Source organism: Perca fluviatilis, chromosome 10, assembly GCF_010015445.1.
Source record: "Perca fluviatilis chromosome 10, GENO_Pfluv_1.0, whole genome shotgun sequence".
NCBI lineage: Eukaryota > Metazoa > Chordata > Actinopteri > Perciformes > Percidae > Perca > Perca fluviatilis.
Window position 1 is genome coordinate 30765030 of NC_053121.1, and position 283970 is coordinate 31048999.

Genomic DNA, 283970 nt, shown 5'->3' on the forward strand with positions numbered 1-283970 from the left:
TGTGTGTGTGTGTGTGTGTGTGTGTGTGTGTGTGTGTGTGTGTGTGTGTGTGTGTGTGTGTGTGTGTGTGTGTGGTACCTGAGAGAAGATTCTTAGATAACAGAATTAAATATTTCCAGTTAAGCTTTATTTGCTAAAATATTTGTTACCTGTGTTTTTTTCAGATACAATCATCCACCGACTGTAATCAGCAAAATGAGACCCATTTTCTCTCTTTCTTTTGTTCTCCTTTAACTGCTTGATTATCACAGTGGAGCAATCATCATGTGAAAGAGCTACATCCCAGAATTCAAGTACTCAGCACAAAGTGTTGTATAAGAAATTACTACAATTAATCCAGCTCCCTGAGGGCAGATGACTTGCCAGGAAATGAAGCCACTCTAGAATAGAAATCCCATTTGTCACTCTGGGAAGACTTAGTGTTGACAATTGGGTGGTCCTATTACTTTGACCCTACCTTGTATATAATTTATCATAAAAGGTGCCTGCTGATCCGGTAATCTGTCTGTTTCAGCTTTGAAACATATATATCAGTGATTTTCTGAAATCACTGGAGTGCAAAATTATGGCACCAGTTACCCGACGGTCCTATCAGGTTTGTGATTAGGTGTCCAACCTGAATACGAACCCACACTGCCACAGGGCAGCACTTGTTTGATGATGTGCCTCCTTTTAAAATGCAGATGAGTCATGTGTGTCGCTATTCATCTGCAGCATTTCCATCAGACTCGGTGTTGATTCAGGGGTCAGGGCATCTGGATACTTAAAATGAGCTTCCTTTCATCCTCCACTGGAATAATTAATCTATCACTGCTTGAATTTGTGATGTGTTGACTTTCTAAGATTTTTGTGGATGTACAGTATGTGCTTTTCAAGCAAGCGCAAATCATTTTTCTCAGGTTGAAGCAACTACAAGGAACTTTCATTTTGTGTAGATTTTGGCGGCCCCTGTGGACAACAGCGGTGGCGTTTCCATCAGCATGACTGCTTTTTGTGTTGTAAAGATCTGGCAGTCGCGTGCATTTGTTCTGGAAGAGAGTGAAAGAAAGACGCAACTTATTTTTAAAACTACTTTTTTCTTTTTTAAATACAGCTGTCTGTAGGATGCTTGGGTTAATGTATCCATTTGTGGCTTTGTTAAATATGTAACTGTAATGCAACAATATTAAGCCAGCAATGTAAATTCATATAAGATAAGATAAGATAAGATAAGATAAGCCTTTATTGTCTCCCATAGGAGAAATTTGTCTTGGGCACTCGAGAGAACAAGATGGCGACACATCACGCATAACACACAATAAACATACAGTTAACCAACTTACAACATAGTCACACATTTCCTCATGCTTCAATAAACAACGAATAACACACGAACAAACAACCCCCAACAACACAGCCTCCCCCTTGATGTTAATCCACGTCTCGCAATGTATTGCATTAATGAAATAGACTTATTACATATCTGTCTAGGAAGAAGAGAACCAATTCAGTATCTGTTCAATCCCTTTCAAATCCTGTAATTCTCTCCATGTGTTGAATGATCAACCACGGTTGACTTATGTTTGCGCCTGTGCTCTATCACTGTCCCTTTTTTGTTTATTTTTTATTTTTTGTTCTTCGGTCAATTATTTTCATTTTCTCTTTGCTAATCCTGCCCCAGTGTCAGCCATAACCACAAAATATAACATCAAAAATCAAATTTGGTAAAGGAAAATCTCCTGCTTTCTTTTAACTGGCTAACGTACTACTCACTGCCAAACCTTGCCTAGAAAAATATAAACGGACTCTTCTGGTCTATGCGCCGTAAATCGTTTGGTCTGATTTCGCTTGGAATCGGACCCGGGGACAGGCATTAAGAATACCAATAGGCAGCGATTTTCTGGGGGGATGCGTTGGATTTCCCCCTTTCTGGTCTACATCCCTGCCTCTGCTGAATTATTTTCATCCCCTGTGGGGACAACATGTATCCTCACCTCAAAGTGATCAATGCTACTTCACCAATAGACAATATATTATATACCTAAAATAGAAGTATTTAAAACTAAGTAAAGCGCTGTAACGTGAACACACAGTTCCATAGAACGATAAAATGCGAGCGACAGTTGCTGGTTTAGCTGCTACAGAGCTATGGGACCCAGGCTACCAGCGGCAGTTGTTTAGCCGCCAATAGGAGACTCCGAGCCGGGTACAGGCACCGCCAGATGACGGTCCTTTCAGGGGCCAATGGAAGTTGAGGTTAGCTAGAAAAAGGGAGCGTCATGCTGCGATGACAGTTTAGGCACCAAAACAACTAGTTTAAGTTTAGTATAAAGATCGAGGAATGAGAGAGTTTCCTGGGTGAAGTATTTCCACATTGTGCTATTTCATAATGAGATTATTTTCCATATTATAAGTTCATAAATAAGTGTTTTGGCATGGCTGGCCGAGTGGCATTATATCCATGGTATTGAAAGGGGGATTTAATTCTTGCATGTTTTGTTTTGAATGATCAAAAAAACTCCCCCCTGTGCTTTTTTCACAAATTTCACCCTGCGTATAGAAATAGCCAATCTTCTGGCTGATGGTCTCGTTTGCTTTTATAGGTCATATAGAACAGTCAGTATTAAATTGAGACTGTTTCATAACCAGGTAAAAAACTATTGTAGCTGCTTTAGCTTTTTTTTCCATTACCCTGATGCTGCTATTATGTTTACACTCCATCCAAAATTGCCGGAGAAGCAGAAAAGGAGAGACTACTTCCTGGACTTTCTCCTGCTAAAACAAATAGTCTTACATCTGAACATGGTGTTCTGCTTGACTGGATTTGTCTGCCAGCTTGCCTTTTTTAGAGCCCAAGACACAGAATGAAAGAGAGAAATATGGAAGAGGAGCCCGGGAAAGCTTAGCTCTGCCAGATGTTCACTTGCCACAGAGAAAAGACAAAGGGAAGAGCCAGAGGGTTCAGGGCAGCGAGATCATCCTTCCTCTCTCTTCACCTCCTCTTTCTTCACTGTCCTGTTCACCTGCGTGGCAGATATAGTATATCGTCACAAGCTTGAAAGCTAAGAGACAGTGAACTTACTGTGGCTTCCAGATCCTCTGGCTCCCTAGAGAACAGCTAAATCCCCCCAAAAAAAAAAAAAAATATTCCCATTTGCTGAGGAGAACCAGGCCTAAGAAAATACCCTTCCAACCAGTCTTTTACCAAAATGTGTCACACTTTGTGGGTGGTGGTTTTATTTTTTTAATTAAGCTTTTAACAAAGCAGGCTTTCATTTGTCTACTTAGAGCACCATGTATATTAGATTAACAGAAACCCGTACCATCAACAGTGCATTGTGTGAAGTGCTAAAGACGGACTGTATTAATAATTAGTTTTTCCTTTTGCTTTCTAATGACTTTCACTGAAAACAAATGGAAACACAATAAATTAAACCAGCTCCAACGAGTTAATTTAAAAACTGCAGGAGTAGACCATAGCAACCATTCATCATCATCCGAACAACAAAGCTGGAAGTTGCCAGTTGAAATTTGAATTTAGGGTTTTCTCTAGGCCAGCACTTAAGTGCAGCACAGCAGTTAAGTAGGATGAGTTTTGGAGACAGGAAAAGTAATTGGAGCCGAGAAGAAGAGGGCGGAAAGAAATTGGTTAAAGAAAGAAAAGTAGAGAAGAAATTGGGAATGCACTGAGAGGAGAAGATGGCTGGGATGCGAAAGAAGGGATGCGCTACTCTGGTACACTGAATGAATATCAGCGTTTAACAGTTATTTTCATTGTACATTAATCGGTTGCTTATTTTTTTGTGATTATTTGATTGTTTAGTCTTAACCCTTGTGTTGACTTCGGGTCAAATTGACCCGATTTAAATTTTTGTTTTATATCATAAAATATCGGACGTAGAAATAAGCGCTGAAAATGTGTAGAAGAAAAATGTACCAATTTAAAATGCTGGAAAAAGCAAAAAAATAAAAAAATCGGGGAGACAACACAAGGGTTAAAAGTGTCAGTGAGCAGTACAAAATGCTTCTGACATCTTCAAAGATCTTGTTTGGTCTGACGAACTGACCCAGAGACATTTAATTTATAATGATATAAATTAAATGAAAAGTAACACATGTTCACATTTGGGAAGCTGAACATGCAAGTGATTAGCTTTTCTTAAACCAAATATTAAAATAGTTAACAATTTATTTTCTTATTGATTGACTCCCCGATTAATCCTTTCAGCCCTATTCAGCTCTGATACAGACCTTTTTATTTCATGCATAATGTGACCGAGCCACATCAAGAATTTGCCCACGTCGTAAAATTCAGTGTTTTCTGCAATTAGCTGCGTTTATTCAGTCACGTTGGGCGGCCGTCAAGTTCTAAGCACCACAGCAATCTCTGGCATCATTACAATATTCTAATTAGGTGCACAAAGTGAGGAATAAAGAGCACTGGATCTGTATCAGCAGATTCTCTAAGGTGAGATATCGGTATCTGGAGGGAAAAGGTTGGATCAGTGGATTCCTAGAGGAGACGGAAGGAGGTGGAATGTAGGGGGAAGGTGAAGCTGAGGTGGGAGGAAAGGACCGTTCAAGTGAAAGGATTAGAGAAGGAGCTACTGGAAGCTCAGGAAAATTCTGCATGTCTGCCCTGCTATTGTAATGCTGCCAAATCTCCTCTTGGACCCGTGAGCTGCTCGGGCAGCTGAGACAACTGTTGGAGGTTCTGGGATGCGGAGGGAATATCTACAGCGATGATGAAGAGGCAGGCTATCATTTTCATCTGGATATTATTAGATTATTCTACAAGTGATGCATTTCACACAGTACTTTGTAGTCGGATTTCATTGCACAGGTATGAAATTAAAATAATCAGTCAGAGAAGCTCCAGACGAATCGCCAGTCTCTGTGCAGTTGTCAAATCGACATTTCTCTATGACCACTGCATCATTGCATCACGCTCTCCCACAAAATGGGTTATTTTTATGGATTTAATCTTATTTTCCCATTTTTCTTGGAATTTTGTTGTTTCATCTATCCAGGCCTCTAAAATGTAGCCTAAGGAATCAGTCCAAGTAAGGGAAATTCACTAAAGTACTGTGCTTAAGGACAAATTTCAAGGAACTTTTATTTACTTGAGTATTTCCATTTTGTGCAACTTTATACTTCTACTACACTACCTGTCAGAGTCAAATATGGTGAATTTTACTCCGCTACATTTGTCTGACAATACTTTTCAGATTGTTTCTTTCCCTTCCTGTCCAGTGAAAAACCTGTATCTCCCAAATTTGGTGATTTTGAATTCAAATGTTTTTGATAAAACGGAGGACGTGTTTTTCTGAGCAGTAGCATTTTAAATTAGCATAACATCTACAGCAGTCAAATGCAACATACACATTAATGCAGCAGAACAAACATCATATATAATATTAAAACACGAACAGGGAGCATTTTTCTGCAGAATGAGTACTTTGACACTTTGAAGTAGTGCTACATTTAATACTTTAACATACTTTTACTTAGGTGAGGTGTTGAATGCATGGATGTTTCTCGTAGGGGAGTATTTTCAAAGTGTGGTATTAGTACTTTTACTTGAGTAAAGGATCTGAATACTTCTTCCTCCGCTGCTCTTCACAAACATGCACCCTCTGACAAGTTGTCATCAGTAGACATTGCTTTGTACTAATGGTTCACAAGCAAAAAAAAAGTTGGGAACCTTCCACAGCAAAAGCAAAAATAGCAAAATATGTAAATATCCTGTATGCAGTCAAAAAGTTCGCAAACATGGGCATTATAGAAATTATTTTTATAGTGTTTTACAGAATTGTCATTGTAAAGGGTCGAATGTCGATGAGTAGTCGTGAGCAGGTGTAAACACTCAGGATGAGTCCAAGATGAAGTTGACAAGATGGGATTTTTATTGTTTACCCCAATTAAAGGTATAGTGGAGGATTTTCTTTTTCCCGGGTGGATCATCAAGACTATTGGTCCTTCTAGTTGTCAATCATTCTGGTGATATGTATACGTAAGGCCGTTGTACGTGCTCGTCCCTAGCTTTCAGGTGTATATGTGTTGTGAGCTTGAGCTACGGTTTCAGCCTTTCATTGAAGCTCGCCGTTCTCACCGTGTTTTTTCAAAATGTCTGAGGGTCGCTAGAGAAAAAGTGTCTACGAATTGTATGACAAGAAGAGAAAGGCCTCTGAAGAAAGAAACAAGACCAGAGTGTTTTTGGGAGAATATTTCACACGCTGGCGTGCGCTAAAAGCACAGGTTGGGCTTCCCACTGATGCCTCAGTTGCGAAGTTTCTACTCGACAGGTAAAGTTTGGCATGCTATTTGGAGAAATCCATTTAAAATCACTGCTAGTGAAAGTTGATGTAAGCTATGATTAGCGATGCTAGCCGTGGCACAAGTCACGCACCGCGCACACACGGTAAACATCTCAATTTGTGAAAAAGTGCAAATCTTCTTTGGGAAAGTAGGCTTGTATGAGCCATGCCGACAGCAACTTGTAAACCGTGCACTCTCGTGCACACATTTAATAGGCGTTCCCTCTCGGGAGTGTTGCGCATGTGCATTTTTTCAAAAAGTAGAGAAGGTGGTTCTTTTCTAAAATTTGGGAAAATCCTCCACTATACCTTTAAGGCCAAATGAGGCAAAATCGTGATGTAAAAATTAACAAAATTATGGAAAGCAAACAAAATATGTACTTTCAAGAAAATAAAGTAAATTGACCTGGGAGTCAAAACAATCAGATAATATAAATTTAATAACTGTTCACTAATTTGACCTTAAATCAAGTCACCACTCTGAGGACATCCAACAGACTTATGTCCTACTCCCTCAGGTTTTCCTCAAGCTCTCGAACAAATACAACTGCTGGGCTATAGAGCCTGAAGCCCCGCCCCTCAAATTCGAACATACCAACACAACAATACAATGCAGGGGTGGCTCAGGTGAATAGACCATAACGGCTCCATACAGCCAACATTAATATATCTAAGAAGCTAGACATTTACAGCATATCATTTATATAATTGACATTCAAATTAGCCAAAGCCACAAGACATCTTGATGGCTAATAAATGTATTACTTAAAATTCATGTCACTTCCTGTTACCCCGGAAGTCATAGTCATTTAAACCAAAGAACTTCTAATATATCAAGAAGTGCCACTCCCTCGTTACTTCCGGGTTCTGAACTGGTTGCAGTTCCACCAGAGTTCCATATAGGGGGCGCTTACAGGCCAGTGCAGAATGAATGGGGGTCTATGGAGCTATACCCCTCAAAACCCACTTTTCTCAGGATATAATTTTTTGTCTAGTAATTTGAATGTTGCATTCGAAAGGGAGGCTAAAAAATTACACACTGCTGTGTGTTAGATTTTTTTAAAGTCACTTTTTTGTTCTAAAAAGCCTTTTAAAATGTCAATGACGTCATACACATATACGGCCAGAGATACTGCTTTACGGCAAGCTCTGAGTAGCTTCCTTTGTTCTCTCGAGGCATCGACAACACAGCTGACAGGTTCGGCTCTCCCTGTTAATACATGTGCTAGAAAGAGGTTTGCTAATGTTTTAAAGACCACACCGAAATATTCACTCTGATATTCAGGCTCTGCTTCGGATGCCGTCAAGCTGGATCTCCGATCGTAATCACTCCTTCACTGACCAATCAGCATTCATTAGCAGAATGCTAGCGTGTTATGGGCAACAACGAGTCACCCTGTAAGAAATCAAAAGGACATAAGTATTCGTTCATTCAACTTTCGACCTATAACCCATGTTGAACTTGCAAAAACTACAATCAAATCTGAGGTTTCTCAACGACAATCAGGCGAAAGAGACAAATTTAGCCGTCTAGCTCCATAGAGTCCCATTCATTTTGCACTGGACCGCGATCACCCCCAGTGGAACTCTGGTGGAACTGCAACCAAAATCCGGTACAATGGGGCTGGATAGGGAGTGGAATGGCTTTCCGTAGACAGGCTTTTTTTAAACCCAAGGATCGCGGGAAACTTTCCCTTATAACAAAGAGAGCACATGCTGGTAAGACAAAGATCATGTTACCCTCCACTATCTTATAATGAACAATAAACAAACACTAGATAACAAAGACATAAGTGTTGCGTGATTATTATAACTGGTGATGTTTGTGACAAACTGTATGTAAACTGCTATAGCAAATCAACGCAGTATTAGATGTTAAATATGTGCACAAAAAACTACGGGATTACTGTGTGGAATTTGATGAATAGTAGCTAGTTTAACAGATGATTTGAAACCAGTATGATAAGTAACCGAAAATATTGACATGTCAGACAAACCTATACATGCAACCTCTTCACTCAGTCTTTGAGATATAAAATGTAGCGCATCGCTGCCATGACCCGTCAATCATATTTGCCAATTTCATTAAAACTGTGGAATAAAACAATCTGGCTGGTAGATTATGAGGTATTCAGCAGACCTTTTGACTATTAGACCCAAATAATCAATGGGTGCCGTATATAATATGCTTGTCAGCAGTGACATAATGCCATCCTTCTCTCTCACTGACTGTAGCATAACTGTACTGAAACAAACATGGCACCTACACAAGCAACAGAAATGCAAGAAATTAATAATGTATGAAGGGGAAAGATTCTTTGACACTTTCTATTTATAAAGGACAAAGACATATACAGTGATGTTTCATGAATATCACAGTATCATTACACATTAAAGTCCCTCAGACAAATTCATTTTTTAATTGAATATGCTTGCAGAATAGATGGACTCAGCAGAGGTTTATCAGTCACAGTCTCCTCCACTGTGTGTAATGAGTTTCAGTGATAGAGTGGATTCCAGATCGGCCAGTTGAAAAATAGATGTGCAGACATTAGCTTTACACACTTCAGCTTGCCCATCTGTCCAACAAAAGGTTAGCAGATGTGTAACATGTAACGTAAGTTGAAAAAAAACAGTAACTGTCATTATTATTATTATTATTAGCACACTCAAAAAAAGTTAGTGGAACTCGAAAGAGGACAGAAACTATCTTGAGAAAAAGGAAGTTAAGTTCACTTTGTATCTTCTTTATGATGAGTAATGTACTTTACGGAGAAATAATTTCAGCTGATTTATTTTGGTTGGACCATAATGATAAAAGAAGGATGCCACCTATCCTCCAGAGTTATTTTGATGAAATGTCTCTGATGTTACTGAATTTTCCACATATTTGACTGAATCATAATATATGCTGGAAAGTATTTAAATCAGATTTGTTACAGCTCATTTATGTTTGCCATACACCACCATAAAATGCATTCTTTGGGGCTTACTTTACTCAAAATGGGCTTTACATGATTATACAAGAGATGAGCTTTCATTTAGGAAAAAGTTTATTTTCATGCAGCATTGGCATTAAACAGTAATGCACTTTTCTATCACCGCAAACTTTACTGAGGGAAAAGGTGTTGTGCAAATTATAATTTATTGCATTTTGTAGTCCCTTGCAACTAAAGCAACATGACACTGAAAATCAATCACATCACTTTCCAGCACTTAGGTTTCAAACTAAACAACAAGGGGACATTATGATGTAAACTTCTTTTCAGGCTTAAACCGTAATTTATTCAACAAAGAAGCTGCACAACACCAAATGCTCTGACTGTCCGCCTCCAAAGCGGAGATAGTGACAGTTGATTAGGACTATGAACAATACAGGCGATTAGATCGTGACAGCTCAGACTACGTACAAGTATCCTCCTACAGGAATTAGTTTTGTCTGGAGGCTCCACAGGACTATGATGAACTAACACTTTACTGATCTGATAAAAGGCTATGTTAACGATGGAGATTCATGATATAAGTGGCATTTACAGCTGACACACGGACTGCCAATTATGATTAATTACCCAATCTCTTCATCTCTCTCTGCATCTTGGCGACGATATGCGTGGTGGACGGTCAGGTGATGAGGGCGGGGAACTACAATGGGTTGTTGAGGTGAGTAACAGCCATAGGAAAAAAAACTGTTTTAAGGGCCTGGTGCTGATAGAGCCGAACCTCTGGCCGAATGGGAGCAATTTTGAAGAGGCTTTCATCCAGGCAGGTGTAGGATGGACTTATGTTGATGTCTCGAGGTTGGAAAGCACCAAGCTTAATATTGAGCCTGACAATTGTGAAGAGAGTGAGTAGGAGCTTGTTATATTCATAAGAATGATGAAGTTAATGTCCAATTAAAACCAAAACCTCTATTTTTGCATATATGTTTTCTGGGGTGTTTTGATTTTTTGCATACAGTCCAGCACATGAGTTTGTGACAGTCTGAGTTTGTGCAGTCATCTGTTAATGAATGAATGTGGACCAGCCTCTTCTGTCTTTTGACTCCATTTTATCTGCAGTCAGATCCAGTTGCAATAATGCTCGGAGACATGATCAGGCGCTGCACTCAGAAATGAGATTTGAAAAAATAGATGAAAATGGATTTCATGCCTGAGTTGTCAAGGGAATTGGGGATTATAATTTCATTGGGTCCTCTTTAATTCATAAACCTCAAATTCAATTAATTCAGCAAATAGCATTCAAATGCAATGTGATATTCGCCCTATAACTCATTATTAATATGGCTGCAACTGTTCTTGTGAGGCTACACAGTGCATTAGTTTTTTATGGTGATATATGCATGATTACCAATCCACCTTTGTTCCTTGACAGAATATTTTGAAAAAAAAGGACCCAGCAGCCAGAGGCCAACAGATCTGTCATGGTCGCAACCTCTTGGTGACTCATTTTATATTCTCAAATCATGCATAGTTCTCCTTTGCCTTATTCATCTCTCTGGCATTCTTCGTAGCCAATCTCACATATGAATAGGTACTGTATGAAGCAGAGCTATTAATGTCCCACAGAGTAAAGGATTCACTATTCTCGTTCCTTTTTAGGCGAGCAGAGTGAATAGCGAAGAAGGTGTGATAACGGGTTCTTTGTAAGCGACGACCCAATAATGTCAGGAGTTTTCAAAGGCTAAACACAAAGGCAAAGAATCCCTAAGATTTGTGGTATTATTTATCTTTTTTAAAGGATGGTTTTAAGTGTCAAGAACAAATAATGTCTGAAAGAATGTTTACTGACCTTGCTGTTTCATGGCTAATTTTTCATAGTCTGAAAAGTCTGCCAAAGACAAAACAATATTTTTGTATTTACTCTGCATGAGTAATTAGGCACTTCTAGACAGCTCAGTGCGGGACTCTGTAGGGCTGGCACATCTTACGTCCCAATACAAGAACATAATGGATAACAGCAATGTCTTTTTGTGCTTTAGCAAAAATGATGTGTCATTTTCACACACACACACACACACAAACACACACACACACACACACACACACACACAAACACACAAACACATTTTATTTTTAAAAATAAAACTGAATTAATTAAATTAGAATTGACATGTTCATGTTTTTCTTTCTTCTGCAAGAATGAAAATAATTGTAGCTTCACTTGTGATTTCTACAAACACTGAAATATGAAATTGTGACATTTCTCACTGTCTTAAACCACAATAACACGTGGTAAGACTATTACAATATTAGAGAGCATCATTTCTGGAATTACTGCAAATACAAATGACCTGTTGGTAACCCCCGAATCCACAAAACGGTGTATTCATCTGCTTTTCATAATTGTTTGCATGTTCAGCTGACTAGCTTACTACCTGTAGTAATAGCCGAGCAATATTTTTAAGGACCGGTGATACCATATAATTCACAAACTACATTATTTTATGCAGTTTATGCACAACATGAAGCCCTGTTCACAAAAAAACATGTAGTAGTATTTCCCCCCTGCCTGGATGCTGACAGAGTTTAGGTTAATGTTAGCAGCTCTGTCCTCCACTTTATTGGATGTGGGGAGGTTTACACTGCAGCTAATGGCACCCGAGATATTACTCAAGTGTATTTTCTGTTGACTTAGTGGATATGTGGTTATTTATAAATCCAAAAAAGCCTTTTTTCTTGTAATGTTAAAGGAAAATACAAACAAGTGATCTAAGCAACCTAACAGTGTTATGTTATAACAAAAAACAGTCTGATCTTACATTTCTTTTCTCATCATACAATAATACTAGGCCTAAAATACTAGTGCGTTAAACTGCAATACAAGAACAATGCTGCTGCTTTTTTCCCCATGTCTTCGACAAGGATCATCAGCTGGTGAGGGTGCTGACTTTTTGCTGGGTCAATGCAGCTTTAGCCGCAGTTATTTAGCATTATATCATGTATTATAATTATCATTTATGAGTCAGTTAAACAACATTACAAAGTTAACTAGCTCATGGAGACTATGCTTAATTAGCCTGCTAGCTGCAAAAATTGACATCCGACAGCTAAAAATAAGAATTCTGCTTTGCCTCTGTCTGACATCAAGGACACATTGTTTCAAAAATGAATACGAATTTCAAGTAATAATTCTGCCACCATAATAACTGTAAACTTAATATGTGCCATGCAAGAAAGAAAAGCTTGACGTGCTTAGAACCAGTCATTTTTCTTTTTCTTTTTTTTCTCAAATTTTCTGCAGCTTTATCAGTACAGAGGGTTAAGGTCTCAAACAAAAGTAGTCATACGATGCATGTCTGTTATACTATGTGAATAGTATAGATATGCATTATTTACATGCAAATTGTCCTGACACGGTGAATTAAATTGGCTGAGGAAATGGAGAGAGTCAACTTTGCAGCAGAATCTCACGCCTCAGTACACTGTACGGTGTCAGGAGAGAGCAAGTTGGCAAAGTCCTGCTTTACATTCAAGGCTGAGTGGGGCCATTTCAACCAAAGGTTATACACTTCATGTTAGTTCAATGAAGTGAAGAGGTCGAGATAAATGCTAAGGAAAAAAAGAAAGAAAATGTCCAAGACATGTTTTCAAAGTCACTTCATGCTGCCAGGAGTTTTGCAGCACTATGGCATCGATTCAGCTGGTGTCTACGACTACACTACTGTTCAGGAGGGATCTCGCTTCACTCCGATTATTGAAATGATTATGATGGTTTGTCAATAACAAGCCACTTCTCCAGGATCTTGTATGAATGTTCCTAGGTTAAGTGACTCCTATCTATACAGTATATCATTTATTTTCATTCAGCTGCCATTATCCTTACTGAAAGAAGCTGTTTTACAGTTATGTTATTGTGTTCTGAGAATAATTAAATTATCCCTTTAGGTGCTTCCTCACACCTAAACGGTTCAGATTGGTATGAAAATGTTATCTACAGTGATTGACCGTGTCTTCTAGATGTAGTGCTACATTCTTTTTTCTATCAATGACTCTGTGGAAAGAACCATTTCAATTTGTAGACTTTAGGCAGGAAAAGGATCCCTGAACGAGTAGTGAGTCCAAGTTACAAAAAATCAGCTCTAAATACATTGTCAGCACTTTACTGAATAGTTTCGGTCAAATGTTTTTCTTAAGGCATTTTACATAACAAATGACAATAAGCATACATGTATGCGAATATTCAAGATTTATTTTTAACAGCTAACAATATAGGTCAATAATCCAGGGAACATTTACATTACTGAATAAGAAAAACTAACACAAATAGAATGTTCTCAGAGACAAAGCAAACTACAACTCTTAGAAAACCTTAAATTATATTTTATTAGAGCTGCAACTAACTATTATTTTCATAGTTGATTAATCTGTTGATTATTTTCTCGATTATTCGATTAGTTGTTTGTTCTATAAAATGTCAGAAAATGGTGAAAAATGTGGATCAGTGTTTCCCAAAAGCCCAAGATGACATCCTCAAATGTCTTGTTTTGTCCACAACTCAAAGATATTCAGTTTACTGTCACAAAGAAGAGACAAAACTAGAAAATATCCACACTTAAGAAGCTGGAATCAAATAATTTTTACTTTTGTCTTTAAAAAATTACTCAAACCGACTAATCGATTATTAAAATAGATTAATTTAAGAGTTGAAAACTAATCGATTAATCTTTGCAGCTCTATATTTTATTAAACGTAAAGCTCATGAAACTACTCACAAATATGGTTAATGGACAAATGGGCAAATCAATAAACCAATCAAGGAGGTACCTCAATTGGACTGACTGGACATTAAAATATGCTTTCATAAGTCAAAATTACAAAAAACTGTTTTCTGCACCTTCTTTATGCCTTTGTTTATTGTTTTTACTCACTATTTCTTGATCTTTAGGCACGATAAATGAACCAAAATTCAAGTAAATATTCATTCATACACTCAGCAGAAGTAAAACTCACATTTTATTACACACTTGCTATATATTGGCTCTGCTGCCTCAAACAATTGTTTGCATGAACCAGGTTTTGATGTCTGTTGGTAACCAGATGATTGGGACACACTACCTACCGTTTCGTGTGAACTACTGTATTTGCTGTGAGTGATGCAGGAAAGATGCTTGAAGAAGGTTTTTACAATACACACCCAATTGCCCGTGTCACACTTGAAGTGGGGAGAGCTGAGAAGAGGAAATGTTTAGGCTTGCAGTGATGCGGTCATGTTGAAGGTATTTATTAGGTTACACGAAAAACCCACACAGCATACGGCTACATAATTTGTTCCGGCTTACAGACTGTGATTTCTGCCATGTTGCTGTCATAGATAGTTAAATTTGGTCCTACCAACCTTTTTGTGGAATGATATCTGGGGCTATACAGTAGATGTGCTTTTAGGATGTTTTTTTTTTTATTCCTTCAAACAAGATGTTTCAAGCAAGGGAGCTGGGGAATATACATTAAGTTTGGACTGATCTCTTTATATGCCCTCATTAATCCTCAACTTTGCCCTACAGTGACCAATTAAGGCTTATTGTGTTAAAATAAAGAGTGATATGCGACTGTTGATTTTGTTCTCTTCATGGAGAACATATGGAGGGAAAACGAATGGGTGTAGTGCAAGATTTGCTTTTCTTGTGTGTAGTGTTTAACTGTGTAATGGGGACTTTTGCTTGATTTTGGTCTCTCTCTCATTATCTCTGTAAATGGGCTCTCTATGTGATAATTAAATGCAGTTCTGCAGTGGAAAAATGCAAATGAATAGGACAAACAGAGCAACAAGTCTTGATAGTTCCCCATGGACATGCCAAGCCAGGAAGTGATTCAGAGGCAACAAAGGAAACATTGTGATAGAAAGAGAAGAGCATTTCAATTTTGAACTACTTCACTTTGTATTGTACAGTGCAGGCCTTCTGCATCCCTGCATTCGTTGAAAACAAAATTGAGCAATGTTGTTGTGCTACATCTGACTGTCACAATAAAAATGTGTGAATTTAATAACACAATACATGTTCTCTTTGATAATCAAATATTACTCACTCTCAGCAGCTAAGAGATTTGAATCGGACCAATTTCTAGTAAGCTACACGCTGGGCACAGTAAGGCAGATAAGTAGTGCACCAAATTCATATTTCAATAAAAATCAAGGTCAAAGTAATAAATAAAAATACAGGGTCCACAATATGCATACAAATAACATCAACCCATCACAGTAAATGTCTTCTAACACAGAACCCTGGGGGGGTCTCAGATCCAAAACACATTAATTTTCAACAGCACAGCATGTGAAGTGTAAGATGGACAGATTTTGACTGATGATGATTGTCAAACAAACATGTCAGTTAAAATCAAAGTAAAGACAATATGATGTTACTTATCTTGCCCTCTGGTTTACTGTCTGTATTCTTTTTGTCTAACCAAAATGCGTGAAGATTGACTTGCATTTTTCATTTACTTAAAAGGAACTTGTGTAAAGGTTACATAAGTTAAAGGTTAATGCTCAACTTGATTTATTTTGTTACTTTCAATAGTGCTAATGGTTGATAAAGATTAAATTGATGTATGGCGAGATGTGGGACACGACAGTAGTTCTGCCTCTAAAGGAGGCAAGACCGAAAACATTAAAACAGTGCAACTGGCCATATTCAAAAATGGGAGAGCTGCACTAGCAATTTCCTACAAATGTAGAGTTAGCGGAGACGGTGAGATCATTACATACTCGGTTGTATCCCAAACACAGTGAAAGCTGGTAATTCAGGTCCCTCATCATACCATGATCATGATCATAGTGATGATCATAGTACCCAGGTCTCGGATCGGTCTGTGTGCAGGTGTGTCTTTGATTGCTTGAAAGCTTAGCCACTGTTAGCCCAGTTTCTGTACCAGCTTATTTACCTCAGCTGTTAAGGATGAAACCAGTTTAGCTGTCTCTGCCTGACTGGGCTTGTCAATGTGACTACCAGTAATGGAAAACAGGAGTGGCAATACAATTTATGCAGAAAACGACTAGTAACTTACAGGAAGAACAAACCTTTAACATTTATGCTGGGACATTTGTTGATTTTAATTGGCGATGCACCTCCTTTTTAAAGCTATAGTGCGTAGTTTCGGTCTCCCACATGAGGAATTCTAAGTAATGACAACAATTCTGTCGGTGCATCCACATGACACCAGCCTTCCGTGATCGCGCGCCACCCCCACCCCTCGAACTTGAGTTTCTACGCGCGAAAGTCGCCGGATGACACCAAGTTCTAAACACAGCCATACCGAGAAATAGGCCTACAGAGAGTTTTGTGGAGCTGATAGTTTTAATTAGCTTTGTATCGACTCATTTGGCAATGGCTTGAATGTAACGGACGTTCATTCATATAAAAAAAGTTAGGCACTAAATCTTTAACGACAGAGTGGGATTACAAACATGAAAATTCACCATATTTTTCTCTTGTATACAAACAGAATCAATCCCATTTGCTTTGCTGTTTCCTGACTTTTCCTCTAGCGCCACCATTAGGTTGACATTTTCAGTTATCCTGTAAAATATCTCAACATCATGGTAACCAGAGGATGAAGCCAAATGACTTTGGTGATTCTCTGACTTTTCATGAGAAATATCTTAACATTGTTGGATGGATAAGACATGAAAATGGGGATGGACAATAATATAAATGGCTGCATCGTAATTACTTTTCCTCGACTTTTGAGCCTCAGCTGTATTTTGTGTTTAGTGCTAATTGGCACGTTAGCATTGTAACATGCTAAACTAAGATGGTGAACATAATACCTGCTAAACATCAGCATGTTAGCATTGTCAATGTGAGGATTTTATCATATGAAAAAATCAAGGAAGCAACCAAACAAATGGAATATAAGACAATAAATAAGTGCATGCACAGACACATACTACAAAAACAAACATAAAAAACATCTTTCTTCATATATGTTCAGATTTATAGTATCACATATTCCCACAGCCCTATAAAATTGTGAGGGTCACCAGATAATTTCCTGAAGTCTGTAGGCATTGAAGGCCTTTGCAATAATAAATGAACGTGCAGCCTTCAGAAAGGTACTTCTGTGTTCAATATATTCTAAAGAAAAACTCTGAAATTCCATGGGAGGGGAGTGCGGTGGGTCGCAGGCAGTCAGGCTGTTGAGAAACGCTGCAAGTATTGGTAGGCTTTATATTATTTTGGGAAATATAAGCTTGCTTGCTCCATTGCATTCGAATTGCCTCCAACTCACCTGCGCATAGCATTCTCCTGGAGGGAATAACTGTTTATACTCTTGCCATATGTGGTGGGTTTTTTTTTCTCTTGCCGTAACAAAACCAAATCTATATTGAGCACCATACAAAGTAGCCCTGTTCTATTTCCATTGTACGAACTATTACTTTGGTCGTGGGACAAGTGAGAAAGAAGATCAAAACCTTGTTACAGTGTCAAACATCAGTGAAACATCTGACAGCTTTGTGACTGAAAATGTAAATCAAACGTCCCCACAGATTTGAATGCCAAATGCGCTCAATTTCTCTACTTTATTGCACAATGGGTTGCGGCTCTGTTCCCACTGCATGTGCCAGTGCAAGCACGTCACCTTAGGGGAGTAGAAAAACAATGGCATGTCAGTGAGAGCACAATTTGTAAAGCCTTGACCTGAAGCCAACAAGGCGAGTGTGTCAGACGCTGGGACGGAAAACTCAGGACAAGACGTGCACTCTTTTGACTAGGTTATGGTGGTGTGTCAACTGTGTATCTTTCTCTTCCTAGATATATTGTCTCTAAAAGGAATACGATGGGCATCCATAAATACAGTATACTGGATGTCAGGAACAGATATCTGGAGCAGTGGTTCCCAAAGTGGGTGCTGCAAGATTTATCATATAATTGTTCATTTATTGTGTGTGTTTTATTATCACCACATTAAATCCAACATTTACATTAATTATGTTTTATGATATATTTTCAAACAAATCAAAACAGGAATCACCTGTATTAAAAACTCTGTTTAATTTGCAGTTATGTAACACATGTTTTCCAGCTCTGGAGTTTTTTTTTTTTAGAGCTGACTGTCAAAGCAAGCGACGAAAAGACTCGCCAAGGTAAACGGAGCTTCAATAAATGCTGGTACACCTCGGATCTAAAAACTAAAACACTACTCAACGCAACTGCTCAAAGGACAGATTTTGGCTGCTCGTGGAAGAAGGATAAATTGGAATTGGAATATTGTTCACTTTTTATTTTAGTTTGTCCTATAAGCACATTTTAATTTTGAAGCTAATGAAATAAATGTAACATTTATTTATTTAACATAATATTGTAGTGTATTCAATTGCATTTAATGTTTATTTTAAGTTAAATATGTGTCTGAGTACCGAGTGAATGAAAACAGGCTATTAATATGTTGATATCATGTAATACAATGTTATTGTGGGTTGGGTGGAGAATGGATAATGCAAACTCTACGCTTCCTCCACGTTTACTTGTTGTCTCGATAAATTCTGTATGATATACATTTCTACAGCACTAGTTATATCTACTCATCAATCTGCAGAAAACAGAAATACTTTTTTAATCACAAATTCTTCCAGTCCTCCCTTCAGTGTGTGTGTGTGTGTGTGTGTGTGTGTGTGTGAGACAAGAAACACATTTTCCCAATCTAAATGAAAAACAATTATGCTCCTTGCAGACATTATTTGCCAGTTGTCATGGAATTAGGTTCATTTATCATCATGTGAACGACAGTAGAGATCTTCAGTCACGTGATAAATCCCTGTCTGTGTTCAAAGATGGTTTTTGGTGTCGGATGTGACGATAACCTTTGACCACTGGCCACCTTTGGTCTGGTTTTTCACAGACTGCCGATGTTATCCGTCTCCGGCGTTCATTCAGTCTCTGGTCCAGGATCAGCTGTTTGCAGAGTTCACACACTGCTGCTAATGTCGCTCTCCAGGGCAGTCGTGTCTCTAGGTTGTACCATCAGATAACGTAAGGTGTTAAATGGTTGTAATTTTATAGCCTATTCATAGTCTATTGAACATTGTTTATATACTGATATTTGTAATCTAGTGTCAACTGTTGCCTAGCAACGGCTGCTGTACACATGAGATAACGGACAAAGGCTGGGAGGACTGATGAGGGGTGGAATTGAAGATGGGGTGTTTTTGAAAAGTGGAGATACTCTCATTATTTTGAATTACCTTCACAGAAAGAGGAGAATATCACTGTGCGATAGGAACTCTGGCCCGTGTTTAACAGAGCTGTCCACTTGACAAGCAATCTACAGGCCTCCTAATCCACGAGGAGCCTTAATCCGTGTCCGTCCATGTACTTTAGATTAGACTCCGTTTCATTGTCATTGCACCAAGTATAGGTACTAAGACAACAAAATGCAGTTTAGAATCTAACATAAAGTGCCAAAAAGCAGTAAAGTGCAGAGTAATGCAATTCACAGAATACATTGTAGAATAAATGTAATGTGGATTATAAAGGAGTATAAATACTAGATATGTACAGAATGAGCAGTATGAACACTATTAACAGTCAAGTTAAGTAAAAATACCATAATTGTACAGTACTTGAGTAAAATGTACTTTTTTTTTCCACCACTGGCTAAATGGATTATATCAGAACAGGGAGCTGAGAGGGATCAGTAGGAAAGACTGATGATTTAAGGAGTCAAGTGTCACCCAGAAAAGGCATCGTTATTTCAGAAGAATGTGTGTGATGGACAACATTATTTATTATTTCTCAAGCAAGTGACGTGAATTACTAGGGGTGTGTGTGTGACGACGAAATGGATGTAGTTTGTGTTTCTGTGGCAGCACATTCAGCTGCAGGCAGAATCCCAGAGGGCAGACAGAAGCAAGCCGTGTATTTAAAAGCTTTATGACACCAAATTATGATATGTTCAGTTACAGTAGGATAGTGCCAGGCTAGCATTCTGTTTATTTGTTTAATATTGATGTGACATCCTTAATCTGGATTTTATTTCATCGGCTGTCACTGGCAGGTAGACTGTGAATGGCAGCCTGCAGGAAACATACATTTGCCACTGGGGCTATGTATTATTTACTTATGTTTTTCAGAGACACAGCATATTCCTTGAGTAGTATGATGCACTGCATGAGGATTGCATATAGAGGAGTGTGAGTGTGAATTGTATGCCTTGAACCAGGTAGGTAAAACTGTAAAGAGCTACATGCTTAACCAAGACCTCCAAAGGAATATTGTTAGGAGTCTGCAGCCGTGCTAGCAGCTGTGTGAGGCTGTTCTTCGCCACAGTGGTGATTTGAGCTAAATTCTAACATCAACATGCTCTTACAGTGAGGATTTTAACATGCTGATGTTTGGCAGGTATAGTGTTTGACATTTGCTAATTGCTGCTGAACACAAAGTGCGAGTGAAACTGATGAATTTCATTAGTTTTGCAGGTATGTATTGACCAAATAAAAAAAATTGACCTACTAAATACTCTGGGAGGCATTGATGTCCGTACAACATTTCGAATTATATTTCAAATTATATTCTAGTTATAATAGAAATTAATTATATTTTATAATTATATAAATCACTAATCCATCCAATAGTTGCTGAGCTATTGAGATATATACAGTAAGCGGTGGACAGACCTTGCCATCCCCAGAGCCATGCCGCTATAGTGGCAGTGGTCATTTTTGATCATCTTGGAGTCAAATTGTCAGGATCAACTCTACATGGTCAGACTTTGCTCAGGTTTAATCAGTCTAAGCTGTACTGAAAGCCCAACTGGACATTACAGCCCCGTTTCAATCCCACGTTGCATTCAATCATTGTTTCATATTGAAAGAACAATAGTTATTACTCCTGAGGCTTTTTATAACTGTTCAATGAGAAACAATGAATAGGACATGATCTTACCTGCCTCGACAGCTGAGACTAAGCTGTGAGACCCTCTGTGAAGGGACAAAACAATCTAACCTTCCCTCAGTAAAAGCAGAGGGCCGTACAGTATATTGTGTTAGTTGTGCATGTACGTGAATTCTGAGAGAGCCTCAACCACTAAAGTGAGACTTGTTAATTTATACAAAAAAAGGATTTGCCTCTAATGAGACTATACACAATTTGTATTCCTAAAACTCAGTATTGACATCAATAGTTTTTCAGATGTACTTCAGGCCAACGGTGCTTCAAGCTGAATGCTAATGCTAGTGTCCCATCAGGATGCTAATTCAAATACAATCTGTTCCTTAATTAACAACTTTGACCGGACTTATCATCCAGAAAAATCTGCATTCACCAAACTTTTCTCCTCTCTGTTTAGCATTTTTTTGTTAACATTACAGTAATTTACAGTGTTAACTTTGAATGATGTATTGAACCAGCATGTGTTAAAACAGACTGTATAATAAAGACATTTTTTTTATATATCCCTTCTGCCGCAGCATGATTTTTCCCAGTTCAGGCTTCCTGCCCAGAAAAAGACGTAGTTCACATCTAGTCATGCCATTTCATAGTAAAGCCACACTGTGTTTGATCTGGCTGAGTCTCTTGATGCGGTCATGCATCATGACTAGTTTTATAAGTAAATATGAATGAGAGTTGAACTCGCCTGTTTAGAGAGGCAACATAACTACATTTAATCGCAAACGTTCCCTCGATTCACATCTCTGTAGCTTTATAATTCACTCAACAGCAACACAAGGATGTCTAAAAAATGTCCAAGTGAATTAAAGACTGGTGATAATGTGCAGACAGAGAAATACAGTATAGTAGACATATACAGTATATAGAAAAAAGCCAGTGAATGTCCTTTTTTCACTTCTGTCTCTTTACTGGAGAACTTTACATATTGGAAGAGTCCCTCTTGGCCTAAAAACCACAGGACTTCTTTTTCTCTGTGCACTCAGACTTCCTTTCTCAACAGCTGGCTCTTTGGCTAGGAGCTGTCAAGCTGGAGAGAGCTGTGCAATGTTTCCTCCTGGCAGTGATAGAGCTGCTCTAGGATGGAATCCCCCAGTGCAGGATGCGTCTCGCTGTGTTCGGCAACCCAGGAGACGGGCATCACATCTGGTCCACCGCTCGGCAGCGGCAGGCAGCGAGAAGTAAATTCTCCTAATGACGACCGGCTGGCCAGCGGCCCGATCCGCCGGGGCCTGGGTGTAAAGATGGCCTCCTGCTCTAGTGGAGAGAGACATCTAAAGATGGAGACCTTCCATGATTTGTCTAACGGTGAACACATTTCAGAGGTTTTTACTGCCTGCATGAAAATGAGGAAGGCTTGAAACAGAACATGTAGCAGCATGTCTCACTGCACTGTCTGACATTTCACTCCGCTGGTTGTTTTCTCCGAGGTCACACTGTGTGGTCTGAAAGCTATTGTGTCCAGATGGACAGCTGGCCAGATAGATGATAGACACTACTGTAAATGTCTAAATGTTTCATTTTTTTTTGCTAAGAAATCATTATATGATATGCTTAATATAGTGAAAGAGCAGCGCTTGTCCCTCCCTCATTACCACCACTGAGGTGCCCTTGAGCAAGGCCCTTAACCCCAACCGCTCCAGTGGAGCTGCTCAGTGGCCAGCAGATCAGCCTGTTGTTGTACTGGGCAGCTTCCAGGTATGAATGTGGAATTGTGTGAATGTGACAGGTTGTCGTTGCAAATGAGAAATTGTTCTCAATCGACTTACCTGGATAAATAAAGGTTAAAAAAAAAAAAAAATACCCTTGATGTTGATCTTGTTTTGACTTGTGTCCTTCAGTTTTATTTATTTTTCTGCTGTGATAGTTCCCCATACATTGGTACATTGGTCCATGCAGTGTGAATTTTGGTACTGACGGGACGTGCTGTAAATAATTGGTATTAATATCTGTCCCTAAAAATAAGTTGTAATATCACTTCAATTCAAATGCTTGGCAACTTAGCAACTTTCTCGACACATTTTTTGACTTTTTAGACCCCTCTAGCAATCCTTTTTTTCAAAACGTCTAGCAACTTTCTGGGCAGACCATGCTGTTACTCCTCTCCCTTAAAGAGAGTTGCCAATATTTCTCAGTGAATACGTTCTCGCGTCGCTGCTGTTCTCTGGACTGACTGTGTTCAGTGAGTGGAGAAAAGCAGCAGCATGTTCAGTCAACCAATCATCAACCAGAACAGAAACATGAATGTGCGAACCTAACAATTACTAATCCCCATTGTTTGTTAAATGTTTCCTTTAAAATACACAGCTTGCAACTTTTATTCCAGTGTCTGGATCTTCTCTATTCCCTTCAGTTTCACGGTCTATGCAACAGCCTACATTAAAAAGCTTTTTTTAAATGGAAGTAGATTTCGATGCATATTGATGAAGTGATTGCAGCTCAAAAAATTACAATAGCTAATGATGAATCTAGTTCATTTAATTTGACTTTCTTTGACTGTATTATTCTTTTGTTCTGTATATGCAAATAGTTAGGTTATGATGTTGCAGATATACATATCAGTGCATGATGTTTTTTGACAAACTTTTCTAGCAGGCTTTGGCTACTTTCCATTGAGTAGTTGGTAGCGCTGTTCCAACCTCCACAAAGACCCTGTCTGATCTTAATTTTTAGCGCTCCCTACAGTACCTTACAACTCCAAACGTTACGCCATGATTCGGGTAACGGTGTAACGTACACAAGATGTTATAAGCAACCTCCACTTTCAAAATGGAGCCCAGTTAGCTTAGCTTGCTAGCTTCCACTTTCCGAGTTGCAGCACAATGGGTCCCCCCGAAAGGGTAAAGGGACAGATGGTATTCATTTCTAACGATGCATAACCATGTAAATTGAGAAAGGGCGTGTCTCCTAGCATGGGAATGGGGAATGGGAAACGCCCACCCAAAGGACTAAATCTTAGCTGCTGTCTCCACACACACATCCAAAAACAGTTTTATCTACTAATGAAAAATGGAATAATAAGCACAATAGCTGCAGTATCACTATGGTTTATAATTTCTTAAACAAAACTTGAAAGGAAATTTCAGTTCATCTTAAAAATGTGTCAAAAAATGTTTTTGTAAAAATATCTATTGATACTAGGAATCAGGATGTTTTTCCTGCAACATCATCTTGTTTTTAAAATAGAAAACTAAAGAGTTTGATAATTACCTTGAGCAGCAGTAGTCCTCCATGGCTGAATAAACAAGAGACTTTCACAGAAAATCTAACATCAAAGACATCGCCTTAAAACATTCAAGCAGTCAAATCAAACAGATTCTTAGCAGTGTACCAACATGTAGACAGCTAACATACATCAACCTTATTTCCCATAAACCTCCCAGCTGGATACCACTGTCAGTGGAGTCAGAAGTCTGCAGTGATGAGATATAGAATGAAACACAATGCAGTCATTTTGAATATGCAGCAGAGTTTGCTTACAGAAATGTGATGGTCATTTCATGCTTTTTTTTTTTTAGGGCTCAAGACCCCTGAACACAACCCTGTTTGGGGAAATCGTGATATGGAACTGCAGGGCTAACTTTCTGGCTGTTCAAAGGCTCCATGTTCAAAGGGGTCTGGACAGATGTTAGGCAAAATGAAATTACAGTTTTAATTTTAGGTTGTTCTGGATCTTACATGTCTGTGGTCTGGTTCTAGGCAAATCCTGAAGATGTACAGAGAGAATGCATGGTTTTGTGTCGAGGCATAGTTATCACTATTCAAGTTTTAAAGTAAAATGAGCTCCAAATTCATATTGCTTTCGTTTTTTTTTGAGGCATTTATTTATTTATAGGACAGATAAAGACATGAAAGGGGAGAAAGAGGGGAAATGACATGCAGCAAAGGGCCGCAGACCGGAGCCGGAGCAGTAGAACCTGTTGCCCCTGCGTCGAGGAGTAAACCTCCACACGGGCGCGCGCTCTACCAGGTGAGCTACCCAGCCGCCCCCAAATTCATATTGCTACCCTAGTCGTGTTTTCAAACATTGGTTTTAGGGGGTTCAGGGGGACTTTTGTGGGAGATAACTTATGAAATACAGATGTGCTTTACAAAACCCTTATTCTGTTGAACAAAAAAGCAGTTTGTAATGTGACTCAAATAGTACAGACCATAATGCTTAACAGAATGTATCTTGAAAAACGTGTGCATAAATCTATTTTAAAAGGTTCTTAAATACTGAAAATACCTTGTATTAATAATTTTCACTATTGCTTAATCTACAGATGATATCATGATTAATTGAATATTAGCGTGTCCAGCAGATGTACAGTACAGGCCAAAAGTTTGGACACACCTTCTCATTCAATGCGTTTCCTTTTTATTTTTATGACTATTTACATTGTAGATTCTCACTGAAGGCATCAACACTATGAATGAACACATATGGAATTATGTACTTAACAAAAAAGTGTGAAATAACTGAAAACATGTCTTATATTTTAGATTCTTCAAAGTAGCCACCCTTTGCTTTTTTATTAATAAGGGAAAAAATTCCACTAATTAACCCTGACAAAGCACACCTGTGAAGTGAAAACCATTTCAGGTGACTACCTCATGAAGCTCATTGAGAGAACACCAAGGGTTTGCAGAGTTATCAAAAAAATCAAAGGGTGGCTACTTTGAGTAGTAGTAAAATATAAGACATGTTTTCAGTTATTTCTCCTTTTTTGTTAAGTACATAATTCCATATGTGTCCATTCATAGTTTTGATGCCTTCAGTGAGAATCTACAATGTAAATAGTCATGAAAATAAAGAAAACTCATTGAATGAGAAGGTGTGTCCAAACTTTTGGCCTGTACTGTACATTCCCCAGTACCCAGGTTGAGTTTTAAAATGTCTTGTTTTGTCTGACCAACAATCCAAAACCTACAGGTATTCAGTTTATTATTAGAGAATAAAAACCAGAAAATGTTCCCATGTGAGAAGCTGGATCCAGTTTTTGCCTTTTATTTTTATTTATTTTTTCTCAAACGATTAAACGAATATTTTATTCATTTAGTTTTTTATTTATTTATACACTAATCGAAACAATCGACTAATTGTTGGAGCTCTAATATAACATAAACAGTGCTGAGGTGAATGTAAGGCCAGTCAAATGTGTTCCATGATGCTGTAGCATCCTGAGCATTAACAAATAACATGTTCATGAGATGTGAAGGGACTGAATCTGTTGATGCCTCCTCAAAGACAAAAAATTGAGGTTTTCTTTTCTTTTACCTCCTTGTTTAAGAAAGATCAAAACTGACAGAATGTGTCACTTGTGGACAGTAGTTAGTTAACCTCACAGGGCTCAGGTTGAATGGCTGAGAATAAAAGCACTACATTCCCTAATGTGCTGAAACCAGTACAGCATGACACAAATGAACACAGTGCTTTGTTTGTGAATTTCTGGTCTGACAGTACTGATGTTATACTCCGTACTTAGACCAAATCTGGTAGAAAAGGTGTAGAAACAGTTGAGGAAGACCTCTGGATTTAACTTTGAGACTTTTCCCCTTGCTTTTCCTACTTGGGTCGGCCTTATGGAGCACTCCCTCTGCTGCCTTTTCACAGGACACTGAACAGCAAAAGGACAGACAAGGTGCATGCTAAGCGGAGACGGTTGCTCCTGTCATGGTCGACCTGGGCGCTATTAGGACGGATGACAGTACTCTGCCTCCGTCCCTGTCACTGCCGAGTGTCCACAGGCGTCCTTCGGCCTTGCCGTCACGACAGCCAGCTCAGCATGACAATAGGACAACTAAAGGAGACGAGGCGTCTGCTGTCAGCACCTTAAACCACATCTTGGGCTGCTGCCATCACCATATGTTCATGGATTTGCATATGAAAACTCACCTCAAAATTATAAATAAACTCCAGTCAGCATTATCCAGTGACTTGAATTGTGAAAAGAGGGACAACTTAACTACGAGGAGGTCCATACGAGATACGATGAGACAGCGAGGGTTTTAGATTTTTACACTCTGGATTCCTCAATTTAAAAAATATGTAGTACAAGACGAGAGTAGTGCTGAAAATATTAATCGATCATCCATCATCAAGAGAAAATGCTTTGTCCCAAACTGAGATCAAAATCTATGTTTAGCTTCATGAACTGCAATAGAACTTAAACAGTTAATCAATGAGTGGTTCAAACAATCATCAGAAAGTTAATTCACCACAATACTGATTATCAAACAATGTATGATGAATAAATGAAACAATTAATTGAAGTCCTTTTATCAGGCAAAACATCGAAACATTTGCCGGTTCTAGCTTTTCAAAGACAAGGATTTTTTTTTTTACCCCTTAGTTTGTCAGATCACTTCTGTACTTGGCTTAGACTGAAATTCCTCAACAACTGTTTATTAGATTGCCATACAACTTGGTGGTGGACATGGTCCCATGGCCCCCAGAGAATGACTAGTGATGACTTTGTAGATCATCTAACTGTTCCTTTAGTGTCACCACAACATCCAAGTTTTCACTGATCCTGTGAAATAGCTACTTGATGGATTTATACAAAATTGTGTACGGACATTCATCAGCAGATCATGTATCCTACTGACTTGGATGATTCCCTTTACTTTTAATGTCACCATGAGATGTATGGCTTTGATAGAAATATCTCAACATCTGTTAGATGCATTGTCATGAAATGTGGTTCACACATCCATGTCACCTCTCAGGATTAATTGTAATAACTTTCATGGTCCTCTGACTTTTCCAGCATTCATCAGATCAACATTATTATTATTATTATTATTATTATTATTATTATTATTATTATTGTCCAATACTTGGTATATGACTAAATTCATGCAAAACTAATGACATTCTCACCAACATCAGCTGTACTTTGTGTTAACTAGCAACAATTTGAATGCTAAAAAAACTAAACTAAGATGGTGAACATTATACCTGCTTCCCATCAGCATGTTAGCATTTACTTAGTACTGGTAGCAAAGCTGTGGACTTATGTTCTATTTTATTATAAATTCAACATCTGTAGATTGTTAAGTGGAAACAAGTTATTTGAAGGCATCACATTGGGTTGTGATGAATAGTTTCACACTCTTTTCAGACGTCTTAAACAGACAGATAATCAACAATGAAAATAATCCACTCCACAGAAGAGCAACATTTAGACATCCTGTAATTTCATCCAAAGTGCATGTTTGTTTGTGTTTTAATTAAAAACCTTCTATATGTACATGACAAGTCCATTTTGCAGTTGAGGAAGGCTGCTGTCCCTGAGAGAAAATCCATTTTCTAACTGCTGCCATCTGCCGCCACACAAGTTTACACTGATTATTCTGGAGAGAGAGAGAGAGAGAGAGAGAGAGAGAGAGAGAGAGAGAGAGAGAGAGAGAGAGAGCAGGCAGGATGAGGACCTACAGCCGGCACAAGGTGCAGTGGCCTCAATCAGTCATGAGGTGCCTCAGTATGGATGGAGCAGAGAGGTTGTTCTGTTGGCAGGCCCCGGCAACATGATTAAGGAGCCAGTGGTGTGATTACGCTGCTCACCTTATGAATGGAATAATGGAGAGAGGCAGAGTGTGGTGCTAAATTCTCCTGATGGAGGCGAGGGTGGGGTGGGGTGGAGTCCAAGGCCCTCCCATGTGAGAAGATAAAAGACTGACAATAGATAATTAAGGGATTGCCAGGACCTCTTTTCTATTCACATGGCTGTTTTATTGGTATTCTGTAAGAAAGAATATTAATATAAACTACCAGCCTATGTGACTCGGAGATGAATATAAATTGGGAGCAGTGGAGGGAGGATTGCACTAGGGAGCATTAATCAGGAGCGCAGGGGGGCATGGTGATCATGATCACGCTTCTACACCGAAGCTTCGGCTCTGTTGATCTCTGGATAAATAACTGAACGCATGTCATCAGAAATAAAAGGGCCTTCAAAGGCTTTCATGTGCAAATTTAGGGCTGGGTATTGTTTTAAAAATGACAATACCAGTACCAATACCAGTACTCTTACTATACTTACTATACAGTGATACCGATGCCAATAGAGTACCTCATTGCATACCTTTTCATTCCATGCCCATCATGTGAATGGAAGCATCTCGGCACGCTGAACTGCCTACTCCGTCAACTACACCGCGCTCGCTCGACCGCGCTCGCTCGACTTCACCACGCCACAGACGGTATGGGTTGTAGCTGCTGGAGTAGTGGGCCAATCAAATGTCGCATTACATCGAAGAGTGTGGTGGTGTTTGGCTGTTAGCAAACCATACAAATAGTCTTAAATAGTTCTTTTTTTGTGTTCTGGGTTTGAAAAAGGATCGAATGCAGATATCATAGACTGGAATGGAGACATTTCAATACCACTTGGGACTGGGTTATTTTGGTTGATACGATACCATAAAAGGTATTAAGTACCGATGCCCAGTCCTGTGTGTGTGTGTGTGTGTGTGTGTGTGTGTGTGTGTGTGTGTGTGTGTGTGTGTGTGTGTGTGTGTGTGTGTGTGTGTGTACACACACACACACACACACACACACACCTAAAGGATTATTAGGAACACCATACTAATACCGTGTTTGACCCTATCCTATTAATATGGGCCAAAATTTCTAAAGAATGCTTCCAGCACTTTGTTAAATCAATGACACAAAGAATTAAGGCAGTTCTGAAGGCGAAAGGGATCCCCCACACAGTTACACCACCACCACCACCACCACCACCACCAGCCTGCCCAGTGGTAACAAGGCATGACGGATCCATGTTCTCATTCTGTTTACACCAAATTCTGACTCTACCATCTGAATGTCTCAACAGAAATCGAGACTCATCAGACCAGGCAACATGTTTCCAGTCTTCAACTGTCCAATTTTGGTGAGCTTGTGCAAATCATAGCCTCATTTTCCTATTTTTAGTGGAGATGAGTGGTACCCGGTGGGGTCTTCGGCTGGTGTAGCCCATCCGCCTCAAGGTTGTATGTGTTGTGGCTTCACAAATGCTTTGCTGCATACCTCGGTTGTAACGAGTGGTTATTTGAGTCAAAGTAGATCTTCTATCAGCTGGAATCAGTCGGCCCATTCTCCTCTGACCTCTAGCATCAATAAGGCATTTTTCGCCCCCAGGACTGCAGCATCTGGGATGTTTTTCCTTTTTCAGACCATTCTTTTTAAACCCTAGAAATGGTTGTGCGTGAACATCCCAGTAACTGAGCAGATTGTGAAATATTCAGACCAACCTGTCGGCACCAACAACCATGCCACGCTCAAAGTTGCTTAGATCACCTTTCTTTCCCATTCTGACATTCAGTTTGGAGTTCAGGAGATTGTCTAGACCTGGACGACACCCCTAAATGCATTGAAGCAGCTGCCATGTGATTGGTTGATTAGATAATTGCATTAACGAGAAATTTAACAGGTGTTCCTAATAATCCTTTAGGGGTGTATGTATGTATGTGTGTGTGTGGGTGTGTGTGTGTGTGTGTGTGTGTGTGTATAGATAGATAAATATGTGCCAAACTTTTTTTTCCCCTAAATTTTAGAGGCACATATTGTACTTTTTACTCCACTACATTTTTCTGACGACTATAGGTATTAATTAATTATACAGAATAAAAGAAAACATGATCATCTTATGCAGGGACTTAAAAAGTCTAAAAAAGTTTAAAATTTCAAAATCATAATTTAAGGACTTAAAAGGTCTTAAATTTGCTGAAGTATTGTGTTCTAGGTCTTAAATAATTTGAAACCAGTCTTAATTTTGCTACGTCCATGTAACGCTAACTAATGCTCACTGAAATGTTTTTTTTTTTTATTCCATGGTGTTGGAAGTTCTTTCTTTCACTCGTCCAAATATAATTTGCTGTATATGTACAGATTATTATTACTCCATGTTGCTTTTATTCTTTTTGAATACATTTATGTAAGAGGCCTATCTGATGTAGGGGTTGTTAAGATGGAAGTACCTCTCTACATAGATTTCAAAGATAAGTGTACAGCTTTATGCATTTTGGAGGATCCTTTTATCCAAAATACCTGACTGCACCTGCAGCCACGTACATTTTAAAGATGAATAAGCCCAGAGGGGAAAATAACACTGTCTGTCTGTCTGAAAGTGTTGGCTGTATTGAAACACAATCATTTTGAATGTTTTCAGCAGAGAAATCTTTCCTGACACAGATCCTTGAGAAGAAAATGACATTTCATTGATGATACACTGGATTTGTCTTTCATGGATGTAATTTTGATAAAGAAAAATACAGTGAATGAAATTGGCTTTGGAGTGGGAAGTAGATGTCTGACTTTGTTGTTTACAGATGAGCAGATTTTAATATATTTCATGTTCACATCTGACCCTGAAGAAATGAAAGAAAATGTCCTTGCAACTCTTAACTCATTGTAAATTTACTGAATTTGCTAATTTTTTGAGAAATGAACAATAATATTTCTACCAAAGATGACAGATGTAGTTTAAGGGCAAAGATAGCCACACGAAATACTAATTTGTATTTTACACTTGCTTTGCCAACATATTCACAACAAGGTTTCAGTTTGCAAAATTCATAATAGGGCTGTGCAATTAATTGAATTTCGATTTCAATTTTGGCTCCCAACGATCACCAAAATAATATAATCGAGAAAAAAACGATTATTTTGCCATGTTCTGTTTTGCAAGAACACTCTTATTTTGTCTTGTGTTCTGAATGACACGTGCATGTGCACATCCGCCCCTCCCGAAGCCAGTCAGGGAGGCAAGTCGTGTGCATATCATCCGCTGGAATTTAAAAACTCAGCGCGAGTAAATATGGCAGCAGCATTTGGTGAGCAAAAAAAGGCAAAACCAACTCCGTTGTCTGGGAACAGCTAACGTTAGCTAGCCCTGCGGTCCCTCTGCCTTTGCCCCCCCCCCCGCTGTATTCTATAGACGTTGTATTCCCCCGACACGCTGTATTCACTTACTGTTTAAAACTTTTTCCAGCTTAGTGGGGGTGCATAGGCATACTGCTCAAAACCAACATGAAAAAACATAATTCCCTCAGCATTTAGTTTTGTTGTTAAACTGTATGTAAATGAGCAGGGACGTTAAATCACCTGTTTCACGTAAAATTACTCTAGCACCCACGGCGCTACCATTGGGCCTGGGTGGGCCTGGGCCCACCCATTTTAGGTCTGGGCCCGCCCATTTTGACCCAGGCCTATAGTGAGTAGTGAGTGATTTTCAGTCTAGCAGTTCATCCAATAAGCAGCCCGAGGAAAGCTTTGAGTCAAAGCTTCTCAGCCAATCAGCGGCTTCTACCCCACGTGTGGACTGTTAAGCCCGCCCACAGGCTGCATCGTCACCAGCAAGTGATCCAATGAAATGAAGGACGTTTGCGCGCAAGCTTTTCAAGCTAGCTCAATGAGACAGACACAGACCGTAGCTATTAGCCAATATGAAACGCAAAGCAGCTTGTTTTCATTTAAATTCAGCAAGAAACTCTCCGAGGAGCAGGAGGAGGACATTTTAAGTAACGCGATTACAAGTGACGAGTTACCATCCTGCTCGGCCGCCATCTCCCCATCAAGTCCTCCCGTAGCCACCCCCCCTCACACCAGCAAGGCAAGTAGGCTAACAGTTAGGCTAACGTTATCGTTATTGTCTGGCTGTCTCTATGCAGGGGGAACCCGTTTTTTTTTTGCCTTATTTTAACTGGCCCATCCAGTTTTCTGGAGGCCCACCTACAATCAAAATCCGAGCGCCGCTAGTTCTCTAAGGTACTGTCTATGTGCTGGATTTTTCCTAAGGTTAGCTAGCAAATAAGCCCACTGATGGCGACATTATTGATATTTTGGCACAAAGTTTAGTAATGCCAGTAGTAGTGGTCATAGTGAGTGAACATGTGATGTGAGATGCACATTGTGTTATGTCTGTGGAACGTTATGTGTGATCTCTGTAAAGCTGAACCGACTCACAGTAAAACAGATTTTATTCTGATTTTTCTTTCTGTGAGATAAAGGACACTAACAGATTATACCCTGGACACTATCCATTATATCAAAATGTTAATGAGTAATCATGTTAAATAATCGTGATTTCAATATTGACCAAAATAATTGGGATGATTATTTTTTTCCATAATCGAGCAGCCCTAATTCATAATGCAATATTTTGAAAGACAAAATGCTGATCCGGCATACATTGTGAAAAACATTACATGTAAATGCCATCTAAGTCAGTACAGACACTTCCTATTAGCAAAGGTTTCAGTGAAACATAAAGTCAGACTCTAGAGTAGACTACGATTATTTCCATTACTTTTGATACTTTTAAATACATGTTGCTTATAATCCTTGCATATTTTTACTCAGGAAAGGTTTTGAATGGAAGACTTTAACTATGTGCTCTTCTGTGATCGGAGTACTTCCTCCACCACTGTGACTTTGATACCAAATCACTTGCTTGTATAGTCATTATTTTTCTTTTGTACCATTTAAGTTTAGCATTCGCAGGTGAGCTGCAGTTCAGTTTAGCCTCACATCACCCTGAGCTCCCCAAATTTACTCCCAGCTCAAAGTTGAGATAAGGAAGTGTATCTTATATTTATATATATATATATATATATATATATATAATTTTTTTTAGTCTTCAGGTAGTCATAAGATCATTCATATCCATGTCAATCACAATTTCCTTGTCAATTTATTTTTTTTTTTTTTATGCATTTGATATACTGTAAACTGACTACATGACGAGTTACTTACACATACTACCCTGCTTTTCCTGGTAATGGTTTGCTTTTCGGTCACTTCACAGATCTTTAAGTCTTACAATTGTATTTTCTTTGTTTGCTAATTATAATAATATGTTATGCCTCGCTACAAAAAAATATACCCAACAGAGTCTTGACCTTGTTCTTGTAGCATCTCTTGTAGCATAATAATTGGCAACAGGCTGCTTGAACTCCTAAAGGAAACTTGTCAATGCGTGATGTGTCTGTGTACCAACATTTAGAGTTTCAAAGGTTGTGTTAATGAGGAAAAGAGACGATACACTTGTTTTTCATGGTCTGTTTTTTTTTATTGTTGGGTAAAATGACAAGCCTGTGTTTTCTCTATATAAATAACAATCACATGAAGGAACATACGACATGGCTATGTGGAGGTGAAAGCAGGGTGTGCGCTCACAATGTGCTTGGAGTACAAGATGTTGATAATGACAGCTGTGTATTGTTTCCATTTCTTAAAAAGGAGTGTGTTGATTATGAACAGAACCTGCATGAATCTGTACATTAAATGGGAAACTAATGGTCAGCCGCTATGTACAGAACATAAATAGAGAGAATAGGTCAGAGGTCATCATCAGCAGTACAGTCAGATTTAAAGGTTGGAAAACAACATGTGACGGGGGAAAGAAAAGAAATAAAAATCTAAATATATTTGAGTAAGGTTTAACAGGAAAGAATGACTTTATATAACCTGTACACATCAAAAGTCCTTACTAAATTTGAGATACAGTTGCCCATTGTGAGTGCTAGGGTGAAAATGCATAGAAATGTGTCCAGCTAGGAAACTGTTTCATTGACTGGCCAGCTACGTGTCTACTGCAGGAGCATTCAGAAAGTTTGTCATATTCAAAGCATCAAAGACCCTCTACACAATACATCTACCCCACTCCCCAGTGTGCTAGCTCATCATTACTTCACATTAAAACATCCACTTGAAACATGCTGTAAAACAGAGCAGACAATGCATGTTTTTCAACAGTTCACTCTATTACACTCGAAGATGCTTGTCTAATCCTTTTTTTGGTCCAGGGTTATTAAAGTTATGATTTTCTTCACACACACACACACACACGCGAGTGCTCTATCGACTCCTCGCAAAGGAACGTTATGAAGTACTTCTAATTTTACATAGTGTATAAAGATGGTACAATTTTACTAACATTGCCACTGACTTTCATTTTTCAGCTTTGGACTAAAAAGGAAAACAACATAAATATCATTCAAAACCTTCCAACTCTGGTTATAATTTTGAATCAAAGGTTACGAAGCGCACAACCGTAATGAACCACTTAGTCTCTCGGCCTCCACTTCAAACAGGATGGGATCACAGCAAGGGCTCGTTTTAATTAGGCTGAATCGGCTGCGTTGGATGGACGGATAGACGAGAGCGGTAGATTTGTGAGGAACCACGCTCACCACAAATGCAGGGGTCAAAGGAGGAGGTGTAGTCTGCAGTCACACATGGAATAATTACGCTAATTCCTCTGATGGAGGGGAATTTTCCTTGAAGGCACAGGAAAAAGTTGGGGATGGGTAAACTTAAATTACAAGTTATTCTGGACATATACAGTATATATATTTCTGCCAATTCACTTAAATATTAGTTTTGTTCAGAGATTATCTACAGCATTCTCACACACTGAATACAATCAATTGTGAATAGTAATATTCTTAGCATATTTACGAATTCATAACTTCCTGAAAAAGATTACCAGCAAGCATCTTTATGTTCACTTAAATGTGAACCACCCAGTGGGAAAAAAAACTTGGCTTTGAGACGATATCAATCAATTTCTCCCTCACTTTTTTTTTTTTATTGGATGACAGGTTCTCATCCAATGGATTTACAAATGGTCAATTTGGTTTCTGAAACTGTGGTTTTCACTATCACGTTCCCACAAAATAAAAAAATCTGCAACAGAATTCAGTGCAAGAGTACCTTTTGAGGAAAAGAAAGCTCATTGGGTCTTGACGTTACGATCTAAGAATCCCCAACCCACACCACCACGTTGCCTTTGAGGACATCAGTGATCTCACAGTTGAGCTTGTTGAGTCGTCCGTCCAGGATGAAGAGGGACTCTCTGGATGGGGTCATGAGGTACTGTCCGAACAGTCCGCTGCCCACCATTACCCTGTTCCTGCTGCTCCACGGCCACTCCAACGACTTGGTGGCCTCTTTCAAGCTCTTGATCATCTTCACTTTGCCGGTGCTCAGCTCCACAAACAGAGCGTCAGTTTGACGGCCGGAGCTGCCGAACACGTTGTACTGGTGGATCTCTGTGAAGGAGTTCTGGAAGGCCAGATCAGACAGGTGGAGGTTGGTGTGGATGTCAAATGGCTCCTGTATCTCTCCATGCTCTGAGATCACCTGGATCCTCATCAGGCCGTCGCCATCGTCGACAGTGACCAGGTAGTGGCCATCTGGAGACGCGTATGGAGTGCCGGTGACGTCACGGTTTTGGCCGATCACACTATCTGTTACACTGTCCAAGATGAGTTGTGGCTGCGTGGCGCCGGTGGAGTCGGGCCTGCAGTTGACAAAGTAGTAGCCACCGAGATGGGTGTAAGCTACAGACTTGGGAATGCAGTTATACTCCCGTAAGCTGATGTTTTTCACATACGATGTCGTCTCCAGGTCGATCTTGTGGAGGACAGGCTCATTTCGGTGAAGGATGAGGCCAAATCTGTAGACAAGAAAAAACAAAGAAAATTATTTAATCAATAACACATTTTGACTTGTTGTAAACCCAAAATTATGACATGGCTCTATGGCAATGACGATCGGTCACTCCAGACTGAAATATTGTATCTCAACTACAGGATAGATGGCCATCAAATGGTGTGCAGAGATCCGTGGTTCTCAGAGGATGAAGTCTGCAGAGTTCGGTAATGATCCAACTTTAATTGTAGTGCCACCCGCAGGTCAAAGTTTTTACTTATCCAGTGAAATATATCATCTACTACTATCATCTTAATGACTTTAGTGATCCCCTGACTTTGAGCACCACCATTTATGGTGAAATGTCTTAAACTGTTGGAGGGATTGGCATTAAATTCATGTCCGCCTCAGGCTTAATGGAATAACAGCCTTGGTTACCCCTTAACTCATCTAGCGACATCATCAGGTCACATTTTTAACATGTTTAATACTTCAGTTCATGACTAAAATACCTGGAAAACCTACTCATCAGCCTCAGATGTACTCTCTGTTGAGTGCTACTTACAGTAGCATGCTTAACACGCTAAACTAAGATGGTGAACACAACCACTAAACATCAGCATGTTAGCATTGTCATGAGAAGCATGTAAGCTTGTTCATCACATCCCCAACTGGCACTGTCAGACACCGCCTACCAAGAGCCTGGGTCTGTCCGAGGTTTCTTCCTAAAAAGGGAGTTTTTCCTCGCCACTGTCGCATTAGCCACTACTGATGCTTGCTCTTGGGGGAATCACTGTAAATATTGGGGCTTTGTAAATTATAGAGTGTGGTCTAGACCTATTCTATCTGTAAAGTGTCCTGAGATAACTCTTGTTATGATTTGATACTATTGATGAGATGTTACATTGGCTGTAGTCTCTCAGAGTAGCTAACAATTAATGCAACAGCAGAGCAGCAAAACCTGACAGCAAAGGTTGTAAATAAGTAACAAATTGAGTTGATAATACATTTTAGGGGTGTCTGCACCAACATCCCAACCTTTTTGGATGTTAAGACAGCAGGAAATCTGAGTTAGTCATTTTAAAAGTGTATTTCTTTTATTATTTTTAAGTCAGAATGAGCCAGTGAAGATTGTTTCCAAAGCTCATTCATTCTAAAGCAGCAGGTGGTAACATCTTAAAATAAAACAATCCACATATCAAGCTGCATCAACCTGAAAAAAAGAAATGGCAATTGATTTGTACTTGGTAATTATGATAATTGTTTGACTGGCATCATTTTTAAAAGCGGTTCAGGAAAAGGAAATGTAATGATTGCTGAGAGATCCATTTAACACTTCAACAGCCAAATACTGGTCCCTGACAATCTTCATATTGACACCCTAGCATCATCTACACTCTACACCCCCCCCTAATATAATAATAGCAGTTTAATATGTCGGCATGGATCAGTGAAAATACTATTCATTACAAAAGCCTAAAGAATCTTAATAGCACGTTACATTTTAACAGCTGAACGAGGTAAAGGGGAATTTGCAAGGACCTGAGAGGCCTCAATTAAATGTGAATACCAGCTGATCGATGCTGACAGACACTTCAATCATGCCATCATTCATCATCTTTCATGCCATTTGAACACCAAGCTGTCTGTACCTGCGAACAGAAAATGGCTATTTAAAATCCGTGGCACACATTATCCCCTGTGAATGGAGTCATTGATCCAGAGATCGTTCTGACCACTGGGTCCCGGCAAGAGACTGCACTGAGGTGTTCTGTAAGTCTTATTTTAGAATTACGCCAGATTGGTTGTAGTTTGATGGCTAGTAGCTGTTGGACAATCTGGTGGATTTCTGGCATAAATTGTGGTTGGTTGTTTTGCAGTTTGAGTAGTTCTGTGATCAGATTTCCCACTTGGCTGCTATCAAAAGATCTGTTATAAACTATAGTGAGCTTGTTTTAACATTATTGGAGTAGACCGGTAGTCTTGACTGTGTTGTGATAGGAATAAAACTGAACTTTTGTCATCTTTCCAGCCATCTCCACAATTTTCTTTATTTTTTTCTTGCGCTCAAGGTAGAATTGTGGAAAGTAATGCTGCCTTTTTTCTTTTAGTTTTGAGGACACCCGTCGTCTTGTTTCAGTAAGAATTTATTGGAACCGTGAATTGACAAAACCAATCCAGGGTTGAGTTAACATTTAGTGTGAGCATGGAAGGTTTACGTTGTTTTGGCTATGCAGGAAGCTAGAATGAATTTACATCGAGGCAAAATCTTTTCACATGCACATATCTGTACAAAACTGCATTGAATCCAAGCTTAAGAAACTTTAGATTTAAAAACTTTCACTGTTAATTCTGACCTGCAATAACGATGGGCTACTAGGAGTGTAACGGTACATGTACTTGTACCGGACCGTTTCGGTACAGGACTTTCGGGAACGGTACAGGATTTTCGGGAATGGTACACAGAATACAGAAATTTAACAGAAATTATTAGGCTTGTTTTGCATGTGGAACATACTTCAGTTCTGAGTTCCCACACGAACATATTAAGTGGCGGACCGAAGGTTTGTTTAGTCTCCGCCCTGCACCTCTTAATACATCCATGGTTGACACACAGTACGCTTATTCCAGCCAAGCCTCCCGCTAGCTAGCTAGCGTCATGGCCAATGTGGAGAAGCCAGAGCTTGAAGACTCTCTGTTGTCATTAAGGCCTTCTGTTTGGGAACACTTCAATTTCCGGGTGAAATACAAAAACGACAACAACTAGTGGATAAGACGAAACTAGTGTGCCGACATTGCTCATTAGTGATTGGGAATGTTGCTGGCAACATGTCAAACTTGCTAACTCACTTGAAACGGCACCATGCAAATGTGAATATCGCTGCAAGGAAAAAAAATGACTGTAGTGCAAACGCAGCTCCCCTCGGCATTTAAACCGACTTTTGCTGGTAATTCAGATCGGGCCGAAGCATTAACAAATGCTATTTGGTGTTTTGATAGCAGCGGATCTACGACCATAGTCAGTTGTTGAAAACACAGGTTTTAAACACACGACGGTGAAGGTGTTTGAGGTCCAGTATGAAATTCCTTCTCGCCCACATTTCAGCCATAAAGTCATACCTGCCCTTTATGAACAAGCCAAAACTGCTTTATATTTTAATTATGTTATATTGTTTTAAAATCTTTATTTATTGGAGAACTTATTTGTATTTGTTTGCAGCAGTATTTTATTTATTACAATTCATTTAAAAGTTAGTTTAAAAAACTGTAAACTGATTATTTACAAAAGTTAATAAGAAACAAGCACATTGTGTTGCTTCTTTACTTGTTATTTTCCCTTACTGTACCGAAAATGAACAGAACCGTGACTTCAAAACCGAGGTACGTACCGAACCGTGATTTCTGTGTACCGTTGCACCCCTATGGGCTACACAGTGGGTGTGTGTGCAGCTGACAGCAGCCAAAGCTAACTAGTACAGTGTTCAATAAAGTATCAAGAACTGGGTGAAAGAATGTTGAGGGGACAAAGACAAATGTATATTAACTTAACGATATTAACATATGGGAATGAATTGATTATATCTGTGGTCACCTAGTTAATCATTGACGAGTGATTAACTTTGTTCTGTTTTACCGTGGAAATCTATGGACTAACGGATGGTAATACACAGTAAGAGGCTTGAGGTTTCTGGGCAGAGAAATGTATGTGTGTTTATTAATGAGTGAAGGCTAATGTTGCCATTGTTTTGCCATTAATGTGTTTGATTAATACTGGTGCTACTGGTGCACGCTTTAATTATTAATCTGTGATCAGGACCGCCGTGTCCCAGTTTTTGCTGCGAAAGCACAACTGACCACGGTGCATCTGTTGATATGAATGTGTTGAATAATGTAGCTTGTGTGAGACGATAAATGCTACATTGCTGCTCCTTCCACGGAGTTTAGTTACTGTTGAGCAAGATAATAAGCTCCGTTGGTCCGTCTCGTCACATCCCGCGATTTGATGAGAACGCCACCCCGCGGTCCTGTGTAGACCGACGAAGCTGTGATCTCCGCGAAGAATCAGCTGTTTAGCTCACCAGAGTTTGTATAATGAACGTCCCCTTGTTCAGACAAAATTCTCAGAGCCTGCCCTAACTTCACATTAGTCCAGACCTGAGTGAACGAGAGGATTGGTCATTATCGATAATCAAGATCCAAAGTGTCTTTTCTTTGTCTAAAACGTGCTTTCCTTTCCTGTTTTACACTTACCTAACATACACACACGTTTACACCATGATTTACACACGCGCGCCATTTTGAACAGCTGGCCAACAACTAGTCACGTAAGAGCATACACGGCTTCACAACTGCGCTTCGGAGTGTCTCTTTGTTAGTAACGTGTTAGCTTGAACAGCTAACCGGCTAGCCCCAGCCACGTGGCGCTGCAACACAGCCCACTACCGCCCTCCTGGGGTTAAATAGCGTTTGTGTTGCTCACGCAAGCAGCCACTTTTTTTATGTTCTTAACCGGACTACAAACTGTCCCACATCCTGCGGTCTCATCACCTCTCCCCTCCTCCTCTCTACACACACACACACACACACACACACACACACACACACACACACACACACACACACACACACACACACACACAGACATGCTCACCACATGCTTGCTGTTTGTTTTTGCTTTGTTGTAGTTCGTAAATGGTATATTTGATGATTTAACAATTATTGATTGGTTATCAGTATTTTTGAAGTTAAATAAATTCTGTCATACTTTAAATAGCAAATAAGGGCTGGTTAAACAGGTCTGAGCTCGAATTCACCCTTCTTTTGTTCCTTCAAAGATACCAGATAAATTAATCAAATGAATTAAGATCTGTATTTTAAAGGGAACACCACCAATGAGACAGTTTCACGGCTCAGTTATTGGTCCCTGGTTCCAGGGTGGTGCCCCGTTTTGATTTTTTCAATTTGGTAAAGTTATGAACACATTACATGTCATTCAGCTGACGCTTTTATCCAAAGCGACTTACAATTGCTATATATGTCAGAGGTCGCACGCCTCTAGGGACACATTGGTTGATGTATCGCAGTGGGATTTGAACCTGGATCTCCCACACCAAAGGCATGTGTCATATCCACTGTGCCATCACCACCCCACACATATTCATAACTTCATTAATATTAATAAAACATCTTTGATAATTTGCCAATAATTGAATCTGTACCCATACCAATTCCCAACATATCTGATGTGACAGATCAATGGTAGAGCACACATACTGTGATATTTTGGTAACATGCTGAGAAGCTTAAGGTCAATGGTGCACTAATCCTGCAATAACATGATTATTTTCAAGAAAAGCAAAATATGTTTTTCATGTTGATACATGATGAAATTAATAATCGGACATTGTTTGACCTCGCTCTAATGTGAACACAGCTGGGTTGCTTCAAAGGCAGACGCAGATTGCTGTAAGCCAAACTGACAGCTGCCGTTTGTACAAATGATTAATGCTTTAAAGATGCTCACTGGTTTTGCTCAACAGGGTTATGTTTAACTAAAGCTACTTCCCATTTTATTATCTTATCATCATGTCAATATTTTCAGTTAAAGAAATGACTGGGTCTCAACACTTGCTCTGCAGTTCAGTTAAAGCTCCTGCGGGCAACATTCATGAACAGGGAACAGAACAATGAATGTTGCACAGTGAAAGATATCTATAACATAGCAATTCTTGTTCAGCCATCCTCCAGCGCAAAAACATCGAATCAACATCTCGCTTGGCTTGTTTTGCCTGTGTCTGTGCGAAAAATAGGTGCAGGCAGCCTGAGCTGCAGGCTACTGTAGATGTGGATAAAAATAAGAAATAACAGCTTTTTTTTGCTGACATGCAGAGTTGCCTGACTGTAAGTCGATGGTTTTAATGAATGACAGCCCCCAGAAGTTCCTGCTCGCTTTATAGTAGCTGCTGAGGGAATCCCCTAGTCATTAAACAATCCCAGGAAGTAGCTGAATATATGTCGGCTGTTCGCACACTGCTCATGTTGCTAAATCGACTAATCAATGCTGCTGTACCTGCCAACAGACAAACGACTGTCTCAGTAAAAGATGAAAAAGAAGGCCACAAGGCAGCAGTTAATTTAAGGTTTCCTGCATCCATGCACATACTGTACTAAAGCTCTTTGTATACTGATATATTCTCCCAGATATCAAAAAGACTACTGTACACCACTGTTAACAAAACTATTTTGAGTTTGTAACAAAACTACTGCACATGGAGAACCAATGGCTTATCAATGTGACATATCCACCTGCTTTCATCTGAATATCAAGAATCACATCTTGACTTAAGTCTGACCTTGGTTAAACTAACTTTAGGTCAGTCACACAACACAGTTTTCTAATGAAATGTTGATTGAGAAAATTGGCAAAATAGGTTATGAAAAGAATTGTTTGTTGCAGCTCTAAAAATTAGAAATAGTACAGTAAACTGTGACAGAATAACCTATACTACTACTACCCCTCCTGTGAACAAGCCTGAGCTCACTGCGTGTCGTCACTGCAAGTCTACTGGAGAATGGAGGACATTTGTGTTTGTGTTTTCAGGAAATGTCTCATGCACATCTGTGTGTCTGGGGAGACCCGAAGAGGTGCTACTTTCAATTCTTGCTTGCTTTTCAACATTTCGAAGAATTTTACATCAGTTATCTTGTTTGTCTTAGATTTTAAGTAGCCTAGCGATGTTTGGAATGGTCTCAATTTGGAGTTAAAACAATATTTGATAAATCAATCAAAAGAAAATGGACTACAATTTTGAGTTACGTTACCAAATGTGCATTTCTGAGATAAAGCCTGACATCCCCCTTTCTGCTATCTATTTTGCAAGGGCACATTTGCTGCATCCAGGGCTAAGCGCCGCCCAAGGCAATTCTGATTGGTTTAAAGAACTACAAACAATCCTGAGTGTTTTTCCCCAGCCAGACCACACCATCTATGTTATAAATACAAACCCCAATTCCAATGTAGTTGAGACGTTGTGTAAAACATAAATAGAAACAGAATGCAATGATTTGTAGGGGTGCACGATTCAGAGAATGTCACGATTCGATATTGATTTTTAGGCTCAAGATTAGATTCAAAATTGATTTTCGATTAAAAAAATGATTCTCGATTTAAAAATTCAATAAAAAGATTCACAGTATGTAAATGTAGTTACTTTTCCCATGTGATTGCAGTAGACCTACAATTTACAAGAAAAGAAACAAAAAATTATATGTAGTTTGATATTACTTTAATACAAAATTTGTTGCCATTCATACAAAAATAAAAGCTTTTGCAACTAAAAACTGCAAAGTGCCAAGCTTTTGGCCAGCTTTCAAATACATTTTATTCAAGTATAAAATAAAACTGTTAAATAAAAAGAGCTTTTCCGTCAGAGTTTGGTGGGAGTTTAGAGCATTGAAAGAGCGCGTTGGTTGACTGGCATGTTAGGTACTTTAGGTTGTTGTTCGTCCACGTCTTTAATGTTAATCTCTGGGTGATGGTGTACCATGTGAGTTCTCAAGTTTGTGGTGTTTCCAAAATACTTAACTTTCACTTTGCAAAGCCTGTATATAGCATGATTCCTATCAAGTTCCGTCTTCCCCTCGAGGTTATAAAAGCCGAAATGTGTCCAAACTCTCGCCTTCAAAGAGGATGGAGCAGGTTGAATAATTCTTTCTGTGATGTTTGCCATTGTTTGCGCCGACTAAACTACTTCGGCTGCACTCGTTCTTCTTCTGATTATGACAAGTGCCCAGGCGTCAGTGTGAATTCGACGCAGCGCCATATATGGGAATGGCGAGCTAAACGCATTTCAGGACAATAGTATACACGCCATTACAAAACGATTTTTGGAATTCTATTAATTGATTTTGAATCAGTAGAGCTTGAATCGCGATACGAATGTGAAACGATTTATTTGCACACCCCTAATGATTTGCAAATCCTTTCCACCTAGATTTAATTGAATACACTACAAAGACAAGATATGTAATGTTCAAACTTTAAACTTTATTGTTTCTTTTGCTAATATTCACTCATTTTGAATTTGATGCCTGCAACACGTTCCAAAAAAGCTGGGACAGGAGCATGTTCACCACTGTGTTACATCTCCTTGCCTTTTAACAACACTCATTAAGCATTTGGGAACTGAGGACACTAATTTTTGAAGCTTTGTAGGTGGAATTCTTTCCCATTCTTGCTTGATGTACGACTTCAGTTGCTCAACAGTCCGGGCTCTCTGTTCTCTCGTATTTTGCTCTTCATAATGCGCCGCACATTTTCAAGACAGGGAGACAGGTCTGGGCTGCAGCAGGCCAGTCTAGTACCTGCACGCTGTTGTAACACATATAGAATGTGGCTTAGCATTGTCTTGCTGAAATAAGCATCGACGTCCCTGAAAAAGACATTGCTTGGATGGCAGGATATGTTGCTCCTAAACCTGTATATGTACCTTTCAGCATTAATGGTGCCTTCACAGCTGTGCAAGTTACCCATGCCATGGGCACTAACACACCCCCATACCATCACAGATGCTGGCTTTTGAACTTAGCGCTGATAACAATCTGGATGGTCCTTTTCCTCTTTGGCCCGGAGGACGTGACGTCCATGATTTCAAAAACAATTTGAAATGTGGACTCGTCGGACCACAGCACGCTTTTCCACTTTGCGTCAGTCCATCTCAGATGAGCTCGGGCCCAGAGAAGCCACCGGCGTTTCTGGGTGTTGTTGATGTATGGCTTTCGCTTTGCATTGTAGAGTGTCAACTTGTAGATGTAGCAACGAACTGTGTTGATGGACAATGGTTTTCCCAAGTGTTTCTGAGCCCATGTGGTAATATTCTTTACATAATGTTTTTAATGCAGTGCCGCCTGAGAGATCGAAGGTCAAGGCATTCAATGTTGGTTTTCAGCCTTGCCGCTTACGTGCAGAGATTTCTCCATATTCCCTGAGTCTTTCGATGATATTATGGACTATAGATGATGAAATCCTTAAATAATTGTACATTGAGAAACGTTGTTCTTAAACTGTTGGACTATTTGCGCATGCAGTTGTTCACAAAGTGGTGAACCCCTCCTTTTATACCCAATCATGACCCTCCCCTGTTTCCAATTAACCTGTTCACCTGTGGAATGTTCCAAACATGTATTTTTTGTTGCCCCTGTCCCAGCTTTTTTGGAACGTGTTGTAGGCATCAAATTCAAAATTAGTGAATATTTGCAAAAACAGTTTGAGTTTGAACATTAAATATCTTGTCGTTGTAGTGTATTCAATTGAATATAGGTGGAAAGGATTTGCAAATCATTGTATTCTGTTTTTATTTACGTTTTACACAATGTCCCAACTTCATTGGAATTGGGGTTTGTAGCTTTGTTTCCATTAAATAATGTAACTTATCGATAGTGTGTTATTAAAGTTTCAAATTAATTCTTCTATGGTGATTAGTGTTTATAATGCCCAGCCCAACTGGCAGAATTACAAGACTGATCTTTTAGTAATTAAAAAAAATGTCAGTTGTTAATTAGCTTTTGGATTCATAAATTCAGGTATAAAAACTTAATTTGACAGCTGCTGTAACACAGGTTTATTTTTAGAACTATTTCAGGTGATCGGCCACGGTCTCCTCTGCAGCACAGATGACCTCTGGGCCTTTCTCCAAAAACCTCAATTACCACCTTAACAGACAAGCACACACTCAATTTCATACAAAATGCCTGTCCAAATCATTATCGTAGCATTCAGTCTAGGAAAAATAGTGAATGAAATGCCAATGAGGGGAATGTAATTTGTGAATTAATTTGCATTAGGAGTGTTCGTGGTTCATACTGGACGCACCTGATGTGGTTAATGATGAGGCTGGAGGCGGGAATGAAGAAGTCGTCCACCTTGTCGAAGCGTCTGCCGATCGGCTGTGTGTGAACGGTGTGGTGGGAGACTCTTCCACTGGCCTGATTTATCACCTGGTGAACACCAATGAAAAAGTGGTGGGTGTCAAGCATGTGCGTGATGAGTCTGTAACTCATACTTATTTGTAGCTCACAACCACAATGGAGAAATACTTGTAATTGACGTTTTTCATGTAAAGTAAGAGTTTCCTTTCATTAAAACCATGAAATACACTCAAAAAAACACGCAATATGTTGCTATCATGTTTAACTGTGCTTGGGTGCACTGATGTTGGAGCTTCACAGTGGGAGGCGATGTGTGCTGTTGTCACTGGTGTCTAAATAATACTTGTGCATGCATGGAAGTTTGCAGAGATGTGATTGTGTGTAGGCAGTGTTTGCTTTGATTGTGCCACAAAGCACAAAGCAAATTGCCACAGCCCAAACCCTGCATTATAAATTTCTGTGCAGGCGATGACAAACAGGTTTTTTTAAGGAACTAAAAAAACAACACTCAAGCTGAATCAAGAATCACGATCTTTAAGTGTGTGACATTCAGTATCACCAGTAAGTATTTGGACGGCTTCACATTACAGCTGTTCTGTATTCCGGCACACTAGATCTAAATTAAATTAGTAATGACATTGTCATTCAATTTGAAGGCGTTTACATCTATATTAAGTGGACAGTGTAAGAATTAAAACCCTTTCACTGTCCTGCTGAAACATGAGGGGATTGCATATACAAGACAATTTGTTAACCTAACATGGATGTGAGTACAGCTACAACGACAAATTGGCCATGCTGATATTAGCTTATTGCAGACACCATAAATCTCCTTTATTTACCTCAGCGCCAGAGAGAATGAAGCTTTTATTTCTAATTTCCTGTTCCTCAGTTAATGCAAACTTAACTTCCTCCATGTTTGCCTGTTGATGGATTAATTCAGTAGAATGTTAATTCCCACAGCACTTATTCCATCAGTAAAGCAAGAGTCATGTCAGGAGTTCAAGTTTTCCTTTTTCTTCGAAAGATGTTAAGATACCATTAATGAAACTGGTAACACTTTATAATAATGGTACATGAAATTTAATGTCTACATGCAAGACTTCATGCATGAAAAAGCATGAATTTAGTACTTAATGAACAGTAATGTCAGTATTCAGTAATGTACAAGGATTAATAGTATCTCATGCATGACTTAATGCAGAAACAATACATTAATTAATGCATCAATTAAGGTATTTGAATCATCATGGCTTATGATTCATGTCTTCTTCAAAAACACTGAGCAGTCACAGCAGTGTACATATATTCTGAGGAATTGTAGTGTTGTAATCACGGTTAACTAAACATTACTTCTTCATAACTTCATCATGTTTGTGGTCCTTCAAATAAAGTGCTGACCTGGTCCATCTTTAACATTGATGAATGAGATATGATTAATGATGGCATAACATTAAATGTATTACGAATTAAAGGAGTGGGTTGGCAAGGTCATGACATTGACACAAAAAGTATACTGCAGATGCATTTTTATAGTTGCTTTATTCACAACAACATAAGGCACTTAAACAGTAATGCCGAGAACAATGCTCAGCCAAGTAGGATATCTATGAATTTTACTTTTTACTAACTTCTAAGTATCTGAACACCAGAAATGTCTTGACTTTTTTTTTTTTATTTGAGGGGTCACAAAGATGATTGCTGCATATGCCACTATTAATCATATCTTATTTATCAGTGTTAAAGATGGACCAGGTCAGCACTTTATTTGAAGGGCCACACACATGATGAAGTAATGAAGAAATAATGTTTAGTTAATCATGATTACAAACACTACCATTCAGTTTCTTTAGCCTGTCACTTTAACTACAGATTTACCTATGACGACGACATGATCATTTTTAAATTAAGAAATCAGGATGATTGCATTAAGTCATGCATTTGATACTTATTAATCCTTATACGTTACTTATAGTTTATTAAGTATTAAGTACTACATGAATGAATTCATGCTGTTTCATGCATGGAGTCATGCATAAATTCATACTAATTCATCTCCCATTATTATAAAGTGTTAACATGAAACGTATCACCACCTCCACAGTCTTCCTTTACAATACACATTGTGCCCACCTCCCCACATGTAGGTTTTTAATGTGAAAAAATATAGTTTTGTTGATGGTAGCTTAACATCGTTCACAAGTATGGCAAAGAAGAAATTAAAATGAAAACATTATTTCTGTTAAAAAAGAGTGATGAGTATTATATGATTCTGTTGTACTGATGGAAAAGTACATTATACTACATGTATCATGTGAGCCGATGTAGTAGGCTGCAGCTAATTCCATCCCCCTCAGTGTTTATTTTTTTACCCAGCCTTTATTAGTGGCCTGCCTTTATTTGTTCATACTGGCCACGGCCCAGCTATTATTTGAATACTGGCTTTTATATAAGAATGATGATATTGTACATCCATGATGGAGTATATGTCAGCCAATAAGTAACATGAAATTGCCATCCACAATAGCCAGGGTTTATTGATAAAACAGCTGAGTAAATAAAAATCATGGTCACAAATCTTTAAAAAATGCTAAAATAATTAAGTAATTATTTTTTATTGGCTGATGTATCATGATTTTTATTTGTGGAATATCATTCTGACTACAGATGTGACCAAACAGCACTTTACCCTCATTCAGTAGTCATTGTTTTTATTTCAAATCCAATGTGCTGGCGTTCTGAGCCAAAACATTTGAAAATATGTCACTGTCCAAATACTTGCACATTACACTAAGTGACTATTAATTGCCCCCTCATCAAGCAAAACAAATGAACAATTAAATATCCCAGGGAAGCTGCAGTGATTAATGCCACATTCATGTCATACTGGAGAAAAGGGGAAGAACGGGACATTTAATTAGTTGTAATTCCCTGCCAAAATGGGGATTATATGTTTATTTACAATATACTGTATGTGTGTTGCTATGAAATTGTTGTTTGTTGTAGGTAGAATAAAGTCTATAAGTGTAAATACGATCACTGTGGTTTTTATGACCTTGCGTTTGCCTTTGTTGACAAACCTATGCAATTTGTAAAGCTCTGTGGTCAAAACAATTAGTCAATGAATCGGACTCTATTTTGATAATCCATTTATTGTTTAAACAAATAAAAAGTTCAGTTTTATATTGTAAATATGTAAATATTGAGTTTTCTTGGGTTGGTCGGACAAAACGAGCAATTAGAAGACACCACTTTGGGGTTGGGGAACTTGTGACGGACATTTTATCGATAAAATACACAGCATAATCAACAACGGCCCTTGAATGTCTAATGTTCTGCCTTTCAACCGTTTCACAAGGATAAAACTCTGCAGAGGAATAACTATAATTGAAGTGTAATAAATAGTGAATTGTGGACTCACCTGGAGAGTAGGCAAGTTCTTCTCCATGTCTCCCCAGCTGAGCAGCCACACCTGGTCGTGAGATTTGTCATAGTGAAGCTTCACAGGATAAGGGTCTGTGCTGACCGTCTGGAGGGACACACAATCAAATACAACCAAACTGAGCCTTTAAAGACAGCAGGGCCACAGAATAAGAATTCAAGGCAATCTAGACTTTGCTTTTGAAGAGATCCTTTTTTGATGTGCAGTGGTAATGCTTCTGAAAAGTTTTCCTGCAGACTAATGCATCAGGGGTTGACAGGAGCAAGTCTTCTTTTAACAAGGCAGTGCGGAGGTGTGCTTTTTATGTTTAAGGTGCTTTTGGTGTTGAGCTGCATTTCAAATCAAGTGGTGACAGACACAATTGCTTTACCACACTGAAGTAATTGCTTTCAGTCTTTATCCGTTCCTTGACACGTGAGCGCAATATTCCAAGTCAGAACAATAGATGAGTCACTTGTGACAAAGAAGCTCTCCTCGTGCATTAAGTCAACCTGAGTGCAGATAGACGGCCACCTCAACGGGAATGCACCTGGGAGAAGATGGCATGCAGTAGCTACAACCTCAGTAGCTACAACCTCAACAGCAGCAAGAAAAAAGTCATCTTTTTCCAAGAAAATTACTGCATCCCTGTATTCCCACAATATCCTTTGACTGCAGCTTACTTTCTATACTATTTGTTTTTCCAAATGGCTCTAATAGTATTATTTACCTAGGCAAAATATATATTGTATCACTGAGAGTGCAAACAGCTCCTGAGAGGGTTATTGCAAATAAGATGAGGATATCTGTTGAAATCTAACTAATCTCTGAGCATGTAGTCATCGGAGAAAACAGGTGTTCATGTTGTTCTTTTTCTCTTGACTAACAAGTTCTTTCTGGCTAAGGGAAGATTTGCGAGATCCTCCGCCAATATGTTTGTGTAACTTTAGTGCCAGATCTGTCAGAGATGAAACGCGGAGAGCATTACAGCACCTTCAAACATTCATCTGTGTGCACTTTGCAATTAATCAGTTTGAACATTCAAAATACAATCTGCTCATTAAAAAGTCTTCACCGAGCATTTCATTGTTTACAAATTTCAAAATGCAATTTGCTCATTATTATTACTTTACGCATGTCAATCATATCAATAATTCTATGAGAAAATGGAAAGCAGTGAAACATGAAACTGTAAACCAGAACTCGTGTCTCTCTTACTATTCGAGCCAAGAGACGGGTTCAGGTGGTTAATTAACAACTGCTAATATAATGCAATGAAGTTAAACCTCCAGGCGACTGAATAATAAGCTTGTGACAGTCTCTGGGACACCAACCTGCTTACAGGCAAGTCCCTGAGAGGCTTTCAAGGTGTAAACAGCCATCACGGTGTCAGAAACATCTGCAGGGATCTGAGCAACCATGGATTAGGTTGACACACCCAAAAGCCCACTGACACTGATGATTTAACTCAATGCTGCTCACTAGAAATGGGCTGAAAGTTGTCATGAAGGAATTGTGCAACTCCCTGAGTCTGCCTCGCAAAATAAAATTCCCTCAGGAAAATAAATGGTGCTGCAAGGTGGCAGAGTGCTTGAGGCATTGCCTTTTACACCATCTGTGAGGAAAACTGCAGTTGCCATGTTACAATATCTATGAGGGGGTTGCCAGGTTACAGTATCCGTGAAGAGGTGGGTCTCGGGGTTACTTGGTCACCACATCAATGTGGCAGTTAAGTGTAGGTCTTGACTGTAGCAATATGTACGAAATGGGTCAGGTCAGGGGTAAGCAGGTAAACTAAAGGTGAGAAAACTGATCTTAAACAACACAGACTCATAGATCATCAGTGCAAGTAGAAAAAAAAAGAGCAGGGGCGAAGCACTCTTAAGGCTTTGGTCAAGTGGGAAACCAACACAGTGTCATTTAGAATTTTTTTTAACCAGATGTCACAAAGTCCTGTCATCTGTAGTCAAACTAGGGTTGTGTTTGATAGCACTTTATCACACCTGAATTCTTTCAAATTCTTTCATCAAATCTAATACGTTTTTAGCTTTCAACATTTGCAAGAAACTACAATTAACATAATTAAATCTAGATCTGCAATCAGCTGTTGTTCACTGAGAAGGCATAAACTGTTTTGAGTGGCAGCCTGATTAATGTTCACAACCTGTAGCTACAACTTGAAAATGAGATGAAATGTTGATTAAATGTAGCAGACACATTTAGAATAACAGGTGTAAGCCTACTTACTTTGACACTTTAACACAACCTACTTGATCCAAATACTCACGTCCTGATTCAGAACTAGCATGACATTTATCAATTAAACCGTCAAAACACTGACGAAACATTGAGTCAACCGCCTGTCAAACATGTCTTGCATGCAGCCTCCTACCGAACATTTGAAGCTCGCCAGGGTCAGTATCAGCACACCACAGGACTTACTCTTGCGTATTAGTATCCTACTAAATTATTACTCAAGTAGAATATTTTAAGTGCAGGCATATCTAATGTGCAAGCTGTTTCCAAAAAGGAAACAGTTCCCCATGCACTTTGGGTAAAAAATAGAGCATGTAGAAGAAGTAGTCCAATGATCTCAAATATTTGAGTTTCTAGATGAAGGACAATGTATCAAATCGAATCCTGAGTCAAAGTCGATTTAATGAAAAAGCATGTCCTCCATTCAACAAAATCAAACATAAAAAATACCCATATGAAGTAATGATTTATATTAGGGTGTTTTTGGTATTATAACTGTTTGACAAAATAAGTCAAAGAGAATGGAAAGTCACTCACCTTGTGCAACCTTGAGTTTTTTTGGCATAGACAGAGGCAGGAAAAACCTTCACATTCACCAAACAGGAAAAAGCTATTGCTCTGGGTAAAATTGTTAACTCCTACCACACCACTTATACATTGTTCTAATGTTGCTGACACAATTGACATGAACCTGGTTTTCCAATTTATCCTGAAAACTACCTGAACAGCCTTCTGAGACTGGATGTCAACTATGAGCACTCGGTCCAAGGTTGGCTGTGTCACATAAATAAACTTGTCCTTGATGTTGACCGCTGATGACCACACACACCTCTGAACCTCCTCTCCTGGTGAGGTGGGGCACACCTCCTCCTGGAAGAAAAACAAAAGCACATTCTTGTCAACTAATTGTTTTTCACATCACAAGGAAATGCGTCTCATTAAAAAACAATTATCTTCATCTAGTCGTTATTCTGTGTTGTTTACCACTTGCATTCTTATCTCCCTTGCTGATGTGAGTTGTGTTATCTTGGCAACTTAAATAAATAAGCTTCGAGAGGTCCTGAAAAATCTCTGTAATCGCTCCCATTTGTCCATACATAATCCACGGCACAAAGCCTGCAGACGATATGGCTGTTCAACTTACAGTCCTGGCAGCTCTCGCCTCCCTGGCCAACGGTAACCTTAACCGGCCTTCTATCTCAGGAGCTCCCCCACCCCCCCCAGCCCTCCAAGCTTTGAGGCTCTGCCTCTGTGGGGCGATTTAGGGAGCTGTTGGCCAGCAAGGATGAATGAAGTGCTCCGGCATTGCAGGATGAACTCTCCCTCCCATATTTACAACCGCAGAGGCAGTCCATGACAGGTGCCTTCCCTACAGGCCAACTTCTCTCAGTTAGAGGGGCATTAGGTAATGTATGGACTTCATTGAACTATATGAGGGGGAGCAGCAGCATCGCTGGCAGAATTTATCTCATCTATAGTCCCCCCAAACACACACACACACACACACACACACACACTCTCTCTGTCTCTCTCTCTTTGTCTCTCTCTCTCTCTCTCTCTTATCACGTCCTCTGCATTTTATCTGTAGAAACTCAGGTTCATTTGGGCAGACATGCAACAATATCATCTAGTAGATAGGTTGTTGGATGCAGAATGCTAAAACAATGACGTTTTTGGGCTACAAAACAAGGTTTTCAATTCTTTGCAGCTGTAATGTCTTTGTCAGTTTCCAGTTGTAGCGCAATCTGTCAGGGTTTTTGATCTAAAATCGTTTGACTCATTGGTATTGAACCCTGTGAAACCCCTGCAGTCCCACACTGTAGTCATTTTGTGCTTCTTGGTTGTAAATATCTCACTTATTGAACCTTTTAAAAGGTGAAAAATCGAACATCTGATGCCCAGCTGAGGGTGTGAACGGAGGCGGCTGAAATCCTCCCTGTGTTAGCGTGTTGCATATGTCTGTATGTGTGTGGGTGCGTATTATGTATGTGATTTATGTAGTAACTGACAGCTTCTAAAGACTGCAGCAGGTTTGTTTTTTTCCTTTGTTATGGACATGCTTTCACTACATATACAGCACAGTGTACATGTTTCATGTATACACTAAAGTCTGTACTATATACGACAGTATTTAGCACTGGAATCACACCAGGTACAATACAGTACTGTATCTTTTGAACAGAAACTGTTAAAAAAAATGCAAAATGTTTCTTAAAAAGATGCCCACCCTTTTCCCTTGTGAATCTGGTTAGTAACATTCTAAACAAGTATGTTTAGAAATATAAGGGTTCTGATATTCCCCAGTTAAGCCACTGGATGATTTGTAGTGCTAATATATTTGTGAGACAACATCAGCCACATCTGTGGGGAGGAAAGATGGCAGAAAACAGTGAAACAGCAACATCCAAAGTGTCAAAAAGACTCTCACATACACACTTCTATTCTTTCAAGGTGTTTCTGTAAGGTCTCAATGCAAACTGCTATAAACATACACAGTATGATATGGTGTTGATTTGAGAATATTTCAACATGGTATGCTGTTTAAATTGTACTGTAGATAACTCAATTTGAATTTACATGTAATAACATCACATTTTAAGATACTGATTCACCAGAAAGGAAGCAAAGTTCATCACATATTATATATGAGGCTCATTGACCAATTTGAACCTAGATTTTGTTTTCAGAAAAAGGTGCAGATTAGTTCAAACAGGTTGTGTTGATCACCACAGTAAATATGAAGTTAATGGAACAATTAGGAGCTCAGAAAATGCTTCTGGTGAAAGTGAAGAATGCGGAGAAAGTGCAAATTAGCTTCTGATTATGTAACGGAGTCTCTTTGATTATTTACAACAAGAAAACACAGTGATTACCCTACGAATGGTATTTTGAAAATTCAAACTGTTTTAATCAAGTTTTACCTGTTTAATGTATCTGCTTTAATTATCAAAATAAACACATTATGATTGTTTTTACCAACCATACAAAGCCATGTGTGCATGTTACATTATCTATACATATCCACAATACCCTCCCTATGTTTAACTAATAAAAAAGAACCAATTAACACAGGAATCGATGCAATGCTGTGGCAGCGAGAAAAACATGGATGCTTCTTCTCGGCTGCAATGGGAAGAAGAATTAAGATACTTTCTGGTACGAATTTACCACAATTGGACATCACAGTGTTTGCCCGCTACTGTGTGCATCACAGTAAAACACTCTATATGGTAGTTAAGGATAATGGATTGGCTGCACGATTACCATAAACAAATCAATCAATGCTCGTCTGCAATGGCGAAAACGTGAGTTCCATGCTGGGAGCGGCCCCATGTGCTCACACAGCAATCCCCCATGACAGCACTGGAACTGGCATCACAGCGCTTGCGGTGATTGATATCCTAATACAAACACACCTCTCAGAGGAACGCTCGGCTGATTGTTGTGCATTCAAGGCATCGCTTTATGTATAACAGCCATCCAATAAGCGCGGGGGCTCCTGGATGAAAAGCAGCTCAGAGGAAAGCGTCCATTCGAGAACACATGTAAATCTAACAGGTATCTATCAGCAACCTGCTTTGAATATTTTGCTGCTTGAAGGCTTTGGTGATAAACGGTGTCAGTGTGGGGGAGGCTGCTGAGCGGTGAAATCCCCTCTGACTGCCTGTGGTCTGCAAATTAACAGGCTCACCGCTGTAAGGCCCCCTGTGTCCACTGGGCATTAACTAACCCAGCTAGCAAGAACTAGCCGGAAGAACGTGTGACTATCAACCACTTTAAAGCTGCACTGATCAATAGTATTACGTTAACAATATAAACATTTACTATGTGTAATATGTAAGGGGTTGCTCGTAATGAAGAACCTCTTGAAATCTATCATCCAACTCAGTTACCCTCAACTCGACAAAGCCTTTTACCATCTTTCAGATCATTATTTTGGTTTTACAACTTTACTGTTTTGGTTCAGTCTGACTGCTAGTCTATATCCACGACGTTCCACTTCTGGGATTGCTCCGTTGCCGCCGGAAATTCCACTGGATGTCACGCTACCTTCACCTTTCTTTGTGTTGTAATTTTAAACTCCGGTGTATTAATGAGGACTATGGTTAACTGCTCCTCAGATCTCTGCAGGGTAAATTGAGACAGCTAGCTAGACTATCTGTCCAATCTGAGTTTTCTGTTGCAAGACTAAAACAACTTTTGAACATACACATGTTCCACCAATTTCTCCCATCCCGGAATGCTGTGGACTAGCCAGACCTTTCTCCGCAGTGCTGTGGAGGAAGATCTGGCAATACGAGACTATCTGACTGCTGATCAACAGCAGCAGGCAGCTGTTTTAGGCAAAAACAGCTCTTTTAAACCCACTGTACAGCCAGATTTTACAGTCAAATATACAGTGGTTAAAAGGAGAGTTAACATTGGAATCATAAGGTGGACATAAACAGACTCCAAATGAATGCACGGTCTGCTGTAAATAGGCTTTAGGTTTGCTCTGTACAGCCCTCCTTTGCCTGAAGCTGAAACGCACAAAACAACTTTTCATTTTTTTTCATTTTTATAATTTCATAGCACTGTTTTTGATGGCTGTCTGTTCACATAATTTATTTTTCTCTATTTGTCCTATATTCTTTGTCGCTGTTAGATCTCCAAAAAAAAGTATCTCCAAAATGTCAACTTCTCATGAAATAAGAAAAAAAAAATTGTTTTTCCAATACATAAAGGAACAGTTAATTTCTCTTACAAATTAGAAAATACAGTGATACATAATTTTCATCAAAAAGTAATGTCTTACTGTAAAAAAATCAATCATGATAACTTCTCTGCACTGTGAGTAATTTACAACTATTTGTCCATTCATTTGACAAGGAATAGAGATCATACATGTGCTCTCAATAAATAAACAAATGCATCTGGGTACAAATCATATGTGTGCACTTATATCTAAGCTGGCAACATGGTGGTTGGAGGCTGTCCTCTAAATTCGCAGGTGCAACAGAAAAGCCTTCTCTTGGGCAGGACACTAAACCTTTACCTGCTTGGCTGCATTTTAATAAGAATCTCAGTTAAATCCCTGTGCAAACTATATTGACTGCTAATGATTGATTTTAGTAGCTGTTACTAGGACAGGCAACAGGAGGACGCTTGTCAAGGCCAGCGTATAATGAATCACATGAGTCGCATATTACCAGATTTTGCTATTCATAAACGCAAACCCCTAACTGTTTACTCACAGGAGTTCACTGTTGTCATTGCTTCATGGTGGAGAATGTACAGTTTTAGATTTATGTCTGCCAAGGTCTCGCAACATCATTGATCGCTCCCTTTAACACTTCTATTTTATTAACTTGTTCTTATACAAGGTTTTCTAATGTAATAAAATAGAGATTTCAACTGCAATATGGCAACTGTGGTTGGTGTGTGAGTCCTTGGCAGGCATAAATCATTAGTTTTTTTTAACTTACCTCAACAAGAAAGATATGCGTGTTATTCCCACACAGATTCTTTAGAGACCCATTACAAACCAAACGTCTACAAGTAGTACAAATAAGTTATGCTCTCATAAAACGATGGATTGGAAAGTTTGTAAGTACACCAGAAGTTTATGTAAATAACACTTGCCTGCTGGCTTCTGCTCTCTGCTGTTGTTGTTGCTGCTGTAAGACGAGTGCTTAGGGCCGTCTACAAATTACAACACCGAAAAGAGATGCAACAAAAATATTTATTAATTAAACTTTTTTTTTTAAAGTAAGTGCTGTAGTATAACTAGCAGGAGACAAGTAATAATTGAGGTAAGTTTGGAGACATTACCTTATTTAACATTGAATTAATAAATATTTTTTGTTATACTTCTTTTCGTTGTAGTAATTTGTAGACGGCCCTAAGCACTCGTCTAACTGCGATAGCAGCAACAGCATAAGAGAGCTGAAGAGAGCAGGTAAGTGTTCATAAACTTCTGGTGTTACTTAACAAACTTTCCAATCCATCGCTTTTTGAGAGCAAAAACTATTTTGTACTACTTGTAGAAGTTTGGTATCATTTCGGGCATTATTAGTGGGGTAACTTACAAGATACAAACGTGGGTCCATTAGCCCCTGCGCTAAGCTATTCAGCGGCTAACGCTACTCTAGCTAACTCTCCCAATGTTAGACCCAGGTGAAAAAAGCTTCTGGGGGGGTGTTTGGCTCGAGGTCATGGTGCAAAGGACCCTAGGGTGAATTACTCCGAACCATCACTTTAAGGAATTTTTAGGGTTTTAGAAGAAAAAATGCTGTACATTTTTTTACCTAGATAATGTTTGAGTTCTTAGGATTGAATCCACATAGCCAGGTTAAATGATAAAAAAGATGAGCAAAATACAAAAATAAAAGGTACTAGCCTTGTATGTATAAAGAACAATCTCTGAACAAAATATTGACATATTATCAACTCAGAACCTTCAGCAAACAGTTGCTTAGTTAAAATTCCGCAGACATTGAGCAACATTAGCATTCATTTAAAGTTGTGTTTCTGGCCACGCCACAAATTTAAGTACATTAGTCATACTCCTTTTAGCTCTGTTTTGATCTCCACTAACTAAAATATTACGCTGATAAATGTTTGAGATTCTTAACCAGCTAGTTGCAAACTTTTTCTGTCTGCTGTTTGGTGCTGGGCAGGTAGCGTACAGTGGGTTCATCAGAGGGGTTTTTTCTTCCGTTGTAGGCCATAAAACTAAAACAATAAGCTGAAATACATTTGCAGAATCCCAAACAGCATTTTGGTACAAAAAAAATCACAGAGCTTAAAAGTCTACTGGGCGCTCCACTGACAGTGAGCAGAAGGTAAAGCTCATGATTTATTGATCAGTTTACTCTCATATTTAAGCTAATTCTTGCCACAGCACTGATAATGAGCCTGTAACTGAATTCAAAACAGCCGAGGATCATAGGTATTGTACCAAACCAAAACACACTGATAAGACTGGGATTTCTCAGAAACTAAGTTGAAATTTTAAACATCAATGACACCAAAACATAAACCTATATGATTGGTGAATTATCTAGGAAACTGCTGTGTTTTCTATGTTGAGTAACATTGAGGCTAATATCGGAATGAATCTCTATGAAAGTGAGTCACTTTCACGACCACTCACCTGCAGCGCCAGCAGCTTCTCACTGGGCTTAATGTGTCGCTGTATCTCACATGCCACAGGCTGAATGACTTTAATACCGTCGTCATAGAACACATAGAACATGTTGCCAATGCCGAGACCTGGAAACGATGCAGAAACAGCCCTGTTACACACAGTACACACCTAAAAATAGCTTATGAGACTGCACAGTGTGAACATGTGCAACGGAAATAAGCCTACAACATTGTTATCTACTTTCAAAGCATCAAATCATTTAATCCCTCTCATCACAGTTCAGTAACCCTATTACAAAAATTCAATTAACTCAGTTTAATGAATGCTATAGTGAAGCAGAGGCAGGCAAGACGTACCTTCTTCTCGCCACAAAATGTTTGCCACTGTGAGGGAGAAAAAGAGGAAAGCACAGTTGAAAATCAATGTAAGAATCAATGGGGTCCCTTTGTGAGAGCTAACACCCAAACACTTACTCCTATTGAGGTAAAGAGGAAACCAGACTGCATGAAAGTTTTATGGAAACTGTGTCTCTGACACCTAGTGCAACAAACAATCGATAGAGCCCTCTGCTTGGAAATAATTTGATACAAAACACTGTGAAATGGAGTGCAGTCAACATACAAGGACTGTAAAACAGTTTATGGTTTTTGATTTGATTTTTTTGTGAGGATGCTGCAATACAAGTATGCAGAGAGATGTGAAATAGGTCAAAAATAAAATATTAGACGTCATGTCATCCTCCATCAATATGAGCTGTATCGATAAGCCACCTTAGACATGGGACCATGACCATATGGCCATGAGTAGTCCACAGGTTTCAAGCTCAGATGATTATCATAAATCATTAGGAGGGATTATGAGTGTTCATTCTTCAGCAAAACCAGTTCCGGCTCCTATAACAGGTAATTTCTCATTAATTCACTTAGAGGTGACTAATGATGTGAAATGTCAAATGTAAGCCACATAACACACGGAGTGCTTTAATGGGCGACCGGAAACGCAGATCAGCTGTTGGCTTTTAAAGCAGCCACTAGGCACTGAGAGAAAAGATATTCTTGCTTGAAATTGCATGACTAAAGAGTGATGTGGTAAGGAGAAAATTTGAAGCCATTATAAAATTATTTTCCATGCAGATTCTGCTACTCAATCATTCTTATCCTCCACCACACCAGCAACACTACTATCCTCTCACACTGGCTTTTTAACTGTGACCTTCTCTCTCATTGTTCATCTGTCCCCTGGTCTTCCCTCTGCTTCCACCCCATCTTCCATTCAGGCATGTTCAGTCTACAAACCAATCTCCAGCCCAATTCACATCCGATTCTAATCTCGCCTCTATTGCAGTGCTCATTCCCGCAGCCTCTTGCTCGGGTGGACAGATCCAGAGAAAGAAAAGGGGGGAAACAAAGCCAACTAGACACCACTCTGCCGTTAGTCAGCCTTAATCTTTCAAAAATGCTTTGTCAAGTGTTTCTTGTGCACTCTTGCATACCTTTTAGCTCATTAAAACTTACACAAAAGGAGTGGGGTCTATAGATAGAGAGAGAAAGAAGGAAGGCGGGTAAGGGCAAAATAAAAAAAACATTACAATTTATCTGAGATGTGCCAAAAGTGGAAAATGGAGAAAATGGAAAAGATGAGTTGAGATGAGATCTTGTGTGCCCCGGTCTTTTCCAATAGCCCACAGTATTGATGCTATTCATCACTTGGCAGAAAGACTGTAGCTGTTCTGCACATACAAGGGGCCTATACATCAACTTCATCATCCATATAACAAAACAAGCTGGCTGCCACTGCAGGCGGTGAGTTCACTCTTTCTGGCCGTAATAACTGTGTTTCCACTGGGCTCCAAAGATTGGGAACACCACGCTCACCAGCCAGCCTGGACTCTGCAGTTCCTTCCCGTCAGCAAGGTTACAAAAAAATCAATTTGTTTACAAGAGCTGCGACAGTGGGTAAAACAGCCTGTGGTGTTTACCATAGCGTCATGGCAGAAGACCGCGGATGCATAATATAGGTAGAGTAATTGGATCACAGTAGATGCAAATGCAAAATGTAACTCAGGGTGACTGCTTTGGGGGTGCAGGGTTTCGCTGCTCTTTCCAGAGATTATCCCAGAAGTTTGTTGAAAACGTTGACCCCGGCAGTGTGTTTAAGTTCTGCTTTAATTATAAGCACCACACAAATACTTTATTATTGACGTACTGTAACTGTTGTAGGCAGTTACGAGGAAGCAAAACGGGAATGAAACTTTTTTTTTAGTCATCTGCATTGGTACAAAAAAAAATATCCTTTTAGTGCAGTGACTAATAACATGCAGGACAGGTACACCACATACTGTATCTATACTGCAGCTATGCCAAAAATACCTTTGATGCATCTGCCAGATTTCACTTACATCCAGGCCTGGATAAAGATGCCTCAGGACCTCCTGCTTTGGGTCTTAGATCAGCAGAAATTTGTATTTATCAATGGCGTCTCTAATACTTTCTCCAATTCTGCTCTCTTAAATGTTCCTTTTCTTAAATACATTATTACCTTTAGCGGACACTTTATTCCAACGCATGCATTTAACCATGACGGTACTACCTTTTCTCTTCAAATCTACTACCTCAAATGTACTCCAGTGTTTTAATTTTTTTCAATATTGATTCTCTGTATATAGAAAGTATGACACTGTCACATATTATATTTCATAATCAGGGATTACTTACCCTGAAAATGTTCTTAATTAGCTTTGTACTATAAGCAATGGGGAGCTACATTACCACACAATTGTTGGCAAAAATTAGAAGAGTTCCAGGGGCCTGTTTCACAAAACCAGGATAAGGGATTAAGCCGTGATTTCCCAGTTATCCTGGCTCAATTTAGCCTTGACTCGGTTTCACAAAAGCGGAGGCACATAAATCACCATGGAGATTTATTCTGTGCAGCTAGCCTGCTCCTGACCAGGCTAACAGTCAGGATTTATTTAATCCTGGAACCTTTTCTGTTCACCCAGCACTGGTTTTACCCTATTGTTATTATCAGCCTGGATTAAAATACAGCATATTGCTGTTCATTTAAGAAAAGTTATTAGTTAAAGTTGTGACCATTATTTTTTATAATTATTCATGTGACAGTCATTGTTACTGTTATATTGCTGTATGAAGACTGATGTTCATATTGTTGTTAGAAGTTTGATGAATATATTATGGCAGTTTTTGAGATGATTAGAAAAGGCTGATAAAATTTCAAATGTGTTTCAAATGAAGTCTGTTACTAAGGGCAATATATACAATGCTGTACATTTCTATAGTTGACCAATGCACCTTGAATTATTTTAGTTGAGAATTTATTTTTTATTATTCTTTAACAATAAGGATCGTGTTTATTCCTCTTTCATGTGCATTGTATTTGGAATTCTTGGCACACAATTTGTGTTGTCCAGTAAACTGGGACTATATTTGGGAGGATTGAACAATTTTAAGAACATATTCTTATTGTACAATCCTCCCAAATTATAGTCTTAGTTCACTGGACCAGTAACTATCTAGTGATGTAGGCTACTGTACATTCATATAACAACAGGTAGAGGACAACTCAATGGTTTTTGAACTTTTTTGCTGGGGGGAAATAACTGATGAATATACTCTGTTCCATTCATGTTTACAGTGTGCATGGAATTTATCACTTAATTATCTTTATAGAAAACTCGTCCTCTATAAAAAATAAAAAAAACGCGAGAAAAAGCGTGGCAGATAATTTATGAACTACTGCTTTTAACTGAAACCATTCAATGAGTCACTGTCATTTGCAAAAACGAACAGTTGTATGCTACACTTTGCATTAAAAGCGAGCAGTGGAAGTTAATGACTTAGGAAACTTATATTTTAGCCCATGAGAGAGAGAGAGAGAGAGAGAGGAACAGAGTGAAAGAGATATTTACGCATCATATTTTAGCGTTGTAGAAAATTGATCTTGATGGTAAATTTCAAGGCAAAGAGTACAACTGTTAATTTGTGAAAATGATTAGTAGCCTAATCCTTGAATGGTATGATTATGACGGTTTCAATTCAGAGCCGTGGTCAGTTATGTTTAGGCTGCTTACGCATTCAGTCAGTCCGAGATCGTCTGCTGCGCTTTTTCTCGCTGTTTCATTACAGCGGCCGTGTTTCTTTTCTTTTTATACAAATAATGTGTTTCACGTCATCATACTTCCACAAGAAGCTGCTGCTCACTCTGTATAAAGTATGTACAATATGTATTCTCCATTTTGGCATCACTAAATCTGTGATCGACCTCGCGGTCTTTTGAGGAAAGCCGACGCGCATCTATCTGAATTACTTCAGCCTGGCTCGACCTAGTCGCTCCTCCTCAGCCTGGCTTGGCCTTTGTGAAACGCACCAAGCCAGGATGCACAGATTAGACTAGGTCAAGCCTCGCTTTATCAGTTATCCTGGATTTAGATATTCTGCTTTTGTGAAACAGGCCCCAGGTGAAGTTGATTAGCTGAGTTTTTGAGTGTTAAACTTTTAAATGAATGGTACCTAAGGAGTTTTTATTCTCTGACTTTAACTTTAGTCATTTAGTCATGCATATTTAATGTTTTTAAGAAATACTTTGATTTGAAACAAAGTTTCCAGAGGCTTTAACAGATAAAGCTGGTAATACTATATTTTTCTTAGTGTCAACAAATCCCATTAAAAGACCACAACCGACAATGTGTCAGTCCATTCCTCAATACTTTCCTGCTTCCCTACCCTGTCTGTGCCCATTGGTTCATACTGCAGACATTAATCTTTAAAAACAGGTCACACTATATGGCTTCTTTTTTTTAAGGCTCTGTTATTACCTAAAACATCTGGGCTTTGTAGTTTTTATCAAACGTTACTCAAACTGGAGTAAAGCGTTAATTTGTTGCTAGCTATTGAAAGAGCATGTCACCCATTTTGTTTTTGGAATTTGTGGACAACAATGGAGCTCTATGGCACACAGGAATATGATGAATCAGGCTTTGGCTACACAGACCATATATGTTAGTAGGATCAACTCCTTGTTGGTTTTGTTCTATTCATATGTTTTGTAGATAATACTAACCCTTGTATTGTCCTTCGTGTCATGGGGACTTGTTTAGTTTATTTAACACATTGAAGTGCAGGATGGGTCTCGGGACCCCGAAGGACGAGGCCCCGGCCAGTTCACGCAAAATGTCATCACATAGTACGCAAGGGGCACCAGGGACCCGAAGTTCAACGCAAGGCCAATACAAAACGTGGTCCCAGTGACCCGAAGGACAACACAAGGGCTAAACATACTAAAGAATATCACCAGACGTATACTTTCCACATTACTACTACATTACATACTTTTAACATCCAGTGCAAATAATTCATAATCTTAAGGCATTGTGAAAGCTTTCTTTGCCTCAACCTTAAAGCACAGTGAGTTTTAGGGGTCAAAGAGAAGGTCATGAAACTGAAACTCTCAGAAGGTAAGTACAGTTACAAGGTATATTTTTCTTGGCGTGATTTGCAAAATGAAGGAAAAAAAAGTCACTAAGGGTCATTTTAAAGGCTGAGATATTTCATGTCTAATTCAAAGCAGCCACCAACTGATGGTGGCATTTCTAGTGCTAAAGTGAATACCGATGAAAAAAAAAAAATCAGTTTCATTGCTTTGTGCTTCTCACCTGGCTTCTTCTCTCTGCACTACACACAGTCACGACTCCACTAGTAATCAAGTCCCACTTCAGACAGGACAAGACGTCTAAAAAAATGTTGAACAATTTTTTCTATTGATTTTAGCATCTCTGTGACGCATATATTTGAACGTGCTTAAAGATTGAGGGCTAACTTCAACAGCAGGTCCCTGGCAGTACTATTTACAGTCAGGTAGAATAAGGAAGCTTTCAAAACAACAAGACTGACTGCACTAGAATCAGAGCTGGAGGCCTGTGGAGGATTGAAGGCAGTATCATTACTTTAACAGGAAAAGTATTCAAAAGACTTAATACTTGGGAGAAAGATCCATGAGTTTTGGAAAATATACAAGTTACTGGAGAGAGTTTGAAACATCGAATGTTGAAAAATAGTGGTTGAGCTCATCACCAACAAAAACTGCAATGGGAGACGTGGAGGGGTAAAAATCTGTCTGAGCAATGAATATGAACCACCTACAGTAATGGAAAAGGTCAGGTTTCTACTATTTCAACATATGAACGATATGAACATATGAATGGTTTTTCATTCAGATTTACAATGGTTTGTAAAGTAACTTAGGGAGACTAATTCTATATAACCTTTTTCTTAGTTCAGTTTTACAAACGGTTTCCTCGTAATGTAAAATAAATAATTTATTAATCTGTGTTTTACAGAACGCATCATCAGAAATATTTATAAGCTGTCGTGTTGTAACCAAGGCTTAAAAGGTGTTGGTTTTACAATATTAATTTCACAAAGCCTTCAGCATGAAACTCAGTCGACAGGCAGTAGGCTTCCGACACCGTGGATAGCGTCACTGCCTGGTTAGAGCTCCTTGTTGCTGACAGCTTGTCCAACACTGTTAAAGCCCACTGTGATGGGGAGGGGAGGGACACCGCTGACGGAAACGTGGACGCTATTTTGGCATGAGCTGATCTTCTCTATTCAGAGAATATGGAGCAGACTGCATGGTGGACCGTGCAGAATAAAACAGCTTTGTGCAGACTTTGGTGTGGAGGACTGGTTCTCGTCCGTGTGCCTTTGAGGCACGGGAGATTGCAATTGCATGAGATTTTGTTCCAACCAATCACTTCACAGCGGATTTCACTGATTAGATCTTCCCCTCTCCCTGAATGTGTGAAATCAAACAGTGTTTAATTGGAACAAAAGTTGTTGAACTGTTAAAACGTCATAAAAAGATTGTTTAGAAACACTGTAAAGAATATGGAATAAAGGCAAAGGAGTATGTAGAAAATAGAATTGGGTAAAATATAGAGAGCACAGAGAAGAATATAGAGCAAAGAAAGCACAGTCTATACAGTAAAAAAATAAAGGGCTGAAAAGGTGCAACAAAGGGTATTTATTAGGATGAATTGATTTGTCATTGAGGGAGGTTAGAGTGTTACTCCTCTAACAGTGATCCAACAATTATTTGCTAAATTTGGAAACTTCTGCCCTTGAAAATATATTTTTCCTAACTAAGTCATTAAGTGCCATGTGTACCATATTATTTTATAAGAGAAAAGAGAAAGGAAATTATGCCAATAGGATCAAATAATCCCACACAGTTTCAGGAAATGTCTCGAGATTAGTCTCAGTATCTTCACACAAGACAGACCAATCAGATCTTTCACTTTTTCAAAACAACTTAATTTATATTGGAAACCGGTAAAATAATCTCACCCCATCTACAGATGGGATTTAGTAACAGACTCCTGACTGAGTGGGGATGTTTTGCAGCGCAGTACTTTCCAGCCCACTACAGTTCCAAGACTTTCTGTTCCTGCTGAGGTATGTAAAGGTCATACATTACTTATTGGTCCTCTACAGTGAGTCATGAGGTATTGACTAAAGAAAACGTAAAGAAGAAGTAGATTAAAGAGTACATACTGGAGTCGTGAGTAGAATATAAAACAGTACTGTCCGCATTTTACGACCGGACGCTCGTTACCTCGTAAGTGTACACTCACTGTTTATTATGGTACAAATGTATCTAATTTACAAAACAGGCTAAAATGTAGGGTAGATTAACCTGAATGTTAGATTTACAATCCATGAAACGTGCTTAGTTGACAAAACAGAGTCAAAGGTACTTACTGGAGATAAAGTAAACCGAATGAACTGAAGCTGAATATTTCAGTCATAATCATAATTATTTACTTTACGGCCAGCTGTTTTAAGTTTGCAACTGAAGCTCATTCTTTCATTACCTCCCTTGACTTTTTGTCTCTCTGCCTTTGTTACCTCTGTCATATACTGTATGTGTAGCCAATAATAAACTATATTTACATTATGTTACATTAACCTTAGCTAACCAGTCAACTGTTAGCCCATTAAAATGTTTCAGCAACTATGAGTGCTGAAATATCTAATGTAATGTGGTGAAGTAATTAATTAGCAATATACTGTAAGCACTGAAAACTTCCCCGAATCTCATTAAAGTCTTAATTATTCGCAAAAGTTCAAGGGTAACTGTTACAGCACAATGCCCACAAACAAAATACTAGTGCTGCTGCCATGTTGTGTCCTCTATGCTAATTACCTTTCTAATGAGAACCAATTAAGAACGAAATAGCCACACAGTAAAACCTTAATCATAACTGCTCAGTATATCACCGATATAATAACAATAAAATAACTTTTATTGAGACAATTCATGCACAAAGACAATAAGACGGAAAGGAAAAAAAGAAAGTTACAGATGGAAAAGTGGCACTATAGAGGATGATATCCTTAATTAACATGAGACGTCCTCCAACATCATTCTAGAATTATTTCTTGATTTTGTCCACAAGGGCACTCCAGCTAAAGAGGGCAAGGGGTCTTGGCTATGTAGTGTATATACTGGCTCATCTGCTTGAGCCAGTATATACACTACATAGTACTCTGAATGTCCCTGATATAAGGCATGAAGTACGGCATGAAGTGGAGAGACTGAAGCAGCAAATGCTCGTTCTGAGCCTCGCAGATCCTCTGACACTGCAGAAATAATTGGCACATTGTGAAGGGCAGATATTTATGCCAGTTTAGCTGCAGACTGTCAGAGATGGATGGTGCTCTGCCTGCTGGTGACAGACTCTGTTAAAGAGATCTCAGAGTAGTGACTGCTCAGGTTTTCCCAAACAATGAAGCGCTTGGGTAAATTTGAGAGAAAAACAATTCACTTTAGTGCTGCGCCTGTGAAGAGAAGGTTTTGACCTTCAAGCATCTAAAGAAGATCATTCATGCCTCGCTCATCAAATCATGTTTTTCAGTTCATCTCCTGCTTATTACCTTATTCAGCCCTTTGACAACCGGCTTAGTTAGCTATTTAGCTCCGTCTCTTATTCAAATGTGTCTGAATGAGAAGCCTAAGGCAGGTCATAAACAATGATTTCGCAGAATGAGATCATTACTTTCCACAAAGTCAGATTTCTAAAACATTTCCAAGTTTAATCACAATGTGTCATTTGAATCTGTGTCTGTGTCAGATCAATGGTACTAGATCAAGGGAAGTCTGGCGCCACAACATGCCCACCAGCATCTCAACGTCTGTGGGATCAGAGTATGAAACTCTTGGTTAAAAGCGTCCTTGATTCTGCTACTTAAAAAGGCAGATGCCACCCGTTTGAAAACAATTAAAGTCAGTATTTGTGAACATGAAATACTTAAGGCAAAAGCTAGAAAATCAGAGGGACTAGCACTGTAAAAAAAATATAGGTTACAAAGTTACAAATATGCTGAAAAATCATCTGAGAGACGGAAGTAGTTAAAAAGCTGTTTTTGGAGGTTATAAGGACATTTGTTTGTTGGGTCTTGGGGGATGATTACATGCTAATAGTTTATACTGTCCATGACCCTGGATGCCAGTCAATGTGTAGGTGTTATATTGGGAATGGATGATTTAGGGGAACTTGTGCATTATGTTAGACATGATTAATTTTAGATGTTTTTGGGTTTGGCATAGTTAAAGGTTCTATATAAATGATTTTGAACATTTATATAGCAGCAAACAACTATTTGCCGTAAAGATATAGTAGTGTAATGGCTGAGCAGAGACTGAAGTTGCACTCCCTTTGTGTGTGTTGTAATCCAAGCATCTCTGTTCTTTGTTTTGGTATCTGGTACGCTACGTGTGCATGTAAGTCCCTCCCTTTGAAACTGTTGGCCCTCCCCTTGTTCATAAAGAGACTGCGCTTACACACTGTTAGTACCACCTCGGCTCGGCTCAGCTTGACTCGACCGCGGTGCCCCGTACTCCTTTTTCCATTGCAGATTTAGTACCGCCTCATGGGTGAGGCGAGCGTGGCTGGTCGTCATAGAGACGCCGCAGGAAACTGCCGTGACCTAACGCGACACACACAGAACGTCGAAGGTGTGTTGTTTTTGACTCTCGGCATGTGACTGTTGCCACAGCCAGAAGACAAATTTTGTTTCAAAAGAAGCTGGAGGCAGCAAAGAAAAACCGCTGGCTAAACTATTTAAAAATGGAGGGTTTGTTCAGGACACCCCAGTCTATCGCTAGCAATGATGACGCAGTGATTAGTGACGACTCTCTCTGACCAATCAGTAGTCTGCAGGTTTTCACGTCACCTTTTGTTATCGGCTCAGCTCGCTTGGAACCTCGACGGAGGTGATACAAAAAAAAAGTACGTTATAGTACCAGGTACTTCTTTTCATAATGGAAAAAGGCGAGTCGAGCAGGTACCATGTAATGGAAAAACGCCATAAGAGATTGACCTCTCACACAGCATTGTAAAAGCGAGGTGTGCAGTTGGAAGTGTTCAGCTGAAGGAGACCTGCCAGATTTATTTTTTCCACCAAAGAAAACACGTTCTTCAGCTAAAAAGGCCTCTGAAGATAGCTAGGCAAGCTAATAATTACGTTACAACACCTTGCTGAGAACACGAAGGTAGGCTCTCTAAAGTCTCAATGATTTTAGAGAGCGTCTCTGGCCAGAACATGACGATTTATGGAGCTAATCTGGATTAACACTCTATACGTACTCCAGCCCGGGGGTTTGAATGAGGATTCTGACATGACTGTGATTGAAGGGCCATAAGTGGGGTACACAGATGTTCTAAATACATTACTTTTTGAGTACATTTTTTTGCTGTTTTAATTGTTAAAAGCATGCACTTTAACGGAACACACCGACTTATTGGGACTTTAGCTTATTCACTGTATCCCCCAGAGTTAGATAAGTCCATACATACCCTTCTCATCAGAAAGGCGGAGCACTGCTACTTCTGCTACTTGGGCGGAGTGATATGCCTGCAGCACCTAAGAAGCCCTGAGCAGAGAGTAACAATGCTTCGCCTTTCTGAGAATATAGTTCCGAGTTTATATACGGTTAGAAGATGGCTGTGAGAAGATGGCTGTGTCTCATGTGACCTTGTTATTTGTACACGCTGTGACTATACAAATCACAACATGGAAATAGGAACCGTTATTTTGTCAGTTATTCGGAGCAGTAGGCTAGTTGGAACCGGCCGGTTACCTCCAGGATCTGTGCTAGGCTAAGCTACCGGTGGGGCCGTTGGACAGAGTTACGACACGCACAGAGATGAGAAGGGTATGTATGGACTTATCTAACTCTGGGGGTTACGGTGAATAAGCTAAAGTCCCAATAAGTTGCCGTGTTCCTTAAAAAAAAAAAAAAAAAAAGAGAAATGGCATGGCACTTAAGTGCATGTAAACACACAAACTGTATATTTGGATAAGACATGAAGGATGATATCCAGAACAGGTGAAGTCAGTGAGCAGCATTACTAATACATCAGTTAATTCAAATGTGATTTTAGGTGCACTGGCTGCTTTTGGCATCTCCTTTTTCACTTGATGTTTTACAAATGCAGGTTACCTCTGCCCTGTGATGGCTAGATACCATTATCAGGAAGGTAGGCAGGAAACTGACCAAGTGAAGACGGGAATAGCAATGTATTTTGTAGCCCTTGACGAAAAGTTCCATATTTAAGAGAAGAATATACTTAAAAGCAAACCTAATTTTCTTTCCAGTGCTGTGTGATCAACTGCTGTAACTGGAAAACCTGAGTGCTGATTCTGACGGTGCTTCTAGAAAACAGGCAGAGATTAATTGATGGGTGACCTGGAGCTGAATCAATCTTCTTCCTCATTCTGTTGTCAAGGTCAGGTTACATTGACAAAGAACAACATACATACAAAGAAACATTCATTTGGTATTCTATTCATTTGGGATGAATAATGAAATTCTATGCGATCTAACAAATCGTTTTTAACATTTGTTTTTGTATTTTCATAATTGTCTATCTGCTTTTATTATTATTGTTTTATCTGTATTTATTTGTAATTCTGAGCTTGAACATGTGTGCTTGTCTCTTTATCTGACTGAATTGGTCTTGTTGGTGGGATTGAGAGTATCTTAGCAAAAAGACCTCACTTTTGTGCGTGTAACTGAAAAAAAGACTTTAAATTTGTGAATCATCACTTTTAAATGGGTGGAATAAATTTGCATTAATTATTGGAATCATCTTTTATAAAAAGATAACTACATTGTGTGTGGAGAAATATGCAGAAATAATTTGAGTATGATATTCACAGAATATCTCAACCAGTATCACCGGTGAGTGTGTGAGCACAAAGCAACATGGTGTGTGGAAACTGGGGATTGTGCTGTTAATGTAACACATCCAACAACTTCAGCTAGATGAACAGCCCTGCATGTTCTCAACATTCACTGCAAGCTCATCCGTTTCCATTAATAATATTTTGTAATGACAGCAGTTTGTTAAACATATTATTACCCATTAACAGGAAAACATCACTCAGGTAAAATAGCTGCAGTGTTCAAAGACATTTGTTGTGCCTGATGAAGATTCCTGTTTTAACACTCAACATCACAATACAAGCTCTGAGCAGCTCACGCCTTAGTGGCCTCAAACACTGAAGTATTGACAGCAAGCTGGCAGCTTTCCTAGAAAATATCACCCAGCCGCCCTCACATTGGAGAGCCCAATACAAATATCTGTCCATCTTCAGGGGCTAAACAATTGCCAAGCTAATGCAAATGACAAGACAAACCTGCAGCCTTCCTGCAGATTTAATAAGTTTTGTGTTTGTTTGTTTCACCTTGCTATATGACAAGGCTAAACTCAAATATTACTCAGTCGCTCTCCTTACCAGTCAGATTTACTGTATATGACGACAATTTTTTCATACCTTCATACATCTGAGGTTCATTTGATCAAATATTTGTATATGTTTCTGGGTTTTTATGCTTTATGTAAAGCCCTTATTAATGCCTTTGTGTAAAAAATGTTATACAAAAATAGTTTGATTTAGAAAGTTTACAATCTACTTTGTGTCTCACCTCTTTATCTACAACACACACACACACACACACACACACACACACACACACACACACACACACACACACACACACACACACACACACACACACACACACAGTTGTTAGCTGTAGAGTACTTTTTGATGGACCTGTGTTGGAAGCACTTTAGAAATAAAATTGACTTTACTTGACCTTTTGTGACTATTTAACTAATTACACTTGTAAAGCTGAACAATCTGATGATTCATCTTTCTGTCTCTCATCCCAGACCTCTTGTGATTTCCATGTGAAGAAGACAGAAACATGTCAGGTTTTGATTTTACTATCCTATCTAGTTCTCCCTCAAGGCATTTCTGAGTAATCACATTTACAAGGGTAAGAATTGAAGAATTTAATTGAATACCAGTTGTTGGGCCTTTTACTCTATTTTTGACATTGTATAGGCCGAAACAATTGATGTATATAAGGTAAAGTTATTATGAAGACAATTCAAAAATTCTGTAAGGTCATTTGAAACATTTTCAAACACTATAACAAGTTACATTTCAAGACTTCTTTTTGAACTCTGATTTGTTAGTGTGGATATTTTTAGGAGCAGGGGTGAGGGTTTCAGAGGTTGAGGGCTGCAGGCAGTGTAAGCTGACACCCCACATAAGCTTCAGGCTCACAGAGACAGCCAATCCAGGAAAGATAAATAGTCTGCTTCCATTTGCTCACTTATTTAGTTACTGAATAAAGGTGGCATTCTCGTAGGAAAACTAGAGTGGGTCAGTCAGATATTCATGCCAGACTACGAGTGTAGTAAAATCAGTGTCTTTCGTAATGTAGTAGTGCAGCCACATCTGTCTGTCTGCTGACATCCCTTTGAACTCCTGTCCTGTGGGTTTGCCCACACCAAAAATGGTCTGCAATATCCATCTCCCAGAACCATTTTGGCCCACGGTAGAGAAGCTTCAAAGCACACAAGTGACTTCCGAACTCTGCGAGCATGATCCAGAGATGCCTGACAGACTGGATGAAGGAAGTGCCGTACCACGGGGATGATATCTAAGCACGTTGGGTGTATTAGAGGTGTGGGACAGTGTACACGTGATATTTGTGACTCGACTGCAAAGTTGCTAAGTATGCTGTTTGGGAACCCTAATTACCCGCAGGAAACAACAACACACTAACAACTGGTCTTGAACCCCAAAGACAGATTCTGACATTTCAGAGAAGGTCAGAGTTAATTACCGTGCGAGACTATTCATGGGGAGGGTACAAGAGCAGATTGTTGGTGTCGAAAAAATGCTTCCAAATTTGAATAAGAAGGTTACTCGTGTCACAACCCTGTTACACAGTTACATATTGACAGTTGACGACTAATTCCAAATACCACCTCAATCAATTAATATGTGTGCCAGAAATCACTAATGTGGAGCGTGACAGAGGAAACTGTGGAGATGGTAGTGTGGAACAATGATTGATTAATCAACTGACAGAAGAATAACTGACAATTTTGATAATACATTAACATTTGTAAACTGGTATCACTTTATGAATAAAGATGAGGAAGGTTCACTCTTTTTCTCTGATTTATATAATTGTTAATTGTACATCTTTGGGTTTTGGATTACCTCAGGCTCAGGGAATTTTTGATTTATGATGTTGATGGGTATTTTCAATATTTTCTTTACATTTTTATAGAAAAAAACACTTATTTAATTGAACAATGAAAATAGATGAATCAATAATGAGCAATACGACTGCAACTAATGATTATTTTCATTATTAATCTGATTATCATTTTATGATAAATTAATAAATTTCTTAGGGAAGAAATTTGAGGAAAACTGGCAAACATAATTTGCCAGAGCCCAAGGTGACGTCTTCCAATACTTTTTTTTTTTTGTCTGACTAACAGGCCAAAACCAAAACATTCTCAATTAACAAACATAAAAACAGAGAAAAGCAGCAAATCTGCACATTTGAAAGACCAGAAACAGTGAATGTGAAATGTATTTTCGGTACCAATTATTCTTCTTATTGTTCAGCCCTAATAAAATGTATTCTTATTTGCAGCTCCAGTATATGCCAGCATAGAGGAGATAAACAAAGATGTCTTTCTGAGTGGATGGAGGGGTGCATGAACAATTACCCCCGCCTTTAACCCAGGAGGCTAAGAGAGTATAGATATTATCACCATTACTTCCCTTGCAGAGGCTCTATCATTGCATTACAGGATATAAACTATTAAGAACTGACGGGATAAATTATTAGAAGTCCCACTTGCATGGCTCCATTAGCCCTTGGATAAAAACAGACGAACATCGTGAGTTATACATACAAGTTTTGCGTGCAGAGTCCTCCACAAATAGCGAAGAGATGTCCTCGTCTACACCAGCATCATTTTTGGCGATGCAGGTATAGGCGCCAGTGTCCTCAAAGTGCACGTTGCTGATGTGCACCTCGCTTCCATTAGCTTTCAGGAACAACGGAAAGAAAAGACAAAAAAAAAACAGGTTACCTTTCAGAAATAGATAAAAGGAGACATACCTGCTACCATCTTCTGCTACCATTACGCTGTTACAGAACAGTTCTCTAATATGTTAGGAAGGAAGGTAAAAGGTAGGAGTTCAAAGTATGAAGAATGTGGCACGTTATGCTGTGTTTCTGTGAGCACTGAGACAGGTTTCTTGTGTACTGTTTTTGTGTACAACCTCAAAGGAAAAGCAGTTGGCATTGCTGGTTATTGAAAGAACCATAAGGAAATTTAAAATTTGCCTTAGAATATTTGATACTGAGGTTGGACAGTAAAACAAATGTATCAAGCTTTTAACATTATGAGTCTTTTGATGACCTACATTTACTCATTGCAATTGTCAGCCAACATATTTAAACTGAAAATGGCTTCAAATACCAATGACATCTAACCAGAAGTTTAACCGACCAATTAGCTAACAGGCCAGCATCATTCACTGCTCATAAAGTAACTAAGCAGGACAAACGTGAATGGAAATACTGTATACTAGGGGTGTGACGAGACACCCAGCTCACGAGACTAGACACGAGATTGGGTTCATGAGAACGAGACAAGATTTTAACCTATGTTAAAGTAAACTTCAATGAAGAAATAAAAAAAAAATAGTGCTTTATTCAATTAAAAGTCACAAAATGAAAATCGAGCACTGAAAGGTTTTGCCACAAACTCAAATGCCTGGCTTCTCTCCTGTATAACTAACAGTTACACTGTTACTTATTCCATATGTCTTCACTCAGAGAACCAAGGTTACAACATAACCAAGCGTTTTCTGGCAGTAGTTGAGACCAAATGTTTTGTACTTGAATTGAGAGAAGTAAAGCTTATTTTACTTTTGTTTTCACATTGAATGAAACCACAAATAAATTACCATCAAACACTCAACAGATGATTTTTGTGAATACAGATGTGCGCTTTTATCCTCCTCTGCATTTTATTCATTGCAGCAGTACACAAGGAAGTAGGCTACTCTAGTATCGATTTATGATCGTTATAGGACAAAGGGAGAACATTTGTCTTTGTTTAATGTCATTAAAAGTAAAGTAAGGTTTTGCTGTACGCTTCTCGACTCGATTTTAAAAAGGACAGAGAAACGCGTGTGTCTCGGCCAAGAGAGGAGGAGAGCAGCAGTACTCTCTAATATTCTAATGCTGGGTTTTACAGGCAGCGTTTTTCTTCCGCTATCCCTCTGCAAAAGTAAACTCTGAGTCAACTTTGGAGAACGGGCCAATTCTATGCTAATTTCGAGGTCAAAGTCAGACTCATCCCTCATGCTGGCTGCTGCTCTCCACTTGTGTACTGATATTGCGAGGCACTTTTTACCTCAACGAGAAATCTCGTCACAGTTTAATCTCTACTGTATATGCGCTGATGTATAAACAATGGTTACATTCAGTGTTATTGAAGTATATCTTATCATTCATCTTGATGTGGATTTTAGTTTGTATTGCCCAGCCCTGTTTTTACAAAATATGTAAATGTATGTCCAAATAAGTAAATGCAGGGAGCAGGAAACTCTAGACTCCACTATACCTTGCAGGGTGAGTTGTTTGGACAGCTTGGTTGTGATGTCCATGCCGTTCTTCAGCCAGGCCAGCTGGGGGCTGGGGATGCCCTCAGCGTGGCAGCGCAGGCTGGCAGTGACGCCCGGCTCCCTGGCTTGGCTCTCTGGGTACACTCGGATGACGGGAGAAACTGGAATATGGTGAAAAAGGGGAGAGGGAGACAGTTGAGACTCAGAGATGAATACATGCAGTACATCCCACAATGTTGTTTACATTAGTACCACTTGAGAAGCGAGGCAACACTATTGATTGAGAAGTTTAAGAGAAGATGCCAAGTCTTGAACTTATGGTTTTGCATTAGCATACACTATCAATAAGATCAAGTGTATTTTCAGCATTGCTGAATGCCTTTAGATAAGGTTACCGTTCTCCGTGAAGCCAAACAAATCAGATAGATAAATAAGGGAGAGAACCTCTGTTCGGACGTTATTGATTTTGCTTTGTAGACATTGATTTTATGTAACCTTTTGTCAGAAAGGGAATGAGGGGATAGAAGAAAACAATGTCTGCAGAAACAAAAGGCACCATCGTAATGTCCCCGTTTTCTGCAAACTGTTCCAAAAGCTGACTTTACTCATTCCTGAACATTGTGCCACTGTCATGCTGGAGTTTCACTGCTTTACCCTACCCGAGGCTAAAATAAACAGACAAAAAAACTCTCCTACATACTGTACTTCCAAGAACCATAAATCAATAAAACACACAAATACATTAATAATATGCATTTATGCAGTGGCTGAGAATATGCCGCAAGTTTTGCTCTACATCCTGTGCCTAAATTGTTAAGAGTCTTGCTCCACAAAACATAATATCAAAAGAATGAATGTGAATAATCCTTTAAAGGACAAAGCCTTCCCTGAGTAGCATAACAATGATAAAAACTTTCAAAAAAGGGATAGTAGTATCTCTGAGGAGAGTCTCCCACGATGAACTGTTTACAGAGCGTCGTTCCACAACAGCCTGTCACATATAAGACGACAACATGGCATTGGCATAGGGACATCAAATTCCTCTATCTTGCCATCTTGTTTTGAGCAATCCTCATAGACTCTGTGGCCCAAATCAGTGTCCTTTTTTTTTCTTCTCCTTTCTGAAACCGACTTCAGAGACATGAGCGGAGGATAGAAGCGAGAGTCTTGGCAGAAGCAGAGAAGGCAGACGTGCTGTAGAGACCATTTCCTGTGGGCACTGGGTTAGAGGAAGTCTTTATTCAGCCAGGTGAGTGAAATGACTGAAGATCGTTGCCACGGCCATCTGGTAACCACGGCACTCCTGGGCTTTGGAGCTCACGTCAACCTCACTGCCAACACGCCATCCAGAGTGGGCCATCAGGGCTCCTACGACCCCCAGGTTACTTTACTAGTCACAGTCACAGAGACACTCTTACACCGATGGCCCTCAGTAGTAACAACGTTGACTGAATAGGGCCTATGAAGACAATTATTGTGTACGATCTTTTAAATGAAGGTTATTACTCATACTTATTATCCTCACACATGCACATACAAACAAGTTCTTTCTCTGGTTTTTGTTATCCGTGTGTTTGCTGTAAATCACTTCGGGTCAGCCCTGTTTGTTGAAATTGTTCTGTGAATTGTGCTTGTTTGAATCTATAGCTGCATCTTTACATCGATCTTCCCGAATGCACGTACATCAAGAGCAGCAATCTCAGTATTTCTAAAAAGGTATACACTTTTAAAAGGAATATTTAAATTATGCGATTTGTATTCTTAACCAAAAGGATGAAATCCTGCTGTGTATATAACGTGTCCTTTTCATTGAGTGGGTTTACATGCATGGACGTAAACAGGTAATGACCAGGCTTTTGGAAAATAATGGTAAGTTAGTTAGTAGGTTAGTTTTAGTAGTTTAGTATTTAAATTCTGATAAATGTAATAGAGGATTAGAGCTGAAATAATTAGTCAAGTTGATTAATTGATCTCTAGGATGTTAATTCTCAACAGTTTTAATAATTGATTAATTATTTGAGCTTCTTTTCAAGTTAAAATGCCGACATTGCTGGTTTAACCATCTCAAACATGATCGGTTTGCTGCTCTTCTTTAAATTAAATGACACTATAGTATATACGTTTGGAGTTTGGACAGTTTGTTTGATGAAACAAACTAAAGACTTTACTGTGGGAATTGTGACATTTTTCACTATTTTCTGACATTTTACAGGCAATACAATAAATCCAAAAAATAATCTGCAGATTAAACTATTAAAAATAATCCTTAGTTGCAGCCCTACAGATAACTTTAAATGTTGCTTTTCTTTCATTACTAAAGAAGCTAAATCCCGCAGAGTCTATGCAGCCAGAAACCAAACTGAGTTCTTCCTCGACTGTTGAGGTACTGTAACTCGATCAGTACAGAAATGACAGATTTGGTGGATGTGGAGGAGTTAAAGAGTAACCTGCACTGACGCAGACGATCTAAGACTTGGATAATTAGAATCACGTATAAAGGGAGCTGAATAACTAGGTTCCTCTATGCTCCATGTAAACTTACGTAATATCCCAAATATGATCAAAACTAGAATACTAAAGTGCATGTTAATGTACTCATTATGAAGGCAAGTGCTCAACACTTCCCTTCTCTCAGGCGGAAGTTAGAAGTAATTAGTAATGTCCAGTTTTGAATAAATTGAATTAATCATAGTATTGTAAATGTATAGTGTGTGTGTGTGTGTGTGTGTGTGTGTGTGTGTGTGTGTGTGTGTGTGTGTGTGTGTGTGTGTGTGTGTGAGTGAGAGAGAGATTTTAGGGTCATGGAACACTTGGCATGTACCTACAGTATCTTGCTGGCCTACAACAACCTATTAATCAACAGCCGTATAGTGCAAGCATGGATCGACCAGATTCCCTTGAGCACCTCATTAAAAAAAAACTCTCAGGCAATCTCACAAAGTTGTGTTAATTAGTGTGTTGGAATTAAAGAAAAATAGATCCACAAGACTTTTTATTCAAGAAAAAACTGCATTAGTGCCACAGTGTTCAGTAATAGGTTTTTCAGGGACACACACTTCACTTGAGCAAAAGCTTACTCACAAACAGTAAGGTTCTTAATTGATCATGTGCAGGGTTTTCCCTGCCAAACGGCTTGGACCCAGTGTCTAAACATTTTTGTGCCCTGCCTAAAAGTATGAACGTAAAAACAATGTGGAGAGCATCTATACAGCGAGCAGGTGCACAGGACGGTGTGTGACAATGAAAAATCACCCAGTGGCCCAAAAAGCATTTCCCCCTTAGGCCACCATTGTAAAAGAAAAGTCTGTTAAACTGTTGACAAGACACCTCAGACTGCAAACGAGGTTGATTATGACTCTTTCTATTCTGAGTTTTTAATCCATAGAGTTTTTAAATTTGAAAAACTTTCCTCGAGCTGAGAAATGCGATCTAAAAACCTGTGACATCACTACAATGTAAAGTCTATGGGCCCAGTGGGAACTCGTGGGTGGGGCCAGCAGGAGAAACACTACTGCGCATACTCAGTGGGCCGCATATCACGGAAGTAAACCCCGAATCTTAGAAACTGTTTTGGACCAGGCGAGCAACTCCATTAAACTGAACTGAATAGGCGCCATTTTGGGATCTGGTATTCAGGTAATATTATACATTCATGACCGCAACCGACAACCACTAACTTTTATTCAAATAATTACATGATGACATCACTAGTATTTACAACATATAACAATAAAGTAGTAGTGAAAATCTTAGGCCTCAGGCCCCTTTAACAATGCTCAATAAATAATAATAAAGAAAATCACACAAGTAAAATTAGTGTAGACAGTATTGCAAATAAATAAAACCCAATGTACAGTACATATAAAAGTATATAAAAGTAAAGATTTAAATGCATTATTTCTGCTGTATGCTTGGTGATCTAAGCCCTATTGATCTGAATGATGTTTTTTTCCAAGAATCTGTATTTGAAAAATGTAGGGCCAGTTAACATCCAAGGACTTGGCGTAACTTTAGGTTGTTACATATTCAACAGTTTTTCTCGGTAGAAAAGAGGTGAACAGTGTGAGTGTCATGGTTGTGGTTTTCAGTTGTAGCTGTTCCTGTTTTATTGTGTTAATTTATTGACAGTGAGGGGAAAAACTGAAACATTATCTGGATGTAGCTGCTTCCCAGAGGGCTGTCAATGGTTTCATACACTTATCCACCAATACTGATATGTTATAGATACAGATAAATGTTATAGTTAATTTTTTTACATTTATAAATTTTGTGTGATTTAAAAGATTCCAAAAATGGTACATTCATTTATTTAAGCCTGGAACCAGGTGCTGAAAAGGGGAGACAGGTTAGTGATCTTTTTATCAGGATGGTCTTTTGTTAGGGCCAATACAGTAAATAGAAATATCTTCTGATGCTATGAGACTGATAGAAAATAGATGGCATGGCATCGAGCTCACTTCTCATACACCTTTTTGAGTAAATTGCCTGTGAGATTTGAAAAGATGGAACTGGTTTCTACTTTGTGCTGAAGATCTCCAATCAGAGCTGGCAACACCACTACAGGAGTCCGATAGGTTACAGTAAAAGAGTAGGTGCAGTGTGTGTAGAGGTGTAATTACAGAGTATGCAAGTGCAGGTGTAATCTGTGCTCTGAATGGGTGTGTAGAGTTTTGCTGAGGCAGAATTGTAGTTGAGACCTCTGTAGGTTTCATGGCCCTAATTCAACCAAACAAATCTGTGATGGGAGGGACACACTGCCTGCCCAGCCTAGTTTCCTCCATCCAAGTGAGGCGTCTACACAGTTCAGCTCGGCATAATTACACAGATGAGGGTGTTGGTAAACATTGAAAAAATTTTAATCTATTTGTATGAAAACTAAACATATTGAGTAAGCACAGGGATGCCTGAATAGGTTTATTTGAAATAGTATGTGTTATTAAAAAGGTAAGAAGCATATGGAATAAATTAATGTTACATATGAAGGGAACAAATGTCAATGATTTTAGTAATTTGGTTTGCATTATGAGTTTGGTAGAAATTAGACCTTAACCATATTCTTTTGGAAATGTAAACTTTCTAGTTTTATATGATGGGCAGGTTTAGCTAGTTGCCCCAAATCCCATTAGATTGGATTGCCTCAAGTTGAGCTATTTAAAATATTTTACAGGACGAGAAAACTAAACAATTAAAACAGGATTCAAACTTGGAAAATGTCTCACTGTGTCTTTAAAGTGGTTTTAAAGCCTTAAAGGAGCTGCTCAAATGACAGTAGGAGCATTAAGTGTTGATTGGTTTTAGTGTTCAATCTTACAGTTCAGGCCTGTGACATCATCGTCATCACAGTGGTGTTTGTTAGTTACACCTCTGCCTGCTCATAATGATGGTTTTACATTAAAACCAAAATCTTGAAACTACAAATATATATTTGAAGTAACTCCACTCTTATACTGTATATTGATATTCAGCTACACAAAAGGATAGCATGAATGCATTGATTCAATTATTGAAAGCATTTTAAAAAGCTTTGGTAGCATCCAGTATACTGCTTAAAGGCATCAGTGAATGTTCTTCCTTCGCTCACAGTATATCTGCATCTTTCACCAGGCCCCTAACAGTCTCATAGAGAACCATGAAACTCTTCTTTTCCCTCTAAACAGGAAAAGTGCGTTCTCTGCCTTTTGATAATATCTCACTTACACACTACACCAATGTGCATGAATGAACTCAATCCCTGCATGCAAATCAAGTCGTGAAAATTAAAGAAGCGAGATGGTCGGTGGGATTTTTCCACTCGAAACTCGATTCAGACAAGATGTGAGAGAAGTTGCATTCTGAAGTGTTTCTGATAGTGTCAGGAGACCCAGTGCCAGGAGAATGTGACACAGCAGGGCTGACAGCTCCATCATAAAGCTCCCCAGCCAGTCGTCAATCACTCAGCAAGGCTCCAGTCGGCCATTGAGCTATAGAAGATGAGCAGGCGTGCAGACACACACACACACATATACACACAAGAGCAAAGGACACACAAACACCATGGAAGGAGACCACTTCACCATCACACGACTGGGAGATTTCCAACTAAGCCAGGCAGACCTGTTACTCTTCAAAAAGTTCAACTCATGGCTGTTGCTGAAAAACATGGCGGTCATTCAAATTGGACTGTGCGACAACGCTTGAGTGTGTGTACAACGTACAGTTAAAATAACACATGTAATCCTCTATCACATATATACAAAAACACTCACACAAACCATGACATACATGGTGCGTTCATGCCACCTGGGAACAACAGGGACCACCCCCGTGATTACGTTGTTTTTCCAACTGCCAGCGTTCACATGGTCAGGATGCGTGATCTTCTTCTTCTATTATATTGGCGTTTGGCATAACAACTTGTTGCCTGACTGCCACCAACTGTTGGGCGTAGCCTAGAGCATCAGGTGTGCGAAAACATGGAGGCCACAATAACAAAAGATTCTCTGCTGTTTTCTTATGCGAGCATCCAAACAGCACATCGCCAGGTGTTTGTTTGTGTTATCTGCAGGACACCCAACGGGAAAGGACATGGATAAGGTGTTGTTTTTTTTATACATAGGCCTATTTATGAACAATTTTAAACATGTTATGTCTGTGTATGTTTCTTGGCAGAGGCGTTTGTCCACAATAAACAGTTTATTGTCATTGAAATATTTTCAGTGAACCAAAGTCGCCTCCATCAAACGTCAGTTGTCAACAACGTGTCACCAACTGGGAAACTCTGTTAGCAAAATCTAGCCCCAGTTTTCCCAGCTCTGATTCCCACATGAAGTGACGTGAAGGATGACGTTTTCACTGGGAAAAATGTTTTTCCGATGCCCATGAATGCACACACTGCTCAATATATGCTCACACCATGATGAAAGCCTCCTCTCACAGTTGTGATTACTCTCTCACCTGAGCTTCATGCCTCCAAGGGACATGTGGGAGTAATCCAGCTCAGACAGTCAACAACAGTTTTATCAAGAGCCTGAATCCAATGCATTACTTGTACATCACAAAACCGGTGAAGAAGTACTTTTCAAGGGTAAAACAAAAGTGAAAACTGCTGAAGCTGTTCTAAAAAAGATCTGGGACAGAAATTAAGAAACCTAATGGATCTCCAGGGAGTACCCCAGGAGGATGAGGTGTCATCTTCAGTGTGCGCTCAATTTCTCCTTCTTTGGGGTGCGTTTTATATGATTTGTTATTTACTGCAAGTAATCTAAAGAATAGAATTAAAATTTAATAAATTTAATGCAATAAAATTAAAGAAATTTAGTCCACAGAGCACGTTGCTTAAAGGAATAATGAGCAATGGAAACTTAGCATTATACTGTACACCGTGATATGAAATATTAATTATTTTTTAAAGAGCCACTGTGTCCGGATTTAATGTTCATATATATATAACTAGGATTAAGATATTGGGAATACTGTAGTATGAATATCAATTTAAAAAAGAAAAGAGGGTCGTGCAAATATTGAAAAAGAACATCAAAATGTGTTAGATGCTCACTATGGCACCCCTGATTTTACATTTAAATTATAGGCATTTGGCCTGCCGATGGTCTTGTTTATTTAAAGAAGCCAAGAGCAATTACCGATATTATCAAATTTTTTTATATTTGAAATCCAAAAAATCAATTGACATGTCTAAACGGTGTATGCTAAATGTAGAAATATTTAATAAAAACAGATACAAAAATTATTTCGGAACCCATAAAGAATGTATGTAGGTATGTTTTCGATCAACAGCTTTAATTCAACTTTCTAAGTGGGGAGCACTTGAAAGCTCCACTTGAAAGCTTTAAGTCCAACAGATATCCGTAGGTCAGATTATGACCACAAAGTCTATCAATGAACATTGGCCTTAGGTGTTCTGTTACCAGGTACACAATATGCTTAAACATGTTCTTCATTATAGACAGCTCTTGCCAAGTGCAAAAATAAATATATAAAAACACAACACTCCGGTTTATATCCGGAAAGCTTTTCCTCCTAGGGCTGCAACTAATGACTATTTTCATTGTCAATCAATCTGCCAAATAATTGTTTAGTCTATTAGATTTCTAAGAGGCCATGGTCAGTCTTAAACCTTAAAGGAGAATTCCAGCCAATTTTTATGTTAATCTTTAATCAAGATTAATGTAAAAATTGGCCGGAATTCTCCTTTAAGATATTGAATTAACGGTCATACAAATCAAACAGAATATTTGGCATGTGTGCAGGGTGCGATTTGTGAAGAAAGCAGAGGGGGGGATGTTTTTTGATCATGCACAACAAAACAAAATAGGCAAGAATTAAATCCCCCTTCCAATACCATGGATAAAGTGCCACTCGGCCAGCCATGCCAAAACACTTATGCACTTCAATATTCAGTGGAAAATAAGCTTAAAATGAAATAGCACAACATGGTGTCAACATAAAACACAGCGCTTTCAAGCCAGAGAGTAAAGTTCACAATGCAGCGAAAACAAAAATACTTTCACCCAGGAAACGCTCGTTCGTTCCTCGGGAGCGTTTGAAATCCAAATCTGATCTATTTCTGGGGGAATTATTACAATTGTTGGGGCTTTGTAAATTATAGAGTATGGTCTAGACTTACTCTATCTGTAAAGTGTCTCGAGATAACTCTTGCTATGATTTGATACTATAAATAAAATTGAATTGAATTGACTAAACTTAACTAGTCGTTTTGGTGCCTCTACTTCACGGATGGCGCTCACCTTTTCTGGCTAAACTCCACTACCAAGGCCCCTGAAAGGACCTTCATCTGGCGGTGGCTGTACCCGGCTCGGAGTCATCTATTGACGGCTAAACAACTGCCGCTGGTAGCCGGCGTCCCAGAGCTTTGTAGCGGCTAAATACAACCAGCAACTGCCACTCGCATTTTATCGTTCTATATGGCACTGTGTTCACGTTACAGCGCTTCTTAGTTTAAAATACTTCTATGTTAGGTATATAATTAATATATGGTCTAGGCTTTTAGTGAAGTAGCTGATCACTTTGACATTTTGTCCCCACTGGGAAATAAAAATAATTCAGCAGAGGCAGGGATATATGCAGTTGCAGTTACTCAGTCTCAATCACTCCTCTACCCATTTCGTTGTTGTTACCCAACTCCCCTTAACAAAACTCTGATGTCCTCAGGTGGCTCACACTCTCTAGAGTCACATAGGCACGGCAACAGTCAGAGCCTTCCTCTCATGCAACATGCAGTCATATGTGGGTAACCCTCTCGCCCTCCAGGGAAAACTGTTCAGCAACCTGGGTTGCATCTCATAACCCTTAAATTGCCTCCTCGAGTCCTCCACTTGCCTCCCTTCCTCACGTCTTAGTCCCTCCCACCGAGGAGGAGAGAGGCACCGAGCAAATGTGTTTTAGAGGGATGAGAGGTCCTTTCCTCTGAAGCGTTCCTATGAATTCGTTAGCTGTATGGTTGGAGTTAGCAACTCCTTCAGCTGCACGGCTTCCGGGAAGGCTGCTCTCGTGTATCCTCGCCCATAGCTCCTCGATGAGCCCTCCTCCATGCTCACTCCTCGGTCCTCGGGGCAGAAATAAGAAATAACAACTTCTGGTTCAGCCGAGGACCGAGGAGTCGAGGAGCTATCAAATAAGGGTTATGAGATGCAGCCTTGATCAAGGATTCTGGTCTCAGAGCCGCTGCTCTGCATTGAGGTAAGCTCAACTACTGCACATCTACTTAGTTGCTCCACCTCTAGGTCTGGTCCCTTCCCACTAGATATATGACATCCCATGTCCCGAGGGCCAGTTTTGTAGCCAGGGATCAGCACACCTCATCCCTTGCCTGCCACATACAGCTAATCTTGGAGGCTTACGTGGTGGCAGTCTCACATTACTTCCCAACAAGGGCCCCCCCCCTCCCCCTTACTTGGGAGTCTCTACAAGGAGGTATAAACCCCAACCGCCTAATTTTCACGGTTACAGGGGATCACAACCCCCCACCAGGATAAGGTGGTCATTTTTCATTAGGGTATTACTAGATCATTCTCAAAAACAGTGAGAGGGCAATAATGAATGACATTGACAAATAACTGCACATGTATACTGCATCAGTAATGTATGTGTTATGTATCATTAATATCTGCAAACAGCTAGAGCTACCTTTTGAAAGATGATGCTGCCAGGCTGAAGTAAACAACATTAGGACCCATATTCTTACATTTTACCCATCAGAAATACTTAAATTTCAAATTATGTTTTCAAAATGAATGCAGCTTCCCAGAGTGGAAAACTAAATGTATTTCTCAAACAGCAGAAGTGGTTGGTGTATTTGACGATTCAACCAAGACTTTCATTAATTTACCCCAAATAACGATTTGTTTTCTACTAAAGTGGCTGGGAGAGTGGACAAACTGTGCAGCCACAGTACAAATTAGATGCAACTTTATTGATTCCTGTTTGTAAAGTGGGGTCACTGCAACAAAGAAAGGCCTATAGATAATAAAAAACAAGCAGACATTGCATATTGAAGATAACAAACAATCACAACAAAATGTACATATTGAAGATAATAGTGTACAACGAAGAAAAGCATATGTGGTTTTCATCAACTTGACGCAGAAAATACAAAGAGGCTGACTGCCAGTAAGAGCACACAACAAAAAAGAGCATTTGTAAAATCCATGAGGGACATGTTGATGAATTTGTGTGTTGTGTGTAAGTGGGGAAAGAAGGGATTAAAGCCCCAAACCACTGAATGATCATCCACGCACTGCACAAGCTTCGTAGGGAAATTGAAAGTTTCTTTTAAAGTACCTCCAGTCTAAATTTCATCAGCTCTTCTGAATAAAATTTCCAAATACTGTATATCTTGTTATTCTCATGTGACCTCAGAGTGATGGACAGCACTACTTTTTTAAGCTGTTTTTTACTTGAGTTTTAGAAATTCTCAGTAGTCATGGCAGGGTGATAAGCTGGTCCTTGGAGACTTCACCCCGACTATGAAAGGTTATCTGGAAGTTTCAGTTTCAATTACGACCAAAAGTCATGGGTCTCATGAGATTCACTCTGTTTCTGTAAACACAATACTTGGTAGAATAAGAAATGTAGATCATTGCAGTTAACCTTGGAGTAGTCTTTTAGAATAATGATAATGAACTAACTGTCTGTCAAATGTAATGAAAATGTGGAGCTTTCTACGTCGACACATTGTAGTTTATTCACATTCAACTCTATAGAACCAGAATGGGAGAAAATGTACACAATCTCAATCCACCTGTGCCCTCTCCATACAGTCTCGGTTTCAGCACTCACATGGCAGGTCCACCATAATAAAGACTATCCCAAACTAATTAACAGGAAGTGGAATACAAAACTCTTCACAGATAATGGACATCAAGGCTGACTTAAAAAACACAGTCCATTGTGGGTGACAAATAAATATTTAGTAAAGTGTCTAGACTAAAAGCAACGTGTGGGAACAGTGCTGCAGTTTCTAATCTGGTAGGGTAATACTGTTAAAAACAAGGCAGTAATAGAGTGCTAGAATAATGACTTCTCTGTTTCCAAAAACAAGCTATATCAAGACACTGTTTCTATTGGTTGACTGTGCAATTCACAGAAGTTGAACAATGGTTAACATTTTTTAATCAGTCTACAGTAAACCAAAGTCCTTTGGGCTTAAATATAAGTGAATAAGACAGAATAAATATGTATAGACAAAGCAGTTAGTGTCATGTCAGAGGTTGTCAATCTTAAGAGGGCAGGTCTTGCGTAATATGATCGTGCCAGAGGGTAGACGCCAAAGGAAGCGAGAGTGAGAGTAGAGGAGAGTTGCGTGCTGCTGCAAACACAACTCTTTTTGTGAAGATGTTGATGGACAATGACTGTTAACCCTCAGTGTGAAGTATTTTGCGAGCTGGCAGCTATTGCAGTCGCGTGTGCAACATTGCGGGAAAGGACTGGAGTAGCAACATAAAGCTAACCGAACTCACCTGGGTTTCAGGTTAGGTTAGGCCCACATCCTTTTGTTTAGTAAGTTAAGGAAGTTGTGGCCTGTTAGTAGCTGGTACAGTCATAAGGCACAATGGTTATTAAATCCCCTAGACCTAACAACAAATTACTTCCAGATTTCTGTCTGTATACAGTACCTTTCTTTTCTGACATGTAATCAAACATTTGATTTTATAGCAGTAAAGTTGTTTTGTGGGATAGTTTGCATTTGTAAGAGTAGCTAAAAATACACCAAAACGGCACATGGCACGACGACTGCTTCCTGAGAGCAACATGGCTTTACACAGTTTACCCTTTTATTTGTAGCATCTTCATTAATAAGGAGTGCCATCCACACCTATTCAGAGACACTGAATACTTCTGTACTGCTCGGGAGTGATCGTTTTAGAAAAGGACCTTTGTTTCCAAGGAATACTAACCCAATATACTTTTCTAAAAGTGGATTTCCACTTTTCTACTCACTCTAATTTGAATGGTGAATTCTGGGACGTTTTATGAAACAAAAAATAGCGTTATTGTATACCGGCGGCTGCCTTTTCCAATCCACCGTGCTGAACAGAGGCTCCAGACAGCCAGGGATATGAGAGCAGGCAGCACAGGAACAAAAACACCGACAGTATGATAATAACATCCGAAACACACGATTCAGTCAGTGGTGTCTGTGGCATGAGAAATACTTTTAATGAGTACGTATTTCCGCTCACAGTAGAATAGGTGGTCCTTAAGTGGACACAGGACACATTCCCGTTCTCACTGCTATTAGAATGTGGACACAGGCTCAGACCACCTCCGAATGCGGTTTTAGTGATCGGATCTCAATGCGTTCATAATGCGTCCTGAGAGCGTTTCCAAGTGTACTTAGAGCTATCCACTTGTCCTGTCCAAATCCAATGTCTCAGATTGGGTTTTACTACCAGGTGGAAACTCACCCTATATGTCTTGAATTTGAGCGAGAATCTAAATATCCTATTTGCTAGCTGTGGCTGATTGAACCAACATTTTACTCAAGAAAGATAAGAATAATATCAATGTGTTTTTGTAAATAGTTTTAAATTATTAAAAGGAAAAAAGGTCTTCTGAAAATCTTCTGAAAATGCTCCTTTTGGTCTCAGCCAGCTGGAGGGGTGTGTTGGGTACTTGTTTGAGTGTCGGCATTACACCGTAGGGAACGAGAGACATTTTGTGTTCATGTTGGTAAGTCAGATAAGGAGACTTTAGCAGGAAAGCAAATGTGTGTTGTTGTTCCAAGTCTATGGCTCTCGTGTTGTGTAGCAGGCTGCTGTCGGGCTCAGTGTGATAGTCTGCTCTGCCAATGATACAGTAGAACGCTGACATTTTGAAGATTTGATTGGCTGCACGGAAATAAGGTTCCCATGCGTAGACGGATACCAGAGCAATATTCCATCAAACTAATGCAAAACAAGGGGATGACATAATGAAACTAAGCCAAAAGTATATTTGGTTTCTGATTTGTTTTCTTAAAAATGCAATTAATTCCAGTTGGACTTGTGGACTTGAGTGGAAAGAGACTTGCCTACCGCTGTGGCTAGTACAGTACAGCAGATGATGACATTATTTAAGTGCACTCTGTCTTTGTGGCAGCCTCTTACCATTCACTTGAAGAGTGTGAGTCTGAAAAAGTTTCTCGTAGCCATCAGCGTGGCAGGTATAGTTGCCCATGTGGGTTGTTGTCACCTTGGTGATGTACAGTGAACCGTCATCCCCAAAGTCCTACCAGAGAAAGAGAAAATTCTCAATGACTTACAGAATGTATTAGTGGTCTTGTTCCAACAGTGCAGTAATGATGTTTGAAGGCATTTGAAGCTGGAAATGAATGGTTACAATGGAAATGCAACAAGCCTGCAGTGTGCCGATGAGAAGATAAACATGTTTCATAGCATAGGAAATGAAAAATACAATAGCAATCGTTCAAAAAGGCACATTGTACAGCAGTGTCTATCAATCTAAGTCAAAGGTTAAAGCCATTTGGTGCCACAGAAAACACATGAGGAAAATAACTGTTAAAGTCACAGTTAGGAAAAATTGTTTTGTGGTACATGCAATTTTTCCAATCAGAGGAACATGATCTGATGGAAAGGGACTGAGGCTATAATTGATTAGCATAGAAATTACTGTGTTGGCTGCTTTTAAAACAAAAACAGGGCAATATAGTGCTGCAGACGTACGGCCAATCAAAGTAACTTCTACTGCTCTTTTTAGATGCATTGTCCCTGAAAAGGCCAAAATGCAAGTTGTTACCCTTTGGTTAACATAAATGTCCCATAAATACATAAAACATGTTGCACTTCAGTTCTCATGTGGCCTACTTAAAGCAAAACAACCTATCCATGATGTGAACTTCATGCTGTGCTGTGATTACTAAACCAGTGAACACAAAGAAAATGGTGCTGAACAAGGAAAGACAGCAAACAGAATGCTGCACAACTGCAGCACAGATAGAAGCCCCCAAAGCTAATGAGCCCATTTATAAATCCGTCTGACAAAGAGCGAATGTGTGCCACCTTTTAAGATCAAGCCATGTTGGCAAGTCATTGTAATGCTTTTTTTGTATTATATGAAGTGTAGTGGTGGTATTATGTTAATAAAAAGTGCAAACAAATTGCGTTAAAAGATGGGGTGGTGAAGTCAACCCCTTCTGTTTTGGTTAAAAGTTAAATTGGTGAACTTTTACTTCCACTCACAAATGTAAGATTAAAAGCTGTTTGTCAAATCTCCTCTGAATTTAAACTAGTCAACAGTTGGTTAAGAGCAGCCTGTCGGGGTCGTACACGGCTGCTGGATAGAGACAGTGGCAAAGATGCACCTTATGAGACATGTTTTGGAATGAGTGTAGAATATAGCATTAGTAATGATGAATAATTTATTTAAAGCCATATGTAATTTGGAAATTCTGATTAGCATAGTTTTCAGAATAGGGCAGCATTGATTTTATCTGCACTTACTATTGTGGTCTCCTTCCTTCCTTGCTCAAGTTAGGCATTTCATTTTACATTACAATACATTGTATTGTTAATTGCTACAGTACAAATTGAATATTTTACATGAATATAATTGACTGACTAAATAAAAAAAAAAATATATATATATATACACACATTTGCAGAGTAATGTATTGCTAAGTAAAGGTGGCTGATTGGCTGAATGTTTGCTATGACTTGAGAGTTTCTCTAAAAGGTTACTCTTTATCAAGAGTGAAAGACTTGATAAAATGTGTCTTATTCTTCTCTTTTAGAAAATAATATGTTTAACTCTTACAGTGACCCCGGTGTAGTATAATCACAGTCTTATTTCATGTTGTAGTACATTTTTCACACAACACTATATTCAAAATACAACTTTAAATGATTAATTCTTCTCTTTAATTTAAGAGAAATACTCAAATCTGTGTCAAATCATATGATGATAGTCATTTTAGCACATTAACTATATCAAGTGATTATATTATAAATCTACAGGGACAACTTATGAGCAAAATACCGGCCTGTGCTAACGATAATAGGTTTTAACCAGGTTCTGAATGCACAGCTGCTTTTCAGAAATGAACATCATCCAGCACTCAGCCTTCATTAGAGTCTTCTTCAGTGCTCACTAAATTGATGAACTCCAAGTGCGAAAACGTTTTCATTACTGATTGCTGCCATGCATTGAAAAATCATTCATATACTTTAGTGGGGTGAACCTTTGCTCTTAAGAATGTCTTAGTCTGCCCCTGTGCTCCTCGTTTCTGTGAACTGAGCATTCTTTTATTAAAATGATTCCACTTACCAGTCCTCTTTCAGAAGAGTTCATAACAAAACAAATGCATTTTCTCATTAAATAGCTTTTAACATTTTGATCACATATTTGCTGGCTGTTTAAATCTTGGCATTCAGCTTCTCCTTAAATGTCTACAGACAAGCGAGGAGAGTCAGCCATCGTGTTTACAGGCACACAGTGTGTTTATCAGTTCGTCCCGGTGTGCTCCGATCTAACCTACAAGCTCGGTAACAGCTCGAGCTGAGTGAAGCATCAGAGCTTCACAATATGAGGGGAAATCGATGGTGCGTTTTGGCCCCTTGGGCTGAGAGCATATTGTGTCACCTTCTTAAATGAAAAATGAATGGGGGGAGAAATGAAACTCAGAGTGGTGGAACGAGCCACGGCGGAGGCTGTCGACATGATTCCTCCACCTCACCTCACCACCCTCACCTCAGCTATCAGCAGCACCCAGCACCCAGATCTCTGCAGACAAAGCAGGCCAGTGTACTCAGAGGGTAAGGGAGACAAGGGCAGGTAGAGGTGGATTTACAAATAGGCCATAGCCCTCAAGAAACTATAATTAATAAAGCTGTCAGTGCCAGGTCACCTCTGAAAGGACACTTAAGAGCCACCTCATTGAATAGCTAACCTCTGGTAGCGACGAGGCAATTCAAATGGCCTTTGAAGAAGTTTCCAGGCTAGCCTTATGAAACTTTGTGAGGAACACAATACGGTGAGTGAAAATACTCTGATGTATGAGATTAACATGGTTTGACATTAAAGGGCAGGTTTACTCAAATGACAAAAATCATGTTTTCTCACTTGTCTCTGGTGGTATTTACTGTAACCACACAGATCGTTTCAGTTTTGTGCGCCAAATGTTTTGAGATTTCAGCTACAAACATTTCTGCCTCCACCCCAATATAATTGAGTTGAATGTAATTTTATTTGCGGTGCTCACAGCTTTGAAAATTGACATTTAAAAAAGATTCAGCAGGGTGTGTTTTTCGAGAAAGGATGTTTTCCATTACTCTGCACGCATCCTCCACAGCACTCACTGTCAACAATTTCCACTGGAACTACCAAAGAAACAGTCCCCGCAAAACGTGTTGGTAGTGTTCAATTACTCATAGTATTGGGAACAGCTTCTGGAAAGAGAGGATGCTGTTGAATTATGTTTGTGATGCTGTGAGTATCACAAACAAAATTCTGTTTTCATAAATGAGACACACTATTGCACTGGGTGACATGTTCCTTCCTTACTACGAGCAAAGCCACTGTTTATTTTGCCCAGCTGTTTTGAAAATTATTTTGCCTTTTTTTTTTTTTTAAGAAAAAGTAATTTGTGACCAGTATTTGAAGATCTCAATCTTCAATTGGAATGAAAGGGCTTTAGGATGAGAGCCACAGACAGGCTGGGGAAGTCAAAGCATTGAGAGATGGACTAACACTTGGTTGGTTTTGGTCTTTTCAAGGGATTTGTTGACAATAAGAAAAATATACTAATACATCACCATCTTATCCTTTATCCTTTGATTTAAACAGATTATTTATTTGATGTCCTCAACCTGTGCATTTCTTATAACAGCATCATGCATCTACTGTAGGCACCTCACTAGCTTTGTGGGCTTTTTGTGAATGTAAAGAAAGAAAAAATGAAGCAATGTCAGTCTGTTGAGACAAAAAACAAAAAACACCCTACCTGGGACGGGATCTGTTGAGGAGTAAAACAGAGGTCAAACATTAAGAAGTTTAGTTCACTAAAGGCATAGGACATGGATTTAAAAGCAGACAGGTGACAGTTCTGCTGGTGTTGTGGTCGGGAGTGAATTGCATAATGTCACAGACAAAGTAAAGTATATACCTCAATATACATCTAAAGTCAGGATAATATAGAAATAGTTTAGAGTGCATGAGTGTGGTTCTGGGCTCCCAGACCACATGATTAATTCAACAACAAAAAGCCTTCTTTTTTGTTTTGGAGATATGATCAAACATGCCACTTTGATCCAGTAAGATCCATGTGTTGTCTGCCATATAAAGTTGCACAGCTTCATTTATTCATCCTCTGCAAGCAGCACAGGAAGACTACACATTGCACAGTATCACACAAAGTGGTACACTCTGATCAAAACAAAATGTAGATATTATTAATGATCACATCCATTTAAAAAGGACCACATGCTACATCTCCACAATGCAGAGATAATGTTAAACCCACCAGAATAAGGCACCAAAGCATTACGGGAGATAAAAACACATATTCCAAAGGACAAGATAAGGAAAGAGAAGAAAGATTCAGCTCAGATTGTACTTCTTTTGGTGCTTTATCTATTCCTGTTCATGCTGCAGTCTTCAAAACACATTTTCTATTTTTAATATTTTTTAGATTTTGGATGCTAAATCAGATATATATTTTTTTCTATAACAAACTTCACAATCTTTCAAATATCAAATGCGTTTTGAATCTTCCAAACTATTTCCGAGACCACAGAATTGTAACACACACACACACACACACACACACACACACACACACACATACACCAAGACTGTGTCTTTGGCTCGGCCACTCAGGGAGGATTGATATACTGACAGCCTTGGATGATGATGCAATAGCCAGCAACTGTCAACTTCATGGAATTACAGTAAGCTGCTTTGTCAAAATTTAGAGAGGCTCTATTGAACTCCTGGATACAAGCGCACCACTGGGATTAATGTGCGATTTACAAAATCTGAATGTCGACAAAATTTCTAAAATAACTACATTCTAAACTGGGAAGGCCTGCACGGTTAGACTGCATAAACCTCCCATGTGTAGTCGCAGGAATATGACTCTAATTAAGGCTGGCAATGGATGCTCACAAATATTAACAGCCTGCAGTTATACTGAAATTGTCTGCAAGGCAATTTAGAATTAGTCCGTGGATGCCAGGTGCAGACTAAATCCATTCTCCTCTCTGGAAAAGACAATAATGATTGACTGGAAGTCTGAGAGCCAAAAATAAATCTGAATTAAGCCGGTGATGGTGTGCAGCTAATGTTCCATTGGTACTTTCTCTTGGTGCTGCGCGGTTTGCACACAGTTTTATGATGACCAACAAGAGACTCATAGGGATTCACTTGCTGGTGGTGTTCCATGTTCTGGAGGTAATCTGTGCACTATCAGAGGTTGTAATCTCAGGCTTTGTTAGACTCCAAAAAAGTTTTATGCAACAACATAACAGGCAATATAAAGATCCTAGTTCAGGGTTAATTAAAATGCAAAGAGTTAGTTACATCCTTCTTTCTGCTCTGTTCTATCTATGATGAATAACTCAAGCTATGGGTTCTGGGGACTGAAATCAAAAGTTGATGTCTTCAGGAGTAGGATGGTGCAAACCACAAAAGGCCAAGCCTTGATTGATTACCATCACAGCCTGTTCTTCTTTCCACTGTCTCAATAAAAGGGAAAAATGGAGCATGTATGATTCCACAGTGAAAAGCTGAAACATTGGTGTATATGCTGTCATGTCTATTGATTAACTTCACACAAAGCTTTTGGATAGCTACAATGCTATAATGGATATCCTGAACAGCGTTTGGCAGCAGATGCTTTCATCCCTGAGCTGACATTTAAATTGGAAAATACACCCGTTGCAAGATCTAATAATAGTCATTGGCAAACTGATGACTGTGTGTGAAGCGCAGACAAAGACCACCCCTGGTCGGGGAACTGAACTCTGCTATGTGTCTTCAGGCAAAATCAGGAGGTGAAACAGAAGTTCTATTGAATCTGAAAAAACAAACAAAAAAATAAAACAGTTCTCGGGAAAAAAATATATGAAAGATAGATCAAAGCCTTCGTTTCCCTTACAAGACCTCGCACCTTTTTTCTCCCATAAATCCACCAAAAGATATTCAGAACGTTTTCAAGAAATAATCTGACTTGACATTTCTTTTTCGTTACACCCAGCACTTGCATACATCTTTTATAGCAATGAATTGCATAAAAGCAGTCATAATATATTACAGAAAATGACTGAAAAGGCAAATGGCGAGAAGGCTGTTACTCTCATATGCCCGGCCTTAAAGTCCCTTTATGGTGTTGAAGCCGCTCCTTATGGGAATCACACATCACCAACAACCAGAACCAGCACACTAGTTTAGAGCCAGTTGATGGTGCCAAGGATGACTGGCGACAGCTGGGCGCCTCTTACTCATTTTAAGGGTCATCAACATTTAATGTTACATTAGTGGCTTCGCTGGGTCTCCCTTTATCTACTGCGACAGTGTTGACTTAATTATGCACAGCAGCATCACACTCATCTTGGTCAGCCCTGACACACAGAGACGAAAAGGGTTAGGCGGAGGAGGTCTGCCTTTTCTGTACCTCGCCACATAAGTATCCTTGCTCCTTTTGATGTGGATGAAAGTGACACAGAGGGCTGTCTGGGGCCGTGCATGCAGATTAACACACGCACAGACAGACTCATACAGTATACACATATACAGTCTTTCCCGAGTTGAAAAGTAGGTCCTTCCTCTAGGGCTGAACCCCTTTGGTATACCCCTTCATCTTCTGTCTTTGTCTGAAATCCCTGTCCCTCCCAGCAGTCTCTAAACACAGACACCAAGAACACAAACTGACATCCTAGATTACTGTCAGTACTACAATACAAAGCCAGTGCCAACAGTCAAATAAAATGTGCTGACAATCTGAGCCACTGGCAAAAAGTTGAAATATGATGAGAAAGAAATATAGGATGAAATTATCTCAAATGTACAGCTCTTGCTCTGTCATTAAGAATTGATGATGCGTTACGACATGAAAACACAATAATTAGACCTGTGCAAGTGTTAGAGCCATTCCACTATATGTGTCTATCTACCTATTAATGTATCTGTGCATCCACTATGTATCCACCTATCTTTCTATTCTACTTATCTACACATTTGTCTGCCCATAAACGAGAAAATCAGAGAGTGATGCAGGCTCTTACGTTGATGTCTTCCAGGTTCAAGGAGTTCAGATATTGATGGTTTCTCTTCCACAATATAGGAGGCCTCCGCTCCCCAGTGATGGCACACGTAAAGACAACGCTCTGGCCGACTATTACAGTGGTGACGCTCACTTTCTGGTCATCTGGAAGGGTGAGCAGGTACACATCTGTTGATGAGAGGAAAAAAAACAACACGTCAGACAGATTGTCTAAGGAAACTAAATTAATATACCTTTTGAAAAGATTGAATTAAACTGCTGAGTAAATTGGCAACAATTCAAGTTGTTTGTAAAACTTTTGTTTTGAGTAAGTTAGCTTGAACAAGGGAAGAAAACTCAAGTCAGAGCTATTTTATATCTGAAATTTGATGGATATGTATTTCTTGTAACAGCTCATAATTCAGAGGAATACACCCATGAGAACTTCACAATGCAAGAATTCATGTTTTGCCCAAATATTTCTCTTAAAGGGGAACTATGCAGTTTTGTTAGCTTAATTTACCTTAACTGAACAGCTTCGGAGTCATTGGAATGGTTATATGACTTTTTTTTTTAGTTGAATGGTGGTCGTCTCGCTCCCCCCTAGCGCCTGTGAGCAGAAAAACCACCCTTGCAACTTTGAGCCACCGGCCTCAGCGCCAGGAAGTATCGCGTGATATCAGGTCTCGCGATGTAACGAATTGCTTCACGGCACTGCACACATACGCCCGTTGAGGAACCGGCTAACGAAGTAGTGATGGAGTTTAGAGAAGCAGAAAAATAGGAAAGCATACTTTGCATAATTCATGTAATGACACTATAATGAGAGTACTACTTTCTCTTTGGGTCTCTCCGAGGACCCTGGGTTCACCACTATGTAATTCTTTTTAAGCTAACACTTCAGAACAGACACTTTTGGGAGGCACCGGTGCTGCTGGTCTGATGACTGCTGAAACCACTTCTGAAGCGTGCTGCTTTGTAACTAGAAGTTGGACTATTTTTAACATGCTCAGTGCTCTGAGAGTTTAAAACAAGCTAGGCTCTCCACATTGTTGTAAAAGCCCAGGAGTGCACCCTTTCTGATGAAAGTAACATGAAGAAAAAAAAAAACTGCGCTGCCAGAGAGGCCCCCAATGGAAACAGCCCTAGACCTCGACCAGAGTTGGTGCTTTGCTCGATTCGGTATTCCTACAATACCTAAAGGTTTTTGAAACAAGTTTCTTTCTTGTGATAATGATTTGTTGTGTTCTCTGCGGCCAATTTCTACCTATTACTGACTGATTATTGCCACAAAGAAAAGCCAGGGTGGGTTGGTAAGAGGTCAGCATGGCTATGGTTGGTAAATGCATTTTGTGCGTCCAGTAGTTTGATAAGACAATGACTACAATGTACATTGATTCTTTGGTGGTATTATGTAACGTGGCCTGTGAGAGAATGCTTTTTAATCTTTCTCTTGGGTAATGAGCAACAGAGCAAACGGAAACAGAGACTCAATTTGTTCCGCTCCTAAGGGCATGAAATACAAAACCTAATGAAAGAGCAGGACCAGCAGACAGTGTTCACTCGCCACAGCCTAGAGAATCAGGATGAGAGCGCCTTCAATTACAGCGTGACTCCCGTGGCCCTGTACCAATGGCTTCTGAATGCTTTTTTAACCTTCTCACTCATTTGCAGTGTTTGGTCCACTTGTTGTGTCTCTGAACTGTGAACTTGGCTAGCCCGTTAGATCCAGGCCAATCACACTGAAGCCGTAAAAAAAACTCTTACATCTTTTCAGTGGGAAGCTCCAAGTTAAGACTTCTAATCTCTAATTTGGCCCAATCACACCCTGCTTAAACCCAGGCAAATCTCTGCCAGGATTAGATCAAAAGTAGAGGATTAATAACAGCCGTTTCCTCTGAGTGCAGCATAACTCTAAGTTTGCATGATTATACTGTGTTGTTTGGATGATTCACTTCTTTTTAGTTTTTAATTGTAGAATTTTGAAATTAAATATTGAATTATTATTCTGCATACCAAATCAATACGTCAACACACAAAGAAGATATAAGAAAGCAGGTTCAAACATTTATTAATGAGCCAATCAGTCGTTCTTCTCAAAAAAAGGAAACATGAGTTTCTTCCTTTATTAGTCAGTCTCTTTCATTGGTTGATGATAAAAAATGTCTTGTGAAGGCCTGCACTGAGGGAAATTACTCTTGTCATGAACATAACCCATCACTTGTATTGATCTAGAAAATGAAGTTGAGTTTAAATGGTACATGAAAAGAAATAACCAACTTCATAGAGCAATTGAAGCATTTCCCTTGTGGACATCATAATGTGACGGAGATCATTTGATGGAACACGATTTAGACATGACAGTGGCAGTCAGCAGAGGTGATTTGAGAGCCAACATGGCCAGGGACAAAAGAAATGAAAAATCTTGAGAAACTAAAACCTCCTCCTTTTACAGGGAACTTAAACAGTGTTTCATCCAGATTGTGTATTACTGGAGCCCCTTTAGTTCTGTCCAAGTTAAGCAGCTATTTTCAAATACTCAAGACTGTCAAAGTTTTAACCACAACAGCCCTGGCTGTTCCAGGGCTTACATATGTGCTTCTGTCGTTAGCTGTGACTTTACCTTATAACACACTGACCCCCAACGCCTCAACCTTGGGATTTGCAGCAGAGAACGACAAGACGTCGCCCTAAATTGGACATTGTAGAGTCACCCTACCTGTCAAATATTAAATTCTGGTGGAAGGACAAATAGAGCACAAATTGTTTCAAACTGAGGGGAGTAAACGGTCCTTCCAGATAAAGCTGAACGAAACAGGATCAGACCTTTGGACTCGTTTTTTTTTTTTATTTAACATCAAACACTAAAATGTATTGTTTAATATTACAACTTGGGTCTTATTTTTGTAGCTCTGGCTATCAGTTCTATCGGTTAAGACAACATTGTATTCAGAGTAAGTCTGCATTCACACAGCCTGCATCGGCAGTCGGACAGTGTGGCAAAAATGCAGGTCTTTCCATGCATTTTGAATGGGGGAAGTGTGTTTAGGCTTAGGCAGGGGGTGCTGCAGGGGGGGAGACGGAAAAAACCGCAGCAGCTGCGGTGAAAAGTTAGGACCGACTCAACTTTTGGAGAAACGCAACCCCACGTCACGATGCGGTGGCCAATCAGGTAACCGGAGATCAGACTCGTCAGTCGGTTCTGATGCGGTGTGAGAATCCCGTACAGTAAACAGGAAACATCACTGCCTCTATTGCAGCCACAAGAAAGTCGTAAAACACAGCGTTGAATGCCCAGCAGTTTGTGTAACAGCTGAATGTTTGCAACAAAGCATGGTCTATCTGTCTCGCTCGTCTATTTTCTTTCTCTCTTTCTCCGTGAAATGAAGCTGCCTTCAAGTGCTGACGGAAAACAGTAACTGTGACATATAAGTCTACTTGTGCTACATTGGGGGATTAAAGAACACAACAGGACGTCACACATATGGGCCATTTCAGTGACACTCCCACCGCTGCACAACCCTGCGGAAAAATCATCGGATTGCCAAACTGCTGTGATTTTGGAATATGGCAACATTCACAGAAAATAAGTCCAGTGGGGCAACAAACACCTTGTTGTTTTGCTAGATTAGTTACCACTTATTTGGAGGTTAAAAAAAAGTAAAAGTGAATGCAACTGTAGTGCCGGTTATAACCCCCATTGCCCAAGAAAATAGTGAGTGCACACAACTGCAACAAGTTGAACCAGTCTGTAAACTGTAATGGATTTTATAATTGAAATTGTGGGTAATGATTTCACTGGAAATTATTTGAGGATAAATGTTCCATTTCCAAGTTCAGTGCTGATCTAAAGAGGTTTGAGCTTAAATAAAAGTGTAGGTAGGTGTGCTAAATGAATAAGAACCAAAACAATCGGATGCAAAACCAATCAAGATGTGAAGCAAACAAAACTCGCAGACATCAAACCAAAACTTACGATGACCAAATCAAGGAGACACACAACACAGCAGGGAAAGTAAAACACATTAAATCTGCTCTGTTGCAGAAAGTGAAGAATTAAGAAAAATGGACCTTCCATCAGTCACGCATAACTAATCCATGATCCTCCTCCCCTGATCAACACACCATGCAGCCACTTGGCACTCTTAACGATGTTGAGGTGGTGGTGGGTGGATACGCTGACAAAAATCTCCTTCGATAATGTCCTCCCTAACCATTCAATTACAGCCCCCTTGTATCTTCATGCTTCGGGAATACGCTGCAAGCAACAAACTCGATTTGTCGCTGATCCCCACAGGGGATAGAAAGGTGTGAAGTTATAGGGAGAATTTAAAGAAGAAAGTGGGCAGACAGACGGCCAGGCAGGCTCTATCACAGCTTTAACTGGTGGATGGAGGAAGGAAGGAAGGGACGGAGGAAGGAAGCGAGGGGCTAGAATCCAACCTGAATGAAAAACTCCTCAGAGAGATGGGCTGTTGGAGCCAACTCAAACACTTTGAGTCCAGCACCTCCTCTGTGAGAGATTTATCAGAGGAGCCTTGGCTCCTCTTTTTTTGTCTGATTTGAGGCCTGAGGGATGCAGCCCCCTGGAAAGGATCAACCTTCACCATCCAACCTGTAATTAGTGATTAACGTTGAAGTCCATACATTTGATTTACTCTGCTCTGCTCCCAGAATGGGATGTTGGTCAGTGCCACAGCGAGAGGTAAATCACCTATTGCACTGGAGGCTACAAGCTTGTCAGGGAAAATAGCCTGGGCCTGCAGGATGTTACGAGGGGCCAGCTGCATGAAGACAAATTGCACTAAGGTTGCTTAGCCAACCCCCTTACTACATCCTCTATCATGCTCCAGTGCTCTCTTTCTCCGACACATGCCTGCTCGCTCTGTCTCTCTTCACCAAGTCTCTCATTCCTCTAACACACTCCCTCTCTCTCCCTCTCAATGATGTTCAATATTACTTAGGATGAACAATTGTGTACCCCAAATTGCTTTGAGTTTGACTTTTTGAAGACAAGATGAGAGTAGTTTCCCTGATGCAGAGTATTCATAGCCTAGCAAAGATTCAATGGGGGAAAAAAAACACCACAAAAACAGAATACACACTCATGTCAACATTCTCTGATCTTGGATGGTTGAGCTGATTTGTGCCAACTCTCTCCCAAAGCAAGAAAAATTGAGTTTCTGTTTTTGATACTGAAGATGAGCGACTCGGTGGACTTGAATGTTTGACAGAGAAAGAAGATAGCTTGAAACACACGTACTCCCCCTTTGTCTAACCAAGGAAAATACTTATTTCTGCTTTTAATGTTGAACTGCCACTTGTCGCACTACTAAACAAAGTTGATCCCCGCTGTAAAATGAGGCAACAATAGTCAGGTGATCTTTAAGCCCATAAAGACAAACACCCATGTTGACAGGGAGAGATCTCGTCTTCTCAGCTTTTAGCGAAGCGACAACCCAGTTTAGAATAGCAGAACACTGTGTGAGGAAACGTAAATAGAAGCTTGTGTTTGATTTGAAGGTTGATTGTTTTGTATTCAGAGGGAAGGAGAGGTAGTCTGCACAGTGCACACTGAAGATTGTAAGCTTGCATGGGAAAGAAAAGCAGACCATACAGACAAAATATAAACAGACACAGAGAAAAATATAACTAAACTGAGAAAACAAGACGGACAAAATATACAACAGATGTTAACGTTGGAGGCTAGTTATCTCAACATCACAGCCTTGTAAGTTTTATCTTTTTAGCATCTTTCTACCTTTTTAGCATCTTTCTAACATTGTCTGAGAGAGAATCATACTCCCCATCTTCACGACTGGATTTATCAATGTCAATACATTTTTTTTTTTTTTACATGGAAACCTCTGCAAGTCAACTTTAAGTCAAAGAACTTTGGCATCATTTTGAGGGTGGATGTGCATTCTGAGCTTTTCCACTTAAATGAGATTATTTTATAATGCTTTTGACAGTCTTCAAGAAAAGTACCCAAGGCACGGCAACAGTCTTTTTAGTATCTAACAGCATGGGCCAGTCTTATACTTCTGCATCGAGCGAACCAGAAGAGATAATAGTGTTTTGCAGCATTACTGCTATAACACTTGTAAAAATGCAAAAATTACAGGTGTTAAGTAAAGGGCGAGAGGATAATTTTGACCCCTGTCTCTCTCCTCCCACAAACATACACATCAAGATGGCTGTAGAATGTTAACAAAGGGCCTTAGTGAGTGCATTACCTCTGGCTGATCAGCCTCAAGGCTGTTTCCAAAGCAGCTGTTGGGAGAGGTCCTAAGGGACGGCCAGCATTAGTATGCAACAGAGCCTAAGAGGAGCTCTAATTGGATACATTTTTATCACAGCTATCTTGTGGAAAACAACTAATGAAAAACACTACTATCTAACTGCAATAGGTAAATCATAGAGCACTTAAGCTTTAGCATAAGCGAGGCAGTGATTTTATTGTTCCATCATATTTTACACACGTAGGGCTGCATGGCTTTTAACTATATCAGATCCCATCATTTTCTATTTTATTGAGGGTTTATTGTTGAGTGACACCTGTTCCTTCACCATTCTGAGCAACATCAGACACCTGTTTGCATGTTTGTATGTGTTAAAGACGGCAATACACTGAGCATATGCATCTATTAACTTCACACTTTGCAAACTCAGAGAGAGTTACAGACCAGTATGCTTCCATCTAACTGTCTGTGCGTTCTGCTAGTTTTACATCAACATCACAGCACACTTGTACAGCTGCACGGCTGCAAATGGTGGGTGCCAACACCCTCGACCGGAATGTTAATACACGTTGAGAAAAGAGGATGAATGCAGCAATTTGTTTACACTGAACTGCTAAACAAAGCTGACAGCCAGTAAAGCACAATTAAAATCTCTCAGTCAGAGGGCACTAAAATATATTCTGAGAGGTTTCTTCTGTAAAATTAATCCAGATCCGTCAGTGGCAGGTGAGCACTACTGAAGCATTTGTTCAAGTAATCCACAAAGACTTCTGTAATGGCATCACTGTCCTTAGAACAAACTGCCCTGTCAGCAGCAGGGCAAACTGTCTTGACCACTAACATCTATAATTTAAAGGACTGAAACTGAGGCTTTTTAGTGATCAGTATCAATAAAGTTAATAAATTCCCAACATATAGAACATGGAATTGGGATTTGTGTCATTTGCCGTAGCCTACAGCTGCAAAAAAAAAAAATAAAAGATGCAGGAGGTTGCACTGTGATGCACTTCTCTTGGGAGTTGATGTTGATGTGGATTGTTGGAAAAACTGCTGGTGAAGACTGCCCTTTATTCAGATGTATTATTCTTTCAAAACAATTCTTACTTCTTGTTGTTACATTTCCATTATTTATTCTGTCTATATTTAACACTGTGTCTGTATGTAACAGTTAAACTAACGGCTGTTGCTGCTCCTAAAAATGACAAAACACATCATTTACGGTAGTAAAATGGTAGCACAATGGTGTTTAAAGAGACTGGAATATATAAATGTTTCCCTCTAGTTTTTTGGGGGGTTATTGGCTTTCTACACTTAACCACAACAATGACAGTGTACCGTATACGTAACTGCTTCCTATCAGAAACCAAGGCATCAATAAACTCTACCTAATGCTCAAGTTTTTTTAAGAAATGCCTTAAAACCTGTCAATATATATTCAACCCAAACCATAACTTGCACTTATAATCCCTTATTTTCCATTATCCATTATTAAACCATTATTTTATTTTTGCATAACCGCACTTTGCTGAATTGTGAATTGATCAAATTTATCCAACACAAATGAAAAGCTTAGAACCCGGTCAGGCTCAACTGACTCACTTTGTCGTCAAGTTCAAGAATAAATCTTCATTTAAGAATTGTTGAGCAAAGTGGCCCTTGTACTTCAGTTGAGGATCACTTAGAATTTAAAAAAAGTAATTCTACTTCTTTTAAATCTCTCTAATACATTCTGGAGATAGAAAAGTGACATGCTGGAAAGTGAACCATGAATTATAAAACCATTTTAACACCACTTCTCGCAGCCTGTGCATGGAATGCTCAGCAGGGTTTTGACAAGTTACAGCCTGAGTATCCATTAATTGTGGCTGTGCAATGGATGCTGAATTACAGCAAAATTGCCTTAATGGAAGGAGCCTTTCCGTGAGGAGGCCCAGCTTTTGGTTTGGATGTCTAATTATAATCTTCATAGAATAAAGACTGTAAGTCAACTAATTTTCAAGCTTGGAAATTTTTCTGCAAATATAGTGATTACACCAGACTTGGAAACACACAAGATTAGAGCAGTCTTGCATTAAAACAAAAGAAAATGAGAAGGAAGATAATGTAAACAGAATAAAATGAAACAAAAAGTACACTAAAAATAGTGTCATTGTGGTAATCACTAATGCTAACCATAAGCAGCAACACTTTCCTTTACCTATGACAGCAATCTTCCCATAACTGACCATGACCACAATTTTGCCTGAGGTTGAAAGTTCATTCTTGACCTTGGAAACAGCTGTTGAGAAAACAGTTTTACCACAAGGTCTATTTAGTAACTGTTCTGATGGTTTCAACATATCACATGCTGGCTTTTATGCGAACATGGACAAGAAGTCTCAAAGTGCTAGGAAACAATGGAGATTTGAACATCTCCAATTCCATGACTACTATACATACTTTACCTGATGATGTGATATGATTTACAACAGCTACTAAATGGACGTTGTAGTAAGAATGTTTTCTCAATTGAATCAGGCCGTTTTTGTTGCATAAACGTAGGTCCATGTTGACAATAGACCATCCCTACTTAACATAGATATACAGCCTGTATGGACCACTTCCTCCCTTGTGATTGACCTTAAGACCTGTCCAACTGCCCTTCTGGTTTGTGTCATTTTATTATGATGCAGTGCAAAATGAACATTTGGTGTACTGTAGATGCCCATTCTTCTGACAAACAACCTAGTTTGTCAGTTAAGTTACCAAAACATAATCTAAAGTATTCAGGAAAAATAAGGAGAGTTCTCTGCGCTTCTGCAGACCACAACAATCCGGTGCAACCAAGGCAGGACACAACAGTATAAAATAACAAAACAATTGCCGGTGCAACACAGATGTCTTCTTACTTGATGGTTTTATTTCTTAAGGTGCATAACAGTGACTAATGTTTCACTGTAAGGTTACATTTAAGGTATCTTAGCCATACGTTTGTTGCCACAAGCAGATAGCTTAAGAATCGTTTTGCAAGTTTGTTCAATATCAGAATCAGAATCAGAATCAGCTTTATTGGCCAGGTTTGCGTAGACAATCAAGGAATTTGACTCTGGTAATCTTTACTCTCAAAGTACAACACTTTACAACATATTAACAATAAAAACTGAGATGACGGTAAGAATATAAAAAAATAGTGTACAGTATAACAATACAATAGAATTATATATTATATATATATATATATATATATATATATATATATATATATGAACGCTAGTAGATATTAGGGCTGTAATGGTTGGTGTACCCATAGTATAGCAGAGTTGCCATTGGGTAAATGGCTACCTCAGTCCCCAGCAAGAGTATAATGTCTGTTTTTGACACTTGCACTACTACTACTACTACTTACTACTTACTACTTACTACTTACTACAGTACTGTTCAAAACAAAAAAGGAACATATTCTTAGACATTTCTGGGGGGGTGGGGGGTTTCCGCTGTACCAAATATGTTTGAATGTATGAACCAAACTGTGACTTCTGTGTATTGTTACACCCCTCGTACATACAGTATGTTGAGTATGGACATAGAGGTTCATCCTGGATCTAAATGTACAGTACATATACTGATGTTGTCCTTAAAAACACTGTCAACTCTAACTCACCACATCAACAGTACAATATGATGGATCACATTACAGTCCATCTAAGTTTCCCACTAGTCCTCCAGGAATTCTAGCCTCAGCAGAAATCAAAGAGCTGTATCTCCTGGCTGTGTGTTCCAGCAGGAGGTGTCAGGGTTCAGATCAATATCTTAGCACCCAAGAAACAACAAGCAGATGAGGTGAGATACGTCCCATAGTGCAGCACATAACCACTCCACTATATAGAAAAGTACAGTTAAGGTCATTACTGTGAATCAGATGAATACAGATCAGTACTGTATAAATAAACTTTACATTGTTGACAAGCTAAATGAGGATAGCTATTGATAGCAGTGTGGTACATCAAGTAGGACAACAAATGTTACTGCTAGATTGTTTAAATATAGCTGCTCTATGGGGTGAGGCATTTTCAGGCGTGTTAAAAAGTGAGGTGCACTGCAAGTCTGCTGTGCATGGACCCAAGAAGAGGTTTTGTTGGGGATGACATTCAAGCCTGAGGGATCATTCAAACAGAGGATTCTCTCCAATCACTTGCACATTCATTTTCATTGTTTGCTGTGAAGCAGCACGTCTAGAGTCCTAGAAAATGCATTTAGCAGCTGTACCCAAACTAATAACATTAAAACTGTGATGTGCAGGCAACGCACCCTGTAATTGTCCAGCCAACTTCAAAGGGCTTAAAAAGGATATTGGCACAAGCATGTGGTCACAGTCTACCTCATGTGGAGCAGCTTTTTAAAGCCCTCTGTTTGAATGCTCCTAGAGGTGTGACGAGATCTCGTGAGATTAAAACGTGACGAGATTTCTCGTTGAGGTAAAAAGTGTCTTGCGATATCAGTACACAAGTGCGGAGCAACAGCCTCGAAATTAGCATACAAGATCCCCCGCCCGTTCTCCAAAGTTGACTCTGAGTTTACTTTTGCAGAGCGATAATGGAAGAAAAAAGCTGCTGGGTGAAGAGACTATTTCTCCACCGTACATATAGAATAAGTAACAGTATAATTGTTAGTTATACAGGAGAGAAGCCAGTCATTTGAGTTTGTGGCAAAACCTTTCAAGTGGTTGTTTTTCATTTTGTGACTTTCGATTGAATAAAGGACTATTTTTCCAGTCTTATTTCTTCATTGACATTTTCTGTAAAATTAAAGTTAAAATCTCGTTAAATCTTGTATCGTCTCGATCTCGTGAACCCAATCTTGTGTCTCGTCTCGTCTCGTTAGCTGGATGTCTCGTCCCACCCCTAAATGCTACCTAACTTAAGCTAACCTATAGACTCTGTTCATTGCTTACAGTGCCTAGATTTATGAGCTGAAATCACATATACTCACTCAAAAAAATAGTCCAGGTTCCCTTTTTACAGTCAGGTTGAGATATTACTTGTTGGAAACTGTGAGCATGACCGTTTCCTAAGTTTATTCTGCCGTGATCACAGATGTTGACTGGTATGCTGCAGATGGCAGACCTCTCTCCCAGCAATGACTGCACAAAAGTGGTTTCAACTATCTTGTTTTGGCAGAGTGCACAGCTCCATACCAAACCAGGGAAAGGAGCATGTGTATAATTTAGTCCTACATGCTTTCTGAACTAATGCTGCACTTCTTTTCGAAGAACAGTACAGTTGTTTTCTGTCTTGTAAGGATTCAGACTTTTCAATTAATAATCTGACAACTAGTTTGTTTAAAATAAATTAGATTTTTCTCCTTTGTGCCTTGTTGTATGTATTGGGCAGGCCATGGGTTGGATGGAGTAGAGTATGTTGAAAATTCAATAAATAAAGTTACAATAGAGTTAGGGTTTTATTCTTATGATATATAATAAATATTTGTTTGTGCTGTGACATTGAGAGAGGTATTCGATGCAGCATTCATTCAGATTACTTTATATAAATGCACAACCATGATGGCTATTTCTGTCACATACAGCACAGAGTACAGTAACTTATACTTATTGAAATACAGAAATGACATTGCAGCTAAACCAATTGAACTGAGGGACAGTACAACAACTGCACTTCATATACCAAAGCTCATACTGGTTTGTAGACTATATAGGGTAACCGCTTTATGTAGTGTACTAACTTGCAAATTATTTATTACAAAACTTGTATATGCTTGAGTGAAGTATTTATATTATGCTGTAGTACTATAGGTTTCCCTAATACTTTGTGTACTGCATATAGTTGAAGTTCATGTCTGACAGTCAATGCCCCAATGTATCGTGACCATCGTGATGTTTTGCGACCAAAAGTTAATGACACTTTATGATAGATGACACCTTATCTGTTTACCCATGATGCACTAGGCCATCATTCACCAAATTATTCAACGATGACAAGGGGCCGACTATCAGTAGCGTGGCAGACATCATTCATATCTGTAACATCATCTAATTAAAAGCCATCACTCCTGCCAGGCAGTTGCCTTACTGCTAGCTGAGGCAAATTGATTCTCAACCCCCCATTCTAGTCTATGCAAAGGAGGAATGAATAATGCATGGACATTAAAGTCTTATCTTCTGTCCTGACAAACAACGTTGCCACGCTTTGAATATTCCACAAAGGTGTGCAAAGGCTCCTTATTAGCACAGTAGTCAGACAGGTGCCGTTTTCATGGGGAGTCATTCTGCATTTACTGCTGTTCGCTTCCAAATGGCACCATCATTCTGGACACACTGGATCAACTGATTTGCTTTATGACGATGCTCAGTTTACGACAGCGCTTAAAGTATTTGCATTGATTTTTATAGCTGCCAATCACAGATTATGCCGACAATAAACTGAAAAACTTTAACTTTGCGATGCATTTTTGCCACAGGCACTGTGACAATGGTCTAAGAGGCCAAATCAATCAATGTTGCTCCACTGCACTACTGGTCCCCTGGTTACATCTACAACTTATAAGTGAAATACATGTTCAAGGCTATAACTCAACATCAACAGCTGTGCCTCTCATATGAAAAAAACAATGTAGTGCTAACTGCATATTAAGTCATATAGTTGTGTTATACCTGTAGAACACCACAATAACAGTAATAAAAAAGATTGGCCCTGGTCAGTTAATTTGATTGACTAGTGTTTTTTAGTCGATCCAATAACATAAGAAGTAGTGAGAATGCTTTCCAAATTAGCATTTATTTCGTAATGTGAATCTTAAAGATGATGTAAGATGATTATGGACATCAGGGCAAGGTAAATAATCCAGCACTGTGATCTGGTGAACTGATAGCACTGCTGTACCCACTGAGTATTACACAAGAGTCTGCAACTCAATGCAGCTTTCATACGCTTTCTGATCAGTTTTTTGGATTGTTTATCCGGCCGATATCTACAATCTACCCACTTTTTTTCTTAGGACCACACAACAGATGTTTTGACAAATCCAGGTCCCTGTGTTTTTTAAGGCTTCAGCTCCTTTGCACCATGACTGTGTTATCTCCCTTTCTTGGTGAATAGAGTTCTATTGAAATCAGGTGAATTGAAAAGATCAATACAGTTCATCTCTGTAGAAGGCAAATTTGTGACCTTATTATCAGCCTCTTTCTCAGTTGGCTCACAGGCACACTGAGGGCTCATCTTTGAAACACCAAAGCCTTTAGCAGAGTTAAGTAGGTTTAACAATGAATAAAGTGAAGAAGACACCAGCTGAGAACTACAATGACCTCCAAGTATGTAAAAGGCTCATAAATTCAGTATAGGGTGAACAGAGGTGGAATGGCTTGGAGCACTCCATTAGTGTGCATGAAATTCTTGAGTCAAGCTGAGTTGTTAACAAAGACACATACTACAGAGCACATCACTGCTTGATTGAATTCGCTACTTTTTAAATAGTACTTTATGAAAATGGAAAGAAGAAGTAAATGAAACTTTGCCACAGAGGGAGGAAGAGATTTATTAACATTAAATATCCAATTTCCTAGTAAGGAGTTAAGCTGGAAGCTTGCAAAAAAATAAAATAAAAAATCCTAAAACTGAAGAGGAAGTAGTTGGGAGTTAGAGAAACTCAACTCTTCAAGAAAACACAGCTCTCCTCAGATATGCTGGGGTAACTTTATTTTCATGATTTGCCAGAAGGTGTTTACTCCCACACATTCACGTATGATGTGGAGAATACCAGACAAGATGAGACTCCTTCACTTTGCTCTTGTTTGTCTGCTCTAAGGAATGCTTTAAATACAAAGGGCTGATGAGAGAAAGGTTGATTATGAATTCTCTCCCACCGCTAAATGTGTCAAGTCAGCCAAACGTCAAAAGGATATTCTGTCAGAGGAGATTGAGCTGACTAAAAATGTCAGACAAATCGTGAAACCGTGAAAGAGAGCATGAGGAGGAAACAAAATGATGAAACAAGGGCACATGTGTTGGTGTGACTCAGACGTGACAGAAAACCCAGCATATTATAATGAGGAGGGGTTAAGTTTGAACTACTGTTTCGCATTAGTCATGACCTGCTTCCTTTGGCATCATCTCCATGTCGAACGCCTTTATCCGTCTACCCATTAGGCCAAACGTTTGAAGACTGACAATACAGTTGGCAACAATCTGGAATTCAAAGTAAGCCAGGCTTTGGCGAGCTATCAAACACTATTCCAAGTTCATCAACATCGTAACTTTGTAATGTCCCATGTTTCCAAGGAAATGCAACAGACTGATTTTAAAGTAAAACACAATCAAAAGATAATTACGCAACCTTTTCCTTTGTATATTGTAAGATAGGTGTCTCTGATATTATGCTATTAAAAGCAAAGCAGGAGGAAGAGAAGCATGAGTATCAATAGAAGTTGAGGTTTAAAATAAATACATGGAAACGTATAACATATTTAAGTTGTTTCTATAGTTTCACCCTTTCTGTTTAATCACGGTTATTTCATTGTTGTCGAAGTGGATTATAATTAACACAGGGGAAAAATGGCACATTTGTCACAATGTTTATAGACTTCGATGATGGGAGCAATGAAATTCAACACATGTAATAAACAGGAGATATTAAAAGGTATTGACTGAGACTCCACGGATGAGAATTTCAGTTCTGCCACATCTTATCCATGTTTTTTGAGATGATGATGGAAAATATGGTCATTAAAATATCTGCCTAAACCTTCATTTTTCAGGGACAGTGAAGTTGAGCCCCTTCAAACTTAGACAACTTTGAATGGGCTTTTTGTAATGGCACACAGCATTTTCCTAACAACATTTTGAACTCACTCAAAGCTGTGTAAAACTCTTCTTTTGTCAGGTGCTCGTCGTCATTGGCATCGTTGTACTTCAGCAGGTCGAACAATGTGCACTCGGAGACATCTTTGGACAGACCTTCTTGCTTGATAACCTTCAATGAGAATGCAGTGATGTTAAAGACGGTGGACAGCACTTTTAGGTGCGATTGAAAAATACAGTAATGTTACCCAGATTTTGTTTTTTTTATCAACTTGAGGAAATGCTGTTACTTAAGTATCTGGCAAAGAACTGAACATATCAGTAACATGTTGACTGACTACTTACTTCACTCGTATAGTATAAGATAAAACCAACCACTACTTGAAAGTTTGATTTGAATGATTTGAATGTCTGTAACAAATACATATTTATGTTTGTTTGCAGTGTAGTTTCTGATGAAGACAGCTTTGTTTAAGTGTTGGTTTTCTTCTAATACCATCAAAGGTAAAACATTTCCCTCTGAAAAGTAGCGGAATAAAAGCATAAAGTAGCATTAAATAGAAAATACACAAATAAAGTTTAAGTATCTGTATCTCAAAATTGTACTTGTCAAAGATACGTGCCCCAATCTAAACTCTCTGTTGAATGTCAAAGATGATGAAACACACACAGGATTAGCTGTCAGTTTATTGAAGCCAAACTAAACTTTTGTTACAATAAATGGTTAAAAGGCCCCAAACACTGTGCAGATCTTATCAACATCCTGCTAAAGCATGGTCTTACTCAGCCTCCTCTGCATGGCCCTGGCTGTGAAACATCCATCATAATAGATCAGCTGTCAAAATGCTGATCATAAGGGACGGCTTTATACATCATGCCTCGCCATTACTGCACTTCCCCTCCCAGATGACTTGCCCAAAATTTAGGAGTCAAGTGTAATGGCACATCCTTAGTGTATTCTAGAAACACAACACGTAACAAATAACAGTGGTGTACACAATACAACTGCTTTCGTATAATAAATTATTTGATCTGCAAAATATTGTGTTTTTCCCTCTTTGTGTCTTTTAAGTAGGGGGTGTAAGAAAAAAAACAATACACTTGAGTATCGCAATATTTTATTTTGCAATACTGTATTGATTTTCAAAAAGGTAATATCGATTTTTTTTTTTTTATTTAAACGTTCAAAAATATTCATGTAAGACAGTCGTTCACGTTTATGTAGTGTTTATCCCCCCACTGCTAGATGGCTATGCTGAGACACACCACTAGTGTCCTTGCCTAACAGTGCATAACAGTGCCTGACTTTTTGCTAGAAGCTAACAACGTAGCTATGGCTGAACTTTGGCCTACTTTAGCATATAAACATTAGCTTACTAAGAGCCTGTGAACCACAATCCCAAACTGGTAGTTTGATTTTCTGTGTACTGAATTGTTTACCTAAAGTAAACTTCTTTGACTTTTATGAACATCATGTCTTTTTTTAAATATTAGTTTTTCTAAAATTATACTTAAAAAAAACCCAATATATCGCCTTACGCACAGTATCGAAATATATTGCAATATATTGAATCGTGACCCATGTATCGTGATACGTATCGTATCGCCAGATTCTTGCCAATACACAGCCCTACTTGTAAGTATTTTATAATTTAGAGTTGATCTGCATCTAAACCAAACCAAAATTGAGCTAGTGATGAGGGATCTTTCACTTAAAACACAATGCAGATTCCTCAGGAAAAAGTCATTGCAACTCAAAAATATATAGTCCTTTCTTGCTTACTTTGACTTGGAGCAATGTAGGTGAGAGAGGCCTTTGAGAGATTAGTTAAGTGGTTTTGGAATCACATGCTTAAATGCTTTAACTCTATTTCTTAAATATTTCCTGAAATGACATTAGTCCCCACACACAAACTTTTGATAAATCTGGTTGGCTTGAGATACCTGCAGTCACTTTTTCTGTAGTGAGTGACTATTCAACCACAGTAAAAGAGGACCATGGGCAAGTTCACTAGCTTTCAGCAGGCCCTGTGAGCTAAATGAACTGATACACATTGATGGGATAACCAGCTGTACAGTAATGTTTATTGAGACTGAAGAGTCAGTGGCTCATTGGCTGGTTAGTCAGATAGAACACCTTTCAACCCACGTTTTTAGTACTTAATCCCATTTTAGACTCATTGCAGTAATTACACAGGACTTATTTGGTGGCACAGACATATGTACCACACATGGACATACTGTATGTAGTTAAAACACAGTACTGGTCTCATTTCACTCAACCGTCTTGATCATCACATTTAACTTTAACATATTTACTTACCTTTTCCCTACCAATTAAAATAATGTTTAAAAAAGTTACGTTTGTCTCCTACTTAGCAAATTCTCACATTTTCGTTCAGACAAGTTAAGATATTGTATTAATTCTGTGTCAAACCTCTGCCAAAATCCTACGTGTGTAGTGCAGACCTTGTGTGTGGGTCCAGTAGGCAGATATTTAATACTGTTCCTCTTTAAGAAAGTATGTCATTTTAAAGATTTGTACATTCATTTTACCTTATTTTATAATTAAAACATAAATCTCTTCCAAAATATTTACAGAACTGCATAACAAACTCTGACTATACTTCTGTGCAGGTACAAAAAGAGCAATCTTTCCAAAAACCTATTACCTTGATTTTTTGAAAATAATAAAATAAGTTTTTTTTTTCTTTTATACCTAAAATAGAAAACCAGTAAAGACCAGTAGTATCTTTATCCTCCATGTTTTTAGACACAAGAGTTAGGGTAGACAGGGCTAAGGCAGGGTCCATGGTGGAAAAGGTACTGTCTTCTCATAGGTTTTTTGCTAAAAGGTATAATTTTAGGTATTCTGTATTTGGTCAAATGATAGATATGGGCAATGCAAGAAGAAAAAAGTTTTGATTTGCCATTTAGAAAGGGCACCCAAGACTAAAAGGGCAGGGAGAATTGCTCCCTGTGCCCCTTCATGTGCACACTCTAGCAAGTCAAGTAAGCCCAGGTGAGGGATTTCCATCCTAGAATTTAAAATGAGATCAGAAAACACTCCAGTTATAAAGGGTGCTTCAGGGCACGAGGGTGGCAGCCATGGTTTGGTACTTTCACCTGCTGATAAGAGTGTGATTTGCTTGTGCAATGCTCTTTTTGAAGGCTTGTTCACACCAAAATATCAATTGCATAAATCTCTTGTCTTTGACATTCATTCATCTTTTGTCAATAAGGCAAAACTCTGCAGTCATAGGTACTGAGGTTAAAAACATGCGATTGCCCTGACAATGGAATCTAAGTGAATCTGAACCTTTATATATTGTGTATGATAGTTTAAACGCACATCCTTTAGAGAGAAAATAAAAATGTATATCCCAAGCTATTAATTAATCTGAAATCATTCTGTGAGAACATTTCATACACCAACATAAAAACTCATTAAAGACACAATCAATAAAACATTCCAGCGCCCTTATGTTGGGGCAGTTTCAACCCACAACTGATTTCGTTTATTAAGTGATTTATCAGATTGATGACACTATTTTGCTCTGATATGTATTATGCAATCATTTATTATGCAGTAATGTTGATGAGAGGTGAAAGTATACAGAAGCTCAGAAGTTTTCTCCACATATTTATGCAATAGATGTGTGTAAATAAAAAGGTTTCCTGTCACTGCAGCAAAACAGGCCTGTAGTTTGGGTTGTGGCACGACAAAAACTTTATTACCTATCTATCCATAATGTTTATTTTGAAGCTAAAGAACATAAAAGGATGAATGTTTTTAGTTAAAAAACCCATATGGGTCACCTGCAATCCACAAATATTAAAATTTCTGACTATTCCAGAATTGAATGCTGACTTATCTTCTTTTCTCTGAGCATTTGTAGCTGATAGTGTATCAAAATCTGCCAACATTCCCATATGTGTCTAGGATAAAAGGAGAGGAGGGCTAAAAGCAGCCCTTGAGGAACCCCTGAAAAGAGCTTCTCCATCTGGACGTTAATTATCACTGACTAGCGTGCGTCATTCAAAAACCTAGGGAGAGGTGGAATGGTACTGCTTAGCCTGGAGTAGAATAAATGGCATCACCAAGAGGTTTGAAAATCCAAAGTACCGGTACTATTCAATAGCTTTAAAGGGCAAATTCAAATTCACATTCAGAGCATACTGACAATATCGTTCCATAAAACACAGCACAAAATGGTTTGTTGACTGTGCATTTCATTCACTAAGCATTGATTTCTCTCATGCCGGCACGGGGCACCAAGTAAATGTAAAAACATGTAAAAATATGTTAATTATATAAAAACATGGCAAAAATATCACTATTTTTGAAGCGTTGTTTAGATGCTTTGAACTCAAAATACTATAATATATTCAAATGAATCTAATGTGAACTACCCCGTTGGGTTCTGACAAAGCTAACCAGGGTGACCCCTGTGCAGATGGGATATCCTACTGGATCAGCAGGAAACTGGATCAGTCCTAAGGTACTAGCTGGGAGACTTTATTTGTTATGCACATAATATCTTCCTTCCTCATGGCAGCCACAAAAAGCTCTTTTTACAACCAACCCTCTTGGCAGCGATGGTCAAAGGCTGCAGCCTCCCATGAACACATAGCTCCTTTGACCCACATTGCTTTTCAAAAGATTTACCTAAAGTCATGCACCACTGCTACCAGAGGGAAGGGTAAGAAGAGTAAAAAGGGCACAATCATGGCAGACATCGAAGTGTCTTTTTTAAATTTAATTTATTCCAGTTTTATGATGATGATGACACACAATTTGTGCATTTGTAGTATCCATTTGGATTGATATTTAAATAAAAAACAACTATGTGGTCTTGACAGGCTTAAGAGGTGCTGTGGAGTGTCTTGAAAAGGAAAGCGAAATTACAAAATGTTAAACAGTTTCTTTTTGGGAGAAGAAGAGGACATCTTTTTATCCGACAATTAAAAGATCTCCTGTACCTGATTTGTATATTATTTTCCCATAAGATCAGCATTACTACTAAGATATCCTTTGTGTTTTTAAAGCTCATCTGTTGTTCAACATCCTTACCTGTGAGAGCTCGCTGGCATCTACTTGACCATTGTTATCTGCATCAAAGCGTTTGAACATCATATCAACCAGTTGCTTCCTTGCAGCCATGTTGTCCTTGTGGGCCCCATGGATGTTAGACCCCATGTATCGTTTGTCATGCAAATCCAGAATCTTGGTTTTCAGCCGACGGTAGTCACTCAGTCTGCAGTTATCATCTGGGAAAGCAAGACAAAAGGAGAGGCAGAATGGTTAGGAGAGGGAGAGAATATTTATAATAAACTTGTAACAATCACTACTGTAAGAGCTGACAGGAAAGTATGTTTTTGCTTTGTTTGGATTACTACAAATATTTCAATGTTAACGGGATGTCTAAAAACAGATATTTAATAAATACCTAAATGACTCCCAGGTGCTGAAAAGGTGCATTATTAAAAGCATTGAACTTAAGATTCCTAAAATTGGATGCAGTGTTTCAAATGTAAGCCAATTAGTACTAGAATCCCCCTGAAGACTGACATTATTAAACAATAAGCTGCTGTTTATGTTCAGCAAAATCCAAATCTGAGCATGTCTATGGTTTTCTGAATCACAATAACAAATGCTAAGGATTATTTCCCCCGAGGGGAGCACAAATAGTGACAGTCGTGCAACATTTCGCTGCCTCAAACTAAGAGAGCAGCAGCCCCTTAACCACAAAGAAACGTACGAACAAATCCATCACACTGGTATCAGGAGCTAACCCTGACAGCAACAGAAAACATGATGGTGTTGTATTTACAATCCGCCATCAAAGGCTCAAGATCAAAGAAGTTAACTACATGAAAGGTTCAGCAGAGTAGAGTCAAGGCAAAAAAGAAAATAATGACTAGAACTACAGGTTGACACATGTCATATCAACTTCTCATTGTTAGATCTGGAAGTGTTTCTCCTCTCATAACAGTTATATTAGCTGATGTAAACCAACCCACGAGAAAAAACTTTGTTCTTCACCGAGATGCTTTTCACGTCCCGGGGGAGGAAGGTGACATCACTGCCACATTGTACGTATCTACTCGGGGGAAAAAATATGGAATAATAGCTGCTGCAGACAAATGAACTTTGTTGGGGATGGTCAGGCAAGAATGATTTAGTGAGAGCGGTAATGAGATCTCCACTCAGTAGAACTGGGTGCTCGCTGAGAGCTGATGACTAGTTAAGCAGAAGCAGAATGACCCGAGAGGCGAATCACATGTCATTGGCTGATGTGTAGGGAACTCATTTTTGTTAAAAAGAGTTCTTACAGCAATTCTTCAAGCGAAACATCAGCAATCAGTGAGCATTTAAATGAGATGCTTAGTGTAATCCTGACGCTAACCATCATTGGGGTCTAAGAGGCTGACAGAACACTGTCAGTAAAATCAATGGGCTTCCACCGAGACTATCAAGCCATTTTCATTTTCATCTCAATTTTGTGTGACCTTGTAAAGTCCAGAGGTGTAAAAACTCCATTCTCTGGTATTGAAATATTTATTACTATGACTGAAAAGGTGCAAGATGTAACAGTTATGAGCCTTTCTTTTGTTGAAAGCGAAGGAAATATTGGAAAGATTTGAGGATCTTTTCAAATTCTACCATGTATAGACAAATGATTAGTGTAAACAAAAGAATTAACTGTAATTTAAACTGATTAGAGATGATTTAGTGAGCTTTTCAGTACTGCATGAACAATACCAGTGTTCTAGAGGAAGACTGAAGAAATTCTTTTAGTTACAGATGGATGACAAACGAAGGAAAAACCTGAATAATGATTGGGGATACAGTACAGGCCAAAAGTTTGGACACACCTTCTCATTCAATGCGTTTCCTTTTTATTTTCATGACTATTTACATTGTAGATTTTCACTGAAGGCATCAAAACTATGAGTGAACACATATGGAATTATGTACTTAACAAAAAAGTGTGAAATAACTGAAAACATGTCTTATATTTTAGATTCTTCAAAGTAGCCACCCTTTGCTTTGTTATTAATAAGGGAAGAAATTCCACTAATTAACCCTGACAAAGCACACCTGTGAAGTGAAAACCATTTCAGGTGACTACCTCATGAAGCTCATTGAGAGAACACCAAGGGTTTGCAGAGTTATCAAAAAAATCAAAGGGTGGCTACTTTGAAGAATCTAAAATATAAGACATGTTTTCAGTTATTCCACACTTTTTTGTTAAGTACATAATTCCATATGTGTTCATTCATAGTTTTGATGCCTTCAGTGAGAATCTACAATGTAAATAGTCATGAAAATAAAGAAACACATTGAATGAGAAGGTGTGTCCAAACTTTTGGCCTGTACTGTACATGATGAATGCAAATGATTCCACACACGAGGAGTCAATGAGGTCATTCATAGGCTATGGCCTTTTGCAGTTGCACAAATGGGAAATGTGTTAGACAATGCTCTCTGCCACCATTTTCCAAACACTAATTGAGGAAAATGTATTTTTTTTATTTTTATTTTTTTTATTTGCTACCTATCTGTATATGTATCAGTTGTTTCTGTTTCTGTGCTATAGAAACATCCAAAGTAGATATCTTGCAATGCTTTATTTTCTAATAACAACTTGGAAAACTGAATAATTAAAAGCTCACATAGCCAGGTGGAGAGAATTAAACATAAGGAAGGAGCGTAGACACAACGCATCAGTTTGTTTTAGCAGGTACACCTGTCAGTTGGAGAGTTGTTGATAGATGTTGGAGCTGCCAGCTCAGTCTGAAGCTTCATGAAACTGGCAGAGTGTGAACAATGAGCCACTGCAGACAGCAAACCAAGAAGAGGATCTATTGAATTACAGAATTTTCTTTGGCTGTTAAAAAAAAAAAAAACAGTAACAGTGGCTGGTGAATTCCTGGTAATGGAACCAGCAAGTTTAATTATTACTGTGGAAACTGCAGCTGTTAGAGCACAGGCCATTCAGGCTGCAGCATGCTGCATATCATGGGACAGGGTCTGTTTTGACAAGCGTCAGTGCCAGAGAAGCTGCCTTAGTCACAAATGGCAGAATGAATAAAAGATAAATGGCTGCTGGCATAACCAGGGGATATGAAGGTCAGCAACGTCAAAGGAGCATGCACTGGCACACGCACACACGCACGCACACACACACACGCACACAAAAACTGCTTTGCACACGCATTCACACATTCACGTACATACAGTCTCTCCAGGCCCAGCCCCAAGTATCCAAACAGTACATGTCTACACAGGGGAGTCAGTGTCAGCATTAATTAGACAATGGCTACGATAGTCTCTCAAATTAACTAAACCAAAATACTGTGTCAAAACAGGCATTTAGGGAAACTCAGCAGAAATATATTGTATATTTCAGTCCAATCCATGTAGTCGAAACAAGAGCTACTGATAGGATTCTGAGTCTTGTAAAACCCAGCTTTGGGTTGTATAGCCACCCACATTGCTTTCGAGCTATGTGGGACACATGACAATGCAACCTGCCTGCTGACTTTATATAACTAGCGGGGTAATCACTTTAGCAAAAACAACTTCAGTGATTTTATCTAGGAGGCTTTTTTAAAAACTAGGGCTGTCCCCTAAATGTTGATGTTAATTCACACCTCCACTAAAACGCATTTTAAAAACTAACTTTTTCAATGGATGGTTTTGTGTGTTTGTTATTTCAACTGTGTGAAAGAAAGCGGAACACGTAATGGCAGTTGTTAACTTCAGGTGTGTTTGTCTCTTGCATGTCATGAAATGTAGATTTAGCACACTTAATGGAAAAGTGTCATTTTTAAGGGAATGAAATAAAAAAATCCCTACATGTAAGTGTTTCCTGCGTCTGTAAAGCCCACTTCAGATTACCATGCGTTCATGGACATCAGAAAAACATTTTTCCCGGTGAAAACGTCACCATTAACATCACTTCCTGTGGGAATCAGAGGTAGGAACTGGGGCAGGATTTTGCTAAAAGAGTTTCCCAGTTGGTGACGCGTTGTTGACAACTGACGTTTGATGGAGGCGACTTTGGTTCACTGAAAATATTTCAATGACAATAAACTGTTTATTGTGGACAAACGCCTCTGCCAAGAAACATACACAGACATATATGTTTCAAATTATTCATAAATGTGCCTATGTATGAAAAAAATTATCCATGTCCTTTCCCGTTGGTTGTCCTGCAGATAACACAAACATGTGTTTGTATGCTCGCATAAGAAAACAGCAGCATATCTTTTGTTATTGTGGCCAGGCCAGCTGACAGTCTTGCCTGGGCCCGGGACGAGATAAGCTTAGATGGGCCCCCCGCGCCCAGATCTCTCCTTTTTCCTTGCTCTTCCTCTCCCCTGCTCTTCCTCTCCTGTTCCTCTCCTCTCCTGTTCATCTCCTGTACCTCTCCTCTGCTCTTCCTCTCCTGGTCCTCTCCTCTTCCTCTCCTGCTCCTCTCCTATGCTCTTTCCTCTCTCCTATGTCTTCTCTCCGCCTCTGATCTTCCTCTCTAATCTGATCTTCCTCTCTCCTCCTCACATCTCTCACTGAAATTAATGTGATCAGTCTCTGATCCATCCTGCTCAGACTCTCCGACAGGGCAGTGGGCCCCTCCCGCATCTCTCTCTCTCTCTCTCTCTCTTTTTTTTTTTTTTTCTCTCTCTCTCTCTCACCGGTAGCCTGACTCTGTCCCTCCGTTCTGAGGCAGCGGGCCCCTCCCGCATCACTCTCTCTGTCACCTGACAGCAGCTGGATCTCTCTCTCTTTTCGTCTCATCCTCTCTGACGGAGCTACCAAACTCAACTCTTTCTGTAAAAGAGAACGTGTTGTGTCAGGCTTTTATACAAGCTAATGGACGTTAACATGAGAGCTGGCCTGTTAGCTTACGTTACATGACTCGTAAACGTTGGCTGCGCTGTTTCTTACCTTGCTCTACGTTGACAGTTCCAGCTTCACCGTCACCACCTTTTTTTTAAAATATTTGTTTAGAAAATCTCTAAGGCCTCTATTTTCTTCTTCTCTTTTCCTTCCTTTTCTGAGCACCGGACTTGTGCTGACCGGACATTTTGAGCATACTGAACTTCAAATCTACTGAAAACAACATCAACTTTTGATAAGTGGCCAAACCATTTTTGTGTCGGTGGGGGTGTTCTTGACCACTATTTCAAGGACAATTAGGAAGAAAACAAATAAAAAGCTTTTATGTAACTCAATTATTACATATTTTTTTCCACAAATAGGCCTATTTAAAAAAATGTTTTTCAATTATTCCATAATTTAATGAGGGCCCAGTTCTGGGCCTCCAGTTCTGGGCCCCCCCTACTGTGGGCCCGGGACAACAGACCCGTTTGTCCCCCCCTATCGGCGGGCGTGATTGTGGCCTCCATGTTTTCACACACCTGATGCTCTAGGCTACGCCCAACAGTTGGTGGCAGTCATGCAACAAGTTGTTATGCCAAATGCCAATATAACTGAAAAAGAAGAACACGCATCCCGACCGCAATATTACGAATCCCACTATGGCCACGCCAAGACCCGCCCTTCAATAGCATTTATTGGCCAGGCGTCCATGAGAATGCAAGGTAACGTAACTCCATTTGTTCAGGTCCTATACCCTGACCAATCGGCTATCCTAACCTTAACCACTTGAGGTGAAATGCCTAACCCCAACCAATCGAGCTGCTTCGTAGGGCGGGTCTTGGCGTGGCCATAGTGGGATTCGTAATTTTGCATCCCGACCATGTGAACGCTGGCAGTCGGAAAAACAACGTACTGTAATCACGGGGGCGGTCCCTATTATTCCCAGGTGGCATGAACGTGCCATTAGTTATGAGACAAAACCACCTTAGAATGTTGCAGGGAAAGGTTGTAGCGGTCTGAATTGGCCCGTCTCAGCTCGACTGAAGCAAGCTGATGGTGTCGCCTGCGACTCGGCTTGCCAAGTCGCCAGTGGCTGGTTTTTAAAATCACAGGCATGTCACCTGTTTTAACAGCCAATGGTGAAGTCAGCCCACAAAGTCACTTACAACTAACCGTCTTATATCTATGAGTTACAAACTGTCAACTGGTTGAAATGGCAGAGTTTTGGAGTGCCCGCGAGCGTGGTATATGGTCGAGCGCACTAGAGAGTGACTGAAGAGAAATCAGTGAATCAGGGAAATAAAGCATTGTTTTCGCTGTTTTACCACTACTAGAAATGCAACTGTAGTAAGTATCTCACTATCACTATCCTCATTCATATTTTAAGATGCCAGAAATGATATTCAAATGCAAAAAAGCGTGAAAAGTCGGAAGTAAGAACAGAGGTACAGAGAGTTGTTGCTGTGGAGGTGATACACCGTCATGTGTAATCGCATTGGTGTAAACTGGCAGGTTTTACAACTTTAATCTTTGGTCTGAACTGGGCGTTGGTTGTCATACACAGTCACTTGAACTTTCTAAAAAGATCCAACAACAACTTCAAATAGATTGCTGAAACTGTATTTTAAATAGTGGTTATCCCCATAGTAATGAAGATGGGAGGCAATCATGGACAGTCTACTATTTTTAAATACAGTAGCTTTATTACCAAATGTGACCCAGTTTTCCTTCCCCACCCCCCCATGCAATCTTTTCAATGCAATTTTCTTTTCAGTCATCTAAAGTCTGCTCCTTTTGTAATACGTACTAATGATGCATAATTTATCACAAGCTGAGTTAATACCATTCAAGGAGATGGTGACAGTGTTGTAATAGAACCATCAACTGTATGACTCCCATTGGAACACTTTAGTATAAAGCTGCTTTGGTCAACATTATTCATGAATGAAATGTATGACCTTTTTCTAAGGTTCTGTAGAAAACAGATGCTATAGATTAACTAAGGGTGGCATGTAGTTAGACTGTGAAACTTGTTCATGCACACACAGCTTTTACACTCAATAGTTCACCATCGCTTTCATTATTTAAAAATCTTTATAATAGCATATTTTCACAGTGGCTGTGAATCTGTCAAGGTGGCTTTTAGTCAGTGGTATTTTCATGGTAGGTGGTATTGATTTTTAAGTGGTTTGGTAACAATACATGAAGGACATAGACTTGTTATTTGGCTTTGAATGCTCAATGACCTTCATTGTGACAAATATCTGGTCACATAATTTTCATATGTGGCAAGGTTCCACCATGCACAGCCATTGCCTCTTATTAATTGCCTTCAACTGTTCACATAATGTGGAGGTCAAGTCCCCACCTGGATGGAAATAAAAGGACTTGTATGCTCAGTATCGATTGAGGGAAAATCATTTATTTGATTCAAACTATTTGTCAAAAGAAGCAACACAGTAGCAGCAGGCTACTCTGCTGTGAGTAAAGAGCTTGTTATTTAAATGCAAAACCAAGAGTTAATAGCTACAGCCATTGCCACCAACTCTCACTTTTATTGGTATAGTTGTTTAATTAGTTTAGCTTACAAAGAATCAGGCTCTCTTTAGCCTTTCAGCATTTTTCAGTTACAAGAAATGGTAAGTCCTTGGGTGTAGGGTGTTGAAGGAACTGTTTAATGACTTTTGATTAATACATAGTGTTAGAAGAATGCTTTGGAAGACCTTGATTTGGGAAAGAAAAGGTCTCTAAAATAGCATGCTGACAGACTAGCATTTTATTATAAAGGGAAACTCCACGGACTTTACATATCAATGTCTGTTTACAGACATTTGGTGTAGAACTGCATATGTGTAACAAAAGAAAAATGTTGTATAAAGCCTCATGTGGCTCCAGAGGGAGCTGCCCGACAGAACTTGAGGCAACATTGGTTGTGGGGTCAATTGTCAATTTCCCGTCCAGCGCCCATGTCGTTTAAATAGCAAATGCATCTGTACGCCCATGGGCATGCTGGTCTTACATGGAGGTGTGTTCAGGTGCATTCTGGGCATATTGCTGTCTTGAGGCAGCGGAAAGTGATCGCGCCATTGACCAACAAAAACCTGGTCTAAAGTTAATAACGCAGCATTTCATTGTTATTTTAACAGCGCAAATATTTTAGGCTTGTGCACAGCGCGCGCACATTATGTTTCTTACACAAACACACACACAAAAATGCAAAAGATTAAAAATATTACATAGTAGCATAGAGCACGTGCCATATATGATCTGCTTGCACGCTTTCACTTCACGCACGAGCAGATCAGTTCCTTCTCCTGAAAATCTCTCCTTCCTGCTTGGCAAATCACCATCATAATAGCAATGCGCCAAGGTACAAACACACCTGGCTTTTTTAAAGATTGTTTTTGGCCATTTTAGGACTTTATTTATAGGACAGCTGAAGATATGAAAAGGGAGAGAGAGGGGCAATGACATGCAGCAAAGGGCCACAGGTTGGAGTCAAACCTGCGGCCACTGCCGAGGAGTAAACCTCTGTATATGGGTGCGCGCTCTACCAGGTGAGCTACCCAAATTGGGATTAACAGGCCGTCTACATAGGCATGTTTCAGCATCTTTCACTGGCATCTGATTGAAAAATTAAGTAAAATAAAATACATTTTAAGCTGTCTTTGCTGCTAAATAATGTCTTTTTGCAATTAACTTGCTTTAAGTACATAACTGCCACCTGAAGTTATCCAAGGTCTACTTTCAGTCTAAATAGAAAAATAGAAAGAAAGTATGCACTGAAAAGACAGCTGCTTACGTGCAACTTTCTCTACATGGCCAGTGTACACAAGGAGTCTCACTGAAAATAGATGTCTCAGAACCAGGCCTGGTTGATGATTCTGTCAACAAGCTGCAAATTAAATACTTTGAGGAAATGTGCAGCAATGTGGCAGACATAAAAAAAAAAAAATCCTGATTAAAACAAACTCCAGCGTGTATTGTAGACACACTTACAAATCTGCAGTAAAAATAGGTTTAATGCGGTCATAGCAGGAACGTCAGTACAGCCTGTACTGATCTATAATTTAGCAGTTCATTCTCACAAGTATCTGTCATCCTGCTTTAAAATGCACAAAAGACTTCCCCTTTAGTTCATTAAATCCATGCAACCATTAAAAAAGGGTCAGAATAGGGCCCAAAGGTGGACTTTGACTGCAGTAGTACAACCGTAAGATCCAGAGTCCATTTACCGAGGACAGAGACCGAACATCTTTTATAAGAATAATAACAGTATAAGAAGAAACCATCAAAGTCAATTAAAAAGTCAGATATTTAAGTATTTCAAAATTCCACAGGTACATTCATGGTGTATTGTCTTTGTTTCGATTTCCCTTGAGTAGTTCATGAATTACTTAAGCAACGCTGCTCATCCACTGACTATATGATGTGAAAAAGGTTTGTTCATATAGTTCACAAAGCATACTGTATATGGGGTAATAAAGTGTCACATCCACAATATATACAGCATGTACAATAGTTTGAAAACAATATCATGTATAAATATAGTGTAACTTGAATGCATAAAACTCTGATTTGCCAAGATGGATGAGCATAGATGAATGTTCTGCTAATATGCGACTCGTAAAGTATGTATGTCACAGGCTTTGTCTTTATATTAATCATGTTTATATGTCGTATTCCCATGAAAAGTGTTACAAACTGGGTAAATCGCACCGTAAAAAAAGCCTCTCGCGGCTAAAAACACTAAAATAAAACCTGAACTTTTTCACGCAAAACCAGAACATAATGGCATTCTACTGGGTACGATCAGCACCCATATGAGAGGTAAATGTTGGATAGTGATGAACAAGCGATAAAGCAGGAAGGCTAACAGTAATGTTTGCATTAAATGATTTGCTTAGGGCTGGGCAGTATGGCCTAAAATGTATATCATGGTATAATTTGAAGCATGGACGGTAACAGTATATATCACGGTATATTGGTTTTTCTTAAAATGTCAACATAGATGCTTATGGAGAGGTAAAACGCTGGTATGGCAACAGCAAGCCAGCTTTTACTGTAGCCTACTCTGAACTGTATTACTAGGACAAATTTAACATAGTACAGAATAGGGCTGGCCCCAAATATTCGACTGTTTGGATATTCATTCGTTGGGTAGGTTTTCGGTTTTCAATTTTGGGTTCAGATATTTGTTTCTTTTATTTTCTTTAATACTGAAAAACAGAATCCTATAAAATGAATACCTTTGATTAAACCGAAAGACGTGTTGCTGCACAGTGAAAATACACACTAATCACTCTCAGAATGCACAGTAAAGTCAATGGAAAAAAGCAAACCTCCATCCATCCAGTGTTCACTGAGGCCATAACCGTGATTGAACCCGCCACCCTCCGCCCCCTCCACCTTCCCCTTTTAAAAGCACTACTGTTTTATTTATATAAAGAAAAAGGTGGCTCAGCAGAATATATGGAGTCCACTCTGCTGAAACTGTCCCATCTTTGCTCCACCGAGCCTGCCCCCCACCACCTCCTCCAGCTTTTCCATCTCTGTCTCCAGGGCCCTGGGTACTGCCACGGCTCACAATACATCAAGACAGCACAGCGTGACAACTGGGTTACCCAAATCAGAGGTCACTGATTGCAATCTTTAAGAGCAACTAGAGGTGTCACTGCTGCAACACCTGACTGAATCTGAAATGGATATCTGGGCAGTAGGGCTGCAAACTCCTCACAGCTGCTCTGTCCAGGATGATACGAATGCAAAAAAAAAACTCAAAGCAGACTTTGCACAGATAAGACTTCTGATAATATTCCAAGCTTTAGAAGACTTTGTCTTTCAGAATGTCAGTCTCTGACTGTCATGCTGAAGAGCTTTGCATCTATATAAAAACTGGAGAGAAAAGATATACAAAACGGAGGTTCAAAGTTCATTATTGACCTTAGAAACAGCTGATAAAATCTTACAAGATCCATTTAGTAGCTGTTCTGGATCTTTCAGTCATATTTGTTATGTCTGCCTACACAGCATGTTGTGCTGCTGACACGGACAGTTTTTTTTTCCCATGCAGTACCAAAAACTAATTCCACCGACTCTGATCACGTGGCCACGAATGTAAAATTAAAAGTTTTGGAAACTAGCCAGCCCAATTTCTAGAAACCACATTCTCACCTGCAAGCTTGATATTTATAGTCTCTAAATGACGATTAGTCACATGTCAAAGTGGCTGCTGGAGTTGATCAACTTGAAACAATCTGAAACTGATTTGCAGCTGTTTGTACATGAATAAACTCACCCCAACCTCCTCCGTGAGAGGTTTAGCAGCAATTTTAAGTGCATCGTGCTACTTTCCATCATTGCATCTTAGAGAGAACATCATTGTTTGCACAGCCACAATAGGTCACTTATCAGGAAAATGTAAACAAACGTCATTGTCAGTGTTTGAACAAACAACCAATACTGTCATTTTTCTCTCGAGGACAGTCTCTAAACAGTTTATTTAGGAACTTTACTTTGTTTGAGTAAAACTGCTGAGTGTTTAGTAACAGCTCAAGACACACTCCCTCCTTTCATTCAGTCTCTGTCACTACTGTTTCCTCCTCGGATGCAGGTGTAATTCTCTCCTTGCCATCTTTCATCAGGACCGCTGCTCTTCCTTGTGTCTTTATCTATGATGTATTACCCCTCCTACCCCTCCTACCCCTCCTCTCTCACCTTGAATGGGATCATTATTATCCAGAAGACTTTACTCCAACCTCAACACCCCCATCCAACTCACCCCTCCCACACTCATCATCTTCACTGGGCTTCGACAGAAACCTCCAGAGTTGTTCGAGAGTCTCCAAATCACCTCTTTAAAGAATCTCAGCCTCAATCTGCTACAATACACTGCAGTACCCCCAAACTGGACCACTTTCACTTTAGTGGGCTTTTGTTCTAACCCCTGGCCATGGTGGCTACCATGTGTGTTCTGATGGATCATACATTTTTACTGACAGTGAATGGGAAACATATGACTCATCTTGATCGCTGTATTTACAGCATGTCATAGCAATGTTGTATGCTGGAGCTCCTCATCAATCATCACAATGCATGCATAGGTGAGGGAGGCTGTAGATGGGAATCAATTTCAAAACTTTTTTTAAGGCTTAACTTATTTATAAACCTCATTGTTTTTGTTTTTAAAATGATCAAGGAAAATTCCCCCGATTTTATAAAAGTTAAGATAGGAGAGTGAGATGGAGGTAAACTGAGATAAAAAGTCAGACAGAGAAAAAAAGAGGAGAAGAGGATGAGATAGCAAGAAGGGAGGCTTTGTTCACTTCTTAAATCTGATCCCAGTAGAGTTGATTACATAGAGCTTACTCCTTCAGCGGCAGGTATAGTTGATTACATGATAGAGGACAGTGACCCAGGGGCTGAACACACCTAGGCAGAGATATCACATCAACACACCGCTGTAGGGCTATATTTGGACTATAGCAGACAGACTGGGGAATATTGTTTTTCTAAAGTTGGGCCATACAGGTAGAAGGCTGGGGTTTTACAGTAGGCATGGAAACATTCCTCATATTTGGGGCATAAATTATGTCACTAGTTGATTTAAGGACTTAATATGTTAGACTGACGCTCAGACGAAAAAAGCAAGGGAAATGAGAAGAGTCTGACATTATGAATCCCAGTGCACCTGCTACTAACAGAAAATGCAGTATTGCCATAATAAGATAAACGTAGGTGATCATAGTCGCCAAGGTTATAATCGTTAACGAAAAAGAACGAAATAACGAAAACTAGGTGGGGAAAAAACATTGTCGTTAACTGAAATAAAAAAAAAGAGGCATTACAAAAAAACGATAACTAAATTAAAACTGTAATGTCTGTTTGCAAAACTAACTAAAATAAAATAAAATTATCGAGAAAATGTCCTTATTTTTTGTCTTTATCAATGTCTTTCATAGAGCAAATAACGTTATATCTTTCCGACAATGACATTTCCCGTAGACATGTATAGTTTCCGACTGGGAACCCAGAAATTCCGACATTCCACGTCAAATTGAACACAACATGTCCGTGACCCTCGCCTGGCATCATGGCGGTACCAAAAGTCGGAAGAAAGCGGCAGAGTCCTATTTGATTATGACTATGTCAGATAAAAGCAAGTGCCTTGTAGTGGAAGGTGGTAAAATATGTGGACAATTTATTAAAGGGAAAACCCCCACAAATTTGAAAGTACATTTGAGAAGCGCACACAAGGAGGCTAACCTAGCTTACCTTAACAAGGTAAAGGAGAACGCAAAGCCCCCTTTCCCCCGAAACAGAAGCTAACCCCGGTACAGGGCATGGATGTATGGGGCCAGGCAGCAGGACAGAGACACCCGCAGGACAGAGAACACTACAGGTGGGCTTTCACCGGCGACCCGATAGCTGCTGGTTAGCAAATACGCAGCAACACCAAAAGCGGGAGGAAGCATGGGTTAATATGTGTATTGATACTGGGATGTCTACACAACTGTGTGAGTCGATTGACTTCAAACATTTCGCCACTTTACTCGAACCAAAGTTTAAAACACCTGTTCATGTCTGTCTTCTTTAGTCTGTTGGCTATTTAGTTTTTTTTCCTGGCACACGTCACTTAAACATTTTGCACTTACTGCGGCGTCTTTTGTAGACTGTTTACATATTTATGCCCATATGTAGGCTACATTTTATGTACTGGTGTTATTGTTGAATACATTGTGAATACATATTTCTAAAATTGTATGATGTTTTTGTTGAGTTATTATTACACAATACCTTTTCTGACCTTTTTGAATCCCCTGACAAATAACCCATATTACAAAAAAAGATTAAAACTAATAAAAACTAAACTAAAACTAAGCATTTTCAAAAAATAAACTAAACTAAACTAGCAAACCCGCGTTAAAAACGAATTAAAACTAAACTGAATTTGAAAACAAAAAGTCAAAATGAAATACAAATAAAAACTAATGAAAAATGCAAACCTATAATAACCTTGATAGTGGCTCACAGCATGGGCAGGTTAGCTAGCCTACCTAGAGTCAGTGAACTGCTGGGATAAACCTCTACACTCTGCTCTCCCTTCTGGGTTCTTTTTTTCACATTACCATGGTTAAAAAATAGAAGAAGAAAATTGCAACCTAAAAGGTACATTTTCCTTTTTTCCAAGTGGTTATATGGTATTTTAATTAGTAATCTGCAAAACCTGGACAGAAAGTTTGAAATCTCCAGTTCCATGACAACCCAGCAAACTTCTACTGATGGAAGACCATGCAATATAGTTGAAAGCATGAGAAAAAGCAAGTAGACTTTGAGATGAGAATATTTTGTCAACCTATGACAGCTTTTACCATTTAAATCGGATAATAACTGGCGCTTCTAACCTGCTGTGTTGATCAGATACAGTGTGGAGAGGAGGAAGATCAGCTGGAAGGATGTGTGAGCCATACAGTAGAAGCAAGGCGACTGAGCTTCACATATCATCACAGCTAAATACGACGTCCTTCCAACACCAGTTCATTTTCATCAGTGGCAGGGTGAAGATCCAAGGTGTGCCTTTTGTTCCATGCCATCCTCACTCAAACACATACTCACAGGGTGTAAAGTCAGCCTCACCCAAGAACGTTAAACTTGGCATCACAACCAAGTCCTAAAGAGCCTTGCCGTCACCCTGGAAAACAAACAAGCTGCCAGCAATTACCTACCACCTAGTATCCAACCCCCTAAGAACAACGACCTTTGGCCATGAGGGGGCTAAGGTAACCAGGAGAGGCTCCACACCACTGGAGCAAGCCCAATTGCACTTAGCCTGTGAATGGAAGATGCTGGTTGACATTGGTCGACAACTCGTATTTTCTCCGGAGATCGCTACCAACAATCTAAAGCCTGGTTTGGTGCTCTGGTCCCCTTCTCTAAGGGAAAGTCTTCAGCATCGAGCTCACTCTCACTCTCAGGGAACGAGGGTTTCAAAGGAAAACATCTACCCTATGACAAGTTGGCTGCTAAAGCACAACATTGTGACTGGAACACTGAAGTCTGCCCTGTGGAGGTGGGGTGCATAGGTGGTATGGCAACATCTACCACCAATTAGAGTTGGGCAATATATCGATATTATACCAATATCGTGATATGTGACTAGATATCGATTTAGATTTTGTATATCGTAATATCGTGGCATAAGTGTTGTCTTTTCCTGGTTTTAAAGGCTGCATTACAGTAAAGTGATGTCATTTTCTGAACTTACCAGACTGTAACTGTTATATTATTTGCCTTTACCCACTTAGTCATTATATCCACATTACTGATGATTATTTATCAAAAATGTCATTGTGTAAATATTTTGTGAAAGCACCAATAGTCAACGCAACAATATCGTTGCGGTATCGATATCGAGGTATTTGGTCAAAAATATTGTGATATTTGATTTTCTCCATATCGCCCAGCCCTACCACCAGTTGCATAGACCTGGGAATCAGAGGCCAGAGCCTGCGCTTAGCCATCAAAGCCGCGACAGAGGCAGCGGAGAGAAGCAGCCAGTGGCTTTGGATAAAGAGGCAAAACCCCTGCTGGGCCCCGAAGTAGCAGACAACATACAGGGGGGTGTTTCTGGGAGGCCAGAATTAAACTCTTCTCTTCTGTGTCAACCTTTGTCAATAAACTTCTTGTTGCATTCACCATCAACAAGAAGACTCTCTTGTAAGTGCTTACACAAAGGATATTGACATTATATTCTGTGGTGTGGAAATAGGTCCTTGGAGTACTAGTTAGCTGTTCTGCTGACCATAAGAAGCTAATGACATTTACATTTAAACCAGCTAGCTTTTTTGCGCTCAGAAACTGTTTGCTTCTTTGACTTAGCATATCAGTGTTTACCTCAACCAATGAGTTTATTTTGGTCCCCAGAGCAGCTCAGCCTCTGAGAATGTTTGTACTGCATGAATAAAATTCCAGTCCGCCATAAGTCTGTTTTGTGGTCTAAAAGAGTACAAGAATCCATCCAGATTTATGTAGTGGCTAGTATTACGGTATATTAGAGACACTAATGGACCCAAACGCACACCCACAGTCTCCTACTCGGAGCATAAAGCAGATCCTTACACTGCCCGGCAGTAAGAATCTGATTATCACAATCCCTCCTGAGTCCTGCTTTTTATCCCACAGCAGGGTCAGCATTAGGTTAAAGGACTCTATAATAATCCATTTAGCCACTGGAGTCATAACTGGGAACCATAAAGAGTTTCATCACAACATTCACCTGCCACACACTTCAGCACAGATCTCTTTTTAGAGTTTTATGACATCTCCAAATCCCTTATTACTTTGACACATTTTCATTAATCTTGTTTATTTGTTGAAGTGCATTGTAATCACCTTGGTCAGCAGTAGGGAGGAGTAATCAGGTCAAGGTCAGCTGAATCGTAAAGCATTTATTCTGTGTCTATAACATTTTTCTTCCTGATGGTTTTGTCAGGAATTGGAATGTTTTCTGATGTATGGAGTAATCTGCCGTATTGGCAGCCTGCTCAGTCATTTCTGCTTTTGACAGACTCACATTCAAACTGATAGAAGCTGTGAGGCAAAAAGTTCCTCAACTTAAATCCAAAAGGAGGCTTAATGTGCACTGCACTGTATGTGCTGAACATTTAACTACTGCAATAAACCAATCAGGAGAGTAATAATATTTCACCAAACCATCAGAGGAATTTTAAAATGTTATCAATGTCTTTTGTTGAATTACATAAGCCTTTTACTGCTTTTTTACTTCACATTTAGCATCTCATGTTACGTTTTTGGAGATTAATTCATATAAAAAAGTATAAAGCTTAAATATATATATAGACCTACATCTGCCATACATTTTAGGCTGCAGTTTCTCCAACGATGGACTGGCTCAGAAAGAAAAGTCTAAAGCAACTAAATTCAATACTTGTATAGTAACGATGTATAAAATGACAATGTGAAAAATAGTGTGAAAGGGGTTGCTCGAAGTGATGAACCTACAGAGAATTATTACCTGAATCTGCAGCTCCCCTCAGATTTACTGAGCCTTATGGTCAGTATCGGCAGTCTGGCCCACAGCTTTACTGTTTTAGTTCACTCTAACTGCTCTCATTTTTGGCCGCAGCAGGCAGCTGTTTTCAAAACACCGTACACTACCTGCTCTGCGCAAAACGGCTAACGACAAAGTTAGAGACTAGCTGGTTAACGTAGTGGAGCATTTTGCAACTTAAGAGACAGATATTTCCTTCATGAGTTGGTAGAGAACAAAAACAGAGCAAATATTGGACTTACATTCATCATGTGGCCACAAACACGACACCAAATGAACGATAATGCCGCCCCATAACTTGCTGGATGTGTAAATGGGCAACTGTTTGCTACAAGGTTCACAAAAAATGTAATCTACCAAAGAAGAGTGATAGCCTTTGACCGAAGTGATATGGTCAAAGGCTGTAGACTAAGTGGACATTGAATGGACACGGTTTTGTCAAAAATGACCTATCAAGCTCAGTTTCTTAGATGGTTCAGAGAATATCCTTGTAAGGTTTATGTATGGTACAGATAACCCCTGCCTTCCAAATGTCACCTTTAATTATATAACTAAGACTAGGCATCTTGCCAGTTTGCAACAAACATTTTTACAAAAAGCAAATGATTGATAATACAATCTCAAGATAACAGTTTTTTGTTTTCATAATATCACACAGCTCATGTGTACTTTTGGAGTGAACTTTTCCCTCAGGCCAATAAATAACATGACCTTTAACTTGTATTATCCAGAGATTTGTGTCCTACATTTTTCCCTTTTCTTTCTCAAAAGAGATCCATTGCTCACTTTATTGCACTGTCCAGCACCTGAAAATCAAACACATTTGTCACGTTGCTGGGTCAGATGGGTTGCGCTATACATAGAATGATGTCAACACTTTGATATTAGAAGACACCCACAACACTGCAACCCAGTCAACCCTCTCCCCCCCACACTCTCTTCTTCTCTCCATCTCTGTATCTGTGTCTTACTCACAAAACACACTGCTTTAAGCAATGTTGGCAGCTATTGTTCTTTTATTTCACGAAATTGTCTTGAGGCTTGATATTCAGGATGGAGAAAGTAGGTGGAAACAAAAGAGAGGGAGGAGGCAGAGAGCGATAAAATGAAATATTTTCAGGATAATTGCTTGCACAGGAAAATGGGTTTTAACCAATACTTTAATGGAAAGCCATCTTGTACAGACCGCTAAAATGTTTTGGAGCCCATTCACTCAAATAAATACACTTTTCACGCAACCAAATTCAATTGGCCAATTGATCAAGAGTCTAAAGAGTTTAAGGTTTCGTAGTTAAAGTTATTGGAAACTTATCGAGGACAGAACAAACTGAGCTAAATAAATTCTTAATTCAAGGGGGAAAGTATCAAAGTACTATTATTAATATTTGGTTTACATGTTTTTTTCCACATAAAGTTTTTTTTTTTTTTTTTAACTGAGCTCTGCGGCCAGCTCTATATCTGCAGCAGTAGTTTTTTTTTTTTTCTCTCTTTATTTATTTAAACAGGGACAATGTACAATATACATTAACCTTAGACAGGAGAGATGCATTATACCAGGTTGTAGCACTTGTGCTAGTTTCCACCTGTAGTCCCTGGGCAGGCTGATGTCAACAAATACATTTAATAATACATTTATCCCAAAACCAACATTAAAATTATCACACCCTTCATTCATTCATCAGCATTCATTTACAAATACGTTCCCACATACACATCAATTGCTATACATTATGTGAACATGTTTGTTTTAAAAGAAGCCATTTTTTGGCCCGATATGAAAAAATGTACACGTTATCAGCTCTGTTGGCAACTTATTCCACTGTCTGATAGCCACACTTGAGAAAGCTGAGCTGCCGAATGCTGTTTTACACTGAGGAATCCTACACTCGCCCCGAACAGTCGACCGAGTCGCTCGAGATGTAATTTCTGAGCTCAGTGAGATACATTTTTTAACCGGAGGTGCTGCAATACCATTTATTATACCATTTTGGCGTCCTGTCTGAAACCGCGGTCAGTCAGAACCAGACTCTAATGATGAGTCTGTTGTTCCCCAAAATCGGCGACTAGCAGACGTATCAGAGTAGTAAGTGTAGTTAGCATCTTTTACCTGTTTATGTTGTCTGTTAGCTTGTAGCTGGCAGTGGCTGACACAGCTCTGCACTGACAAGTCAGCTCTGCGCTGGAGGTTTCAGGTTTCTTTTTCAGCTTTTGCATATTAGACAGCTTTCAAATCTGTGACATGCCAAATCTAGTTTGTCCGTTGTACGTTTGAATCTCATATTTTAAGGGACTTTAGACATTTCAGTAGAGGTATGTGAAATTACCTCTGTAGTCACAAAAGTCAAGGTCAGAAGTTTTAATGGGACATAAACTAAGAAAAACATTTTTGAGTGGAGGGAATATTTAAATATTGTTTTAGCTATGGGTGTGAATGCTCATCAATGAAATAATTCTGCACTGTCAACCTCCTATTCAACACTACAGGGGGGAGGAACATCAAACGTGTTTAATAGGCTAATTTGTCATATGATTGTTTGGGATCTGTCCTCTACACACGCCTCTGATGGAATAATTGGCCATTTTAGGCACATCGTGAACATGCAAATGAATATAGGATGCTTTGAAGCTGAGCAAGCTATAAATAAACCCATCGATCAAAGACACCAGTTCCTTGTCTTTAAGTGCACAAACCTGCAGGGGTTTTGGCGTTGTCTTCATCGGATTGAACTACAAAAAAATGTAACTAATAAATTAATAAAATAAAAACTACCAATTAGTTTGAACCTAAATCTAAATAGAGTTGCTGCTTCTGTAGGTGTAAGGTGTGAAATGTGGAATATATCATTAAACATATTTAAATCTATCATTTTTGATTGAACTCTGGCAGTTTCTTGTACTGTAGGTCCAACAAAAGTGAATTCAAACATTTCAAAATGAACATGCTCATGTTTTAATATCAAAGCCAAGCATGTCCTTCAAATCAATAAAGCACAAAGTCTTTTTGTAATATTTATGATTTTCTTGTGGTTATCTTTGAAAACATCTATTGACTGCAACTGAAATATGTAATGTTGAAAAAAATGCATTATATTTTTTTATTTCCACTATGTTTATTAATGCTAAAATTGATTCAGTTTGTTTAAGAAAAAAAAGGTAATCTCTCCAACCACACTTTTTTTTTTTTTTTTTCTTTTATGCTCAATTTCTTGCCAATATTCAGGTTACTGTTACAGTTCTACCTGACACGGACATCCCTCTTTAATGTGTACGTCTTGTACAGTCCTTGGACTGTTTATTTATAGAGCTTATGTGAGATTTTATTTTGTGCTCAATGAGTCTAAAAATGGTGGTAATGGAAAATAGAGTAGATGCTATTTTGTTAAGTATGTTTTTCTTGCGTTTAAAGTGAGTTATGGTTATTTCATTCTCTCAATTCCTCTGAGTCATGCTTGTAATAAAGGACTCTAAACAAACTGAAATACCCTCCACCATCTCACACACAATAAAGCAAAGCACAATTGCCTTAATAATCTTTTTTTTGGTAGGCTGCAAAGCAGTTGGTGCTAATTGGTCTTATAAATAGGCTAAACCAAGCCTCAGGTGCCTAGACTGAGTACTACTGAGGACCACATACAGTTAGTGAGGCACACGACACATAAATGCACATTGAATAAATTAGAAGTCTTCTTGTAATAAAATCCTCAAGGGTTTCTTTTTTGCTAAAAGAGCACCCTGATACATACTTTGATACATGCTTTATTAAGAAACACATGGACAGAGAAGGGGGTACTGGGACAAATTTAATCAAAACCGTATAATAACTTTCCGAGCCTATGGAGACCCACCTCATATTTATTTCATTTCTGTTAGTTTATCATGATACTAGCCAATATACTTCATATATATCTGTGATGGCTGTGAACACAAACCACAAAGAGTATGAGAAGAATGTGAGAACATACTAATTGATAATGCTGTAATGCTAACATACACAAAGAGAGACTTAACATACTCTGAAAAGAATAAAAAGAAGATAAATTATGCAAATGAAACGCTTCGAATTATCACACTGTACAATAGAGCTTCCACATATTATGTGGGTAAAGTAAGGAGCTTATAATGTAGTAGTGTATTAGTGTGATTTATTATTATTATTTGTTGTTTGAAGTAGATGTTGCAATTAAACACAAATAAATAGCCAGCCTCAAAGTGATGGGTGTAAAGTTTTCTGAGTAGAAACTATTTAACCTGCAGGAAACTAGAAACAATTCCTGCAGGTGTCATCAAATCAACGCTGCTCTATAAGATATCCATCTGCGAGTGGAAATTATTTCAACGAAAGGAAACTACATACACACAACAGATAGAAAAAAAGGAAATATATGAACACTGAAAACAAAAGATCAAGAGGAGAGGCATTTAGGCGAGTTGAGATCGCAATCACATTAGAGGAACTACTGGCAGTAAAGCCCATCGTGTTTCCTAGATTCAAGGGAAGGGCATGCTGACAACTGTGGATCAAATTAAAGTATGGGAGGACATCGGCAATGTCCAGAGTCCTACACATCTCTTCATCACAGTGCTGTGCAGTCATCATCATGATGGCTATGCTGCAAATCACTGCTTTATAGTTGATGATACCTTTACATAAGAGGAAGGGAAGAGGAGAGTGACAGATTGCCAGGTAGAAACAACTAGGAGCGGGAATCTTATTCTAAATCTTGGTGTCACAACAGAGAGTACATGCATCGTCTTTCCCCCACCCCCTTGAAACAACCAGGTACAAAACAGGGCATTAGGTTTACATTATTTTCACCATTTCCCTTCTCTAATTGTATTTATTCAGACTAAAGTATGCAATGCTATGTATGTTTTTTATTCATGTTTGGACACTTTTCAATTATCTCTTGTATCACTTTTCACCATAGAGCATCAGTGGCGAAAATTTTCAAAATGGAAAAAGAAAAACACGCATTCTGTAGGCGTCTCTGCTTCTTGAGATGGTCTTAACCTTTTATGAGGCAGCAGTTCATTTTACAATTCTCTCTCTAATGCCTTTTTAAGAACATATTTACTTGAGATGTCTTTTGCAAATACCTTGCAAATGTAAGAAGTGTAATGGGTTTCCAATTACACTTACTGCAAGTGTTCGGACTGTGTGAAGAAACTTACAAACACTAGGATAATATTCTCCCCACTGGCCCCAGCCTAACTACGTTGGGTTCAAACTCAGGTCCTTCTTGCTGTGAGATGACAGTGCTAACCATTGAGAAACTATGTAGCAACCAGTATTAAAGGGTCTGACAATCAGTTTATGAGTGACAGCAGGTGCCAGCTCTGTGTTTTGAATTTTGGGGGTATGTCTATGCTTTCACCTTTGGATCATGGTCTCGTGAATCCAATATGTTTTGGGTAAACAGGCCTTTAGTATTTAAGTAGGTGAGCAACTGGGAAGCTTTAATTAGGGCCCAAGCTCCGACAGTGGCGAAGGTCCTATTGAAACTGAAGGAATTCTTCTTTCTTCTGGCAAATGAATTGCCTTTTTAAGGGGCTTTACATTCTCTTTACAAAACTCACCAAATTTGGCGGTCGCATCAATTCTGGTGAAAATGTACGTATTTTAAGGGTTTCAGGACTAGGCGCACAAAAATGGCTCGCTAGTGCCCCCTACAAAATTAAAAAAATTGAGCCCCTGCAGTACGTTTAATGTAGACTCACGAAACTACACATATGTAGCATGTCGTTTACAAAAAACGTCATTGGAGCCATACCCTAAACCCAACAGGAAGTCCGCCATTTTGAATTGAAAGTTCGAAATTAGTGCAATTTTGGCCATTTCCACATGTCGTACTTTAACGAACTCCTCCTAGAGATTTCATCCGATCAACTTCAAATTTGGTCTGTGCCATCTTAAGACGTTAAAGATGAAAATTAATTAAAAGAAAAAATTTTCGTCATAGGGCGTGGCCGTGGCAGGGCGGCCATTTTGTGTGTTTCACCATCGAAACAGGAAGTGGGTGTAACTTGAGTGTACATTGTCCAATTGGCTCGAAACTTTTCAGGATTCATAAGAGTCCAACCCTGAGGACAAATAAAGGCCGATATTTACTCAAAGTCATAGCGCCCCCTAGTGGCAACAGGAAGTAGGCCTAAAAGTCAAGGTGCTATACTTTAACAAACTCCTCCTAGAGATTTCATCAGATCAACTTCAAATTTGGTCTGTACCATCTCAACACCTTAAAGATGAAAAGTTATTAAAAGAAAAACTTTTCGTCAAACGGTGTGGGCGTGGCGGCCATTTTGAGTGTTTAGCGATGAACGAGAAAGTGTCTGTAACTACAGTGTACATTGTCATATCTGCTTGAAATTGTCCACAATCAACAAGAGTCCAGGCCTGAGAACATATACAGGCCAATATTGACTTTTGGTCATAGCGCCCCCCGCTGGCAACAGGAAATCAGCCTTATATGACAAACATCATCCAATTTACATGATGTGGTCTACTTATGATACTGAGCCGTCTCCTATACTGTAACCATGCCCATGTACGCCCCTTTTTATGGCATTTGAACCGTTTAAGGTAGAGTCTTGTGTGAGGTATCATTGAACTCAGCAGATAGTTCCTTTTTGATTGGTGATGGTTTGGCCCGCCCCCTATGTTTAAGACACGCCCCCTTTCATAACTGGTGACCCATTTAAGGTAGAGTCTTGTGTGAGGTATCTTTGAACTCAGCATAGAGTTCCCTTTTCATTGGTGACAATTTATAGTGTCTGAGTGCCGCGCAAATGCACGGTTACAAGGAGCGGCGTCCGCCAGTAACCCTGACGTGCGCAGAGGCGCAAGGGCCCTTCCAACGCTGCTTGCAGCTTTAATTTACTGTTGCTACTGAAGGTATCAGCTTGTTATGATACCCACTTCTGACATGACCTGCCATATAAACCTATAACCAATGACTTACAAGCTAATTTTGGTGACATGTTGCAGGTTCAGTGTTTTGTCACTTTGACAGGAGTCAGGGCTGTGAATAAACAAACTGAACCTGCAGCCTTTAAAATTAGACCACTGTAGCTGCTCATCCTTGTCATACAGCACAGGGGACAGCGGCTCCAGGCCATGTCCTTCAGTAAATATTAACTGTCCTCGCCATCTGTTGTGACTTTTGCCCTCATTTTCCCTTTGAAACCCCACTATACAGTAGATTCCCATATATCTTGTACATCTCAGCCCAGGATTGCAGGTTTCAGTGATCTTTCCTTTTCATCAATAACAAAATGCAAGACATACATCTGAGTGACTGTGGAGGCCTGGGTAGAAAACTGGAAATATTTTAACACAAGGTTAGTGTGAAATATACAGTGAGTGCCTTTACATGAAAAACAATGAAATTACAGTTTCAAATGTGTACAGTTGGGGAGTTTTGATTCACCATGACAAAACATTTCAACCTAATTTCATGTGTATTAATGGTTATTCGCTTTCTTCCCCCAGTGTATGTTTTTTTAGAATACTGCGAGAGAAGAGCTATTCCTGCAAGCCGAGACAAAGAGTGATGAGACCATTGTGCTCTGAAATATCCCTGACCATATCAGTTTTCAACAAATTGGCCAGCGCCACTCCCTACAGCTATGTCATACATCTACACTGTTTTTCTACTGCATTTGTCTTCATTCAGCTATAATAAGGAAGGCTAATGGTGCCATGTTTTTAGTGATATGACTATCATTAGCAGATGCCTGTGTCAGAGAAAAAAAGGTGGAGAAATCAATGAAAAAAGCGACAACATCTTTGTTTCATTGTAATGCCACAGCTCTTATTATGGAAGGGTGTGTTCTGTTCCTAAAGGTTTTCCAATGATCAGGTTTTATGAAACATCAATTTGTCCACCAGAAAGAGACATGAATGCCCAGTGTCATTGCTCCAGACAATAGACCTTTTCAATGTCTCCTATTAAAATATGGCAAAGTGAGTCATTGTGGCACCACTCATTCCTGTAATTCCATTGCCTTCATTCAAGTGCCAAGGACCTGGCCTTTACATTTATCTATTTCCAGCATAATGTAAAAAATTAATTTTGCCAATTTTGGAAAATGGCACAATGATGGCATTGAGTTCATGCAAGCTGATATTTTCAAGGCTGAGGATATGTTGCTATCTTAGCAACTTTATCTCTCAGGTAATGGCTTCTTTGCCCTTATTTTTTCTTTTGCTTGACTGTGATAAGGCTGTTGTCACAAATATACATTTTCAGAGAAACAAACACCCAAAAATATACCATCAAATATGCTTGTTTTTTATGGTGTCAATTTACACACAGTAAAGATAGTCGCACAGCCTCTCTGTAGTGCTTATATGTGTGGCTCTTCTTAGTTACAAAAAACCCAATCTGATCCAGCATCAACTGATCTGATATACAGGGGATGAGCTCATAATCTGGATAGATTGAACTGGAACATTAATCTCCTCTGCCCAGAGTGCTGCTGAATTCAACAGGAACATTTAGCCCGTTGCCACAGCCTTGAGCCTGTATGACCAAAACTCAATACAAATTATTTGATGTGCATCTCCGAGATAAAAATGGTTGAATGTAAAAGTCAATTTTTTTTAGTTAAATTAATAAGTCAGCTACTATTTCTAAAAAAGTTTTATTTTTGTGTTGATCTCAGATAAATCAAATGGTGGATGTAATTTTGGAGGAAAATGCACCTTTAAAAGTCCAGTGTTTAACGTGTTTAGTTGTTCATTATTAAAATCTTTGTTGCCCGTTCACAAACTTGTCCTTTTTCATGAATATTTACCTCCACCATCAATTCCAAGTATTCCTTTTGGCTTGAAATTTTACATTTGCATTCACATGAACTGGGGTAGATGCTCCATATTCATGCGCCATCTTGAAATACGTTAGCCGGTGAGGGACACACAGGACATACTGCTCCGCTTTTCGCGTTTTCGCTGTCACATGATAAACTCACAGGTGCTGCTAATGCTGCTAATGGGTATCGTAGCTTCCCGGCCCTGGCAAGTTTGAAGAAGGAAACATGGAGGACCACGTGTATTCAAAATCTAAATTTCAGGAACAGGAGTTCTTCTTCGGCCAGAAAAAGAAAAATGATTGGGGCGGCCTCTCGCTCACCCAGTAAGAGCTTTCGCCCCATGTTGGCTGAGTCCTGCAGCACCTCGGGTTCGAATCCATGCTGCATGTCATCCCCACCACCGAAAAATAATCTTAAAAAAAAAAAAAGGATATTGAAAAGAGCAAGAGACCGTCTTTTTGAAGCGTGAAGGCTACTGTAGCTGTAATACGTACTTTGAACTGCGTGGTCCGAGAGAGTTGATTGCGATATATGGTCTCAATGCTAGATGGGAGAAATTCCTACACATTGGACCTTTAAATCAACAAATCTGATCAAAATGTACAAGGACTCTTAACTGCCGATGACAATGGTTTGGATGCCCTTGCAAACTTAATGATCCACAGGTCTAGATTTTAATGAGGAGCTTGTTCTTTGGCGCTGCTGTCGATGACAATGCCAGTTCTCGCACAGAGGTCGCAGCATTAATGGCGCCACAGAGTCATTAAAAGAGAGCAAGAATGCACAGGAGGTTCAGAAGCCCTTTACTGTACACAAGCTGATCTCACTGGAAAGCCTCCGGTGGGTAAAGGCACAGACACATGGCAAAAGTAAAGAGTCTCTAGAGGCTGGAAGCTGTGATGCTTCATGAGCATGTTTTTCTTGGCAGAGCCCAGGGGAGTCGCTACTGAGATGCCAGGGAGGCAGCAAACAACAAAAGCACTGTAGTTCAACAAGCTTTACTTTTATAGACATAACCTAATTACATAGTTCATTATTGCTGTGCAGCATATGTGCCTGGTTTGGTGCAAAATAGAAAATGTAGCTGTGCTGTACAGCAGTAACGACACAAATATAAAAAATAAAAAACCTCAAAAAGTAAGTTCTGAAGTTGTTCTGAGACACATTATATACACACCATGTACTGATCACTAAATACACAGAATTAATATATGAAGCCTGCAGGCCATTATACTTTATACCGGTATGATGTACTGTAATCTAATACTATTCTATCAGCTCATCTCAATGTTGAAATAAAGCCTGTGTAAAGCTCTGATCCATGTTCCCAACATCATGATGCAATAGTAAGGTAAATTATGCAGTGCAACCACACAGCAAGTAGTAAATACAAAATTGAGAAGTTCTGGCACAGAAGGTTCATTGGGAGCCAAATGTCGAAAATGAAGGTTTTTGAAATGTATGATCTCCCAGATAATTGGATGTGGTGAATGCACGGAAAACAACCTTAGCCCCAATTGTCTCCACTCGTGGCAATTGCGTGTTGCTGAGATTGCTCGATTTTACAGTATGCAAACATTTCCCTTCGCAGATTGGACAGGCTTTTGTGCACCACTTAATTTTCAATCAGATCCGATCCCAACTAACTTGCTATGCAGTGCGAGGGGTAAATGGTGGGTCATATGCTCTCCCCAGTGCTAATGAGAAGCTTCAGTCAACACATGGCTGTCATTTTTTATCCTGTCTTCCATTGCTGATATGAGGCACAGAGAAGGTATGGCTGACAAGGCCTGTCCATTTCCAACATACACCCGTCCAGCTGGGACCAGAACCACTAATAGCTTAGCTTCTTTGCATATGGGTGTCAGTTCAAAAGCAATAATTTCCAACGGCTCCAAGTTTAAGCTTGCCCAGGGGACTAATTGTCTGTCGATCACATTAATATGAAGCAGAATCTTTTCAGTGATCATGAGATGCCCTGGACTTGTCTGCTGATGATATGTGGTCTTATTAATACATCACTGAGACATTTGAATACAGTAGATAATGCTACAATCTCACAGCTTCTGTTAAAGAATGAACCAATGGCACTGTAACATCATATTCTACTGTAGCACTGTGCTACTCTATCACTTCACTTGCGAAATAGCATGTTAAATGTACTGTATATGCTAATATTTTATTGAACAACAGAAATGTGACACCAACCCAAAGCAATATGACATATTTGGGCATCATCATACATGCATCGCTATAGTGAGTTGTCCAGGACAACTATGAAACTATATTAAGTAATGTTCAAAGGGATCTGGCCAATTGGTCTGCACTGCCGGCATCAATATGGTCCAGGATTGCTGTTGTTAAAATGAACATAGTTCCTCGTGTGAATTTCTTAAGTACAATGATCCCCTTACCCCCACCAATACATTTCTGAAAGAAACTTGATACTTCAATTCGGCAGTATATTTGGAATAATAAACAACTTAGGCTAAAATACTCTACCCAGCAACCTACCACAAACACGGGAGGCTTGGTCCTCCCCAACCTTAAAATGTATCACAGAGCCTTTCAGCTACGGGCCCTCAGATTGTGGATGGACCCCTCATCTACAGTTCCATGGAGCGAAATAGAGCAAAACCTCACTGGAAGTCTAAGACTGCAAGACCTTGCCTTTGCAGGTGTGTGTCCAAAAAAGTGTATGCTAACCTATGGCCCTTTTATCACCAACACATTGACCAACGTTAAACAGGTGGAGGAGCAATTACGCTACACCAATAAGTGGCATCTGAACTACAGTGCGGATCGAGCCGCATTTTTCTGTCCGAGCCCAGCCCGCGTCCGACAGAGCAGTAATTGAACCCGGCCCGAGCTCGACAGGCATTAAGATATTTATGTCCGAGCACGACCCAAGCCCGACACAGATAAAATCTCGTTGTTTTCTCATACGTTTGTGTGGAAAGCCTGTTTTTATTAAGCAACTGTAGGAAGGCATTTGGAAATGTCAACAGATGAGCGCATCATCACACACTACATAATAAGCTTTTTGAAATTTAAAATGTTCAATGCCTTATCGTGCTGATGTGACAGAACCCGACCCGAACATCATTTCTAAATATCTGTCTGAACCTGGCCTCGGTTCGGGTATCCATCCTCTAATCTGAACACCCCAATATGGCACAATGCACACTTAATGTCTGGTAACAAACCCTTTGCTTGTAAGCAGTGGAGTGACCAGCTATTCAATGAGAAGGGTATGTTGAGTTTTGAAGACCTGAGAGCTAGTTTTGAGATCCCCAGGATACCCTTTTACGTTTATCTTCGCTTAAGATCAGCCCTAAAATGTTATGGAGTGCCATGGTGAAAAAGTCTTGAGGCGCACCGAATCATTAAATGGTTTGTTGATTTTCCTGTGAGAGGGTTAGTGTCTGATGCAAGTATCCATAGGAAAACTCCCAATAGTAAAGAAATGGGAGCAAGAGCTGAGCACTGAGGGGAACGCAATTAATTGGGAGACAGTTTGGGACATTTTCCACTGTTCCAAGAACCCAAATCACCAGTATATCCACTTCACATACATGCAAACTCAAAAGGGCTGAAAAAGGTGAAATACAGACACACTTTTACACCGTTTAGCTGTCAGCAACCGTGTTTAATCCAGCTGCTAGCTAACAATAGGCTAACTTTACCTGCTGCCAAGTACAGTGTTAACCATCGTGACATGCACCGATGTTTCAGTTGCCTCTAACGTCCGTTTCGGAGCATCAGAGAGAAGTGCAAGCATTTAAGTGGCACCGAAATCCGCGTTGCTATTTGGTGCGGTAGATACCGGTCGTTAAGGCACCGGTGCCATATTAGCATTCACATTGAACTAAAATTGTAGGCTAACAACACAATTCGCTAACCTTAGCTGACAAGCCGACTAGCAGACAAGCTTGCTTTCCATTATGACGTTAATGTTAAACATGTTAACAACAACGTTATAGAAAACAATTATATTGTTGGCAGATAACAGCACTTACCTCAAAACTAATGTCAGTGATTGTGATTGGCCAAATGACTCGTGTGACATATCACTAAAGATGTTTTATTGTGAAGAAGACCGCAGTAGGTTTTTGAAACTCCCGTTTATGGAAATTGTACACCCCTCAGAAGAGCTACGTCTCTAAAGTCATTCCCACTCCCTATGGTACGTTCAGTCAATCTGAACAAACTGGAAGTTTCCTGCATATGGTCTGGGAGTGTGAACAGGTGCACGAGTTTTGGAATAAAACAAAATCAATAATATCTGATGTGATAGGATGTCAAGTTCCTACTGACCCAATTGTTTTGTTACTCAATGATGACTCTAAACTACACCTGCTTGGGAGACGGAGGAACATTTGGCTAGCCGGCTCAACTGCAACCAAGAAAATGATAGCTCAATGCTGGCTCCCCCCTCACTCGCTTTGTATAAAACAGTGGTTGGCGTATTTTCTGTACATAGTTATGCTTTAGCTCTCTACAGCAAGGATTAACAAAGCCAAATCATCAACGATCAGCCTATGGGAAAGCGCAGCAGCACAAATATCAGACTTAATGACCTCAACCCCACAATAACTAGAGGAGAGTGATTAGGCAAGGTGTGGTTTCTGTTTGTTTATTTGTTTTGTTTTCCTGGAGACCGCAGAGGGTGGGAGAGGGTTTTTGTTCTTGTTCAATTTGTGTTTCTCTGTTATGTGCACCATCTGATATTACCTGGCACATATTGTGGAATTTGTATGTCTGAAGGTGCTAATAAAATGTTGATCGCAAAAACAAAAAATTGTATACGCTAAATTGCTAGCAATATCATACAGTAGCCAAGAAATCAGAATATGCAAATCCACTACAGTATATAAACATACAGATTGTTAAACGTGTCTTGGCACATTATTATCTGCTGATCTGAACACATACGGGCCAAAAATAGATGATCTGCACATCCATAATCAAAACTAGGTTTGCACTGATTGTTTGGCCGCTGAATGTGATGTGGTGGGAATGTGGCTGATAAATGATGGAAATATACCATGTGTGGCCAGATGATCACCATTTCATTAGCTTCTGCATATCTGATAACAAGGAAAGTATGAGCTATAATTTGTGGCAGTCAGCAGAGCATTAGTGGAACCAGCATGTCATCCATCTGGCATTGACAGGTCATTTTTGACATTGTGTACTGAATTTGACAGCCTATGGTCATAGATTATAACCAGCTTAATATACAAGGGAACGACCTTATGCTGCTGTAATGAAAAGCTTTCTATACAGTGACCGCGACAACAACTGATCAACAATATTTTAGTCAATACCGATCCATTAAATTATGCCCAGATCAGTCCCAAAACCAGTACACAAAGTACGACTGATTGGAAATGTCATTGTTTTTGCAAAAAAAATCAAAGTATTGGACAAATTAAAAATTGACCTGATGCTGGCACTATGCAAGGTCAACGGATAACTAAAGTTACCAATCATCATGAGGAGAACATGAATGCCTATACTAAAATTCATGGCAATTCATCCAATAGTTGTCATATTTTACGCACAAAAAAAGTCAACCACATGGCGCTAGAGGGAATGTCAGGGGATAACCAAACTCAATAGGCTTTATTCTTTCGGGACCATGAATGTCTGTACAAAGTTTCATGGCAATTCATCCAATAGTTGTTTAGACATTTACGTCTGAACCAAAGTAGTGTACTGACTGATCAACTGACATTACCATCCCTTGGGCCAGCTGCCAGCATGCTACAAAGTCATCACTGCTTCTTGGACCATGGCCTGGCTTTCTACCAACTTGAACTGGAATATGTTAAGTAGATATCCTGGTAACTAACACAGACTATTAGACAGAGGCAAGAATTGGACCCAAACATAACCACCTTGGTGGACGTAACTAATATTAAACTGAGGAAAATTCATTATTATGCTGTTATAATGAGTATATATCTCCATATTGGTAGGTAAATTGAACCCATTACCTAGAGGACAAAACATCAAATGACACATTTAACATGCCATTGAGGGCACATTTCATTTTACCCACTAATAACCCCTGAATCATAATTACATCTAGATTTGGTTGTAAGCTCTATTACATTTGCTCAATTATCCATTTCCTCTGATTGCCATGGTGCCTTTTGTGGTTGCAACAAAGAGCAAATCCTCTGTGTCTCTGTAATAGTTAGGCAATCCCTCTGCTTTATTGTGTAAATATTTAAAGTGCTCATATCATGCTTTTTGGCCTTTTCCCTTTCCTTTATTGTGTTATATATCTTTTTTGTGCACGTTATAGGTTTACAAAGTGAAAAAGCCCAAAGTCCACCCCAAAGGGACTTACCATCTCCAACAGAAAACACTGTTCACAAACTGCTCCAAAAAGCTCTATTGTAGTCCAGCCTTTACTTCCGTGACGAACGTGCGTCACTTTGTAACACGTTATAATGCTCGCCTAGCTGCTAGCATGGCACGCCCTCATACTCTGCTTCTGACTGGGTAGTAGTCCTTACCTAGCTACTCTGTAGCTAAAACAGAGAGCTGAACACACCGGGTGAAAAGAGGAGCTGCAGCAATGTGCAGAACAATAAAAATATGTTGTGTGTGTATATGTGTTTTTTGAAAATGAAACCATGTAAACCTATTCTGATATAACCTCTAAATACAATTATGAACCTGAAAATGAGCATAATATGAGCACAGAATTTTTATAATTTACACTTTTACTTTTAAATTTTTCAAAGTGCCGAGAAGAAAGCATTGCCTTTAGCAGAGATTACTAATCGCTCTAACAGGTTTCCATGTCCTGTCCCTGGAGCTCTCATCCAATGAGAAATTGATTACATATCAGTCACAGTAAAAAGAAAACCCATCTGGACTGAGTAAGTGAGGAGATGAGAGAAGAAAAGAGTTTTTTCTTTTTTTTATTCCTTCTTTTGGCTCCTGTTGATCTGTTATTGATCGCCTGACATTGGTTAAATATCCCACTCTGCATTGCGGATAGATGCTGATTGGGGGTGGGTGGGGGATATAGTCTGACAGGACAGGGCACATAAGAGAGGATGATTAGGACTGTCACCCAGCAGGGATGTATCACTGATCTGAATGACTTTTTCTGTGATTGGGATAAATCAAATTCTTTGATTGTTAGCATTGGCTTGCCTACACTGTTTCTGCAAAGGATGCTCTTAATGTATGCTAAGTCATGAGGCTGTTGTCTTAAGATGGTTTGTATGAAGCCTTTTGTATAGTGTAGGGAATTGCTGTAAAACCTTGCACACGTTTCCTTCCTGCAGTGAGGCTTTGTTTATCTCTAAATTGAAGATTTCAGTAGTACCAGAATGTGTACTTGGTGAGACAGATGTGCTCTTCGTTTTTGTTTTGGCTTTACAATACGAGGATGTTGCCCCAAAACCTTCCGTAAGAAGAACCACAGAGAGTTTCATCAGCAACAATATATAGATCCAAAGCTATTCCCAGACTCGTATGAAGTTACTTTTTAAAGTTAACAAGTGAGCTAAGAAACCCTGACAAATGAATGCAGAGACTCAGTCAATCGTTCATGAATATTATGAATATGCTGTCTGTGAGTAGTGTGCAACTATCCCCTTTTGCCCTGAATAGAACAAAGGTGCAGAGTGTCAGGAGCTCTTACTTCACTGATGTCTAGCTTTACAAAAGGGAGAGTAGCCTTGTTTCCAGGGACTCAGAATAATTGGTGTGTTTATACAATCAATGGTGGAGAGAAGTCAACCTTCTCTGGGGAAATATGAACACTACAGCACTACCACCTGCTCCTGCCTCTAAACCGAGCTGAGCATTTCACAAAAAGCTATGACGGGTTTCAGATTGTGCCTTTTGTTATTTATGTTGCATTTGCTATGCAATGTTATAAACCGCTGTATTTGTGAATATTACATGTCTTTGGTTCTACAATGTCTTTTGTGCTTTCAACACAAGATGTTCTGTTACACTGCTATGTGCTCATATGTTATTTGATGTACTGTATGTGCTTGTATTTTGACATTAAGTATCGAGGTTTGCAGTACAACCTGCATCTACTTCAGTTTGGTAATTGTTTTGCAGACAACATTAGGCATATCCCCGTAATTATCATGCTGGTTTTCATGTTTTTCCCTGCATAATACTCCCACATAGATTCACCAACATCATTATTTTCTCTATGACAAGATGAAAATGCAGATGCTAGAGTGGGTCTCCTTTCACAGTACAGTTGTACTAACAAGAACCAGTTGTTACAAGATTTTGCATTACTGTTCATTTTTCAGGAGTAGGAAAAGACAGAAAAGGTTATCGGATTGTTTTTACATCTGCCGTCACATTAAAATGATAGTTCACTATTTTTTATCTTCAGCTTAGCCAGGCTAGCTGCTTCCAGTCTTTATGCTAAGCCAAGAAAAACGGCTTCTGGCTATAGCGTCATAACGGACAGATACGAGAGTCGCAAAATGGCAATATTTTTCTTTAAGTCCATGGACCCTAAATAAATTCAACAAAAGCTGCTCAAAATCAGTGCCAGTCCCATATTGTGAGAGTAATTTCTGAAAATGAGAAAACTCTACAAAATACAACACAGTGATCCATTTCTTTGTCTACTTTATTTACTATTGGTGTAGGGAACTTAATACTGTATTTATTTTCACTGGAGTGTTGAATTATTTTCAATAAGCCATTCAGATCTATGGGTGGAACTTTTTTGAACCTACATACACTGTAAAGTAAAACTGCATGCCTTTGGATGAAAGTATCCCTGCCCTCATAGCCACTATGTTGTATAGGTCATTTTCCTTTATTGGTGAAGTTGTCAAATCAGAAACACCTTTCAGCAAGCACACTAAATGTGAAGGAATTGCATTTAGTGATACTTTTGCAGAAACTTGCTTCAAATGTACATACTGAATGAAGTTTTATCGAAATATTATTAGTGCCTGTCATAGCAGGAAGCAAGCTTGATCAAATCAAATCCCACAGGTTACAAGGCCAACATGATCTCACCCACACTGCAAAGGGTAAAATGCAAGATATACAGTATCCACTGGACCACACACATCCTCCATTAGAGAAAGGTCACATGAGCTCCTACCTTTGTAGAAGCACTCCTCACTGTGCATGATGGTAATCCTGTGTCCTCTGAGACAGGAGGCCCGGTGGAGCTCACAATGGTTCTGGTACAGCTTCCCATCTGAACCACACACAGGTTTATAGTGCGGTTTACAGTGATCCAAGCACTTGCACTCCCCTTGGCCAGTCTCATGGTTGGCCACACAGTGACGCCCCAGGCCACAGTACTTGTGTTCACATGGACTTGGATAGCCATTGTGTCCCATAAAGCCTGAGAAAAACACAGAAAGAAAAAAAAGTTTATTTTTAAATCTGTGTGCATCTACCAGAAAAGATGGAAAGTCTGGGTTTAAGCTTTTGTTACAGGTTGGATCTCATTTAGGCAGTTTCAGTCCCCTCGATCCTCCGGAAATTCCAATCAATACTGCATGGTGTTTCTCTAAAGTCATAAAATGTTAGTCAAATCCATAAATTATGCAAGTCAAGTTCACTAAAAAGCACCCACAGTGGGAGTGATTAAAAGTCTGTTCACTTCAACCCAGATTTCACCGAAAATGCAATGCAAAGGAAAACATCTCCTGTTTTGTCATTCGATATTTGCATGCGCAGTGGCATCACTGCAAAGATGTCATATTATTCTAAGTACATTTTAATGATATTACTTTTAATTAACTATGAGAGAGAAATATGTTCCGTCTATGTGAGCATGTAAGGCTGTCCCATTCCGGCTAGGAAACCCTCACCAAAACTACTCCATTTGCATAGAGGCTTTGCCATTTTAAGGGCTATTCTAAAATCAGTTAGTGGTGAGGAGAGTGCACTTCTTAAACTTCTGACAAGTGTGCAACAGTACCACTTAATGGTAGCACACATGCCAAAAAAACAGAAAGAAATGTAAAATTCTGTGTTGTTAAGCTATCAAATATAATATAACATTGCCTCTTTTCCCATTCACTATCGCAAAGACGAAAACAAACTAAACAACTATTAGAACGAATGCCTCTCAAGGCTGCACTGATACGGAAAGTTATAAACATGAGGAACGGCTGGCAATGAGTACACAGAAAATGATTATATGTTTCGTCATGAAACTTTCTCATGAATTATTTTTTAATGAACACAATATAAATCAAATAACATGCCTTGTGCCAATCAAGTAAGCAACATATGTTTTATCATTATGGAAGGATTAAACAGAAGACATAAGCCTAGAAAAAGACCAGAAAAATAAGATAATTTTGTCATATGCTATTGCGGCTTGCCTTGAATCCCTAACACCAGAAAAGACATTTCCCACTATTAGTTATATTAAAATTGTATGACCATGTCCAAAGCCTTACTCTGAAGCCAAAGTCTAGAAAGATATTTTCTATCTTTCAAGTTTTCACAAGATAACCTGTGCAAACCAGCTAAAACAATTAGAATGCTTTTTAGCCTTTGTTGGCCAATTGTTTTTTGTTTAGGGCATGCACATTTACTGTATGACTGAGTAATACCTGTGTCCAGCTAAAAAGCTATGCTATGCTTCCTGTCCAGCGCCAAATAGCAGACAGACAAAGTTAGGGACTAGCTGTTGAAGAACATAACACATTTAGCCATACCCAGATATTTTTCTCCTGGGGTTGGTGAAGACAAAAACAGAGCTGAGCTTACATTCATCAGGTGGCCAGAAACATGACTCCAAACGGAATAATAATGTTGCTTTGTGTATACTCAACCTTTATTAGGCAACTGTTGGCTAACATGTTAACCATAAAAATGTAATGGGCCTTTAAGGTCTAGAGGCTAGAGGTCATTCCCTTATGGCAAATACTGTATAAAGTAGCCTACATTAGCAACCTGGGCCGACGCCGTCACGCCGCTATATCTAACTTGTATTGCAAGCAGTGTTGGGCAGTAGCGGTACTATATCAACTACTTCTCAATACAGTTGCAGTTCCTGAATCAAATTGCTTTTAAGTAGCTTAGCTCTTTTATTGACCAAGTAACGTTAATGCAGTAGCATCCAGACAAGCTACATTTCCCTGAGCATTCTGAAGCTCAAGCACAGCGGAGCTTTCTGCTGCTGTCTGAAATAAAACTGCTGAGGATCACTGACACCACCGCCAAACACAGACGAGTAATGTACATGGATGTATAAAAGAAACAGCTCCGATGTAGTAAACTACTTTTGCCATGTTGCTGTAGCTTCACAAGCTACATTTATTTGGGGGCTAATGTTTAGCTTTAGTGTGTATAGCTATATTAAAAATATCTGTAAATATTCAATGTTTTCATTTGTTTTCCCTCCCATATCCACTCCTGGAACCTCAAGCAAGATTATAATTTTTTTTGGTTATGTTCAGGCAACTCAAAGTATGTTATGACAGAATGATTGTGGTCTTCACTGTAGTTCATCGCAATACATGTATAGGGACCAAAATGTTGCCAGAGACCGTTCCTTTAAAACATATCAGCAATGCAAATTAGGTCCACATGATGGTAATGACAGGGTTGCACTGCATTAGATAAGAGGGTCCTGAACTGTAAAACTGTCATGGAAAAAAGAAAAATAACTTAACTGAGGCGCATACAGGCTGGCATCCACAAACTTTACTCTCACATTGCACACACTGTGCTTCACTGACCAATAAATATTGACTAGAGAGTGGTGCTTCACTTCATTAATTACGATCTCTGATGAATTTGGCTTTGAGCTGAATGGTCTCCTGATATATAAAATCAAAGGGAAACCAAGATGAACACCCTGTGTTTACAGTTCCTCCTAAGCAAATGGTTATAACAATGCATTAGAGTAATGGCTTTGCTTCTTAGCTCATATGCATCACACATTGTGAAGTTAGTATCAGTGTCTGCCTTAAAAACCGAATTCCAAACAGGAAACAGTTTTTTTCTTTGCACCATTTTTACAGAGCCTTGTAAAATTCTGTAACCAGCTAAAAGCCACATAGATGCAGCGTTTTGTTTTTCAAGTGAAAGTTAATGCAATCACAAGAGACTTTAAAGGGAACCTATTATGCTTTTCCGTATTTTCTGTCATATCTATAATGTTACAATGTCAGATTTTCATGTTACAGGTGGCCAGAGCTTCAAAAAATGAGGTAAATGTATTTCAGAGAAATCTCTGTGAGTAAAAACCACAGATTTCCCAATGTTCTGACACTCCGCTTTCAACGTTTTTTTTCTACTTTCGGCTCGTGGGTTTCTATGATTGGTCCAGGCAGGCTATTGCAGTTTTTTTTAGGCTACTGCTGTGTTTACATAGGAAAACAGTGTATAATAGATATCCTTTAAAAAAAACACATAATTTTGAAGCTTCCTGTTCCTTAAATTCTGACATTTTACTGTTGAGAGCTACGCGGCTTTCAGAATTTGTTCATGAATACCTGAGCTAAATTTTAGCAGTTGGAATGGTAAACACAGAAACAAACTTAAAGTGTTCAGCCTCATTCACATCCCTAACATCTCCCCACACACAGTCCTGCATTATCCTCCATCCGTCACACAGGGTTTAGACGAGATACGAGTGTGTACACTGTGACCTGATTGGAGCCAGTCAATTTGCTAGTTTATTAAATCCCTGCGCTGGCCTGGCATAATGATTATTCAGTGAATTTGTGTCGCACAGCCAGGCATCCTCTGCCACCAGCAGGGTCAGCGAAGGGCGCAGTCATTTGTTATCAGTATGCACATCCAACAGTCTGGTCATCAGCTGACATCAGAGACAAATGAGGAGTTGTGCAGCCATTCATTTATTGATGACCTATTACTCTTCCGAGCATGGACAGAAATACATGATGCTCAGTGTTGTGAACCCAAGGGTCTTTTATGTGAATTTTGAACTGTAACTGTGCATTAAACAGCTATCAGGAGCATAGATAATAGTTGGGGTGGTTTTTTTTCTGCTGCTCTGCTTATAGGCTACTATTACAAGAAATTACACAAACACTATGATCTATTCCAGTATGATGTGTTGTAATACAATATGGTATATGAGATATGATGCAGGATGTGATGTCAGTTGTGTAGTTCTGCTATGCACAACAGAGGCATTTATTTTTACCTACTAAGAAACTGGAAACTGTTAGTAAACCAGAGTTTTGATCCAGACTGCAGCAACACAAGATTAAAAAGAAAATTAGAGTATATTTCGTAAATTAAAAAATATATAATTGTACCAAGCATGCAGTGTTTCCCCTAGGACTTTTTCCAGCAGCGGTGCTGAAGTTCATGAGTTTTATTTTGCGCCACCTAAAGATATTTAGCGCGTTTGCTGACAAAAGAAGGGCTTTAGCCACATGTTGTACACAGTTGTAGATGTTGAATTATGTTTAATAAAATGCTAGGCTAGACGTACACACATACTGTACTTGGACATGGCTGACATATAAGATTGGCATTGTAAATAGAGAAAAGCCTTGCTATCAAAGCAAAAGAAAAAAAACACAAAGCAATATAATAGAAACTGCTCTTTACAAATGCAACAACCTGCTCTCTTTTTAAAGCCATTAGAGCTGCTTTCCAGCATCTCTGGTGCTCATGCTGAATTGAAATGCTCAAAACCACTTGCTCTATGCCCCAATGTTTGAATCACATTCACTCTTGGACATTCATCTCTTTTTCAACAAGATCCGGTGCATCTCCTATTCCTAGTGTGGGTTTTTCTTCTTCTCTTCCTAAACTAAGAAGATTTGACTAGTACCCATCTGATGTTTTCCATTACAGCAGCTCAGAGTCCTGAGACCAGAGTGTGGTTAACAACAGTCAAAGGCTCTAAGCTCACACAGTGTGTCAAGTTAAGCTGGCCCACAAGTAGGGATGCAGCGGTTAACCGATTTCACTATTGACCGCGCTTTAAAACGTCACGATTAATTAATCGTAAAAGGCTCCGCTACAACGAGTGTTAACTGACTGCAAGTTATGTGTAGCAGTATGTGCAGTTCTTATTAAACCTCCTTGACAACATAAACATTTGCATTTGCGCACACACACGTTGGTCTGATCACGGCAAGTATTGCCTGTCAAAGTGACAGTGGCGTCTCCTTGGTGGGATAACTTACTGCTGCAATTTTTTAACGTTACATAAAGTTAGCAAACACCCGGAAAACACAGAGCAGAGAATAAACAACTACTAAAACAATGCTAAAACTTTACACGGCACATAAACAATGTCACATTTCCTTACACCAGCTGACACATGGCTCGATTAAGTTCTTTGAAATTCTCAGCAGATGTTGAGCAGGTACATAAGGCCAAGTGTAGAGCTGCAAAACCTGGAATCCACAAGCATCTACAGTAGCAGCAGCTGAGTGTATTTTTAGCCAACCTGTTGTCATGCAAATAAAAAGTTTAATGTATTTATTCAAACTGCCATCCCGCAGGTTTTTCTCCCACGACTGAATTAAACTGTGACCATTAGCAGTGTCTCAGGAACAGCACGCTCCTGAATGTCACCAATTTGTTGACAATGAATTATTTGTGACACATTTATGGAGAATTCAATTTAGTCTCTTGAAACCCTGATTATTTTCAGCCAGCTTCAGTTGTAGGTATGCACAACCTGTAGATTTTATTTTAGACTTGCACTAAGGGAACAAGTAGTGATTTAGTTTTGCCTAGAGTCAATGAGAAACCTGTAACCATCAGAATGTGTTTTGAATAACAAGATAACCCAGCTATAATAGATTTATCACATTAAAACACAACAAATTTCCTAATTTGAGGTTATAACTTAAAATGATGTCTGTACTATAAACTGTGCATACATTCATTTATTTATTTAGAAATTATTCATTTTGTTTTGTTTGGCTCTGTGAAGTTATCCTTGGGCTATCAATTCAAATCTGTGCCCAAAAACAACTGCACTGCCAAAGGACGCACTGTATAATAAAATGAAGCTTGAAGCAGTTTTTCTGACTTTAATTTGAGAGGCTAATATAGGGTTTACTCAAAATCTGCAGCTCTCACCACGTTTAAAACTGTACAGCTCCTGTGTTTAATGGAAAGTTCATGTATGCAAGTGTAAATGTGCATAACTATCACTTTCTCATACTCAGCTGTCAACTCAAAAAAAAGCTCCCTTTTTTTTTTTTATATGGAAATGTATGCAGAAACTTCACCGGGATTATTCTTGGCAAAGATCCTTGTGTGGTTTAAATTTGTTGGTGTTATGCAGCGTCAGAAAGTGTGAAAAGGGTTGAGGCTTCGTTATCTTCAACTTTACACGCGTAAAGTCAAAGACTCATTTCTCTGAAGAAGTAGACCTGCTGAAAGACCTGTATCCATCAGCAATGTTACAGAGGTGTTGTATTACAGCCTGCTGAAATGCACCTCCTATCCTTCCCCCAACGTGTGCTAAATGCATCTCTCTGACAACATTTTTACTCCTGGTGGCATAAACAACTCGTGAACATTTTATGAGAAGCTATTTGAGGCATAAGAGCTTTTTCAACCCTTTGGAGCCGAGTAACCCAATATGTTTAAAACATTGATGACTTCCCTTCCACCTCAATGAGTTCATTGCAAAGTCCTTCCTCTGAAATGCATAGCACAAGTGAAGTCTCAAAATGTGTCATGCCATGTCCTATATTTAGTACTGTAAGTTCACACCTAGTTTCATACTGTAGCTAATAATTGGATTAGTGTTTTGCCTTAAATTTGCGTGTGCCTGTTTTTTCTTTTGCCAGTTGTGTTTTGTTTAATAAAGTAAATTCTGTGTAACTGTACGTGAACAAAGGACAAATCCTTGGCCTCATTAATAAAACGGCATATTCCTTTTTCATGAAAGCTGAGTTTTGGAACCTGCTGATCTGTAACCTTGCCAGCCTCACTCTGCATCTCTGCTTCCCAACTATAAAAATGTAATACTCATGGTGAAAAAAAAAAGCCTTTGCATTTACATTTTAGACATTTACTTCTTATACAAGATGACGGAACAGTGAAATGCAATTTCCTTTTTAACAGTAAAAGCTGCCACAGTTAAAAGTGTAAGGGTCAAAGCCACTACGTGCTGACAGGAGTAGCAAAAAATACAATACCTGTGTAAAATTTTTACATCTGATGGAGAGGTGTTAGATAGAGAAATACAGCAAAGTGGGAATGTATTACATTTTTAAAGACAGGAACAGTTTTGGTGCAGGTATAGTAGGCAAATATGGGATAGTGGGGTGTTTACTACTGAACATCTATCTTGTAGCTCCCTACAAACACAACCGGCAGCACATGAATAGACTATGCTGGGTGAAATCTAACAGAACAACCTAATCAATTCACGCCCAATTTATTCATTAAATACTGTCTGACACATTCATCACAAACCACTTTGCAGAGTACAAAGGACATACTGTAAATACAAATTAAAACTATATAAAGAAAATGCATGTGGTACACTCTCCAGCTTGGACTTCAAAAAATATATATTTTACACATTTGAATCACAACAAATTCACCTTTTACACTGATCCATGAGGGGAAAATGACTTTATTGTATTAGTGAAAGCATCTATTTTAGAATGAAAACATCAGAACAGAATTTTTGTAAACACTTTGTTTTAGGGCATAAATTAAATGTAAATGGACTGCATTAATATAGCGCTTTCTCGTCTTAACAACTACTCAAAGCGCTTTTTACATAGTACAGGCACCATTCACCTTCACACAAGGTGCCACCTGCTCATCAGATAAACATTCATTTATCTTTTTTTGTTTCTAACCTGTAGCACTTTGAGATCTTTTGATGAAAAGTGCATTATAAATAAAATGTATTATTATTATTATTATTGCCCAAGGACACTTCGAAATAGGACTACAGGACCAGGGATCGATCCACCGACCTTCCAATTGGTAGACTTGTGGCTTGGTAGGTACCTGAGCCACAACCGCCCCTAAATGTTATGCTGCTTTTCAGATTGCATCCAAAGGTTGTAAAGATCATTAGGCTGCCTTTCATAGTGTTTCTGCCTTCTCAGCCAACAAAATGTGACTACAGATGCTGACAGAATCTTTGAGTGTTATTTATAAATTTAGTTGCTTATAAATGTTAAATCTAGAGTGCAGAACTTTTACATAAACGTCCATTACATTCAAGCCCTTGCCAAATGAGTTCACACAAGGCTGATTAAGACTATCACCGTCAGGGAAAGCTCTCTGAATTTCTCAGTATACCGGAGTTGTGGTGTCTGGGGTGACATTCAAGCGCTGGCACACAAGGGAGGATGCCAATACAGCTTATTTGTACTGTTCACAAGCACACAAAGTGCCATCAAACCAACCTTGCTCACTCATTTACAGTTCTTCACAGCGTGGCCGTTTATTCTGGATCTCTGATTGGTTAGAGGGTATGTCAGTGTACATTACCTGTATAACCCAATACCTTTACAGGCAGGAAGGGGGGAGAGACCATAGCAATGCAGCGTTTTTATGAATACCACTGATTTTCTTCAGCACGTCGATAGTGTTTGTCTAATTACCCTAACTCCCAGAGAGGGGAGACAAAAGTTCCACACTATAGCTTAAAAGCTAAACCTAAATAAATTCAATAAGATCCAAGATTCGGATTTACGGATTTAATAATACATTTGGGTTCAATTATAACCTACTAAACCCCAACCCTGGCACTAGTTCTGTACCTTTTATTGTCTTAAAGTTATGAGGATAAACTCTAATCTCTCTGCCCTATCCCTTTATTAGCAGGTAAAATACAATTCCCATATTTTATTTAATTTAATAATTCTGAACGTTATCCATTTGCTCAGCTAGACTTTTTTTTAATAGACTTTTTATTACTTTTAATCTGTCACACAATGGAAAGAAATCTACACTGCATATCAATCACTCTAATGTGCACCTATTTTTCATTAAGTGACTTTACTTGGTACTTTCTCCTTTCAGGTTTTACAATACATTTATGTTATAAAGATAGTGATTTCAACACTTAAATGTGCCTCAGGAGATGCTACAATATTTACGTTAATTTAATTTTTGCAAAGCATATATAGGTTATATAACTTACGATAGAAAAATACAAAAATGTATTCTGTTGTAGTAACAAGACTAAAAGAAATGTGTTACTTCCACTGTGTGTGTGTGTGTGTGTGTGTGTGTGTGTGTGTGTGTGTGTCTGGAGTGCATGTGCTAGAGAGTGGATATGAGAGCACCTGGCAGCCACTTGGCAACTTTCCGTCCCATTTCATTCCCTGGCCTAATGACTATACGTGGGCCCGGCTCCTCTCTCATTCTGTCCACATCAGGATGCAGCACTGAGAGCGTTTCCACCAACAGCCCCATTTATCAGAGATTGCCGACTAATTGTAAGCACCCGCGTTTTTTTTTTTTTCAATTACTACTTCACATTACAGTGAGCTGTCTGGCTGGTAGGCAAACAGAAGAAGGCCGTGTAGTTTCTCTTTCCCATATCTGGTATTATGGGTTTGCTTCCTCTTATGTGGTAGTGGTGTGTGAATGTGTTTAGCTGAATCTTTGTTTTTAAGGATCAAATATTAGGATACAAAAATGAGTAACCTCTCACACCAGTAAGGAGACTCTAAATAACAAATATCAGGATTGTCTTTAGGTTAGCGTGGAAGATTAAGGAAATGTCTTTAGTTTACAACTGAAGCACAATGTACTGTTGGGTATGCATCGCCTTGTCTTTTTCCACGGATTAAGTTAAGCGTCAGTTTAAGGTACAGTAGTTTTACAGCAATGATGTTGATGTAGTTATGACTAGATTCAATGCTAAATGCTGTCGTCCAAAGCATTAAGAGCTCCCTCTAAGTTTAAAGTAATGCTGCAGTGGTTGTGATGTGAGGGAATGAAGGTTAACAAAGAAGCAACAAATCTTCAGGGATCATATTGGGAAAGATGATTCCTTCCTTGGAGCAAGCACTTTCTGTGGTTCCTATGGACACTATTAGACCACACAAGTATTTTCATAAGAGGAACTCTCTCGTGTTGTGATTTAACACACTCCTATCTGAATTCATGCCTATGGTGTATTTACTGTTGTTTTTGCATGTGGTACTAACTAAACTACTAATATTTGAGAATATGGGATCAAGGCTAACTCATAAAGATAACTTTTGCATGTCCAACAATCAATTAGGAGTACTCAGCATTTTTATTTTTTAAATGAATGAAACTCTTTGACTCTGCCCCGGATTGAAAAGCTAAAGAGAGGGATCAAGGCTTTTGTTTCATAGCATTCGAAGGGTCATAACGTTTAACTCAATATTTCAAAGGGCAAAAATAGAAAAGAAAATCCAGAGTCACCAAAAAATAGGCCATTAACTGAATAGTGAAGAGAGTGAATTAAAGCACACAATGCTCCTGTCTAACAAAAAACAACAGCAAAATTGATTATTTTTTTTCCGATGATGAAACAAAAAACATCTAGAACAGAAGAAAACAAAAAATGCAGTTGTGTTTTTTTCCCCCACAAACTGCAGTGAGAAGCTAAACCCCAGCTGAGAACAAGACCATACAACAAGACAAGAGTCTACTGTCAATCAATTTGACTTGTTATATCCCTCTACATGCAAATAGTGATACCAACAGTGCAACAAAAAAGGAGCTTTGAAAGATAATGTGGAATCTGAGACACTAAGGCCTTAGCTGTTTTCACTCATGCTTCCTAAATTTACCCCAAATACTGTCTTAGATATGAAGGCACTTGTCACTGCTCTGAGGTGATTTATGTCAGGCTCCTGGGAGAAATTGGATAAAGACTTCTAAGAAATCTTTAAGAATCTATTCTTGTATTGCAAGCTGCAAAACATAAGAAGTCAGTTTCATTTTGGACATAATGTACAATTGAATGAAATAAAATATCTCTATGTTGGACAACGATGCAGCCCTCCCATTCACATAGAATGGTACATTAAAGTCTTGGCTGAGAGCAGGAACCGTCCTTCAAGATACTGCTCCTTCCTATGATTACTGTGTTGACCTTCAGATGGAAAAAAAGCACTGCTATTGCCAAGCCTTCATCATTATCCACTGTAAGTACCACAGGTTCATGCAGACCACTAAGAATTATTGATGAATCTCAATTAGATTTGTCTCACTCCATTTAATTCTTCATATTCAGGATATGGTTTGCCATAACGTATGGGTATCAACATCCTGGGAGTCATTTATACGCTGAAGATAAGTGTTGATGGTAATATTGTTGATCTTGCTAAGTGTGCCGCACATTATGCTTCCTTTGGCAGTACTGATGATCGCCTTGACACCTATCACTTTCTTTTTTACCCTTGTGCATGTTAGTTTCAAATAAGCAGTTTAATGTTTTTGCAAGTTTATTAAGCAATTCAAAGAGCTGAAAATAAATTGCATGCCATACCGTATACTATGGTAAGGCTCATAAATGTTATTTTAGCCTAGAACAGTCATTCAGTCAATGTTTACGAGCATTAATAACTCTCTCAAAGCCAGGAGTCAGAAACTAGGATTTTAAACTTTAATGTTATTGTATCACGACTCAATATCTGTTCAGTTTCAATTTAGTTTTTTGGAGATAACGGTGAATTTCCTACATCAGAACTGATAACAGGACTAAAGTCTGGAGCTCATTTGGTTTTCAAAGAAATAAAATGTCACACAAGTCTCCCATTATTTTTCAGTAGAGCAGTTCCAAACTTCTCAAGATGCAATCTTCCGTGGCTGAAAAAGACTTGTGGACTTTAAACAAATAAAAGCAGTAAAACTGATAACTTACAGTTAAAAATGTGTATCCGGATGAGAGCAGCAGAGCTATCTTGGCATTTACAGAAACACTATTTGAACAATACTTTCTCATAGATTGTAGCTCATTAGAAGCCTGTGCCCAGGCAGAAAATCATACTAAATCATGGTTGACAGTATGCAGTCCTGATGGTTTACACCTTTACACACTTCTGTGTAAAATCTACGACGTCGCTACATACGTAGGTACGTGGAGACACAAACCTATGCCGGACCCTACGCCGTAGCCTGACGTGCACCTCTCGAAAAATTTAACTACACGTCACGGAGACGTACGTTGCTCGGCTGTGGCTTGGTAGCGTTGCATTTCCCCCGACTCATTTCCTGGTTCTCCTTCTCCATAAACAACACGAAATCAAGGAGAGGGTTCACTTTTCCTGCTACAGATGTCCCACCTTGGTCAGAAAGCACAGGGGAGACACTTTGTTTCTCTCACTATGAATCTAGAGTCGTTACTCGCTCCGAAGCTAATTGCCGTCACTGTCTCACTTTCTCCCTTGCTCTACCACCCACTCCCCACACACACACACCAGCGCACAAGTATAAACTACAGGCCACTTACGTAGGCTACGGCAAAAGCTCTGCGTGGAGTTGCCGCAGAACCATAAATCAAGCTTTACACCTGGGACACTAGGGAAGTGCAGGTACAATGGAAATCTACTGTTCATCACACTATTAAAAAATCAAGCAAATTTAGGATATATACAGACAGTTTTGGTAAACTTTTTCAACTTTTCCCTTGTGAATTAATATAATGGAGACATTAATGTTAGTAGTTACAGCTGTGTTGGACTAGTCAAAATGTCAACAGTGGAAAAGGTTTGTATACCTTACTTATAGCTGAAGTATTAAAGGGTCAATTCACCCAAATAAAAAAAATATTTTTATATTGCAGGTGCCCTAAAAATGTGTGGAACAGCTTGGATAGTAACTCAATGTGACTTTAGCCACATCGGCCAATCAAACACAAGCAAGCACACATTACATGTACTAATTTATATTTAATACTTTAAACAAAATCGTCCGACTTCTATGGTATAAAAATAATTGCCAGCGTGATAACTTTCTACAGTTATAAAATCCTGTCTCAAATTAGCACAAACAGCTGCAGTGACAAGCCTTCAAACTCATGGATGTAATCTCTGAAAATGGGGTTGCTTCCTAGATTGTATTTTATCTTCTCACCAGTAACTATAGCAATAAGAAAATGCCCAAATTAGTTGGTTTTTAGATCATTTCAAACACTATAAACACTGTCTCTCAGTGTAATTACACCTGCTGAAACACAACGTTAAGTGTCGTTATTATATATTCCGGTTTTAAGCTCTATTCTATTGTAAAATACATGTCATCTGTCATAATGTAAGAACTTTAAAAGTTCCTTTACTGCTGCACTATAGCAGTTCAAGACACATTCATCAACTGTATCACAGGATACATTATAAAGTTGCACTGTGCTTAAATTATGGTTTATGTTTTGCCATTTTAGGCAAAAACTGAGAAAATAAATAAATAAAAAATGATTCAAAGACGATTGGCCTGTATTAAACCTTTTTCATACTCAGTGGATGATTATCTTAAGAAGAGAATTGGAGAAAGATGGGTAGACAACCATATGTAACATCATGTCGATCTTTGCTTGTGTGTTTTTGACATTGCTGACCATGAAAGGTATAGTTGTCTTTCCCCCCTGAAGGGGTGATGGAGTGGTACTGTACAGTATTTAGGCCAGACACAACTGTCCTCTTATGGCTTAGCGGGTCAAGGAGCATAAGTTGCCTGTCAAGCTAGCCAGAAAAGTCCTGTGGGAATTCAAAGGGAAAATTCTATTGGCCTTCTTCTTTTTTTAAACTCAGCAACTCATCTAAGCCTGTCATTGGTGCTCTTAAGCAGATGGTGCAGTGCAGTCCTGCAGCCTCTCTTTAAAAGCAACTTCTCTCCCTGCCCAGAAAATAAACGGTGCACTCCTTGAAACTACAGTCACTTGATTAAGACTTACTGTATGAAAGCTATTACAAATTAAATTGTAGCGAAACAGTGAAAGGCTAGATGTAACAGGGAGTCTTCCAATAATTCTGTGTGAGAAAAGTGCAGCGCAACGCAGCATTCCCCGCTCCTCGGTACATCTGTGACGAGTTATTAAAAGTGTAACCCGGGCCCAGGGGGTGGTGTGTAATTTTAGAATTAATATACAATTTAGAGCTTGGTGTTTGCAGCCTCTGAATTATTCAAATGTGCTTCTGCTATGGGCTTGGGTCTGGTTGGGGTAAGGCAGCTGTTATGCATACAAATGAATATATTATGTCAGTATATGAAAGAATGCGAGATTACATAGATTAAAAAAACATAAACATTGGTGCCAGGCAACAAAACAAGATGTTTGCTATTGTGCAGAGTTCAAACCTGAAATGATTCACTATACAAATGGGGATAGTCTAGACTTTAGGATGTTCACGTTTTGTTATTTTAGACTGATATTGCATTCTGTCAGTGGAGAAATCTTTCTTTAGTAGCCATATTTCCATGCATGAAGAAGTCTGCAATTCATCTTGTTTCTCAATAACCCTTTGTGTGTCAACACGTTGTCCAGTTAAGAGAAATTTGATTCTATATCTGGTTCACCAAGAATTATAGGTGTATTTAAAATATCAACAAAAGCATAGTAACATAAACTGATAACAAGCAGTCAGTACTTTTACCATTGTCACAATACACTCATATCAGTCAGTGTAGCTTTTGGTTTCATAAACAGGTATTAAAAAACAAAAAGGAATGGTTATTTTATTTTCGTTTTAAAATACAAAATTTTAAAATTTAAATACAAGGCATTTTTTCCTTTTCATGGTCAAAACGGGAAGAGAGAAATTAAAAATATGCTTTGATTTTCATTTTCTATTTCATTTAACAAAAAATAAAATTATTAGAAAACAGAAATGAAAAAATGCTTGTTTTTTTTATATTCTGAGACCGGATGTTTCCAAGGCAACAGTGCCAGTGTACCAGTGTTGCTTTCAGAACAGGCTAAAATTCCTACTCAGATGTGATTTTAGACAAATGGCGAAAAAATTTGCAGAAATCTCTATGCATATCATAGGAAAGTGGGGGTGCAAGATGATTTTCTGCAAGAAATGTGAGGAGATTTTGCGCTGAAAATGGTTCAAACTTGATGTGACCATCTGGCACCACGCTGAAGTTAGCTTCTGCTTCGCAGCGTCTGATTCTGCAGTTGAGGGAAACTTGTACCCCAACTTCCTGAGCGACTGATCCTCCGTTCTTTTTGCACCTCTTTACATAAATATACATAAATATGGTAATGAAATACATCCTGAAATGAATAAATGAGGCAATACATATAAATATATAAATTAGTCAATATAGTTCAATAGCCTAAATACATATGTTTTACTTTTATTTATTTCAGGGGACTATTTTATATGTAACGTTACACATTTATTTCCCTATTTGCACGTTATATTTAAATTAAGTTTGGTTATCTTACAGACTCAGACTAAAAGCAACTAGCTAGCCTCCCTGGCATAGTGCTTACACCATATCACTATCTGCCAAGGGAAATAAAACCTTAATACACCAATGAATAAAACACGAGCTCGGCAGATTCGTCTGATACCCAGCTAATGTTAGCTAGTGCGGGTCACGCTAGCTCCGCACACGGGCCAGAATCAGTCAGCACCGGGGACCCGGGTCACAACCTGCGGGCATCGCTAACGAGCTAACGGCTAGCTGCAGAACAGCAAACGCAGCACGCTAACAACCCGGAGGTCTGATCCCCATAATCTGATCCTGAACCGCCTGTGACTCTCCGCCAGATCAGCAAACTCAACGGCAGCAACAGAAAGTTTGCTGGGATCAGACCTTGGCGCTGTAACAGTAACGTTAATGTAACAGTAACGTTAATTTAACAGTAACGTTACAGACGTGAACTGAAAGTCTATTATTCCCTGGGCTGGTATCGACTCTTTTCGCAGTGAAGTTGACTCTCAGGGTGATGAGGATAGTACAAGCATTTTGTGAGGAAAAAAAGGAGTGAATCTCCCAAAAATTGCAACAGAAAATCTGACAAATGTTTATTACTCATAAAAGTCTCCTCTATAACGTATAAGTTCAAGACCAAGTTGAAAAATACTGAAACACCATTATTTATGCAAATTAGCACATTTAATTAGACAATGCCTCAGTCACGTTCAGAATACTTGTAATACAAGAGATTATCGTCTTAATGTAAATAATCAACTGGGGAAGTTTAATGGAGATATCTGTTGGCTAAAATATTTTCCCTATTCACCTGTAGTGTCTCTTTAACATAGGCTGTAATGGGAAACTGGCATTACTGATATCAGTATTTTTCAATACTTTCCACCACTTGGATTTCTTAGGACTTTTTATGATATAGAGGAGACTTTTATGAGACTAGATCAGTTGAAAGAGTTTCTGTTGCAATTTGTGTGGGGTCATGTTGCATAATGCTGTTATATACTAAGAGTCGGAGGAAGGCAGGGAGAGGGAAATAAATAAATGTGACATTTTGAAATAAAAGTCCACTCAAGCATCATCAGAGTATGGTTCCAAAGCATAGACTGTAAATATTAATATTAACAGTCTATGTTCCAAAGTCATTTAGCCTGTGCTGAAAGCAACACTGGTACACTGGCGATGTTGCATTGGAAATGACAACATCCGGTCTCTGAATATGAAAAAAAAACAGGCCTTTTTTCGTTTCTATTTTCGAGTGATTTTAGTTTTTGTTATATGAAATAGAAAATGAATATCAAAGCATATTTTTTAATGTCTCTCATCCCCCTTTGACCATGAAAAGGAAAAAACGCCTTGTATTTCAATTTCAAATTTTGTATTTTAAAACGAAAATCAAATAACCATTGGTTTTTTGTTTTTTAATACCTGTTTATGAAATGAAAATCGAATGACCAAAAGATACACTGACCCATATCCCTCCAGAGTGTTTATATCCATGTAGACGATGGGTGAACAGTAACATTAAAAGCAGAAAAGAGTTATTGTAACAGAGGCTTACAGAAAACAGCTAAGGGAACCGTGTCAAACAGACAGTCCACTGTGTTTTAACTCGGTTCAGTAAACTTAAACTACAAAATAACAAATCTTGTGCCGAGACTGAAAATGTTTTACCTTTAGAATCACCGAAGTCAAACAAAGCGAAACCCCTGAACAAAATCTGCTAAAAAAATAAGCTATTTAAGCCAAGTTAATGTAAATCATTGCAGCAAAGTGTTTGAGGAATATTCATGAAAGAGTTTTATTCAAGACTTATAAATAAAAAAAAATAGTTGTTCTAATAGCCAAGTAAATGGCATTCCTGTCAAAAACAACAGTACAGCAACCGTGATCTAGTGTCCCATTTGTGTAGTTGTTTCAGCTCACTTGTTGTTAGTATGCACTGAAAATATCATTGGCCAATCAGCTACAGTAATGTGAACACAAATACATTATATATTGAAGCGATGGAGTTAGACTGCTTTGGCACCGTCCACTGGACAGGTGTGACCCGACAAACCCCATCAATCTCCTCCCAAAGCAGATTACTGAGAGTGTGTCTGCAGATGTAGGCATTGTGCCGTTTCTAGTGCTTTACCACCTTTCACCATAGCTAAGATTACACTAAGGCTTCCATGTTGTTTTGGTTAAGACTAATGTTCTGTAGTTGTATTATATTTTTAAATATTGTCTGTAGTGTTAGTCTCAACATTTTGTGAATATTCAGGAGGATTAACGACCCTAATCACAAAGGACCTAGATTAAAACAATGTTTCTTTTATTTCTAAACTAGCTTCCTAACCCTAACCTGATATACGCAGGACATAAACAATTTGTCATTTGTTGAAATAACCGGGGTTTGCTACGCTGAACATGATCGTAAAACACCAGCAATCACGGCCGAGTCTCTCGTTTGCACACCATACCAGCCCAAGACATCCTTCACAATAGTGTTGACACTTTTTACATGTAATGAGGAAGGTACGATTATCTCAGAAAGTTCCATCAGGTATTTCATATGGCTAAATCAGTCTATTTATTCCGTAAAATTGCATTTCACCGGCAGCCCAAGGTCTTGCTGCCTGCATAACAAGCTTGGTTAGTCTGGCACACGCTCGTTCTGGGACTCCCAATTACAGAGCATCCTGAAAAACGGCTGGCATTTGTCTGTCTTTGTCTCATCTGTGCTGACATTCAGTTGGAGTTTATAGGGCACTGCATTTCCCCGATCTATAATTATTTTTTGTTTTCTCATACACACTAAATGTAGAAATAGAGAATCCATCCATCCATTTTCTAAACTGCTCATCCTGTTCAGGATGGCTGCACACATTAGGTAAAATATTGGGGCGGGTTACTCCTTGGACAGTTAGCCAATTTATCACAGTGCAAAGAATATTACAGTCTCAGACAATTCATACAACACATTCAAGTATGTATGTTTGAGTACAGAACAAGACCGAGAGGGAATTCACAACTTTACAATCAAACAGACTATCATCCGGTTTTGATTTTAGGGAGCAAAGTACGTTAAAAAGAAAGCATATATACATATTTCCCAAAATGTCAAACACTTCCTTCCAAAATAAAATAAATATTTTTAAAAAAGATATGCAACTTGTGGTAATGCTTTAGGTTATTGACAGAACCATGATGAATGTATTCTGCAGGAGTTTAAAACACTGATTGCTCCTGTGTCTCCTCTCATTTTGGTCTCCTGGATGTACATTGGAAATGTAGATCGTGACGTAGCTTGTAAAATTTGTAAAAGTTTTAATGCTAAATTGACCTCAGTTGCGTGATAATGACAAGCCTCCAATGTCCAGGGTGATGCTTGAATTATTTAGGATTTTCTCTACAGTTGGCTTGCCTTCTCGTTATTGGAGCTGGAAATGAGTTTGCTGAAAACTGGCCAAAGTGAGATCTCCCCTCTCGGCTTACAGAACATAGCGCATTAAAGTGAATCACAGCAGACAGCTGGGGCCGCCCTTTATGGTAATGCACCCTCTACAATTACTGCTTCGACCTTCCCTGGTGAAGAAAAATGGGGAGACGTCCATTTAGCGGCCCTTTCAAACACTTAGTGGCAGACATCTCGGGCAGCAGGATCACCTTTTGCCTGACATTGACTCTTGTTTAGAGGTGACAGAGAAGACATTAGAAAGGTGACAGGTTGACAGATGACATGCATCTGTCAAACACCAAGAGCACCATGGCGCATTAATGCATCCACACGGCCCTGTGCCATACTGGTAGATGAAGCTGGTTGGGGATAATGGTGCCAACTACAGCTGTGACGAATGGTTAGATTAACCAATCTATCGATTATATTTTAAAGTAACTAACTGCTTATAAAATGACATAATATAATGAAAATGCTCGACACAATTTTCCAGTGTCCAAGGTGACATTTTGAAAAGTGGGAGTGCTTTAGTCTCACATTAGGAAGAAGCAAGTCAGTCAGAGCAAAGGCATCTTGGTTAACTAACATAAGGAACCAGAACATCAGTTCATTCAGGCACAGAATTCGTTTTTTAAGTCACAATAAGTATTTAGGACTTAGTGATATCAAGAAATGTCCTGACTGCATTTTATAAGTTAAGTTAAATAAATGTTAGTACAAACAGTTTTTGTCAGAGCTGAGAGTTGAACTGCTCTCTTTGGTATTAAAAAGTAATTAAATATTAAATATTATACACAGTGGAACAAAACCTACCTACTGATGATTTACAGAGAGAAATACTGGTATACGTTTATAAAAATGCTCCAAAGCACAAAACCTTCATTCAAATCTATCACTATCAACTGAAACATATTTCTTGCAACTACACTGCAGCTAAACTGATTCAAAACATATTGTGGCGAGAGAAGGTGCACATACAGTATATCCTTCAAAGCTTCATGTAAAAACCAATGGTGAGGTCTAATGTCTTCCCCTCCCCCTCTTTTTGACTTGTTTCATACCCCTGTGGACCATAGCTGCCAACACTCCCGTTTTTCCCGGGTTTCTCCCGTTTTTTAGCCCTATCTCCCGGACCCCTCCCAGTTTGTTATTTCTCCCGGGAAACTCCCGTAATTTGCGTTTAAATTATCAGACCAATATGTTTGTTTAATGTTGACCAGTTGCCAGATCTTGTATGAAACGCATCCTATTCACACACACCATATACAATTTTCAACCCGTTTGTCACCTCAACCTGGCAACCTATAAGCCAGTCGCGCAGTTGATCTCTGCGCAACCTTCGCGGAAAGTTCAGACCCGAAAGCGAGCAGATAAAAATGGCAGGTGAAGGTGGTGTGTTCCCACAAAGAAATCGAAATATAGCTGTAAATTTCAACATGTTGGGCGCAACAATTGACATGCATCTTACCTAGTCATATCGACAACCTCCACGCTGTTTGTAAGGTGTGTCGCATTGATTTTAATGTAGCGCACCGCGGGGAAAATGACATTACCCAGCACATTAAAACACAGCGGCACCATCGCGCAGAAGAAGCACATCAGGGCACATTCTTAGGGCATCCTTCATCATGAGAAGAACAGACAGAAGAAAACGTGAAGCAAGCTGACCTCAAGATGGCAATGTTGGTAGCACAGACTTACAGTACACTTAACACTACCCCCACACACACACACACACACACACACACACACACACACACACACACACACACACACACACACACAATGGATTAGCAGTCCATCACCTTAACCACTCTGCCACCTCGTCTGACTTTTTATTACGTATACCATGACTTTTTTTTTATCACTTTTATGACATACAATATTATTGATTTTTTTTATAATTTTTTTCAACATAGTAGCCTATACTATGAATTTTGCGACATGCTATACTATGACTCTTTTCGACATATAACAACATTTTTATCACTTTTTTGACATACTATATTATAGCGTTTTTATCCCTTTTTTCGACATAGTATACTATGACTGTTGTGACATACTAAACTGACTTTTTTCGACATATACTGTGACTTTTATTGACGTACTATATTGTGACTTTTTATCACTTTTTTGATATATTATGCTATGATTTTTTTCGACGTATTATGACTTTTTTGATCTACTATATTATTGCTTCTTTACACTTTTTTCGACATACTATATTAGGATCTTTTTATCACTTTATTCAAATGCCACCCCAGAGTGTGCACCAGAGCGTGGTTGGTTGACTGTGTTTAAAAATGTGATTATCTGGTGAGATTCTCATGTTTAGCCAATCAAACTGGCTAAAAGAGAAGACGAAAGAGTGCTGTGCTCCTAATGGGTTTCCTAGAGTGGAGCTTTTTGTTAAAGGTGCTCTTTCTCTATCTGTATCTGGTGTTTTCTGTTGCTTTCCATTAAAAAAATGAAATACATAAATTCTTTAAACCATGGGTAGTCCAAAAGAACATACAGCTGATGCTTAAGCCTCCATCAGAAAACAACTCTACACCTAACCTGCATCATGTACAATGCTGGTTATGTGGATTGCATGTTGCAGAAGTGACAGGAATGAGAAATAGAAACTTACCCTTTATCCTCAAGCTCTCGGGGATCCCATCCTGCAGGATCGAGAACAAAAAGAAAAGGGAGAAGAGATAACAGTTATGATAAACCACAAGATCACCACATCAACAACATGTTTCAATTTAGCTGAGTGAGTGAAATCCTTGGTGCTTGTGCCATAGGAATTGTATTATATAGACCATTTAATACATTAGCCAACTCTCTTTGCAAATGGCATAGTTTTCAACTGAGATCATATGTCAGTGCAGACATGATGTTAAGGTCCAAGGATTTCACTCCAGAGTGTAAGAACTTGTCTGACACAACGTAGTTTTGTCTGTTTGAATGGCAATTCACTGAAAAGTCAAGACATTAACATGCCATTACGTTAAGTGGTCATTAGCCTCACTTACAAGCACAATGCTAAACTTTTCAACACACATTGTCACATACCCTATGATTCCATTTTGTGCATTAACATTTTATACACAAAGGAAATTCAAAGTGATTTACATAATACATTAAAAATGTAAAAAGGAAACAAAAAGTTATGAAAACATTAAAAAAAGAAAAAAGAAAAAAACCGAATAGAACCCTTTTTCAAGGAAATGAAATGTTAAGAATAGAAATATAAATACAGGATACAAGGGCAAGATAGATTCCACTTTAAAGCTAGATAAATACATAAACACAGTGGTGAAATCAAGTTTTTATCATTTGAAGCTGTTATCCATTTCCTATCACCAATAGAGCTTGAAAAAGTGATCCATATCCCGTCTGGATTATTGTAATTCCTTATATGCAGGACTGCCCCAGTTCTCTATTACAAGGCTTCAAATGGTCCAAAATGCAGCTGCCAGATTCCTGACTGGGGTTCGCAAACATGAACATATCACTCCTATTTTATTGTCTCTTAGCTGGCTGCTGGTGCGTTACAGAGTTGATATGAAAATGCTGCTGTTTGTTTTTAAATCCTTAAATGGTCTTGCACCAGCTTACTTATCCAAACTGGTAAATCTGAATGTACCTGGTAGGGGTCTACGGTCCACGAGCAACTATAATCTGTCCCAGCCACGCTCGCGTCTAAAGTCAAGAGGGGACCGTGCCTTCGCTGTTGTTGGTCCTAGGCTGTGGAAAAGCCTCCCCGTCTCCTTGAGATCGCTGTCCTCTTTATATGAGTTTAAACTCAAACAAAATTTTTATCTCTTGGAGCGTGCATTTCTCTAAATTCTTATTTTTATTTATGTTTTCTGCTGTCTGAAGGATGTTTTATTCTATTATCTTTCCTGACTCTAGTTATGTGAAGCAGAGTGGTCAACTTCTGTTGTGTTTACTTCTGCTATAAAAATAAATAAATGAGATGAGATGAAGATAGATAGATAGATAGATTCATTATAGGGCTGCCACCTGAAAGTCGATGAGTAGAATCACTGGTCGGTGACCCCTCAATCAAGTTGAAATATGTTTAAGTTGAGCCATCTTTTCTGCCAGTCAGTGTGCAATACATTATATTTTTATAACGGGGTCCGTGTTTCAAGCCGTGTCAGGTGGGGTTGTGCCATTAGATTCTGTTATCTAATTCATTCATTCTTTCTTTTTCTGTCTTCCTTTCTAAGATTTGATGGCCATATATGCTGTTCGAGGTGTGTTGCACAAATTAAAATGTAGTGTATTTTTTATTGGGCATTTCAGACTTTAATTGAAAGGACAGCCAGATATAAAATGGGAGAGATAGGGGGAAGACATGCAGGAAAATCATCTAGGTCAGACTTGAACCCTGGACCTTCTGCTTCGAGGGATACACCTCTATATATTTGCGCCTGCTCTACCAACTGAGCTAACCCAGCCACAAAATGTACTGTATTTGAGAAAGAAAATATAAATAGTGGAGTCATTAAAATAAAATCGTAGTAGTGAAGAGACATAACAAGAGCAAATAGCCATGACCCTTGAGTACGTACACTATAAAATCAGCTGCATTTAGAACATGCATAGTGTGATGTTTGTAGAAAATGCTGTTATCAGGACTACTATTCTGAGTAGCTGCTCTCCAAAAAACCATGAATTCAAAAGAAAGAGGTATAAATATTTGATTTCTCTACAGTGAAATCTGCATAGCTCATCGTTCTCGATCTTGTACTGAAAGTTCAGACTCTCTATCTACTAGCTCGAGCATTGCCGTGTTACGGAGAAGATGTATTATGCAACAGGTCTACAGTCAATAATGAACAGTGGTCCCTGACTGCCTACTGAAAATAGCAGATTACCCACAGAATATTTGCACAGAAAATACGCATACTGTATATTTTCTTATGAAAATATGCTTGATTTATTTCTAAGTCAATTACTACAGCATGCAATGGATTTAAAGTATTTTACACATACAGTATTAACTGTCGGTGGTTATGCACTGCAGTTGATAAGTGAATAATAATTTAAAAAATACTACCCTGTGAATGATAACACTAAATCATCACAACAAGTTACACTCATAAAGAAAAAACTGCCTAGAAAGCACTTTTTTTTTCAGAAAAGCAATTATTCCATTTTGGCTGTATAGGGCTGCAACTAACGATTCTTCTATGATTACTCTCTCGATTAACTTTTCGATAAATTGATCTTGAAATTCCACCTTTTTACCAGCAATTTACCGGTGAAATACAGTAAGTCATTGTTATAAGTTATTGTTATTACATTACAATAACATTATATTAATCAATCATTTCATTGTGACCATATGGCCTTGGCAATAAACAAGCTTGTCGCCAAATGTCGTCAACTGTCGTTTTGTGCTCCTTTTTTATATTTTATATTATATACATTATAAATATATTATATATATTTCGGTTCAGGCACCGGCACGTTTTAAAAGTATCGTTTTAGCACCGGTATCGGAAAAAAACCAAACGATACCCAACCCTAATCATGAATGGTAAAAAGCTGTCCCTGCTCATCATCTTTTGAGATGTTTTACAAAAACATTGTTGACTAGCGACCCAGTAGGCACAAATCACAAAAAGCACCTGTGGCTCCCTGACATTCTTCGTATGCCCCCCACCCTCTGAAGGAGGTGACATTTAGAAATGCACTACAGGTAGGGAAGATATCAAATGGGGCTTGCTTGCATATGGCAGACAGTGTTCACACTTCATTTGTTTGAAGAGAGTGATTTCCCCTGGGCTGCTGGCAGGCCTGTCTCTGCTGCCCTGAGACTCTGGGGACGATGAAGCACCCAGCTGTACAACCTGTGGTTCATCTGCCCCTGTCACAGCTATCTGGCTGACCGCCCACGTCTCTCTCGCTCTCTCTCTGGCTTTATCTCTCAAACCGCCCTCCATCCACCTACATTGTCTTCCTCCTTTTTCTCTCCTTCTCCTGCTTCAGATCTCACATCCTTCACTCCTACACGCCATCAACTTCCAAGTGCACTTCAACTTGAAACATAACTGCAAATTGCAACATACCTGTATGACTAGTGAGTAGAATTTACAGTACAACTCCCTATCAGCAAGTCTGAATCTCTCGTTTAGTTCAGACCAATAGTGCAGGGTGAAAAACAACACAGCTCCCTCGTTCACTTCAATGTGACTGTGGGACAGCAGATGTGCGCATGCAGAGTTCTCCCGGAAAAAAACGCAGGTCACCTGGCAAAATGTTGAACCTGGCTCAACTTGTGCCACGGCCGAAGCAAGCTCATTTGGCAACAAACTGCATTGGAAAACCAAATACATGGAAGTGCATATTCAGAGTAGATTACTTTGTAATGTAAATACTGTAGTTCTACTCTTTACCTCACAATCATAAAAAACGGATATATTATTATTTACTCCATGATAAATCTAGAGTTGTAAAATCCTTTCTCATAGTATAAACCACTGTGCAGTGTTTTGGAGTCTTCAAACTCAGTTTTCATCAGACACAATATGGAAGTCAAAACATAGCATAAATAAAACACATTAAGGGAGCGTATACAGTACATATACACATATGAATGTGAAGACAACCTCTCCTTTTCCTTTGTATACTGTTTAGTATCCTGCACCTGTACCCAGTTGGAGTTGTGCACTATCCACCTTCTTAACACCAGCATAGACATCAACATCTTGTTATTGTTATGGCAGATTGGCTCCAGCCCCTGTGGAGACTTTACAGAAGCTGGTTTCCTCGGCCTCAGGCTAGCTGCCATTTTAAAGAAGACAGCTCATCAAGATGAGTGACAAGGGTTGGGGCCAAAACTGACCAGCTGAGGAGGAGGAGGAGGGTGGAAATAATACTGACAATAGTCACATTTAAGCCAAACGTACAGTGCAGCTTTAACTGAAGCTAATGTATAATTCTTGTGAATTTATTCTTGTTGTTTCTCCTATTCCCTGTCTCTTTATCTCAATCTCATTTGCTCACCCCCCTCCCACTCTTTCTCTCTCTCTCACTCTGCTTATCCCCTGTTAATCTAGATTTGCCATGTGGCCAAGCCAGTGCTGGATGGATGGGGCTTTGCACACAGTTGTCCTTGCCTCCATTTTGTTTGTCCTGACATAACAGCTTGATGTCAGAGCGACAAACTCTCAGAAATTGCTTCCATCCCTCGTGTCGAGCAAGCCTGGCCACTATTTCACAAATTTGACAAAACTACACATTGAGTCGCTCCATCACTCTTACATTCAAACCCATTGTGAAAGAGGCTGAGTCAAATAAGACTATATAAAACAAAATCTTCATGTAATAGAAGCTTCAGAACAGTAACTTTGAGTGGTATCCCCATTACGATGAATTATAATTGGGACGAGATTCTGGTGACCAGGATCTGTGTCCTATTCCTGACCCCATGTGGAGGATTTCACTGTGAATTTCTGAAACAATACCATGGGAATTATGGGTAGAGCATGTGACCAGCTGTTTATGGCCGAGTGCCTCCTGGTGATTGAAGTCTTTGTGAGGAAAGCTTATAAAGGTCGTATCCGATCCCGTTACCCTTGTCAAACGCTGTCCTTCAAAAGCAAAGGAAAAGGCATAGCATTAACACGGCCACTGGTGTATCACAGCTTGTGGCTGTGAGCTCAAAGGACGTTCAGTCCATTTCTCTGAACGTGCAGATGTGCAAATGAAATGCAATTATGTCGTTCACAAAAATTATTGTTGCTTTTGTACTATCACGTTCCATTAATACTGAACGGGGAAGGAATTTCATTTTCTTTAAGTGATGCAAACTAGATTTTATAAAGCTTTTAAATGCTGTTATTTTGCAACGACAGACTTTGACTACCAACAAAAATGTCATTCTGAGCTGAAACCTCTGTTCTGAAACTTGGTATTGCTTTTCTACAAACTGTTCTTTAACACTGCTCTCTCAACTGTATTGACAGGTCAGTGGATGACCCGAGCTTCTCTGCAATCTAGCCGGAGAAAATCCTCTAAACAAAACGGCCGATTACAGTTTTTGGAAAAAAGGGCTGTAAATTTTCAGCGCCTTTTTTGACAGGCAGATAGATTAGTGGAGTTTACCTCTGTCCTCTCACAAGATGAATTGTAATGGTATGCAGATGCTGTAATTACATTCCTCTGCAACGTAATCACAGCGCCAGGCACATTAATTTCATTGGAGTGGAAAAGCACATGCATCATTTTTGTAGCTTCTCATCAAATTCCCGCTACATGTGCACGTACATCACTTTAATTATTAAAGTCACTCTGGTTCCAAACCAGGCCAATAAAAAGAGGGAAAGTCAAAACTAGTTTGTTTAAACAAGAGATAATATAATGTTTGATACAAAAGAAGTTAAATAACTATTTACACCACCTTCAAAATATGCTGTTGGTTGAACTAAACCTAGTTTAAGAAGGTATGCTTCATTGAAATGACATGGCATTACGATAAAACGCACACACTACACCCTCGGTGCTGTAGAACAGAGAATAATGTGAAAGCAGGATTGTGTTGAGGGAAAAAAGTACAAGCAGGAAAGGTTTGAAGTGGGGAAAAAAGTAAATGCAATGCAAATGTTGAAGTGAACACAAGGAGAGCTACCTCTAAGATGTGTGTCTGAATGTCATTTAAACAACCTCGGAAATAAACTTTGAGGATTTCTTTTCCAAGATGTTTGAGCCAGTACTATAATGCAATGAATTGTGTTTTTGAGGCTAATTCTGAAACTGTAGATTCACCATAGTCTGAAATATAATTCTGGCACCAGGACACTTCTCTGCCTAGATCAGGTACACCTAATGGTATTGAAACGCTCTATCTATCCACAAAACCCTAGACCTAAAAGTGTGAACACAGGCTAAGGAAAGAAACATTTCATCCACCAGACTAAAAAGCATTCACTTCACAAGATGAAACCGTGAGATTTATTTTGCACCATGCAAATGTGCAATGTCACACTGTACATAGGGTTAAGGTTAAAAAAAAAAAACAGTGATCTGGTCCTTTAAGACTGAAATCACACACTGTCTAAGTAGGGGTGGACGTTGGATCGTTTCCCTCTCTCTTCCCTTTGGTATAAAGCATCCCATTCTTGCAGAAGTGCTATCGCTGCAGTTTATTGAGATCATATTACAGGATTTTTGGGGTTTTTATTATTGAAGTTTAAATCTCTTCACTTCCTTAACACACAATTTCCAGAGTAGCTGTGGCTTGAAAGAAGCAGAACTCTTGCATAGCTGATATCTGCAGTCTACGTGTTTAGGAAGCATCTCTCTAAATCAATCTTGTTCAAAAGGTCAAACTGTGTTTGACCATCGCGTCGATGCAACAGCTTCTCATCGCTCCCGGCTCCTCGCTCAACTCTGATACAGTCCAATGACATTCCTACCATCTGTTTCCTCTGTAGCCTTCTCCATCTCTCTCTCTTTCTAACCACCTCTCAAGTCACCCACCCTTTAGTACCACGGCCTTTGTCTTTCATTGCCATGCAGACGTGACTAAAAATGTCTGGAAAAACATATACATATGCAATATTTAGTTAGAAGATGAAAGATTGCCTTAAAGTAGAGGCAAACATAACACTTTTTTTTATTGTCACAGCTATTTTTTTAATCTTGGATTGGATGGAGAGAAGTATTTACTAGTGAACAGGAATTATAAAGGGGGCTTATTGGAAATGTTTACTGAAGGACCACAATCCGACTAATGCCTCTTGACAAAACACTTCGCTTTCCTAAAGTCCGTGTTTGCCAATACAGTCAATTTCTATCCCAATCTGGCACTAATTGATCCATCCCTTCCACTCTGGTGTTTTTGGACCCGAATTAGAGAAAAAAAATAGACTATGCTACTAGTTTAGAGGGAAACAATTGGAACTTTTTCCTTGAGATGCAGCGAGAGCGATTAAGCAGCAGATTTTGCTTGTGGGGCCTGCCCTGTATCGCTGAGTCAATAAGCATTAAATTAGATCTTTTAGATTAAACGTTCAGCTAAAATGTCATGCGAACATCCTCACTTCATTCAAAGCTCATCTCAATCTGATGTTGTCTTTGAAAACACCATCCCCTGGCACAGAGGGAGGGATAATGATTCATCAAGTATTTTTCAGTGGGCAGAAAAACAGCAGCAACCACAGGAGAGTCATCTGACGGAGGAAGAAAGCGCTACTGTAATTAGTTTCATACTTGGCAAAAGCACATAGTCCTCTTGTTACGGGCAGCAAATGAAAAAAGGCGGCGATCAATACCTTGTGTCGGAATCTCACGACTGGTCGATAGAGCGGTGACCCGAATCCCTCTTTGTTGGGTCTCCCGTCGGCGCCGAGCACAGCGAGCCCCAACAATAAAATTGCTGCCGACCACCGTCTGGCTGACTTCATTGGTCTTTTCCTGTCAAAAACCAAACAAGAAAGGTGAGTGCTCTTCTCCAAAACTCTGGAGGTTCAATACCTGTGGGCCAAGACAGACAATACATCAAGTCTGGCGTAATTAGTGTAGACAATGGGAAACGCAAAACTGTCCCTGTTTAAACTAAAGCTATCAATACGTGCCCCACACTCAACGAGGAGATTAGATCTCCTTTCGAATCAATTAAGGGGAAATAGACGTCATGAGAAAATCAAGATAAAGAAGACAAAGAGCCAATATATTAAGGCAATTAAAGTGGGGGCTTTGGATTAATTAGTCTGAGTGTCTAAATCAAGAAACTGATGTAGCGGTGAGATTACATTTTAAACAGTTTCGTCACACCCTCACAGAGATGCAGTCCAAATATATTTATTGAAGGGAGTGAAAATATTCACTTTTCACCTCCAATATAAATGCATTTTAAATTATTCATTGTGCTGTATAAAAGACGAGTTTGACCTTTGCACGACATGAATTAAACAAAACAGTTGTGGGGAGAAAACATTGAAAATATCTGTGTCCCAGAAATAGCAGTGTTCAAAGTCGAACACAGAAAATACAAAGAGAAAAGGATATGTTAGTCAGTGCTCTCATATTGCCTACACACACGTTTTAACACACACGCAAATACACAAACAGCTGCACACAAGCTTTATGTTCAAATCTGCAATGCATTTGTTCCTTCTTATTTTTATCCCTCATCTTTATCTGCGTTTATGCCTGCAGTTCTTTGTACAGCACGTCGCAATAGTCCCCTTTGTTAGAAGGGCTTTATAAATAAACTTGACTCGACTTGTTGATTTTCACACTCAAACAGTGAGCTGTGCTTTCTAAGCCCTGTCAAGCCACCAGTGCCTGCTCATCATCCTCCAGTCGAGGAGATGACTGACAGCAGGATGGTGACCCTGCTTCCTTGTTCTTCTGGAGTGACACTGAGTCAGACAACAATGGCACTGTTGTGCAGCTCTGTGGGCCCACATGTTATTCACTAGAGGTCAGGAAGTCGTGTCGGCAGAGCAACATGTCGCTGTGATGTGCCCGGACCAAGAGGGACGATTGAAACTTTATTTTTGTGACTCTGACTTTTATTGGCTTCCTGAGCTGCCTGACACCTGCAGATTTCCTGTACATGTTCTGCTTTGAAACACCATCCCCTTTAGATTTGTTTTTCTTGGAGATATGAAGAACTTAGTCTGTGCCACTGCATGTGGTTCATGCTGTTGTAATATAAACTTTCAATTAGAAGAACAAACATCAACAGCTGGAGTGTGCATATAACTGTCTGCCAGATTCAACACCCACTTTGCTGACTTTTTGTTTAACCAAGACATTGACATTTAAAAATCGATTTTTCATTGTCAAAAACCTTGATAGAAATACACCCACGGACAGCTCACCTACTGTACCAACCCACCCACCTCGCCCCGTTGAATTTACAGAAACATTAAAGTCACATTTTCACAACTGCGTCTACAAAGAAACAAATGTACAAGTTATGTGCAACATACCAACATAATGATGCTGCTTTAAGCCTTGGTCTTTAGCCTAGTTTCCTTATAGAACAAAGCCTTTAGCCTTTGTAGATCAAATGTCTCATCTACCAGTCCCTCACTCCTGTCTCTGTTTGTGTAATAGGGTGGGGGCATTGAAAGTGCCTTGATAATCCAGTGGGCAGGGAGTTTTTATTCCAAAGTTTGCGTCTAGAAATTCAAAAGATGATCACAAGCCTTACTAACCCCCTGCAGACACATTATGGCCATTTTGTGCTATAGGGCACATAAAAGCTTACTTATTGCCTCTTTTAATGTGATCATACTGTATTCATTCTCTATGCATTTCTAAACTCTCCAGATCCAGGTAGGAACCCTGCCTGCAGCTGCAGCTGCTGCTGCTCTACTTCTCTGCTAACACAGTTTTTTAGCCACACTAGGTGGATTACCATATCTGCAAGCACAATCAATCAACTTCTTTGCAGCGTCCCAGTGTTAAATGGGTTATTAATGGACTAACTTTTGCAGGATGCTGTGTCAGAGTCAGAGACATATGCACAGTTTTAAGAAGTTTAACTGATGCATACAGTACAGCTGCTCACAGACATTTAACTCACTATGACTGAATATTATAAATCTCAAGTATAACGCAAAACAATGTAACAACACCACCAAATATCCTCAAATATGACCATAAAAATGAATCAATGTCAATCATCTCTCTAAATGTTTTAACAAAAACGGCAGTATAACCTTCTGTACTGCAGGGGCTGTTGTATGAGACTGTATTAGTGTTAGCTAGGTCTACCTGATGAACTGGAAACTGAGTGTATTATTTATTCACATATTTTATCCAAAGTCAAACTCAGGCTACTCATAAGGTTTTCTTAATAAAAGCTTAAAGCAAAATAAAGGTTTATTTGGGGAAAAGTAACTTTTAGTGCAGGGGTCTTCAACGTTTTTAAAGCCAAGGACCCCCTAACTGAAAGAGAGATGGATCAGGGACCCCCTACTACATATATTGTATAAAATATGTTGCATATTAAACTGAGCCTACAATAACATGTGAGCAGCGTAAAGCTTTTATACATACCTTTTTTGCATGGAATATTAAGCGTTTAAAGCCTTATGAATGTTTTCATTTTAAAACATACATGTGGCACAGTAAATCCTCAGGATTAACTGTATCTGTGGATGGCTACCTTAGTGACTACCTTACATAGGCCCGTAAGCCTATCATGTGGGGATTAATATTGGCTAATAATATGTTGGATTCATTGAAAAAGAAAGAAAATTAACAATAATTTGGAGGCCCCCTGGCATTGACTCTGAGGACCCCCTGTTGAAGATCCCTGTTTTAGTGTGATTGGGACCACTATCTTCCTAAGTTTTCTCTTAAATATGTTCTTAAGAAAGTCCCTAAGAAAAGTCTACGTCTGATTCATGATGTGTTCTTAAACAAGAGAATTGTTCGCACCTGTGTTTTTAGGATTGATGAATCCCACGTCTTCCTAATTGAAAGCCAGTTTTACCTAATTAGCATAAGAAAACGCCCCAAAAATTCCCATATAAGGCCGTAACACTTCCTGTGCACCTCCTGGGAAGCGGGAGACCGCCTTCAAGAGATGGTTGCGGAGTCGCAGATGACTTGTACAATGCAGTGGTGGAGGAAGTACTGAATCTCAGTACTTAAGTAAAATTACAAATAACAAGAGACATATTTACTTAAGTAAAAGTAGAAGTACCACACTGACAACCCTAGTTAAGTACAAGTAAAAAGTACCTGATTTTAAATGTACTTTAAGTATTAAAAGTAGAAGTACTTTCATAACGAGTTATTCTCTTAATCTTATTTGAACATTACCATTTTAAATGGTAATATGTCCACTACCACCTGGCTTTAGAAAAACAAAGTTCCTATCCTAACCAGCATAAAACGGAAATATGTTGTTAGAATCGGAATACGGATGGTTTTATTCATGGATGTATTTTAAGACAGTTTTATTTCCTTTAACGATAGAAGCGTAAGCAAATAAAGTGCTTGAAGCAGCGAACATGGGGAGGAGATGTGAAGAGGTCCAGCCAAATAAATAAGTTATGAACGTTTCTGACGTTGCTTGGCGGAGGAGTATGATGCTGTGGAGAGAAATAGATGGCAACTATGATTTAAAAACGGGAATAATAAAAAACTAATATTTTCATTTTCACTTTTACCGGAGGCTGTGTTACCGAGGGTCAGCGGCGCTGTGCCGGGCTCTGGAGCACCGGAGCTGGCTTGGAAGCAATGATCAGCGGTGCCCCATATCTATGGCAACCAAACTTCACTGGTGAGACAAACGTGTGACGGTCAGCAAGACGTTTTGGCAGGGGGAAAAACTGATCAGGAAATGTAACGCAACGTTGTAGAAATAGTAGTGGAGTAGAAAGTATAGATAATTGCTGCAAAATGTAACAAAGTAAAAGTCAAAAGTATGCACTATTGATTCTACTTAAGTAAAGTACAGATACGTGAAGTACAGTAACAAAGTATTTGTACTTTGTTACATTCCACCACTGCCCCTATAAATAGCGCAATCAATCACCAAATAACTTAGGACATTTAATCAGTTTTAATTGCTGATGTAAATTGCAGTGTTAGTGTTTCTTTGCATTCTATGATTTTTTTTTCAACAAATGATCAGAAATACATTACAATCATTGTAAACGACTGTAGAATTAAATAAAATGCAGTAACCAATTATTTGGAGCAAACTGTCATCACTCAAAATGTGCGTAAGAGTGCTCTTGAGTGTTCGTAGATTTTGTTCTAAGCTAAGAACAAATCCAAGATAAGAAAACATTAGTGAATGTCAGAATCTTTTCAAAAAGTGTGTTTAAAGTGATGGTTCAGAGTAATTTACCTACGGTCCCTTGCAACCATGACCTCTAATGCTTAACCACCCTTTTTTTTTTTTATATGTTTATTTTTCTCTTCATTTTTTTTTTTTTTTTTTTTTTTTTTTAATTTTTTTTTTTTTTTTTTTTTTATTTTTTTTATTATATTATTTATTTTTTTTTTTTTTTTTTTTTTTTTTTTTACAAAAAAAAAAAAAAAAATTAACTCCCAATGTTAGACCCAGGTGAAAAAAGCTGGGGGGGTGTTTGGCTCGAGGTCATGGTGCACAGGACCATAGGGTGAAATTACTCCGAACTATCACTTTAAGAACACAATTCTTTGTAAGAACAGTTGTTGAATGAGGCCCAATAATGTTTCTTAATTTAACTGACAGCAACGCTAGTGTGAGCATGCCACGTATAATTGGTCCTTGTATGTGAACATAATAGTGCATGTTTGAGTAAATAGTCTTATTTATTTGCCTTGAATGCACATCTGTCTCATTCAGGAGATTTTGGCAGTCAATGCACTGGGCATTGTATAACAACTGAAATGTTACTGATACTACCTGTATACACATGTAGTTTGGTGTGAATAAATGCCCAAATTGCACATTTAAAGTGCTCATATTATGCTCATTTTCAGGTTCATAACTGTATTTATAGGTTATAGCAGAAAAGGTTTACATGGTTTAATTTTCAAAAAACACCATATTTTTGTTGTACTGCACATTGCTGCAGCTCCTCTTTTCACCCTGTGTGTTGAGCTCTCTGTTTTAGCTACAGAGTGAGGCATCTCACTTCTATTACATCTTTGTTGGGAGTAGGGCTTTGACTCTGAACTTCGTTATTCGAAAATAATTCGAATATTTAAAAAAATAATGATATTCGCTCGGCCGTGGCTTGCATTTCCCCCCCGACTCATTTCCTGGTTCTCCTTCTCCATAAACAACGTGAAATCAAGGAAAGGGTTAACCTTTCCTGCTACAGAAGTCCCACCGTGGTCAGAAAGCACAGGGGAGATGCTTTGTTCCTCAGAACATCTACAAATTAAGTTTGATACCAATATAGGTCTTACTGAAGGCATTTAATGGTCAAAATATTATTAATAAATATTCAAATATATTTGAATATTAACATTAATAAACAAACGAACTTCGAATATGATTTTTAACGTGCACAAAAAAAGATATATAACACAATAAAGCCAAAAAGCATAATATGAGCACTTTAAAGCTTTCTTAGTACAGTCAGCTCATCTCACATACTATGGTTGATGGTCCACTAGGAACACTGATTTTTCACAGTAGAAATGTATCCTGATTTCTTAACAAAACTGAGAGCATTTAGTTTCAACAATCAGAACAGCATATGGTTCAAGTTAAGATATTTCAACCTTTTGCAAACCCTGTAGTAGAGTATATCAGAAACAAAAGCCAACACTTCCCTCAAGCATCTGTTTTAGACTGCTAGCTACTATGTCGTATGCAAAGTTTCTCACCACAGCAAAAGGTTTTTGCTTATTTCTCGATAAACTAAAAAAGGAGACCTGGACCAGAAGTATATTATTTTATTTAATCTTAAAAAACAATGTCATGAAATACTGTAGGTGTCACTTGACAATGTCTGTTTAAATGCATTTAAATAAAACATTGCTATTATCCTTAGCATTATTATGTGGCTCACACCTGTGGCACAGCAACAGAGAAAAGTGTCTAATCCACATAGACAGGGGATTACTTAATTCACTGTTTTTTCCACACATACGATTATGCTGTCTGCACACAGGAGGTAACAAATTGTGATAATAAAGAGTGAAATTCAAACTATCTCCTAAACCAGTCTCCCTTATAATGAAGCAATGTCTACTTGTCATATTTCTACTTGTTTTACATAATTTAACCAAAGACTATTTTACAATACAAGTCATAACTAGTCCGTTTGTATAATTTGAATAATTATCAAAGTGCTGAAGAAATCTAATTCGCCAGTTCACTTGCAAGAAAAAAAACAATTATTAGAGGAATGTCTAAAAAGATATGTTAAAGGAACACGGCGACTTATTGGGACTTTAGCTTATTCACAGTAACCCCCAGAGTTAGACAAGTCGATACATACCCTTCTCATCTCCATGCGTGTTGTAACTCTGTCTGATGCCCCCAGTGCTAGCTTAGCCTAGCACAGATCCTGGAGGTAACAGGTTCCAACTAGCCTACTGCTCTGAATAAGTGACAAAATAACGCCAACATGTTCCTATTTACATGTTGTGATTTGTAGAGTCACAGGGTGTACAAATAACAAGGTCATATGAGACACAACCGTGTTCTAACAAACTGGGAACTATATTCTCAGAAAGGCGAAGCACTGCTACTTCTGCTACTTGGGCGGAGTGATTTGCTCGCAGCACCTGAAGCCCTATGGTGAGGAGCAGAGAGTTCGCCTGGAGTTCACTCAGAATTGGAGTAAAAGAGTCAACAATTACTAGATAGTAAAAGCATAGTGACCTTGTTATTTGTACACGCTGTGACTATACAATTCACAACATGTAAACAGGAACATGTTGGCGTTATTTTGTCACTTAGGCTACATTCAGACTGCAGGCAAAAGTGGCCCAAATCTGACTTTTTTTTGGGGTCAAGTGACCAGGTCAGACTTCTTCAGAAGTAGTGTGAACACTCAAATCTAGCCCAGATCAGATTTTTTCAAATCAGATTCAGACCACTTCCATATGTGGTCCTGAATCAAACCCAGATCAGATTTTTTTCAATGCAGCCACAGTGTGAACAACCAAGGCGGATTTGATGCGACTTTTACCTCAATACCTCACTGCGCCCTCTCTCTGCGGGGAGGGGCAGGGCCCGCTGCTCCCGGAGCGGCTGTCAACCGGGGCGGACTGTCCTCAGTGTGCCCCAACCGCGTTACGTCGCGAGGGTGTGGATCGGCTCACATTAAAAAGGCGATGTCGGCAACCCACCTGACCCGTCTGGAAACATGGACCAAGGAGTCTAACGCACGCGTGAGTCAAAGGGTCGCCCAGTGGCGCACCACCGGCCCGTCTAGCCCGCACCGTCGGGGAGGTGGAGTGTGAGCTCGTGCGATAGGACCCGAAAGATGGTGAACTATGCCTGGGCAGGGCGAAGCCAGGGGAAACTGGTGGAGGCCCGTAGCGGTAATCAGTCGTCCGGTCACACAGACCTCTGTAGTGAATTTGCAGCCATAACCCCGCAAAAGGCCAAAATAGCCAATTTGGCTCTCTTTCTCTTCATTCTTCTCCTGCTCAGCACCTGCTCATTAAAGCACCCATATTATGCAAATTTTCAGGTTCATAATTGTATTTTAAGGTTGTACCAGAATGGGTTTACATTGTTAATTTTCAAAAAACACCATACTTTTGTTGTACTGCACAGCTCTCTCTCACTGCTGCAGATCCTCTTTTCACCTGGTCTCTGTTTTAGCTACAGAGTGAGACCTCTTTTCTTCTTCTTCTTCTTCTGTACTATCTTTGATTGCACTTGCACATGCACATTATCTCAGATGTAGATCATGTCAGCTAGCTCCATAGACAGTAAAAGAAAGACTGTTTCTCCAACTTCGGTCAGTTACGAGGCAGGATTAGCTGGGAGACTTCTAAACGAGGGCGCACATGTAAGTAGTTCTTTTGTAGATTATGGTGAACTTGTGTGTGTTGTAGCAGTGCTTCGATATTGAGAACGAGGTAGCATGCTAGCGTTAGCATGCTAGTGAGCATGCTAACGGTTGCGGTTAGCCAGCTCGTTTCGGCTAGTGACGTAGAAAGCCGTGCCGATTTTGAACAGCTCACCCGGAGACTGAAGGCAGGACACATTCAGAAACCGTATCTCACTCAAAACAGCATGGATGGATTTTTTTCAAAGTTTGTATGTGTGTGGAAGCACCAGAGACACAAAATAACACCCCAAATCCCAGAAAAAGTGTTTTTTTCATAATATGGGCACTTTAATGTTATGGTTGCCATTACACAAACATTTTGAAATAAAAGTTAAAATGCTTACTTCCTCCATAACCTCCCTAACGTTAGTGCAACAGCATGCTGCTTCTGATGTCATTGTTATTGTTCTTTTGCGCATGCGGGTCAGTTCGAAACCGCAAACAGTTCACACTGGAGTCTGATATAGGCCACATTTTAAAAAGTAATGCCCAGAAAAATAAAAATAAAAAATCTGATCTGAGCAAAAAAATCAGTATTAGGCATTAAGACTTGCAGTGTGAACGTAGCTTTATTCGGAGAAGTAGGCTAATTGGAACCGGTTACCTCCAGGATCTGTGCTAGGCTTAGCTAGCGCTGGGGCTGTCAGACAGAGTTACAACACGAATGGAGATGAGAAGGGTATGTATCGACTTGTCTAACTCTGGGGGTTACTGTGAATAAGCTAAAGTCCCAATAAGTCGGCGTGTTCCTTTAAGTTGCAGATTCTCACCTCCAGATAGCTGTTCTGCCCTAGCGGCTGGACTCAGATAAATCCAGAAAAATTATGTTTGATGGCTTTTGCTCCACTCTGTTTAGTAACATAAACATGCTGTGTGCAGTTCCAGACATTACATGATCTATGGCTGTTTGAGTTAAAATATTCCATGTATTTCTGTTTCAGCTGAATAATGTAAGGCTGCCACGTTCTACACCTTTTAACTTCCTTTAGTTCCCAATGAGTTGTTCATTTGGAAACAGTAGAGCACTGGGGTTGTACTGTACAGCTCACTAGTCGTGAGTGCAGTGAACATGTATGAATGAAGGACAGGGAAGTGCTGAAAAAGAAAAACATGCATGCCTTGTCTACTGGCCATGGCCAAACATTGCACCAAAACACTCAATGTGAAGGTTGAGACCTCTGCAAGGTCACTGTGCTGAAAGATTTTATATTACATGATCGGTGAACCAGAACGCTTTTCAACACAAAATAAAACAAGTTTGCCACACATGAGACTTGAGACTTAAACTGCAGGGACTAATCAATAAGTTAAACACAACATATTCTTTAAAACAAACAAGTTAGTATAATTCTTTTTTTCTATTTGTAAGATTCACAAGGTCACACTCTTGCCACATTAGCTTATCATATTTCTATTCTTATGCTGCAACTAAACAAACTGATGACTGATAGAATAGAAAGACATACTGTGGCAGAAAATGCTACAAGCTTCCCTTGCGAGGTCATTTAAAAATCAAAGCCTGTTCTGCATGATAGACAATTTTCTTTATACCAATCTTATTCTGAATAGTGTCTTTATGCCATTTTTGCAAATGCAAAAGTGTTGAAATGACACTTGAAGCTTCATTCATCATTTTCCTGTGGCAGCAACTTTTCAGCACTTTGGCAGGTATATCCTATTTTTATATATATATATATATATATATATATATATATATATATATATATATATATATATAGTATAAAATGCAAAGTGTCAAAGGAGGAAAATAACTTTTGTTCACTGTTATTTATCCACTTTGCTGAGCATGCATATGTTTTTTTCCACAATTACCCTGCTTCAAAGTCAGCCAGTCTTGCAGATTTACACCAACAAGCAGTCCAGTACAGTCAGAAGTGTTGTGCAGCTGAGCTGCTTGCCAAAGCTTAAGAGCCGGAAGACAAGGTGTTGTTTACTTGCCATGACCAATTGAGATTTTTTAAAAGTCCCATGACAGGAAAATTTCAGTTTATGAGGTTTTTTAACATTAATATGAGTTCCCCCAGCCTGCCTATGGTCCCCGAGTGGCTAGAAATGGCGATAGGTGTAAACCGAGCCCTGGGTATCCTGCTCTGCCTTTGAGAAAATGAAAGCTCAGATGGGCCGATCTGGAATCTTACCTCCCCTTTCTCTGCTTTGCCCGCCCAGAGAATTTAGCCCACCCATGAGAAAGAGAGAGATATCTGGCTTGCAAACGAGCAAAGTGGCAGTTGGTCAAGGCCACACCCCCACCCTCCACCTTGCCCCCCCTCTTTCCTCCTCAATAGCATTTAAAGCTACAGACACAGAAATGGCACGTACTAAGGAAAGCTCATTGTGGGACTGGCTCTAGTGGCTGAACTTTGGGAAAGAGACTTCAGATACAGTATTAGGGGACCACTAAGGCCTATATAAAAGCATCCAAAGAGCACCATGTCATGGGCAGTGTTGGGAAGGATACTTTCAAAACGTATTTCGTTACAGAATACAGAATACTTGCCCACAAATGTAATTTGTAACGTATTCTGTTACGTTACTCAATCTGAGTAACGTATTCTGAATACTTGGATTACTTCCACATTGAATTGCGTTTTTTAGCAGCTATCACATCCAGCTTACTAAACAGGCCTATAATGGTGTGTTCTTTTTATTCCAACTAGCTGAATGTGTACCTGAACAAGCAGATAGATTATTGTATTGGTAGTCCCGAACTGCATACTACAAAAATCTAACCGCAGTCTTGCTACCACAAGCTAATTTTAGCTAACGTTAGTTAGCATGTCAAACGGGGCTAGTCAGTCTTTAAACGGCTCTGGAGCTAGTAAATCAGCACGTAGGAGAATGTAAAGTCGCACGTCAACGTTAAAATAGCAAGGTGACCAGTAAAACTACCGCAGACGACTACACCTGGCTAATTAAAAAAATAGCTTACTTTAAGATGCTTCTTCAGGTTGGAGGTGGAGTAATTTGGACGCTGAAAGGAGGTTGGTTGCTGGCAAGCACAGGTTGCACTGCACAGTTATATTTCATTCTCCCTGTTCGTTCTTTAATGTGAAATGCTGTTTGAATTTCCAAGATAGAAACTTATTCCTGCCCTGGCTCTGTCGGGCGGTCTCGGCTCCATTGTGACTGATCACGCAAATAGCTATTTTTTTCGATTTCATATCGGGGCTTCTGGAAAATGCATAGAGTTGCCTTAATTTAGTCAGAGTGAATAAACTCGTGAAACAGAGAAGTATTGTCATGTAATCCATTGATTTCTACAATGTAACTGTATTCTAAATACCAACGATTTAAATTGTAACTGTAACGGAATACAGTTACTCATAATTTGTATTCTGAATACGTAACGCCGTTACATGTATTCCGTTACTCCCCAACACTGGTCATGGGACCTTTAATAATTCTACATGAGCTTAGTATGACCTCTGAAGAAAAGGGAAAGGCAAAGCATTATATTTAGCTCTACCTTGATCAGGCAATCCCGTTTATTTTCAGAACAAGACCCTTAGCAGGATGGTAACTTCCATCTTCAATACATGTTTCCTCTATTGTCAATGAGTGAGTCTAACATGTAAGCTGATTTATGCATTTGGAAAACACAAATAAACCATAGCCCCTTTTATAACATAGTTGTTAATGTTAGAATAGCCTATGGTTTTGATAGGTGTCTGCTGGTAATTGCACTTAATCTGATAGTGTTGGCTATTATCCCTGATGAATGTATAACAAGTAGTGGAGGAAGTATTTAGATAATTTACTTACGTAAAAGTAGCAATATATATAAATAACTTTACATCTGAAGCGTTTAAAGAATCTATTTGTCCATTGTTTGTTTCTAAAGAAACACGACAATGTATTAAAGGCTCCATTACCTTGTACCTCACGTTATGGCTCCGTAGAAGGTGTTTTTATAAAAATAGGCTAACGATTGTGTCATAACCACGCAACTTACTGTCGCATAGTAGAGGAATTACAATATAGTACAGGAGAAGCTAGCAGGCAGTTTTGACTTACATTAGCTGTTTAAGTTTAATTACTAATGTTAACTACTCCCATACGGTACATTAAAGATCCTCTATACTAAACCGTCGCTGATACATCCATGTAGCCTACTCTATCAACTCCGACCGCTCAGCAGTACTGTGCTGGATGCTGCCACTGGTGGCCAGATGCTAGTATTTCTACTGTATAAAATATACAATTTTTAGTGACTATACTTCATATATTATGTTAGCCTATGCTGAGTGTCAATCAAAAATCTGGTGGGAGCAATCTAATATCAATACAATAATTAACATTCTAACCATGCATGTGTAGGTAGTGGTGGAAAATAAGAAAGTTTACTCAAATAGCCTACTGTACTCAAGTACTGTGTTTAAGTACAATTCTAATGTACTTTACTTGAGTATTTCCATTTTAAGCTGCTTTACACTTTTACTTTTTTTACTCCACTACATTTATTTGACAGCTTTAGTTTTTTTTCAGATTCACATTTTACACAGAAAACCTATAATAATGAGTTTCTAAAGTAATATATTGTTAGGTTGAACTACCAAATACGAACGTATATAAAGCATGGTAGTACCAGATACATTAATAGTATTGTTTTAGTTATTATAATCTGATAAAATAGTACATTTTATGGGCATATTCCAATGTAAGGGGCCCCATTAGTACTTACTTTTGATAGGCTACTTTAAGTATTTTGTGTTTCTAATACTTTTAGAAACATTTTGTGTATTAACTCTTTTTCGAAAAAGGCAAAAACCACCTCAAGCGAGCGTAAAAACATTTTACCTAATTTGAGGAAGTTTTTTGCATCAACATTTTCTAATGAGATACTTCAAAATGAGCATAAAATACATTGATGGAAACATGACTACTGGGATATTACTTTAACTTAAGAGAAATATCTAAATACTTCTTCTACCAGGGCAAAGTAATATACCAAACAAAACAGACTTCTCAAGTTTGATAGTAGGGTGTTGATCTATAGAATATGGTATTTGTAAATAAAAATATAGCAAAATCACAACAAACACCTCACTGACATAGCTAAACAAGGTTTGCCCAGTAAGTATACTCAGTGTATTCCAATATTCTCTCATTTCTATGCAGTATTCTGAGACCTTTATTACATTCAATGAAATACCCTATTCTCAAGTTGTATTCAATATTCTTCACTCTTCTATTCATAGTAAACTGCCTGCAAAGCAAAGGCGGGGAAACATGGATGAAATTTAAAGGAGGGAGAATTCTTACTCAAGAAATTGGATTGTTTTTTCATTTCTGCATTACTGTCAGGCCTAGTCATGTATTTTGCACCCTGTGAATGTTTGGTGACACAAACAGCAGGGTTCCTTTAGAAAAACCTCCAAATGTAACCAAATTTAACTACAAGAAGATCCATGCTTTCTAGAAGTTTGTTTTGCATGCATACACAAGAAATTTGCCAGACAGCTTTTTTATTGTTGATTTAGCAGAATTTCTCATGATGCAGATTAAGATATGTTTTTTTTTAAACTTCCTAATCTGACTAAAAAACATGTCAACTTCTGACTAGATGAGTAGGCTAACTGAACCCTATTCATGTTTCAAAGCTCCTCTGGTTGGTCCATACTGTCTTCCCAAAACCCATTTCCAGTCAAAATGAAGGCCACCTGTACAGCTGAAAAATTGCATTGCAGTTGTGACACATGGGCCTGTTTTAACTAGCAGGGATGCACTGGTGCTCCCAGTTTGCTTTGTAAACCAATGATTTCCTAGAGAGGCTTGTTTAAAATTATTCAAATTTTTTAGCGAGGTCACTGGAGGGGAATTTGAAGTCAGCAGATAAATGGCTCCACTTTCCTCTCTCTCCCCTCTCTCACTGTATGCTTCAGCTGACACATTCCCTGACCTCCTGTGGGCAGATCCCTTTAAGCACGCTCAGCGGTATTTCTATGTACAGATCAATTTGGTCGGAGTACTACAGTTTGTCTCTGAGATATCTGGAGAACACTGGAGCATCTGCTGTGTGTTTGCTGCCCAAGCACCCTGCTGCAGCATGTCTTATTTGGCAGAGTTATCATGGCACTTCTTATACTCATACATCTCCAGCAGCGCTGTACACTGATAAAGGACTCCTTCAAGTTCAAAGCACGTCCAAAACCACAGGCGACGCATTCTTCCCCCAAGGGTAGTGGCTCCGTTTGGTCCTTGTACTTCCCTTACAAATGCAGAAAATGCTGCACCAGTCTCTCAGAAGGAGCAGTTCCTTACAACAAAGGAACAGATGATGACTTTGAATGTCATACATGCCTAAATGGGTATCTCAAATAGTACTCATGTAATGTCCCTGCATGGTGTCTGTAGGAATCATTTTAAAGAATTTCTTACAACCTGCATACTGCTTTGCTATTATTTTTGGTGCATCAAGAAAACCAGAAAATCAGTGCCTCTGTAGTCCAGAGACATTTAAGATGTGCATGCCAATGAAACACTTGAGGTTTGAAGATGTGCTGAGAATGTTTCACATAGGGCGAAAACAAAAAAAATTTTTGGTGGTTCTGGAGGAGTAAAAAATAAACTCAAACAACTCAAACAGACCATACTACATTTCTTTCTGCAAGACTTGCACTCAGTGAGTCAGTTAATAAATGGCAAAGTGGGTTCATAAAAAGGGGCAGCACTTGCCTAGAGGTTAGAGACATTGGCTGGTGAATGTATGGTTGTAACCTTATATGAAGCCCATATAAGCTCAGAGAAACTGGTAGTTGAAATAAAGTTGCAAAAATCTATTCCTTCAGAAAATGCTGCAGAGTTTTCCCCCGAAGCGAAGCACTTAACACAAAGTGTCTACTATGAAACTACAAGCCGGTCACCAGCCGACAGTATAAGGAAGAGAGAGATCGGTCCCTCTATATTTTCAGAAAAGACGATATTTGGTATATGTTTGACCAATAGAAGGAAGGAAAAGATTCTTGTACTTGTATTATAACATTTTTTATTTATCTCATATTTCCAAACACAGGCCTCATAACTTTACACTATAAACTGTGCATGTATAGTATATCGGCTATAAACCACAAACTAAAATTGAACTTTATATTCGCTGTAAAGTTTCATACAGGATCAGATTTTTTTTTGACCTTTTCAGAATGAAGCCATTATCAAAAGCTTTAAACCTTGATCCCAAAACTCTTCCTTTCCCTTGCAGACCGCACAAATCAAAGTTGTTAATTACAACACTGATCACAAGCATGTGCTGGTAATTCATTAATAGTTATATATGCAGAATAAGTGTGTGTTTGTTGATAGTTGATTTCCAGAACAACTGCCAACTTGTTCAGTGTGCTTCACTGATTTTTGCCCAATGCATGTTGCAACAGTTTCCACTTCCCCTAAAAAAGATTTCCAAAACCCTAAAAATTCAGTTCTCAGTCACAGCCAAACACTATTCATTTTGTTTCATGCAGATGATTCAGTCTTTGTTGTCTTTATGTATACCACGACAGTAAGAGGACACCATAATTTCCATTGTTTGTTGTCAATTTTTACTAGTTATTTATAATATAAGAGAGGCAGTCTCTTTTCTTTCTTAAATAGTCGTTGTTATGATTCATTTTTATTTCTTTTGGAACAAAAACTCACTTATATCTTACATTTTCTCCTGAGAACTGGTCCATGTATAGAAATTCTAACAACAAAAGACAAAAACAACCCCAACTCAAGTTTTTAACTGTTTCCTACTCAGCAGATGTGGAGTTTGCTCAGTTACCATGGAGATGGATTTGTTGACATGCTTTTACAAAGTCCTAAAAGTGCTATAGATTGAATGAACCATGTGTGATATAGTTAAAGGTTCCAGAAAATGCTACTAAGTGGACATTATTAAGTCAGAATTGTTTTACAAGGTTACAAGATTCATTTATTTGTCATTTTACAGCACAGGGTTGCTGTAAAATGTTGTAGGATTTTGGCTGCACTGCCAGAGATAACTTGTCTGTTCAATTTTCTGTCCAAAACTATCACATCTTAACTTTTATTAATAAAGTTTTAGGTTCTGTTTTTTTTTCTATTCAGCCTATCGCTGCACATGATAACTGCCCAATCCCTCTGTTTATTCCAAGCTGTTGCAGCAGCTGGAAACATAAAATGCATTATATCATGTGTGCCAGAGGATTTTTCCTAGAAAGAAGAAATAAAAAAACTCTATAAACCTATAAACCAGGTGCTTAGAGCCACAAATAAAGCTGAAAGCTGTCAGGGATGGGATATTCTGCGAGTCAAAATTCTGTGGTATCAATTGACAATCCAGAGTACAATGTTTTTTCCATTTTCAGCAGAAAAAAATCCATGAACATAGGAACATTATTCAAAAGTATTGTGACTGCAGCAAACTTTTGTTGCTGGATTGTAGTTCTTGCCCCTGAAAATGCTAGGTAGTACTATCTGATGGTTCAGGAGCTAACAGATGGAGTTTGTAGTACTGACAGTCACTGACACAAGTCTAGTCTGCTACAACTTGTGTACCACATTCATTCATATTGCAAGCACAAACTGCCTGTATAAGGAATTTATTTTGTTATTGATGTGAAATATTTTTTGAAAAAGTTATTTAGCTGACTTTCCGAAGTTTAATTCTGAAATTAACTTATTTCCGTTTAAGGTTTTTGCTCTGCAGATGCGGGCTTTGCCTTTCTTGTGAGTTCAAACTCCCTTTCTACCTCTGCGCTAATGTTCCTCCCCGCCATTCTTGAGATGCCGTGGAAGCTCAAACATTGTGTCGTAATAACTTTTAGTTCCTGAGTTAGTACCTGAATTAAGGGCTTTAGCTCCTAGTACTATTTGGTCAAAAAGCTCTATTACTGTAAAGATATGTCTGTGCCTTCAACTCAACTGAACCAGGAACCAGAACAACTTTACATGTGAAGTTTGTATAGATTTTAAATTCACAAATGTCACATCTCATCAGCACATCTTTTTCTCAGAAGAATGTGGCAACATGAACAGTCTTGCAATCTACCCAGAATGAGGTGATTCAAAGCCACCTCCTCACAAAACCATCATTGTGTAATTACTAGCCATTCATCTAAAATGACATGGTGGCAGATGTTTTGGCGAGAAGATGTACCACATTTTTTTGCTATGAGAGCACTTCCTCTGCAGACGCCCAGCTGTGTTGGCAGCTGTATCTGCTGACAGCTAGCATGGATTCTGCTTTGTGTGCAGCCTCTAAATTTCCTGTGATCTCTGTATTTGGAAGACACATTTCCATTTAACATATTTAGCTCATGTTTTTACACAGACCAACTCATTATGTGACCTTTAGCTTATGTTCCAGTCTATTTTAATTAATTGGGAGTCTGTGCTGACATATAGGGAAAATATTTTTGATTGCTTGAATACGGCTCAATACCACCTGAGGATGTATAACCAGGCCATTTTGATTTGATTTGCTTTTAACTTCAGAAAGAAAGAAATCAGAGTTTTTATGACAGATTGACTAATGCAGTCTCAGCTTCAAGACGCTTTTTTAACAGCATCCTTCTGTTCAAAAATATAAAATGCCAACAGAAGTGTAAGACTGCATTAACTGTATCCTGGTTTGTGCTATTCACAGCAAAAATAATGAGCAATAGTGGTTACGGCATGAGAAAAGAGTTAAAAAGGGCCCCTTTTTAAAAAGTAAAGCTGTGCTTTATGTCTTTCTTTTTATCTGAGGAGCAATTTTCAGAAAGGGGGATTTCTTTGTGGAGCTTAAATTGAGTCCAAATAGTTGAGCCACATCGGAACAGGCCTGGCAAAGCCTTAATCATCTCTCAGATGTTCTGGATCACGTCCAAATAAGAGGCACTTGAGCTGCATAATGTCCTTTCATAATCACTATGATATCACCAGTTATGCTAATGGTCTAATTCATTAACCTAATTAATGAGTTAGCTTAATGCATTAGCATTAATTTGTGCATATTTTATGTCAATGTAATTGTCGTCATATAACATGTAGGTTTTAATAACAGCTCTGTGAGGTGTTGGGAAACAGTAAGGAGTTAAACTAATTTGAGGTTTTCTACATTGATATGCAAATGAATGCATCAAGGTACTCTAACTTCTAACCACACCATTAAATGATCTGCAGTAAAAATATAAACAGGCAGTCACCAGTATGATGATGTGCCATGCCGGCAGGAGGTAAAAACAGCCGGATGATGAGGATGTGCAAAACTGTCCTAAAAGGGCAGAATGAAGTAGTGAGTCTTTGAAAAGTGTCCATATTTTCATACATTCAACTGTTGTCTGCTTTAGTCAATGATGATTTAAACTGATTGCATTTTTGCAAGTATTAATAAAAAAATAAATATATGTTGAAGTGTTTGAAGGGAAGCTGCTACACAAGAGAGTGAATAATAAGCCTTTGATTCAAGAAACTCTCAAATAAGAAAGGATAAATCTGAGTGTGACTCGCTAAGAGACTTGCTACTACCTCATTACCTGCTGTTAAGGTGCACCTAACCCCCAATTGCTCCAGCGGGGCTGCTTAGTGGCTAGTAAATAAAAACTATGGTTATTCAGGGCAGCTCTCAAGTGTGACTGTGTGTTATGAAGCATGGTGTTGCTTTCATGCTCAGTGAATGTCGCCTGCATGAGTAAAAGTAAAAAAAAACAAAAAACTTTACTATAGACTCTGACATCATACATTTTATAGACAAATTATCACATTGTGCGCCTCACTGCTTTAATTTTTAGACACCATGACTTGTTAATTGAGCAACAGGGTGACACGGGGTGGAAAGCGCTCACCCACCACAATGGCAATAAAACACACAATTGGTAATTCAAATTGACAACTGAAGTCTCCAGAACAGCAACTAAATAGACCTTTAGGTGAGATTGTTTTGTGCTGCTTCCAATGTCAAGAATTAACTTTAAACGTAAAGGTCACATGGCATGAAAATTTCACTTTATGAGGTTTTTTAACATTAATATGCCCCCCCCCCCCCTTTTTTCCCCCCCGTAATTTTTTTTCTTTTTTTTTTTTGTCCTCAGATGTTCTGAATCTTGCTCCTTATGAGGTCATAAGGAGCAAGGTTACCTCCCCTTTCTCTGCTTTGCCCGCCCAGAGAATTTGGCCCACCCATGAGAGAGAGAGAGACATCATGGCTTTTAAACAAGCAAAGTGGCTTGCCCCTCCCCCCCCCCTCTCCTCGTCAACAGCTACAGACACAGAAATGGCAAATACTGAGGAAAGCTCATTGTGGGACTGGCTCTAGTGGCTGTAATTCTGCACCAAGGCTGAATTTCAGGAAAGAGACTTCAGCTACAGTATTAGGGGACCACTAAGGCCTATATAAAAGCATCCAAAGAGCACCATGTCATGGGACCTTTAAACTTTAAAAGCCAACATGAACAAGAAGTCCTTAAAGCAATCAGGAAAAGAATCAACATGAACATTACAATTTCGTTACAACTGGCAAATTGGGTTTGAGTTTACTGTTGGGAAGCCGGTAAGGGATCACACCCTTGAAGCTGCACTAACAGCTAGAACTTGTGAATGCTCTGCTGATCAGCAGCTTACATTAAGGTTTTCAAGCATGCTGTTACTCAAGCATAACTGTCAACACTCTAGATATCACTTGTATCAACTATGCATGACTTAATTGGCTAAAACGTGTAAAAAACACCAGCTAGGTTCTTTGTTGAATACTAGCACAAAGGAATTTTAACCTGTCTCATCATTCAAAACCTTATAACCTTATATCAATCACATCTCAGTCCCTACTGTACATTTACATTTACAAGCCTGACTTCATTGCCACACTAAATAATTAAATCCGACTTCTTAGGATTTGTGAGCCCTCACTTTCACTGGACTTCAAAGAAGCAACTTTCCGTCTACAACCCAGCTTCTGAACCCTTTAGGAGACCGCCGCTCTGATATCCTCGACTCATTAGACAGGACGCAAAGTTCCAAAATCCAAGAGGATAACAGCAGAGCATCCCAATGCAACCAGATAGCAGATAAAGATGGAGATAGGCCCTGGTGTAATTTTGTTGGCTGCATGTTGTGATGATATAATTCATTATCCACCATCCTTTTTATGAGACTGTTATCTGTTTTGTTCAGATATCTATCTAAAGGCATAAAATGTGATTACACTGAGCTTTGAACTTACCCTGGCGTGTTGTGTGTCCCCACTAAATCCCTTGTGCACCACAGTTACATTGTAGCACTGAAGGAGGAATGTCAGTCACCAATGCATCATGGGAGTGTGTTTATTGTGTGTGTGTGTGTGTGTGTGTGTGTGTGTGTGTGTGTGTGTGTGTGTGTGTGTGTGTGTGTGTGTGTTATTGGATAATGCCAGTCCTGTCTGCCTACATGACTGTCAATCATTTCTTTTTACACCCAGAACTCTAATTAACTTTTGATATACTCCGCTGATACTATTAGGGTCACACAAACAGATCATATTTTGCATGTTTAGTGAATGTGGAAGTATGTGAGCCAGTAAGGATAGCAATAGTGGATGAGAAAAAGTTATTTTTCTGCTCCGGTAGCAACTGCAGAAGCCGAGAGCTAAATCACTTTCAAAGTTAATCTGTTATAAATCCTGGCAGGCAGTCCAAATCTAGGCAGAGAAACTTCTGAAATCAAATGTGGAATTTCAATGATCCTCGTGCTCAGAAAGTAGATGCTTCACCACAATTCAACAAAACAAGGCAGGTGTTTCCATTCTTGAGTTGGCATGACTCTTATACTGTAGTTGGGATATGAAAGGACCTTTGCTGGAATCAGAGTGATGTCAACTGTGTGAGACTGGTGCATACAATGAGAAAAGGCGAAGGGATTTACAGCAGTGAAAACATTAAGAAAGTCGTGAGGGTAACGGGAGTTCAGCTGGTCAATCACTGGAACGCTAATGAGCCTCTGATGTGTTTCTAACTCAGCAGCTTGCTTTGTTCTCAGCAGGACTATAGATGTTTTGTGTTACGGACTGTAAGCACTGGCTGGGGGATCCTGCAGGGACTCAAACATTATTTTCTGAACTCACAAACAGGATGTGCCATTGTCAGTTTCACCTTTTCACATTTTCCTTCTTCAGCTTCACAACCTTCCGGTCTATTTTAGGACATAAACATTATACAAATGTAGAAAAAAATTATCTTTTGTTAGCTTAATAACCAAATGACAAGAATAGGTCCTAATTTAAGAATTTTACTGAACTGACTAAAAATTCGAACATTTTTATAACTGTCAAGAATCAACTATCTCAACCATAAGCATGTTTGTGGCATGCTGCTATCCAGACTAAGGTAACAAAATCCATATACCAAAACCAAGCTAGCTAATTGCCCCCATTTTCCTCTCTTTGTGTTAAGCCAAGCTTAACGGCTGCTAGTGGTGGCCTTATAAATTTACTGCAGAGACATGAGAGTGGTACCAACCTTCTCATCTAACTTTTGGCAAGGAGGCAAATATACATATTTTCCAAAATGTCAAACTGTTCCTTTAAAGTGCTTGACAGCTTGTCAAACTGGATCTGCTGAGGAAGATCATGTCTTTGAAAGCTTAACAAAAACTGCTAAATTGACTTTTTTGGGGTGTTTAATTTTTGTTATTACAAATTTGAATCAAAATGTCTTTAAAGAGTCAAAATAATCTGTAACACACCTGTATGTTTTGAAATTAAATTGAAATTGATCATAGTGAATAAAAGTAACCTTTACATACACTCAAATCTACATAAACTTGCAGGGAAATTGTTGGACTGTATTGTTGGCTTCTAAAGACTGCCACTCGTAAAGAAGCTCTAGGTTTTCTCAGACTATATAATTTGTCTTTGATCCACCCAGGCAGTCCTGAAATGCCGGATAGCACACTGTGAACAGTCCCCAGCAACCAGTTTGTACTGTATGGAAATCTTAACTAATTCATCCTCAGATAGTGTGCACATTATTCATCACAGCTCTAAATAGCCACCCAGTGAGACAATTAAGTGATTCTAGTATATCTTTTGTCATGCACAGGATTTCTTTTTAGCTTGGCTTGACATCTGAGAATTATAAACAGCCTACTGTGTAGAATCAGCTCTGATTGTACCCTGGGATTCATCCAAAAAGCCACAATTATTAACAATTAAGATGAGTGAGCACCACAACACTATATAAAAATATTTAATCGTTTTACCCATCAGAGATTTTAGGACCTTGTGCAGCGTCTCCAGAGTGCACCTATAAGTTCTGTATCACAAAAGTTTGACAGCGGGGACTTGGGCATTATTTGATCCACATTACAATCATTTATGATCGCAGGAGTCTCAACATACGAGGCAGTGGGAGGAAAGACCTTGACTCTTCTTTTATAGCCATTTAATTTATAGACCATTTCAAATGTTGTGAGGTACAGGCTGCCGCTACAACTCTGCAGGAAAAAGCCTGGCAGCCACCACATTGGCTCCCCCATTGTTAACAATCATTACATAATCAGACTGATCCGATCTACTGTACTGTGCCCAGAACAATGCCATCACACTTGGCCACAGCGGCAGTGAACACTGAACTGCGACCTGTGATGCCATTAAAATGAAACGCATGGCCAGACCACCCCAACACCCTCCTCCCCAAGTGTCAAACGCTTCCAACAAATAGCATTATTATCTCATAGACCTGCACCACCAACTTCCCCACCCACTGAGACACATTTTCCAATGCCTCAGGCCACACTTGCCATCAGCCGGCTTGCAGCACACTGACAGGATTAACCTGGAGTCTGTTAACCCTAACCCTTAAGGTTTCTTCAACTTCTATTATGGTCTGACCATCTGCCAAAGAGCAATGAGACAGAGAAAGAGCAGTTCGAACATGTCATCCAGCCTCGGCTTTAAAAGTAGCCACAAAAGCTTTGCTCTGCTGTGCTATACGAAATGGGTTATGACAATTACAATTTACCAATCCACTTGGAGTTCAATCAAGACATGGAGTGGAGGAGGTCATGCTTCAGAAAGCTAGAGCTGCTTGAAAAGTCAGGAGACAGAGCCTCGTACTGTTACCTTAGATTGATTCTCGAAGCAAAACGAAAAAAAGAAATATGATCCAGTGGAAATGTTTGACTTCACTGCACAGAATAGACATTCTCATATATCATCACTGCAAGTTAAGCACGTGCTAATATTGTAAATTACATTATAAGTGTTTTCATCTGTAACTGCATGTGATCTAAAGAGGTTTTCTGTTTGTTTGCATGCTGTCAAAAATGGTGGACTCAAACATAAAAGAGAAGTGCAGTGTGCATAATAGAGTAAAAACAGGTTTTCACTTCGTCAAACAAACGCCCTGCTTGCCAGGAGACATGAGTATGTCAGGAGGTAGTGTCTGCTAAGCATGGCAGCAGAATAGCGTGTCTCAATATGTGTGGGTCTACTGCACAATAAAGATTCCACATATTGGAGAGGGGAACAACAAAGACAGACGCAGAGACACAGATGGGAGTTGGCAGCGGTTACAGCTTTGCTCCGAGTGGGAAGAAGGGAGATGGAAAAGGGGAAAGCAATGTTCAAAGTGTTATTGTTGAGGTGGGTTGGGGCCGAGCTATTGCGAAATTAAATGTGAAACTGTTACAATTGGTGTATCAAAACATGTATTGGACACATTTGAATAATTTGTAATTCAGATTCCACAGGAAACAATGAAGGTTCATCAGCTAATTTTATTTTACTTGAATTGTTTTGCATTCACAAACGTTATTATGTTTTTGGGATTCTTTCAGTGAAGACAGAATTCAAACTAAGGATTGATTGGAAAATGAAAAGAATAGTTTGATATTTTGGTAAATAAACTTGTTCACTCTTTTGCTGAGAGTTAGATGAAAGGATCAATACCTCTGGTCGTTTTCATACTTAACTGTATGTAAATATAAAAATGTTGTTCTGTTTTTTGTCTTTGTGCTGTAACAGTTTCTTGGCAATCAGCAGCTGGATGCAGTGACTTCTGGGAGTGTTGTCATCACCTTGATGTTGTTAGGCAAACAGTGAAGATGTGAAGTGCTGTGTGGATGGACTAAATGGAGCTTTTTACATTACATAACTTTCTCTAAACGACAAATTATCATTTTTGTATGGATTTACACAAATGAGATACAACACATTAATTAGTGAGCTTTAGAGGTGCTGGAAGACATATTTTTGAACTTTGGATAGAGCCAGAATATCTGCTTCGAGCTAGGCTAATCGCCTTTCTGCTCTTGGCACCAACATGAGAGGAGTATTGATTTTCATCCAACTAAAGAAACAAATTCGTTTTTTTGAAAAGGTTGAACTATTACTTTAAAGGTTGGGTTCACCCAAATTACAAAAGAACATATATTGACAGTGTATCTGTCCATTGTATTGGAGGGGAGGCAGACATTTCAGAGACGTACAGTATATCAAATAAAACCAAAACAATGTGCATGTGGTGGACTGTGCATGGCATGGGCGTCCTCTTCCCTGAGGGAGGCCTAAACCTGACCGCATACCGCAATGACAGGATACCAAGTGAGAAAATGATTTTGTCTGCTAATGCAAATAATTTAATATTTAAAAGTAGCTTTGGAAATATGTCCAACAGAATGCTATGATGAATTGAGAGTTTTCTGATGTGGAAGTGTGTAAATCTCCAAGCACTCTAATGTACCTTTCACTGAACAAAATACAATAGTAGTGCCTTCTATTATATACATAAACTAGTACAGCATGACACCTTATTCCATTATGTTTATTATTATATAAGTTCAGTTCCGTAGCGGTTTGATGTTACATGTTGGAAAGCCACCTGAACATAATGGATTTCATAGATTCCTAAGGAGCCAAAGGCAAATGTGTTTAGTGTCCCAGAAACCCCCTTAACATAGACAGTACAGTATCCCTAAAAGGACCTATGCGTGATCAAAATATTAGTGGTGTGTAACCGAAAAACCTTTTGAACCTGACATGGAATTGACAAGTGAATTGGCTGAATTTGTAGAGGCACCTTACATCTGTACAGAAAAGCATAAAAGTAACACTGGGAAAATATGTTTTCTCCCTCAATCAACCCCATACAAAATATCTCAGCGGGTAATGGGTAAAGATTTTTGAACCTGCTGGGACGCCAGGACACCTGAGATTACCATGAAGACCATAAAACGGTGCCATTTTCAGTGGCAGCGCAATTATTCTCCCCAACATACAACCTGATTGTCATATCATCCAAATCTGCCCCCTCCCCCCTCACTACCACTGCCATTACTACACTTTCAGACACAGTCCTTTTAGATTTGCTTTAATCAGTGTCCTAGCATTATTTTCCTTCTTACTAGTGGAAGGAATATTGACTCAAAAGCATTTCCCTTCCTGCGGTGCTCCAAGAAAGTCATTGTATTGAAATAGATAGCAGAGCAGCTCCATTAACACCACTACCTGCTCAGCTGGCACCATCTCCTACCTGTTGTTAAATGGCTTAAATGGATCTGAGCTAGGTGCGGTGAAGTAATATATTTTCCCTGTGAAAAGATGTTGTGTTGTTTGGCTTTGTTGGTGTCTTCATGGGTTTGAACAAAAGTGTGAACTGAGTGTATCATATCCACATCTGTCTTTTCTCTTCAATTATTTATTAAAACTAGCATGTTTATTAAGTATCCTCACTATATTCTGCACAATATGTATAATATATAGCCTGTATAAAGGATATATTACTTGGACCCTGGTTCGTATTCAAGTGGATAATCAATTAGTGAGCGCAGCCTTGAAAAACAGATCCACTCATTCATCCAATGCGCCACTGGAAATAGATTCTATCTTGTGGTTTCAAAGAGCTTTCAAAGAGAAAGTGAATGCATTCATGAGAATGAAGGGATTGAAGTAGGATTGTAAAGACCCACAGATGGCTCAACACTAAAACTGCATGGTTTCTGTAGCATTCACACTTCCTCTGAAGGAATTTCAATTACTGCAGCAATTATTGGAGAAATGTGCTGGGATCATTAGTGTCTGTGTGCATTGTGAATCACACAAAATGTCAAAATTATGTAGGAAATACAATATACTGACACAAGGTTTGTCTTTTCCCCCTTTACCTGTTACTGCGAATTAATGCTGTCACAAGACTAATCAGGAGTGTACAACAATTGGCACACAAATAATAAGGAAGTGCTTATTTTCATTAACCCTAAGCCCTAAGTCAAAGTCACCCTAAAAGTCCCGTTTTAAAAAAGTTACTCAGTTAAAAAGTATGTGAGTATTATTAACAAAATGTACTTTAAGTGAAAAGTAAAAGTACTCAATACAGAATAATGACTCCCTGTGAGTGTTGCACTATTATATTAAATTAGCATTTTCTTGTCAATGTGAGGTTAATTCTAACTATAAGCCTATATACACTGTAGGGAAATTTAATCTATTACAATACATCATCTTTTTATTAACCAATCAGTGCATAGTAAAGTGTATTTGTATTGTAAAGTAACAAGAAACTAAAGCTGTCAAATTATATTTTCCTCTGAAACTTGTATTCTTGTATTTCATATATGTCTTATTCTATTTGAGCTGTTTTTATATTTTAACTGCTCTTTAATGTTTATGTAAAACACTTTGAATTGCCTTGTCGGTGAAATGTGCTATAAAAATAGTAAACATGAAACAGTACAGTTCTTGAGTAAATATGTAGTTACATTCCACCATTGCTTACAGATAGTATGATGTTTCTTGTATTTATTTTTTAATAAGTTGTATAGGCTACAGTATTTTTTTATATATAATTATAGTAATTATGTTGCATCTATTGTCCTGTATAGGAACTAACGTTGAGGCTACTGTATATCCTTCAACAGAAAACTCAAACCCTCAAAGGATTTCAGCCTGTAAATCTGAGTTGTATCGATTGCAGAACTTAATCTGGCTTTAGGTTAGCCCTAACTCCATCTGCTGCACCATGGCGGAGATAAAAAACAAAAGAAGGACCCCAAATTTCATTCGCAAACCATGAAACAACACAACTAATGGCCATCCACGGCGCAAAAGCCTGTAATATACTGCCAGATGAGTCAGGCGCAAAGCTGAGGATGAAAAACAAAAGTATAATCCCTCTGCTGCTAACGGTGTCACTCAAGGATTAGCGTGCCAAGGGGGAAAAAAATAACACACTAAGTACTGCGCGGATAAATTAAAAGCTCTGGGCAACGTGGCGTGTCTCCAATCGTTTCAAAAACATTGATTGTGTTACAATGGGAAGTGTTTGTGCTCTTCAGTGTGAGCGCCCCTCACACAATAACAGCAGCTGTAATCTCAACTTCAGATATCCTGATATCAGTTGATTTGAGCCTCCGGGATCTGGCGACAAGTAGGCTAAACTGAAATGGCAAAAGCTTGAGGCGACAGATTAGGAGATATTTTCGGAGTCAAAGAGAGTGACCTGGTGGATTATTAGACAAGAGTTGTGTCGCCTCACCGATGATGAGGGTTAAGCTTTCTGTCTGATAGCGAGTCGGATAGAGAGGGGGACTTCCCATGGATGGAGCTGTGCTCGGATGGGCTTTTACACTTACAACACAAACAAAACACACAAACACAGTTGTATTACCTGTGTGTCCAGACGTAAACCATCCAGGAAGATAATCCAAACGAGATTAGTGGTGAACGGAAGGAAGCAACACTTCTCAACAAACTATTATTAATGGTAATCTCGAGCTCCGGCCAAATCCACGGCTGGTGTACAGTGTAATTTCCGTTGAGTAGAGAGAGAGAAATGTCCTCAGGAGAAGTTTGCACCTATAAGCAGCCAAAGAGGAGGTTGTTAATCCTTTCCCAAAATACCACCAATGTAGAGTAGAGCCGATAGAGGGGGGCGAAGAAGAAGAGGAGAGGGCTATGGAGTTCAGCACCACGGCACAGTGGACAGCTCCGACGGCGCAGCGATCTCACCTCGGCCGCTCTCGGGTCTCGTGTGCGCCACCGAGGCAGGAGCCACCAGCCCCAACCTCACCTACTGGCTCAGTCCCCACCGGATTTACATACAATCACGCGGGAGGGAGGGAGGAGAGGAAGGGATGAACCAATCACGAATATCCCGTAGTAGGCAGTAGAAACACAGAACGAGGGCAGACTGACAGACGGAATGTGAACCGGTCCTGTGCCAAGCGACACTGTCCGTGACTAAGAGGGAATATAAACTCACTCACTCACTCACTCACTCACTCACTCACTCACTCACTCACTCACTCACTCACCACTCACTCACTCAGTACTACATCGCCACACTGTACTGCTACTGTATGACCTTCAGATGAACATCACGAGTGCAGAATGACTATATCAACAATATATATAGTATATTTAGTTTGTTTATTTCCTTTTAAGACCTAATCAGTTTTTGTATTGTTATGTATTAGTAGTAGCTAGTGAAAGTAACTAAGTACATTAACTTGAGTAGTAGTACAATTTTTAGGTACTGCATTTAATGTTACTTTATACTTCTACTAAATATTGTATGTTTTACTCCACTAAATCAATCTAACATCTGCAGTGACTATACTTTAGTTTCAGATTTACCACAAAAAACCTATGATCAAATAAAATATGATTTGTTGTTATGGATTAAGTCAAAATCAGCTCCACTTTGACCAGCTACATTTAAATGCAGCTAACTGTTAATGCCTCAATAATGATAATAAACAATAATATAGGCCTACAGTATATAATGATCTCACACTCTAAAAGTGTCCACCATTCATAAAGAGAACTAATACTATTAGTATATTTTGCTGATATTTCTGTACTTATGTAGAATTTTGAATACAGGACTTTAACTTGTAACAAATTTTTGCATAGTGGTGTAACTACAGGAGCTGACTATTTGTTCCACCAATGTAGTAGTAGTAGTAGTAGTTGTTGTTGTTTATCATGTTATGCACACACAAGTACTCAGCCAACATTGACTTATAAGACACCAAAAATCAGTGCTGGATGAAGTATCCAGATCCTAAAGTGAAAGTAACAACACTGCAAATGTACTCCACAACAAGTAAGTCCTGCTAACCAATTTTGAATAAAGTAAAAGTACCCATAGTACGTTTCATTACCAAAACATAAGCTTCTTGGAGTATCAAAAGTAAAAGTAGCCATTATGAATAATGGCACCTTTCCGGGTTATATATTTTTTATTATTATCATATCAGCAAAATATACTAATAGTATTAGTTCTCTTTATGAATGGTGGACACTTTTAGAGTGTGAGATCATTATATACTGTAGGCCTATATTATTGTTTATTATCATTATTGAGGCATTAACAGTAAGCTGCATTTTAATGTAGCTGGTCGAAGTGGAGCTGATTTTGATTTAATCCATAACAACAAATGCACAGCATAGCAACATTTCAGTGTCAAAGCTGGTCGAGGTGGCACTAAATATAACAATCTGTAAAAATGCATCTTTTGGTTAAAAGATGATCACATATTGTGTATGTAAAATACTAAATATGTAAAGTAAGACGTAATAAAGCTGTCAAATAAATGTAATGGAGTAAAAAGTATGTTTCCCTCTAGAATGCAGTGAAGTGGAAGAATAAAGAAGCATTAAATATAAATACAAGTATAAGCTCTTGAAAATAGTAATGAGTTATACTGTACTTGAGAAAATGTACTTTTTTTGTGCATCCCACCAAAAGTAACATGCATTCTACATATAACATTACATTGCAAATACAGACCTTCACTTCCTCTCCCAACGCTCTATAAAAAGTGACAAAAAAGGTTTTCTCCCTAAAACACAACTTTAAATAACTTGCATCAGGTCAATATTTATGAAGCATGAATGTGTGCAACATTTACAGTGCATCAAATGTGTGTCTTGTGTGCAAATGCTATTTATGCATTTTATAATTACTTATTTATGTATTTATTTCTGTTTAGCCTATTGTTTCACCTAGTTTCTACTCATATCTGTTTCGTTTTCTCTATTTACACTTCAAGACACCAGACTCTTAAAATATACACTGTACTGCAGGCTGCTCTTGGTGCATTGTATTTCTGTATGTATGTATGCACTAAACGTTTTACTGTATATGTGTATTTATGTTGTGTGTATTAAAAAATACTTTTTCAGGGCAAAAAAAAAAGTGCTGTAGCTTGTTGTTGTATTATTGTTGTAAGTATCAGAGGTGTGCACATGTTTTGTTGTCTTCTCAGCACCTGACTGCATTTTGTCAGGCAAGAAAAGATTTCTGATATATTCATGTCATTATTAGGATCGTGTAAGTAATTTGACTCAACGGTGTTTCAGTCTTCACCTAATTAGTAACCTGATAATAGCGACTTCCCACAGCACTGAAGACGGATAAAGATCAGTGTTAAACTTAGATGAGGTCAGACTTAGTCGTCCATTCAGTCTAATGACAGCTCCCCACATTCACAAAATGGTTTCTCACACCACTACTTAGATGAAAACCAACTCTATTGTAAGACAAGATCGCCAATATTTTATGATTTCTGCTAAACCACAGATTACGTTCAGTGTCAACGTTTTTAAACGTCCTTACTTTTTTTTAAATCCTGTGCATACCTCTTCCATCTCCACCTCCTTTTGTTACCATCTGGAGCTCTAAGTAAGCTTGGTTGCAACCAGTCCTCATATCTAAACAACTGAATAGGTCATAAATGAGTGCTATCAGGAACCACAAAATGCTCAAATAAGCAACACATATGACTGTTTTTGTCACTATTGTATTGGTCACTCATATTAGCGTCTTCTGATCTGTCGTTTTGGCAACTAAAGCTACTTGGTTAATGTTATAAAAACTTGTTCATGGTTAAAAGAAACCAATATTGAGTCGTTTGCAGGAATTTTCTCAAGGAACCAAAAACCTTTTGAGGAACCTAATCTGCGTTTTGACCATACGAGCCAGGGACTGAATTTAGTTCCTGTAGGAGAGTTTCAGGAGGTAACAAATTCCTTAGTCGGGGGTAGTATTGACTGTTGGGAGGAGACAAGATGCAAACCGTGTTCTGCATTGATAAAGTAAGCCACTTTGTATGCCCAATACCTCCTTCCTTAGATTTTGTCACTGTCCTTCCTCTCTTGCTTGTGAGAGAGGACAGACGCTATTTACCATAAGAGGTCACTTGTCAGGAATACATAAACATGGGTCATTTTGAACATTTGAACAAACAACCTATGCTGTTGTTTTATAGTGAGGACAGGTCTTCTTTGGTGAAACAACCTAAATCTGACCTGAACTGAGACAAGGAAAGGCAGCATTCTGTAACTTGTCTTTATGTAATTGAAGGAAATGCAATTGCATTTAGCTATTTACTTGCTGTAAGCATTGACAGAGTGAGATTAAGAGACCACTGTGAAAGAGCTGAGTAAATCTGAGTGTTGTCTACATAACTGTGATAAGCTAGACTGGGTAAACCCAGCCCGGTCTGCCGGCGATTTGATTTCGCTCTGCAGCTCAGGCTGGAATCACAAACTGGCTTACCCACCTTGCGCGCTATTGGCGGGTTTAACACGCCGATGATAGAGAAGCGACGGCAAGCAGCTTTTTGTCTACATTCAACATGGCGGCCACCGAAGCGCAGCAACCCGTTGATGCCGCTGTTGCTGCTACGTCACCCAGATCGTTGGTCTGATTGGTTGAAGGACTGTCCAATTGCGTACAGAGTCATTTGAACTATGCCCATTAAGCACGCCTCTTGTGCAGTAGAAAATACAGAGCAGACTCCCCAGACTAATGTTCAATCTTAAAAGATTGAGCTTGGTCTGGTGATAGCCAGCATTAAGCAGCATTATTGTCATGAATGATTTGATTCCAACCAACTGAGTTTATTTCTTCCCGGCCTCATGTGTCCCCGACCGGCCAAAGCTAATGACTTCCTCTTCCTACATCAACCTTTATATCATCACTGTAAGCCTACATATTGTGGTTATTGTTGCTTTGATCCTTAACCCTTTCTACCGCACACAGGAAGAATGAAATTATTTGAATAACTGTAATGTGCAGTGAAGAAACACCACAATAAAATGATACCTTAGCAGAAAAGATGTTGCTGAAATAAACAATGCATTAACAACAGAAACCCCGGAGATTACTACTTAAATATCTAACATGTTTTCATGTAAATCTTGAAAAACAAGTCACAAGCTTCATGCCTCATGTGTAACTATACCACCAGAGTCACATCACCATAATCAAACATGATGCACGTGCTCACGCTCATTCAGCACATATGCCAAATGTGTTGCTGCTCCTGCAAAATGAAGTTATAGCATGATTCATTAAGGCAAATAAGAAGGAGCTCTCCCTTGACATTCTCCCTGCGAATCCAGAGATTATGTTGCCACATCTGTGCTTATAAACAACCCGTGTGTATATGTCACCTGGGTGTTGCTGAGATGGCTGTAATTTATCATGCCGACAATTAATGCCCTGCATGTTAAATAAGGAAGAGGGGGAAGGAATTGTCTCTGTGGCATGTTGTAGCATTTTGTTATTCAAGCTGGGAGTTGATTTTGTGTATGTGAGTTTCTGTGTAATGTGTGCAGGCTGTCGTGTTGGAGAGTATAGTATGTTTAGCATAGTATGGAGAATAGTTTTTGTGTGTGTGTGTGTGTGTGTGTTGAATGTTTGCACACAATGGAGTGGTAGAGAGTCCACTTCTGTATCTGTGTGAATCCAGTTATTTGCATGTATCGGTGTGGGTGAGCTGGCTATTTTGTGTGAGTGCATTTATACAAAAGAATGGCAGTGAGAATAATCAGCGTGTGTGTCTGTGTGTGTCGGTGTGTGGTGAAGACTGTAATAGATTGTGACACATTGTATGGAGAGAGTCAGCAGGAGCACGCTCACACAGATGTGATATTTGGCCAGTATCGCATCCCATTATCCGTTAAACTTTGCGGTGTCGTGCACAGCTCCAGATTGCGATGTCAACTCGATGTACAGTCACTGCGACTGCTCCATTAGGACTGAGCATATGGCTCCCACTCTCCACTCCCCGGGCCTCTACTCGAACAGAGTGACATTAGTTTGGATCCATCTTCCCTGGCTGAGGCTTTCCGTTTGACCTCTGTGAATTAATGCAGCTGTTGTGCTGAAGAATCACCTCGGCATGCACTCCCTAAGAGCTTATATAGACTTTTCTTCTTGAAATCTGTTGGTAGATTGAGTTTTCTAACGTTTGAAAAAATTTATGGTTATTGTAATTATAACAAGTAATGTAGAGTGGGTTTCTTAACTCAGTGATATTCAAAATGGGATGAGTTCTTGTAAACATATACTTCAGTATGAGAAGATTTTGAAGGAAAATACTGATTAAATTAGTGCTGAGCTCCTCAAATGAGAGGATTTGCTTCTTTTTCTTGTTGTAAACTGAATACTTTCATGTTCTGGAAGCCAATTGTCGGACTAAACAAGGAATTTTAAAGTGTTTGTTCTGGGGAGTTGTGATGGCCATTTTTCACTATTTCCTGTCATATGACTATGGCTGTGATCAGACTGAACTTTGCACTTGGCACTATCCTCATTCATCTCAGTGACACTGACTCAACACACACAACAAGGGTTCTGACTTTGCTGTTTTGATGTGCTCTTCATGCAAAACACAGGATTGTCCAGAAAAAAGTCAAATCTGGCTTAAGTTTTGCAACAATGCAATGCATTGGCAAATTACATGCATTTGCACAAGGTGTAATTCTACAGTTTACTCCAATTGTCAAGACGGAGGATAAAATGACTGTTGCTGTAATAACTGTCAAGAGTTATAAATAAAACCATGAGCCTTTATTTAACGTTTTTACTGGTAGCTGCAGCATGTATTTTTTCAGATGATAAATTGATGAATCACAATAATTCTTGAGAGATGACTTAATGCACATTTTAACTGGCACATTAAACATTCGTATTTGTTTTCCACAAAGAGCTTTTTGAAAAATTTTAATCGGATTCTACCGTCCATTTTGGCTGACAAAAACTTCAGCCAGTCACAATATAATATATAGAAAGGTGTATTGGTGACAATTTTAGAAAAAACAATTTTATTTTATATATTACAAAAAAAAACTTACCAGGACACATGCTAAATGGAGACTTAATAATAATAATTAATACTCTTTATTGATCCCCAATGGGGAAATTACAATTTACACTCTATTGTTATTACACATAGGCCTGAAATACACACACATGCTCAGGTCCTATACATGCACTAATGGAGAGATACCAGAGTGAGTGGGCTGCATCTGCTGAACAGACGCCATGAGCGGTTGAGGGGGGTTTGGTGTCTTGCTTAAGAGCACCTTGGCAGTTACCAGTCCACACTCCGTACTTTGGTCCGTACGGGGACATAGTAACAGAGGATAGTGTTCAGATGTATTGTTCTAATGTACATTCAACTTTCTGTTTCTATCTTGCAGCTGACATGTTTCAGTGTTCTTGAATGCTTTCAGCAGGCCTCACTTACGGCTGTTTTCAGCTCTAGTCATTTATGCACAGAGTGATACTTTGAAAACAAATGGACGTCCTTGCTGAGTCAGTCCTGATGGAGTACTCTGCTGGTACATTCAGAATGCAGTAGTCACGGCACTTTGAGTGAAAGCTTTTGTGTCTGGCTCACTGGGGTCAGAGTCCAAACATCGCTCTAATATCAGAAGCTAGAAACTCAAACAGCACTCCAAGTAGGACATGCCACCATGCTGCTACCAGGCCCACTCTACTTTTATTGGTGGCCAGTTTTGGCTACACTCAAATCATTGCATCCTGCCAAAGGCGTCAGTCCAGAATTAATGGCAAAATGTATCTGTGCTCAACAGATTATATATTTATTCTAATTAGTTTGCATGTTGTTTAGTAATTAAGATGATTAATCTTGCATATTTAATTACTTTTGGACATCCTTATGATTGCAGAAACATTTTAATCCTGAACATCACAACACCTCCTAATGTAGCCAAAGCTTTTTCCCGGAGGATGCAGACCAAAAAGTGGACCACCACTGATTAAAACTTTTTTTGTAAACACTACAATTGTTTGTTGTAGCCTTTTGAAGTGCTCCTTAGCGCCGCGTTATTTCCCAAAGGATGTCGAATGAAATCTGATTCAGCAGGATGGAAAACATGAAACACTTCTTTGACATAAAGAGACATGGTCCGGATTTGAAGCAGGTCTAATGAGTAGGAATGACATCATTGGCAGAATGAAAAACTCAGAGCTTCAAGAAAACTTTGACAAACTTTGATTTTGATATTTCGACGCTGTTTTATCTTCTGGCAACATGATTTTACTGAAAGCAGATCTTCAAAATAATTTGTGGAAGTTGTAAGACTTGCAATTCAACTGGACAAGTGTTGTCTACAAATGGATAGACGAACAAAAATAGTCACAGATTTAAATACATGCATAGAACCACAGGACACACAAACAGTAAAAGACATTTTCAGGCTAATATAATGCAATATCATAGATCCCTTTAACATTTGGCATAATCACGTGTCGCTAGTGAGTGGAGTGTCTTTGGCTAGAGAATAGACTGTAAAGAGTATAAAGCCCAAGATGCCATCCAAAGAGCCTCAGAGAGAGGTCCAGATATACTGTATTAAGGCATTAGGCCACATTAACAAAAAAGTGTAAATACAGCAAGTCTCTAAAATCAACAGATACAGCATATATAATATATTATTATATCTAAAATGATGCACATTGTAGTGAAAAAAGTAGACCAGTAGAAAGCAAAAAAATTAAAAGTCCTGCATTCAATCCTATTTAAGTTAAAGTACATACGTATTATCAGCAAAATACACGTAAAGCATCAAAAGTAAAAGTACTTGTTCTGCTGTAAAATGTCTCGTGTGACTATATATTTATATATGACATTTTAAGATTTGTATTACTGATGAAACAATGTGTATTGTATTGTTGTAGCTGGTCCAAGTGCATCTAGTTCTAATACAGATAGATAGTTTAGGCCAGTGATTCCCAACCTAGTGGTATCCCCTCCAAAGGGTTGAGATAAATCTAAATCAAGATAAATCTAAGGGATTGTGAGATGAATAAGAGGTGAGGATATAAGAGTAAGGGCTGCAACTAAGGATTATTTCCATTGTTGATTAATCTGTTGATTGTTTTCTCAATTAATCAATTTGTTGTTTGGTCTATAAAATGTCAGAAAATTGATAAAAAATTTGATCTGTGTTTTCCAAAGCCCAAGATTATATCCTCAAATGTTTTGTTTTGTCCACAACTCAAAGATATTCAGTTAACTTTCATAGAGGAGTGAAGAAACTAGCAAATATTCCTATTTAAGAAGCTGCAATCAGAGAATTTTTCCATTTTGGTAGCACTTTACATTACAGCATGGTAATAACATTGTAATAGTGGGGTAACAGTGTGATAATAAAGAGGTAATATATATGTAATAACATGTAATTACCAAAGTAATAACTGGGTAATACAGCACAGTAATAAGATGTAATACTGGGGTGACAGGAGGTAACAGATGTAATGACATGTAATTACCAACATAATAACTAGGTAATGGCTTGATGATAACCATATGTAGCCTATATTTGGGTACTTGTAATATGGTGATATTATTATTGTAATAAAATGATAATAAATGGGTAATATATGTTGATGTTTTCACAGTATACACAGACTACTAGCAGTAGCCTGGTTGACACCAGACCCTTCTCAGTTGTAACTGAGAGTGGGTCTGGGCAAGCTTCATTCACAGCTCATTTCCAAAGGGGTGTCACCAACCGACGCCGCTCAAATGCCTCTGGGCGCAATTGGATAGTCCTTCAACCAATCAGACCAACGATCAGGGTGACGTAGCAGCGACAGTGGCATCAACGGGTTGCTGCGCTTTGGTGGCCGTTATGTTGAATGTAAACAAAAAGCTGTTTGCCGTCGCTGCGCTATCGTCATCGTGTAAAGCCCGCCTCAACGGTTGTAATTGGTGCCTTGATTTGGAAAAATTGGAAATGGGCTTGAATGGGCTCTTGGCCAGACTGACTTGCAGAGCAAATCTCAAATTTTCCAGAAGTTCGTCAGGGTTTTCCCAGGCTATACTAGCAGCGTAATACCTTCCAAATTAGGGAATTTATAATTGGTAATTACCATATTATAATGCTGAAATTCATCCAACCCTTATGTTTCTAATATTTTCCCTTTTGTTTCAAGGTAATACTGTACAAATGATATGTTTAATCTTGTGACTTCTTACCTGGAAACACTTCTGGTAGTTTCTGTGTAATAACCGTGGCTCTGTGCTGCAAAATGCAAAACTACCTGTTTCTATTTTATTTTATGGTAATATTAGATTAAACAAATCATCCAGAGGTTCAATCTAATATTACCATGACATAAAATAGAAACAGGTAGTTTTGCATTTGGCAGTACTGATTTATGGTTATTACCCAGAAACTACCAGACGCGTTCGAGGTAATCTCTGCACCCCTGTATGATTTGTTTATTCTAATATTTCCATGAGATACGATAGAAATCGGTAGGTTTCGACTAATCATCGATTCATCTTTGCAACTCTAAGAGAAAACAAAAGTTATTATACACAATCAGAGGTTTTAAAAGAGGAAATGTGTCTTTGGGGAAACTGCTAACTAATCACAGACATCTGAGACATGACAAGGGGCCACAACTAGACACTGACTCATGTTTTCTGAGGCAAAAAGGTTGGGAACAATGCTTTGTATTTTATAAACAAATTAATTAATTATTAATCTGAAAACTATAGGAGTAGAAGTATAAAGTAGCATCACATGGAAATAGTCCATCAACATTGTACAGCAGTACAGCACTTGAGTAAATGTTTAGTTACTTTCTACTGCTGCTAAAAAGTGATCCAGATACTGAGTGCATGCAAAAGTGAAATGTAAAACTGTAAACCAGAGGAGAAGGAGCAGGAGAAAGTCAAATGGAAGTTTGAAGAAGTGAAGTAGATTTGAAAACTAATACTTGATTAAAGAGATTTTATAATTGTGTTGATGTTAAATTGCAACAGGATTTACACCCTCAACACAAGGCAACATAAGACTGTGCTGAGTAACAGAGGGGACCTATTGTACACACACAGAAACACTGTACAGACAAAATGCGAGTGAGAAACTTCAGCCCTGTGACAAAAATTGCCAGCAGAGATAAAATGGAGTTATGTTTAAAATGGTGTCTATTTTACAGCTGATTCGAAAATACTTCTTCTTTTTCAGAGTCCAACTTATAGTCAGTTGTAACCAGTTTAGCCGTAGCATTTTTGGGTCATATTTACAGAAAGGCCATAGATTCTTTTTCTGAATTTCTGTAGTGAATTTGGGAATATCATTATATTTGACATCAGATTATCCTCATAACCTTAAAACCTGATTTGCATCATGCAGTGCGATAAATCAGGATTTGGCATGTATGAGAAGTGTGCTCGCACACCAATACTGATGTCAAGATGAACTGACACACCCTGGAGTACACATCACTGCAGCAACACTGGAACTCAGCAACATTTTCACCAGGTTTTAAAGTTGTTTTTTTGTTTTTTATGTTTGATGTAATGAAGATGTTTATATGTTTCATGTTTTAGCAGTAATTATGGTACTTCAAGCCATAGTGATCTTTCTAACTTAAGTGCATCATCTTTTTGTATTGTCATGATGTTTTTACCTACGTGTTTGTCAGTATTACTGCTGGAAATATGTGGTAACACCAATACTGCATCATCAGGGATTGGTGTGATAAGTACACGTATTCAAGTACTGTATCTAGGTACTTTCATTTTATGTTACTTTCAGAGGGAAGTATTGTACTTTTAACTTTGCACTACATTTATTTTTCAGCTATAGTTACTGGTTAGTCTGCAGATAAAAAATTTTGAAAATAAAATAAAATATGATGCATTGCTACAGATAGAATAACCAACAGTTGTAAAGTAGTTAAATTAGCTTCACTTTAACCAGCTACAACATTAAAATGCTGTTTAAACTGTCATGCATCAGTACTTACAACCCAACACATAATTTTATATAATATATCAGTCACAGGGATCATTGTACTTACTGCATAACAAGTTATTTCATTTTTGACACTTTAAGTACATTTCGCTGATAATACTTTTGTGTTTTTACTTAAGAAAGGTTGTGAATGCAGGACTTTTCAACCTGTAATGAAGTACTTTTTCTGTAGTTGTATTCATACTTTTACTCAAGCAAAGGGGTCTGAGTAGCTCGTCCATCACTGCCATCAGTATTTTTATTCACCATTTATGGGATTTTCTCTCTCTAAAAAATGCAGACTTGCTCTTTGGATAACACTTACACCTGACTTTCTATGGCCAGATTAACCTTATAGAAGGCCCATGGGCCAAAATGAGCAAAACCACACCCATTAACCCTAAGTTCCACCCCCTATATGTGCAGTGTGTGCAGTTTTCTGTGCTAGAATAAGACCTGGTCCCTGATTAAATGTATGCAACATCTAAACACTGTCTTTTCAAAGCCTTGGTAAGAAAACATATGGCTGTTTCAGGGACACATAGGAACATCTGTAAATACAGTAAAGACCTTGCTGCAACATGAAAATATAAAGTGGTGTGATTTTTGCTAAGCGAACCATAAAAGGGGAACTTATCTTGCAAAGGCTTTCCAACTGATGAAACAAGATATCATATTTGTTCTGATGTTCTGTTCAAAGTCAGAAAAAAATAAAAGATAACCCTGGATTCTAACCAAGCTTTGACATTTACAGCCAAATATCACCAGAAATCAGCGTTGTTGATTTAGGTGTGCTACATCCTACAGTTTCAGTCTGTCTGTTGTGGCAACCCAGGGGACTTGATCGCCAGATTCACAATGAACATAGGCAACAGAGACAGTCGGCTTAAACCGAAAGTGTTCTTTAATGAAGTAGCTCGGAAAAAGGGTACTGGCACAAACTGCAACTTAGGTTTCTTCCCATCTGGGGTCTGTCGGCCTTCAGGAAGTGTTGTCCTGGGAGGATTTAAGCAGGGGGAGAGGTTAGTCTTTTTCCTGGCCAATATCCTCGCTGACCAGTGCCATGTGCCAAGTGGCTGCAGCACCTGCACAGGCAGATAGACTCCCTCTATCATCTCCCCCAGTCTGAGCCTACGTACCCGCCCCCTGTGCCGGTTTGGCTGACCTGTTTCCCCTGGTTTGCCACATTGTTTAAAATTCAATGACGACTAAAATTACAGTTTAGATGCAAAACGAGTTCTGTGTTATCTACATAAACGTAGAACAAAAAGGAATACACAAAATAACATACCGATTTAGCATCGCACTCTTATAACATTGTCAGACTCACGATGGACAGTTTAAAAAAAAAGATCAAAATCGATGCAGCAGAATTAGAGATATCATCTTTTTTATTCCACGCATTCTTCTACTTTTCCAAAACATGGCACCTACATTACTCACAGTGCAACTCAACTTACTCAAATTGTACAGATTCGTGTTTATTATGCTAGTAGTGGCTAATGTAGCCTCGAGCTGCTAGCATCAAGCAGAGATGAGGAGCGGGCTACAGAGGTCTAGTAAACTATTTTCTTTCCCCCTTTAAATGACTAAATGCAGTAACTAATTTTTGGGGGCATGGCCCAATGGGAGCATGATCATAGAAATAAAATATTACAGGTAGCAGTGTGCCATCTGGGAGATGCTTGTTTTGCCTGGTTGGTAATCAAGACTTGTCTCTGGATAGGTTCCAGTGACCACTGGTGGTTTTCTAACAAATCTAAACACACACACCAGGCACGAAGGAAACCAAAAATATCAAAAAAGGTCAAACATTTTGATAAGAACTTTTATATCTTTATATTTACAAAAGACATTTTGATATGATTTTATTAGGATCCCCATTAGCTAATGCAGAACATCAGCTACTCTTCCTGGGGTCCACAGAAAACATAAAACATGACAGACAACAGATAAGACAAAACAACGTGACTGACAGTGTTTAAATGTCTTTTTTTTCAATACTCAAGAAAATGTGTTTTTGTCAACCATTTTCCTCCCTGTCATATGATGGGTGGTTCCTTCTCTTGCCTCCATGTTGGGTCATATTAACACTGAAAAAAGCAACCTGTAGAAACTACACAATGAACTTGACACTTCCTGGTCAATTAACTTGACAAAGAATATCTTAAGTCAATTAAGGAAATAGGCACATTTCAGTTCATACAGAAACAGTAGCCCCATAATGAACCACCAGAAATGTGTCTTATAAAGTGATGAGTGGTGTGAATGAACATGTACACACTTACAGTAGGCTACAGCTTTTGGGATTTGGCTGAGTTTTAGTTATGTGTGAAAAGCTTAATATTGATGCTGTAATTATTAGTTAATTTGACACTGAAAGATTAAAGTGCAACTTAAAATGTGTAATCATTAAGTTCAAACATTGTTAATAAATGCTTGTTTTCAAAATAAGCTGTTACTTGTTTTGGCTACACTCATAGTATATATAGTCATAAATAGTTATTGTCATCTGAGTTGACCCAGAACCAGCAGTTTTGACTTTAAAAAAAATAAAAAATAAAAAAAACAATTAGTACATTGATTTTTAGTGAGAATCAGCACAGTTTGATTTGGTTGATTCAAGCAGATGTTCACAGGCAAACCTACTGAGAGATGATTAGTATAATTATATATTAATAAAGTAATAGTGTTACTGCTGGCGTATCCGTGATGAATAAGTTACTCCTTTTTTACCAGCTTGTACAAAACTGCTGACCAAACATCTTCTGAATCAAATTTGCAATTATCTTAGTAGTTTACTGCTTACATCAAACATCAGTTTAAATTGAGATTAAATTGAACTAATCTAATGCACACCTTGCAGGTTTTTATTGGGTTTCCTTAAATAAGTCTCCAATGATTGTCTTGGCTGCACTGAGGCAGCTGGATGAATTATAAACACAAAATGAATGTATGAAGTTTTTATGGTGGATGTGTTAGCAAAAAGTTCCACATCCAGCAGACATGGAGCAACATTAGCATTCATTTGGCATCATGTTTCTGGTGACCTGGTGAATGTAAATACAATATTCACTCTTCTTTTCGCTCTGTTTTTGGTCTCCACCAACTCCTGGCTGAAATATCAGTTTTTTTAGCAGCTAAAAGCTCCACAATGTTTACAAGCAAGTTACTGCAGTTCTGTGTTGAGCATGTAGCATACAGTGTTTCATTAATCAGAGCTTTTTCACTGAAAACACTAAAGTAAACAATGAGTCTGAACCGAAAAAAGTAAAGTTGTGGACCGTAAAACCAAAACAATGACCTGAAAGAAGCTGAAACGCATGTGTCAGGTGATAATTCTCCGTGGGTTCATTATTTAACAGTGACTTGTTTCTCATTACATATAGTTAGCCATTTGAGGGGGAGTGACGGGGGATACCATCCTCCTTGTTTGCAAAATGACCCAAATGTATCCCCCTTTTTAACCTGCCATCCTCCTCTTCGTCCTACAGTAGCAGAGAGAGTGAAGGGGCAGAGGGGTTGTTTAGTTGAATATGTTAGTCTAGTCTGCCTGACTCATTGATCATTTATCTGACTGAGGTTTGTGCAAGTTAGACTCTACGGCCCTGATCATGGCTCTGAAATATCAGTAGCCTGTGTGCCAGTAACTTCTAGTAACTGTGCTGTACACTGTTAATTCCATGATGCTGTCCATGTTGCTGAAGTAGCAGACAGATTTGTAATTGCACGTTTTTCCTCTCAGTCCCACCCTTTTGTCTGTTTAGTCTTGGATCTATAAAATTCTTTAAACAATATACTATAAATGCTCAATTATATACTATATTGTAGTCTATATACTCTAGTATCGCCTTCATGATCAAAGTGACAAGTAGCAACATGTAGTCGCAGAAGAGTGAGAGGATCATAGAGGCACACTGCTACCTGTAATATTTTTATTTCTATGATCATGCCATTGGGCCATTCCAAAAAAATTAGTTACTGCATTTAGTCATTTAAAGGGGAAGAAAATTAGTTTACCGGACCTCTGTAGCCTGCTGCTCATCTCTGCTTGATGCTAGCGGCTCGAGGCTACATTAGCCACCACTAGCACAATAAACATGAATCTGTACAGTTGAGTAAATTGAGTTACATTGTGAGTAATGTAGGTGCCATGTTTGGAAAAGTAGAAGAATGCGTGGAATAAAAAAGACGATATCTCTGATTCTGCTGCATCAATCTTTTTTTTAAACTGTCCATCGTGAGTCTGACAATGTTATAAGCGTGCGATGCTAAATCGGTATGTTATTTTGCATTTTCCTTTTTCTTCTATGTTTATTTTGATAACACACAACTCATTCTGCATCTAAACTCTAATTTTAGTCGTCTTCGTCGAATTTTTAACAGACTGAAACTATATAGCACACCTAAATCAACAACGCTGATTTCTGGTGATATTTGGCTGTAAATGTCAAAGCTTGGTTAGAATCCAGGGTGTTATATTTTTATTGTTTCTGACTGTGAACATAACATCAAAACAAATATGATATCTTTTTTCATCAGTTGGAAAACCTTTGCAAGGTAAGTTCCCTTTTTATGGTTCGCTTAGTAAAATTCACACCACTTTTTTCGTGTTGCAGCAGACAAGGTCTTTACTGTATTTACAGCTTTTCCTACATGTCCCTTAAACAGCCATATGTTTTTCTTACCAAGAGTTTGAAAAGACAGCACACAAATGCTTTTTCTTTCCAACTCGATCCTAAGATGTATGGAAGTGAGCAGAATTTAGAAATAAGGTGACACAACATTTTAAATGTTGCTCAAAGAATTGTGACTGAACTATGCCTCCGAAAACTTTGCTTTCATCGTCAAATTATATAAAAATGATATCTCCTCTGAACACACAATCTCTCTTTTTTACGTCTCAATGCCTCCTTTGCCATTGATGTGTAAAATCACTCCATAAAACATTTCAGTTTGAGTTTTTCTTTAATTAAAGCAAGCTTTTTTTTGAATCAACTAATTATTACAAATTAAATGAGCCTCATCAACCAAGATATGGTTTTGAAAATAAATAAAACAAATGAGGAGAATATGCTAATTAAAGCTGGTTTCCCCTGGTGAAACTTGAAATTCTGTTATCTTGTGTTTTAGTTAATCAGAAGATTCAGGTGAGCAGAATAAGAGAAAGTAAGTTGATTTTTTTGGGCTTAATTAATCATGACTACAGTGTATACAAAAGAGAACAGCTGCTGGCAATTTACATTATACTCTACATCCCAGTCCTTCTCCATCTTTAAGCCCAAAGTCCCTGGCACAGATGTATCTATCCCGCTCTTGAGTCTTCCCCAACTCCATTTTGATTGTTTCCTCACACCCATGAAAGTAAGACTTCAAAAAGCACCTGCACAGTGAGTCCCTGGGATTTTACCTCCAATCTCTCTCTCATCACAGCTTCACCCTCCTGTGAAACGTCCCTTACCCTCCCACCCACCAGCCAGTACAGTAGGTATATCACACTATCACTTTATTGCTTCTCCGTGCGGAACTTAACTCTTACTCCAGGCAAGCTATACGTTTATCCCATATCAAGGTCTCTTCCTCTGTCTACACACAGATTACCCCAGCTAATGTTTTTCCTTCCATCTTTAGCCCTCTAGTAAACATCTGACACCAATATGAGTTTCATAATCCACTTTAGGGCGAGCTGCTGTGAGATCTGAGACATTACACCCCTCAAGCTTTACTATCTAATCCTCTCTGTTTAGATCGCCTGACCCACAATACACAGGCTTTTGTTTCCAGAGTGCATTCTATTTCTACAGGCCACTGGAATACGATCACACTGTAATGCCCTGCATTTAGCTGGGGCGTTTAGTGTTTTACTTACCATTAGCGATGTCTGCACACTTGCTTCTCAGCATAATTTCTGCGTAATCTCTTCATTTGCATGCTCATGATATGCTCTTGAACAGAAAAAAATATATAATAAAATACATGTTTATTATAATTTAAATGGTGCTTTTGTACAGGCTGAGTGAAACGCCAAGAGCTTGAGCTGTTTCAGTTTTATTGAATGCTCATGGGGACATCTAGTGTTGGCTGAGGAAAGCCAAAGGAAGTGTTTTTTTTATTTTTTTCCCTGCAGGATAAGCATGCACTCTCCTTTCAACCCATAATTACAGCTAATGCTGAAGTGCTTAATCGTTCTTTTCTAAAAGAAATCAGACAGAGATTTTCAAGGCAAGGGGAAAAGGAAAGTTTCCAGTCTAGACAGCTCATGCTCATTCACATGAAAAAGCCAATGTATTTAGGAAATATTATTAATATGCCTAATTTGCTCTGTGCACAGATAATATGTGGTATTTTGAAGACACAGGTGTGGCTTATGATGAATGAGGTGGAAAGCAAAATTTATTTCATTATCTACTGTCCTTTATATCATGATTTGTAGTTTGTGGTGATGAATTGTATGCATTATGCAGAGAGGTGTTTCTGTAATTCAGCCTACCCTCATTGATATAAATAGGGTAGACAAAAAAATTTGAAACCCCTCTCAGTATGATGCAATAAGCACCACAAACTGCAGCCTCCAAAATGATCACACAGTGTAATCAAAACCTCTTTAAAAAACAGTTAAAACTGAACATTATAGTCTTCATGAATGTAGGATTGATTGCAGGTTTTAGTTAGTTTTAGCTACTGTATGTACATAATAAACTGGCAACGGAGTGTGTATCTCAGTAGTGGAACCATCCAGCTCCCTCTCAATCTTGCTCCTGTTATCTGTCTCTTTCCTCCTCCAGTGCTCCCTGCTTCCCACTGCTTTGATTAGCTCCCATTGAGAAACCACTCCAAGCCGCTCAGCCACCCAATAGATTTACAAGTCATGAAGCATCGCAATCAACAAACTCGCACCATGCCGAAACTCTCCAAGCGCCCATTTGGAGACTGCCACAATAAAACGAAAAATTCAAATAGCAACAAAGTGGTGCTTGACACAGCGCTGGATGAATGGAAAAGATCCCCAAGTTTTATATCTCAAAAAGAATCAAAGTCCATGAGAGAAACCCTGGGGAGGGGATGGAGCAACAGTATGTCCTCTGTCAAGATTGAGGGGAATACGTCCAAACAATTTGGCTGGATGGTGCTGGTTGTCACAGCTGGAGACCAAAACAACAACAACAACAGCATTTGCCAGTGGCAAAGAATGGGACTGCAGCCAACTGATTTTTACAGGGTTTTATCAACAACTACAGGAAATGACAGGATGCAAATGCAAGAAATTGTGTATCAAAAAGGTATTCAGCTTGGATCTGCTCTTGTCTGCTACAGGAATTAGTGTTTGGTACATTGACACATTTCAGAGCAGAAAAGAAAACAATTTTAGTTTACTGAATGCACTGAGTGGAAAAGAACTTCTCAGTAAAAAGAAACAAGTAACAACCACGTACATACAGTTGAAACAGGGTTCTCAGGGACTTCCAAGGGAAAGGAAAAGGACTGCAGCACACTCATTAATTTTGCAGCCTTTAATTGTGCAACCACACCAACTTTTCATCACTACTGTGTCTTCATCAGAGTCACTGAGAACAAAGACAAAAAGGCAAACATATATAGTCAACCTTTAACAGGTGAGCAATTCTCATTGGATAATTGGTTGAACAGGATTTCAAATCTATTGGATAGTGGATGCAAAAGTGGGAATTGCCATTGTCCAAGTGCCACACCCCAGACCCAACTATCATATAAAAAGTGCATATTTTCGTACTTCTTGTATACTTTGGGTCCTCTTGTCTGCTCAGAGGGAAGGGTTAGATCAAATTACTACGAAGTTATTCCGAGTGATTGCCTTTGTCCATTGATCAAACATTTATCCTGCTTGAAGTCATGCCCATGTCTGTTGAGATGTAGATTAATCAAGCCTTTTTTTTATCCCGTTTAGACAACTGTACATCCCTTTTTACCTGTCTTAGCAACACATCCCTGATCATTTACAAGTGAAACAGAACGCTGCTGCAAAGCAAGCTTCGAATATAATTTCTTTACGCTTGCTCCCACTGGCTCAAATTCCCAAATCCATTTCAGGATTTTTAAGATCCCTTTTAGAGCTCTGAAGGATCAGTAGAAAGCCATAACATCATATAAGATCTTCTGATTAGGGCTTGTTGGCTGTTCCTCACTCCAGGTTCAAAACTAAAGATGACTGAGGATACTATTTTTTTTTATCTCTTTTTTTTTTTTTTTTTTTTTTTTTTTTTTTTTTTTTTTTTTTTTTTTTTTTTCTCTTTGGTCTTAAAATGTTTTGTGAAGCATGTGTGTTGTTTGTATATATAGACTTTACTGACTATTACCAAGTATAAGAATGATGTGAGGTGTATACTATGACCTTTTACAGTCTTTTTTAATTATTTTATTTAAAACCTATGGGATTTTGGATCAAAGTGTTTGTTTTCTCCTCCACCATCATCAAAAAACACAACATGGGGGAATATTTTCTGGCAGGATGTTGTTCATCCCAGACTTGTAGAATCAATGCCAAGGAACATTGAAGCTGTGATGGTGGCCAGACTTTATACTAGTGTTTTGTTATCCATTCATAATCTAAATCTTCCAATAAGAATTTATTACATGAAGCTCAGTCCACCAAAAAATACAGTATAGGATCCAGTGTTTGAAACCACTAGACTTACTGTAACATTTCCCTAAATGGTTTTAATAGAGCACCAGCACTAACTTAGTGAGAATGGATTCAATTTTTTGAGAGCTGGAAAATTACACTTTGACTTGTTACAATTTTGATAATATTAAAAAAATAACGTCAGCACACTTGTGAAGGGTAGAAGTTGTGCATTTTACTCCTCTGTGCGAGCATCCTGTTTGATTGGGGTGTGTGCAAACTCTCTTCTTACTTGTGAGGAATCAGATTTTGAAACAAAGCTCCTAGGCCCAGTTTTTCAAAAGTAATCCAGTGGGATTTCAGATCACGGATTGGATCAAATCTTGGAAATGGGTTTTTCAAAAGAAAAAGAGGGATTCCGAACTGAAATCAGATCATTTAATCTGATCTTACATTTGATCTGGATCAAACCTGCCCTTTGGGTTTTTCTAAACTTTGAACTTGGTTTGGAATCTATTTGATCCAAAAAAACAGGATTATCTTGATCCAATCAGAAGGGTGGATTCAGTTGTGATGTTTCGAACCAAATACAATCAGAGAGTTTTTTTTTAAGAAAATGATCATAACATAAAGGTTTACTGATGATATATACATTTCTTCATATTTAAAGCATATATGAAGCATGTCACATCTAATGAGATATGGACTATTGGATAGTATTGCTTTTGTTTTGTTATTTAACATTATAACAAAATAAGGAATGTAAAATGCTTCTGTTTATTACAGTGTTTCTGTTGCCTAAAATTAAAACAAACAATGGCTATTTGTGGCCACTGGTATTTTGCCTACCTGTTGTTCTTTGCTAAGCCAGTAGGCTACACTGTTGGTTCCATTTAAGGCTCTGGTAAACAGGATTTGGTAATCCTGAAATTTGGTATTTGGATCACAGTGATCCAATCCAATGTTCCTTTTAAAAGGAAAGATGGATCAGGTGATCCTGAATAGTAAAACATGGGATTTCCAAATCCGGATCAGTTTGATCCAGATTAAATTTTTTGAAAAACTGGGCCCTAGAGTTCTCAACAGAAACTCCACCCTGTACTATTCTGCTCAGAGTTGTTTCTTTCTATTCTATCTAGCCATTTAATCTTCTTAAAGTGCCCATATTATGCTCATCTCAGGTTCATAATTGTATTTTGAGGTTGTACCAGAATAGGTTTACATGGTTTAATTTTCAAAAAACACCATATTTTTGTTGTACTGCACACTGCTGCAGATCCTCTGTTCACCCTGTGTGTTCAGGTCTCTGTTTTAGCTACAGAGTGAGGCATCGCACTTCTATCCCATCATGGGAGGCGCACATGCGCAGTAGCTAGGTAAGGATCACATCAGCTAGCTGTTTGTTTCTACAACTTCAGTTAGTAAGGCAGGATTAGCCGGGAGATTTCTTCTAAACGAGAGCGCACTTCCAACTTTGCGTGGAATACCTGCAGAACAGGGACATGTAAGTAGTTCTTTTGTAGATTATGGTGAAATTGTGTGTGTTGTAGCAGTGTTTTGCTATTGAGAACGAGCTAGCATGCTACGGTTAGCCACCTTGTCTCGGCTACTGACGTTTAAAGTCCTGCAGATTTTGAACAGCTTACCCGGAGAATGAAGGCAGAAGACATTCAGAAACCCATATCTCACTCAAAACAGCATGGATGTTTTTTTTTTCAAAGTTTGTATGCGTGTGGAAGCACCAGAGACACAAATTAACACCCCAAATCCCAGAAAAAGAATACATCTAACCCCAAATTAAATATTAGTATATATCGGTACCTTTCCTTGAAACGTGCAAAACAGTTTGAAGGAGCGCAATCGGATTGTTAGAAACACTATAGTAGTTGAAGTGGATAGAGTCAAAGTACAATATGGTTCAGTAAGTAATGTATGCATTATGTATGAGTAATGATGTTATTCATAGCTACAGAATTGATATACAGTATATAAATCCCCTCTGAAAGCAGCAGTGTGCTCAAACATCCAGTGAATACCTTTTTATATAAGATAACAGTGCTCAACCACTTTCATGGGTCATTTCAGAAAACAAATAAAGTCCTGCACAACCAAGATAATGCACATAATCAACCTTATACAACAAAGTAAAGAGGACAGCAGAGTAATGACAAAGTTTGAGGGTAAAAGAACACTTATTATGCTTATGGGTAAGGTGAGAAAGGTTAAAACCATCCAGCAGAGTGGAATAATAAAATGACATGTCATTTGGAAAGTAAATATGTAAAATGAGTCTATAGAAATTGTATAAAAGTCTGAGCTTCTTTGACAATGTTGTCTACAGGTTTAAGGTATTAAAGCTTTAGTGTGTAACTTTTTTATAATAATATTTTTTTATAATAGTCCTTTACATTCAAGCCATTGCCAAATGAGTTGATACAAAGCTAATTAAGACTATCAGCTCCACACAACTAAAGTAAAGATAATTACCTCTTCTGAAGAGTTCATCATGTTTTTTTAATCCTCCGTGGCTACGTAGCAGACGTGTGGAGGAGGGGTGGGGGTGTATGCGTGATCACGGTAGGCTTGTGAAATGTGGATGCACCGACAGGATTGTTGTCATTACTTCTAATTCCTCATGTGGGAGACAGAAACTATGCACTATAGCTTTAAGCTTTCAGTCTTAAGTGCAGGGTATTACCAGGGCCAAACCAGTGGTGGATACATGTCACTCATGTTAGGAACAGTTTAGTGCTTTTGGACTGATTATATTTTTCTTTGCTTGGTCAGATGACATTAATGTCACCTTGACATCTACAATGGCGAGGCTCTGTCTGCAACCAGCAATCTAAAACAACACTCAAGAACATGAAAAACAAGTTACACTGCTTTAGGAATATAGATTTGATATCTAATCGTTTACTATTCAGACAGTAAGTTTCAGTACGTTTCAGTCTGCACTAATGTTTTGTAATCAACAATTTCTTCATGTGTTCAGTCCTTGTATAAACATCAGAGAAGAAAGGATTTATTTTGAGTCCCCCACCAAAATCTCTAATCAGACCGACAGGAAGGCCACAAACAATCAAGCTCCTCCTTAGTCCAATTGTGGCATTAAAATGATTACGTGACTACTTGCATAGGTGTCGCTCATGTATTATCACAGAATTCACTTTACATGTCATTTAGCTGACACTTTTATCCAAAGCGACTTACAATTGCTATACTGTATATGTTAGGCCGCACACCTCTGGAGCAACTATGGGTTAAGTGTCTTGCTCAGAGACACATTGATTAATGTATCGCAGTGGGAATTGAAGCAAGATCTCCCACACCAAAGGTATGTGTCATATCCACTGCGCCATCACCACCGGGCACCACCTGCCACTTAAAAGGTTGACAAAGAAAAAAGATAAAAATGCAACCATCAAATCTCAAATCTGCCAATGAGCGCCTTCATTTAGTTGAAAGAATTTGGCAGGTTGCCATGGATACCAATTTTGGGAGCATTTGTCCTGTATTCCAACCAGCGACTTTCAATCATCTCCTCATATCTGAGGGACCATCTCCACTCAAACCAATACTTCTACAACAGCTGCTGCTGCTGCTGTAGTCATTATTGTGTCCACTTCACGCTGAGCTGCCGACAGAGACTCGACCTGGCACAGATTGCTACGGTGTACTTATAATTTTGTATTTGTCGACTGTCAGAAACCTGCAGGATGTCTCTCCCAGGTCTGAACCAGACAGCGAGACATAATTATGGTGTGTTCTTGTACGTCACCCAGCTCTCGAGGAGAAGCGAGCTCGGTCAGCCTCACTGACTCCCATCACGCATACATCTCCTCCTTATCTCACTGTGTGTGTTTGTGTGTGTGTGTGTGTGTTTGTGTGTGTGTCATACCTTTTTATCCAGGAGATAGGAAGACAGGCAGGAAGGGATTGTATAATATGTTTGTTTACAACACAGGAAAAGGTGCAAGTGTGTATTTTTCTGACTCACAGTGGATGTGTGTGAGTGTGTGGATGCCAGACTAGACAAACCAACGTTTATTCCCCGTTGCAGGAGTGTGTGTCATATCCAGGTGAGTGTGACAGATCGGGGGCTTCACAACATTGACAGGGGAGCCAAGGCCATCTTGCTTGTATTATTCATGAGAGTCGGGGATGTCTTTTTGGCACACAGCACGGATAGAACAGCAGCAAAAAAATGGGAAGCTGTAGCTCACTGCTGTGTCCTCAGCATACCAGTCATATAGCAGCACCTAGTGCTCGCTGCATGAAAACTAATGGTCGGGAAAAACAGCCACACATTCGTAAGGTTTTCTCACATCTAAACTATGAGTAGCTTCTCAAAGCCAAAACTGAACATGATTGGTGTCCTCTATTTGAGGCATTTCTGTCCATAATTCGGTTTCAAAAAATATATTGCAAAAAAGAATATCTATCCATGAATATTATGTTTTTATCGTAATTCCTGTGCACTTGCGACTTACAATGACTTACAAAGATACATAACAGCTACAATTATGCACTATACAGGATTTACCCTATTATACTTTATCGACAGGAATTGATAGGTCAAACAGCAAACAGCCACCCACAAATATCCTATAAACAAAGCATCAGGATGTCTTTGAGATTTCACACGAACAACGGTTAAAGTCAGGCTACCGAAGAATACCATAATTCCTCCGTTCAATTAGGCCTATGCGACGCACCCCAAGCTTCCATCCTTAACCGTTTTGCCAGCAGCGTGTTAGCATTTGAACAAAGTGCTGTGTGTCCATAGTGTGTGCAGCCTATAGTTACAGTATTGCCTGAGGTCTTTTGGAGGAGCAACACTTAGGTATTAGTCTGTGATCTCCCTGCTGGGGAAACGGTCTCTAACATGTTCCGTTTGAGCTTCATCTTTACTGTGCCAACAAAAGTGTATTGGGAGTTGCACCTGGAAATGCCTCCAGCCTGAAAATAAACAACAAGTACTTTGCTATTAAAGGGGAACTATGCAGTTTTTTTTACTTAATTTAACTTAACTGAACAGCTGCGGAGTCATTGGAATGGTTATATGACTTTTTTTTCGAGGTGAATGGTGGCCGTCTCGCTCCCCCCCCTAGCACCTGTGAGCGGAAAAACCACCCTTGCAACTTTGGGCCAGCAGACCGCCTCAGAGTCAGGAAGTATCGCGTGATATCAGGTCTCGTGATGTAACGAATTGCTTCACGGCACTGCACACATACACGCCCCCATCCAGGTACCGGCTAGCTATAAGAACAAAGTAGCGACGGAGTTTTTCACACTATCGTCATGGCTGAGCTGGCTAAAAAGAAGCAGAAAGCTAAGAAAGCATTGTCAGAGGAACAGAGAAAGAGGAAACGGCAGGCTGACCGAGCGAGGAGTCAGACACGAGTAAACATCGGACCTGCGTTTTCAGAATGGCGAGAACTGAGAATCCTGCAAATCCGATGCTGACCTGGCGTTCTTGCTGTTGCACTTGTAAGTATCTTTGATCAGAAACTTTATCTGCCACAGAGTTTCTTGTCCGCTTGATGTTGGCAAATGCAAGTTGCTTCTGCTCTGACAGCGTTCTAAGACCTTTGTAGGAAAAAAGAATAATGTTATGGATCTGGGAGAAAAGGGTAATATTTCGAGAAAAACCTCAGTGGACATGGTTCCGTGCGTTTGCCGGCTTCTTTGAAAACAAATGCACATGACCAGAGGGAGAAGATGGGAGGGGGGGAGAGTCACCAACGAGTTTTTACGACAGTGTGGCCAAATATCTATTCCGAAGCTGTAGGGGGAGCTCTATAGAGAAACCTATGAGCAAACAGCGAGAAAACAGCGAAGAAATTGCCAAAACTGCATAGCGCCCCTTTAAAGGAACACGCCGACTTATTGGGACTTTAGCTTAGACCAGAGTTAGATAAGTCCATACATACCCTTCTCATCTCCGTGCGTGTCGTAACTCTGTCTGACGCACCCACCACTAGCCTAGCTTAGCACAGATGCTGGAGGTAACTGGCTCCATTTAGCCTACGGCTCCCAATAAGTGACAAAATAACGCCAACATGTTCCTATTTCCATGTTGTGATTTGTATAGTCACAGCGTTTACAAATAACAAGGTCACATGAGACACAGCCATCTTCTAACCGTATATAAACTGGGAACTATATTCTCAGAAGGTGAAGCACTGCTACTTGGGCGGAGTGATTCACAGCACCTGAGAAGCCCCGTGGTGAGGAGCAGAGAGTTCGCCTGGAGTTCACTCAGAGTTGGAGTAATACAGATGAGTAAGTTGCGGATGAATAGAAATGACATATTGCAAATGATGCTAACTGCAGAATGGATTTCAAGGACTTTGCTCGCCGATTAATAGCCTACAACGTTTATATTTTTTCTATGAATCTTTGAGTTAACATGTACTAAACATGAGTTGAATTTGCAGCACAGCGCTGCCAAACCTTGATGCTCATGACAACAGTTATCTTTATTCAAGTGAATTAGGGTTAAATCGCCGTCATGCATGAATGAATATTTTTGCAATTTTACACATAATAATCCACGATGATCACATTACACCAAACTAAAATTGCACGTCAAAATGACACACTGTTAATATTTTTAGGGGAGCCCATGTCTTATTAAGGGAAGCTGAGCTCCCCCTAGCTCCCCCGTAGTATGCACCCTGGTTCTAGCTTTAATGTCTTCAGCTGTACTCTGTACGGGCTCAAGTTCAGGTTCAATGTCCATGTTGCCAAATCACTTATCCTGGGTGTCTGTTGTCTGAAGTTTTTCAAATGCTGCTGCACACAGGCCTTTTGTAAAATGATTTGTGGTATTTTTGCACACTGCCTTGGGACAGCAGCTTCACAAAACAACCCCCTCAGTAATTTCTTTTATTAAATTTATTTGACCAATCTTCAAGCTACTTCAGAAACAGCGTTTTTAAGCCCCTCTGCACCCCCTTATATAAGAGCATTATATCTTCAAAAAAGATAGTGGTGTTCCCTTAGAGTTGTCCAAGTATCAAGCTGTAAAATATTCTTAATCAATATGTGAACTGTTGCTTTAAAGGGGAAATACATGTACAATTGATTAGACAATATTTATTATGTGAGACCAAAGAAATATGTTAACCAGTCAGAGATTTTGCATTCTGTGTATACTGAGGTAGCTATCCCTTTTAATACTGCTATACAGTATTTATGAGGTCCTTGTGGGCAATGTTGCAAATCAATGTAGCAGGAATATTTTACGACAATATTGGATTTTACATCAATTTGAAGTACCTTTTATTTAAAACTGCACTAATCAATGTGGAAGGTGTCAGTTGTTGGGAAGAAACTACAGAGAATTATCGCCTGACTTTGGAGTTTCCTCTCAGCTCTATGAAGTATTTTAGTGTCTCATCGTTTTTTTGTTCTTTTGAGTCTGCAGCTCCACTCCCACCAAACCTTTTTCCCAGGTACTGCATGCAGCTTATTGTATGCTCCCTGCCCAAACTACAGACAGACAAAGTTAGCAAGTAGCTAAGTTAGCTGTCGAACATAGAGGAGCATTCAGCAGCTAAAGAGACAGATTCCAGTTTCACTCATGAGTTGGAGGGGAAGAGTCACTATTTAACTCATTGGTGCCTCAAACACGCCTCCAAAGTAATGCTAATGTTGCTCTGTGTCTGCCAGGTGTGTAAGTATGCAATTTGAAAAAACAGTAACAACTTAATATGGTAATAATTTCACTGTTGTGCTTTCAGCTTATTCGACTGCCTCCAGAGTGCAAAAACATCAATTAAGCAGCTTTCATTGACTGGATTAGCCCAAAACAAACATGTTTGTATTGTTATTTTAACCACAGACTAAAACACAATTGTTTTATCAGAAAATTCACAATGTATATCAAAATATAACACCTTAATGTGTCTTGAACATTTGCACACTCCATCCTCTTTGTTTTAAACACTTCCTTACTTTTTAAATAGATATATCTTTTATAGTTTTTTTTGTAAATTTCTATTTTATATTCAAGTTTCTTAACTTGTAGTACTTGCTTTTCTCTTGCTATGTTTATTGTGTCCTTATATGTGAAAACTTACTTGACAATAAAGCTAATTCTGATTCTAAAATTACACATTTGTGATTGAGGTTTTATCCGTATAATTCACTCATAGTTCAGAATATATTGTTTATCAAAATAAGCTCAACTTTTACATTAAAGTTAAATGATATCGTTTCCCATTTTTAGGTCTCAAGAACTAAGATTTTTTTTAAATGCATCAAGTGTGCCAAGACAAAATAATGTCTTGGATAACAGTAATGATTAGGTAATTGTACTGTTCTGCTACTGATTCTCCACTACAATTCAGATGCAAATATTGTACGTTTTACTCCACAACATTTGTTTTATAACTGTAGTTTCTAGTTACACTGCAGAAACCAGATGGATAATACTAAATATAATCAACAAATCAATGATTGTGTATTAGTATGGATAAAGATAAGTTTAGGCTACCCTTGGTAAAAATCACAAGCTACCCAGCAGTGTATATAGTGAAAAATATGCCCCATCTTGACCAGCTGCAACATTAAAGTAATGTTAATGCATTACACAACTGCACAATAATATATATTTGTACTTGATGTTTCTACACTGTGGTATTGCTACTTTTAAACTTGTAAAGATCTGAATATTTAGTATAACAATACCAGAGAACATTTCTTGCATTGAGCACTTTTACTTACATTTTAAAATGCAGGGCTTTAACATGCAGCATATTATTTGAACAGTGTGGAATTAGTATTTTTGTTTAAAATACTTTCTCCACCACTGTTGGATGATGAGGATCATACATAGACTGCATGGTTCATCTTTTAATCGTGGTGTTTCCGATCGTCTTTGAAAGCAGCATTAGCTCCGCCAACTTGTTGCACAACAGAGAAGAGAAACGCCCCCTCCTCTCTGTATTTTAGCCTCAGCTCTCTGCCTCGGTGTGCCTCAGCTCCAGCTCTCATTCTGCTTACTGCTAATCAGGTCACTAACATGGCTGCTAACCGGGTGATCGTTTATGGAGGAAAAGGAGCTCTGGGCTCAAAGTGTGTCCAACATTTCAAATCCAAAGGATGGGTGAGTGATAGCAGGTAATCCTCGCTAAAGGCTAACAATCTGCGATGCTAACTGATAAGCTAACTATTTCTCTCTATGAAATTAATATAGTGGGTTGCTTGCATCGACATGGCTGCAAACGAGGAGGCAAATGAGAACGTGATCGTGAAGTTGGGTGAATCTTTCAACGAGCAGGCAGGACAGGTGAGCTGCAGATGACCGTTAGCTTTATGAATTATACATATTTGATGTTTCTGTCTAATAAATGTCAAAATGAAGAGCTAACAGGCAACTCTTAAGACGTTACAACCAGCAGCTAAAGTCTAACTTGTTATAAATCCAGTAGCTAATAAATATGTTTCATTGTTGTTGTTTTTTTGCATTGCTCAGTTTTGCTTAGCTAAGAAAGAAATGTGTATGCTAAATGGTGCGTTCATGTCACATTGGAAAAGAAAGGGGGGAAAAAGTTGGTGAATGTAATAATTATATATATTTTATAATTTTTCACCACCACGTCGCTGGTTTGACTGCTTTGTTTAATGCCAGACGTCTTCTTTCAGAATTCAACCATGATATAATTTTACCACTATATGATACAATATAATATAGGCTATTTGCAGTCTTGCGACAGGTCCATCAATTTATTTGCTATGCTGTGTATCCAGTTAGTGCTGGGTTCAACCAGGACAGGTCACCCTAAGACAAATAATGATGTAAATTAAATGTATTATTATAGAATACTGGATAGTATATTATCACATTTCTATGGTCTTATTTAGTCAGTTTACACAATCTATTTTTAATTCTGAATTATACTTTTTCATGAGTGTATGGTTGTCTTTGTCACTCTAACATTTGGCTGCGTAAGACATAACTCCCTGTAGTCATCACCTACTGTTTTGTTTGTTGACCTAAAGGCAGTGTATATTAAACATTTCCAGCTGAGAGGTAGTCAACAACTGTGGCTTTATAGTTATCTCTCATTTTGTGCAGGTGACGGCAGATGTGGCCCAGTTGCTAGGGGAGCAGAAAGTGGATGCTATCTTGTGTGTGGCAGGAGGATGGGCGGGAGGAAGCTGTAGTTCCAAAGGTCAGAGTTCAACTTTTTGTTTGCCTTAATATTAACTGTCAACCATTTGGTTCCCGCTGCCACTCATGCTTACTTTTTAAACTCTACAGTAAATAAAAAGCAGCTGATTAACTCAGCTTAGCATACGGAATGGAAACATTAGGAAACGGCTGGCATAGCATAGCATGGCCCTCCTCAAAGTTAACAAAGTCGTCCTACCAGCACCTCTAAAGCTCACATATTAACATGTATTTTATTCATTTAATCTGTACAAAAGCCAAAGTGATGTATCAATGGCATAAGCATGATGGATACATTTTATAGTATGATATACCAATGAATTTAAAATGAGGCTTTCCTTTTTTAATAATTATTTTCCACATCTCTCTCTCTAGATTTATACAAAAACACAGATCTGATGTGGAAACAGAGTGTGTGGACCTCCACTATCTCCAGCCACCTCGCGGCTCTGCACCTAAAACCAGGCGGGCTGTTGACTTTGTCTGGAGCCAAAGCAGCTCTGTCGGGCACTGGAGGTAAGACACACACATTTGTGTTTACTGTTCACATCATGATGACCTGGTTTGGCCGTGTGTCACGTCAAGGTTGCAGGCAGACTTTGATTTATTGGAAACGGAATTGCGCACATAGCTTGATGTCCAACCTGCCAATTCAAATGATGTAGGTAATAGAAAGCACTGCAGGGCTCTGACCAGGGAATTGATATACTGATCAGAGACACAGGGGATCTAACGCAGCTCACAACAATGCAAGGAAAAGGTGTCGATAAAATGGATCCAAGAAATCCAAACGAGGGGAAAAGACAGAATGGCTGATGAGCTCTGTGAAAGCAGCGGTTTGTCAATCAGCAACCCTGTGCTCTCTTAGTGTCCTTGAGCAATTGACTTAACCCTGACCTGCTTTTTTGTTCATCAAAGCAGCTAAGGACTACAGAAGACAATAAACAAAAGGCAACAAATGAACTGGTATGTAGAATAGAACTGGTTGATTATGTAAAACAAATGCTAATAATCTCAAGTTGAAATGGAATAGATGGAAAGCGTCTCCGGAGCCACAGATGAGTTTATCATCTGTTTGCACAAGTGCAGTCGTACTTGCATAACATGGCAAGGAAACTTAACATCATGTGGGAAATTGTTGGGGTAGCTAGTACTTGTTTTTTATTTATTTTTATATAAAAAAATAAAGGTGAAATGATTAGTCGATAGAGATATGGAAAATAGCAACTATCTTTACAATTGGTTAATCGTTCAATAATCAATAATAAGCAATCAAACCAAACGGTGATAGTTCCATCTCCTTTTTAATAATAGTGTTTGTGGCTTTTCTTTGTCATATATGAGGGTCGACTAAATATATTTGGGTTTTGGACTGTTGGTTGAACAAAACTAGCAAGTTCAAGACCTTTTTTTTATCTGGGGCTCTGAGAAATTCTGATTGTATTGTTTGACCATTTTATTTGACATTTGAGAAAATAATAAAAATAATTGTTAGTTGCAGCGTTATTAATCAGTAAGCCTGTGTATCACAATAAAGCAGGAATTCTACTACAGCGGAGATACAGAATAGCATTTCTGTGGATCTATGCAGAGAATGGTTGTATTGATAATTATAAAATTTTATTCTGGGATGCATCGCGACATATATGCACATGGGCTGAACCGATTGGATGGTGAAGTGTAACGGACATAAAACATGTGCGCCACTGTGTCGCGTTAACGTTTCTTAAGGCTGAACTAATTGAATGGTAAAGCGTAACAAACGTAAACGTGCAGCATTTTTACATTCTAAGCCAGGCTACTACTTGAGTTTTGGTGAGGATGGCTGAGTGTAAGCAATCAGTTAATTATTTATTGTGAATAATGGCAGCTTTTTTGTCATAATTCAGGACATGCTGAAGTCTAATTTGTTACAAGGATGCTGCTACAGCCAAAGCTTTTTTTTGCTTGTTGGTTCTTTGCAATGCTGGGAAGTATGATGGCAAATGTAATACAAAGCCCTGCCTCAGCATTCCTAAGTTTTTAATAATGGATCATTACAAATGTGTTTTTTTTTTTTTTTTTTAAATAGCAAGTAGTCACACAGTGAGAAAAAAACGTGTATCGAAATCAAAAAGTTTGATGCATCAAGATGCAACTATATAACCCTCTGAATTGTATTTGAGTCATGCCTAAAAATTCCCACCCCCTATGTGTGCTGGTGAATTTAATTCCACATATAGTTCACCATTGTTAATGTGACACCAGCCAGCCTCATGTTAGGAGGCCACAGAGGCTTTGGTGTGGTGCCATGTGATGGGCTGAGATCCAACTCCACAGCGATACAAAGCCCTTCCTCAGCAGTCGGCACCGAGCACACAAGCTCATCGGCTGCTGGCTTACGAAGAGAATGACTCAGCAGCTGTGGCTGCACACACATTATCCACGTGGACAGAGTTTGTTAACTGCACTGATGCAGTTTTGGGTTCCTGATATCTATTGTTCTCTTTTGACTGAGTCTGTATTTACTTTATGTAGGAACCTGCAAATCTGTTTTTTTTAAGGGATTGTACAGTATTTTAAACGCAAAAAACTGGAAAACTTGTTTTCCAAAACCCCATATTTGTGTGGCGGTCTACTGAAATGTGAATCAATATAAAGAAACAAATATATAACAAATATAACAAACACTGGTGTGAGGTACTTCATCCTTTTTTCTGTGTGCTTTTGATCAAACAAAGTGATTAAAAAGTGAATGAGCGTTGACCAAATCCAGATCATCTGTGCAGTGGAAACAAGAAAAGCAGATTAGGATTACTAATTGACTTTGAATGTTGTTGTAAGTTTTATGAATCAATACCCAGTTAAATGTTGGAAATATAATCATTAGAAGATGTGGGAGATAACCAGCCAAGGAAGAAATGTATGATCACCTGAGATTGACCAAAATGTCCTGCCCAGCATTTCCTGTTCTGACTCAATCACCAGTTACAAAGAAAGGGTTGTCAAACCTCGTGAAGGGCTTTTTTTTTTTCTTTTTTTTTAATAATCCTAACCTTTCATTTAGGATTTAAACCAAAGGTTGAGCCCCAGACGGAGAGGGGTCTTTTCTGTGCCCTCCATGTGACTTTTTTCATAATCCCTAAACGTATTATCCTCTATGACAAAAAAGAAAAGCTCTCAGTGCACAGCAGACAATGTTATTTATTCTATTCAAACAGCTCGTTGCCTCTATCTTCCACACAGATGCCAAGTCCAGTTTTTTTACATACAGAAAACAAAGATTAGCCTGTGAAATGTCAGTTGTGCAAGAATCAGAATAGTCTTGGATAGATTTAAAAAATTAAATCTTTTCATTTTTTTTTTTTTAAAACCTTTTTATTTATCAAGGTAAGTCGACTGAGAACAACTTCTAATTTGCAACAACGACCTGTCACACAGTTACACATTCATAGCATAATCAAAGCTGTGTTAATTTCACTGTCTTTGTTCTAGTCTAGTGCATGACTGGCATCTCTGACCTGGGCTTCAGTGTGTTTTTTTTTTTTATCTTGGCGAAAAACAAAAGCTTGTAATAAAAGCCATGTCACCACCCCTTGTTCTCATTGGTCAGTTTGTTGTAAGCCTGTCATAAGATTGGTTTAGCGGGATGAGATGCTTGGCATTCTTCAGAAAGCTTGTCAGATGTTTGGGGGTAAGCTCTTACGGTTTCCAGATGCTGAAGCTGCAATAACTTTATCCAAGGCTAGGTCCATGCAGAAACATGGTGTAATAAACAGACTAACGAGAGAGTGGAGAACAAGAAGTTAAGGGTGTTTTTACATGTAGTCAGTAAATTGAATGTGATTTGTTTGCATCCTGCCTATCCGAGCCTTTGTACAACACCAACATACCCAGTTACTACTTCAGTTTTAAAAGTCTTAAGATGTTCCTTCCTTAGATTCTCCAGTTTCTTTTCACTTGACCTCCCTCTACTAAATCAATGTCCTCCACTACCGGGTACAGTGTGTGATGCATTTGATGTGGTCTGTGTTGCCTTTTCAAACTGAATTTGCTGCAGGACACTAAAAGAAATCTTCTATCTGTACCCTCCAGGCATGGTGGGCTATGGTATGGCCAAAGCTGCCGTCCACCAGCTGTGTCAGAGTCTCGCAGCGAAAAACAGCGGAATGCCTTCAGGAGCCGCTGCTGTGGCTATACTACCGTAAGTACTGCAGGGAAATGTTGTGTATACAGTGCACATGATGCACATAGAGTTCTGAGGTAGATCACAGACATGGGGGTTTCAAAATAAATAGTCTACCAAACCTGTCTCTTTGAATATCAAATAAATCTAAAAGGCTCGCTCTTTTGCGGAGGATAGCAGCTGTAGTCGGCTTGGATTCACAGCAGTTCCAATCGATGGCACAAACATGTCAAAACACACTTCTCAAACCACACCTGCAGCATAATTCACCCACTTGCTGAGGATGGGAGTATTTGATATTGAAAAGATAGATATTTTTTTTATTCAAGACTGTAAAATGAAATAAGCACTTTGCTCTCATTTTTTTCCACCGTTGGTTAGATTGTCTACTTGACCCACCATTTAAAAGAATCAACAGCATTTATTTTATTAATTTTTTTTTGTCCTTTGTCTGAAAAAGGATGTTTAGCTTTGAATTCCACCTGCTTCTGTGGAGAATAGGTGGGGAGTGTGAGGGAATTTGAGCAGTAAGGAATAGTCGATTAAAGGTATAGTAAGTGATGTTAATCCAATACACTTTTTGTCAAATTCAGCAAATATCTCCTCACGGTCCCCTAGCTCTCTACCTTCTGTTTGCGCCGACAGTTGATGGTCGGGGGGGGGGGAGGCAGCATGTGAGTATGCCAGTAGTTATGTCCGTGAATCTGGGGGGCGAAGCTTCTGAAGGGGGGAGGGGGGGGGGTTGTATTTCCTTGGCAGTTGAGTTCAAATATCAACAATGTTTGCGCAGCATCGCTTACTGCTTTTTTCTTTTTTTTTTATTGATTAGTTGAGCGACAGAAAATGTTAACTATTTTGATGATCGGGTTTTTTTAATTTTAATTATTTTTTTTCTCTTATTTGATGATCGTAATATTTGATAGAATTTTGATAGATAAAACAAGGAATTTGAAGACTTCACTTTGGGCTCTGGGAAACTGCATTTTCTGACATATCATCGACAAAAAAAAAAAATAGGCTGTTAGTTGCAGCCATGACATTTATTGCCGTGCAGTTAAATATGTTAGGCCTTGGGCCGACACCAACAGAAGAGAAAATTGAATGCTTACCAGACAACCTTGTGTGTTTTGTCGGCTGAAGCAACAAAAGGAAACTATTAAGACTTCCTTGAACTTCATTAGCCTGAGACATTATAACATGGTGCTAGTAAACCGCACATTCCTGTTTACTAATCTGGATGGACTGTGATGCTTTATGACAAAGAGACTAGAGATTCTTTTATTTCTTGATCCACTACATGGAACACTTACTCACTACTTGTTGAATGTTATTGGTTTTTTTTCTGTTCTTTTTTTAAATTTTTTTATTTGTATTAGTTATTGTTGACCATTGAGTCCATATCCAGCAGAAGAATAGTATTACAACTAGACAGGACTTAGTTTAGCTTAGTGTGGATGTGAATCTCTTTTCTGTTACAGCCTCGTAATGTTCTTTAAGTTCAAATAATTGTATTTAACATAAATATCTTGCACAGTGCAGCTTTAAATACACTGCATCAGCCAGTAAAAGGAGTGAAAATGAAAGCTACGAAAGTAGCTGTGTCTCCCATTTCTTATGTTCGATGGATAAGTGCTTGGTGAAGATAAGCTGCAGGAATAAAGGATGGATAAGGCTGCCAACTTCACCCGGTAGATCTGTGGTTGTGCACATGATCTGTTTTAGATGAATGATGCACACAGAAGCTTTTGCATTATCTCCTCTTTTTTTTTTGTGCGCTTATTGATTCTTTTTTGCACAGTCACCGTGAGAAGCTGAAAATGGGTTTTCAGGGGGGGTATCCTGTTCCTGCATTCTCTTTGGTTGGCTTTTCCACCAACATGAGGCTGGGGTTAGTCTGCCTCTCCAGTATGCTGTCACATCTGTTGAGCATTAGCTCCATGACTTGCATTTCTGTTACAGCCTGAATCCCCCAGCATTTGTACAGAAGGAAAATAAGTAATTCTATTAATGCCTCCACCTTCAATTTATTTAGCCTTAAATACTACTTTATGAAAATATGTTCTTGTAATTTAAATGTATGTATATTGCTTCAAGTTTTTTTTTTTTTTTATTATCCATGCACAACAATTACAAAAGCAGTAGTAGTCACTGAACATCTTTTTAGTCTCAGCCTAAACACCTTGACAATTCTACATAAATACTACAGTACACCTGGGTCAGGATGTTTTGTTGTTTATAAGCTATTACACAGGGACACTGCATGTTAATATCAGAATAATTTTACTAAAGGTGACAAGAAAAGTGTGCTGTGTTGAATTGCTAAGTGAGATTTGAAGTCATGAATATGATAATAAAACAGAAACATGATGCAAATGACCAAACCTTTTTATCAAACCCTGTGCTCTCTGTTTGTCTCTGTTTGTCTGTCTGATTGTCATCTGGCTTAATTTGAACAGGGTTACCTTGGATACGCCAATGAACAGGAAGTTCATGCCTGACGCAGATTTCGGTTCCTGGACACCGCTGGAGTACATCGCGGAGTGAGTGCTGAAGCCACAATAATGATTCATAGTCTAATTTACAGGCTGTAAAGAGCTCTGTAACATGCTCATATATGTTTTCCTTAAATATAACTACCAAATATTTGCTTTCTTCTGCTCCCGAGTCATATTTAAAAAATGTTTACATTCTCCGTCCAGTGCAACTACATTATCAATCGGTTCTAATTTACCTTTTTTTTTTTTTTTTAAATTAAAGTACAGTACATTGAAAATGCCACTTTGTTGACTTACTGATTTAAATATCAGGATAAACATCAGGAACATACACTAGGTCCAAATAATATTCAAATATTTCAGCATTTTTAAGCAAGTATGCAACATACTACGCTTGTCTGTGGCCATAAACGATGAACTAACATCAATTGATTTATGCTCAAATGTTACTCCCATCTTGTAAGTCTTAAGGACATAATAGTTCTTGTCTTCCATTCTCTTTAAACAGGAGTGGTCCAGGTGGTGCACTTCTAAATGTCTCTGACACTGAAACATGTGTCCATGCCTCTGTTTAACATTCTGTCCTAGTAGGGCTGCTGTGGGCAGATAAATGAAATTGCTGTCTGATTGTTCAGTTTCCAAAAGGCTCTTTGATTCTGAGGGACTGACACCCTAAACATCATTTAGCTTTTGATGCTTTCAATCAAGGAAACATTTTCCAGCTATCAAACTACATTAGTTACTGGGAATACCAGTTGTGATCAAGAATGAACTGAGCATAGAATGCAAAGTACATTGTAAATTTGTGATTGAAATAGATAAAAAAAAAATAACACGTACATATCAGGGCACAAGGTATATTCATCTGCAGGTAACCATAGCAACAATAGTAATGCTTAGTTACCACTCTGTGATGAAACTAGTTTGGGTTAAACTGACCAGCATGGGTGATTGTTTAAACACAAACCCTAAATAAATCCTACATACATAATCAAACATTTGTGCTGCAAATAAATGGATACATTATCCATTTATTTGCAGCATATATGCTCCTATTTTATTGTTGTTATTTATAAATGTATTTAAAGTGTTCAAAATCCATTGACACTCTTTGATGTTTAGGGAATGTACGGACAAAAGACTAAATTAAACTTTACTAAGACCATATATAATTGATTTCTAAGGTTATTTTTTGGGGGCAGATGCCCTTTATTGGGTGGATATTAGGAGAGTGAGAGGATGAATGGAGAAATTGCAGCTATGTGGCATGCATCAAAAATGATGCAAAAATGATATATAACACAATAAAGGAAAGGGGGAAAAAGCCCAAAAGCATAATATGAGCACTTTAAGGTATCATAATACAACAGAGTAGAATGTATAAAATAACTTTCTCTGCTTTCTCTGCTTTGACTGTTTAACATATATTGTGTCCATTTCTTTGTTTTACTTCAGAATGTTCTTCAACTGGGCCACAGGAGTGAACCGGCCGGCATCAGGAAGCCTGATGCAGCTGCTAACCTCCGGAGGCGAAACCCAGGCTGTGGCTGCGCAGTAGAGGACAGAGTAGAGACGGTGATGGGAGAGAGGGAGCAAGGGAGGGAGAGAGGGAGAGAGGGAGAGAGGGAGCGAGATAAGGACATGGAGAAGCACAGAGATAGACTGGTAGAGAGAGGAGGAGGCGGAGGAAGATATGAGGAGTGATGAAGAGGGTTTGGAGGCTGTAGTGGTAAAGAAAAGAGGTGGAGAGGAGACGCCTAGATGGGTTTGTTTTGGAGGGATGAGAGGGGCTTTCATTGCAAGTGCAGCCTCAGAGTGCCATCTAGCTGTATTCCCCTGCAATGACCTCACTGTAATAGTCGGACTGTGTTATATCTCCAGTAATGGTATGGACACACTCTCCGCTATACTCTCAAAATATTCTTTCAAAGATCAGTGAATTGTTTTAAACTGTGTGTGTGTGTGTGTGTGTGTGTTTTTGGTTAGGACTGTGTGGAAGTGGTCGGTTTTAGATGCATAATATAATGGGTTATACCACACATAATTCATGTCATGTCATAGCAGTGTTATTACAATAATTATTATGGAGAAAAACGCTGAAATTGAATCAGCTGTCTAAACTTTTTCCCTGCTTCATTCAAAATGCATATTAGCAACTTCATACACACAGTCATTTTCTTTAACATCTGTGAAATCCGACACATGAAGGTGTCGGTCCATTGTGACATGTGAGATGTCTAGAACTTTTTATTTTGTACTGTTAATTACCCCTGAGCGTCCTCTGCCACTGTGGAAACCAGTAAGTCGAAAAAAAGCCGCTGTCTTCTTCTCTCAAACGGACAATTCAGTTTAAAGTGGAGTGGCCTTATTTTACGTTTGTAGCGATCAAGTCAAAGTGACCTTGCTGTCCGCGGTATGAAAAAGGTGCTCTGTGCCTGTTGTGTGTTTTCTAAATCGTGTATTGTAACTGTGTCAAATTCACAATAAAAGACCAAATTGAGGTTTAAAATTTCATTCTCAACTTCGGAAAAAGCAATTGACAAAATAATCGCACCTCAAGGTCCGTTTTAGTAGCTGTTCTGGAGCGTACAAATGTCAGAAATCGTATTCACTATGTAGTGTATTATATTTACAGTCTGCCGTTATTTGGGTTTCTGAGCACTTTAGGGCTTTTAAGTTCAAAGTTCATTCTTGATTTTAAGAAACAGAAGTTGAAAAGAGAAACCCACATTAAGGTTAATTTGTTAGCTGTTGTGGAACTGATGATCAGTGAAAGAACTGCTACTAAATGGACCTTGAGGTTAGATTGTTTAGTCAATGTAAGGATTGTAAAACCAATTAAAGTGGGTATTTGATCTAGTCACTAAAATTTTGTGGCAAATGTAAAAATGGTAGTCAGAATCAAATGTGCTATTACGGGTCTTCAAAAACCTAGATTAGATATAATAAAAAAATAAATGAATTCTATATTTTGTTAAGAAATCCTATGAAAAGACAAACCAACAATGTGTAGGTCTGCTTCAGTATTCAGTATTTTTTTTAAGCTACATTTTCTAAAACCGCTTGTGAGTTGTAGTTTGAAGCAAATGTTGTAAACAGTGTTTTTGTTGAGGATTATTTTTCCGCTGCAGATTTATGCATATTTGTATGGCGTGTGAGTATTTCCAGCAGCAGGATGGTGCATTTGGAATCGACAAAATAAACTACTTTGGTGATGTTAGTAGTAGAGATGCACCGAATCCAGAGTTTTGTGGTTCGGCGGAATACCGAATCCACTGGTTAAGATTCTGCCGAAACCGAATACCGAATCCTACTCCCATCCTCAGTCCATTAACACAGTAAACACATTAATGAAGTAAACAACGTCCACAGCCTCAAAATAGTTAAATGTAACAACTTGATGTTGAATTCACACGCTCTTTTCACATCGTAGGAAAGCGCATCGCTATCGCCAGATGAGTGACAATTTTGTTTGGCAAATGTTTGCTAACCAGTGCATGATGAAGGCATGTTGGGTGGGTGAAATTAGAAAGCTAACATTAGCTAACGAGCAGCAGCCGGCTGTTAGGTCGCTCCGCTCCCACTGTAGGCAGTCATTTGCCGAGAGAACAGCTGACAGCCCGGGAGAGGCACTGTCTGGTTAACACAAGTGTTTAGCTGCGACTGTCCTTCCTTTGTCGTACCTGAAGTTGCTACATTTTGGCTGCTGTCTGTAGATTCCTTCATGCACAACTCTTATTCTTTCGGAAGTTTCATACGCAAATGTTTTAACAGCGGCGTTGTTGTGTATAGTTTAGGGTCCTTGCCACCACGAGACAAATCGGCATTGCAAATTAAACATGTAGCTCGACTTGAATCGCCTTCTTTTGACTGAAAGTACTGCCAAACAACACTTTTTCTGCTCACAAGTTCCATTTTCACTTTCTCACAGCTTACTGCATTGAATGCTCCACCTAGGTAAACTCCTTTCCGTAATCAACGGCAGCGTCATTACGTTGCGCGTGTAGTGCAAGCATAGGGTTCGGTTCGGTGAAAAAAAAAATTTCAAAGGTTCGGCAGAAACCGAACCCTGTCAAAAAGCCAATGTATTCGGCCGAATCCGAACCCGAATCCTGGATTCGGTGCATCCCTAGTTAGTGGTAATAAAAAACATATCGCAAAAACCAACAGTGTGGCTCATTGAATTGTTTTTAATAGTTTTTGTACAACAATGGAGCTCTATGGAAACAGAGGAATAAGATATATTGGGTTTTAGCTACACCTAACTTTTTTTTTTTTTTTTTATGTTGACACAATAAAAAAAGTATTGAATTTCACCAGCCTTTTAAACCCCTCAGTATATAAACAACCACTAGATGGTGCAGTCTAACAAGCGTCCTGTTGCTGCTGCCAGTCTGTTTTTCTAGTGGAAGCCGAATGAATCAAATGGATGAGTTAACCCCAGCAGCTGAATGTGTACTACCATGCATATGCTGTATAAAAATAACTTACAGAAGGGCCTTTATTGCATTCACTTTCCTGCACTGAACTGATTGCTAAGCATCCAGGCCTTTCACCTTGGCGAATGCAAATCTTTACATCGGCGGCATCTGGGAAGATCAATTTAAAAAGTTGGATTATGATGAATAGATTATTTTACAGTCCCATTCCTCTTTGTGCAAAACATGTTGTTGTTGTTCAACCAACTCATATATTCACCTTCAGCAGCATGGCCCAGAATGCACATAAAAAGTCTACAGGGCAGCTGCTGGGCCTTAGTCTTAAACTCCACTATTTCTCCCGGCCGGCCACAGTTCCAGGAGACTATATGGCTGTTGACAAGCACACGGCAATAAATCACCATGCTGAGGATTAATAGGAAAGAGCAAAGCGCCCCAGCTCACTGTAGCTGATATGTATTTATTCTAGGTGGCGTAGCAATTTATCTCACTGTGTGCACGCCCGTGTGTGTGTGTGTGTGCGTGTTTGCATGTGTGGGTGTGAGGGCCTGAGGCGAATTCAACACGTCTATGCATACATTACCTCCCATGATGCCAGCACTATAGAGTGATTGCCCATGGGGATCGAGTCACTGTTTATCACAGAAAGCGTTTCAGCTGATCAAAGATTACCGCTGAGACAGAGCATGTTGTTCCTGTTTCAGCTGGGGCAGATAAGCTGTCACCCAGCGCCCCAGATGCTATTGTTTTGTGCAATGTAAATCTATGAGAAGCAAATTATTTGTATGTCACAGGTGCAGCAGTGTGCTGAAGAGAATTGATCTGTTGTTCTCTTCTTTTAAGTTGCAACAGTGTGTTTTTCACGTCTCATCTTTAGAGGCTGATGGTGAGTGTGTAAATATAGGATGACTGATGTGATTTTCTGTTGTCTCACACTGGTAAACAAGCAGAGTCACATAAGGTCAGCAGGACTATGTAGTGGAATGGGACAGTGCAGCTAGGTTAAATACTTAACTAAATGGTATATATCCTAGAAACTCAATTACATTTTTTTAAATAACCAGATGGGAATGGTTAACAAGTGGTGCCGATCGTGAATCCAAACGTTCCTTATTCAACCTGTTGTTGACCTTTCTTGCATGCAGTCTTTCTCACCCCTCATTCCCTTTAATATCTACTAAAACACTATAATGAAGCCATGAAATACCCAAATATACTTACCAGCTTATCGAAGACCAAAAATGTTCGAAGAACAAAAAAATATACTTGACTACATTGTTGCAACAATCCTATAAATCTAATATTACCATAAAGCAGCCTTACAGTTTATTTGGACTAAATACATAATGTATGTGTTATCCTGATCCTTGCCTCAGTCAGATTATCGTCTTTTACCAGAGCAAAGGTGATCAACTGTTCTCTTGTGTGTACCTCATGATTTATGATTCATTTTTGGCTGTGACTCTCTTGGAAATGAATCCATCCATCCATTTAACCATCCTGGTTAAATAAAGGTCAGATAAATGAAAAAAAGAAATGCATGAAGAGTTGAAGGATCCAAAGCAGGCATATTTACTTTCAGAGTATGTTGCACTGTATATTGTATTATAATGAGGGAAATAATTGGCTCCTAGTCTTCCCCTTTTCTAATTAAGCTTGTCACAGGTCTGTCTAATGTTTTAATTTCACTGTTTTTCACAAGCCATTATTCTATGAAATAAAGCTGTGTTTATGTTCGGTGCTTAAAAAACAGGTGGAGTTTGCCTCCGATGGCACAATGGCTGGCTGTACTGCCCCTCTAGCTTTGTAATTTCTTTGACTACTACTACCCAAATAGTTCTCAGTGAGAGTTAGCACGGTCTACAGTGATGTTATACGGTGTTCTTACTTAACAGGGTTTTGGTGTCGGTAAACCACCAAGTTCAGTTGGAAATAAAGGGTAAAACTGACAATAATTTCAGGTCAAACCAGCTCAGGACCTCTTGCACATAATTTTTTCCTTGCAGCACTCTCGACTGCTCCGTACGTTTTAGTTACAGTACATTTATAGATTCAATAAAAGCTGTTTCAAAATAGGTATTAAAATGTTGGCGCTTCTAAAAACACCAAACCACTACGTCCTGTATAATAGTGATGTTTTTTTTGTTTTTGCTTTTTTCACATGCTGCATATAAAACCATACAATAGATTGCACACCGAGAACCTGTGATAGCATTAGCTGTATTGACAGTGGATTGAGGCTTTCAAGCACCGGCTGTCTCAGTGATTCGTTGTGTGAAGCAAGAAGAAGAGCAGCGTCCAGTCCTGCTTACGTGAAACCCCTGGAGGTGAATTCCCTGATTAAAGCCCCTCAAACCCCACCACCCCCGCCTGCTCAAAACCCCTGCAGTAGTGTGCGTATTTCTGTGTGTGCACGCGGCAGCATGCATGTGTCTTTGTATGTATGCATGTGTGGGTTTTGTGTGCATGTTGCTTTTTTTGTGTTGTGCGTGCAATCGGTGTGTACATGTTAGTGTTTGTGAGTGCGTATGTGCTTGTGCTATGGGTGCATACTTGCTTGTGTGCAATGAGCATGTATGTATTTCATGCATTTATGAAGCCAAATTAGTGCATGTTATTAAAATGCATCTCAATTTTTTGATTAGTTTTTTGCTTATTCTTGATCTTACATCTTCAAATTTTGTGATTTGTACACATTTTTATTACTACTACATACATTAAATAAACTTTACTTTCTTATTTCTTATGCGTTCACATGTGCAGATAGATGTGTGCACATTTATACATTATGTGTGCATTGTATGGGTACGTGCCTGAGCTTGTGTAGGTGTGTTTGTGTGTACCTGGTGTGTGCATCAGTTTAATGAATGTGTATTTCTGTGTGTTGCAGAGTTTGTGTCTGAGATGGCGGGGTGCCATGTGGAAGCCATTGAGACCTGGAGAGGGAGTGAACATGGAAGGTGAGGCCAGATGGTAGTGGTTAGCCCTTGGCTGCTCTGGGTAACCTGACCTGCAGGGAGGACCCCTCTGCCTCCCGAGGTCCAGCCGCCACATGTGTTGCGTGAGAGTAAGTCACCCAAAACCCTAGGAACCGCCTCTCGGCTTCCTGACTGACTGTTCTCATAGCTGAGGCTAGTTCAGAGACAGGTCTGATGGAGGTGCTATTAAGAGTCTGATTCCTGCATTTACGCTGCATTAGCACTTTATTCAGTTGTCAGCATTAAAGAATATCCTTGTCATGCATTAGTACAGCAGATACTTCTACCTTCTACCCAGTGGTGGAATGTACCTAAGTACATTTACTCAAGTACTGTGCTGTACAATTTTGAGGTACTTGTATTTTACTTGAGTGCTTCCATTTTATGTTTTATGTTTACTGCACTACATAAATGAAATGTTGTGCTTTTTACCCCACTACATTAATCTGACATGCTATAGTTAAGATTTCTTTATACAAATCATATGTTAAGCCTCTAAAATATTAGTCCTTGCTATAGATTAAACTATTCAGTAGTACATAGAGTAGTTAAAATTGGTTTTATATTGACCAAATACAATTAAAAGGATGCTTAAAAGTTAATGCTTCATTACAAATTATCCAATAGATAAATATGACATTATGTAAGGGACATTCTTCATTCTGCGACAAGTACTGTTACTTTTGATGCTTTATGTGTATTTTGCCGACAATGCTTCTGTACTCTGTCTGCTGATTAAGATTTAACAAATAAAATATTTGACGTGCTTAAAAAATACATTGTAACAGATTGAACAACATTATTAGCTCCAAGTGCTACTTCCACATTAATACATCAGTAACAATAATCCAGTAATATAATAACATTACAATCAAAGGGGTTGATTGCCTGCCTATGTTTACTTTTTAACCTTTTATTAACTTATTTGTTTGCATATAAAAAAGCTATTACAAAAGATATGATACCCACACAAACACATTTACACACACAAACACACACATATATACCGACACACTTACCGTGTACCCACACATACATTAATTAAAAGTAAACAAAAGCCTGTGCAGGAGCGGTAGGAAGCTAAAAACTTTCACATGATTTAAATTAAATAGTCAATGCAACATAACCAGGATTGCATTAAATGAAAATAAGAAAAGATGGAAAGGCAGTTGTACCCATCTTGGTCTCTAGATGGCACTAAGTCATAAGTGAACCTGAGGTGTATGGGAGCATAATTAAAAATTGAGTGATAAGTTTTTGATTTAATTAAATGCCCCTCGTGCCAGTAATTCACAGTGCAGGGGTCGACGTGGATAGAGAATTTATTTTCCAAATAGACAACATCAGGTCCAGTGTCTCTTAAGATCAAGACAGCTTTTCAACATCTTCTCAGTGAGAGGTGAACCACTATTTGAAAAATCCATGTCAATGAATAAATAATGGGCTGATGAAGGCCTGCTCCAAATATTCTTCCAATGCACACTATAATGAAATTACTCAACTAAAAAGAAAAACTTTCAAAAAAATCGAGCAGTTTGACAAATCCTATTGCTGAAACACAAAATTGAATCTCTCTCTCGCACACACACACACACACACACACACAGGCAGGCAGGAACAACAGAGGCTCCAATGCCTTTGGAGTTTTTTTGATTTGTGAGATTACCCTAAAGTTATGTGGGAACATGTTTCCTGGCTTGTCAGGAACATCATTTTGACAGTAACGACAGGCTGACAGCAGCGTGCAGCATTACACGTAGTATCTGTCAAACCTCTACTATATTACTGTTTTCTGTCTGAGCTGGTACACAGTATATGCCGTAGAGTACTCTGTAAGTTGGCAGATTTTGACATAATTTTCTGTCCACTCAGAGGGACATGGTGTGACAGAGACTTTTTAATGTGATGGTGTCTTAACTACAGAATTTTACCAAAATCTGCTGCTGTGCACAGATTGAATATAATGTAATATATATATATATATATATTATAATTACACATATATATATATATATATATATATATATATATATATATATATATGTGTGTAATTGTTTTACTGACTACACATGTAACGGTCCTGTAGCACTCATAGAGCAGCAGTATCTTTACACCACCTTGTTGTTGTTTTTCTCCTTGTGTTCTACACATCTCCATGCAAGTTTTATCTCAAATATGTATATCCACCGTAGGAATATATTCTTAAAAACTGTAAATGACAAGTAAATGGCAGCATTTTTATATATTAATCTTTACTCAAAGCGCTTTACAATGTGCCTTTGATTTAGCCATGCACACACACACACACACACACACACACACACACACACACACACACATACACACATACACCGATGTGGCACAGAGTCGTCATGCAAGGCGCTGGCCTGGTTATCAGTAGTAATAGGCTTCAGTGTCTTGCTCAAGGACTTTTTGACAGGTGGACACCAGTGATCAAACCACCAGCCCTGCAATTAATGAACAACCCGCGCTACACCATGAGCCACCGCCACCCCATAATACATCAAATATGTGTTTTTATTTCAATGTAACACTCTGGTTATGCCTCTGTTTTATAATATGCATATTGTGCTGAAATGTTAAGTCGATTAATCGGTTATAGGATTGGGAAAATAATGAATCCACAACAATAGATTTTGATTAATCAAGCGGAAATAGCCAACATTTGCCGGATCCAGCTTCTAAAATATGGGGATTTTGCTGCATTTCTCTGTTTTATATGATTTCAAATGGAATATCTTTGGGTTGTGGACTGTTAGTCGGTCACTTTGCGCTCTGGAATTTTGGAATATACAGTCTATATATATATATATATATATATATATATATATATGTATGTATGTATATGTGTATATAACGGTTACATATAAGCATATGAGCTACATATAACGGTTATTTAATGCTATTGATCCTATAAAAATTTATATAGCAACCATTTATCCCTTAATTTTAGTTAGTTCAACTTCTCTGCTCGCTGTTGAGAGCTCTTAGTTTCAGCAGGTGGTGTTCAGGTTGGTGGGAGTGTTAGCTTAAAGTGATGGTTCGGAGTAATTTCACCCTAGGGTCCTTTGCACCATGACCTCGAGCCAAACACCCCCCCAGAAGCTTTTTTCACCTGGGTCGAACATTGGGAGAGTTAGCGTAAAGTAGCATTATCAGCTGAATAGCTTAGCGCAGGGGCTAATGGATCCGAAGTGTCTCTTAACATTACCCCACTAATAATGCCGAAATGATACCAAACGTCTAAAGTAGTACAAATAGGTTATGCACTCATAAAACGATGGATTGTAAAGTTTGTAAGTACACCAGAAGTTTATGAACACTTGCCTGCTGGCTTCTGCTCTCTGCTGTTGCTGCTGCTGTTACTACCGGGCAGTAAGAGTGCTTAGGGCCGTCTACAAATTACAACACCGAAAAGAGATGCAACAAAAATATTTTTTTATTTCACTTATTTTTTAAAGTAAGTACTGTAGAATAATTAGCAGGATACAAGTTATAATTGAGGTAAGTTTGGAGACATTACCTTATTTAATCATTAAATTAATAAATATTTTTGTTGCATCTCTTTGTGGTGTGTAATTTGTAGCACGCCCTCAAGCACTCTTACTGCCCGAGTAACAGCAGCAGCAGCAGAGAGCAGAAGCCAGCAGGCAAGTGTTCATAAACTTCGCTGTCCTAACACTTTACAATCCATCGTTTTGTGAGTGGATAACCTATTTGTACTACTTCACGCGTTTGGTATCATTTCGCGCATTATTAGTGGGGTAATGAAGACACGGATCCATTAGCTCCTGACGCTATTCAGCTGATAACGCTACTCCTATGCAAACTCTCCCAATGTTCGACCCAGCTGAAAAAGCTTGCTGGAGGTGTTTGGCTCAAAGGACCCTAGATTATAAATTACTCATCAAACAATACTTTAATTTGTAACTGGTAATTTATTGACTATAAATATACAAAAAATAAACCTCCAAAAAATTTTTTTTCTTTTTTTTTTTTTTTTTTTTTGTCCCTTTAACACCCCCCCCACAAAAATATTTTGGGTTTGGGACCCCCCCTTTTGGCTCTATCTGGGAGGTAATGGGATAAACGGTTGTCTTTCAAATTCCCTCTGCACACAGTAGGATAGCGCTACAACCAGGCAGAGCAACGAAGAAAGTAGCAGGGCTAGTTGATAGATTAAACTTTTGACGTATCCGGCCGGCAAAACTCAGAACGCATCTTCCTTTTTTAAGAATGATTTCTGTGGCGTTCAGAAGACCGCTGTTCCCAGCAGCAGCAGCCATAAGCCCCACCCACCGACTCTATACACGATGTGATTGGCCTGACCAGAGTTTGGTTTTTCCAGCTCGCAAGCCAACGGAGAGTGCCTAGACCCCAATGGCTGCAAATTTAATTTGCTGCCGCTAGGGTGCGTCTAAATTTCTAGGCTAAGTTTATTTTCCTTTTAAACACAATTAAGTATATCATTGTTTTCTTCAAACTAGCTGTGGAAGTACTTGGTAAGGGTATAGCAGGGTATAACACTGACTCTACTGTTCTGTGTTTTCTCCCTCTGCTCTTATTTCGTCGCATGTTTTAGCAGCTCTGGTGTATTTGATACAACTGATCTTGCACGTTCTGTTGCTAGAAACATTGTTGATCCAGTGATCCAAATTTCTTGCATGTTGCTCTCAGTTAAACAACCAAAATATAAATTCATTGTAAATGCCTCTGGCCAAACTGGATTAAGCAATGACAACCTGCAACATCAAAAGGGATGAAGGCAGGCTGCCCATTAATGGCAATATCCTTGTTATTAGGCCTGCGGGTGGGGGGGGGGGCATCAAATGTAACCCATCTAATCACATCTGTCACTTCTGGGACCAGAAATATCTAACAAGTCCTGTTCCTGGTTGTTTTTACCTCAGAACAAATCATTTATTTTCAAATTAGGGATCGACACAGGTCTGTAATGACGGAAGGAAATTGTTTGAAGACGAAAAGGTAGAACTATAACAGATAATGTGGTGCTACATGATACATGTCAATAATGTTTAATGACATCCTGTATATATGTTGCAGATTGTAGGGGGAATTGACTTTTTGATTTCTGTAACATCTCTCCTGAGATGCTCAAGATTCACCACTAAAACTATTACACAAACACACACCCTGAAATAAACCAAGTTTAAGATAGATAGATAGATAGATAGATAGATAGATAGATAGATAGATAGATAGATAGATAGCAGAATGATAATTTAAACCTAATGTGACTTAAAAATACTACCCTTCCTGCTCATATAGGACCAATGTTACATGTATGCAGTATACAGTATGATGCACATTTCTAGTTCTCCTACTACTAAAATACTACAGTACATTAAGCAGAACTGCTGTCACTACACTACTACCTTTTATAATGACTACTTGTGTTATTACTATGGCTGCTGCTACTTCTAACTACTATACTTCTAGGCTAACAGTCCTATGACTACAGCTACTACTGCGACTCAGTGATGGAAGGAAAACTACATTAATGTGTTTCTACTTCTACTCCACTATCTATCTGACAGCTGTGAATGCAGGCATGTTTATTGAAATTGAGTATATTTGACATTGTGGTATTTTTACTTTTACTTAGGTAAAGGATCAAAGTACTCATTCCACCCCTGCTACTTCTACTGCTGCTACTGCTACTACAGTATGCCAGTCTACTATTATAAATTGAACTCCTGAGTATTGATTTGGTGATTTCGGGGGTCATACGACACATTCTGTAGATGTCTGGGGTTAAAGCTGGATTACGGTTGGATGAAAAGTTTTTTCTGAAATAGGTCACACAGCCTTTTTCTCAGCAGCATTCTAAATGATGTTGCTAGAAGAATCAGATCCAAACGCCATATTGAAATCTAGTCATTCAAATTCAGTTGAAACAGCTGTTATATATATTTAGTTTAATTTAAAATAGGGCTGTCAAACGATTCATTATTTTTTTTTCATCATGATTAATCGCTGAATTTCTATAGTTAATTGCGATAGACCTTTTTCACGGCAGACATGTTTATATGTCATAGTAGGAAAAGCACAGGTGTATTCAAAACCATTAATGATGGCTGCATTCCACTTAGGAGAGGCCCTGGTATTGGGCATGCTGACTCACTGAAATAGCTTACTGGGACTTATCAATTTGAGCTGTGCTTTTCCTACTATGAAAAGTCAAAATGTCTGCTGTGAAAAAGGTCCATTAATTGCATGTTTTATCACATGATTAAAATTCTATTATTTTGCATTTCAGAACTGTTTTTAAGTACATATTAACAATGGAAATCAATTCTTACCAATGTATCTTGATTGTGAATCAAATGAATGCAAACAAGTGACTTTATGAACTTGATTTTAAGATTTGTATGTGTTTATTATGTATTTATTTACTGTAAACAAAAGAAAAATGTGTGAATCTAGTCACACATTTGAATCTAGCGTTAACTATTAGGGTTGGTTATTGTTTTTTTCGATACCTGTGCTAAAGCGGTACTTTTAAAACGGTACCGGTGCCTTAACAGTGCCTGAACCGATGCTTTTTAAGAAAGTAAAAAAAAAAAGAAGGGTACTAAACAACAGTTGGCGACATTATTGCTAAGGCCATATGGTCAAAATTAAATGATTTAATAATAATGTAATAACTATAACAATAACTTATTTCACTAGTAAATAGCTGTTGAACGACAAAAACAACCACCAGATGGGAAAAGGGCATTTAACAATAACTTTGAATGCACCACAAGGCTGTAGGGTACCACTTTCATTGAATGCACCTGTGTTTTTCCGACAACGGCAGCTGCAGATTGTTACATCCCGGTGTCGGAATCCTCTAGAGTGAAATACAGACAAACTTTACACCGTTTAGCTTTAGCTGTCAGCATTGTAACCGTGTTTAATCCAGCTACTAGCTAGCGGTATGCTAACATTAACTGCTGTCGAGTGTAGTGTTAACTAGCGTCACATGCAGCAATGTTTATTTTGCCTGTAACGTCTGTTTCAGAGCATCAGAGAGAAGCGCAGGCATATCAGTGGCACCGGAATGAGGCACCGAAATCCGCGTTTCTTTCGGTCTGGTACATACCAGACATTAAGGGATTTCGGTACCCAACCCTGTCGACCCGTCCGGGAGTTTTGGAAAATAAAAAGAGGCATTCAGAATTGTGTTGCTGCTGTCTTTCTCCATCATGCCTGCAGCCTGCAGCAGCAGGATGTGTTACAAGGAAGGATGGCAAAGTGCGGCAAAGGGTCAAAATAGTAGCCTGTTAGGCACGACGCGAAGCCGAGTGAAGTGAAAATAAATTAATAAATGGAGGCATGCGATTAAAAAAAATTAACGCGTTATGCTCGGCCCTTAATCGCATCGCAATTACCGCATTAATACTGACAGACGTAATTTAAAATGTGCTTAATAGATGCATTTAATTTATACCAAATTTAAATAATTTTGTCGAGGGAAACTAAGCAAACTCAATCAGCTGATGAAGACCTTGTGAAACCTCCAGAACAGCTGCTGAATGGACTTTAAAATTAGCTTGTTTTGTCAAAATGTAACCAAGATGACTTGTATCATTTTGCAACTCTCCAAATCAGTATTTACAGTAATACAGCTAAGACTACCACTATCACCATCACCACTGCTGCTATTTCCAATGTGATATCTAATGCTACAACTGGTATTACTGCTTGTACTACTTTTACTTCTATTGCTCATAATTTTAGTTATTCATCCTCCATTAAAACAGTATCTATAAAAGTATAATAGTAAAAAACTAATATTTCCCTCTCAGCTGAAACATTGAACAGCCAGCAGGCCCGTCGATGCGGGTGAATACCGCAGGCTGCAGCCAGTCAAATCCAGGTCAGTGGTGGTAGTGGGGGTGGGACTTTGTGTGTGTGTGTGTGTGTGTGTGTGTGCACGTGTGTGTGTTCATGTGTGTGTGTGTATTATACACTGGACGAACGATGTGACCGAATTGAGAGTTTCCATACAAGCAACAGGATCTGACCAAGATAAGCCTCTTGGGAGTCATGCGGTCCTCTCTCTCAGGGCAGATTAAGCAGACACACACAGACTCACTTCTCTCTCTGTCTACTGTTCACACACACACACACACACAGATTCACTTCTCTCTCTGTCTACTGTAAACACACACATCTGCCCTCATGTCCGTTTCTCTGTCTCTGTTTATGCCTCTGTTGACTTCCAGAATGGCGCCTCGTGTAGAGAGGCAGGACCAAAAGATCCAAGTTTGGGGATTTTCTGGTTCTTCTAAGCCTAAGATCTTTGTGGAAACATAGTCTCCTCAGTGCCCTCCCCACATTCCTACACATCTGTTTCTCATTTACATCCTGGGTCTAAGTTCAGTAAAAGATGGGGGGAGGCTGGTTGGGTGTTGGAAAGCGGGGGGGGGGATCCGAAACATCTTAAGTCCTCCACATGTTTCTCTTTCACTATAAATAAAGACTTTGTTTCCAATATGTGAGATCCAGTATTTTAAAAACATAGACACCCACTCTTCTACTTTTAAACTATTAAAAAGCATAGATTTACAACAAATGAGTGTGGTCTTTAAAAGGTGACAGCTAATGTGAGACCTTTGTTGACATAATAATTACACATCTGCAGTCTGGAGCTTTGACATTTTCAAGTAATTATATTGTATAATAAATCAGTCAGGAGACTAGTTGTAACTTTAAGATATCTTCACTTTAGTTCTGACTGGTCATGATATTAATAAAATATATTCACATCATCTTTTAGATAATCAAATGTAAGAATGTATTAGTCAAAAGGCCTTCAGAAATAGTTACTGTGAAGTTTTTCATTCTTATAACGGCAGTGGTGGAAGAAGTACTTTGATCTTTTACTTAATTCAAAATAGCTATTGCTTGTAGTATTTCCAATCCATCAAAACATTGCTGAAATATTTTGTTCCGATGCTTTCATGGACTCTCTGCCTTTTATACATTGTCATGTTTCTTTAGAAGTCTTTAAATGCTTCAGGTGTAAAGTTATTCGCTGTCAAAGTGACGCCAAAATGAATGGGAGTCAATGGAATGCTAGCGGAAGGTGATGGCTTCTTAGCCTCAAAATCTCCCCATTGGAGGTACACTTTCCAGATGCTCGCTTAACCCCTTGATTTAGACCTTTTTCACGGCAGACATTTTGACATTTCATCGTAGGAAAAGCACAGGTGAACTTGATAAGATGAATGATGGCTCAGTTCCATTAAGTCTTCCAGTAAGCTATTACAGTGAGCCGTTATGCATAATACCAGGACTTCCTCTAAGTGGGATGCAGATATTATTAATGATAGTCAAGTCAAAATGTCTTGTGAAAAAATTCTGCAGCTATGGTGGTGACTGTAAAGATCTCATAATCATTAAATTGTTTTGTAAATGAATGAATGCAGGTCATACATGATTATTCAAGACATATTGTAAGAGTTTCACATTTATTATCTCCAGATACAATGAGGAACTTAATGTTTGCAGGTTCAGGTTGATCTGACATGGCGGTCGCTGTCGGCCACGCCGCATGATTTTTACTGCCTTTGTTACAATGGGGACCACCAAGTCAGGTTGGTCTGAATAAAGTGGAAACAGCAGCAGGTCTCTATGTAATGTGAATGCTGGGTGCCTGTCTTTAAATACACTTTCATTAGTCAGAATGATAATTTAACAAACTTACGGTGTGAATGCATTCAGGATATGAAAGAAGATGAACGAATGAAGATATCACCAACATAACATCTGTCTTGGGAAATCTCCTTTATAGATAAACATAACTCAAGCATACGTTTTATAGATATTGTAAAAGTGACTCAACAGATATTGCTACTTTAGAAATGCAGTATATTATGATATTTGGCTGTCAAATGTGTTATCTTTATATTTATTGGGATTAGTTAAGGATTTTTTTTATTTAAATGATGTCAAAACTTAAGTTAGGATGTTTTGACAGTTACAACTAGTCTTAATTTAAATACATATATCTGGAATTTATGGTTCAGACAATCAAATCAAAGTTTTACTGTTCAGAATGTAATTAGAGATGTCTTGAATACATAAAATGCAGATAACTGGACACTAAGCTCATAAAGTACATGTATGTGTGAAATCTATATTCTGTGTTTTTTTTAAAGAACTAAGACTAAGACCTTGGAAATAGCTTAAAAGATAAGGCTGGTGTTATTCTACAGCAGGGGTCACCAACACGGTGCCCGCGGGCACCAGGTAGCCCCCAAGGACCACATGAGTAGCCCTCAGGCCTGTTCTAAAAATGAAAATTGAATATTGATATTATCTGTTTCCCACCTTGTTAAGTCATTGTTGATAATTGATTGATTGATAATTGATAATTATAACATGATCAGTGTCTTCACATAAATGAGTATCATTAATCATTAATAATCATATATAACTAAAGGCAAACTGAGCAAATTTGTTATTTCAGAAGAGTGTATCAAACTGGTAGCCCTTCGTATGACTCAATACCCATGAAGTAGCTCTCAGTTTCAAAAAGGTTGGTGACCCCTGTTCTACAGTCTATAGGGCTTTTATAGCCATAGCTACCACTCAAAGCACGCTTTACAATACAAGCCACCCATTCACACACATTCATACACTGATGGCAGAGGCAACCACGCAAGGTGCTACCTGCTCATCAGGAGGGGAGGGATAAACATTCACTCGTACACTTACACAATTTGGGTTCAGTATTCAGTATTGCCCAAGGACACTTTGACACTTCGACTGCAGAAGCCATCGAACCACTGACCTTCCGATTAGTGGACAGCTGCCCCTTGTGCTTCATGTTGTCAATAAATCCCATGAAAAGACCACAACTAATAATTCCCGTGACACTCCAAGGACACTGGTTCCAGTTCCCACTATTTTTTTTTAAATGCTCAGCAATTTCCTGAAATAGCTGGGCATTATAGTTTTTAGGAAATGTTAAATCAAACAGGCATAAATAGTTCATTTTTTTGGGGACTATTTTCAGCTACAGATTTATACACATTTGATGCTTAGACTAGAATTTATGACAGCAGATGTATATTTGATTGAGTCAACACCTACTAAAGTGATGTGTGATCATGATGTCATTCAGTGCAACATGGTGGCTAATTAATGTGTTTTTAGTAGTTTTAATTTAGGACAACCATATGGCACAATGAAATATACTACATCAGGCTTTAGATACACAGACAATACTTTTTAGTACGATCAATCCATAGTTGATTTAAGTCTTTTCATTGGATTCGTTGACAAAAAGCAATATATAGAATATCTCCAGACTAATTTAGAATTGTCAAAATGTAATTGTAGATATATTAATAGTTTAGACTTGTCATAAACAAAACAAATATTTGACTCTGGTCAATCATATTTCAATAGCTTGATGATATCTGTGAAATAATTGCCTTAACTTGTCTTAAAAATATGTTTTGACTTGTAAAGATGAATTTGGATGTAGCTTGATTAGTTGTCTTGCTCTGTGCTGTAGCAGTTGGACACAGTTTTTGTAGAAGTTTACAATAATAATACATGCAGATAGCTTTATTTATCCCCGAAGGGTAATTCAGTTTCTACAGTCCACATACAATAGGGGCGCCTGGTTAGCTCAACTGGTAGAGCAGGCGCCCATATATAGAGGTTTACTCCTCGGCACAGCGGCTGCCGATTCGACTCCGACCTGCGGCTCTTTTGCTGCACATGATTCCCCCTCTCTCTCCCCTTTCAGGTCTTCAGCTGTCCTCTATAAATAAAGGCTTAAAAAATGCCCCCCCCAAAAAAAGAAGAAAAAAAACATACAATAGAATAATACTTCTAATCTTCTAATATTGTAAAGAAATTAATAGAATTAACCTTCATTTCTGTTTTTTTTTACATCACACGTAGAAAGCTCAGGTGGAATAATAAAAATCTTCACTTCATAATCAAAAACAAGCACTGGGAAATGTTTACAAACATAACAAAACAATGTAGTACCATAAGTATCTGGACATGACACATGTTACGTATTGTGTATTTAGTATATTTTAGTCATGGCTATAGTAACTGCTTGTAAACTATTCAGTTGTTAAGGACTTTGTGGCCTATTTGACCACACAAAGACATTTTTCTCTTATGTTCCTAAATGAGGGATTTCTTTGAATCACGACTTTAAAGGCGCTCTCGTCCTTCATTATTCATGTTAATTTATGCAAAAGAATACCCAACTAATAAAATTTTTGAATATATAAGTGTGTCTTGGTCTGGAGTAATGAGATATGCCAATAATAATATGTAAATTTGATGAATTATTGAATAGGTATGACTGAGGATTTCTTATTAGTTTGCATGTTTATCTAAAAAAAATCCATCAATTTTTCAGAGTGCTTCATGTGCCCCATCCAATAGGTAAATCTAATCAAACACTGAAATCAATAATTCAGGTGTTTATGCTGCTGTGCGTGTGTGTGTGTGTGTGTGTGTGTGTGTGTGTGTGCGTACCTGCCTGCCTGCCTGCCTGCCTGCATACGTATGGGCGTGTGTGCATGTGTGTGTGTTTGTTTCTTGTACTGTATAGTTTGATGCTTCCTTTTTTTTAGTAAGTAATTCTTCATGTCTTACACCGCACTGTAACTTTAATTACTGTATTGCATACCTTTTTCTATTTTAGCTGTTTTTATATTCCCTTTAACGGATGTTTTTAATTGTTTTGAACTGCTTTTTATTATTTCATGGAAAGCACTTTGAATTGCCTTGCTGTGGAAATGTGCTATACAAATAACGCTGCCTTGCCTTACAGTAGATTCAGTTTTGTTTGGTCTTCATTTACCGGATACAGTCTCCAAACTTTGTGAGCGGCAGCCTTTTTGTTGACTTGGCACAGCTTCTACTGTAATAGACTCATGACTGATGTGAAATCAATGTTGTTTATCAACCACTCACGGGCAATTATTGCAAAGTGTTAATTTAAATCAATCTGTCCCGTCATCAGCTGTTGCAAGAATACTGCAAAACACTAAAAGCAGATAATAGCAGCAGTAAATGTATATTGTGATATTTTACAGCGTGGTGATCTGGTAAAAAAAAAAAAAAAAAAAAGCTGTGCCGAATGTATTTTTCTTCTTTTTCTTCTTCTTCTCCATTCCTCTGCCTCATTTGCAATGATTGTGTTATCAGGGCAGCCAGGCAAAAGGGTGGAGCAACCATAATTTCAGTGCGGGATTAGGCAGAAATAACGAGGTCACCAAGTTACAGTTGCCATGGCAACCACACATCCAAGAACACAGGATGCCATTGCTTTAAAAAAATAAATAGAAGAAACGAGGCCCAGGATTTTTCCTCTCCCTTTTTTTTCATACCCCTCCCTCTCCATCTTTCTCTCTCTCTACCTCATCCACTCCTTCTCCCTGTCTCAGTTTCTTATTTTTGCTCTTTGCTTTTTTTAAGGCGGGAGGGGAGCAGTTCACTTTCACTCCCCTTGTTTTCCAGAGCCTTTTGTTTCTGAACATATTCCGAATTACAAATTCACTGTTGAGTACATTTACATCTTTCTGGTATTCATATTTGGTGGGAGGTCTGTTCCCTCTCATTTTAACAGGGCTGTACCCGTTCTATAAAGCTCATTAGAGATCACCCCTCCTCACCCTCCTCACTCCTTCCCCACAACCCCCCCCCACCCTTTACCTCCCACAGTCTTTAGGAAAAAAGACAAAACTCTGAGTTCTCCACATTTTTGGGCAGATTTTTGCTTCAGGGGAAAACTATGTGAGGTGATCGAAGTCAGGAAAACTTGAAAATAAGATGGTTCCTTTTTTGAGGGGAAAGAATTTATGTGGTGCCCTGTTCATTGATTTGGATTGAGATTGCCAGATGCTTTGGGCTTCTATTCAAACAGATATCCATTCCCATGTTACACCTGGCTGCTGGTAAGACCAGAGCCCAGCAAACAGACTCAACACTATGCAAAGTCCAATAATCAACAGGCCTGGAGATAGCACCCAGTCCAGTGCTGTAATTTTGAAGCACTATTGATCGTCTTTGTGCCAATTACAAAAACCCGTAAAAAAAAAAAGCATTGTGGATGATACAAGGACACTGGCTGAACCCGTCAAGGTAAACACTAGGGATAAATTAAAAAGTGAACTGTTAACTGTGTGTCCAGTTTAAAAGTCTGGAACGTGGTGATAGTGAACCCTATTGGAGGTCAGGTACAGTTTGCAGTTTAGTCTTACATGTCACATGTAATTTAGCCTACCACATATTCTCATGAGCCATTCGTACATAGAGGTACGAAAAGTAATGCACTGTAATTCATATGTATACATATGTCTACATATTTATCACTGTGTGCACCGACTGCCGTTGTATAAGAACGCAAAGATCCATGTAGGGAGGAGGTTGGGTTGGATAGATGGGTCCTAAAAAACAAGGCTTTCAAGCGGGGCAATGGAGTTTTTGTCCCGGAAGAAGTTAAGGGGAAAACATAAGACTTTCACCCAGGAAAAAGGTGTTCATGTCCCGGGATTACTGCTGAAGGGGACCTGTGTTTTAACCCAAATTACAATCTTTTTTCTAATCTTAGCTAGTCGTTTTTGGTGCCTAATCTTAAATGTCGTCGCTGCAGGACAGTCACCTTTTGTCAGCTAAACTCAATTGCAACGGCCGCTGGAAAGTGGTCCTGTGCCCAGCTCACATTAACCTTTTCTCAGCTAAATAAAGGCTGCTAAACTTGTGACCAGTGGTCACGTGACCGGCCGGCGGTCACCATTATTTCATACGAATTGTTGTGCATACGTTTTCGTACGATATCATACGAATACGTTCATGAGAATGCATTGATCATATACACCTATTAACATCACATAGCCCACATATAAATACTTCATATACAAAGTCCAAGTTGGCAACAACAGTGCTGTCCTTCTTAAGAAGATCATAATCTGCAAAGTAGATATAGTATTAGAGCATAACATTTCCTGTCAAAATAAAGTGAGTAGTATAAAAACAAGATTAAAGTAGTGCTCAAATAAAGTGGCTTAAAATTGTACTTAAATACAGTTCTTCAGTAAATTTACTTAGTTACTTTCAACCACTATAGAGCTCAACAGTGACCGCCCACTTTTTGAACGGCTCTGGTTCCAGAAGTAATTGCAAAGATCTTTTTATGCAAAACAAGCAAAACAAGTTTTTGCATAGGGCCAACACAAAACTAGAAACAGCCCTGCGAGTTGGTGTTTCTAAAAACTGAAGGAGCTTCTATACAAGATGCACCTGTCACAGGGAGATGCGCAGCATGTTGCCAAGGACAAAATGCGATGGCGAGATCTCTTTGCAGTCTTTTCTATCATAGGGGATGAAAAAGAGAAAGAAAGAAACGTTAAATGGTAACGTCAGTGACATGCTTGAGCTGTTGCGGAGTATTGACTTGTGCGAACGTAACGTTATCGTCAGCTCACTGACTGTAAATGCAAACGTCGGCTCCTGGCCTGTTAGCTGTAAACTGTAACGTTACCGTTAACATTAAACGGGCTAACGTTAGCTAACTGGTAACGTTAAAAAGCTAAGAAACACTTAACAACAACGTTAAAAAACAATAAAGTCGCTAGCAAGCTTACCACCTTGGGTTGAATTCCCCGTTACAGCTGCAGCTGTTGTAAGGTCTGGGGCTGGCGGTTCAGGGTCTGGCTCTGCTCTGCGTTTTCCTGGTGTTTGCTTCCTTGATGTAACATTAATGTATCACACCACGGGACGCCGTTGTACATCACTCTCATTTCACGTGTCTAACGCGTGTGCGTGCACGCGAGCGTTTATGTTGTCAATGTCAATTTTATTTGTATAGCACCTTTCATTACACGTAAACCCAAAGTGCTTTACATTAAAAACAGCATAACAAAGCATGAATATACGGAGCCCCCCTGGTCCCACTTTGTCAAAAAAAATTAATTATAACTATCTTGTGGCCACGAGATACGTATCTTGAGGCCTCAAGATACTATCTCCGAATGAATAGAAATAAGAATACACAACAAAAACAAGACATACTAATGCGACCATACAAATACACACACACACACACACACACACACACACACACCGTTTGCTTTTGAATTTGGACACAGTTGTGACGGACCTCAGGTCATGAGGCAGCTTGTTCCAGAGAGCAGGACCACAGTAACTGAAGCCCCCTCACCAGACATGGATCTAATTCTGGGTACTAGAAGGCCTCTGCCTGATGACCTGACAGGCCTGATGGGGTTGTGATCAGTGAGCAAGTCAGAGATATACTGAGGAGCTAAACCAATTAGTGCTTCATAGACTGTTAGCAGGATTTTGAAATTGATTATGTATTGTGCTGGGAGCCAATGAGTGATTTGAGTACAGGAGTAATGTGTTCAAATGCACATGTACGAGTAAGGACTCTGGCTGCTGCATTTTGAACGAGTTGGAGGCGTCCACTGATTGTTTGGGTATTCCAGCAAAAAGACCGTTACAGTAGTCTAACCTGCTTGAGATGAATGCATGCACCAGTTTCTCAGAGTCAGTTTGAGAAATGAATGCTCTAAGTTTTGATATATTGTTTAAGTGATAAAATGCTGTTTTGGTGATATCGGTGATGTGATTTTTGAACTTTCTGTCATATTTTCTGAAACTGACTCTATGTTCCAGTAGAACTACATGAATTATGTAAAAAGACAGCTCCTCTGGCACCTCCTACAGCCTGTAGTGCCATTGGCAAAATTCCACCGCTCCCGGTCGATTTTCTCCAATCAGGGCCACAGGGGTGGTCTATCTGCCTGTCAATCACTGCTCTGGCACACGCATATATAGCGGGCTTAGGAGACGGTTTGGGCTGCAGCAGAAAGGGAGGAGGGACTGAAAAGTTGTCGATGTTCAAATTTGTTGGCAAAGTCCTGGCTCTTCACAATCTTACCTACTGCAGCTTTAATTTGGTTAATACAGTTTACTAGTTTGTCAACAGAGCTGAGCTCGTCGGAGAAAAGTGAAATGTACAACTGTGTGTCATTGGCATATGACTGGTAGGCTATATTGTGTTTCTTAACGATAATACCAAGCAGAAGCATGTATAGATTGTAGGAGGTTTAATAAGAACTGCATAGACTGCTACACATAACGTGCAGTCAGTTACATAACACTCGGTGTAGGGGAGCAATTATTTAACCATGACATTTTAAAGCGCGGTTAATAGTGAAATTGATTAATTGCTGCATCCCTACTTAGAACAATGGAAATCAGATGAGCGGCTCTCTGGCAGTTTGCAACATAAAAGTACAATTAAAAAGTAAAAACAAACTATAACCAACGCACAAAAACATCATAAATGTTTTTTTATGTGTGGTGCTGGTTCTTGTATTAGAAGACCACCACAAGAATCATTTTGGGAGTGACAGCAGGTTCTCGTTATCCTTTCATTAACTATTAGATCCTGAATCGTGCCTTCAAAGGTGCTCTAAGTGATGTGTTTTTTAGGCTACAACATTTACAACAGCCAATAACCGACAAGAAGGAGCTGGTTGAGTCATGAATACGCATTGTGGAAGTAGCCTACGTGCTAACGCTGCTGCAGTGATGGCTCAACCAGCTCCTTCTTGTCGGTTATTGGCTGGAACACTGTTTGTTATGGTTCGTGGGGCAGGTTGGCGCAGTTTGTTTTTGTTGCCGTTTGTGGAGCCTGAGCTGTCTACAGAGACCGCGTTTTTTTTACAGTGTGTTCAGGGGACAGGCAGCTAGCGGATAGTGAGGAGATGTTTGCTGTATGTGACGAAAAATGTTGTATCCTAAAAAACGCGTCACACCTTTAAGTATGTCTTGTTCAGGGGAAACCAGCCACGGAAGCAGTATCATGACAAGACAAAACTTATAGGTAAACAATATTCACATGCAAAATATAATCTAATTTGCATTAAAGGTAAGTTAGCATTAAAATGCAGTAAAAAATCCCTCAGAAGACAGTCTAAGACTAAGGCACTCCTGTAGCGGACCTAGCCACACCTAAACACACTTGTGAAACAAAGTGTAGACAGATATTTGCACTGAATCTGCCTTACAGCCTTTATTATAGCTGCACTACACCATTGAAAGAAAACTATATCTGAATCAAATGCTTAAAACCCCTTTGAAATTTAAATCTCAAAACAATTCTAGGAAATAACATTTTGCAACCAATCAGCCCTGAGCAGCTGTGTGAGCTGTGTTATGAGGGTGCAGGGAGGACAGCAGGACCACCACAGACCACCACAGCTGCCTTCAAACACCGTTCCAGTCTGGCTCTTTAAACACTTTTTTTATTCAGCACTGAAGCTATACCATAACCCCCCCCCCCCCCCCCCCCCTCCAACTCTTTTTTTTTCTCCAGCGGTTTAAATTTGATCCTTGAGACTAAATAGCAGCAGCTTTAAATACATGCGTGGATTTAATTTGAATTAGGACTATTGTAGCGTGATTTTCTGTTTTGTATGAATAGCAGAAGAGCATTCATTGTGTTTGGTTTCTGGAATATTCTCTCTGCCTCACATCAGGTAGCAGAGAGATGAGCTGTGTGTGTGTGTGTGTGTGTGTGTGTGTGTTTGTGAGTGTGTTTATGTATGTGTGCTTTGTATCCATGTGTATTTGTGTGTAGGTGTGTCCATGTGCGTGTGTGCGTGCATGCATGCGTGCGTGCAGGCGCATGTGTGCGAGGCTGCTGCCATGCCTACGAGATGGGGGATGGTAGCAGCACAGCCAGCTATTTTTCTTTCTTTCTCTGCTGAACATCAAGTTTGGTCTCCCATCAGCCTCGTCCTCCACAGAAAATGGTTGTTGGTTAAAGATGTGGTGCAAACGTCTATTGGTAAACTAGCATGTCAGACCCGTGATTATTGATTAACTCAGTGTGGTACAGAGGTGTATTGATTCATGAAAATATACATGATGATTGAGCATTGAGTATGGTGGATTAAATGATCTATTGAGGCAAGTAGCCTAGATACAGGTGTTAAGTAACTAATACATATATGAATCTTAAGGTATAAAGTTCGTAAGTGTTTCTTGACTAAAATATGATTGATTTTAATTGACAAATGTGTTGATTAGCTCATATATAAAAGACAGATGTTTCATTCTTAAAAAGCAAAATGTGTCATGACTGAGTAAAATAATCCGGTTTTTATTGGCCAAGATGATTGACACTAATTGCCTGTTTCACCTCTTCTGCCTCCTCTTGCTGTACTTGTATGTTCTTAGTCTGTTAACAGTGATTTTCTCAAACAACATGCTTGTAAAATAAAGTGAAACAGGTGAATTCGCCTTTCAGCTTCAACTTTTCCGGTTTAATTTTGCTAAAAAAAAATAGTTTTAATGTGTTTGTTTGTTTTTTGTTTTTCGGTAAGTTAGACAGATACCAGATGGTAGTTGTTTTTGATGAGAGAACTATCTTTGGATAGATGATAAAATGGTGCAGGTAACAAACCTGTGAACACTATTATGATGCCAATAACAGAAAGAAAGTAAAAAAAAACTAACTTATTGTATTCTGACTTTAACCAACTGCTGACACTGTTGAAATTAATACATGAAAACAGCAACATTGACAGTGTTAATAACCATCTCTGTGCACGTTTTTGTGTAATTCCATCTACATCAGAGTTGATTTAACACTTTTAGATAGTTTTTGAAAACTACTGATTTGTTGTATGGAAGGGAAACACTGGGAGCGGTATTCCTTATTTTCTGGGGGAAAGTTTTGCACCTAAAGTGTTGTGATGCCATGCCACAGTTCAGGCAAGCTAATGAGCTGGCTGGTCCATCCAAAACCGAAATTGAACCTGAAATCCCTTCAGCAAATGTTTGCCACATTGTGGTGCAAAACCCACAAACACTGGAGCCCTGAGTGTCCAAACAGAGCAACTCAACACAGAGATGGGCCCATTTATTTTCTTTTTTGCTGCTCTTTCTAATCACTGTACTCAGAAGAAAAGAATTCTCCTGACTTTAACTCTTGCGGGATGGGTAATTAGGATCATGCTATGTGCACATTGGCAGTCATTGTGGCTAACCTCTGCACAACCTCTCACTGTCTGAGGAATGTTGGCCGCCATTCACGCTAACATCTCGCTCACCAACTGACTGCAGGAGACGACCGAGGGGCATTTTGTCGGCACTTGGCAGTTGCCGCAGCTTCCTAACTAAGAAAACATATCCAAAACATCTGCAGCAGAGTGAGCAGAGAGAGGCGAGGGGAAGGAGGTTGATGGGGGAGGAGGGGTTGGAGGGGATGGTTAGATGAATGGGGGGATGTGGTGGAGGTGGAGGCAGGGGAGGGTGGGGGGGGGGGCAGAGATGTGGGGGCGGCAGGCAGCAGAAGTACGTCTGCGCTGCAAATCTGACGAGGACTTTTGAAAGGCTAAATCCCAAAGAGAGCGCTGCTGCCTCGGCTTGCTGCACTACAAACAGCCAGAGCTGTGTCTCAGCTGGGCTTTTTCACTAGAGGTGCTTTATGAGGGAGAAGAAAAAAAATAATTATATTGATAACCTCTGTATGCTATACCTGACAAATGTTGCAGATGGAAAATATTTACAATGCAAAAAGTGCAGGAATATTTTATATGTTAAGCGTCAGTGTTATTATTTGAAACATTTTCATGGTGTAAATGCTGCCTTGGCTTCAGGATTTCATGGAGAGGCGCTCATTGAAGGTTTTGTGTGTGTGTGTGTGTGTGTGTGTGTGTGTGTGTGTGTGTGTGTGTGTGTGTGTGTGTGTGTGTGTGTGTGTGTGTGTGTGTGTGTAAATTTTTTTTGCTCTTCCATTTCCACAATTTTTTCCACCACTGTCATGGTGTATTTGGGGGTGGGGAATAACATTTTGTTTGAAAAAAATCTCATTTACAATTAGGGTGTGTGTTTACACATTACACCTCCCATCACCTCCTGTGTGAATGTTATTTTTCTGGATTATATTTCCTTGTTGAAGCAAGGAGGGGGGAGAGAAAAGTAAAAATGTTCATGATTAGGTCCAAACCACACTGAACACAGCCTATAATTGCCTCTTATTCAAAGACGCCCGACAAGCCAAGCACTCCCACGTTTAGTTTGACAGCAAAGAAGCAGGACAGAGTCTTGTCTGTGAACAATTCAATCCTGCAGCAACACCGGTTTACAATCTGTGTGATTGCTAATCCCATTGGAACAGTGGTGGTAATCTACACATGAAGGTGGCGGGATCTCTCTGACTGGAGATCTCGTTCAGACTCGGTGCACATGCCACAACCACAGAAAATGGGATTGGGTCTTATCTATTCCTTTGCTCAGCTAAATCTCATCAACAAGAGGAAAACGTCATAATCCCTACCACTGAGCTCACACGCAACCTTCCATAACTGTGATTATATATGTAGAATTTGAAAAACACATCAGCAAAAATATATTTCTCTGCTCTGCCTGCATGTCATGTACATATGTAAACTCAATGCAGTGAGCATTGTTTTTCCAGAGTAAATACAACCCTGTTCGAGGCATGAATCATACTCAGCATTGCTGGGCAACATGATTCATCAGACCTCTGTCATTTTGTCCTGAAACTACACAGACTCTAAAATCAATTGGGTCACATTTAGAGACATTTTGAATCGCAAAAAAAACATGTTATTTACAACAACAACAAAAATGAAGCGTTAAAGGTCACTTCGAGAAGACATTTAGTTTTTTTTATCTGCTGTGCCATTATGCTTATTCTTCTAGTTCTACAAACATGTTTTCACCCACTCTCTTCATTTACAGTGAAACTTGTTTGCAGCCACTATCCTTCATTTACATGAAACATGAAATACTTCTGCTCGCTGGAATGGTGATTACAGCATCTGACTCCTTTCCTCCCAGTGTTTAATCTCCATCGCCTACAGACTATAACGTGTAGCCCAGGGACACCGATAGATGGAGCTGTGGGTTTGAGGAGGAATGAAAGAAGAGGAGGAGGATGAGGTGTGTGTGTGTGTGTGTGTGTGTGTGTGTGTGTGTGTGGGGGGGTTACTTTCTTGAAGACTTGAAGTTGAGACAGAAGTGTGGAAAAGCCACTGTTCCTAAATCTACGGGGCAACTCATTAGCGACACTGTACCCACTGATGTCTCCGTGTGTGTTTACATTTGCTGGAGTGTAATGGAGGCTTTTGTGCAACACAGACTATCACCGCCTGTCCCTAAAGACTATGTGGCCATTAAGTTAATGATGGCTTCTTGATGATTCAGGGGTAAAATAAGTGTTTTTCTAAGGTAGTGGTCACTTTACTTAAAAGGATGGGAAGACGTCTCAAGAAACACACTCTTGGGACCACTATGTTTAGATGTGTGTGTGTGTGTGTGTGTGTGTGTGTGTGTGTGTGTGTGTGTGTGTGTGTGTGTGTGTGTGTGTGTGTGTGTGTGTGCGAGGGTGAGGGTGTTTGTGTGCTGATTTGCAGCACGTGTTGCCATGCATTCTCGTGCAATTGTGTGTGTTTGTGTGTGTGTGTCTGTCAGGTTTCCTGCTGCGCGGTGCGGCTGGGAGCCCTAGCGAGGGTAAAATTCCATTCTCTCGGCGGAGCAGCATTCTGCATGAGCCAATTCCCAGGAGACACTGCTCTGCATGTCCTCCAGACAGCCAAGCTGAGGCACAGGCTCAGGCTCGCTTATTAACTGACCTGAAGGGGGGCGGTGGTGGTGGAGGAGGGAGGGGAGGAAAGGAGGCAGGGAGGAGGAGGGGGGGAGAGATGGAGAATGGAGGAGGAGGAGGAGGGGGGGAGGGTGAGCCCAGGGAGGCAGGAGGAGGAGGTGGGTGAGGAGGGAGAGGGGGAGGTGGTGTTGGGAATTATGGGTTTGTGTGCATGTGTGTGTGCGTCGGAGTGTGCGCGAGTCTGAGTGTGATCAGGGGTGATGGGTTGTGGGGATATGAGTGTGTGTGGTTGTGTGTGTGTGGTGTGTGTGCGTGCGTGCGTGCGTGCGTGCGTATGTGCGTGCATGTGTGTGTGTGTGTGTGTGTGTCAGAGGCAGAACTGGTTGAAAATATTAACTCTTTGCTCGCTGTGCTGCAAAAATTCAGCATAAGAAAAGAAGAGTGTGGATGTCTAACATGCTGCACTGTGTGTTTGTATCCTTGTATTCAACACAGGGACGTGTTACCACCTTGTTAAAAGGGCTGCAGGTTTCACAAAAGCCTGGTTAATTACTTTAGATATGTAGTTTGCCTTTTGCTGAATCTGGAAGGATACCATTTTTCCAGCTATGTGTGTTGTCTTCAACATTTTCCTTATTTGGTGGTCACACACTCCATTGTGGCTTCATTTCATGTCACTTCAACCATGAGAGTTCAGGATATTGGAGCAAATATGATTTTAAACTCCACCTTCGCAGACACCGGGTCTTTCTGCAATAGAACTAAAAGCCTCTACTTCCTGTATTAATCTATTTACACTAATTCGTCATCCCCGTGTGCAAATATTAGTTTGTAGTTCTGTGTGTCTTCCCATAATTGCTTGACATGACTGTAAGACTCATTTGTCACCGGTATGAGGAAATAGCATAATTGAAAAGTGCTTTTCAATTACAATTTGTTTAACTTAAATAATGAAATAAAATATGGTGCTTCAAAGTTTTACTTCTGTTTTTTTTTTTTTTATAATTCCATCCAGCAGTGAAGAGGAAAGAGAGAGAGAGAAAAAAAAAATCACTCACGGCAAAATGCAAATGAGCCTGGAAGCTATTACGATGCTAATGAGATTCCGCCATAGAAGTTGCTGCTCCGGCATCCGGGGTATATTTCATCGATATTTGGAAAACAATTGTATGCTCAAAATAGGGGACACACTTACCAGTGTTCCCAGTCAAGTTTTGACTTTTTCCACAACAAGCTTGAACCTGGTCAGAGTTAGATAGGAGAAGGCTTTACTTACTTAGTTAGATGCAGTTAAACCAGAGCACTACAGTGGTTTATTAGCAGTCTTCCTACTGTTCTGCTCTATTTTTTAGCACTTCATCTGTCTTCATGTCTACATGATTGTTGTCAATCACCAGCAAGCTCCATGTATTAATATCACAATCAAACTAGTCCTCCTGCCCTGAAAATATCACAAACATTTATGTTGGCGCATGTTTTAACAAAAAAAAAAAGTGAATAAATGAGTGTGCTTGTTTACACCAGCAGCAGTTACATCAAACACAGCTACAACTTTATATTTTCACGCTCTGCTGTGAAACAGGATAAGACGTGTTCCCGGTTCTTCTGAACAGGAGCAGCATTGGTGCGTTCAGGTGCAAAACCTGTAGCACGGCTGCTATGGGTGTGTAGTTTGTGCGCTAAAGGCAGGCAGGTAGGTAGGTAGGGAGATAGGGTATGTTACCATAGTAACACCAAGAGGGAACCCAGCAGAAACAGAGTGTCTATATGTGTCCCGACCCATTTCCATTCTCATCCACAAGTGTTTTGTCTCCCTCACCTTGCGGTTCCACAACTAAAAGCACCTCTCCTTCATCCTTGATGCATTTTTTTTGCGTTTAACAACATTAAACATTCAGCAAACATGCACACGATACAGCACTACAAACTCTCAAGGTACATTTGGTTTCCTATTCAGTTCAGTTCCACTCCATCCTTTGTTGTCCCTGAGTGTAAAAAAAAACCAACAGTATGAACAGGAGTAAAACATAAATACACATGTGAAACAAAGTAGAGGATAATAAAGTCATACATTAAGAACATTTCTTTCTGTTAAACTGCACTGAAATAAGCACTTCTCTACAAAGAGACCACAGACTAGAGTTAAGCTCATTAATAGCTGCAAAATAAGACCCTTTTACTATATATTTTTTTTCATTTAGTGGACTAAACCTTCTGCAGAAAGAAATAAAAAAAAAAACAGATGGGGCAATGGAGGTTAGAACAGAAAACAAGAGTAAAAAGGATCATTCTGGTCAGTTCAGTGATTAAATGTAAAACAGCGTAAAGCAGCATTCTTAAGATAGTGTAATATTGCACGTAATTTATCTATACTGGTTCATTTATTATAAATATATTAACAGAAATACTAAGAAGTTTAGAACATGATTGATCAGGTTCAAATGGATTGTTGTTGTTCAGACAAAGATTCAAACACGCATTTTGGTGATTGCACAATTGTTTTCCAACGATTATCTTTGTTTGTAACTTTGCCTCCTAAAGCTTTGTGTGGTTAATCCTAAAACATTTAAAGGATAAGGCTGTCTTAATTTTATATTCTATATGTGTCTTATTGTCAACAAATCCAATGAAAAATACAACGTGTTAGTCCGTCTCTCAATCCTTCCCGATACGCTGTCTGTGGCACTCAGCTCCAAGCCCATTGGTTCCTGCTGATGACATACTGTCAATCTTTAAAAACAGCTCACATATACAGTTTTATTTTTTTAAAGGCTAAATAATTTCCTGAAAGAGCTGGGCTATGTAGTTCATAGGATATGTTATTCAAACAGGAGTAAATAGTGCATTCATTGGGGACTATTTTCAGCAGTGGATTAATACACATTTGATGCTAAAGCTAGAATTTACTAATTTAATTGAGTCAAAGTAAACTACAGTGATGTGTGGTCACGGTCATAAATTATTCATCCTCATATCTACACCAGAGAACGTAACAGTTGCGGTTTTAAACACGTCGTTAACGTTGTGAAACAGTCACGGTTTGGCTATGTGTGGGCACAAAAAGGTTTAGGAACCAAACATACTTAGTTAAGTTTAGAAAAAGTGGGTGGTTCGAGTTCAAATCAGTACATTCGTTATATCACTTCCGTTTACTCACGTGACGCAGAACGCAGCCTAGTTCCATTTGTTCCTTTAAAGCTGTAGTGCGTAGTTTCTGTCGCCCCCCATGAGGAATTCTAAGTAATGACAACAAAACTGTTGTCACATGATACAAGCCTTCTATGACCGCACACCGCCCCCACCCCTCCTCCGCGCAGTTGCTAGTAGCCACGGAGGATTAAAAAAACATGATGGAGTCTTCAGAAGAGGTGATTATCTTCGCTACTTCGCATACTGAGAAATACAGAGAGAGTTGTGTGGAGCTGGTAGTCTTAATTAGCTTTGTAGCAACTCATTTGGCAATGGCTTAAATGTAACAGACGTTCATTAATATCAAAAACTTACGCACTAAAGCTTTAAGTAAAAAAATTAAATCAAATAAACTTGACGTTTACTTTTATTTTTAAAGGTCCCATGACATGGTGCTCTTTGGATGCTTTTATATAGACCTTAGTGGTCCCCTAATACTGTATCTGAAGTCTCTTTTATATAGACCTTAGTGGTCTCCTAATACTGTATCTGAAGTTTCTTTTATATAGACCTTAGTGGTCCCCTAATACTGTATCTGAAGTCTCTTTTATATAGACCTTAGTGGTCCCCTAATACTGTATCTGAAGTCTCTTTTATATAGACCTTAGTGGTCTCCTAATACTGTATCTGAAGTCTCTTTTATATAGACCTTAGTGGTCCCCTAATACTGTATCTGAAGTCTCTTTTATATAGACCTTAGTGGTCCCCTAATACTGTATCTGAAGTCTCTTTTATATAGACCTTAGTGGTCCCCTAATATTGTATCTGAAGTCTCTTTTATATAGGCCTTAGTGGTCCCCTAATACTGTATCTGAAGTCTCTTTTATATAGACCTTAGTGGTCCCCTTATACTGTATCTGAAGTCTCTTTTATATAGACCTTAGTGGGCCCCTAATACTGTATCTGAAGTCTCTTTTATATAGGCCTTAGTGGTCCCCTAATACTGTATCTGAAGTCTCTTTTATATAGACCTTAGTGGTCCCCTTATACTGTATCTGAAGTCTCTTTTATATAGACCTTAGTGGTCCCCTAATACTGTATCTGAAGTCTCTTTTATATAGGCCTTAGTGGTCCCCTTATACTGTATCTGAAGTCTCTTTTATATAGACCTTAGTGGTCCCCTAATACTGTATCTGAAGTCTCTTTTATATAGACCTTATTGGTCCCCTAATACTGTATCTGAAGTCTCTTTTATATAGACCTTAGTGGTCCCCTAATACTGTATCTGAAGTCTCTTTTATATAGGCCTTAGTGGTCCCCTAATACTATAATTCCCTTGCTGTTGAGGGAATTACTGAAATTGTTGGAATTGTTGGGGCTTTGTAAATTATAGAGTGTGGTCTAGACCTACTCTATCTGTAAAGTGTCTCGAGATAACTCGTGTTATGATTTGATACTATAAATAAAATTGAATTGAATTGAATTGAATTGAATAATACTGTATCTGAAGTCTCTTTCCCGAAATTCAGCCTTGGTGCAGAATTACAGTCACTAGAGCCAGTCCCACAATGAACTTTCCTTAGGATGTGCCATTTCTGTGTCTGTAGCTATTGAGGAGGAGGGGGGGTGTGGCCTTGACCAACTGCCAATTTGCTCATTTGAAAGCCATGATGTCTCTCTCTCATGGGTGGGCCAAATTCTCTGGGCGGGCAAAGAAAAGAAAGGGGAGGTAACCTTGCTCCTTATGACCTCATAAGGAGCAAGATTCCAGATCGGCCCATCTGAGCTTTCATTTTCTCAAAGGCAGAGCGGGATACCCAGGGCTCGGTTTACACCTATCACCATTTCTAGCCACTGGGGGACCATAGGCAGGCTGGGGGAACTCACATTAACGTTAAAAAAACCTCATAAAGTGAAATTTTCATGCCATGGGACCTTTAAACTGTACATGATCCCCTGTCTCCTTGGTGAAAGTTACTACAACCACTGAGGGCACCACAACTATAAATGTAAATATGCATCGTAATTGCTTGTTGAACAAACAACTTATAGTGACTTTTTTTCAGGGGAGGAATGTCTCGAAAATAGTATGTGTGTTCATGGCAACATGTCTCCCATTGCAACAGTGTGGCTCATTGATATGTTTTTAATAGACAACATTGGAGCTCCATGGCACAGAGGAATAAGACATATCAGGCTTTGGCCACACAGGTAACAATTGTTTGTAGGATAAGTACATTTTTGGTTTTGGTCTTTTCATGGTACTTGATCACAATAAGAAAAATACAGGGTATCACCAGTGTTACCCTTTCTTAAATACATTAAGTCATATGATAAGTGAGTCTCATTTTAAAATCACACTGTTGTTGCACAACAATGATTTTATCTTTGACATTCGTGGTGAAGCAGTTCATCTAAATGTGGGTGATTTTAAATGTAAGTTTTGAATGTAGCTGGTTTGCTGTTTCTGTGTGTTTCCTATAGAGAACCATCTGGGAGGAGCGCTGCAGTACGCTGAAAAAATAAAATCTTCTGGTCAGTCAGTTTACAGAGAGACACTCTGCTGCCCAACCTCACATGTAGGTCCTGTTTACGATCATCTGTGCAATACAACTAAGTTCATATTGAAATCTGTTAAATGAGCTGTTCACTTCAGTGTACTGTATTGCAGCCACACTTGAGTAGTAAGCGCTTTAGGCGAGCAACCAAATCCTGTTAGAAATGTCAATTGAAAAGGTCTTGAGATATTAAAAATGTAGTTTTTAATTAAAGGTTTATTAATAGATTTTTCAAACTTTTTTTTTTTTTAATTACCCAACCGGTTGCCTGAGGCATTTGGATTACAACTTTTATCTCACTCGATTCAGACTGCCTCTCCCCATTCAGCCATTTTGGATTAAAAGTCAGACTTCATAAATGCTGCTCATTAATTCTCAGTGCGGGCAGTTAATGTGAGATTTGGTTGCAACGTTACGGCTGGTCTGAGTGTCTGTTTATTTTTAGATTCTTGTGGCTACTTTGCAGCCCAGGCCTAATCTGTCACGGAGGAGAACATGGAGGAAATCTTAATCGCTGTGCCAAAAAAACATTTTCAATGCACTCTGGTGCATCTGGTTTGGAAATTCAACATGTTATTGACACATACTGTCACAGTAAATTATATTATTGACACGTGCTGCATGGAACGTATTGTAAATGTGTTGAAATAAATTAGAACCAGTCTGTTTGCATAGTGTCCGTGTGTCATAAACTGCAACTTAAGGCAACTGGTAAGCAAAGTAAGCACACAATTGTGTTCAGAACCAGATATTTTCTCAAGTCTACAAGCAATCAAATTAAATTGAGATTTAGAATTTTGATTTGATGATGCATGATCATTACTGGATTTATTGCTCATTGAAAGTATATGTGTATATTCCTGCCCTTCCCAGAGATCACCTGTCAATCAAGCTGCATGGAAACTACTTTGACATCTTTAATTTTCTGAGTTTCTGTAGGTGGCGTTACTCGTTACTTTGTGTGATCAGACATAGCGGCTGGCTGATCTTGCTAACACAGTATGTAGTCTGAAACCGCTGGTGGAAATGTGAAACGCTTCACTAATTGTGTAAAAAGAACTTCATTTTCTGGAAAGACCTACTGTTCTAGACAGTGAGTGATACGAAGCAGTGGATTACCAACTGATTCACTGCATGTCATTTGGTTTTGGTAATTTCATTAACTGCAAATTTGTTTGGAATTTTTTAACACTGAAGTACAATATGAACTCAGGCTGGTCCTGCATTATCAGCTTGAATTATGCACCCTTTGTCAAAAGCAAATTTTAAAACATTTATTGGTTTAGTTTATATTGAGCACACGTGGTGCATATTCTGAATAAAGTTGTTTTTTTAATCAACCACAAACCAAAAAAATTAAGCATTGTTATTCTAGCATATGAATTTAGTTTGTACTGGTTTTGATGGGTGACAAAGTACATAATGCACACAGGGTGGCAGGTGGGGGGTTGTAGGGGCCCAATTGCAAATTTTTACCCCATGTCCTCTTAAGGGGTTAATCAGGCTAAGGTTAATCATCTTAATATCAACAATTATTAAAAAAAATAAAAATAAAAATAAAAACAAATATATATATATATATATATATATATTCACATGAAAAAGCTGTGTTTTATTATTAACATTTTTGTTTGCTTGCAATGTGCCACAATGTCTTTTTTATGTCAAAATGTTTAAATCTTACGCAAAGTGGTTTCACAGTAACGACAATCCATTATCGACCAATCACTGTGCACGTTACTGAATTACATATGATACATGTTTTGGCTTGTTGAAATTCAGACTGACATTGTGGATTGCGGACTGTCCACTGCCACAGACAAAGCAGTGAGTATTCCCCCTCGACCTTCCTTTAATCACAAATTATGCCACTTGGTGCATAACTAGCCAGGTACTAAGATTCTGTCATTAGCAGCATTGACTGCATGCAACACGATCAATACAATATTATGATATCATGCTACACATGAAATGGACTGTTTACAAGTGCAGGCTTGTCAGCTGTGCTGCTCAGCATGCTCTCATCATCACTTACTGTGAATCTTTACACCTTTAGCTCTCAGATTTTATGGCTCAGGAGGAAGAATATTGAACTTTTTTAAAGATCTTCCTTCAGATCTAGCCACGGCCAGTCGACATTTTCAATTTCAGACGTATAACATGCCGATTTTAAATGTAACCTTTTTCCTTTTTTAAGACAAACTTCCAGGAAACATGTTTTCCAATATAGAAATCAACTAAAGTATTTTTTTTTTCAATTGCTGACCTGATGGCATTGTCTCAGAGTTTCCAATGCAAGAGTTTTTATACTGTTTACACTGAAGATATTTGACCCTAAGCTGTGATGGACTCTCACCTCTTTATTCAGGATTTAACTGTCAAAACATGACCAAAAGCAATATTTGTGATCAATATAGCAACACATTTTCTTAAATACCAAATCGCTCTGATATGCCACAGACACAGACGGTGTTCTTTTTCTAGTCAATATTAAGCCTATCAGATCAGGCATTGTAACTGTTCTGAACACTGTTTACTATAGGGATCAATCACTTCATTTTTCATTTCATTATCACCTCTGATA

At 39.0% G+C, this 283970-nt stretch overlaps 2 protein-coding genes across 4 annotated transcripts; one reads left to right on the top strand and one right to left on the bottom strand.

The window, feature by feature from the left end:
• Positions 1-34207: 34207 nt before the first annotated feature.
• fstl5 (follistatin-like 5) lies at positions 34208-209256 on the bottom strand. 3 transcript variants are annotated; one of them, XM_039813230.1, is made up of 18 exons: positions 208749-209256; positions 180943-181084; positions 173298-173328; positions 152015-152263; positions 117195-117391; positions 112172-112292; positions 97112-97278; positions 93832-93843; positions 89981-90101; positions 76376-76537; positions 74651-74785; positions 59688-59714; positions 59338-59456; positions 52923-53072; positions 49947-50054; positions 46470-46594; positions 35879-36623; positions 34208-35442 (listed from the first exon to the last, which is right to left on the bottom strand). In XM_039813230.1, the coding sequence occupies exons 1-17, from the start codon at positions 208769-208771 to the stop codon at positions 35921-35923; spliced, it is 2592 nt and encodes an 863-aa protein (XP_039669164.1). In that variant the 5' UTR covers positions 208772-209256; the 3' UTR covers positions 34208-35442; positions 35879-35920. The 3 variants fall into 3 exon arrangements, with proteins under 3 accessions (XP_039669164.1, XP_039669163.1, XP_039669165.1); XM_039813229.1 differs by having other exon boundaries at positions 34208-36623; XM_039813231.1 differs by lacking the exon at positions 93832-93843 and having other exon boundaries at positions 34208-36623; positions 208749-209253.
• Positions 209257-237704: 28448 nt separating this feature from the next.
• qdpra (quinoid dihydropteridine reductase a) lies at positions 237705-248110 on the top strand. The gene is made up of 7 exons (XM_039814050.1): positions 237705-237873; positions 237964-238056; positions 238846-238942; positions 239317-239457; positions 243016-243124; positions 245563-245646; positions 247057-248110. Exons 1-7 carry the CDS (start codon positions 237790-237792, stop codon positions 247157-247159), a joined length of 711 nt encoding a protein of 236 aa, XP_039669984.1. The 5' UTR covers positions 237705-237789; the 3' UTR covers positions 247160-248110.
• Positions 248111-283970: the final 35860 nt, after the last annotated feature.

Excerpts from the sequence above, each read along its gene's own strand:
- fstl5 (XM_039813230.1), bottom strand. The coding sequence starts at position 208,771 with ATGGTTTACGTCTGGACACACAG. Across the intron at positions 152,264-173,297 it reads CGAGAGCTTGAGGATAAAGG|GCTTTATGGGACACAATGGC; the intron begins GTAAGTTTCTAT and ends TGTTTTTCTCAG. Across the intron at positions 97,279-112,171 it reads AGAGTTTTACACAGCTTTGA|ATGTGTACCTGCTCACCCTT; the intron begins GTGAGTTCAAAA and ends TCTCATCAACAG.
- qdpra (XM_039814050.1), top strand. The coding sequence starts at position 237,790 with ATGGCTGCTAACCGGGTGATCGTTTATGGAGGAAAAGGAGCTCTGGGC. Across the intron at positions 238,943-239,316 it reads AGGAAGCTGTAGTTCCAAAG|ATTTATACAAAAACACAGAT; the intron begins GTCAGAGTTCAA and ends CTCTCTCTCTAG. Across the intron at positions 243,125-245,562 it reads GCTGCTGTGGCTATACTACC|GGTTACCTTGGATACGCCAA; the intron begins GTAAGTACTGCA and ends TAATTTGAACAG.